This window comes from Magnolia sinica, chromosome 3 (assembly GCF_029962835.1).
Source record: "Magnolia sinica isolate HGM2019 chromosome 3, MsV1, whole genome shotgun sequence".
NCBI classification, from domain to species: Eukaryota; Viridiplantae; Streptophyta; class Magnoliopsida; order Magnoliales; family Magnoliaceae; genus Magnolia; species Magnolia sinica.
In genome coordinates this window covers 30,085,674-30,353,297 of record NC_080575.1, presented here as the reverse complement: position 1 = coordinate 30,353,297, position 267,624 = coordinate 30,085,674, and the positions used below count along the sequence as shown (strand labels likewise).

At 39.2% G+C, this 267,624-nt stretch overlaps 2 protein-coding genes and 1 non-coding gene across 3 annotated transcripts; 1 reads left to right on the top strand and 2 right to left on the bottom strand.

The window, feature by feature from the left end:
* Positions 1 to 27,711: 27,711 nt before the first annotated feature.
* LOC131239768 (uncharacterized) lies at positions 27,712 to 253,809 on the bottom strand. Its single transcript, XM_058237630.1, has 65 exons — positions 253,460 to 253,809; positions 250,687 to 250,768; positions 249,149 to 249,252; positions 234,716 to 234,811; positions 234,519 to 234,566; positions 230,825 to 230,878; positions 215,240 to 215,343; positions 214,972 to 215,089; positions 204,481 to 204,582; positions 204,162 to 204,362; positions 203,835 to 203,992; positions 202,910 to 203,068; positions 201,740 to 201,832; positions 201,214 to 201,562; positions 201,009 to 201,122; positions 191,090 to 191,185; positions 190,829 to 190,896; positions 176,249 to 176,369; positions 175,956 to 176,171; positions 175,592 to 175,819; positions 175,326 to 175,435; positions 175,075 to 175,171; positions 163,698 to 163,796; positions 163,456 to 163,596; positions 163,144 to 163,212; positions 142,830 to 143,324; positions 142,375 to 142,701; positions 140,836 to 140,967; positions 118,952 to 119,065; positions 118,486 to 118,670; positions 114,621 to 114,729; positions 114,366 to 114,509; positions 97,933 to 98,208; positions 96,996 to 97,688; positions 95,633 to 95,854; positions 76,576 to 76,679; positions 74,328 to 74,623; positions 74,119 to 74,203; positions 64,706 to 65,017; positions 63,759 to 64,151; positions 63,336 to 63,654; positions 62,932 to 63,090; positions 62,686 to 62,849; positions 62,348 to 62,519; positions 61,966 to 62,235; positions 61,670 to 61,876; positions 60,456 to 60,510; positions 51,666 to 51,796; positions 51,008 to 51,526; positions 50,085 to 50,912; positions 49,903 to 49,979; positions 34,643 to 35,096; positions 34,420 to 34,506; positions 33,967 to 34,122; positions 33,693 to 33,877; positions 33,060 to 33,593; positions 32,728 to 32,905; positions 32,429 to 32,571; positions 32,212 to 32,338; positions 31,712 to 31,933; positions 31,041 to 31,397; positions 30,174 to 30,332; positions 29,787 to 30,074; positions 29,412 to 29,704; positions 27,712 to 28,028 (listed from the first exon to the last, which is right to left on the bottom strand). Exons 1-64 carry the CDS (start codon positions 253,472 to 253,474, stop codon positions 29,519 to 29,521), a joined length of 12,906 nt encoding a protein of 4,301 aa, XP_058093613.1. The 5' UTR covers positions 253,475 to 253,809; the 3' UTR covers positions 27,712 to 28,028; positions 29,412 to 29,518.
* On the top strand, positions 208,504 to 209,860 carry LOC131239769 (uncharacterized). The gene is made up of 2 exons (XM_058237631.1): positions 208,504 to 209,591; positions 209,718 to 209,860. The coding sequence occupies exons 1-2, from the start codon at positions 208,856 to 208,858 to the stop codon at positions 209,819 to 209,821; spliced, it is 840 nt and encodes a 279-aa protein (XP_058093614.1). The 5' UTR covers positions 208,504 to 208,855; the 3' UTR covers positions 209,822 to 209,860.
* A 6,528-nt stretch (positions 253,810 to 260,337) lies between the features above and the next one.
* Positions 260,338 to 260,444, bottom strand: LOC131241646 (small nucleolar RNA R71). The gene has a single exon (XR_009169205.1). It is a non-coding gene; the product is annotated as a small nucleolar RNA R71 (small nucleolar RNA).
* Between the last annotated feature and the right edge of the window lie 7,180 nt (positions 260,445 to 267,624).

Here is a 267,624-nt window from a genome sequence, read left to right as displayed (position 1 = left end):
TCATCAGCTATTAGGGAGTCTCGCATGCTAGTCTCATGAACAATAGGACACTCTTCGTGAATCAAAAGGTGGACAATTTCCTTGAGCACTTCAAGATCAAAAGGCACGAGTTGAGCCTCTGCCACTCCACTCACAAATGATTGGTGAGGTCGAGGTTACAAATAAGATGCTCCACTCACAAATGATTGGTGAGGTTGAGGTTACAAATAAGATGTTCATCTGAATACTTGAGAAGATGGTTAAGACCTACCATTACTGGTTAAAAATGACTTCATACACATTGTGGGTAGACCAAACATCTGACGCACTGTAGTAAGTGTCACTCCTAGACTCTCACGATCATCCCTGTCGAATTCTGGCAACCTGAGACCTGTAATCGGCGTTTGCGCGTGACCCTAAGTCACATCCAGTAGATGTGAGTCGATTCGACTCGAAACTTGTGCCCTAGCAACCGTGCCATCGCCACGGTTTCAACGACGCGTCTTGCGCACCGATGCGATGCCCAGGCCAGGAGTTGTGGGCTCGCGTTTATTTCGAGGAAAACGCCGCATATTGTGAATCCTGAGAGAATCTTTACTCAAACATCACATCAATCAATAAATCACTAGTCAAGTAGAATCCATCACTTACCCATACCTCTCTTTTCACCAAGTCAAATAAACCCATACCAAGTCATCCCCAAAGTCAACAACCCATCTCTTCCTTACAACAACCCATCCCCCTCTCCTTACATCTCCTCTCTCTCTCATTTTCTCCACTATTTTTTCAAGCACCAAAGAGAGGGTGGACGTCCAAGCTTTTCAAGAGAGAAAGAGCCTAGTGTGTGGCCCACTTCCTACCCATAAACTCCCATCTCCACCCTTCAATCCTCATCTTCCACCATCAAAGTTGAAGCCAAGGAGCTTAGCATTCCAAGGAGCCTAGAAGAAGTGTAATTGGTGGGTGATCTTGGGAATTCCACCCTTGATTTCTATTTGAGGGCCAACTTGTGGTGGGACCCATTTAACGTATGCATTGTAAATCCTAGGGGAGCTTATAGTGGCGGAGCTACCCCGCCTCACGTCTCTCTCTCTCTCTCTCTCTCTCTCTCTCTCTCTCTCTCTCTCTCTCCCTCCTTTTCCTGTTTTGTTGGCCCACCTAGGGGCGATCCGGATCGTCCAGCAGGTGGGACGACCTTGCTGTCCACCCTACTGGACTGACCGTCTAGATGGACTGTTTGGATGATGGGGAAAACACAAATATTGGCTTGGTCGGCTGGTGGGCCACGCATGTGTGGACCCACCTGATATATATATGCTATCCATGCCATCCGTCCGGCCAGGCCAACAGGGCCAGTGGCCCATCTAGATCGTTGTCCAGACCATGGACGGTGGGGCCCACGCAGCTAAATAGCTGCTGGATTGACGCCGGCAAGAGGGTTTGATCATGAGGCATGTGTTGTATCTAGACCGTCCATCTGTATGGACGTCAACAAGTTCTGTGGGTCTGATCATGAAGTATGTGTTATATCCAACACCGTCCGTCAGTTGTGGACCCACCCCACACGTGTTGCACGTGCGGAGGTGGGGCCCACCAGCTGTATGCGTTCTGTATTCACACCGTTCATTGGTGGACAGTGATAGGTGGGAGCCCACCATGATGTATATCCAAGCCCTTAGCCATTTGGTGGGACGTGGGACCCACCCCACACGTGCTGCACGTGTGGGGGGTGGGGCCCACCTTTATATATGTATCATGTATCCACACCGTCCAGAGTGCTGGATGGTGCTGCCATGTGGGCCGGCCGTGATGTATGGGACTTATTCACGCCGTCCGTTTGCTGGACGGGTGGGGCCCACCTTAATGTATGTGTTTCATCCTCGTTGTTCGTGTGGGACCCAGGTGATGTATGTGCCTTATATCCTGACCATCCATTCTAACTAGGACGTGGACCCCACCAGATGTATGTATTTTGTATACACACCGTCCATCCTCCACCTGATGTATGTGGTTTATATCCATGCCATCCATCTATTTTTGGACGGTGGGGCACACCTTGATGTATGTATTTTGTATTAGCATCGTCCCGCGCTCCTGGACGGTGGGGCCTGCTGTGATGTATGTGTTTTATCCATCCTGTCCGTCCATGGACCCCACATGATGTATCTGCTTTATCCAAGCCATCTGTCTAAGGGATGGACGTCCAGCTGGCCACCATGATGTGTGCATGTTTGATTCGAGCTATCCGTCCATTTGTGGGGCCCGCCGTGATGTATGTATTGTATATCTATGCCGTTCATTTGATGAGGCCCAATGTGATGTATTTGTGGCCCATTTGGAATGTGCAGGGCCTACCTTGATGTGATGTATTTATGACCCATGCGATGAGGCCCATTATGATGTATTTGAGGCCCGATGTGATGTATATGAGGCCCATATGATGAGGCCAATTGAGAAGTATATTAGGCCGCTGTGTGTGGCACATTGTGATGTATTTAAGGCTCATGTGTGAGGCCCAATGTGATGTATATGTGGCCATATGATGAGGCCCGATGTGATGTATATGTGGCCCATGTGTGAGGCCCAATGTGATGTATATGTGGCCCATATGATGAGGCCCGTTGTGATGTATATGGGGCCCATGTGTGAGGCCATTGTGGCCGTATGTGAGGCCCATTATGGCTGTATGAGAGGCCAGTTGTGGCCGCATGTGATGAGCCCATTGTATATGTGAGACCCATTGTTGCGGCCCATTGTGGTGTATATGAGGCCCATGAGATGCGGCCCAATTGTGAATATGTAAGGCCCATGGGACGAGGCCCATTGTGGTTGTATGAGGCCCATTATGTGTGTGAGACACACCATGATATATGTGTTATATACACACCGTTTATCCATTCTTAGGCCGTGGGCCCCACCGCCTTATGCAGGCTCACCATGTGTGAGTGATGGGCACGTGCTGTCCATCCATTTCCGAGATAATAGAAGGGTCGAGAGTCCGCCCATTGTGATTGTATGAGGCCCTTGTGTGAGACCTATTATGTGCGTGAGGCCCATTGTATGTGTGAGGCCCAATTGTGGTGCGTGAGGCCCACCATGTGTGTGTGATTATGTGCATATCACTCATTCATTTGCACGGGCCATGGACCGCCTTATACAGGCCCGCCATGATGTATGTATAATCATGCTTAGTATACTTCATGATACATGCCCGTATGCATCATCCGCATGCTTGTTATGAGTGATTGATCATAGCATGTGATATTGGGCTAATTGTTTATAGGACTCCCTAAGAGGCGGAGTTGCCCCACATGAGCGTGTGGTACGTGCAGGTTCGATGCATGACTGGATGATATGACTCATGCATTTCGCATTTTATGATATGACCATCGTTAGAGTTGTACACGAGCAGAGTATGCTTGGTTACTCGCTCGACTCGACTCAGAATTACTCGACTTGACTCGACTCGTCATGAGTTTGAGCCGAGTACGAATGGGTTTTTAAGACTTGTTTTGATTACGAGTAGAGTACGAGTTGAGCGGTACTAGACTTGGTACTCGACTCGTGTACCCGTATATATAACCCGCCCACAAAAAAACCCTACTCTCCAGTCATTTTCAAGCAGCGCCCGTTCGAAAACCCCCTTTCATTCTTCCCTCCCAGCGCCCGTTCGTAAATCTCTCTCTCTCTCTCTCTCTCTCTCTCTCTCCTCCCTCTCCCAGCGCCCATGCCTCTTCTTCCCTCTCTCTCTCTCTCTCCCCTGTCCCCTGTCAGGCGGTGCTAGATCTTACCGCTCGTCGCTACGGCCTGCCTGGTGCCCCTGTCTGGTGCCGCAGCTCGTCCCTGCCACTCATCCGTCATCCCTGCCCTGCACGCACGCTGCCGGTAGTTCCTGCCCAGCTCGCCCGGTAATGTGTGGTGTTGATTTTTTATTTTTTATTTTTATAAATTGTTAATATATGTCAGAAATTGATTTATTATTTTTTTTGGAATATTATGTGGTGTTGATTTATTATTATTATTATTTTGTATAAATTGTTAATATATGTCAGAAATTGATATTAATATCATATATTAATATTGCTAATGTATGTTAGAAATTGTTAATATATGTTAATATATGTTAATATAGTTAATATATGTTAATATAGAAATTGTTAATTTGTTACTATATGTCAGAAATTGTTAATATAGAAATATGTTAATATGTTAATATAGCTATTAGCTAATATATGTTAAAATTGTTAATATATGTTAATATAGAAATTGTTAATATGTTTATATAGAAATTGTTAATATAGAAATATGTTAATATGTTAATATAGCTAATAATATATGTTAAAATTGTTAATATATGTTAAAATTGTTAATATATGTTAAAATTGTTAATATAGCTAATATATGTTAATATATGTTAATATAGAAATTGTTAATATAGGAATATGTTACTATAAAAATATGCTAATATAGAAATTGTTAATATGTTAATTATTGTCCTCTACTATTCAAGTCCCATGCCCTAATAGTTATGTTTTCCATGTTTCTTAATTTACTTTATAAATGACAGTTAACTTGTTACTTTGTTAGTGTTGAATGCTACCACTTTAAGATGCCTTTGGTTTTTCATTTTACATTTTGTTATTAGTTAGCTAGATGATGAATGTCAATTTCAGTATGCTCCTATGTTTGCATAGATATGAATTATTTGTATTGTTCTAATTGTAGTATAGGATAATCAGTTGCCCATTTGAGGATTTCTATATTGCCAGACATAGATTCAGTGTGTTCTTGGATGCATAGAAATTCTCAAATTGTCACTTTTTGGACAGTTCAGGGTTAGATAAATTGTAATGTCTTCATTTATTCCAATTTAAATGCATATGCTTGTTCTGGTTTCGTCTCTCTTTTTTCTCTCTAGATATATTTCATGTATTTATTTCCGTCGTTAAATGTCCACACTTTGTGTTGATGATTGATATGAGAATCAAATACAAGATTAATATATTCTGGAGAGATAAGGGGAGATGTTGCCAGAATTTCGGCGTAGCATTTAAATTGGAAAATGAAGGCATTACAATCTATCCAACCTTGAATGAGTGACTGATTTAGACAGTTAAGTATGCCCGTTTAGCGATCTAGCCGTTTAGGTATAGTCATATAACATATCGAGAACTTTATTTTATAGATGACTAGTCAAGACGAAAGCCCAAATACCCCTAGAATAGGTGCATCAGTCACATCTCCTCTAATCGTAGAGAGAGACACAGACACGTCAGCTGCATGCAAAGGGAAGAAGAAAAGATCAACAGTGTGGGATGATTTCGAAGATGTGATAGTTAACGGTGTACGGAAGATAAAGTGTAATCACTGCAAAGGGTTATTCAACAAGATTCCAGGAGGATCTACGACACATCTAAATAGGCATTTGAAGATGTGTTCTAAGGGACCAAGACTCCCTCCTCCCGGCTAACAGTTCTGTCATTTACGAAGTCAGAAGGGGACGACTCTCAAGGCATAGTGTCCACTCATAAGTTTGACAAAGAGAAGCTGAATGAGTGGTATGCTAGATTAGTGATTCTGGAAGAAAAACCTTTCAGAATGATAGAAAGTAAAGAGTTTAGGGCTTTCTGTCAATTCCTTAACCCTCGAGCCGAGAATGTCTCCCGCGTCACAGTGCAGAGAGAGTGCATGAAGATGTATGCAAAGGAGAAGATGAAACTGAAAGAAGTTTTGGCTTTAGTGTCCAGAATAGTTGTCTTCTGATTTATGGACGGTGTCCAATCAAAGAAAATGATACATTTCATTAACCGCTCACTATGTCGATAAGGATTGAAAACTATGCAAGAGAATTTTGAACTTCCGCAACCTTCCTCCTCCACATACTGATTTACTTATTTTAGATTGCATCTACAGTTGTCTAGAAGGCTAGGGTATTGAGAAGAAAATTTCAGCAATAACTTTAGACAATGCTCTAACAAATGACAGTGTCATTTCATGCTTACATAACCAGTTCAGGGCTACAAGAAATTTATTTTTTGAAGGAAAAAAATTTCAGGTTAGATGTTGTGCCCATATTATAAATTTGATTGTACAAGAAGGGCTGAAAAAAATTGACAGCACTATAGAGAACATAAGAGAAAGTGTGAAATATATAAGGGGGTCGCCATCGAGACTGAGTGTATGGAATGACATCATCTAACGTTTGAATGTGCCATCTAAAAAAATGTTGAAGTTGGATGTCTGTACACGTTGGAACTCGACCTATGAAATGTTAGATACGACAATGGAATTACAGCTTGCATTTCCTGAATACGCGGCGCGTGACAACTATTCTTGGTTGCCGAGCACATATGATTGGGACAAAGCAAAACAAGTTCACACATTTCTTAAAGTTTTCTACGATTGCATGAAGATTTTTTCTGGGAATCAATATCCAACTGCGAATTTGTTTCTTCTGTCTCTTTGGAAGATTAAGGATGCTCTACAGAAAAATGCCAGTGCGGGTCCAAATTTCATACGCCAGATGACAGTTGGTATGAAGACGAAGTTCGATAAATATTGGGACGAATGTTATCTGTTGATGTCCTTGACAGTTGTTCTTGATCCTCGTTGTAATATGGGGTTGGTTAGCTTTATTTTCATGAAACTTTATCCTATTGAAAGAGAAGTAACAGAGATGTCTAAGGTTCGTCAAGCCCTTGAAGATTTGTATAAATCGTATGTTAATACTTTACTTATAACGGGTGTTGAAGAAAGTAGAGATGCAGATATTTTTGTACCTGGTAATTTGGATGTGCTAGATGAATACATATCATACTTGGCACAAGCACGAATGGGAGTTGATACTAAGGAATCAGATCTAGAAATGTACCTCAAGGAGCCAATCGTAGTGTGATCCAAATTTGATGTGTTGGAATGGTGGAAGATGAGGGTTAGGGAATCAAAATACCCTACATTATCTGTGATGGCACGGGACATATTATCAATACCAATTTCAACAGTGGCATCAGAATACGCATTCAGCACAGGGAGCAGGGTTGTGAGCAAGTATCGAAGCTCACTTTCGCCAAATACAGTTGAAGCGTTGATTTGTACGGAAGATTGGTTACGCCCGATATGGGGAGGAGATTGAGATTCGTGACGAGTCTCTACCTATAGATCAGTAATTATTTTTGGTTTTTCAATTCTTTTTTGTTGAAAGTTGAATGATCTGTAATATTATTTCACTGCAACTACAAACATGAAAGTGTTAATCCTTTAGAATGTGGTTTGGAAGACTTTGAATCTTTGATATTTATTTACATATGCCTATTCATTTGCTTTTATTTTTGATACATTTATATTGCTTTATTTTGTTCCTATATCAAGTTCAAATTATTTATCAATATTCTGATTTTTTTAATTAAAAATTGAGTGTAGATATGTTGTCATCTGACCCATCGACAAACATTTGGGACTACGCTTCCCTAGTTGAATCACCTCCAAGGTCTGGAAAAACAAAGATTAAGTATGGTTTGTGTGGCGCAAAGTTTGTGAACAAGGCTAATCGCTTTCGCTTATACTTGTCATGTTAAGGTAGTGATGCAAAACCATGCCCCAATGCCCCTAAGGATGTCCAAATTCTTTTTCAAGCCTTGTTAGATTTGAATAGAAAACCTTCCACTCCATCCAAACCTTCTTCTTCTAGATCTAGTACACGAATGACATCCACAAAAGATGCAGAGGAGGAAGTCAGATTAAAAGCTTTAGAGGAAGAACAATTCCAACTCGCCTTAAAACGCAGTATGGAAGATGTTTCTAGATTTCGGCAATATTCGAGTCAAAGACAACACGGTGTTGAAGCAGGGTCGAGTACGACAAACAAGAAGAAGAAAAAGAGTAACAAATTCAAATTCCTGACCCGTTTCGGTGAATTTTATAAGGCATTGGGTATTACATACAATTCTTCACATAAAGAAAGTTTGAAAAATCTAGTTCAAAGTGTAAAAGAGCACGAAGGAAATATCTCTTCGCCTTCTGACTCAGAGGAAGTGAACCAATATGTATATGAAAAAATAGATAGCAGTTCCGATGGATCAGATGACAATACAGGAAGGCACTCCTCTTATGGAGGTTATTAGTTATAAATTATCATTTTGAACAATGTAATGTAAATATGTTAATGTAATTATCAAAATTTTTTAATAAAAAATTATGTGCATTTTATATATTTTATTGCTTCGTTCAACTTCGAATTCCAATTGATAATCGAATTGAAATTCAAATGAATCTCAATTTATAACTCGAACTCTGCTCAAAGCTCGAACTCGTTGCTCGAAAACCCTGCTTGAATTGGGCTCAAATTCAGACTTGGACTCGAACTCACCTCGAATACTCGGACTCGACTCGACTCGATTTCTGCTCATATTCGGCTCGTACTCAGGTGAGTAGAGCAGGAGCAGGGATTCCATGCTCGCTGACCGAGCAGAGCCGAGTACGAGTAGGACTCGGGGCATTAAGAGTCGAGTACAAGTAGGGTGATACTCGGCTCGGCTCGACTCGTGTACAACTCTAACCACCGTACACCTTAGCGACATCAGGGCCGTGGCCCCACAGGCATATCGTGGATGGCCAGATGGGACACCGAAAATCTTTTTCTACATGGGGTGCTATAGATGTCACTGGGTGAAATTTCCTAAACTCTCTTGGTATCAGAGGATGCTCCAACATTTAAACCGAGTGGATACATGAGCACCGAGTGCCGAATACCAGTAGGCTGCGTCTCCCACTGTGTCGTGGTCGGTTGTGAGAGGGGTGTGGCCTTACGCGCCTGAGGGAGTAGGCAATGTTAGGCTGAGTCTGATCAGCTCATAAATGAGTCCGCTATCGATAAGCCGGGCCGATATTGGTAGGTGGATAGTGAGGTCTCTTTCACTTACCCAGTTGTGCGCTTGATGGGACGACAAGCTGGCGTTGAGTGTAATAGACCCTGGTGATGATCCTAAAGATGTACGGTATTGATATATGGACTTACTGAGCAGGAGTTGCGTACTCATCATTTGACTCATTCATTTATTCATTCACTATCCACTCGGACTGGTGGTGCGCTACCAAATCGTTGTGTACCCTCGTGATGGCCAGAATTTCGGTTGGGGCGCGTGACCAACCTAAGATCAGGAGTTTACCACATTGAGTCTGGCTATCTAAATTTAGGTATGAGACTGGTTTGGATAGAAGTCCATTGTGATGGACCCCACAGCCTGCGATAGTATGTGCTATCATCCCGACTTCACACTCTAGCTTGGTCATTTCTTTCGCACTGCATATTACATTTTATCCCCAGCACATGGCATTTGGTTTACCACGACCTCGCATGTCATAACCGATTTGCATTACATACTCTGATATTGTATGACTCATGAACTTGTCAGTATTTCTACTTACTCTGATATTGTATTATTTATAAACTTGTCAGTATTTTCGACATTGTATGATTTATGGAATTGTATTGAATACTTGTCACCTGCGTTGCGCACACACGTTCACCACCCTCTAAGATTTCTATAAGCTTATGCACGATAGATGCGCGCAGGTGACAATAGGACGCAGTCGAGCTGAGGTAAAAGCGTGTGGCTGAGCTTTTGGAGTTTTTGATATCTCTATATTGTATTTTCCTTTTATGCATTGTAGTCAAAGTTTTCGATCTATAGTGGATATGTGGTGATGATGTTGTTCTTGTGATTTGGGTACACTTGTGGTTATGCTTCTTTACAAAAAAAAATCATACTTAATATCCTCCTTGTAGGATTCTAGGATCAGAATCTAGCGTATGGGCCCTGGGAGCCAAGAATGGGATACTACGGAGGCTGTCAGCAACGGTTTCGGCAATCAAAAATTCTGTGAGCCCAGTTTCCGAGTTTGGGGTATGATAGTAACCATGGTGGAATGGACTCCCATTGCCAAACGTCGCTCTACAAAGAAAAAAATCAAAAGAAAAATAAGAGTATTCTGGGCAGGGTGAAAACCCAAAAGAGTGCCTCGAGTAAAAATAGTGGGTACACTCGCAGACTTGGTGAAACCTTCACCCAAAGGGCACCAGGGGTAAAATGGTATGGTCGTTACGGAGCACGTAAGATTAAGTACTTGAAACATGGTGAAAACTTGTAGGGGCCACACGGGTAAAAATAACAGGCAGATTAGATATGGCGAAAACCCAAAAGGGTATTGTGGGCAAAATTGATCCAAGAAAAAATAAAAAAAGGAAAACACAAATCCACATATTAGGTGAATCCAAGCAATACAAGGATGATGGACACAATCTAGGGCTCTTTCAAACTTTGCTCAAGCTTAGGGGCATATTTTTAATATGTGTACTAAAAGAAGATTGGAACCCTAATGATCGGCTACGAAATTAGGAATGACAAATGGTTGAGTCAAGTGTCTAATTCCTACACTTATAAGAATCACAAGTCCAAAACCCATACTCACACAAGCAAAAATTTTCAATCTCAACTAACTAATTTAAGAGTTTCATTTCTTAGTGCATGAGTAAAGCCATGCATATGCACTATAAATAAAAAATAAACAAAATGGCTCCCTGTGTTTGTGGGGTTGGTTGCCCTAACACACTGAGTGTTTGATGAAATACCTGTAAAATCGCTGCTCCTGTTTTACATATAGTGAGAAATTGAAGGTGCACTCTGTGTGTTTGTGAAAATGCTGCACAGGCAAACTCGGCTCAAACTTGGCTTGAACTTGGCTCGAACTGGCCTAAGCTGCTGACTAACCGAGCTGAGCCGAGTTTGAGCTGGGGTCAGCTAGTGGCTGAGCCGAGTCGAGCTGTGCCAAACTCGACTCAGTTCGACTCGTGTACACCTCTTAACAGTATGACTAACGTCAACAACTGTACTACTGACGTTAGCAAGTGTACATATGGTACGATCAATTTTATATTGGGAAGAACATGATTTGATACATAATGATTTTAGAGGAATTATGGCGAATTTTACGGGATTTTTGGGGCTGATTTGAGATGTGTTTAGGCCGTTTTTTGAGTTCGACAAAAGAACCCTAAATCATCATTTTTCTGCAATTTCTCCCAAATCGGCAAGGATTTTTTGGGGATTTATTCCTAGGGAGAATTGGTTTTACCATATGAGGGCATCCATTATAATTTTTCTGACTAGAGGGAGTGTTTTTGGTATTTTTCGGGCCTTATAGTGGTGCGGCTCCACCATTTTTGGCCCTCTGGGGACCCTGGACCTACACCACAAGATCTAGTGTATTCCCAAGGTCCTCCCTTATCATTTTATGGCAAGGTGCCATGTCTATGTAAGCTTCTCTGTGAAGTTTCCTACTACATCTTGAGTTTTCTCTCCTTTCTGGACCCATAGCCCTCAGTTTGGATCCTTTATTGCGTGGGAATCTATCCTGTTTAGTCGGGTGAATATCCTTCTCTCTTGAGCACCTTTATAAGTGTTGTGTTGCTCCAGTTTAGTGCCTGTGGAGCATATGGATGACAAAATATCTTCTAGATCTGGTGCGGGGGCTTTTGAATTGCACCCTTTGTTGATTACAATAGTTAAGTTGGATGGTAATAATTATTGGCAATGAGCTCAGTCTATGAAATTATTTTTGGGAGGAAGAGATCGACTTACCTACATATTAGATGATGCCCCATAACCTACAGATGGGCATTAGAAAACTTGGACTAAGGAGCACCTACCAAGTCATCGCTTGGTTACGTAACAATGTGGATCCGTCTATCAGTAACTCTGTTATGTTTCTATCTTCTGCAAAAAAGATATGGGATACCTTGCATGACATGCATTTAGAAGCAAGAAATTTATCAAGAGTTTTAAAGTTGATTTCAAACATCGTCAGGTTCCAATAAGATTCTCGATCTTTAAAGGAATATTTTTGGCCCTTCGAGGTATGTGAGATGGATCTCTATCATCCACTTTCGTCTGAGTGCAAGAAAGATTATGATCTTATTTGTAACAACGGGAAGAAATTGCAGCATGCAGTTTCTTTTCGGCCTTAACTTTAAATATAAAGTTGTTCATGAGTAGATTATTGTGATGGATCCTCTTCCTCCTTTGACTACAATTTATGCTATGATCTAGCATATTGCTACCTCAACCACATAACTTTTATATCATCTGATAAATCTACATATGCCGTTGGTTACCGGTCTTCTTTCAATTCTGCATTTAGAGCATCTGGGCGTGGACTTGATGTTGGTTTTATCAATCAAGGAAGGGGCTGTGCTATCGATCGTGGTGGTTACTGTGGCTGAAGTGAAAGTGGACACAACCATGATGCATCTTGTAGTTGTACGCATTATGGGGGCACAAACCATTATGTTGATCGATGTTGGAAACTTATGGGTCGTCTATCTTGGGTGAGTGCATCTTTGGCTAAGAGTGTTCATTCTGAAGCTGATCCAGCTTTGCAGCCTTCACTTGGAGAATCTCAAAGGAAGTCGTCTCCTTTAGGTGATATTGTCCTTGTCTCCCATGAGATTTATGATGCCTTTATGCGACTCCATGTTCGTGATAGTCCTGATGTTTCTGGAGCTGTTGTAGCCCAGTCAGGTATTGCTCTTCATATGTCCTCCTCTCCTTTGTCCTATGTCATTGACTCTGGAGACACCTCTCACATAACTAGTAAGCTTCACCTGTTCAAATTTTACCTTTCTTTTAATTAATCACATTTTGTCACTATTGTGGATGGGAACTAAATCCACGTATTTAGAAATGGTACCATCAAGCTTTCTTCCTCCCTACATTTGTCATCTATTTTACATGTTTGTACTTTTTTTTTCTCAACCTTTTATCTGTTAGTTCTCTTACGAAATCCTTGAATTGCTCAGTAACATTCTTTCCCTCCCACTATGTTTCAAGACCTCTAGACGAAGTAGATGATTAGTGGGTGAACGTGATGGCATTTACTTCCTACATGATTCGCCTGTTATAGGAACCAATGCCTTATCCTTAGATAGGGAGTCAATATCTAAGTGGCATTTGTCTCTTAGGGATTCATCCTTGTCTAGAGTTAAAGCTCTTTTTTCCTTCAATTTTTGTATCTAAAACTTTATGCTGTGAAACCTGTGAATTCTCCAAACATCATTGGATTGTTTTTCCTCCTAGTTTATCTGAAAGGAAACCTATACCGTTTGAGCTAGTCCACTCTAATGTTTGAGGTCCTACCCCTGTTCTCTGTGTTTGGATATAAATATTTTATTACCTTTATTGATGATTATATTTGAATGATGTGGGTGTATCTTCTAAAGTCTAAAAATGAATTGTTTGATATGTTTTAAAATATTTTACATGAGGTGGTTACCCAATTTCAATGCCCTATCAAAGTTCTACACTCTGACAAGAGGGGCGAGTACCTGTCACATGCCTTTCTGTCTTTCTTGCAAGACCATGGTATTTTGTCTTGCGCTTCACATCCATGGATCCCTCAACAAAATGGTGTGATTGAGCGATAGAACCATCATATTCTTGAAGTTACCCATGCCCTATTACTTGGTATGAGTCTTCCTAAATGTTTCTGGGATGATGCCTTGCTTACTACTGTATTTTTAATTAATCGCATTCCATCTCGAATATTGACTCACAAATCTTCATTTGAAATTTTGCATCCTCATAATAAACCCTTTCCTTTATCCTCTAAAGTGTTTGGATGCATATGTTTTGTTCAAATTCTTGATGGTACCAATGACAAGTTGAGTCTACAGGCCACAAAATGTGTCTTCTTAAGTTACTCTATATCACAAAATGGGTACAAACGTTATGACCCTCGGACCGGTAAGAGATATATATTTGCTGATGTGACATTCTTTGAAGACATTCCGTACTTCTCCGATGAAGGGAGATCTTTACTTAGTCCTCTTCCAAGTCTCCTTCTTCTAAGTCAAGGGGAGCATGTGCAATCTACCTCTATATCCCTTCATGTCTATTGTTTTGATGATGCTCCCACTCAGTCTTCTAAATCCACCACGACTCAGCCGCTCCTCCTCTCATCTGCTTCTACTGGCAGTTCAGGTATAAACTCTTTACCTCCCGATGATCTTCTTATTGCCCTGTGTAAGCCTCCCCGCTCATACACTAAGCATCCCTTTAGCAATTTTATTTCATATCACTATTTTTCACCTTCATTTAAGTCTTTTGCAGCTTTCATATCCTCCATAGTTACCCCGCGTAACTTGAAGGAGGCTATTAGTAGTCCTGACTGGACTAAGGCTGTGATGGATGAAATGCAGGTGTTGAAAAAGAATAATATTTGGGAGATAGTTCCCTTACCTGAAGATAAACAGACAGTTAATTGTCGGTGGGTTTATACCCTCAAGTATCGTCCCGATAGTTCTATTGATCGGTATAAGGCATGACTAATTACAAATGGTTATACTCAAACATATGACATAGACTACTTTGAGACATTCTTTCCAGTGGCCAAGCTCAACTATGTTCATGTGGTTATCTCCTTGGTGGTTAATTTATTTTGGCCCCTGTTTCAACTCGATGTGAAGAATGCTTTCTTGCATGGTTATCTAACGGAGGAGGTTTATATGGATAAACCCTCAGGCTTCTCTATGGCCTCTTACAAATGCCTTGTGTGTCACCTAAAGAAGTCTATTTACCGCCTTAAGTAGTTTTCGTATGTCTGGTTTGATAAGTGCAGCAGCGCTCTTCTAGATTTTGAATTTATTCGCAATCAAGCCGATCACTCTCTATTCATTTGTCATCGACCTACTGAGATCATGATGCTGATTGTCTATGTAGATGACATTGTGTTGTCCAATGATGATATTGAGGGAATGGTGCAAATTAAATATTGTCTCAAGACTCGATTTGAGCAAGTTCAAATGGTCCCTAATCTTCTTGCATAAAGTCTGCATCGGTAGAATTAAAATGGGGACTCTTTGGTATTTCCTCGGCATTGAAGTTGCGTGATCTAAATATGAAATATTTTTTGCTCTCTTAAACGAAATATGCCCTTGATCCTTTCTCCAAGATTGGGGTGCTAAGATGTAAGCCTACTACTACACCTATGGATCTGACTTACAAAATAAGTCCTGATGATGGTGAGCTCCTCTCTGATCTTAGGATGTATTGGTGGTTGGTTGGAAGACTCATCTATCTCACTATTAGTCGGCCAGATCTTTCGTATGTTGTGGGGATTGTTAGTCAATTCATGCATTGTCCTCGGATCATACATTTGACTGCAATATATCATTACCTCCGATATCACAAGTCCTCCCCATGCAAAGGGTTACTTTTTTAACAACATGGTCATCTTCATCTGTTTGGTTACTCTAATGCCAACTATGTTGGGAGTGCTCATGATCGATGATCTACATCCGAATACTAAACATTCGTAGACGGCAACCTTGTCTCTTGGAAGAGCAAGAAACAGTCTGTGGTGGCATGGTCTTCTGTCGAGGCTAAGCATCAGGCAATGACTCTTGCGACATGTGAACTTATTTGGCTTTGAACCGTATTATAGGAATTCTGTTATCCTCATTCGACTCCCATTCATTTGCATTGAGACAATCAGGCTGCCATTCAAATTGTTAGCAATTTGGTGTTTCATGAGTGCACAAAACACATTGAGATTCACTATCATTTTATTCAGGAAAAAAATGCTACGAAGGAAATTACTACTCATTTCGTTCGCTCCAGGGACCAGTTAGCAAATGTTCTTACCAAATCTCTTAGTAGGGATGCTCTTCTTCATATCGTTGACAAGTTGGGCATGATCAACATCTATGCTCCAACTTGAGGGGGAGTATAGAAAGTCACAGGGATGTTGTGCCTTTTATTTGTTCTTTTATATGTCCTTTTGTGTGTGTGCATATTCATAGTGTTTGGTACTCCTATGGAGCACCTTATTGTAGTTGTAATATTATAATAAAAGGTCATGGGGGGTTGGTTTCCCTAACACACAAGAACATATTCTCTAAACCTCTCTCTCTCTCTCTCTTCCATCTCTTTCTTCTTCTTCCTCAAATCTTAACAACTCTACTGTAATAAGTGCAAAACTTTGGAACCTTGTGTAAACGAATAAGATTCTCATGTCCTATCACATGCATGCATGATAGAAGTGCATGCTCTGAAAGAAAAATTGAAAAAAAAATGGCACAAGGAATGGGCAATGAAAGGATTGTGGTTTTTGGGTGTTTCAACTCTTTGAAAATTCAACGCACACACCCAAGAATAATCAACGGTAGCCCACCAAAATTTCCAGTGGAACACCACCATTTTACTTTTTAATAAACATTGGCCTCAATAGACGATCTTGATCGTCAAACTTCTCTGGTACATTGGAAGATTGAGGAGCACTGGGCAATGTTTTAAAAAATCACAAAAATGTGCTTAATAAAACCATTTATGGCGTTGCTAAAATGTGACCCCAGTGAACCTTTTCTTTCAAATAAAGGACCACGAAAAGTCATTAAAAGAAACTAGCTCAGAGGAACCTCGGGAAGATTGGCGAATCACCATCCCAGTTGAGTTACCTCAAATAAAATCTCCTATGGGACCAGTTTTTCCAATAAAGTAGTTATCCGAAAAACTTTTTGTCGAAAAAATTCTGAGTGGATCTGCTCTTGCAATAAGTCAGATATTTTCAAAATTTCCTAGGGAGTGCTTTCTCCAAGTAAAGGCTTCGAGCAATAAACATTTTTTCATAATAATAAAAATCCATTTTTTCCAAAAAATATAACATGTGATGTCCAAGGCACTAGAAAGTCTCACATATTTCTTGCTGAACACAAGCGCAACAATCAACTTTGATTTGGTTTTCCTAATCTTTTTGGTTTTACTGGACTCAAATGCAGCATAAAATAAGCCAACCTAAACTCTTAGTCTTAGTCCGATCACATTATTATAAGTGAATTAATGAAAGCCATACTTGAGATGCAATTTGGTTAGGACAACCATCCCTCAATCAGTACAAACATCTTTACAACCTAAGTGTCAAAAACCAAAAGATTAGATGGGAAAAGGTAACCCCAGGTGTACTTAGTCAGGGATACCTATTGAGCTTAATGATCGTAACCTAGCAGTTGGATCCTGTAAGGTCGCAAAGCACAGGGCAACTAACCATTTCAAGAACAAGACTCAGGCAATCCTAAGGTGACTGCGTAGCAAGGGAAATCACCTTTCTTGATCTAAGTGCAGTATTGGGGTCCCTGTAAGACCATGAAATGTAGGAGTGACAACCTCATCGAAAATCTAGATTTACAAACATTCCCGAAGCAAATACCAATCATGATTGGAAGGTTGTGGTTGGATCCCTGTAAGGCCATGAAGCACAAGGGTGATCACTGCATTCCCATCACCATCGGGCACACATGAATTCCCCTTTTGTAGAACAATTTGATGATACTGACACTTTGGTTAGAATTGATGTGACTACTTCTATGCCTAACCAAAATGTTGGGGGTGTCTATCATTGTTGCATTTAGTTGCATGCAACCTCAGCCAAAGATGGGCATTTGTAAACACCCCACCTATGAGGTGACTGATTGCATAAGATGTAGATCGCAAAGCAAAACCCTAACTTAGAAGTCCTAGAAACCAATCCAAGAATTCCAAAAGCCTAAACCTTAGGAAACCTCGTAACCTAAAACCATAAACCCTAGGAAGCCCTAGAATTTGAAACCCAAAACCCTTGGAACCCTAGAGCCCAAATTTTCAAAAACCCTATAACTCGAATCTAGAAACCTTACAACCGATTGAACCCCACGCCTTAAGAAATATGTGCACCTAAAACCCTGTTTAAGTCCATACCAACCTCTAAAAACCCACAAAAAACTCTCTTAACCTGATCCAAGCTGGCCTAATGCCTCATTAGGACCATTTGAACACCAAAATATTGCCAAAATGACCACTTTTTACTAACATGAATCAGATTTTCACTGGTACTTTTTTCGACTAGAAGATGACATGTGCACAAATATAGTCTGGAGTTGCTAGGGTAGTGAAAATCCAGTTTACACCACCCCATCTAAAGAACACAACAACCTAGGAATGCATGGCTTGGGGTTCAAGCTGACATAGCCACTGACAGAAATTCGATTCATGCTGGCAGATATTGGAATTCTGCTTGCATATATTGGATTTTCGATGGTATCTCTATAAATTGCTTCACCCCTCCATTCAATGGAGATCCTTTCTTGGCCTGGGGAGAGAGAGAGAGAGAGAGAGAGAGAGAGAGAGAGAGAGAGAGAGCGGCCAACCCATCCAACCTTAACTTCCAGCCATCCAACCATAGCCTCCCAGCAATCCAAGCCACCCAAACCTAGAATCACATTGATCTAAGCCCCTTCAATGATCCAGATCTCATGGAATAGAGTTAGGATATAAAATATTTAATCATCTCTTCTACAAAGTGTGTTGGGTCTCTTTCTTCCTCTCCTATGTCTCCCCAAGTATATAGTCACCCTATGCGGTCCAATTACAACTTTTTTTTATTGCATTTACATTACTACTACAACATTCCCTTCTCATACACCCCTACTGCATTTTCTTTTTTAAGTTTTGCAATAATTATTTCATTAGTCATGATCAATGCTGAGCGCTCCATCTCTCATCAATCATGATCAAGGTCGGGCGCTCTGTCTCCATGATCATGATCACAACCAAGCTGTTTAATCTTGTCTCTATAGAACTAAATAATTCTTAAAAATATTTAAATCTTGTAAGTAGAGACTGCACGTTAATGCAAGCAGAAAAGGGTGCCTAACCCCTTCTTTCTCCATCACCAAGGCCCTTGGAATCTTGAACGTATATCAAACCTTAGGAGTCATTCAAGTTGAGAGTCTTCAATTCTCCATCACCAAGGCTTTCTTTTGCTAGCCTATTATTAATTCTCCCATTTCTCAAGAGAAAAGCTGAAATTTCTCTTCCCCAAATAAGGTTGCAATCATCTCTCTCCTACAAGCATCTCTCTCTCTCTCTCTCTGTCTCTCTCTCTCTCTCTCTCTTCCTCCCTCTCATTTCCCTCTTTTCTCTTTCTTCCTTTTTGCTAGTAGAAGGTGGGATGTCCCCACCTCTTCCTCTCCATTTTCAGCCCCTTCTTTCCCTAATCTCTCTAAAGCCATCCATTACAAGTTCATCTCATCCATTGATTTCCCTTCCTTGGAGCTAGAGGAGCAAGAAGACCTAGATTTTTGTGAGGATCAAGGTGGGTGCTTTCTTCATCAAGTAGATCCTTCCTCTTCTTCATGTAGCTTCTTCTTCCTCATGTAGTCTCTTTCATCTCTCACATTTGGATGTGTAGGACCCATCAATTAATGGTGGAGATCCTACACAACCATCTAGATGTGGCCATGAGGCCCACATTGTACATGCATGTCCATGCATGGGATTCTTCCCTTGATGGACCTCTTGCATGGGGATTTCCCCTATTTCTCTAGGTATGATGGGTCATCTTGACTCTTGCATGTGGTTGGGATGGCATCCCAACCGTTCATCTCAAGATTTAGGCCATGCATCATAAGATCTATGTTGTACAATATGTTTATATTGTTGTTTGTGATTGTGATTGTGTGGGGATGACTTAATAGTGCCGGAGCCCTCCCTTGATGGCTAGATGCTCTTCCTTCTCTTTCCTTCTTTTGTAATCTGATGATATTATGTGTGGTCCACTTAGTGGGCTTGGATTGCCCAGAAAAGGCCAGTAAGGAAGGGACATCTATACTCAACCTACACCATGGTTTGGATGCCCCCTTTTGCCACCTTAAATGTTCATGCAAGGGTGGGAATTTAGGAGTTTGTTTTGGACAATTGTGGGGCCCACTAGGGTGGGCCATGACACCCAATTTATGGGCCAATCCCTTCCTTAATAGGCTCATACATTTATTTTATTCCATGCATGTATTGCTATCCAGAAATTTCTGGACAGATTTTTGTTGGACTTTGGGCTTGAATTTGGGACTGATTGGGGGACCTTTTGTACCCATCAAATATGTTTTTCTAAAATGTGGAGATTTCATCTTGATGTTCCCCAAATTTCAGCCCTATTCGACCCTGATTGTGGTCCCAAAGGTGTGGCCCAAGTGAGGTGGTTAGCCTGAAATTTCTGGACTGTTTTCAGCAACTTATCAGAGTGGAAATCCTTAATTATAAAATAAATTTTCTACTGGTGGGCCACATTCATGGACCCCACCTTATAGTACATATATGAGGGGACCTAAAACCTATTTTTTTAATTTTTTTGAGGCCATTGATCCACCCCATTGGAGGCTGAGATCAGGGTCTATCAAAATTCTGCACGTAGTAGATTTTCTAGACAATTTGAATTCCTTAAATTAATTAAAATATTTTTGTAACATTGATCGCATGAAAAAAGAATGGTGCGATTATGTTATTCGACTTTATCAGTCTCATTTTCAATCTTTAAAAATTATAGGCGGATACGACTCACTCATATCATCATTCTTTATTATTCAAAATAAAGAGAAGTTCATACTTCAGTGTCTAAACATGACCCCAAATGTACCTCTCTTGTACATTTAAGGTTGGTCAACCCATGCGAGTGGGTGACAGGCCTGCCGACAAAGATAGAAATCCTACATGATCTTAAGGTAAATGCTGATGATCTACTTACTTAGTTTATATTAGTGTTTAATACTAAATGAAATATATTATTCATTAATGAAAGATCGAATGTAATACAAAACAAGTACATCAGTCAAACTTTCGTTAATCCCATCTGCCTAACGTGAACCTGAAATAGATCTCCAGCTATAGGTTTCGTCATGGGATCAGCTATCATCTCCTTAGTAGGAATGTAGTTGAGGGCAATCTTCTTATCTCTCACTTGATCACGGACGTAATGATACTTGATCTCAATATGCTTAGACTTCTGGTGGTGTTTAGGGTCCTTTGCTAAGTCAATGGCAGAAGTATTGTCTATCTTCAGCGATATAGGCTGACGAACACTCGGTACAACACCCAGACCCAATAGAAATCTGTAAACCTATACACACTCCTGAACTGCAGCACAACATGTAATGTACTTGGCCTCCATAGATAAAAGAGATATGGATGTCTGTTTCTTACTTGACCATGCGATAGCTCCTCCTCCGAGTAAGAATACATACCCTGAAGTAGACTTTCCCTCGTCAGCGTCATTACCCCAAGTAGCATCAGAATATCCTTTGAGCTCGAGGCTTGTGCCTTCATAACACAACATTAGGTCTTTTGTTCCTCTGAGATAATGGAATATACGTTTGACGGCTTGCCAATGAGACTGTCCCGAGTTACTCTGATAACGGCTGACTATACCAACTGCATAGCTAATATCCGGTCTGGTGCAAAGCATAGCATACATTAAGCTCCCTACTGCGCTTGCATAAGGTACTGAGGACATAGCCAATTTCTCAGCTTTAGTCTGAGGACACGATTTCCTGTCTAGCTTGGTAGCTTTATCATTGATCGCATCATTCTCTATATTTCCTGTCTAGCTTGGTAGCTAGACAGGAAATCGTGTCCCCAGACTGAAGCTGAGAAATTGGCTATGTCCTCAGTACCTTATGCAAGCGCAGTAGGGAGCTTAATGTATGCTATGCTTTACACCAGACCGGATATTAGCTATGCAGTTGGTATAGTCAGCTGTTATCAAAGTAACTCGGGACAGTCTCATTGGCAAGCTGTCAAACGTATATTCCGCTATCTCAAAGGAACAAAAGACCTAATGTTGTGTTATGAAGGCACAAGCCTCGAGCTCAAAGGATATTTTGATGCTGCTTGGAGTAATGACGCTAACAAGGGAAAGTCTACTTTAGGGTATGTATTCTTACTCGGAGGAGGAGCTATCTCATGTTGAGTAAGAAACAGACATCCATAGCTCTTTTATCTATGGAGGCCGAGTACATTACATGTTGTGCTGCAGTTCAGGAGTGTGTATGGGTTTGCAGATTTCTATTGGGTCTGGGTGTTGTACCGAGTGTTCGTCAGCCTATATTGCTGAAGATAGACAATACTTCTGCCATTGACTTGGCAAAGGACCCTAAACACCACCAGAAGTCTAAGCACATTGAGATCAAGTATCATTATGTCCGTGATCAAGTGAGAGATAAGAAGGTCGCCCTCAGCTACATTCCTACTAAGGAGATGATGGCTGATCCCATGACAAAACCTATAGCTGGAAATCTATTTTAGGTTCACGTTAGGCAGATGGGATTTAGGAAAGTTTGACTGATGTACTTGTTTTGTAATACATTCGATCTTTCATTAATGAATAATATATTCCATTTATTCAGTATTGAACACTAATATAAACTAGGTAAGTAGATCATCGGCATTTACCTTGAGATCATGTAGGATTTCTATTTTTGTTGGCAGGCCGGTCACCCACTCGCACGGGTTGACCAACCTTGAATGTACAAGAGAGGTACATTTGGGGTCATATTTATACATTAAGGTATGAACTTCTCTTTATTTTGAATAATAAAGGATGATGATATGAGTGAGTCGTATCCGCCTACAATCTTTTAAGATTGAAGATGACTGATAAAGTCGAATAACATAATCGCACCATTTTTTTTTCATGCAATTAAGGTTATGAGATGAGTCGTACCTCATGTAGAATGACCTGCGTATTGTAGACCCGACATTCACCTAGTATTGTCTACTTTACGACGTGGATTGTAGCCACGTGCTGGGACCTTTTACCTACAGATTGCTTTGATTCGATCTAATCATTACAACGTGCGAGTAGCCAGTCCTGTAGGTGACTCTTTGTGTCCTTAGCTACCCTCCTCTTATGTATATGAGGATGAGATTGAGTGTCGTTACTTTAGTGTACTATGACGAAAGACCCTTGATTGGCCAGACTCAGTTACGTTAGGAAAGCAGTTTGATTAATTCCAAATTACACATCTGCGTAGGGAAGATCTCGTGATAGCTATACTAAGTTTTTAGAACTATAAATATGCACTTGAAGACTTATCCGCCGACAGTATCGAGTTATTTTTATTAAACTTTTGCAAACAATATTTTTCTTAAAAAGCATATATATATATATATATATATATATATATATATATATATATATATATCTATATATATATATATATATATATATATATATAATATTGCAACTCACAGCCACTTATAACAGAACTCCACAAATGTGCAAAAGCTAAATAACTCGATAAGTTGGATAAGTGCGTATGTTGGCCGAGTACTCCAGACCGGGAGTTAACTCCATCCAGTTTGGTCATGCGGACTAGGACAGGCATTGCAAAGCTTGGGTTATTGAGTACTAGTTAGGTGGTCACTTAGTACTTAAGTACCTGTGAGAAGATTATGGTGATCCAGCTGGTCCCATGCCTCTAATTCTTTTGATCGCGATGTTTGGTCTTTGATTGTTATTAGGCGAGTTATATGGACAAATTTTTGTGCCTATCCCACAATGTGATTGAGTAGGAGATATTGGACCTACGCCAGTGGGGCCCACCAGTGAGCAATTACTAGTGGGTGGGTCCTATAAGTTTAGGCTTCTTACGGCCTCTTCCTTTTCTGTTATATTTCAAATTCATCTTTAAATTTGATTTTAGATGGGAGATAGGGATAAGACCGGATTATCTGGTCTCATTTAATCTCTCATTCTTTCCTATAAAAGGATGAGATTCTCTCCTGTAAGTGACATGATAAGTAATACCGAGAGTATATGAAGAGAGATATAGTGTGCACAGTAGTCTGTCCATTTTGGCTTGACCTTAGGACGATCTAATTCATAGATCGCAATTCGGGGTCACTTATACCGTAGGATCAGAGGTGTGAATAGATCCATCTGCTCCAGTAGTAGATAGGCGGACCGTTGGAGCGTCAATCTTCTACTTTGTAAGGGTTCCAAAACACATGTAGACCGTCAGACCTTGAGGGCTCATCTTCCGCGCTTCCCTACATATCAACCCTAAAAGTGAATTTCGTAATAACCTTATGTGGACAAGCATTCTGATGTGTCCCTTAATTTAACAAGATTATGTTTTTTTTTTTTTTTGGGCATCTTCTTACCATTAGCTTTGAGGGTTTTGTTTGTTATCCTTTTTAGCTTTTGCTACACTCAATTGGGTGGAGCTTTTGGGCTGAAACGACAATTGAGTGCATTATCCTTGTATCAATAGGTTTTGATTATGACTGCGGATGAATAAATTGAAACAAAAATGGTCCTGGATGTTTTTCCTCATTGATTACTATATAACCGATGACATCCAAATTTTTATCATTGTCAATCTTTTGAATGGAGAGAGTAGCTTGAGAGGAACAGGTGACCGCCATGGATCAATTAAGATTCTCCTAGATGTGTGTTGCACACATTAGAAACTGTTATAAGTGAGCTAAGAAAGAGAATGAGAGTATTCTGATAAGAAAGTTGAAAATTGCACAACATAAGTATAAGAAATAGAAGAAACATAAGAGAAGCACTAGTAAAATCCTTTTTAGTTCCATTTACAAATCTATGAGATCACAAACAAAAGTTAGGATGCCATGATTGTGTTTTTCACTAAAAATTCTGATGTTAAAATCAAAGTGATGCAAGCGGAGTTTTATGATAAAATTCCAAGGGTATGATTAGAGTTGGTAGCGATCATCTTGAGTCAAGTATAAACACTCGTTATTATTTAGAAAATACTCCTTTTGCTCTGGTAAGAATAAATTTAAGCTTCATCACATCCATAGTTAAAGAAAATTTTGATGCATGATTTCGTAAAGATGAGTCTCATAAAGGAAAAACAATATAATAGTAGCATGGAAAGAATTATTAGTAGAGCTATTCAAGTTGGATGTTGAAGTAGTTTTTCATCAAAGCCGGCTCATCTTTTCTTGGTGCATCCGATGCTAGTTGTGTCTAAATCGGTTGACTGGCTTGTGTCTAAATTAGTTAAGTGAATGCTGGAATAGGATATGTAGAAAATGATCAAATGATGAGTTTACCGTGACATAAAATGCTCACTATATTAAACTATAGTAGATTTATTATTTTGCAAATATTGTGTACTGGGAAATGCCACAAGAAATCCATCCTTAAAGCAGTTAGATTTGGAGAACTTTTAGAAATTATTCATAGTGATATATGCAAACCATTGGGTGTATAAGCTCAGAACAACTGCTAGTGTTTGATAACTTTTATTAATGATTACTCGTTGTATGGTACACCATATTTGATTTCTCAGTAGTTTGAAGAACTTGATTGTTTTCAAAAATACAAATCAACAGTGAAAAATCAGTTGGATAAATGAATGAAAGTTTCAAAGACAAATAGAGTTAAAGAGTATCATATGTTTTTAGGTTGTCTTGTAAGAATGCTTGCATAGTTTTGCAGTAAACAATGCCCTACACCCTCTAGCAATTGTATAGTAAAAAGAGAAATAAAAAGTTGCAAAGCGTAGAAATAGAACCCTACTTCATATGGTCAAATTTATAATGACTCACACAAATTAATTAACATTTGGTGATATGAATTGCTCACAACTATGTATTGAATAGAATTCCTTCTAAAAAATTCTTATGAATTGTGAATCGAAAGAAGGCTATCTATGGGCAGTTTGTATCCTTGGAATTCGTTAGATCGCATCTCAATTCCTATGTCACAAGCAACCTAGACAACAAGGCAATTGAGTGTACATTGTTAGCTATTCTATACATTATGAGGGATGTGAGAGTGTATGAAGACCATGATAGATGGATTGCACTCAAGTCCCTGGAAGTGGGAACTACAATTTAAACAATAATAGCAAGGGCATTCTAATGATTTGTAGAGACAATTGTAGAGTGTTCCTCAATTGCAACGAAGTTTCCAAGATGGAATTCCTAAAGGCATTTCACAATAGAAAATGAATTCTAATGATTTGTAGAGACAATGGTAGTGTTCCTCAATTGCAACAAAGTTTCCAAGATAGAATTCCTAACCTTTTCACGCATCGTATTAGATTAACTTAATTCATATCAAAATGCATTGGCATATCCAAATTCTGAGGATTGACTTCTTGCGGTGAACAGATAAACTCAATGAAGAGAAATGAACGAATAAACTGCCTCAATGAAGAGAAACTATGTTTGAGAGTAGGCTGATCTTCCAGTTGATTGTCAAGAAATTATTAACAATGTAAGTTTTCAAGATAAAGAGAAAAGTAGATGATTCAGTGAATAAATATAAAGTAGGGTCTTAAAAAGGTGGAAGATGTTTTGATCTACCAATTAAGGCTAGATCTGGTCGAGGATGGGCTTCTAAGCATTCCCCACACTCCAAATGCCGTAAGAAATAAAAAGCAACACTCAAAAAGTAAGCTCATATATGCGTGTAATCTAAACCAATACATGTGACTTGTATGCATGCTGATATGGCTGAAAATTTATAACGTGGGCTGATTTAGGCCTGTATTGTATGTTGTATCTGACCAAATATGGATACGGTACATCCGCATTGACCAATGCAATACCATGAAAATATTGAAAAAAGAAGAAGCAATTATTGCTCAAAAGATACGGAAATACTAATTGCCAACTATTCATAGCACGATCGTTTTCATTTTTACTTGCTGAGGTAATAAATGATGCAGGTGTAGGCACACACGGAAACCCGTGGATAGAGAGAGGTACATGATCTGTGGCAGCTGTAGTTCATGACACACTTGTCATATATATATGGTAGACGCGTCACACAAATTTAAACATCCAGCTTTTGTTGGAACCCAAAGTAGATGCTTTTATGCATGTCAGAACTCCCTTCTCCAACTTTAATACCCTGGCAGAGCATGGTGGTTGATAAACAGGCCCTAAGAAAATGTTCACGACTACAGGGGGTACGATGCTTGGTATACATGCACTAGGAACTTGTAGATGTGACATAAAACAAACTCAAACCACACCCTACAAATAGTACGCCCTGATTCATGTGATACTGAACCAAAAATTTCTTCCTGACAGACCAATTAGTGGACATTTGATACACAGTAAACAAAAAAAAAAAAAAACTGCGAAATGGTCCATCTAACGTTGGTTAGACCAATTGGACGGTTTGAGTTAATCTATGTCACCTGGACAACCCGAGTATAAATCATCACAAACTGCCCGTGTATCAAATCACTCTCCACATTTAGAAAAATTGTTGCAGCCTCTTCCCCACCCGTCTTCCGCCTTGAAAACCACTTCTGATATGCAAGTTGTAGATGAGAAAGTGGTATAAACAGTCACATTGGAGCCATGTAAAACGAGTTGTGTTGGAGCCCACTGGCGTATGTCATTCAAACTGTCTAAAAATGGTGTACCCTAAAACTTTGGCCGATCTAACCATCCAACGAGGCCCTGCATGAATTTTGAATGTTTTTGGATGTGCAGCCCATCTGATGGCTGGAGTGGCCTGTTTCTTGGGGCATCCCATTTTCCACTATAACCTCCCATATAGAGCAATGACATACAGCTGACACTGCAAATCCAAATTGTTGGAACATGGGTATGATGGTGGTGGTTGGTGATGATACTGCCAATAAATCAGTCATATTGCAATTACAAATTAACAACTGAAGTGTACATGTACTTTCCAATTTATGGATGTGGAGGGCATTGAAAAACGTTTAATAGAATGGTCTCCCTTCTCTCATTTAAAGCTTTTCCCACGATCAAAACAACTACGTACTATGATCAGCGCACACACACACACACACACACACACACACACACAAAGAAGAAGAAGAAAAAAAGAAAAAAAAGAAAAAGAAAACAACCATGAACTAATTCTGACCATAATATGAATCACACCATAGAATGTTTCTGAAAACAGATCCGGCATGAGACCATTTACAATGAATGGCAAAAAAGCAATGTGGGGAGCTGATGGTGCAGCTGGGTGGATGGAGGTGCTATTTACAGGGTTAGTTTTGGTATATACACAAATATGTAAGCCATGATTTCAATAAAGGCTCAGGAAACTCCTTTAAGAGATTTACAATGCTGTGGCCTTATCGATACAGGTCTTTCAAGTCTTCCGACCATTCCCTGACATTACTCATTCTGGGTAGTTACCTTGGTAGATGATCCCAATTCCTGCAAATTATTAGAACAAAAGTCCGATTTGGTCATTATTAACAGCTACCATTACGAAGTCAGGCACAAACTATAACAGATACTGATGTGACAAAATAGACATTGCGGCTTGACATGATGTGTGCTACTGTATAGATCAACGTTACCAGGATCACAGATCACTCCAGCATGTGCATGGGAACAGTAACATGATACAGTATTTTCTCCAGTTTGCTAGGTTTAGGATCATGTGGATTGCTCTAACACATAGTATTAAGTGTACATATTTGTACTTATATATCCAAAACTGATATTTAATTCATATATCTATACTATATATAATGCCGCTAGCTTTTGGGCATTTTGACCTGCAAATAGTTTTCCTAGGGCAGAGAACATTGAATATTGAAGGGTTATGGTGTACACTTTTAAATGAAGTCAGAGGTACTTTGGAAACTGAAAAATGTGGCTGTTGTCCATTCAGGTGGGGCCATAGTAGCCCACTCTCCCCTTAAATGACCAATAATTTGGATCGTGCATGTCGGAACAGGAAAAATAGGGGGCTAGGTGATTTAGACAACATTGGTGTACAGTTTCTGCAATGCTCTAGAACCAGATTTGTTAGTGATCCAGATTTCACTCTCGACAAATTCAGTCGCACAGATCCGGCATTGAAAATGATTCTGACAGCACAAAGTGTTAGAAACCATGGTGCAAAGATGTTTTTGATCAGATGGATGTTACACTATACTTAAAAAGTGAATAAAAAGAACAGCGAACCAGTTCCCACGGTTTTCTTTTGGTTGCCATTTCATGTTTATATAGGAAAGATAATCAAGGGAAATATTAAAAAAAATTCAAAATAAAGAGTGATTGATCACAATCCGAGTGCCACTGGTAGAAATATATTAACTCCACTGGGCAGCAACATGCCAGCCAATCCCAAGCCCGGGTTGATCTTAGGTGTGCAGCCAGTCGTAGAACCTTTGCTAAGCAATTCATGAGAATAGCAGACCCCATATAGGTGGGACAAAGCTATGATGATGACCTTGCTTGTAATACTTGATCTAAAAGGTTATAATCATATTTACCATTGGGCTAGAGAGGTAATATGTACCATGGTTTAGAACAAAGAAAACTCTGCCAACAGGAGTTCTTGCTCTCATTGCTGATCATGAGCCTGGATAAAGCAGGAGGGTTGTGTCAGGTTGGCAGCTGGCATCAAACTTCTGCCACAACTTTTTTCTCACGAGTCTTTGCAATGTCCTTGATAGAGTGGGATGACAGAACAGGATTCGTGATGCCGACCCCAATTAGTTGGGAGAAGGATTAGATGATGATGATGATTTAAAACAAAGAAGTGGATAAAGTAATAAGCATCATTAGAAATATAAAATGGCGTACCTTTCATGTGTGGCCAGAAAGATCACCTCTGCTGCACATCTCTAATGCAACAAGACTTTATGAGCAGCACTTAATAGTTAGGAGTTGCAATGAACGTTTGGTAATATTCATTGTTGGTGGCTCTCTAGCTCAATTTGAGGTTGCGTGAGTTCTGTACCAAAAGTTGAGCTTAAAGGAACCGCTTCTGGTGCTACTGGGGCATCCCAAATGCCAGAGTCTTTTGGATCTACTTCAGAAAAGATGCCACTGCTATGAGGAGAATATGGTTTTGGCACTTTATTTTTCTGCATTTCCTGTAAATCATCCTACGTGAATAAATATCCTTGCTTTACCACATTGAAATGCTCATTAATGACAGAACATACGATACTGAACCTTTGAATGGTTTGGTCCGAAAGCATTCCTTGCTTGTTCAATTGAAGAATAGATTTCAGTGGCCTGTTGAGATTCCCGGTTGCATTTGATAACAAACATAGAATCCTTTGATTCTATTGACCTCGTTTGCAAGTACAAAACAAGCTGTGAAGGTGATGATTTTGGGTGGTCTTTCTTTCCATGTATCAGTTCCATTGTGACAAGGTCATTCCATAGCACATCCCACAGTACTGAACATGGATCTCTTGCTGGATTGAACTTTCTTTGGGCCATAATGTTTAGGGGTTGCTGAAACCAATGGGAAGTTGCAAAATGATTTCATGGGGTTAGACAACAGGCCAGAGCTACATTTGAAAAAAAAATCAAGCTAACTAAAGCTGAACATACTTGTAGCAATAGAACTCTTCGATGGGTCACCACTACAATTTTTCCTTTTGGCAGTAGAAAGTGATCTTCATAGGCATCAGACAAAGCAAACTTCCCTCGGACTTTAAATAGATCAACTTGGCCAAAAAATGTACCAGATTCAGCCAGCTGTAAGATAGCCTTCAAGACAGAACAAGAGCAAGTAGATTCAGAACTGCTGTTTTCAATTCAGGGAAAAATAAGCAGTAATCAACAAAGTAGCAACCTATGGGGAATCTATTGTTGGGACCCTAATGGAAAAGACAATAAAAGAAAAAAATAAGTGAGATGGGGAATATGGAAGAGGAGTGAAGAGTCTCTCTCTCTCTCTCTCTCTCTCTCTCAGAGTCTCTCTCCATAGGTTCTTATTTATAAAAAACATTAACCTTAACACTTTATGGTACCCGCAGGAGTACTCAATTTTACATGCCCACACCCACACAATCTCCTACACATTGACATACATATTAGCTTGGAAACATGGGGTAATTTGATTAATCAAGACGTAGAAAGGTCATCAGTAGAAAAAATGACAATACTGTGTAAGGAATAAATGTTAAACAAACATCCATAGCTGAATTGACTAATTTCAGAAATTCCATTAAAGAGATACACCACAAGTGTATTAGACAAATAGCCAATTATTAAAGAGATCACCAATGACGCATATTCAATGTATACTTGTGGTCCACCTGATGACCAGATGGACTAGATCCAAAGCAAGTTCATGGAGGTTCATTTCTAATGAGTACAGAGATAAGGAAGAAAAATCTTGATGAATACAATAGAAGCCTTAGAGCATGTAAATATGGATCCTACTTCCTACTGATAGTAGCTGATCAAACGTACCTGTCCCTGGGCTCTGTAGTCATCATAAGGCCGAAGCAGATTATCTGCACTGATTACTCGAGGCAGACGTCTGCGGAGTAATTGTTCTTCTGATGTTATAGCAGATGTTATTTTCATTCGCACAGCATTAGCACCTTCAGTAGTTTTTGACAAGAGATCAAGGACGCCACTAACAGGCTGTGCTGCTGCACCTATAATTCCTTTACCAACACCCTGAACAAAACCCTCAACACCAGAAGATTTTGCACCTTCAAGCGGCTTTGTTAAAATGCCAGTAACCCCTCTAAACAGCCCTTTTGCAAGAGCACCACCTCCCTCTCTAATAAAGTCACCAATGTCCTCTACGCCTTTGTTTTCCTGAAAGAAGAAATTAATAGCAACAGAAACCATGCCAGGACTGGTTACAAGTGCATATGATTGGAAACCTGGGAACTTCGCATCTGCTCCAAGGTATTCAATAACGGTAATGTTATGATATAGGCTGTAATGGCCATTGAAGCCTCTTTCTTTCTTTCTTTCTTCTTCTTCTTCTTCTTGTCCATGTAACATGTAACGGGGCCACCATTACTGTTACGTAACAGCTGTAACGGCCATTACACTACCCTTTTTGGATACCTGGATCTGCTCTGTCAAGAGGCAATAAAAACGAAACATATCTTAGCGTTTATTACCTGTCTCTGCCGGCTTTGAATAAATTTCTTATCCATTGATAACGCTGCAACACCTTTGCTTATGTGTCCAAGTGCACTGCTTGCATTACCAAGTATGTCAAGACCAGACAGCAGGTGAAGAGGCCGACTAAGAAGATCCTTCTGAATATTTGCTATAGCAGTACTAATAAGAGCACTTTGACGCATGCATACGTCTGCATTAAACCTTTGATTAATCCTCACCTAATGAAAACACATCAAAATCATTGCATTAAATTCTATCCTGTCTATGATGTGAAAAAAGGTCACTAAAATTAATAGTATTTCATGAGGAAATAATCTGAACTGAATAGTTGAACTTAAAACAACAGATAGGCATGGCGAAATGGTTTCATCAGTGAGCCAAAAGAAAAAAAAACAGAGATGAGCATCGCAAACAAGAAAGGTTGAAGATCACTTCTCAATGGAAATCACACACACCAAAAGCTGTGGACATGCACAAATGGTCTCAAGAGACTTACTGGCATATTCTCAGTGTTCCCCAATGCAGTCATCAAGGATGACCAGAACCCAAGAACGCCTCTTGGTCGTTGAGTTGGCGACATAGCCAGTGTCACTTTGAATCGGATTTCTGAGATGTTAAGAAGCCTGTTTTCCAGGAATATCTTTCAGCACAAGTGGAAACAGAAATAAACTGATAAATGATTTTTTGGAGAAATTTCAATGTCTTATGCATACCCGATTTGTATAATTGGATCAACAGAAACAGCTGTTGTTGGAGCCTCAAATACCCTACTGAGACTGACTTGTTGGATCATCTCATGAAGGCGCCAAATAATTGGTTCATGAATATTGACCAAAAATGCAATGTTCTCAGGACCCTGTGTTAGGGAATGGGCACAATCCCAACCAATATGTTCATATGAGAAAAGAATTACAGGAATCATAAGAATATAAGAAAAGTTCATGTAGGAATTGAAACATTCTATACGAAAAACTAGAAAATTTCAACGAAAATGAACTATGTGTTTGCATACCTGGAAACCAATATATGGGTAGACACAGAAATCCAGTGCTCCATTTGATTGCATAGTCATAGACAACTTTATGATGTAGTCAAGCTGACCTGTGAATCTCTGTGGCCTAAACAGAACAGGCATTGGTGTTAATGGTAGTTGATTATCCAATTGTATCCCAAGCATCCGTAACTTGAATCTGCCATATGACAAGAATATGAGAGTTAGAAGGTACAGTCCTTAGTGTTGTATTTAGGTGATCCAACCCTAAACATCAGCAGAAGCTCTGGAGAAGGCTTCCACATCTATAAAGTATTTGTTTGAATACTAAACATCTTTGACAAGAAGCCTACCTACTGATTCCAGAACCCAAGCCAGTTGAATATGATAGTAGAAGATTCTGAAGAGACAGATACAGAATCTCCTCTGGTGTATGATCAATAAGGGATACACCCAGTTCTGCAAGCTCAACAATAACATGGAATTCACACTCAGCAGCTGATGTCGACTGTTTATAATCAGTATCAGAGAGATGAGACACAGCCAATTGAACTCTTCTAGGCATAATTGCTACAGTTTCATTGGATGGCATCCAGTCGGTAATCTTAACAACATTCATCTTTCCTTCTTTTATAATTGTTAGACGTAGAGCCCTAACAGGTCTACCAGATACAGGCATGGGTTCATGGTCAGATAGCTGATCAATATTATACTTCTGAGATTTTAAGGGGTCAGTCCCATCCACAAAGACTTCCAAAAGACGTTGTCTACCCAGATCTTCCCAGAAATATGCAGCAGCAGCATTAGGGGGAAGGGATCGCCACGAATCATCAGTACCACCCGCTTGCCGAAAACATAAGGGTAAAAACATGGAACGGTTTTCAATCCTGTTGATGGCCAGATGAAAATTACTCTTGGTGGCGAAGAAAATAAAACTGAAATCAGGAAATATGCAACAAGAAAGAGAAATTAATATCTATTTTAACCTGTAGGGGCTTGAAAATGAAGCAGGGCGGAAAACAACTTCATAGCGTGAACTTTTTGTTCCACTTCGTATTTCTACTCTAATAAACATCTGATCACTTCCCACATCATTCTTCAAAGAAGCACACATAACTCCTTCATTTTCAATGCTAAAAGGTAGACTCCATTTGAAACCATCCACCCGCAGCTGAAGATCAAACATAAAAGATAATGTGAAATGCATTTAAAGAAAATAAGAATATACTTGCTCCAATAAATGAGACAATTTGTGCAGACCTTCAACAATTCACTTTTGGAAGTAGACTGCCAAAGAAACATTTTTGGAGAATCAGTGGGATGCAACCATTCTACTGACTGGGTGCCACATTGCTGCAAAGATAGATTGCGCCCCATCCTATTGATAAAAACAGTCTGAGGTTGAAAATGAACAACCTGCACAAAAACCAATTTTATTAGTTGTTACGAGAATTCCAGTAAGACAATACAATGGGAATATTAGCAGAAAGACATGGATAGATAACTAGGAACAAACAGTTCTCAGTTGGGATACACCACTCTCTGAGTTTTAGTTCATAGCCATGTAAGTATACCTGTAATAATGTAGCTTGTCTTTCATATAAAACTAAAATTGGGATAGGACATGATTATTATCTCCAAGTCAATCTATTATCCCTGCTAGTACCTACAATACTGTTACAGCTAATGAGAGAACTAATTAACAAGTTTAACCTTGGTTCTATTTGATGTCATGGTAAGTAATGCTGAAAGCTTGTAATAAGATCCATTTGAATTGAACGCCTTAACATCAACTCGCTCCTGAAAAGAAAAAATAAAGGTAAAAATAAAAATCCATCTTTTGGGCTTGTTTATCTGAGCAATATTTTAACAAGTAATAAAATCCACAAGTCCAATATAGAAGGGAACCAGCCATATGTTTTTCTGGTGTTCTTACCTTATTTTCCAGCTCTAAGAGAGAAATTCCTGGGCTGTAATGTTCAGAATGACGAACAGCAACTGCAATACCCACACGTGGGGAGAGAAATGCATCGTTTTGAGATGAATATGCAAAATTCGCACTCCGGCTTATATAGTCTTGGGGAGATAGCATGACAGGGATTGGACTTATGTCCTCCATTGTTTCTAGAATTTGAATGTTTCTTCTTGAGCCAGGATTTCTCCCATCAGTTGAATTTGTGGGCCGTTTCAAGGCTAGCTTTGCAGACTTGACTGCTCTAGAGATTAAGAGGGAATCATTCTCTGCATTATCTACTGGTTCGACCTCAACTACTCGATATGCCAATGATAATGGTGAATCATTAACAATCCAATATGGAACAAATAACCTAATTCTTTTAGGCGCAGCACTGCTTCCTCCCAAGTCACGTTCAATACTCACGCGCAACCTCCTGCATAAAAAAAAGATGAAGAATGATTTTTTACTTCCTATAAAATAAATGACAGAAAAGTAAACACTTGATATTAGAGAAATGGAAGTGACAGAATGGAGAATGGGAGGATACATTATCCCTCTCACAATATTTATAATAGATGATTAGAAGAGATAAGTACTCCATAAATGGGAATAGAAGATCACTATAAACCAGAACAAAATCCTCCTAATATGGTGCTCCGTAGGAACATACAAAACTGTCTCTCTAGAATTTCTAACATACTACATCCTCAACACTCCCTCTCAAGATGGAGCATAGATTCCCCACATGCCCAGCTTGCCCAAGTATCAAGAAGATGAGTACACATCACATCACTATTAGATTATTGATTTTCTAATCATCAGCTATGGTAGGCACCATTACATCATTGTCAGATTATTGATTTCCAAGGGGATGGATTATCTACAGCAAACTCCACGGCATCACCATTAGATTATTGCTTTCCCACATAGGATGGATCATCTACATTAGGTGCTACTATATCCCTGTTAGATTATCGCTGCCAATCATCATTGGATGGATCATCAACAACAAGCACCATGACATCACCGTTAGATTATCTCCATCCCTGTCAACATGGAATGGTTAATCTATAACATACATTGTGACATCACTGTTAGATTATCGCTTTCCCAGTCATCATGAGATGGATCATCTACAACAAGTGACATGATATAATTGTTAGATTATTACTTTCCCACCATCAAGGATGAATCATCTACAATGCTACGAAAATGTCTGGATGAAGAAGGATGGCATTAGATGATGTCTAGATTGGAGCGTTGGCATGGAGATCATGCACATTTTTATGATGGTGATGTTAAGATAATGGTGTGCCAACGTTGCATAGATGAAGATGGTGGTGGCATCATGATGATGAAGATTATGGTATGATGAATTTAACCCCAAACTAATGTGGGGGCATTTTCACACTGGGCTCGAGTGGGGTGGCCTGTGGGATGCAGGGGCACACTTGGGGTGGGTGGCCCATAGAACCCATGGATTTGGGGCCCACGATGAGGGTTCGGCCGAGGACCTAACCCATGGATTTGGAGCCTGGGCTATGAGATAAAGGGATTAATTCACCATGCTCTATCAGTTCCAAGCTTTTAGAGCAAGTGGTTAATTGTCCTGCATCAAATTGGTATAAAAGTGGGATGTTTCATGTTCGAGACTTCTCACCGGGGGTGATTAATGCGGGGGCATTTTCACACTAGGCTCGAGTGGGGTGGCCTGTGGGATGCAAGGGCACACTTGGGGTGGGTGGCCCGTGGAACCCATGGATTTGGGGCCCGTGTGAGGCAGAACACATGAATTTGGGGCCCAAGAGGAGGATTCAGCCGATGACCTAACCCATGGATTTGGGGCATGGGCTATGAGATAAAGGAATTAATTCGCTATGCTCTATCGGTTTGAGCTTTTAGAGCAAGTGGTTAATTGTTCTGCATCACAAACCCACTCTAATACCATGTTAACTCATGATATTAGAGAAATCAAAGAGATAAAATGATGGAGAATGAGAGGATACATTATCCCTCTCACAAAGGTTTATTTATAATAGATGATTAGAAGAGATAAGAACATCCTAAATGAGATAAATAAATAAACACAATAAATAAGAAGAAAATCCTCCTAGTACAATGTTGTACAAGAAAATATAAAACTATGATTCTTTAGAGCTAAAATATTGCATTCTCAATAAAAGACAAGGACTAGTACGAAAGAACCAATGTTCGTAGTATTAGTATCGCTATATGCATCACTGATTAGGGATATGGAAACATGTATTGGTATCGCCAACATTATCACAAATACTAGGAAATGTATTGTTGATTGAGGGTAACATTGGGGAAACATGGGGAAAACGGTGAAATCTTTTAGTGAAACTTCAAGAGATGCTAAATAACATGTATTTACATATTTACATACATTAATACTTCCATTGATCATCCATGCATATAAACACACACACACACGCGCACACACACACACACACACACACACACACACACACACACTCACGCGCGCGCGCGCACACACACACAAATACATGATCCATCCATCCAGTCATACACCCACCCATCCATCCATCCATCCATCCATGGATACACACATACATACATGATCCATCCATCAATGCATTGATACATACATACATGATCCATCCATCAATGCATTGATACATACATACATGTCTATCCATCTATCCGTCCTTCCATCCATACATCCATAAATTAAAACATTCATCCATCCATGCACACACACACATTAATACATCCATCCATCTATCCATGCATACATCCATATATTCACACATCATGATCCATCTCCGTCCATCAATACATGCATACCTACATACATACATATACACATATATGACCCATACATCCATCCCTCCATCTATTTACGCACGCATACATACATGCATTGCATGATACAACCATGTAGCCATGAAAAACAATTTTTAAAATTGAATATAAAAATATATATTTTAAATAAATGGATTTTTATTTATCTTTAAAGCTGTAAAATATTTATCAAAAAATGGACCCCATTGATCGTCAACATACAACCATAAAAAACATATATCTAAAAAATAATTTGAAATTATTTTTTCCAAATTAAAGAAAGCTTTTAATTATTTTAAAAAAATTTAAGTATATTTTTTTTTCCAAAAAACCGAAAAATCTACATGAACCGATAGATCGGCCAACTCTCATCATCATATTAGAAGTTGGGTCCTCAATTAGTTAATTTAGGTGAGAAAATGGGGGAAAATTGGATTTACCCTATTTCCCCCAATTTCCACCAATTTTGACTCTCAAATCTTTTGATTTTCAATTCAAATACACATCAATGCATAAGAATCATGCATAGATATGGATTTGTAGTGAAATCTATGGCAAAAGAAAGTTTTTTTTTTTTTTCTTACCTTTGGTGTTTTGGCCAACGGGGTTTTGAGTGTTGATTTCTCCTCCAAATGATAGATTTAAATCATAAAACTTGAAGAGTGGGAAAAATCCACCCCACACAAGATTAAAAAAAAAAAAAAAAATAGTGGAAAAAACCACTCTCCGCAAGATTTAAAAAAATTCCTCCCCCCCCCATATTTTCTAGGCATTTATGCACTAAGTTTTTCCCCTTTCCCCATATCAAGTTGTATTAAGCGATAATATCGTTGATACACTCGATAGAAGGGACGGCTTAAATAGAAGTTCAGGCGATACTGTAGCAGAAGTATCGTGTATCTATATCTCACTGATATATCACTGAAATATTGGCGATACCTAGAAAGAAAAAGGCTTTTATGAGCGTTTCGGTATCGCCAAGTCGGCGATATTGATAGTATTGTCAATATCTGGAGCACTAGAAAGAAGTAATTTCTATTTATATGAAATTACTTTTCTATTATGTACGGAGTCTACATGCCAAAACCTATAAATAAAGTACATAGACAATCATCATTATATAAACCTTATCTCAATGTTGGGGTTGGCTACAAGAATCCTATTTCGCCATTCCACTCTATCAAGGGCCATAACTTTAGTTAGACCATTGGTCATCGAGTCTTTTCTCACTACCTCCACTCACATCCTTTTAGGCCTTCTCCTGACCCTTTTAGAGCCTTTGACTTGTATCAACTCACTCCTAACCGAGCCCAATACTTGGTCTCCATTGCGCATAATCAAACCATCTAAGTCTAATTTCCCTCATCTTGTTACCTATCGGTGCTACTCCTAAGTTCTCTCGAATGCATTCATTTATAATTATATCCTTGTCTTGCCACTCCCCCATCTCAACATCATAATTTCAGCTGCACTCATCCTATTAACATGTTGTTCCTCAACTACCCAAACATTTTGTCCCACAGAGCATGGCTGGTCCCTAAAATTTCCCTTTCAGTTTGCATGGTACACAATGATCACGTATAACTCTAGAGGCACATCTCCATTTCTTCCGTCCAATTTGAATTTTATGGGCAACATCCTTCTCAATCTCTCCACTCTCATGGATTATTGACCCAACATATAAAAAGTGGTCATTTTGGGAAACTTCTTCGTCAATGATCTTAACTAATTTCTCATTTTCACTCATATTGTTTGTTATTAAAATTGCACTTCATATACTCTATTTTAGTTTGGCTAATTTAAAACCTTTAGATTCTAAAGCACCCTCCATTAATCTAGCTTTGCATTTATGCCCTCCCTGTCTTATCAATCAAAACCATGTCATCCATAAACAACATACACCAAGGGATCTCTTCTTGCAAATGCCTTGTTAACTGGTCCATAAACAATAAGAATAGGTACAATGTCGACCCTTGGTGCAAGCCTAAAGTAACTAGGAACTCACTTCTCTCCATTAGTGGTCCGCATATTTGTTACTGCTTTCTATATCCTTAATCATGTCAATGTATCCACTTGAAACTCCTTTCTTTCCCAACACCCACTAGATTCCTTGGAGACCTTATTGTAAACTCTCTAAGTCAATAAAGACCATAGGGAGATTCTTTCTCCTCTCCCTATACTTCTCCATCAATTGTCTAAGTAGTAAAGTAGCTTTATTGGTAGACCTCTTTAGCATGAAACCAAACTGATTTTTTGATATATTCATTTCATGCCTTAGTCTTTGCTCAATCACTCTCCCAAAAATTTTCATAGTATAACTCATGATTCTAATCCTATGATAGTTAGACATTAGTGCAACTCTATATGTCTCCTTAAGTGCAGAGGACAATCCTAAACAAAATATATAAAGAAAATAGCTTTTGGCATTGTGGATCCATAAAGGAAGTTATATTTTTTTTAAAAAATGTGAATATCCTACCATATGCTATTTGGATGTAGACGTGCAATACAAAGTGCACTCTATTATTCCAAGAACCCGTAACTATCACCATCCAAATGAAAGTTACACAACCAATGTTTCTAGGAAACAATCAGTATGGTCATCCATCATGTATCTTTTCCTTGCATCTATGCTTGACCCAATCAATATGGTCCAATTGATGCATGGGTTGGATGTCATACACATGCTAGGGTGGGCCCACATGAATTTGGGGGTTTACTACATCAAATTGCGCTCCCATTGTTCCTAGTGGTGTGGCCCACCTGATGGTTGGACAGTCTGATTTTTGGGATGTCTCATTTTCATTTTGGTGTGATCTTGTTGGATGGGTTGGATGTCATACAAACACCGTGTAGACCCCATTTTTTATTGTTACCATCTTAACTATGATGGCTGTTGCGAAAACTTAGTGATTTCCCAAAGATCCAATTAAAACATTCCCCCAAGAACTCCGTTTATGATGATGTCAGATTTCTACAAAGATAACAACTCAAAAGAAGGGTTGAGATCTTTATTTTACGCGATTTAATTGTGTAACACATTTCCATGAAGATTTTTCCGATGCATATCCTCTAACCGATGAGGTCTCTCCCCTATCTATTGTAGATGGAAGGCTAAGGGAGACGTACACCATCCATTGAGGGGACCACACACATTGCACGTGTGAAGGAGAGATGAAGAAGGGATGAAGATTGATGATGGGAGACGGCTTTTTCTCTCTTTTCTCTTCACAAGGTGATGCCCGAGGGGGAGTTCGTCCAAGGGTTCTCTCTCTCTCTCTCTCTCTAACTACCTTTTGCAATATATCTCAAGTAAAGAGGGATTACGGTTTTAGGGGTTCACCCAAATATGGTGCTCTATTGCCCTATGAACTTCGGTGTTCCCTATTATAAAGGAAACTACCTTATACATGCATATACTCATGATCTAATCCTTCCATTGTCTAGCATCCACTATAAATCTAGATCCTATGTGGATCAAGTAATGAACCAACAGATCTGTGCCATCAAGTCATCATTAAGTATGATAAAACAAATTTTAATAGTTAAAACAAAAGTCTAATGATTGAAAACCTTCATAAAGCCAATTAAAAGCTTTTTAAGTGTAGTGCCATGTGGTAAAGCCACTTGATAAACCCCTGATCTAATAAGATCCAGCCCACAACAAGTCTCTAGGTAAACCCAATGAATTACATGTTGGTTCAAGTAGGAATCAATGAATCTTAATGGACGTACCCAGCATCACCCATTTTCGGTGGCCTTTATGAAACTTCATAAAGTATGCTAAAGTCACCCAGTCAAGATCCATGACCATTACTCCTTAGATCTAAGGATTGATCACCTTTCTTGCACCATCAAGCCCTTGATCCCATGATCATAGTCCATGCTAATGGGCCCCCATACTATTGGTAACTTCAATCCTCCAATGCAAGGGTTCAAAGGTATGATACTAGGATCCTATATCCATGGCACACTTGCACTCTCGTGTAGGGTAAAGGCAAAGACACAACTAATACCAATTAGGCCCTTGATGGTGGAGACCTTCCATCTCGACCCGAGTTAGTCCCCTCACACAGGATGACCATACATCTTAATGAATGATCCATAAATGTATCCTAAGCATCTGTGCCGATCATGGATTAACAGGGTACTGAGATCTATGGACTACAACTCACCTCGGTGAATGACTAGTGTCATATCTCATGTTCTTAAGGACTAGAGGATTCACTCTTCACATAACCTTATTCATCCAAGGCAACACCAAATATTGTCTAAAAGACTCGTGGTCATTAATATCAACGGCTAAGATCAACCTTGTCAATCGTCACCAATTCAGTTCCCAATAGTGGAGACCTTCCATCCTCACCCAATTCAGTCCCTTCACATAGGATGACCATATGCCTTAATGAATGATGTCCACAGACGTGTCCTAAGCATTAGTGCCGGACATAGGAGAGTAGGTTTTGGTATAGTCGATGTCGAGAGTTTTGAGTGTATCCTTTAGCAACTAAGTGGGCTTTCAATCGTTCAGCAATGCCATCAGGCTGCAATTTAATAGTATACACTCATCGACAACCAACAACACATTTACTGGCTTGAAGACTAGTTAGTTCCCAAGTGTCATTTTGATAAAGTGCAACCATCTCTTCTTTTATAGCCTACTTGCACCCCTCATGTGATAAGGTTTCTTGATATGACTTACGAATATAATGAGATGACAAAGACAAGGAAAAGTTATAAAAGATGAAAGACAGACAATGAAAAGAAACAAATTTAGAGATATGGTGGTTGGTACACGCATGCTTACCTTTGCTAAGAAGCAATAAGGAGATTGGATGAATTAGGAGATGAGTGAAGTGACTAGATTAATAGGATTGGAAGAAGATATGGTGGATAGCATATCATGGTTGGCCGCATTATCTCCTCTTTTTCGTCATGACTAGACTTTAAGTCTAGGCTCAACAATAAGAATGGGCAAACTAATGTAATGAGGTGATTGGATAGTCTTCTTCAATAAGAATAGGCACAAGCACTATGGGATGTGATAGGGAAGCTTCCAAGTCAAGAGATTTGATGTCATTTGCGAAGAATGGAGTGGACTCAAAGAAGGTAACATTGACACATATAATTTGTCTTCAAAGATGAGGACTATAATACCTATAACCCTCTGTGCTCTAAAATACTCAAGAAAAATACATTTAATTGCTCTACGGTCTAATTTATCATGGCTCAACTCCAACTGATGAACAAAACATACACACCCAAAACCTTTAAGGGCAAAGAAAATAATGGAATACCTAGTAATAAAACTGCACAAGGCAATTGACCTATCAAGATAGTAGAGGGCATTTTATTGATTAGATAACATACTATAGGAATAGAGGAAGAGGAAAGAAACCGAAGATTTCACATAGAACTTTTGATCGAAAAATCAATCTCACTCCAAAACCTTTTTGGGACATTCATATGAATCAACAAGACGTGTCACCTCAAGTAACTGACGATTTTTCTGTTTTGCAATTCCGTTTTGTTCTGGAGTGTGGGCATATGATGTTTGATGCAAAATACCATTTTTGTATAAATACAAGATACAAATTGGATATATACTCCTTATCATTATTCGAACAAAAAACACACATTCTAGAGTTAAATTGATTTTGTACTTCTATATGAAAGATCTTAAAAATAGAGAACAATTTAGATCTATCTTTCATAAAATAAAGCCAAGTCATTCTTAAAAAATCACTAGCAAAGGTAACGAAAAATATTTATTCCTTAACACACTAGAGACTCGAACAAGTCCTGAAACATTTGAATGATCCAAGGCAAATGGAGCTAGACTAAGTTTTTTGGCACATGGTGGAGAAAGTAACTCAATGATGCTTATTTATACACTTCGCATCTAAAGCTGACACCAACGATAATGAAGGAATGACACTTTAGGGAATCATCAAGGACGGGTGACTGAGACGACAATACCACTAGTAAGGAGAGATGTTGTTCTGCATTACTGCTTCAATTACTTCACAGTTAAGATAGTAAAGCCTACTATGTTCATGTCCTTTACCAATCTTCTACTTTGTGTTTAGGTCCTGGAAAACAATAGTGTGAAGGATAAAAAAATCATAGAATAGTTAAGTGATTTTGTGAGTTTACTAATAAACATAAGGCTGAAAGGAAATTAGGTACAAAGAGATGGATGACAATGAAAAAAATGAACTTGAATGAATAATACCCATTCACACACTTTTGACCAAGTATCATCTGCAAAAGTGACCAAACTCGACTACAATGCATTAATAGAAGAAAAGGCACTTGACTCATTTGTCATATGGTTAGAAACACTAGAGTTGACGAACCATGGAGTAGAGGATTTTGGACTCTCAATAAGTCATACTTGAGTTCACGGATGTGGTAGTAATGTTAAGTTGATTTTTCAGTAACTTAGAGAGTACTCATCTTTGGTAAGTGTGGCTATGTCACCAAATTTACTTGGTTGCGGAGTTGTAGGAGTAGACCCGGTAGAACGAGACTCACTACTCCCTTTAGAATAAGATACTTGACTTGCCCAAGTTAGCTTCCCATGGATGTCCCAATATTTCTCAATAGTATGGTTTGTAAGCCACAATGAGTACACTTCCTAAGTCCACGACCTCTACCACTACCTCCTCTTACATCATTATGAGTACCTTAATAATCTTTGTCACCTCCATGTTACCTTTTGGTCACCGCAACCACCACCTCTGCCTTGTCTAGCAAATAATGGAAAAACAAAAATATTACTGGCTGCGCCCATAGAGTCAACCGATACACGTTGAAGGCAAGCATAAATTTTATTTAGAGATAGAACATCATTGACCCCCAAAATTTGCGCACACTAGCTCCTATTCCAGTTTCAAGCTAGATAGGAATTTAGCTACACAAAACTCCTCACACTGCTTACATTATTTCTCCAGATCATTAGTAAGTGACTGATATACATTCAACTCCTCTTAAATTCCATTGAATTTAGAACAATATTCATCAATGGACTGATCCCCTTGTTGGAATGTAAAATTCTCTCAAACAACTGATATGTATGTGAGATGTTTTTATTAGATGAATACATCTCTCGTAACGCATCCCACAACTCCTTGCCGTATCTAGAAACATCACATTCCCACTAACAGATATTTCCATAATGTTCCACAATGACGTGATGATTTGGTTTGTCTGCGGTCTTATATTTAAATTTGCCAATGGTTGTCAAGAACATCTGGATAGATTTAGACCACTGGAGATAATTTGCTCAATTTAGTTTTATATACGTTATTTGAACCCCTAGAGAATCAAATAGATTTAGGAACCCAAATATTTGATCACCAAGGTGTTCTGTATCCGTTATGATACGCCCGTAAAGGCCGATACGTATAGGTAACGGCCATGACCGTTACACGATACGGGGGTGAAAAGGGGCAGTTAGTGTTTTGAGACCGTATCAGCCGTTACGGTGGCCGTAAAGCCCATTATAGGGCATAATGACCGTTACTCCCGTAACAGTTGAAAAATGATCACTATTTTTTTTTTCTATTTAAATTCAATTTTCTCCTCTTTTTCACTTTTCTCATTCCAAAAATTCTCATAAATCATTTTATAATAGATTTCGACCACTCTTACTATAGCTTTTAAGATTAAAATTGTGGATTGAAGTGATTTGAGTGAATAGACTCTCCAAGGGTCTTTTTTTTTTTCAAAAAATTGAAAAAGCAATATTTATGCCTTTTTCTGATTTCTAGTTCTAATGCTTGATTTTGATGTGTAAAAATTAGAGACATAATCATATTAAGCAATTCGCTGGACAGCCCGATACAACACTCTCAATAAAGAGTGGACCGTTACAGTACCATAAACATGTTCAAAACAAAAAATGAATACATATTTGAAATATTTATATTATTCTTGATTTTTTAGGTATTTTTTCAAAATTTTTCGGGCAAAAGAAAATTTTCAACCATTATGGGGGTCGTAACGGTCGTTACACCCCCGTATCAGCCGTTATGGCCGATTCCCGTATCGGTAATGGTGGTGACCATTACGGCCACCGTTAACGATATAGAATACCTTGTTGATCACCCTTGATTTCCATTAGAAGAAATTAAAGAGAATAATATAGTGCTGACAGAAATGAGAACTAACTCATCCAGATATAAGAACTCTCCAATTGCATGCTCAACATGATTTACGCAACACACATGACGAAAAAAATCAACCCACATGTTCTAATCGAACATGAGGAGTGATGATCACGAACACACCATTCACACTCACATGCAAATCATTACAAAAGCCTAACCAAAAAAGGAAAAAAAGTAAAAAAGAAGAAGAAACCCTAAGTTTTTTTAGAGAACATTCAACACAAGGGAGATATGAAGAGCAAAAAGGAGAAGAAAAAGAAGAATTCATGAGATAGAAGAGAAGAAGTTGGAGTAAATCAGAACGAAGCCTGCTTTGGTACCATGTAGAGTTACACAAAAGTGAAAGGAAATAGAAAAGAGGAAGAAAGGTGATGGAAAAAGAGAATGGACAGAGAAAACTGGGATTATACGTCCTACCCTCTCCCTTTTTATATCAAGTCAAAAAAGCAAAAATGGCAAAAATACCCTACCTACCTACAATATGACATGTGCATATTAAGTGTACCCAATATACTAAAAAAAAATTGTAACTAATAAACTAAATAAAGGGGCACATGGACAAAACTTAGGACTAGGTGGGCCATATAACAATATGACCCCCTATTACAGTCATCTAGGTGGGCTTGAACCACCACATCCACAATCATCAACAGAGGGAAAAAAAAAATCAAGGAATAAATGAGGGGAGAAATAAACATCTACTCTTTCAACGCGATGCCCTTGAATTTTGCAGTAAAGTGAGGGAAGTTTGTGTTGAAATTAAGTGCCCAAGCAAGGGATATAGGTGCATTAAAATGTACCCTACCCAAATGGAATTTGATAATTGCCACAAATATTATGGTTGTTGTTGTTCTTTTCCTGCCTATGAAAGATCAAGCCTTTGGTCCGTCTCCATATTTACATATCCAAAAGTGTTGATGAATGGGTTTTTGAACTGTAACCTCTTAGAGGGATGAGAAAATGTTGCACAATTTCCAAAAAAATGTATTCATCTAATAAAAACATCACATAAAAGGTTGCATCAACCATATAAGCATAGTTGTAAAAATCTTACTACATACGATTAAAGATTTAAGCCAAATCTTAGGCAAAACGATTTGAATCCCTTTTGGATGAATCCCACAATTCTACGATTTACATTTCGATTCCCAATTTATGATTCAAATTATATTATTCTATTCTTTTAAATTTATTTTTTATTTTTTTATTTGGCTTCTAGTTTTTAAATTGGCGGGGGCTTTAAGAATCTTAGGTCAGCTATTTTATCTATTCTTTAAAGGATGAATCTTCATTATTAAATTGTGGAGCTTTTCTTAATGATTCCTTACCTCTTAGTCAAGACGCAATATTGATATATGACTTGTTATTATTATTATTATTTTTTATGGATGGTCATCATTTTGTGGACCTACATGTATTGTGCTAATGGTGGTTAGGATTTGACATCAACTTAAAGACTTAATTTCTTTTTCTTTTTCCCATATCTTGAATTCAAGTTGTGTTTTTTTTTTTTTCTTCTAGGTTTTGTTATGTGATTTTGAATTCAAGGGTTTAATTAGTTCTTTTAATAAAAAATAAAACTTATTAAAAGATTTGTCTTTGAAGGCCTCATTAGGAACTTGCACTTATGGCTTTTGAATTTAAACCATGATGGCATTTACGATTTGAAGGGAACATTGTTTTCAAGTCCACCGAGTTAGTGGCAATACTTTTTTGGAATGATTTAAGCTTTATTATGAGTGACTAAGACACATAATGCACCTATTATACAGCTTCTAAATTGATAATGTCATGATATATTACTTGGTGCATACTGATGGATAAAAGGATCATTGATATTTTTCTTATGTTTTTGATTTATTTATAGTTTCTTCAAATTTCTTTTCTAATATTTTAAACTTAGGTTGTGTTTGCCATCTCTACAAATAAGAGCTTATTGGCTTATTTCTAAAAAAATAAGTGTTTAGATAGTTTGGTAAAAGTCTAATTAGGTGGCTTATTTGTTTAGAAAGTAGCAAATAAGCTCCGATTTTATAAATTGGAGAGGGATTACTTTTTGACAAAGAGCTTATTTGGCTTAAGCGGGTAGACATTTTTGGACAAGTTTGTCCTTAAACTTTTCAAGTAATTCCCATCTTGCCCTCTTATCTTCTTTTTACAATCTCTTCAAGGTAGGCCCACATGATGAACAATCCATATTGAAGGTGGGGCCCCCACATGATGGATGGCCTGCATCAAAGTGTGGTCCCACATGATGGACGTTCCATATCAAGCAGGCCCTACCTGATGAATGGTACACATCAAAGGTGGGACCCACATGAAGGATGGTGGACATTGAATGTGGGACCACATGATGGAAGGTTGACATTAAAGGTGGGACCACATGATGAATGACCCATATTGAAGGTTGATCCCCACATGATGGACAGTCCACAACAAAGGTGGGACCTACATGATGGACGGTGGACATCGAAGGTGGGTCCCACATGATAGATGGTTCGGATAAAAATGTGGCCCTGCATGATAGACTATCTACATCAAGTGGGCCCCATATGATGGATGGTGGATATGAAAGGTGGGCCCCTCATGATGAACAGCCCATATTGAATGTGGGGCCCATATGATGTATGGTCCACATCAAGGTGGGCCTACATAATGAACAGTTCACATCAAAGGTGGGCGTCACATGATGGATGATGGTCATTGAGGGTGGGCTCACATGATGGCCAGTTGATATCAAAGGTGGGTCCACATAATGGAAGGAGAGGGCTTCACATGATGGATGACCCACATCAAAGTGTGGTTCCTCATAATGGACGGTTCACATCAAGTGGGCCCCACCTAATGGGCGGCCCACATCCAAGTCTCGCATGATGGATGGCCCATATCTAAAGTGGGCCATATGATGGTGTGCCCCACACAATGAATGGTGGATATCAAAAGTGGGCCTCACATGATGGACAACTCACTTCGAAGGTAGGGTCCACACTATGGACACATCAAATGTGGACTCCACGTGATGGGTGATGGGTAGTGGACATTGAGGGGCCCCACATAAAGGACAATTAGCCTTGATGGTGGGCTCCACATGATGGATGACCTTCATCAAGGTGGGCCCCTAATGATAAATGGTCCACATCCAAGACAGGCCTTGCATGATAAACGACCCACACTGAAGGTTTGGCTCATATGATGGACGGTCCACATCAAAGGTAGGCTCCATACGATGGTCGATCCACATCTAATGTACGCTATAATGGATGGCCCAAATGTCTTAAAATATGAAGATTGTAGCCATCCATTCCTTTGTCATTTTGGGCAGGATTCATCTATGGTGAGATCCATCAAAACAGCCATTTGGATTGCTTTTATAATAGAGTTGTTGTAATCTTTAAAAATGACATCATCTACCCTTAAAAAAAGCTCTTATTTGAAGGTTTTACCAAACGTGCTTATTTCCAATAAGAGCGGTTTTTGGACTTGAAAAAGTGATTTTACCAAACGAGCTCATTTAAAACAACAGCTAGAACAAAAAGAGCTTATTAGAGCAACTCTTATTGAAAAAGCTCTTATTGAATTAGAGTAGAGATGCCAAACAAACCCTTGGAAAAATCTTACAATTTACGATATGATTTGTGATAGGATAAAGATTATGAAAATATTGTGATATAGGGAACAACAATTTTAATTCTCCAAAACTGTGTGCAAACTCAACTGGAGATGAGCCTGCTTTATCTGTTTCCTGTTCGTGGAAGCGATGATGTTTTTGTAGGACTGTATGACAACAATGATGACATGGTGTCACAAGTCCAACCATTCAAAATAGTTAAGAATGTCAATTAAGTGACCATACTGTAACAATTTTCACACAGTTACGTGGTATCACAGACAACACGAGGTCGACGGATTTCTAGTTATAAATCGTTTATGTGTGAATTTATCACAGTCACAGACATGTTATTCGTAAGAACAGAATTGAATATCAATCACCCTTCTAGAGAATACAATCAATGAATGACAGTCAATGGGATGTAACTACTGTTTTTTCTTCCATGTTCAAGTACAACAAAGAGTAATCTTGTAATTGTAAGCAGAATAAATGCGTCATAACAAAATAAAAATGAACTAAATGTTATTTACTTCCCTGATTCCCATTTAACAAGCAAATTCTATAAGAAAACTAGGTATTCAGGCTATAAAGTAGAATGCTTTATGATGTGGATTACAGGAACTGCATACCTATGACTTTGTTGGTGGACCATCCAGAAGGATGAGACATGGTCAGGAGCTGAAAGATCCAAAATGGGAATAGCGTCCTGCCAAAAACCAAGACACAAGTACTTTAAATAAAAAAGTTTGTAACATCTAACATGAACCTCAAGTAGAAACTTGTTGCATCCTAAGAACAACTTGTCAGTTACCTTTTCCAGAACCCAACCGCCTTGAAGAAACAATGTAAGGTAAATAGATTTTTGAATGTCCGCTGAATAAACGAAAGCACTGCTTCCAGATGTGACAATACCATGTTGGCGCTCAACTCTGTTCCCTTCCTTTGTTCTCTCCCAGATGGCATAGTCTGCTTGACAAGGAAGCCTATTCTCCAATTTGATGGGTGAATTTATTGATATTTTCCAATCATAAACAGGAGAGTTCAGTTCAGTGTGATGAACTGAAGCATCAGTCCCAACACTGAGCCAGACATATTGTTTACTGCCAATAGTGGGATTGCAGTACATGAGCATATCCTTCTTCTCAAGCTGATTCAACTTAAAACTAGGCATTGAACTAGTTCCGGATTTCATGGTATTTTGCCTAGAAAAAGAACCCTGTTCAATGGGTGATTGGTCACTCCCACTGCCGTGCACATAACCAACAGTGACAGCACGTCCCCATGTAAATGAGATCTGAGGATATTCAACATAGGGACGAACTTGCAGGCACAAATCTGAATCCCTACCCGTGCTCCTCCAAGGTAAAACTGCTGATGACTTTGGTGCAATGACAGCAAAAACATTCCTCGTGATATTGGTGCTAGTCTCAGGTACCTGCTGTCTTGCGCGTACCCAACGCCTTCGCCGAACAAAATCCAAAGTTGACTTTGTGCGGGATTTTGTAGAAGTTGGAGGCCATTGTATACTTTGATAGTCAGCTCCATATGCCCAACCATCAGCATCCACAAACTTGGACTTTTCTATTGTCCATGGAGATGTCCATTGCCATCCCGCAGGGAGAGGGGGCTCGAAGAAATCCTTAAAAACAGAAAAGAATGGAAAAGTAAGTACCAGCTATCTAGTGAAAAACATTAAATTAATGAGCTATGAACTGTAACAAATTAGTGCTGTACCTTGGATGAGTAGGAGAAATCCCTCGTACTCCATCGTCCTGGATCATTACCACGAAAACCGGGCCATTTGTTTCCCCAACCAGAAATTGGTTGATACCTCTGGTTCTCAAAGATTTCCTCTGTAACTACTGCGCAGTTGTTTGTCTCTGAGATTGGAAAAGCATGACTATCGAGCATAGACGCGGGACAGGCAGAAACTTCCAAAGGAACATCTGCATCGTTTACGACTACTGCAAGACCCCTGAGTATAGCATGCTTCCTTCCATTCTTCATGATAACCTCCAAGGCAAAGAAATTTTCATTTAATGTTTTAGGGACTACTGATAGTGGTAGCAACGACCGAAAGCTCTCCCAAGGACCCTCAGGGTCAAGCCCTACCCAGAAGCCCACACCACTATCAGTGGCTTTTGTACTTTCCATCTCCCTTTGGAAGTTGACAATTGTTTTCTTTTCAAAGTAAGAGGTAGAAACTAATAAACACCCACAATCTTTCCTGCCATCATCGGCAGTCAACCGGCCCTGGAAGAATATAATAATCACATGAGAAAGAAATATATAATGTCAAAGATTTGTGACATGCACGCATGTGCACAGTGCTCATGCATGTTTGTTCACCAGTGTTATGTGCTCAAGTATGACATGGCTGCATAAAATTCACCCTTCTCTGTAGTGGATATGACGAGAGATTCTTCACATCATTTGGTTGATGCAGCATACTCGCTGAAGCTAATCGTTTGAGTTTACCAACAGAGTTTCCAATATCAATAGAAAATGCACCAATGACTTCACCTACATCATCCAAATAATCTTATAAGATTCAAACAAAAATATTCGAATAGAACTTCACATAGTCAATCATATTCGAACCGAAAGATTTTTCCATATCAAATACCGAGATTTAATTGAGGCAGTAAACAGGATGGGTACTGGTGTACTTGTATCCGGTGTTTGAAATATCGGTATCGCGCAATGTATTACAACCTTGGGATACAGATACGTATCGGTTATCGCACGGGATATATCGTTTGTATCGCGTAATTTATCACACTTTTTGGGAAACATGGGGAAACATCGGCCAAATGGTTGAATTTTTTATGAAACTTCAGGGATTATTTAAAAAGACCTTAATACACACTTTTAAATCATAAAATCTCAAAAAAAAAAGAAAAAAAGAAAAAAAAGTGCACATAATAATTTTCCTTTGTATAGGGTCCTAAGTTATGCGTTATCTAATTGAACTAAGGTAACTATATTCAATATGATGCATAACATTTATAAATGTATAAAGATGTGTATGAAAACATAACCAATGCATTCAAAAGCAAAAGATATAGTAGAAATTAGAAAACATACCTATCAATGATGTTGGTATTCAATATCTACCCCGTCCATCCGTTTTTCCATATCATTTTAGGACATTATCCAAAAAATGAAGCAAATCCAATAATCAGGGGGACCATACCATAAGAAACAATGGTGATTAACCATTAATGGGCCACAAAAGTTTTGGATCAAGCTGATAATTGTTTTTCCCCTTTATTCAAACTTATGTGGACTACACAAGTGAAAACAGTTGGAATTGATGCTACCATCGAAAGCTTCTTGGAGCCGCAAAAGGCTCTGATCAATTAATGCTACTGTCGAGAAAAAATAGGGCCCACCTTGATGCACGTACGACAAATCCACATTGTCCATTTGTTTTGCAACTTGATTTTAGGGGTTGGCCTAAAAAATGAGACAAATACAAATTTTAGGTAGATGTGGACCACTCCACACAAAATAGTGGTTATTGACCATTAAAAATTTTGTGGGCCATAATTTTCTTTTTTTGGGATCAAGTCGATATTTGTTTTTTCCTTTCATCCAAGTCTGTGTGAACTTATCAACAGGTTGGATGGTCATAGTGGACCTTAGAAAGTTTTCAATGGTGGGGGATCAATGACCACTATTTCTTATAGTGTGGTTCACTTGAAACTTGTAACCGTTTCTTTTTGGGACCATGCCATAAAATAAGCAGTCCAAACAGATGGACGGTGTTGATATGCAGTACATGCATCGAGGTGGGCCTTAAAAGTATACTCATGTACGCAATTTGTTTGGTCAAATCCAAGTAACCAACAACTTGAATGGGACCCTGACCATGGGGCTACCTCGACATAAGATGGTGTATCAACACCGTCAATTCATTTTAACATATCATTTTAGGGCGTGGGCCAAAAAACAAGGTAGATCCAAATCTGAGGTGGACCACACCACACAAAATAGTGGTCATTGAAAGACCGCCATTAAACTTTTTTGGAGCTACAAAATTTTTGGATCAAGCTAATATTTATGTTTTCCCATCCAGGTTTGTCAAACCTTATGAACAGATTAGATGGCAAATAAACACCACAGTGGGCCCTAAGAAGCTTCAATGATGGACATCATTGCCACCACGGTTTTTGTGGTGTGGTACACTTGAGCCTTACATCTGTCTCCTTTTTGGGCTCATACCCTAAAATGACATATGAAAATGAATGGACGGTATGGATTGGCTGATGTACCACACACTAGTGACTTGGCTGGTGTGGGTACATGTCGTGCGAAGATGAGCGTTGACGCTCGTCGAGCTCCAGTTGTACAAATAGTTCAAAGGAGAACAAAGTTACATAGGCTCCACAATAATGCATTCATTATATCCACACCGTTCATCCATTTGGAGAGATCATTTTAGATCATGAGCTCAAAATGAGTCATATCCAAAGCTCAAGTGGACCACACCACAAATATCAGTGGGATAATGATTCTCACCGTAAAAATATTCGTATGGCCTACCATAATGTTTATTTTCCATCCAATCTGTTCATGAGGTCACACAAATCTGGATGAAGAGGAAAAACAAATATCATATTGATCCAAAACTTTTGCGACACTCAAAAAGGTTTCAATGGTAGACGCTCAATCTCCCACTGCCTATTTCAGTGTGGTCCACTTGATCTTTGGATCTGTCTTATTTTTTGGCTCAAGCCTTACGCCGAGCTCGCCAAATGGACGAACAGTTTGGATATGACATATACCTTATGATGGGACCCACAGAACATGGTGATGTCAACACACCATCCAGGTAGGTGGTGTGCGGTACACCAGCCCATCCGCGTCCCGTAATAAGGGCTCGGGGCCCCCCATTTTTTTTTCCCGAAGGAGAGAGGGTTCTGGCGTTCCGGAACTCTAAAATCTCTACCAAATCTATCAGTTGGCCGAGGATTTCTTTGGATTTCGCCGAGGATTTCTCCGGATTTCGCGATTTCTTTGAATTTCGACGGATTTCGCCCAAATCTCTCCCAAATAAGAGATTTTGTTATTGCGATTCGAATGGCCCTTCAAATACAGCTTTCGATTAGGGCGATCTCCTCTACAGGTACCGAAATTTACCCGTTGAAAGTTTGTTTGTTTGTTTGTTTTGGTTTTTTTTTTTTTTTTTAATAATTATGTTGTACCAACGTCAGTATCGTTGATATCACACGATATCGAACAATATTTGGTGATATTATGCGATATTTATCAATATATTGATCCATATAAAGTATTCTGCAAAAATTTTAAAATTTTTAGTATCTTTCGAAGGGTTTCGTATTGCTGGACTGCGAAACTGATAATATCGATACTTCGAACACTGCTTGTATCTAGGGTCACCTACGGAGTCAGGTTTGGGTGTGGGTACGATATTCGAGGTACTGGACTGGACTTTGAAAGGGTTCGATTACCGGTCAAGTATCGATTGTGTCTTTTCTATGTTCATTTGTAGGTCACTAATAATGGGACCCACATATACCAACTGGCATGGATGCTATCAATGTGACAAATATAGCCAAGATTTTGAAAATATCGGCATTCATTTCACCATCAATTCACAAAATGTTCTCATCATGACATTATCGCGAGATTTTTGAAATGTCAGCAGATTTTAAAATACATGTTTTTATTGCAATATTATCCCGAAAAATAGTAAAACATTGCGAAATTTGTTATCTAAATATATCTTTAAAATTTAAATTTAGTTAATAATCTAAAATAAATATTTTAAAATATTTATATTTTGGCTAGATTTTCTTGATAATATCCCAAGAAAAACATCGAAATTTGAAAATCTTTGAAAATTTCCAGGCTAACAAATTGCCAAAAACGAGTTTTGTCACTATGGATGCTATTCCTGTCTTGATGTATGAGGATCCTTAAAGACATCGTCCAAGTAATAGGACAATCACATTCCGTAACGGGTGCCATATATGGCGTATTGAATCCAAATCCCTTTTGATTTGGGATCCCATCAGGATCAGTAGGTTGAATTTTGAGCATGAACTAGGATTTGGGATGGGCTTGGGATCCGGAATCAGGTTTGGATTTGGCTTTATATGTTGTGTGGTTTTTCAATAACAAAAATATTATGAAATGAAGGATAAAAGTACATAAATCATATACACATGCAGTTGAGTTGACCTGAATTTAACCTAATCAGTAATGGGGTGTGAGATCTGGGTCCATACCCAATTGAATTGTGTTGGGCACTTTGGAGAGAGAGTACAACCCATTGTTCATTGATTGAAATTGTCGATGTCATGGGCAGAGAGAGAGAGAGAGAGAGAGAGAGAGAGAGAGAGAGAGAGAGAGAGGACCCAATTGGAACGTGTTGGGTACTTTGCAAAGACAGATAAAGGACCCGTTGTTCATTGAAGGGCAAATCCTCAATTGCCTTTTGTTTGTACAAGTAGGGCCTGCTATTCACTAATCCAAACCTTTGTTATTATGGGCCCTATCGTGTAAGGTCTAATCACCCAAAACCTATTAGTGGAAAAATCCTAAGCATCCAATATGTAGCCAAAAGAAAAGGTTAAGAAGCAAAATACAACAATGGTTCTCACTAAACCAATAAAAGGTCACATGCTCTATGGGCTTTTGGTTTGTAAAAGTAGGGCCCATTGTTCATTGGTCAAAGCCGTTCATATTATAGGCCACACGATGTAAGGTCCATGCACCCAAAATCTCTCAGATGGAAAGATCCTAAGCTTTTCAATATGTGGCTAACAAAGGGTTAAAACATAAAAAGCAACAAGGGTTCCTATTCAACCAATAAATAGCCAAATCTTCTATATAGGCAGAATCTTCAAATCTAGATGGAAATTAGGTGTATAAGTCATCTATAAAAAGCTTCAAATCATTATCGCCATCATCATTGAGGTTGGCTACATAAATCCTATTCTTCCATTCCACTCTATCAAGGGTCATAACTTTAGTTCGACCATAGGTCATCAAGTCCTTTATTACCATCTCCACCCACACCCATGTTCTTTAGTTAGGCCTTTCCCTTGCCCTTTTTGAGCCTTCAACATGTACCAACTCACTCTTAGTTGGCGCGGTTCTTGGTCTCTGTTGCACATGACCAAACCATCTAATTCTATTTTCCCCCAAATAAAAACCATCATAAAGTTTCAAATATTCAATACAAAAAGAGAGAAAAATCACTACAATTCATGCACACCTCGATTGACACCTCCAATTACATTTCCATGCAGACACCTAGTAAGGACTCCATTCGATAAATGATCTAATCTAAAAAGCCACAAAAAAGGAATAAAAAATCAAGTCACCAACCAAATTTCCATGCACACCCCCATTCACACCTCCATTCAACACATGGTTTAATTGAAAAGTAAACTAAAAAACTACATAGCTTTATTGTGGGGACTGTGGCTCACACATCCATTTACACTTGCATTGGTACCTCCATGTATTCCAGTGTCCACGTATCGATTCACTCAGTTATTCAACGTTTATAGTCAAACAAGTGTAGTTCTAAATATCGGTATCATATTGGCTTGATATGATATGTGACATGAGGTCGTATCCAATGTTTTAAATATCGATGATATCGGCTGATATACCCCATGATACATCTTGTATCCCACCCGTGCGATGCGTAATGCATAGGTAGTTCCGATATATCCCACACATTCGGTTCGGTGAGCATTTTCAATTTTCGATCCATTTTTTATTGAAATTATGTTAAATCAGTGTCAAATGGTTACAAATTCATTGATTTTTCATGTTTTGCATGAGAAGTCATGGAGTTGGAGCTTTGATTTCGATATCCATTGCTTCTTCATATTCTCCATGTTTTTTTTTTTTAATAGAAATTTTACTTCAACCAACTATCAATTGAGACTAGTTTGGAAGTATTTAGAACATGAGTACTTGATGAAATGATCATCACATACACTCTAATTTAGAAATTCAAGTGTAAGTGGTCCGATTTGGGGAAAATTGGAGAAAATTTGAAAATTCCCCAATTTCTCCCAAATTGCTTGCAATGTTGCCCTCCAAACATGAAATCAAGCATGTATGAGGGCTGATCTACTGATTTGTTGAGTCCTTGTCAATTTTCGAAAAATAAAAAATCATTATTAATTAAAAATTAATAAAAATATTAATTTTATTTTGAAATTTTCCTTCAACTAGTTGTCAATTGAGAATAATTTTGAAGTATGTAGGAGGTGTTTGATGAAATGATCATCTCATACATTTTAAATGTTATACATTCAATTTGAATATAATTGCATTAGTTTAGTTAGACAGCGCATGGCTTAGGACCCATACAAAGGAAACCTATTATGTGCACTTCTTTTTTGACATGTTATGATTTAAAAGTGTGGATTAAGGTCTTTTTAAAATCCTTGAAATTTCATTGAAAAATTCAACCATTTTCCCAATGTTTCCTCATGTTTCCCAAAAAGTGCAATAAATTACACGATACAAACAATATATCCCGTGCGATAACCGATACGTATCTGTATCCCAAGGGTGCGATACGTAACGCGATACTGATATTTCGAACACTAGTCGTATTAACCCGTTATGATTTTTTTTTTTGGTCATGTATTAGGCCGTATTGTCTCCAATATTTTTGTACAGATATACAAGACCCAAAACCGACTTTAGAACTCTTCAACATACGACTTTAGAGTCATTTTCGACAAGATTTGCATGAATTTGGAGGATTAAAGCAACCGATTTTGAGTGGATTCAAAGAATCGAAGCCTTGGGACCCGATTTTGAAAAAATTGTAAAAAAAGGTTAAAAAACTTTTTTCTTTTGTTCTTTTTCTTGTTTATTCTTCTTGGAATCTATTCGAATAATCATCATGAGCCTAGATCTATTAAACTATACTAGATTTGATGAGACCCATGTCATCTCCAAGAACGGCCATAATCATGTATTTTTTCGCTGTCTAGTATTACCCATCAAAATTTTTAGCTTCCAAAAACCTAACAGACATTGTCAATAATAGTGAACTATCGCATCACTTCCACTTGTGAGCTACCAGATCAGGCGTCAATGGCTATCTTCGGATGAGATCTACCAATAAGAGTTGTCAGGGATTTGATGTGTTTGTTCGTTGTTAATTTCATCTCCGTGTTTGTTTTGGCCATCCCATGTAAACATACCACCTAGATTTACAAAAGAAATCACAACAAGAGCGGTTTTTGCATTTTCAAATCTTTTATCATTCACATATGAATTATGATTTCTTTTATCGTTCACACATGAGTTATGGTCCAATACCAGAGAACCTACCAAGGTTGATTCTAGAGCATGAGTAAAGGAAGGTTCATGTTCCGCAGAAACCTGACCATAAAACTTTTCCAAACTAGCATTTAAAAAGCTGATGATGATGTATAATGTACGGTCCAAGTTGTCTTTTTTAGTAGCGGTACATCCAATCTAACAAATTTGAAAGGTGAAGTCATCTGCATAAAGATTCCTATAGTGATTGGAAAAGAATCTAAAACTACAAAATAAGAATGAAACCCAATGTAATTAACAAATAAATTTTTAGCAATTAGTAAGAAAACAAACAACTTAACAAATTATTTTGCCTAGTATAATATTTCCTTTGGCAATAGGATAGCCTCCTCATTGTATTGGAGAAGAGGCACTGTAAATGACAAGAAATTGACACACATACAATCATCATCATCATCATCACCATCTAAGCCTTATCCCAACAAATTGGGGTTGGCTACACGTTTTCTGCCATTCTACTCTATCAAGGGCCATTACTTCAGTTAGACAGAGGTCATCAAGACTTTTCTTACTACTTCCACCCGTCCCTTTGGGCCTTCCTCTTGCCCTTTTAGAGCCTTCGACTTGTACGAACTCACTCCTAATCAATGTTTTAAATATCGATGACATCGGCCGATATGTCTCACGATATATCTTGTATCTCACTTGTGCGATACAAAATGCATAGGTAGTGCCGATATATCCCACATGTTCGATCTAGTGAGCATTTTCAATTTCCAATCCTTTTTTTTTTTTTTTTTTTTGTTGAAATTATGTTAAATCAGTGTCAAATGGTTACAAATCCATTAGTTCTTCATGTTTTGCATGAACAATCATGGAGTTGGAGCTTTGATATCGATAGCCATTGGTTCTCCATGTTTTTTGTTTTCAAAATTTTCTTTCAACCAGTTGTCATTGTCAATTGAGACTGAGTATTTGATGACATAATCATCACATATACTCTAGTTTCGAAATTTGAGTGTAGGCGGTCTGATTTGGGAAAAATTAGGGAAAATTCGAAACTTCCCCAATTTCTCCCAAATTGCTTGCAGTGTTGCACTCAAAACATGAAATCAAGCATGTATGAGGGCTGATCTACTGATTTGTTAAGTCCTTGTCAATTTTTGAAAAATAAAAACCATTTGTCAATTAAAATTAATAAAAAAATTATTAAAACATTAATTTTTTTTAAAATTTCCCTTTAACCATCTGTCAATTGAGACCAATTTCAAAGTATTTAGGAGTCTTTGATGAAATGATCATCACATACACACTAAATGTTATGCATTCAATTTGAATATAGTCACATTGGTTCAGTCAGACAGTGCATAACTTAGGACCCTATACAAAGGAAACCTATTATGTGCACTTAAGGTCTTTTAAAAAATCTTTGAAATTTCATTGAAAATTTCAACCATTTTCCCTTTGTTTCCTCATGTTTCCCAAAAAGTGAGATAAATTACCCAATACAAATGATATATACCTTGCGATAACCGATACATATCTACATCCCAAGGTTGCGATATGTAATACGATACTGATATTTTGAACATTGCTCCTAATCAATGCACTTAGATGAATAAAGACATTGGACCAGGCAACAAATGGAAATGTCAGCATGTCTTCTTTCCTTACCAAAGACAAATCAATGTTTTCCTCTAATTTCTGTTATACTGTGTAAAGTTTTGTCCATTGAATAGAAGTACCAAAAAATTGAATGTTTTGACAAGCATTGAAAGACATTCACACATATTGAGGACAGATTTAGTATTGGGAATTTCATTGTTTTGTGGCAAACAGTTATCCCCCAAAGAATAAAGCATTACTATATAATGTGCCACATTATATGTACCTTTCCCAGCTTTTGATGCAAGATTTGTTACTTCCAGTTCCAAATTTGCAAGCCCCTGTAGTCGTGTACAAATGAATGCCTTTAGTGATGAAGTTTCAGATCAATACGTTATTTGTAAAAGACAGAAGCTTGAAAGTAGTGACCACATATTTTGTGTTCTTCGATACATTATAGATTCTTTTCTCCACCTATGATATCATATTGTGTTCGACACAAGATGATGACGATTCTAGTTTTGGGAACTGTAGGATATGTTGCACGAAACGTTTCCAGTGAATCTTATTGTGTTAGGTATGTTCCTTCTGAAATTCTGATAACCAAGTGCTGTACAAAATATATGTGAATGTGTACAGTAAAAGTTGTAAACATCAATGGTTTCTTAAATTTAACATGCTAGAGAAATTAGCAAACAATACCTTGTTTGATAAAATCAATAAAGAATTGGTTGATTATTTTGGGCAAAAATCTTTAAAAAAATAATATATTTTTTGATATGTGAAACAATATATGAAAAGCATGTCACAGGTTTCCGCATATTTGGGTACTATGAATAATGTTGATTTTTTTTTTTTTTATTATTTTTTTATTTTTCCACGTTACTGTCAATTCAGGAGTTATCATGATGTAGCTACTTGGATTCAGTAGGTCATCTCTCCATGATTATTATATTGAGATGATTGATGTAACTTTAGTCAGATTAATCATCAGCGCTATCTTGCTTTGGAGATTTCTTAGATAACTGATCCAGGACACACTAATACTATGGAACAGTTAACAAATGTTGTAGACGGCTACAAATGCACTGATAAATAGCCCCATGCTGATAGAGGGACATTTCAAAGCAGGTTTTAAATGCCAGAAGCTACATAGGTCAACCCCATTACATGATAGGAAGGGCCGATATGGGCCTGCATCAGCCAATAGGACTGATGAAGGCCATAATGTAGCTGTACCATATTGTCAAGCATGAAACTTTAGCTCTAGAATAATTGTCTACCAGACAAAACTAGTCAAGTGACTGGATGCATGGCACTACTATCTACTCATTTAAAATTAGTCCATGAATGGGTTTGAAGTACAATGTGCTACACAATAAACTACTGCAAACATAATAGGTGGGCTTAGACTGCTAAAAATATCATAGTTTGCAAGCTTATATGACAAAAAAGGCATCCCTGTGAGATCATCATAGAACATTAATAATCTGTGAATACCTGTCGGGGAATTTCAAATACAAAGAGTTCATTCCACTTCACAATGCCCTCATCTAGGTCCTTGTTCTTAGAAATCAAAGGTTTAACACATCGAGTCCTTGCACTCTGTGGGAAAAGCTTTTGCTGATCTGATGGCTGGCTATCAACAACCAGTCGTAGAGCACAAAAGAATTCATGGCTATTGCCATCATCCAGGATAGGCAGTCCCTGTAAAAAGTAAAATGCAGTCATGTTTATTCTGAGATGTTAGACTATTATGAAGAGCTCAGAATATAAATTTTAGTTGTATATACAACCCTGGACTCAAATATCTGTATGGCAACATAGCATCGTGCTTCCCTCGAATCAGCCACAACATTTAACCTTTCTGAAAACCGGGGAGGTGGTAACCATGCAGAAACGCATTCTCCATGCTGTAACAGCTCAATTGTTTCAGAGTTTTGCTCAATTTTCATCAGATAGATGTCACAACCAAGTTTATTCTCTACAATCACTTTCTGGAAGTCTTCTTCTTCTAATGCAGAAAAAGTAGTATCATCTGTACTTCTTAAATGACTATCAGCTTCCTGTCATGGTGGAACACTTGTTACATTTCTCAATTATGTGCAAGAAACATAATGATCATGCTCAAAACCAATAATCTTTGAAGAATCTGAAAACTTAAATGATGTCATTTACTTTTGTTGATTTCTGCTCAAGTTCTTCCTGTCTTCTCCACGAAATTATAGACTGTGAGAATGTTTCAAGATTTGCTGCGCTGATGTTGAGATTTAGAGTGCTTGTGGCAGCAATTCGCACTCGCTTCCCCACTCTTGACTGAAGATTTATGTCGGTCTCATATGTTTCAAACCTCCAGAAAATAAAATAACCCCCGCATCAGGAAATGTACTGTGAGGTCATTAGGTTACTATCTAAGAAAGAAAAGCTCTTGCATAGATTGCAGATCTAAAGTAAAGGTTGCTGACATAAAAAACAAGAAGAAGAATTGTAACAAGAAGATGCTATAGATATGTTACTTGAATATTCCATCAAATGGCTCCACAAGAGGCTCCCATGCCTCTAGCTGTGTGTTGAATGTGGATGCAGCAATCGAAGAGATCAATACTGCATTCATTGACTTCAGCTGACCATGAGTGGCAAGATTAATATTTGTAATAGTCGTGTCAAGTAATGGTGTCATCTGCAAAGTCCAAATGGATAATAAAATAAAAAAGCTAGCCTATAATCAGTGAAATAGAAGATCTTCTTATCAAGATACATACCGTTCCACCTAAGCTGTCCAGAACAGTGAGAGAGAAGCATTGTAACTTCATCTCAGCACTTATGTTTTCACGTGTCTTAGGCTTCACATAATCACCTATACTATATGCCAAACGGTTTGATGGTTTCTTCAGATCCGATCGTGCAAGAAAAGTGCAGGCCTGCAGATAACCACCAAAAATTATAATATTCATCTGTTAAGTGCACCGGGAAGGAAGCCAGAGTAGAACTAAACAGAATATAGGAACAATCAAATAGAAATGTAGAGGCGGAAACCTAGTACTTATGAACCAGTAAAAATTGAATCATGAAGAATCCTAAGAAAAAATAAAATACTTTCAAGATTTCACTACTAGAACTGCAATAACAGAACACCTAATTCAATATCGAAAAACTTTAGCAAGACCTGATTTTCAACTTTCCAGATGCTCCAGCAGTGTGAACCTTTTGAACTAGAAGACCTGGAAATTGGACCCTCAGAAATGTTTGCTTGAGTGACAAGATCCATCCTTGGACAGCAAAACAAATCCATGCGCGGTGCTTCATCTGTTCTGGATACTATGCACCCAAGAGAAGCATAACCAGGGGGAGCAATAGGATACCAGAAGAAAACTTCATCAAGACCTTTCCCAGCTATATGGGTTACTTTTGTGAACTGCACAGGTTTGGCAGAAATCCCAGAACTATCACATTTGAACACCAGGCCCAGAGCAGGTGGTTCTAAGCTGAAGTTGAAAAAAGAATATAGTAGTAATATCATAAGAAGATGAGTGACTTAGGAAAATAAGAAAGTGAAGAATAAAAAAGGAAAGAAATTAAATTGTCTAACCCTTCAATGATACAATCACCAAGTATGGAGAAACCGGGACGCGGTACTGGTCGCCATATTGAAACTGGTCTTCGGAGATCACAACCCTTGTCCCACCAAATTCTTTCAAAATGTGGTGTTGACATATAATAACTACTTGCTCTCGAGATTGATCTAATAACATCCCATCGAGAAGAACTACTATGGCTGCTTCCTTGCTGACTCATAAGGCCATTGTTGACAGATGGATCTGAGGTTTCATTGTCGGTGGAGGAAAGATGCAGGCTTGGATTTTTAAAAAGAATCTGGTGCAAGTCACAACCACTGATCTTTGGGGGGCACTCAACTGCAGTGTGCGCATAAAATGACCCAATTGCATTGTCGAAACGCCAGATACTAAATCCACTAGAAAACCTTCAACCACATAGGGGGAAAAAGAAGAAGAGAGCATCAGTTCAGGTGTTCAATGAACTGAAAGCACAACACTTTCTGCAAATGACCACTGAAAATAATTGAATTGTGCCCACATTCTACCTATCACTGTTGACACCCAGGCTCGTGGGTACAATGATTTAGGTGCTCCAAATTATGGGCCATGCAAAGCAACCATTTTTTTTCTTGATACCATGGTCCGACTGTATAATTAAAACAAAGCATTGTGAAGGTTCCGTGCTATTTTGAGCAGCCAACTACCTGAGCATGGCCTTGATGTTTGTGGGTGCTTCGCACCTAGCAATTTGCTTGGAACTTCCCCTCTATGACCCTACTTTGCATGGTTGCTCACTGAGGCATGCAGGAAATAGTAGGGTTGGGGGTTGTTATTGGGTAGGAGTAGGACCATGTTTGCTCGTGAGTGGGGACAATGTGAGCCTCCATTGCCTCAAAGATCCAAGAAAAGTATCGTATCCGTCACACATATGATGGGAGGATGAAGATAATGGATCTCTATCATATAGACAGTGAAATACCTGGGATTTGGTTGAATAGTAAAAATGCAGTCTGAAATTCCTGCAGATGTTACAAGATCAGAACGGATGCAATGAACAATGTGATTTGGAGGGGGGTCGCTTCCTATGTTCACCACACATCCTACTGTTGAGTAGCCTGCGGGTGCAATCGGAAGCCAAATTGAGCAATCATTATCACCGTCAGGTTGGTCTCCATTCCCTTTGAATCCTTGAAAGCTAGAGAACAAACCGATGAGCTGGAAACCAACAGGCCTCCGAATACGCCCATAGCTATTGCTGACTGCCATTACAGTCTGTGAAGGAGGGACAGGCCTGCAAAAGCATTTAAATGATGGCTGAATTTTATGAACACTAACAGAAACTTCTATGTTTAGCATGACTTGGTTAGAAGAAAATGTGCTGGATAAAGTTAGGTGTGAATCAGAAACTGAGATATAAACTTCAATAGAACAAATCGGCCAAAATATACATGGATCATCTTACCATATTTAAATTCACATCTTTTGGAAATTATAAGCAAACCATTTCATAGGTACCAGAAATTTGTCATATAAACTATTGGTTTCCTTCCTACTCTTCAAATATTACGGTTGCTACAAGTTAATTAACAAACCGAAGTAAAATAATTCACTGCATGAAAAACCAAGCATAACGTATTTTTGTTGAAAGGTGAAGATTACTTTTATTAAGAGCAAAACAAAGCACGATGCAAGGGAGGGTGGTAAGTAACAATCATGAAGCCCAGTAAGTTACAAACACAATTTAGGAACCTTGATTACTTATAAGGTCCTCAATCTTACAATTTAACCCCAACATACAGCCCTACCTTTGACTTTTAAGAAACCATATCTGAGCAAGAAGCCTATTATTGAAGGTTCTGTTGTTCCTTTCCTCCTATATCGACCACAACATGGCTAACAAAAGTCAGCGTGCCAAAGGGTTGTTCTTTTCCTTTCGTGAACACCCCCAATAAGAAGCTCAAATGTATGCCAAAGGGTTGTTCTTTTCAGGTTAAACGTTGCTAAATCTTTTTGTAAATCCTGGTCACAGAATCACAGCGGACCAAAAAAGATAATCGACAGACTTTGCATCCTAAGACATATGACGCATCCATTTGTTAATATCATCTTGACCAGCCAACCAAAAATCACCACCCTAGGAGGGCTAGGCAAATGCCACATGGAAGAATATCCCCCCTCCAACTTACCAAAACCACACCTCATGGTATGCATAAGGATTTGACAAAGAATATCCCAGAAGTACTGCATTTCCAACGTTGCTTGTCCTCTATCTCGTGAACAAGCCAATCTTGAGCTTCATGAAGTCCTCCGTCTCCTCACCTAAAGAATTCCTTTGAAACGAAGTAGACCATATCACGACATCACCTATTTTACTGAAACACTGATCCATAGTCACTTCCTTGGCAATTGTAATGGATAACAACCTTGGGAAATAGAGGAGAAGAGGACTCTTGTCACACCATGGATCAACCCAAATCCAGTGCTATTCCCCACACCATACAACAAACCACTCAAAAAAGCATTTAAGTGCCTAACACCATCTTCCAGATTCCAGAAATTCTATATAACAACGATCTAGAAGTTAACCAACCTCTCTCTTGTGTGCCATACTACTTGGATGTCACTTCCTTCCACAACCCATTTTCTCTGATCCAAACCTCCACAACCATTTGCCTAAAAAGAGCAAGGTTCATTATCAGAAGGTCAAGAATGCCCATGCAACTTGATCCCTTTGGAGAACAAACAACTTTATGTACAACTAAATAGTAATTTTTCTTTTCTTCCATATCCATGCATTAACCGCTTCGCAATTTCTTGATGCGGTGACGCATCTCTCGGGCACTTGAAAAGGGACATGAAGTAGACGGACATATCACACAACAGGGTTTTAATTAACGTAATATAACATCCAAGAAACAAGTACTTGCTTTTCCAAGCTAAAAATTTCCTCTCAGTTCTCTCAATCAAGGTGTGCCGTAACGGTCGTTACATAACAGTAACAGTAGCAAGGGTTACGCATTACAAGGTTGTAATGGCTGTAACAGCTGTTATGGAAAAAAATGACCCGTAATGACCCCCATAATGGTCGTTTAGTGTTTTTTATTTTTGCTTTTCTAAAGACCTCAATGGCAATTATGGTGGCCGTTATGACCACCGTTACCGTTACTAGTGTTGTCATATGCGATCACAGAAGTACTTATGTGATCGCATATGCCATTTTGGGAGCATATAACGCATATACCATAGTGGCATATGTGGTTTGATACCGTGGCATATGAAATGGTTTATGCGATTATGCGATCACACATGCGATTATGCCATCACTTATGTAATGAAAAAATGTAAATTTTTTGGGGGGTTGTGTGATGGCATATGTGATTATGCGATCACATATGTGCAGAAGCCCCTTAGGTTGTATACAATTGCTTATGCTATTTGACAACAATGACTGTTCCAGAATACCACTCTCAATTGCTTTGTCCCATGAATACGCAGTGTTTTAAATAGCAGTAGCGTGTGGTGTAGTGGTCATCCCTCTATAGCGTGTAGCGTATGCAACACGTTACTTTTATTTTTTAATTTAAAATAGAAAAAATATAAAAAGACCTAAAAATTTTTCAAGTATAAGCATGTTCAAACAAGTTATTAATTATCATTTATCAAAAGCCAATCCACGTATATAAATTAAATCAAATAATTATCACATCAATAACTTTCTAAGCAAATCACTTGGGCCACACCATAGAAAACAATGCACATCATCCACCCATACGTACACCTCAATGGGCCCCCATGTGTGCCACACCATAGAAAACAATGCATATCCATACCCACAAATAACCTACAGTGGGCCCCACGTGGGCTACACCATAGAAAACAATGCCTACCACCACCTCAAAAAAGAAAAGAAAATGAAAAAATTGCATACCAAGTACCAACCTTATCCTACAAATATCGCATGATAACTAACATTTTGAAAAGAAAAATATGAAAAAAAAAACCAAAATAACTAATAAATATTCATTCTAAATGAAAAGGAACTCGTTAAAGGAAAAGAACATATCTCTTGCAGGTTGAAGAAGAGATTTAATCAATCAAATATCTGAAATTTGCAACTTCGTAGCCGTGTATGGATGCGGAAATGGGGAAATTTGATTTCTCCTTCGTTTCAGCTCCAATGTTCTTCAAAATACAACAAATAGATTATCTTGTAAGCTATCATGATTGGCAAAAAAATCCCCTTCAATGGCCTTTTGGATCGATAGATTTGAAGAAGCGAATGAGTAGTTGCGTTGAAGGCTAGGGTTTGCAAGAGGGGTTTTCGAAAACCCTCTTTCGTACTCTTTTCTTTTAAGTTTTTAAGTTATCTTTATATTGTGAATTCGACACATGTTTTAATAAAGAAATCACCAGTGTCTTAAGTTAAAAACAATAAAGCAATTTTGGTTTCAATGTTACATTATCAGATTTTCTTATAATATGAGTTTTACACTATTTCACATACATAAAACTTCAAAGAAAAACTGTGCAATGTACTGTACGCACTACGCTACACGCTACGTAGCTGTAGCATACACTACGACCCCTGTAGCATACGCAGCGCTACACCATGCCATGGGCACTATTTAATACACTGCAAATACTTCACCCGTTCTCCAATGCACAAAGGGAGCCCAAGGCATGTGGATGGAAGATTACAGTTTGTAATCGAGAATGACAACCAATTTTGACACCCCATCATCATCCAACTAAATGCCCAATAGCTCGCTTTTCCGCATGTTGATATTCTGGCCAAAATAAGCGTTGAAACATCTAAGAATGCTTCTCACGTTACCAATTTGTTTGGCTTTAGTGTCACAATGTTTTGTAAATCTACAACATCATTCTACTAAGGGTTTGAACGATGATGACGAAAAGGGAAGGAGAAAATGGGTCTCCTTGGTGGATAGTGGATAGCTTTACATGGAGGAAGAAGCCCTTTGCTGTCCCATTAATAAGAATATAGATGCAAGCTGAGAATAGACATCCAACCATTTTTTGCCCCCATTTGGCCACAAAGCCCATCGTCCAAAGCATGTACTGGAGAAAGTTACAATTTACATAGTCGTACTCCAAATCATGTAATTTTCAACGGGACATTTTTAGCATTACCTTCATTGTAAATCAGGGTTGCCGATTCTTACATGCTCCCATGCAAGGCATTCAAAATCGGTTACGTATTGGCCAACACATAACGGTAATGGTTGATACCGTTACATGATACGGCCCCAAAATGGGGCACCTCTGTTTTTTTGGGTATGTAACGGCTGTTACAGGCCATAATTACAGTCCCGTAACAACTATTATGCACAAGAAAAGAAAAAGAAGAAGAAGAAGAAGAAGAAGAAAAGAAAAAGGGAAAAAAAGAAAAAGAAAAACGAAAACCTGCTGCTGCAGTTTGCGGCGCTGCAGCAGCAACTACTGCCCTTCTTTTTCTTCTTTCTTCCCGTGGTGCGACCCTCTCTCTCTCTCTCTCTCTCTCTCTCTCTCTCTCTCTCTCTTTTCAATTCCCTCTTTTCTTTTCAGTTTCCCTCTCTTAGAAAAAACGAATGGACTACGTGGCTGTTTCATAGCCACGCACTTATTATTATTTTTAAATGCTCTGCAACTTACACAACGCAGTGCACTTGCACTGTTTCATTGCGTGGGGCCCACCTAGATTTCTGTGTAGTATATCCATGCCGGCCATCAGTTTTTCTGGTTCATTTTAGGGCACGGTCCCTGAAATGAAGGGATCCAAATCTCAATTGGATCACACAGTTGGGATTGAATGTCCACCGTTAAAAACTTCCTAGGGCCCACGATAATGTTTATTTTCTATCGAACCTGTTGATAAGGTCACATAGACCTGGATGAAAGGAGAACACAAATAACAACTTGATAAAAAAAGGTCCTAAGAAGTTTTTAATGGTGGGAATTCACTCCCTACTATGTTGTCCACCTGAGATTTGGATTTGACTCATTTTTTGGACCATGCCCTAAAATGAGTTGGCAAAAAGGATGGACCACATGGATATACAACAAATGCATCAAGGTGGGCCCCACATTCAAGGTGATACTCACTAGTGGTCAACCTAAGATTTAGATCTACCTGAACTTTTAGACCATGCCTTAAAATGAGTTGGCAAAACAGATTGATGGCATGGATATAGAGCGACTAGTGGTCCAACTGAGATCGTGATCTACCTCATTTTTTTTACCATGCCCTTAAATGAGTTGGTAAAACAGATGGACGACATGGATATATAATACATAATCGAGTGGGCCACGTACATGGACCTAAAAATTTATACATGGTGTATATATCAAGTCAAAATTAGCCGATTAAATATTGGGACCATTATTGCTAAGTCACAATCCCAAAATTAAATTGTTTGAACAATTTTCACCATTAATTTGCGAACACTTGTTTGTTTTGAAATAGGACCATTTGATATTTTTCATTCTTCATTGTCCAATAAATGTCCACTAATCCATCAGTGGGAAAAGTGCCAATATATTGTATTAATTTAAGGCTAATTTGGAGCATTGAATGGTCCCAAAATCAGCCCCGAATTGGCAACATTATTTACCTGAATTTAATTTTAATTTGTTAGATCTAAAGGGGGAAAATGATATCAAATTGTTAGGTATAAGAATTACATAATAGGATACAAAAGTCCCTAAACTCTATATATTAAAATGAAATATATGTGAGTGGCGAGGTATGTAACACACCAATACTATATATAATAGTAAAACCTGAAAATATTAGATGTTTTGTTATTACATTAATTATAGTAAATTTATATCGATATTATATAGTTACAAAATTCAATATAAAAGGTTTACAATCAATTTCTGGTCGTTAGGTTCGTCTGATATAGCATTCTCACCAAAGATTGGACCGTTACACTACCATAAACATGTTCAAAATTATATATGAATGCATATTTGGAATATGTATAATTTTTTGAATATATTTCTAGATATTTTGGAGCAAAAAATAAACAATAAAAAAATTGACCGATACAGGGGCACATCACCCGTTACTCCGATTCAGCATATCCTTAATGGTGGACACTGTTACGCCCACCATTACCACTACGGAAAACCTTGATCCCATGACTTTCCGCCATTAGTAGCTGAGTGAATTCTTCACCAACTCAGGTGACCAAGGTATCCTCTATTGTTCAATTAACACCTCTCCAATTCCTTATTGTGTCTGCTCAAGTGTCAATTGGGTTGTGGATTATAGTTCTTAACATTTGCCTATATCACACACTTGGACTATGGAAATATATCGGTGTTGCATGGGAAATATCTCATGTATCAGGGAGTGTATCGCTGTTTGAGGGAAATAGTAAGGCAACGTTGATATAATGATGATATTTATCAATGAAACTTTAGGAGATGCTAAAAGAGACATGGTGATATACTTAAAACTCAAAATATTACAAAAAAACAAGCATGCATAACAAGTTTCCACTGTATAGGGGCCTAAACTACGCTCTGGCTAAGTGTAGTTATATCCAACACGAGTTTGTATCAATCAAATGTCCTAAAATAGGAGTAATAAAATAGAAAAATACAACCATAAACGAAAGAGAACAATTTAAAAAAAATTATTTTAAAAACCGATTAATAAATATTTAAATAACTAATATTTATATAGAAGTATAACTATTATGCTTTTTATCAGGAATTGAGCAAGCATAGAAAGCTTGTTATGCCTTTCAATAATAGAAAATTAGGATGGAATCTAATTAGAAATAGGAAGAGGGTTTCAGGTATCCCTTCTGGTGCAGTTCTACATATGCCTGAAGAGAATCTAGCTTAAAGGAAAGGACCTTGAATTTTGGAGTTGCAATCGTTTTTTTATTTATCAAGAACATAAAACTACGTAGCCATCATAGCTGATTTATGACCTAAATGTATAGAAAATAGGACGGATGGTTGTTTTATGTAAAAGAAAGAGGTTATTAACTTTGTAACCAGAATGAGAAAATTTATGCAAGATTTAAGATTTATATTATGGGATGCTTAGTGAGCAGTGTTCAAAGTATCAATATTGCTACAAGTTTCGCTGGTCGGGGACACGAAAACAATATCGATATGGTCGATAATATCATCGATAACTGGAAATGTGGGGAAACATGGGGAAAATGGTAGATTGTTTCAGTGAAACTTCAAGAGATGCTAAAATACACATATTTGCATATTTATTAAGAAAAATTGCTAAAAAGAATGTATACATAATAAGTTTCCATTTAATGGGGGCCTAAAAGCATGTGCTGTTGTAAGAAACCAATCCAACCATCCTTACCATCCTATCTATCCATCCAACCATCCATCCAAATATCTATTGATATTTCACAATATCGACAACACGATAGTTCGCTGAGAAATCATTGATAATTGGAAAGGAAACGAAAGATCGTGGTCTCAATATCGCTCATGTTGCTATAGTGATAATATTGCGATATGATAGATATTATCATCGACAATTTGAACACTGCATATAGTCATGCACCCATAAAAAAAATTTGAAATGCAAAGTTTTTTAATAAACAGATTTTTAGAGATATCAATACATTGGCGATGTTATCAAAACATCGCTCATACAAGGGCGATACAAGCGATACCTGGAGTTTACACAGTAAAAAATATTGGTGATACATTAGCGATACTTAGCGATACATCATCGATACCAAGAATTTCTGAGACTACTGGTGTCATCGGTATCGCTACTAGTGTTATCAGCAGTGCCGAGCTGGAGATAGGGGCAAAATTGGGGATATTTTGATAATATTAGAGCTACTCCGAACAATGTTTGTAAGTGAATGAAAATTTTATTTTATTTATGTTCATTTTGAATTCTACTTTTTTGAAGAGATTGGTTTTCTCCATCTCTTCACGTGGCTTTTTTGAGTTTAAACCCACCCTTGGTTGCCTCACAGTGATATAGGAAACAACCTAATTCTGGAACATTTAGAGAGGGTCACATATGAAACAAATCCAGGAAAACCTACTTAGTCAGCTACTCAAAGATTTACCAAAGCCAACACACGAGAGAATGGGGATCATACTGCCTTCAATATTGATCTTTACTTCTTTTACATTGAACAATTGTATGATTTATTAAATCAAGTTAGCTTTGCAAGTTGAAGTTTACACTATTGGTCATTACTCGTAGAGAAGCTCAAAGGCTCTAGAGCCATGTGAGACATATTTATGAATTCAAATTTCAAAATTATTGTGCACCTTTCTGAAACATAAATGAAAAAAAAAAAAATCACTTGCATTTCCAAAATGCAACTGAAGCTTGGACTAATAATATTTTATAATTTCTCTTTACTTTTTAGTAAATTTGCTTTAACTAAAAAAAAGAAACATTTATTCTTATCTGAAACCACGTTTCCAAATTGAAACCAAGGTGTTTGACACCAACTTTATGTTTCGTTTCCAATGTGCTTCTCATGTACAATTCCTCAGTCATTTCATGAATTGTTCCAATTGTCAATTTATTTTCCCTTTAATTTGGAAATGAGTCTCCCTTGTCTATTTCAAGCTTTGTTTCTAGAAATTCACTTCCCTTTTGAGTAAATACATTCACATTTCAGACCTGAACTTGGACTTTATGTATTTGACAGTTCTAAAACATCATGCTGCTAACAAGAGAAAAGTCTGCTTAATTAGTCTTCTCAAGACATGGAGGCAGTTATTGGAGGGTACTATTAAGGAGCTTCCAGCCTTGAGATCAATTCATTTTGTTCACATGTCATTTCTTTGTGCTTGAATACCAAGGATTTACAACATAAGGTGCTAGTAGAATTCAGGCAAACTTTTTTTCTTTTTGAGCGGCATCATGGAGTATATTTCAATCACTAGATTGGAAGATATCACTCACAGAAATCATATCACAGTATCAAGCATGTAGAAACATCCATATGAGAACTACGGAATTTTCTAAGGATGAAAAATTAAACTAAGAGAACGCCAACCAATGGATAACTATAATAGAAAATATATATGAAAAAGGAGAGAATAGATAGAATATTTAAGACTTATTACTAATCTTATTTCTTCTATTGAGGGGTACTATTGATGAGTAAATTGCGCAGATGAACTATATAACATTTTCTTAGACTAGTCGAAATGCCCTTTTACGCATTTTATTCTCTAACTGGAATTGTACAATCAACATTACACATTTAATAAGTTTGGCAGTAGAAAATGCCTATATCTTATGAATTATAATCCATGATTCAAGAAATAGCATGCACATACCAGATTTCAAGGAAGAAAAAGGTTAAGAAAAATACTAAAGCACCAGAAAAATTTGCTTCTGCAGTTAGTAATTTAAGTTTCTACCTGGGCGTCACACAGTCACCTAATATAGCATAGTTTGATGGAGCTCGAGGTCTCCAAAAGGTGAGGTTGTAACCAGACCCATTTTCTGCAGCCACAGGTTAGCAACCGAAGTGCAGCTCAGATATAGGCAAAAGTAACTAAAGCTATCACAATTCAAAGAAAGTAATCTGTTTGCAAAATCTCATTTGGTACAACAAGTTTGGGAAGACCTTTTTGTGATACCCAAAGTCGATCAAAGTTGGTGCAAGAAGCCAGTGGATTTGCATTTCCAAATTGTAATGCTTCAGCTGCTTGATTTTGCAAGTGTAGTACTAAAGAAATAACACTCAAGGAAAGGTGGATACATATATCAGAGGACATCACAGATATGTTCGTCTTATCATTGACAGAAGTGTATCCACCTGATATATCCACTGGATCAAGAATAACCAGACCTGAACCAGCCTCAACAGTGAGATCCTTCACAAGGGCCCTTACCCATGTATCGTTTTCTTTTGCAGCATACCTGATGAAAACAAGCGCAAATATAATTTGGTGTGAAAACTTATTCCTTCTAAGTAGAAAGCAGAGTGACAGATCTTTTGAGAGGATGAATAAAAGAATCTTGCATTAGGGCTCTAACTATTGGGCATCACATCACCATTTTTTTAATGAACTCCGTTGTACTTGTACCATACGTGTAAAATTCTTGTTCTTATCCTGTAACAGCTGCAGACTTATCTAATATTAGGTTGTATGATCTATATTTAAGAACTCTCAACTTTGGGAGAGTCAATCAATAATACAGATTCAATCGTTTGAAATCTTCTTATTTCTCTTTTCTATGAGATTTCAATCTTCTAGCAACAATTGTAGCCAAATGATCTAGATTCATGACAAGCTGATCCAGATTCATGATGGGAAGATTTTATAATTGATGGATCTAAACCCCCCCCCCCCCCTTTTTTTTTTGTCAATATTGATGTCTGTATGGTGAAACTGAGTATCAACAGTGAGCTAGTCAATAGAGAACATTGTCGCATTATTGTCTGTTTGTGAACTGCTATGGATTTAGACATCAGCTTGTGAATCTGGAAGATGGATGCATCCCATCACTCTAACCCGCCTGTATGGAATGTTCAAATAACCACCACTAAGTTACCTGGTAGCAAATTATTTGCAGTGGGCCCAAAATTTTGAAGTTATTTCTAGGGAACAGAGGTAAACTTGATTATATCTATAGGAATGCGCTGGCAGAATATGGTGCGAAGTCGAAGTTCTGGAGGAAAGAAAATGATCAGATTATGGGCTGGCGATAGGCAACAGGTGAAAGGCTTGGGAAAGAAGCATACCCAGACCATCATTTTGTATAGGCAACCTTTACCAGTCACCTACTTGCATGTTTATTTTATTATCATGCAATAAAGCAATCAATTAATAAAAAATGAAAACAAAGATGAGCATTAGTATTACTATCTAAAGATCCCTGTTACCACTACATAATAGTATAAATGAGAACGCAGAGACAATTCCTAAACATTCCTCCAGGAGCAAATTTCCAAATTTCCCAAAGCTATGCCCATCAATTGAAAATAAACTTTTTAAATGCTGATATTACAGGAGCAATTATCCAAATTCCCACACTTGAACACATGCATTAACAAGTTCATCAACCTAATCACACGTTCCTTAGAAAATTTGCATCAATAGACTAATTAACTGGACGATCAGGTTAGAAAGATAAATTGCTAGAAGGGTGCCCTATAATGACCAGATTTTTTTCGACAACTAAAGACCAAGATCTTACATTAGTAGTTGCCACACGAGTGGGTCAGGGATCTCAAGCATCCTCTAACAAACCTATAGTTTTCTGATTCAGGATGCCATACATGTGAGGCCCTTTCTATGGTGATACACACCATTGATCTGATGGGCCCCACAATAAATGGGGGACGCCTAAATTTCTAGTTAGGAAGATACAATGCCTTCAATATTTGGTCTTTATTTTAGTCGAATGTAGATGTTTTCTTTTTCTTCTTCTACTTGGTCCAATGAATGAAAGGTTGGGATCCTTAAATCCAGGAATCCCTACTCATGTTGGGTCTCATCACAACTTGGGTCCCCATTCACCAAATCATGAGACCTAAAGGAATAAATTATGACACTAAAATTATTTGTAGAAACTCCCACCTTGAACCATGAGAGAGAGAAGAAAGAGAAAATCCATTGGGCTCCTATCACCACATATATGAAACAAATACAAATGGACAAAAAGGAGGGAAGAACGAATAAAGCTTATGTCACAGACCAGGGAAAGCACAAGAAACAACACTCATCCTCCTCGAGTAACTCAGCAGATAGGAATGAACCATCAAAACAGAATAAAGTAGAAACAAATCGACTCCGTAAGGGGTGGAAAAATCAACTGAATAACTAAATAGTTACACGTGGTTTCATACAAACAAGGTGAATACTCACATAAAGCTCAGATCTAGTTTAGCACGGAGGAGCTTTTCACCATGTAAGAAATCATCCGAGGACAGCTTTGTACTATCATAGAAGGTAAACTCCGGAGACACAACCTGCAAAATGCTCAGTGATGTATTCATGTGCAGGTAACAATGGATATAATCTTGAATAAGTTTCCATCATGTGCAGGTAACAATGGTATAATCTTGAATAAGTTTCCAATAATATGAAAAGTTTGTAAAGCAATTTTTGCATCTTGAAACATTTCACCAAATTAAAGAGGTGAAAATGACATTAGCAACTTCAGTACAGAACAATGATTGCCTAACGTGGATAGCACCCAAGCTTTTCATATCGCAGATGCAACCTCTTTATGGACTCGCGCTCCCACTCCTCTTTCCTAACTGTCCATACTTTTGAACAGTTTGAAAAAAGACGTTTCCTAGCTCTCTTACCTGAATTTATTGCAGCTTCCCTTCACAATTAGTGCAACCATAGGTCAAGGTTGAGGGTTTCAATGTGTCTATACATGCACAATCTACACACCATCCAACAACACATGCTTCTCTTTCTTTAATTGCATAAATCTCAAGATCATATATTGAATACCCCAACCCTCGTCAACTGCCTATATTGACGCAGAATGGACCATTAAAGGAAAACTTGGTAAAAGGGGTAAACCTTCACTTTTTTTATGCTTTATCTTCTTTTTTGTTGTATTTCAACGTAATGTGCCCCCATTCACCAAATCATGCTTGAATCATGTCTGATTACAGCTTATTTGGTTGACTTTCAATAGGTCCAACCAATAGACAACATTCTTATAGAAAATGCTATATACATGTCCAAATATATATATATATATATATATATAAAGAAAGTTTCTTAAATATCTCATTTTCCCCCCTTTTGATATTTTTCCTTGATTCTTTGGCTTTACAAATATTTAGACCAATATAGGCTGATACCAATATGCCAAACCTGTATGATATCATTTTTCAACCAGGATCATATGCCCCCAATATGACATTTAGAACTATGAGATAGAAGTTTCTTGCACTTTGTTTTTTTTAATAACATGGGTTGATGAGAATAAACAAAAACAAAAAAAAAAAAAAAAAAAAAAGGGAAGAAGAAGAAGAAGAAGAAGAAGAAGGAGAAGGAAAGAAAAAAGAAAGAAAGAGAATGAAGAAATATAAAGAAGAGGAGCTTTCCATAAGAATAAAAAATTTAAATAGTTGAAATTCCCTGATATTTATTAGTTTGAGGTTGAGAATAATTGTAAAAGTAGAAACAATTGAGAGAATGACAGGAAACAACAATTTAAAAAGAATAAACAAACAGTAGCATACTCTATTGAAGAAAAGAAGGGACTTAAGGATTCTTCAAGGTTCTTGTCGTTTCCTTTCAAAGATTCTTTTTTTTTTTTTTTTTTCCTGCTTTAGTTTTCAAGCCTTCTCTTCCATTTTCTTTGAAAATTTTCCACTTCTTTGCAAGCAGGGTTTAACTCATCCAAGGTTTAACTAATGATTTTATCTAAATTCCTTCAACGTTTGGCGATACAATGGGAAAATAGAGAATAACATCCTAGTGTGATTTTACCCTATCAATGAGTAAAACAAACGCAATGACTATACAACTGAAAGGACCTTTGATAAGAATTTATGGGGAGAGAATTCGACAGGAAAATGCTATGATGATGACAATGATGGTAGTTGATTAAGAATAAGTAACATATATGAGCACATAATTGTCCCATTACTTCTAAAACGATTTTGAATGAGCCTGTTTCTCATAAATAAACATTACATTATTCAATCGTATCTCCTGGGTCAATCAAGTCATTATCTTGTTCACTTAAATCTGAGTCTTTGATGTCATTCAACTTGATGGGTCCCTAAATTACATTTATTTGGGGGCATAGCAATCAAAATTGAATAGCAATGGTAAGAATAGAAGGTCGAGGTAGAGAAAGTAAGAAATTTAAATAAAAATTTCAGTAAGAAGAGATGGGATACTTATAACCACCTCCACTCTAGCTTCTAAAAATTGTAAACACTTCCCAATTGGTTTGTAGATTCCCCCACCAAAGAAAGATATTTTTATTTATTTATTTATTTTTAAAAAATAATTTTAACCTTCAAGTGAGTGATTGTTTTGCCCTTGTCTTTAGATTGAAAAAAGGTAATGATTGCCTTCCAAGCATGCATCTTAGGTGGGCCAACACTTGGTTGGGCGTCCGATGTGGCCCTACACGTGGTTGGGCATCCAAGGTGAGTCCCACATGTGGCTGTGTCCAAGGCTAAAGGGGAGGATGTGCATCCAAGGTGGGGCCCACTAGCAGCCATACATCCAAGGTTAAAGGGGAGGATGTGTGTCCAAGGTGGAGCACCATTTATAATGTTGTACGCTCACCGTCTGAACCATGAAAATGGTATTGTCGTGGCAGGGCCCATCATCCAAAATTGGACACATCCTGGGATAGTGGGGTCCATATTTGGCTTTGCGTCCAAGGTGGGCCACCATTTGTATTGCTATTGGAGGTGGGGGTCACCATTTGAACCATGAAATTGGGTATTTCTGTCTAAGGTGGGGCCCTGGGAATGTGTGGTGTACTTAGGATATTCAATTTATATAAGTGAGGCCCATGGGTCAATGATCCATACCATTGGTTTGCTTGGCCTCACCATGTATGTGCCATGCCCACGAAATCTCACTCATTTGCGGTTCTCGTGCCATATAAGAACAAACCCATAGTCACATATGAAATAGCTGATGGGATAAAATTAGGAACGCTTTTCCCCCAAGATCTGTTGCAGGAAAGGGATAATGTGCAACTACGAGTTGTTAATTATATCCTTTATGGAAATGGCAAACCAATTCAAGGATTTTATCACACAAGTATTCAATTAGTTCGGACTTGTTTAGTATTGAATTGGGACCAAGACCGAAATGGTTCTATAAAAGAGGTTCATGCTTCCTTTGTTGAAGTAGGGGCAAATGATTTGATTTGAGATTTTATCAAAATTGATTTGGTGAAGTCCCCTATTTCGTATATCGGAAAAGGGAATGATACAGCAGGTCCAAGATTGACAAACCCATCACCTAACAAAATATAAGTGCACAACCCTGTGTGTGGGTATTGATAAATAAAGGATGACATGACATTACAATGATAAGCATCATGATGCGATTGTCATACCTACTGTACCATTATTTTGGGCCTACCTTATTTCACCATAGCCATCCATTTCTTATTGATCAACAAACAATGCATTACACCGAAGGTAAGTAATTAACAATAACCATCCACTATCAACTGTGGAAAGAAAAAGGCTAAGGATGCCCAACTTGTTGCCCATTCTACACCACCCATGGTGATCAAACCGTTGATCGAGAAGATTCCACCGAAGATGGGCCACGTGGAAGAAAATGATCAGAGATCTTGTCTCAATAAAAAGGATGGTGAGGAGTGATGCTCAAGTCTACACACATGCCTCTATAACTTAACATTGAATAGATGGTGTGGATCTCTAAAATAGTGAACTTTTTTTTCTTAGTGGTGAATATATGGTGGGACTATCTATGTGAATTGTTTGATCAGAACATGGTAGGGCAGAAGCGACGAGCCTTGACGGGCAGGCCTTCGCAAGCATTCTTTCTCCAAAACAAGATGGGGATTACCAAAATGGGCATTTTTGTCTTTTAGAAAAGGGAATTTTACAAAGAATTACCTAATTAATAACGCATTTACATTCTAGTACCTTTTTCAAAAAGGTTTTGAAATAGCTACCTCATTGATCTATATTACTATCGTTCCACTACCTTCTGTTATTGCTGGATTGGTGAGCGTGCGAGCAAATGGGTTGGCTACTTGGATGAGGCCCACCACAATGTTTATGTAAAATCCATCACGACCACCAGGTGCTTCACCTCAAGTTAAGATATGGGCCAAAAAATCACCACCATCCGTTATTCATGTGGACCACATGATTGGAAATAGTGTACTAGGCATTAGTCACCCTCCAAACTGTATCCATTGGTATGGACCACTTGAATCATGAATGGGCATGAATTTAAGGCCCTAGACCAAAATTTTGTGTGGCATCTAATGATTAGAGTGGATTTCATATAATCCATCCGTAATTCATGTGGACCACATGATTGGAAATAGTGTACTAGGCATTAGTCACCCTCCAAACTGTATCCGTTGGTATGGACCACTTGAATCATGAATGGGCATGAATTTAAGGCCCTAGACCAAATTTTTGTGTGGCATCTAATGATTAGAGTGGATTTCATATAATCATCATGGTGGGCTCTGTGAAAATCAAGGATGGACGTCTCTCTCGCAACTGTTTTCTTTGTGGTCTACCTAAACCACATGTTAGCCTGATTTTTTTGGCTCTAGTCATAACTAGGATTATGCATCTGCTGGTCAGAGTAGATTTTACATAAATAGCATAGTGGGCCCCACAAAAAATCGTGCTTGTGTCCCTCTCCAACTATACACAAAGAGGTCTTCAAAGAAAGGGAAAGAATTGCACAAGACGCTGCTCTTGATTTCGATACGCCCACCATGATATTTATTTAAGATCCACTCTGACCATTAGATATTTAGTACGATATTAGTATTATAAACAAATAATAAGGCCAACTTGTGGCTTAGGTGGGCCACAACAAAGAAAATAGTTGGCAGAGAGATGTCCAGACCTGATTTTTACCAAGTCAACCATGATAATTATATGAAATCCACTCCAATCATTAGATTCCACACAAACATTTAGGCCCGTGCCTCACAAATCATCCCCTTCCATGATTTACGTGGGCCACACTTACGGAAACAATTGGAGAGTGAGCGTTGCCCCGTACACTGTTTCCAATCATGTCATCTACTTGAATCACGAATGGAGCTGATTTTTGGGTTCTTGACCTACAATGGCATAACTCACTTGGTGGTTGGGGTGGATTTTACATAAATATCATGGTGAGGCCCACCTGAGCCATCCACCCATTCTCTCTCACAAGTCACAACGACAATCATGAAAGGTAGTGGAATGATAATCATATCGATTAATGCCGTAGCTTTTTGAGAAAGGTATCAAAATGTAAATTCCATATTAATTGGGTAGTTATTGTAAAATTCCCTTTAGAAAAACATGCATAACGGATCTGGATGCAAATAGATGGGAGGTGTTTAGAATATTTGAAAGTAGAGGCGAGGTGTTTACAATTATCCCCAAGAAAATTTAAATGATTGACATTCCCTTCATTACATAGCATCTAGATATTCAAGGTAGAGAAAACTAGAAAAAGAAGAGATAACGTTAGAGAGAATGAGAGGAAGCAACAATTTTAAAAATATAAAAAAGACAATAGTCAACTATATTGAAGAAAAGAAGGGGCTTCAGGATTCTTCAAGCTTCTAGCAGTTTCCTTAGAAGTTTCTTTGATATATTTTTTTCTTGCTTAGAATTTTCAAGATTTCTCTTCTATTTTCTTTGAAAATTTCTTACCTGCTCACAAATTGGGTTTCAAGCATTCCAGGGTTTAGCTAATGGCTCTCTTTAAAACTTTTAACCTAACGACTTTCTTTAAAACTTTTAACGTTCAACGATGCAATGGATAATAGAAAACAATGTCTTGTAGGGTCATTTACTCTATCAATGAGTAAAACAAATGTAAGGACCACTGACATGAATTTTGGCCAAATCTAATTCAATGGGAGAAGGTTATGATGATGGTGGTGGATAAAGACAGTAAAATATAAGAGCATATAATTGCTGCTTCACTTTGAAAACAATTTTGAATGAGCATTTGTTCACGTACATAAACGTTACATCTTTCAACCGAGTCTCTTGAGTTTTTCTTTTTCATTTTCCTTTTTTTTTTTTTTCCCCACCCACTGAAAGAGTCAATCAAGTCATTATCATGTTTGCTAAACTCTTAAGTTTTTTATGTGATTCAACTTGATAGGTTCCTTGATTACATTTGTTTAGGTGCATAACAACACAACTAAACAACAATAGTTAACAATTCATGAAGAGAAATATCTTTCCTTGAAGGACATCCCGGTTCTTAGACATAGAAGATAAAGCCTACATTCTCCTTGCCATTTTCAATAAAAAATATTCATATTCATGATCTATGGAACAATTATGAGAAAATGTACTATTAATGCACATCTTTCAAAGATGAAACTACTATGTTAGCATATTGTACATCAAATGGTGTCCATATACTCATATACAATCATTGTTCCAAGTATCCCTGATATTATTGAAATATCCTTGATATTATCCGTATCTCCAGCTTGGCAATACCGGTAACACTCGTAGCGATACTGATAACACTAGTAGTATCAAGAATTCTAGGTATTGGCAATGTATTGCTAAGTATCGCCAATATTTTTTACTATGTAAATTCTAGGTGTTGCTTGTATCGCAAATATTTTTTACTGCATAAATTCTACTTGTCACTTGTATTGCCAGTCTATGGGTCATATTTTGATTATATCACAAATGTATCGATATCACTAAAAATCTGTTTATTAAAAAAAAAATCCATTTCAATTTTTTTTACAACGCATGGTTGTATACAGTGTTCAATTTGTCGCAATAATATTGATAATATCGCGATATTATCGTTATTGCAACATGGGCGATATCAAGACCACAATATTTCGTTTCCTTTCTAGTTGTCGATGATTTCTTGGCGAAATATTGTGTTGTTGATTTTCTGAAATATCGATGAATGTTTGGATGGAAGGTTGGATGGTTGGATGGATGGGCTGATTCCTTACGATAACACATGCTTTAAGGCCCCCATTAAATGGAAACTTATTATGTATGCATTCTTCTTGCAATTCTTTTATTCCTAAATATGTAAATGTGTATTTTAGCATCTCATGAAGTTTCGCATAAAAATTCCACCGTTTTCCCCGTGTTCCCCCAATGTTTCATCACATTTCCGATTATTAGCTATATTATTGGCAATATTGATATTATTTCTGTATCCTTGGCCAGCGAAACTTGTAGCATACCAATACTTTGAACACTTTATACAATTAATTCTTCTTCTTCTTCAAAAAAAAAAAAACCTAGACTAAGCAACAAAGGGCACCTACAAATAGAGGATAATCAATTTCGTAACAAATAAGTACGATAATCATTGCTATCAAGAAGGAAACTTCAAAAGAAAGGATATAAAGGCACATAACAAACTAACATACTCATAGTATCTAATGCTTATAAATCCATGTACAGAGGAAGATTCAAGGGGAGAGATCTTATCGTCGGGAAACTCGGCTCAGTTTTCAAAGGAAGATTCTAGGCCGAACTATGGTGGAGGAAGATCCATGAGGATGGACGGTTGTCTGTAGAAAGAAGACAGAGATGAGGAGGCAGAGCTCGACAATCCCTACGGTGTTAACAGAACTTCCTACCTTGCATGTGGTTAGCTTTCCACCAGGTTGGTTGCCAATCAATTTTGAGAGAGCTTTTGGCCGAGCAGGCAAGGTAATGGAAGTATGCATTCCTTGTGCCAGAAATTGTGGCTTTGCTTTCATTTGAATGAGCTGGGAAAAGGTGGAGAAAGCGGTAAAGCTTTTGAATGGGGGAAGGTTCGGCGGGAAAATATTGGGGGTTCAGAGAGCTCATTTCAATCTTGAGTTTAAAAAAAAAAATTTTAAAAAAAAGAAAAGAAAAAAGAAAAAAAAGAAAAAAGAAAAGAGAAGGTGGAGGGTGAAAGGAGCATGGTGGTTGCTAGAGGAAACATGCAGATGGGGAGAGATGGGAATGGGAGTAAATGTTAAGAGTCATTCTTACAGGGATGTACTGGCATCGGGCTGGGTGTAGGGACTAGGGAGCCAAATCAGTGGGTGGAAAAGATGGTCCGTGTTTGGTTGGGAAGAGGTATGGATCCAAATGTGGGACTTTCCTTTGGAATTGTGAGGCAATGATATCTTCATGGAAATTGGGGAGGTTTTCATCAAGGTTGTGGAAATTGATCTGACAATTGATAGATGGGAGTAACTCCGTTTAGCTAGATTTGAGTGAGAAAGCAGAAATCGCAGATGATACTAGAAAAAATTCGTATTAGAGTCGGGAATGAGGTTATTCACGTGGAGTTGCGAAAGGAAGGCCAAGAAACGGAGGTAGAGGCAAGTGATGATGGCGCTTGCTCGTCAGTAATGGCGGAAATTCAAGGAAAAGAAGAGGTTCGAATCCCATACTCCAATAGAGCAGCGGAAGAGGTTAATTTGTGTTATAGCCCTCCCATTGGAGGAAAAAAAAGGTGAAGTCAAGAGAAGTGAAGAGGTTGCGATGTGTGACGAGAAGGATTGTAACATATTAATGCCGTTAGGAAGCGTGCATCTCAAGGAAAGGTTGGGTGAGAAAGGTTTTGTAGAGGGTAAGACACGTAACAATGGGGCCCTTTCGTTTTTCAAAGAGGATTTGCAAAAAAGGGACATGTGTAGGGATGGTATCAGGGGTAAAACGGGCTTTTACTTCACCACAATTTCGAAACCTTTTTTAAATTTCCACTTCTCAGCGCATGTGGAGGGCTCTCCATTTGTGGTGTTGCTCACACAACGGGGAGCCACACGTGTTTAACTTCGCACAGGTGGGAGATGCCTTCAGTGATGGCAAATGCCTCGACTTGTTATACAACAACCTATTGATTTCCTTATCTCTCTCTCTCTCTCTCTCTCTCTCTCTCTCTCTCTCTCTCTCTCTCTCTCTCTCTCTCTCTCTCTGCGTCTCCTTTTATTTTATTTCGGTCGGCTTCATGAGGCGGGAGTCGGCCAAAATCAGTTGATTGTCCTAATCAAAGACATGATAGAAGACCATTTGGAGGCCGAGGATGGCATAGGAGATTACGATGAGGTACGAGCTGAGGCAACCCTTGCTCCACAATCATTAGGGTTGCTTTTCACGAAACAGTCAACATTGGTCCTACAAAGGAAAGAAAATACAGTTGCATTGATGGAACAAGTGCCGAATACTCCAACTGAGTAGGTAATGAATTCACATGTGGTTGTCACTTAGGCAAAGACAACGGGAAAAGAACAAGGAGACACAACAATGGTCTACAACGTAGAACAAGAGAATTTAAAGCCCAGCATAGTGCGGTTTGAAAAACTTCCATGGCACAAGATATGAGGAAAGTAAAAAAGAGTAGTGGGGCAGATTGCACACATGGTTGGGACCACTTTTGGAGATAGGCCAGAGGACTATGAAGAGTTGTTTAATTATGTTCAATGTAGAGGTAGAATAGCCTCTGAAGATCAGAGCTCTAAGGACAATAGGAAGGTGGCTGAAGTTTCTTAGATAGTTCGAATAAGCACAAAAAAAGAAGAAGATATCCATGAAAGGGAAAAGGGTAAATAAGGTTTATTTACGAAGATAATAAGCTGGAATGTGAGAGGGTTAGGATGTGCACAAAAGAGCGTACATGATGAGGACATCCAACCATTTAGAGTGTACTAGAGGAGGAGGATATTGGCCTAGCCTTCACTTTAGCTCGATGACTTGTATATGGGCCCAGGTGGGCTACATTGAGGACTTGAAGACCCCACATGCATGATCGTGCATCTTCAAAAACCCTACACTAGGACGATGCATGAGGGATGCTTAATTGAGAAGTCTTGACCGTTGAATCGCGAGGACACAACATTAGGACCGTTGGATTGTGGGGATCCTTCGATCGGACGGTTAAGTCATTGTGATCCTTGATCATTTTGATCATGAGTGTTTGAATTAGCATATTTTATGTTTTTGTTGATTATTCATAACTTAGGATTAATAGATTTATGTCTTATGGCGTCATAGGACATATGAGACATTTTTATTTGAGGTGGATTATTGTAAAAACACATTATTGAGACTATAAAGGGGGGACGTCCAGCTCTAGCCCATAGATTTTGGAATGAAAAACTCTCTTTTGCTTAGAAAAAAACATCCTCTCTCTTGTGAAGTCAGAATCTCTTGTGAAAAGAGGCTATTTTGGTGTGAATCCAAGGGTGTGAAGCCCATTATCTTATTCTTTTCTGTCAATCTCTACAATTGAGGTATTTTCTTCTACTTTCTCCTTCTCCATCTCTCTCAATCTCTCTTTATTTCTCTATAGCTCTTCCTTTTCCTTTTGTTCTCAACAAAACCCATCCCCATCACATCCAAAACCACTTAAACCTAGCCCATTCAAACCGTACGGCCGTACAGACCAAACCCTCGAGACCGTACATCCGTACTGCTGTGACCGTACGACAATCTGTATGGCCAGCCCTCCCTCTCTCTCTTTCCCTCTTAATCCTAGCTACTTATCCCCTTTAAGATCCCTAGCCCTAAGCCTAAACCCTAACCCAATACCCTAGCTCTCAAAACCCTATTTCTCCACAAAACCCTATTTCTCCCTAGCCCTAATTCCGAATTTCCTAACCCTAGTATTGCACCAAATCTGCCCATTAAATTAGAACCATGCCTATGCTAATGTGAGAGTTCCAATCTCTCATTGCGCCTTAGGTTTTCATGCTTACATGATTCATGCTTTTTTGGGATTGTGAATTTAACATAAATTTGAATTTTATTGCCTCTTTGGTACTCTTTTAATCATGGTAGGATAGCATGTTATCATATTTGATTTACTTTGATTAATTTGTTAATAATATCCCGCATCCAAATAATTAGATCACACGTCCTGCATCATTACAAATAAGGGATATTTGTAAGCGATACAAGGCTCAAATAATTGCACTTCAAGAATCAAAATTACAAGTAGTGGAACAGAGATTGATGGACTCATTATGGTGGGAAAAATTCAAAGATTGGTAAACGCTAAATGCAACAGGATTAGCTGGTGGGATCTTGGTTATTTGGAACTCTAAATCGTGGCAAAAAGAGGACAGGTGGGAGGGGCAGTTTTCAATTTCAGTTCAACTAAAAGAGATAACAACAGGTTTTAGATGGGCTTTTACTGCAGTGTATGGACCAAACAGACCAAGGTCAAGGCAGCTATTATGGGCTGAATTAGACATGCCATAGCAAATGGGATGTGCCGTGGATAGTGGGAGGTGATTTCAACATGGTTAGATTCTTGTTTGAAAAAACAGGTAGCAGCTACATAACCAGAAGTATGAGGAACTTTTCAGAATGGAATGAAAAAAACAGCTTGCTGGATTTACCGATGGGAGACGTTAATATACATGGCCAAACGGGCTAGCGAAGGGAATTAAATCGAAGTTGAACCAGTTTTTCGTTCAGCGGAGTGGGCGGATAAGTATCCTCTAGTCTTCCAAAGAGGATTACCTACACCAATATCTGATCATTGCCCAATTATCTTGGAAACAGAGGAAGAGGATTGCGGGCCACGTACTTTGAAATTCGAGCTTGCGTGGTTCAAAGTCGAGGATTACTCGGAAAGAGTAAAAGAATGGTGGTCCTCCTTTGCAATTTGGAAGGGGGAGGTTGTAGTTTTCCAGAAACTGAAACTGCTTAAGGGAAAGATAATTGCGTGGAAAAAATGTTTTGGGGAAATGGGAGGAAGAGGTTCAGGAGATATTGTTAGAGATTCAAAGGATTGACATTAAAGAAGAAAGTGGTGAACTTTCGAGTGAAGAAAGGACATGGAGGGAAACACATAGTGCAATATTAAGTGTGAGGCTTAGGGAGGACGAAATTAAATGGAGACAATGTTATAGAGTCACCTGCTTAAAGGCGGGAGACAAGAACACAATTTTCTCATGCGATGGCAAGTGATCGTGCTCGAACTAACAAGATTTCAAGTGTGGTGGTTAAGGGTGAGAGACTGGAAGGGAAAGCAAAGGTTTGTTCAACAATTGTAAAATTCTATCTATCTCAGCCTCTAAGGAGAAATGGAAGAGACCAATACTCAAAAATTTACACTTTGATTATATATCAAGGGAGGAGGTTGACTCTTTGGAGGCTCCTTCCGAAGATGAAATTGTGGCGGCTATTTCTGATTTGGGAAGTGAAAAGGCTCTGGGTCCAAACGGTTATCCGATTGCATTCTTTGAGAAGTTTTGGGAGATCTTAAAGGGGAGGATCTTATCGCTTTCATCAATGAATTTTATGAAAAAGGTTTTCTAGGGACGAAGCTAGGAGCCACCTTTATTGCTGTGATTCTAAAAAAAGAAGGGGCGGAAAGCTTAAGGGGTCATTTGGCACCATAGATTGGAGGGGATTTGAGGGGGTTTTAAATCCCCTAGTTGTTTGGTAGCATAAAGTAACTGGGTTTCAAATCCAGGGGGTTTCTAATCCCCTCTTTGAGGGGGTTTGCAATCCACGGTGAGAGCTTGGATTACACCTAAAATCATTTCAATAGTTGCAGGTGTAACATGTGTGTCACTATACACTATCATTCTATTGGGCACATGGCCCACTAATGATGATTAGCACCGTCCAAACATTGTCCATGTAAATCAACACCGTCCAAACATTGTCCATGTAAATCAGCACCGTCCAAACATTGTCCATGTAAATCAACAATTAAAAATCATTGGTTAGTCACTCAGACATGATCTTGTGTTTATGGCCCATCCGAGACTTGGAATTTCATCATTTTCAGGCAAAGCATATATTTCAGCGGGCTTATCACAACCATTGTGTCAAAAATTACATATCTCACTAATTAGAGATATTAAAGTTGATTTAGTAATTAAATTCAAACCCCTGTAAATATAGCATGGATAGGTACTTTTGGATTAAAGTTAATTCACACTCCAGGGTGCCAAACACACTGGGAGGATTGCAAATCCAAGGGGTTTCTAATCCTGGGGGTTCCGAATCCAGGGGGTTCCAAATCCACGCTCCTAAACAGGCCCTAAGAGATTTTAGACAAACTAGTCTTTTGGGAAGTCCATATAAGATACCAGCAAAAATCCTAGCTTCAAGATTTTGGGTGGTGCTAGGCCAAGTGATATCTAAGTAGAAGGGGCCTTTGTAGAAGGGCGTGATATGCAAATTGGACATTGAAAAGGTGTATGATCATGTAGATTGGGGTTTTCTAGATTAAATGTTGGGTCAGTTGGGGTGCGGAGAAAAATAGTGGTCATGGATTCAGGTGTGTGTTAGATCAGCAAAATTCATGATACTAGTAACCGTTCCTCAAATGGCATCTTTCAAATGGCTAAAGGTCTCCATCAAGGAGAGCCATTGTCACCATACTTGATTGTGGTGGTAATGGAGGCTTTGAGTCGGAAGATTGATATAGGAATTGCAGTAGGGCTACTTGGTTTTAAAGTTTATAATTCTCTATTTCAAATCTCGCATCTTTAATATGCGGATGGCAATTTGCTCATGTGTGAGGCAGATGAACGGGAGGTAGAGAATCCTAAGTTGATCCTTATATGCTTTGAGGTAGTATCGGGTCTAAAAGTGAATTCTAGCATGTGCGAACTATTGGGTGTAGGTTTATCAAGGGAATAGGTAAATCTATTTGTGAGGATTTTTGGATAAGGATGGTTCTTTCCTGACAACATATCTTTGGTTACCATTATGCATTGGGAAGCTGGTAAAACATTTGTGGAATAAAGTCATCGAAAGATTAAAAAGCAAGTTGTCAGCTTGGAGAAGTACGCACTTGTCATTGGGAGGTAGGCTAACGGTAATAAAAGTTGCAATGCCTAATCTACCAGTTACTATATGTATGATGCAGGACATGAAATTTTAAACATGATATGCGAGATTCCAGGCATTAGATCATACTAGTTCAAAACAATCATACAAAATTCCACATCCCACAGAAAGTCAAGCACTCAATCAAGGGGAATCTATGTGGGTCCAGGCCTACACATGTTAGGGCTGGATCAATTAAAATTATAAACTAAACAATACTCAAAGGAGAGTAGATTCAGCCACACATGCACATGAATAATTTCCTCGATCCAAGGGATTCACATGTTTCAATTCGGGAAACCCTAAGGTTGGAAAAAGAGCAAAAAAATTGAGAGTTTAAGACAATCTAAGTTAGGGTTAGGGAAATCAGGTAAGAGAGGAGTGAAAGAGAGAAGAGAGTGAACCTGAAGACCGCCCACGCGTGTGGACAGCAGGCCACGCCTGACGCACATGCGCTGAGGGCAGTACGCACGTGCGTGGGGGCCCATGAACCCAAAAACCCCCTCATTGGGGCTGGTTGGCTAGGGTTGGACTATAAACCCCCGAAGTTTCGGTCCGATCCGACTTACGGTCCATGCGTAGTGTTCTACCGAAGTTTCAACCCTCATGCAAGGCCAAATTATAGAAATCTGCTATAGAGAAGGAACGGCTGCAAAATAACAATGTATTTGCAAGTGGAATAACTGTAGGAGAAGAGGAATATGGATGGTAGAAGGTGGGGGTGAATCGGGATAGGTGTGGCTTCGCACCACGATAGTTAGCCCTTCGAGGGTTTCACACCCAATTGGATTTTCACAACTCGGAGAGGAGCAGGAAAACGTAAAAATTTTATTCAATCATCAATGAGGAAAAAAAAAAAAAAAATACTACAAGGGGTGCCTAATTATAATAAAATCTTATACCCCAAAGCTTGCGCCCTATTACTTGGAGACGAAGTAATAAAAAATAACAACTAATCAAAGCAATCTAAACTGTCCAAGATATTTCTAATAACAATAATAAGCAAAACCCAAAGTACTAGATCATCTCGAATAGTGGGCCACGATCATGAGATCCCATGGTGGGATTCACATGACGATCGGGTCCACTCCAAGGAACCAAAACATAGTCCCCTAGCTAGGGGGTCTCCCTTGGGTGTGGTGGGGGCCCTCCTCCTTGCATACATGCGTAGGGGGCGTGCGTGTGCACGTGATTTCCCCATCAACTTTCCCTGGCTGCAAAGATTTCGCTAGTGGCGAAACAAAACTCCTGAATCGCTCCAAGATGTCAAGATCAAGTCTCTGAAGCTCCTCCCCAGTGAGTTACGTATTGTCTGAAGCTGGGCGTGACTTCCAATTAACCAGGTATTTCTGAAACCCGCCGTCCGACATTGATGTTATCTAATGGTCCAGGATATCCTCTATCTCCTCTCTGGGTGTGAGAAGGGTAGGTATGGGAGGTAGAGGCTGGGAAGAAGGGTCGGAAAGAGGCCATGAATCAAGGGACAGGTCTGGGGAATCAGGATGGTTGGGCGAAAAGCCGGACAATGTATTAATGGTCCCCTAAAAAGCAACTAGATCCTCCACATTGAATATGGAACTGATTCCCATGGAAGGTGGAAGATCTACCACATACGCATTGAGGTCGTTTTGTTTTATAATTTTGAATGGTTCGGTGCTACCTGCGTATAATTTACGAATGACTCTCTAAGGGTACTGCTTGGGCTTGATGCGGACCATCACAGAGTCCCCTACATTAAATTTCTTGAAAAGTTTATGCTGGTCTGCAGAAAATTTGTAATGTTCATTACTAGTAGTGATCTTTCACCTGATTTCTTGGTGCAATGAATGAATGTGATGTGCAAAGAACTCTGCAGACTCTGGTGGCCTATGGGACAGTGACATAAGGACAATATCAATAGGCTTCCTAGGTTTATGTCCCAAACTGAATAGGAACAACATTACACCAAAATGTGTCTTTATATGATCCAAACTGAATAGGAACAAGACAACGGGGCGAGACAGGAATGAAAGTTTCATCAACCCAAGACACTCTATAGGGTTGGGGATGGGCTTCAAGCTTTAAACCCAGACGGCTCATAGTGTCAGTTGATGTGACGTTGGCACAATTATCGCTATCCACGATCATCTTGCAGCTCTTATCACCACATTTCGTGTAAGTATTGGAGATCCTATTGCGGCGCCAATCGTCGGTATTCTTTTCTTGTGCAAAGGTGCAACACACAACTGCAAGGGTTGCGAACTCTTGCACTCCCTCTTCCTTATCACTAGGGGTTTCTACTAGCTCATATTCTTCCTCCTCACCGTCACTTTTTAGGGGCACTACTTCCACTTGCCCCTCAATAAGGAACACCTTGTTGCCCTCTTTCGTGCCACACTGGTGGGCAAAGTGACCAAACCTCTAACATCTAAAACACCTAGTCGTATCGCTTCTGCACGAGCTAAATCCGACAACTTCTTTACCCTTATCATCCTTAGGCCTAGACTGAGAACTATTGGAAGACTTGTACTGATATCCAGTGCCAGGTTTATCCCCACAAAGGTTGGCCTTAGTGCCAGAATCACGAGACTCAAACCGCCTTCCCACATATGCTTTGAGGTATTGCTCGATTTCTAACACTACTTGATACATCTGTTCAAGAGTGTCCATGTCCTTGGCGAGCAATTCTCTCCTAATGTCAGAACGGAGGCCTGTCTTAAATCAAGCAAGAGTACGGGATCCTCGTCAACTTCACATCAGGACAAGTAATCGTCAAACTTCTCAATGTATTCAGCAACACTCATGGAACCTTGTTGAAAAGACTCATTCCTCAACCAACCTCAAGCGGTAAGAAAAAGGGAAGTATTTTTCCTTAAGAGTTTCTTTCATTTCTCCCAAATGGACTATTAGGAGCTCCCTCACCCTTTCTTTCTTTCGCTCTACAGTAGCCCAAAACCTCTTTGCTTGGACCACAAGCTTCATCTTGGCGAATCGGACTCGACGAGCATCCGACATGTCATACCACTTACAATAGTGGTCCATATCCGCCAACCAATCTAGAAATGCTTTAGGGTCCAAGTGGCCATCAAATGTGGGGGCATCTACTCTAACTCCTTTGAGGAGTTGCACATCGAGGTTATAGTGGTCTTGATATCCCTCACGGGGTGGGTGCACACCTTGGCCATCTCCATTCCTTGGTCTATCCTCCTAACCACCTGCCTGAGATTGGGCATCTTCCCCGATGGTGGGGTTTGCCCGGGTGGAGGTCTTTAATTGGGTAACACGCACATTAATTTGTTCAAGGCGATGGTCAATACGTTGTTCTAAACTCTTATCCAAAGACTCAAACTGTTGGGTTAGGTTGTCCATTGATTCTTGCAATTGCTCGATGTTTAGCGTAGAGTGCAAACTAAAACCGCGACTAGTATGTGTGGGCATACAACTACTCCTCAACTCAAAGACCCTCTAATACAACTATATGCGTCTAAATGAGACTAAATGATCCTACAAGACTATGACGAGAGTTAATGCAAACTAAACGTGAATAGACCAAACCTTAAATATGCAATGCATTCCCCTATAAGAACCCTAAGCTCTGATACCAAATTTGATGCAGGACATGAAATTTTAAACATGATATGTGAGATTCCAGGCTTTAGATCATACTAGTTCAAAACAATCACACAAAATTCCACATCCCATAGAAAGTCAAGTACTCAATCAAGGGGAATCTATATGGGTCCAGGCCTACACATGCTAAGGCTGGATCAATTAAAAATATAAACCAAACAATACTCAAAGGAGAGTACATTCAGCCACACATGCACAGGAATAATTTCCCCAATGCAAGAGATTCACATGTTTTAATACGGGAAACCCTAAGGTTGGAAAAATGGCAAAGAAATTGGGAGCTAGGGTTAGGGTTAGGGAAATCAGATAAGAGAGGAGTGAAAGAGAGGAGAGAGTGAACTTGAAGACTGCCCACGCATGTGGATAGCAGGCCACGCCTGACGCACGTGCAATGAGGGCAGTTTGCACGTGCGTGGGGCCACAAACCCAAAAACCCCCTCCTTGGGGCTGGTCGGCTAGGGTTGGACTACAAACCCCCCAAGTTTCGGTCTAATCCGACATATGGTCCGTGTTTCAGCTCTCCTGTGGGGCCAGATTCCAGAAATTTGCTGTAAAGAAGGAACAACTGCAGAATAACGATGGATTTGTAGGTGGAATGACTGTAGGAGAAAAGGAATATGGATGGTAGAAGATAGGGGTGAATCGAGATGGGTGTGGCTTCGCACCACGGTAGTTAGCCCTTCGAAGAAGGGAGAGTTTCACACCCAATTGGATTTTCACAACTCGGAGAGGAGCAGAAAAATGCAGAAATTTTATTCAATCATCAATGAGACAAAAAAAAGGACTACAAATGGTGCCTATTTATAATAAAATCCTTTACCCCAAAACTCACGCCATGTGCGCACCCTATTACTTGGAGACGAAGTAATAAACAATAACAACTAATCAAAGCAATCTAAACCGTCCATGATATTCCTAATAACAATAATAAGCAAAACCCAAAGTACTAGATCATCTTGAATAATGGGCCACGATCATGAGATCCCATGGCAGGATTCACAAGACGATCAGATCTACTCCAAGGAACCAAAACACATTCCCCTAGCCAAGGGGTCCCCCTTGGGTGTTGTCATCAATCCAAATCGATGGTAGGTCTCTCCTCCTTGCGTACGTGCGTAGGGGGGCGTGCGTGTGCGCGTGATGTCCCCATCAATGTCCCTCTTCGAATGTCCAAAATTAGTGCTAGATGGGCTTGAAAAAGTGAGGGATTTCTTTTGGGGGGGGGGGGGGGGGGGTAATAAAAGCATGAATTCCATCTCATGAAATTGGATTAGGTATGTAAACCATGGGATAAGAGGGGAGCCAGGCTTAAGGGTTTGAGAGAGATGAACTTGGCACTGTTGGGGAAGTGGGTGTGGAGGCTCGGGTTTGAAGAGGATAACTTATGGAGGGAAGTAGTGGGTAGGAGATATGGGTTTCATGAACGTTCATGGTGGATTAAGGGGTCATCATTGTATAGGGCATCATCGCTTTGGAAAGGTGTTGTAGCACTAAAAAATAAGATCTGGGAAGGGTTTGGTTTTTCTCTTGGTAAGGGGGATAGGAAATTGAGGGACAGTTTCCCACTTTCTTTTTGTTTTGCTGTATTCTTTAGGCCTTTTGGTCTTTTCGTAATAAAATTATCATCGTTTCAAAATAAATAAATAAAATCCATGTACAGAAACCAAAGGATAGAAATAGGTACGAAAGCATTCTAACGATTGAAAATTCAATATTATAAATGATAAATAATAAAAGAAAAGACAGAAGTGCAATCACAAATCAAGAAGAAATTTCTATTACAAATGATGACCGAGCGAAAATATTGAACAAAATTAGATTACCTGAGCTTCAAAAGTAACACTTGGCATCTGAGTCAAAGCACTGCTGTTATATGTAGGAGAATCGGTTAAGAAGTCTGAGGATCCTTGAACAGGGTTCAGATTCATTGGATCGATCTTAGAGGCAAAATTCTCCAACAATGAAATGTCTACGCCATCCTCCTCTGATACTGAATAGCTGCTATCATTACTCAAGTAGGTACACTTCCTTAGAAGGGCACCATTCTGAAGAATGAAAAGTTGAAGTATATGATGTTAGAAATCTCTTATGGATGAGGGAAAAGCCACCAGCTCATGGAGAAAATGAAGTTAGGAAACATTTTTAAAAAAAAATGCAACCTAGTTTCTAGTAATAGTTTACTCTAACTTATAGATATTAATGTGCAAGACTGGTACATAAAACCTTTTTCAGCCAGTATAATTAAAACGAAAATACTCCATGAAATCTAGTTTCTGGTATAGTTCACTCTATTCTGAACCACTCTATTCTGAATATACAAGTGCAATGCTGGTGATCCTGCATAGGTCAGTATAATTACAACAATAATTTGAGCAACCTAGATTAGATTTACATGTGTTACCACAAATAGTTCACTCTATATATGCCAGTTTTGACATGCTGGAGAGATGAGTACAATGGCTTTATGATCTATATAACTAGCAAGTAACATGTACTACTGCTGTCTTCTTCTTTTTCTTCTTCTTTGTGGAATGATTTGGACCATGACTGATTATAGAGTTAAACTGGAGTCTACTCAATTTCCTTGCAGTGAAACAAACAAAGTTCAATTATAGTTCTTATTCTCTGCTCCAATAACAAAAGAAGCCCCATATGCTCTGACTTCAACTGATGAGATTTTCATTTTATCTGGAAAAACATGTACTATTTTAAAGTAATGATCAGATATTAAACTTGTCAGGGAATTTAAACTGAAATTAAAAGGAAATTCCACATTCTCAATTGAAGTCAATGAGCAATGTAGTTTTCCATCTCATGAATATGGGAAGCCACACTAGCTTGTATGTATAAATGATATTGCAAGACCATCCTCCTAACCACCAGAATGCGGACGGAGCACTGGCACATTGTCCCGTGGGCAGAACAAGTAGCAATAACTAAAACGGTGAAACAAAATGCACCTTACTCTTACAGCAGGTATAGATTAATAACTGCATGGCATAAACTATTGCACCAACAGAGATAATGTATAGCTACTGCCTTGTCTGCTGCTAAATGTGTGCACAGCTCTCAGCCATAGTAGTACCAAAGTGTACACAGACACATAAAAAATAATACAGTAATAAAAATAAGGATAAGTACCTCAATTTTACAGGTATTCTATAACCAGGTGGAAAGGATAAGTACCTCAATTTTTACATTCTTGAATCGCAACATCTTTCCACGCCCAATTATAATAACAGGTTGAATCTCAGAAGATGAAATTTCTTTCAAATCAACATCCTGGGTTAAACAGATTGTCCCTCCACAGCCATCATATGTAAACTCATCAATACCAAAACCATCGACAATTAGTTGCCTATTAGGGGACAGGTGAACCAAATCATCTCTCTGTTTATAGATGGGTGTGCAAAGCACGATGTTGTTATTCCTAGTGATTGGATCATTCTTAGGATCCAATATCTCTTCCCTGCCTGTTATGGTGCCTAATGCAGGCACAAAAAACTCACCAACAGCAAGAAGAAAGTCCAGGACAACAAGAACACGAGGTTGCTGGATGCGAACCACAAACGACTGTGAAGATGACCGTACTCTATAATCCATCAATAGCATGGTCAAATTTGGAATATCCGCATCAGTTGCAGCTTCTAAGCTCTCTCTCAAAGAGTCACCATCAGTAAAGGATATCAGAGAATTTCCACTAGAACCAGAAATGCCATATATAACTTGTTTGGAAACATCAGAGGAAGAGCCAAGCATCAATCGCATTTCGGGCTTTGTATCAGGACGGATATCCACTACAGAAAATTTGGGAATAGTTACGTACAGATCTGTTTCGTACAATGAGGTTGACCGATATGATACCCAAAGGCCTTCTAGCTGCAGAAGCATGATAAACAAGTAAGCTGAAAACATATGGCAGCTTCAAGTTTGGTAGGCTGAGGAAATAAGCATACATATCTGAAATATTGAGCCAGAAAGTTTTTGATTGCAAAAAATACAAAACTTGAGAAGAGTTAAAGACGATGAAAAATTACAAATCAACAAAATTTGCAGATGAGTGAAGACAATCTCGTGAAGAAACTGATGGAATGAATGGTGAAGCAAAAGGAATAGAACTTACAGCAATGTGAGCTAGAGGAGATTCCTCATCAACACCATTACGCAACTCAAGCAATGCATGGTTGACTTCTACTGCCACAATAGAAACGGTACGGGACAAGATTGTTTGACTGTGTAAATTGACCTTATCAGCGGCAATCTGTATACAATCCTTTGAAGGAGATGTGCTGCCACGAAAACTTGGAGGAAGCCTAGGTTCTTCGGATAAGTTCATGGATAAACAATTCAGGATGACATTGTATTCTTTGTCAGACATCACACCGTGCAATAAACCAATCTGCCCAAAAACAAAGAAATCAAATCAATTGAAAAGAATAATTGTCCAAAAGGTGTGTAAAAAATGTAACATATTGAGGTTTGCCAAACTTCCCACTATATGACCATAATAATCCATTAAAATTTTACAAAGGTGCAAGTGGAGTGTTGCCAATCAGATTGCAGGGTGAGACACGAAAGATGAAGCATGTTATGGACGTCATGCAACACTAAACAAAAAGACGACATCTATCAATTTCAACCCTGCTATATATATACCCACGTAATTATTCCCCAGAGATTCGTATAACTTTTGGAGTCTAGAAGGACATTGGAGGGGATCCTCATTCTTTCTTGGAGGCCCTGGGTCATGATGGATGGAAACAGGCTATGGACAAAAAAATAACTACCCATTGCCAAAATCAAACCGAACTTTAGCTGAGTTACTTGCTGAAAAACTTACGACCAGATGAGTGTATACTGTTAAGTACAATCCTAGTGGCTTAATGGCACGTCTTAAGGCTCGGTTGGTTGCAAAAGGTTATGCTCAAACCCTTAAAGGAAAATATTCTAGGACTTTCTCCTTAAGTGAAGCTTCTTGTGTGGGTTATAATCTTTGTTGTCACAAATATGATTGGCCCTTACCTGAACATGAAGAAGCATTCCTTCACGAGGATCTCATGAAGAAGCATATATAGAACAACTCTTGGTTTTGTTGCTCAGGGCAAGTAAAATAAAGTATGCTGCCTTCAGAAGTCAATTTATGGCATGAACCAATCTTTGAGAGCATGGTCTAATAAATTTAGGACGTGTTTGCATTTGGTGGTAAACTAAGGTAAGGTAAAGGAATGTAAAATTGTGACATAAGCATATGTTAACTGACATTAGCGCTACGTGAAGGAAACCCTATGCACTTAATTGTTTTGCTATAGACGTCTTGGAAATAGCTTTTCCTTTGCATTTGAAAGCGTTTGGGTTGCAATTTTCAAAGTGAAACCTCTTTTCCCTTCAATTTGACTACTTAAAATCTCACCTCAAAGGGAAATCTGTTCTCCCATCAATCGACTTTTTGGAGGAAAAAAAGGTTTTGCTCCTTCCTTGAGGAAGGGAAATCAATTTGCTTCTCTTTTTATAGTTATCAAATGGAGGAAATGTCATATCAAAGGAAAACTGTTTTCTTTCATTGGTTTATCCTCAACCTAAACACGCACTTAGCAATGTGTTGTATGCGTATGGGATGAAACAAAGTAGGGCTGACCACTTTGTTTTTTGTGAGGCAAAGTGAGACAAGCACCATCCCATTAGCTGTCCACGAGTGGACAATATTGTTGTCCTAGGCTGTGATAGTGTACAACAAAACCTATACAAAAAAGTTCACTTTCGATGCTTCATGGATCTTCTGCCATCCATCAAGTATTAGTCTACACTCCCATTGGTTAAGGTACTAAGATTAGTTGAATCGGATGAGAGGCCGGCCATGGGATACAATTATGAAGTGAGGGATCATGGAAAGGAACAATTGTGAAGAATTTGGGAGGAGTTAGAAAGAGGAATATTTAGTCCTTTGGAACATAATTGATGAGAATTGGAATTTGTAGCTCTATAGGCCCTTCTAGGTGGCAATGTACTAAATATGGCATTTTAGTATGACCAGTACATTCATTAAGATTTAGAAATAAAAGCAGGCCTATATGATTACACCAAAAGAATGGTCCCAAATTGAAGGCAACATGCCACTGTGGATGATCAAGTGGATAAGTCTAAGAAGGCATTTGACTTGTTGGGAAGAGACGACAAACAACCAACCAATTTAGAGTGTTATTTGTTGGTTAAAATGCATGTTTGTTGTTTATTCAATATTACTTCATGTATTTATTCTTCAAGTTGTGTATATCTTTATAAGATAGGGTTTATGGTGGAAGAGTTGTGGAGATCAATGTTCAGAATTGCAAAGGCTAGCAATTTGTATATTAGGTCTCACATGTAGTATTATAGATTGTGAGCATATTTGCAGAATGTTTCAGTACGTGCTATTGATGTGAAGCTATTAATTTTGGAAATAACTCAGATCTACCACAATAATTGGTTGCAGATATTCCAAGTGGCTGATTCAGAAGAGAAAAGGTCTCAAGGTTAGTCAAATATCTTCAAGAGAAAAACAAGGCTTTTAAACTTCACAATAAATACTATTTGTCTAGCAACTAGAAACAATAGTCTTCTGTGCTTGCTTGTGGATAAGTTGGAATTCTATACATTGTATGAGGTGTCTACTCTAGATTTCAGCTAAAGTAAATATGGTTGCAGACATTGGAAATTGTGCTTACAATTGTGGTATACTTTAGCTGCATTTGTTAGTTTGTTGGTAAAATGTCATGTTTCCATTGGTTTCTCTCACACACATCAAATACCAATATGCTAAATTCAAAACAACTCTTCGTAAAACATTTTATGAATAAAATATTAAATTAAACTTACAACATTAGAACTAACAATCCAACTAGAATCTATTTTGAAGTCTTAGGAAAGGGAAACACAGATTCTTACAAAGATAGTTACTGAGACCAGTGTTCGAATTATCTCCGATATTATCTTTATCTCCAGCTCAGCGATACCGATAATGCTGGTAGCAGTGTTCGAAATATCGGTATCGCGCAATGTATCGCACCCTTGGGATACAGATACGTATCGGTTATCGCACGGGATATATCGTTTGTACCGCATAATTTATCGCACTTTTGGGAAACATGGGGAAACGTGGGGAAAATTGTTGAATTTTTCAATGAAACTTCAGGGATTATTTAAAAAGACTCTAATACACACTTTTAAATCATAAAATCTCAAAAAAGAAATGGACATAATAGGTTTCCTTTGTACATTATACTAAGATATGCGTTGTGCGATTGAACTAAGACAACTATATTCAGTATCCACCCCATCCATCCGTTTTTTCATATCATTTTAAGACATTATCCAAAAAAATGAAGTAGATCCAATAATCGGGTGGACCATACCATAGGAAACAATGATGATTGACCATTAGTGGGCCACAAAAGGTTAGATCAAGCTGATAATTGTTTTTTCTCTTCATTCAAACTTATGTGAAGTTATCAATAAATTAAGTGCCTAATAAAATATAGGGAAAATCAAGCTGCACCCTAAAAAGTTTTTAATGGTACCGTGTACAACCACCATTGTTTCCTTGAGTATAGTCCACTCGAGACGAAAAATAAGATAGATCTAACGATCAAGTGGACCACACTGAAAAAAGTAGTGGCGGGATTGAACGTCTGCCATTGAAACCCTTTAGGGGTTCACGGAAGTTTTGGATCAATATAAAATTTGTTTTTCCTCTTCATCCAGGTCTTTGTGACCTTATGAACAGATTGGATGGAAAATAAACGTTATGGTGGGCCCCACAAAATTTTTAAAGGTGAAAATCATAATCTCAACTACTATTAGTGGTGTGGTCCAGTTGATCTTTGGATATGATTCATTTTTTGGTTAGTACTCTAAAATGATCTCTAAAAATGGATAAACGGGGTGGATATAATACATAATTGTGGGGCCATGTGCCTTTGATCTCCTTTGAATGGTTCGTACAACTTGGAGCTAGAGGAGTGTCAGTGCTCGTCTTCGCACAAAACGTACCTACTCTAGCTACGAACGCGGATTGCGTACTACCCCTGCCCATCCCTAGCTCCGAACGAGCAATTCTGTGGCGGGCCCACCGTGATGTATCTCTACATCCAAACCGTCTATTCCTTTTCTCAGATTATTTTAAGGCATCAAAACAAAAATGAGGCAGATCCAACAATCAAATGGACCACACCACAGATGACTCTTGCATTTAATCCAACTGACATTTAATGCTTAGTGCATTTTAATGCAACCAAGCTTATTATTTGGTGTGGTCCACTTGAGCGTTGGATATGCCTCATTTTCGTGTTCATGCCATAAAATAATATGAGAAAAGGGATTGACGGTTTGGATGTACAGATACATCATGGTGGGCTCCGCCACAGACCTGCCCATTCGGAGCTAGGGACGGGCGAGGGTAGTACGCAATCCGCGTCCGCCAACTGCATAGCTGATGTGTGGTATACCAGCCAATCCGCTTCCTCTTGGACAAGATTCAAAGTTATATGGGCCCACAATAATATATTTATTATATCCACACCGTTCAACCATTTGGAGAGATCATTTTAGATCATGAGCCAAAAATAAGTAATATCCAAAGCTCAAGAGGACCACACCACAAATAGCAATGGGACAGTGATTCTCACTGTTAAAACATTCGTATGGTCCACCATAACTTTCATTTTCCATCCAATCTGTTCATGAGGTCACACAGACCTAGATGAAGAGGAAAAATAAATATCATACTTATCCAAAACTTCTGACTTCAAAAGGGTTTCAATGGTAGACGTTCAATCTCCCACTGTAGTCTGTTGTTTGCAGTGTGGTCCACTTGATCTCTGGATCTGTCTTATTTTTCGGCTCAAGCCTTACGATGAGGTCGCCAAATGGACGAACGGTTTGGATATTACGCATACCTTATGATGGGACCCACAGAACTTGATGATGTCAACACATAAATTCGGTGGTGTGCGGTACACCACCCAACCCATAATCACTTAAAGAGGGCTCGGACGACCTTTTTTTTTTTACGCAGAAGGCCGGAACCCTAAAATCTCGCCCAAATCCAGAAAAATTCAGATCTCACGATGATTTCTCGGGAATTCGGAGAGGATTTCGCTTGGATTTCTTCGGACGTCGACAGATTTCTCTCATGTGACCTGGAAATGTCGACTGCGGCCCACTAAATTAAGTAGAAAGCTCCGCTCTTAGGCAAATTGAACAGGTAATAGATTTTTTTCTATATATTTTTGGAATTTCTGGATGGGATGAGGATAAAATGTCGTGATATGTCGCGCGGATACAGTCCTACGCAAAAATCTGCCATATCAGGCATTATCGTGTAATATATCGGCGATATCTCACAATATTTTGTGTACATCATGCGATATCGACGATACATCGTGCGATATCGACGATATATCGTGCGATATCTGGATTTTTGGTTTTTTTGTATCTTCCGGGGGTTATCGGATGGGTTTCGTCTCGCTGGGGGCCGATAACGATAATATCGGCCAATATATCGGCCGATAGTATCGATACTTAAAACACTGGCTGGTAGTATAATAAATTCTAGGTATTAGCAATCTATCGCTAATGTAATTGCCAATATTTTCAACTACGTAAATTCTAGGTGTCGATTGTATTGTCAATGCATTGATATCGCCAATGTATCACCAATATTTTCGACTATGTAAATTCTAGGTAATGCTTGTATCATAAGTGTATCAACGATATTTCAATAGCAAATTTTTATTATTATTATTTTTTTCATGGGCACATAGTTGTATGTAATGTTCAATTCGTCATTGATAATATCTCGATATTATTAATATCGCAACATGTGCGATATTGAGACCAATCTTTTGTTTCCTTTCTAATTATTGATGATTTCTTGGTGAAATATCATATGTTGTTGATATTTTGCAATATCGATGGATGTTGGGATGGAAGGTTGGATCGTTAAGTAGGCTGGATGGGATGGTTGGACTGATTTCTTACAAGAACACATGCTTTTAAGGCCCCATTAAATGGAAACTTGTTATGTATGCATTCTTTTTACAATTTTTTTCTTCTAACTATGTATATTTTAACATCTCCTAAAGTTTTGCTGAAAATTCCACCGTTTTCCTCATGTTTCTCCGCATTTCCGGGTATCAACGATATTATCGGCGATATCGATATTGTATCTGTATCCCTGGCTAGCGAAACTTGTAGCGATACCGATACTTCGAACACTGACTGAGACAAGAGTAAGAGCCATTTGCACCCAAAGTCATGCACCAAGCATATAAGGCAACATATAACCAATGTTTTAAATATCGACGATTTTGGCCAATATATCCAACGATATATCTCGTATCTCGCCTGTGCGATACGAAACGAACAAGTAGTGCCGATATATCCCACATGTTCGATATGGTGAGCATTTTCAATTTTTGATCCTTTTTTTTTGTTGGAATTATGTTAAATCAGTGTCAAATGGTTATAAATCCATTGGTTTTTCATGTTTTGCATAAAAAATCATGGAGTTGAGCTTTGATTTCAATATCCATTGGTTCTTCATGTTTTTTTTTTTTTTTCGAAATTTTCCTTCAACTAGCTGTCAATTGAGACTAATTTCGAAGTATTTAAGAGTATTTGATGAAATGATCATCACATACACTCTAATTTCGAAATTTGAATGCAAGTGGTCCAATTTCTGGAAATTTGGAAATTTTTAAAATTTTCTCCCAAATTGCTTGCAATGTTGCACTCCAAACATGAAATCAAGCATGCATGAGGCTTGATCTGCGGATTTGTTAAGTCCTTGTCAATTTTCGAAAAATAAAAATCACTTTTTAACTACAAATTATTAAAATATTTTTACTTTTTTGAAATTTCCCTTCAACCAATTGTTAATTGAGACTAATTTCAATGTACTTAGGAGTGTTTGATGACAAGATCATCACATACACTCTAAATGCTATGCATTCAATTTTGAATATAGTTGCATTAGTTCAGTCAAACAACACATAGCTTAGGACCCTGTACAAAGGAAACCTATTATGTGCACTTCTTTTTTGAGATGTTATGATTTAAAAGTGTGTATTAAGGTCTTTCTTAACAATTCCAAAAGTTTCATTGAAAAATTTAACCATTTTCCCAATGTATCCCCATGTTTCCCAAAAAGTGCGATAAATTACCTGATACAAACAATATATCCCGTGCGATAACCGATATGTATATGTATCCCAAGGATGCGACACGTAACGCGATATCAATATTTCAAACACTGCATATAACAATATCCCCGCTAGCTGTACAATGTAAAATCCAAAGAATTGGAGAATGGAAGGGTAGTCTAAATTATTTGAATCAGTTGATTCTATGTAGAGGATCTTGCTTGGGTTTGAATTGGGTGATATAAGCTAAGGACCCATGATGCAGGACATGAAATTTAAATATGATATGCAAGATTTCAGGCTTAAGATCAGACAAATTTAGAAACAATTACAGAAATTCGACATCCCACATAAGATCAAGCATTCAACAAGGGGAATCTATGATGGTCCAAGCCTACACATGTTAAAGGCCGGATCAATTAAAAATTATAGACCAAACAATGCTCAAATGAGAGTAGATTTATCCATTCTTACAAAGGATTATTCCCCAATCAAAAGGGATTCACCATGTTTCAATTTGGGAAAGCGTAGGGTTTGCAAAAGTGGAATAACACTTGGAATTTAGGATTATTTAGGTTAGGGTTAGGGATTTAAGGTGAGAGAGGAGAAGATTAGATAATGGGAAGGAACCTGCAAATAGTCCACTCGTGTGGATAGCGATCTGACTAGGCGCACGTGTGTAGGTGCCTGCTCGCATGTATGTGGGGCCCACAAATCTAGGATTGGCCACCTAGGGTGTGGTCGGCAAAGGATGGGCCACCCACACAACAAGTTTTAGGCTGATCGGATGTCCTGTTTGTGCACGGTGCTCCGCCGAAGTTTTAACCCTCCTGGAGGGCCTGATTCTGCAAATCTGCTGTAGAGGAAGGATTGGCTGTAAAAGGGGGTGGATTTGAAGCGTGAATGGCTGTGGGAGATGATGAATATTGATGGTAGGATATGGGGAGGATTTGGGATGGGTGTGGCTTCACACCACGACAGTTAGCCCTTCGAAGAAGAGAGGGTTTCGCACCTAATTAGATTTCCTCAACTCAGAGAATTAGATAAGCAGGAAAACGCAAAATTTTATTCATAATCTTCAATGAGAAAAAACCTATATGGGATTGACTATTTATAAGAAAACCCTAAACTCCAAAAGTCACACCATGTGCACACACGATTACTTAGAGACGAAGTAACAAAAATAATAACTAATTAATGCAATCAAAACCATTCATGATGTTCCTAATAACAATAATAACCAAAATACAAAGTCCTATACTATCTAGGGTAGTGGGCCACGATCATGAGATCCAATGGTGGGATCCATACCATGATCGGGTCCACTTCAAGGAACTATAGCACGATCCCCTAACTAAGAGGCCCTCCCTGGATGTCGTCATCAATCCGGATCGATGGTGGGGCCTTCCTTCTCCTTGCGTACGTGCGTAAGCGCGTGATGTCCCCATCAACTCTCCCTGGTTGCGAAGATTTCGCCACTGGCAAATAAAACTCCTGAACCGCTCCAAGATGTCAGGATCAATTTGTTGAAGCTCTTCCTCAGTGAGCCGCGTACTATCTGAGGCTGAGCGTGACTTCCACTTAACCAGGTACTTTTGAAACCAGTCGTCCGAAGTGGATACTATCTGATGGTCCAGAATATCCTCTATCTCCTCTCTGGGTGTAGGAAGAGTAGGTATGAGAGGCAGAGGCTGGGAAGAAGGGTCGGGAAGAGGACATGGATCGAAGGAATGGTCTGAGGAATCAGGATGGTTAGGCGAAAGGCTAGACAATGTATTAGTAGCTCCCTGAAATGCAACTAGATCCTCCACATTGAATGTGGAACTAATTCCCATGAAAGGTGGAAGGTCTACCACATACGCATTGAGACCGTTTCGTTTTATAATTTTGAATGGTCCAACGCTATGCGTGTATAATTTATGAACAGCTCCCTGAGGGTACCGCTTTAGCATGATGCGGACTATCACGGAGTCCCCTACATTGAATTCCTTGAAACGTTTATGCTGGTCTGCAGAAAGTGTGTAATGTTCATTACTAATAGTGATCTTTTGCCTGATTTCTTAATGCAATGAATGAATGTGATATGCAAAGGACTCTGCAGATTATGATGGCCTATAGGACAGTGACATAGGGACAAGATCAATAGGCTTCCTATGATTATAACCAGTAATGACTTTAAAAGGACTTAAACTTGTGGACCTATTGACAGAACTATTAAATATAAACTTTGCTATAGGTAGTGCGGTGTCCCACGTCCTGGTGTGCTCCCCCACTAAACATCTGAGCAAACTCCCTAGGCTCCTATTGACCGCCTCAATCTAACCATCGGTCTAAGGGTGGTAGGTAGAAGAAAATTGGAGCCTAGTATTCATCATATCACAGTGTCTTCCACAATAACACATGAATCGCATGTCACGGTCAGGCACTATGGTTTTTGGTAACCCATGAAGTTTGACGACCTCACTAAAGAACAGCTTGGCAATATGAGATGCATCAAAGGTCTTAGAACAAGGAATGAAGTGGGCCATTTAAAAAAAAACAGTTCATGACAACAAATATAGAATCATATTTCCGAATAGTCTTGGGAAGCCCAAGCACGAAGTCCATACTGATGTCCTGCCAAGGGATGAATGGAACTGGCAAAGGTATGTATAGTCCCGTATTTTATTTTCTCTGCTTTGCTAGTTGACAAGTACAACATTACCCTATAATTTTAGTCACTTCTCGCTTGAGGCTTGGCCAATAGAACCTATCCTCCATTAGGGCAATGGTCTTGTCTCGACCAAAATGACCCGTGACCCCTCCTGAATGTACCTCCCAGACAAGAAAATCGTGGAGGGAGGTGCACGGTATGCATAAGCGATCACTCCTAAACAAATATCCGTCTAAAATCAAGTACTCACTGCTAGCTCTTGACGGACTTTCTAACAACGACGTGTACACAACTCAAAAATCTGGGCACTCAAAATAATCCTCCTTGACCCGCTTGAGGCCCGTATGGAATTGAGTAACGCGACTTGGCGACTCAACGCCTTGGCAAGCTTATTCTCTACACTGGCCTTGTGCTTAGGCATAAAAGTGCACTCTTGAAGGAATTGGACCCACTTGGCGTGCCTAGGGTTTAATTTCTTTTGAAAGTTCAGATATCTTAAGGCCTCGTGATCTGAGAACAAGACGAATTCTTGCGGCAATAGACAATAACGCCAGTTGAGCAGTGATTGCACTACCGCATAGAATTCTTTGTCATAGGTGGAATATTTTTGCTTCGCCTCATTCAGTTTCTTACTAAAAAAGGCAACAGGGTGCCCTTCCTGACTAAGTACTCCTATACTGACTCCTGACGCGTCGCATGTGACCTCAAAAACTTTTAAAAAATCCTGAAGTCGTGTGACTGGAGCTTCGGTCATCCTGACCTTTATCTCCTTTAAGGCTTTCGAGGCTGCCTTCGTCCATTGAAACTCTCCTTTTTTATGCAATTCGTGATGGGAGCCATAATAGAACTAGAGCCTCAAATGAACCGCCAATAGAAGGTGGCCAAGCCGTGAAAGCTGCGCACCTCGTGAATATTGCGGGGTTCAGGCCAATTGACAATGACTTTGACCTTCTCGAGATCCGCTGATACACCTTCAGCTGACATAACAAAACCTAAGAAGATAACACTACTAGACATAAACACACTTTTTTAGGTTGGCGTACAATTTCTCGACTTTAAGGATCCCACAAACCTGCCTCAAATGGCTGAGGTGTTGTTCCTTAGTCATGCTATAAATCAAGATATCATCAAAGTAGACGACCAAGAACTTCCCCATGAAGGGCCTTAACACTTGGGTCATCACACGCATGAAAGTACTTGGGGCATTAGTCAGCCCAAAAGGCATGACTAGCTACTCATATAGCCCATCCTTCATCTTGAAGGTCGTCTTCCACTCATCACCAGGGCGTACACAGATTTGGTGATAACCACTTTTACGGTTAATTTTGAGAAGATGGTAGCATTGGCCATCATATCCAACATGTCATCAAGATGCGGTATGGGAAACCGATGCTTGACGATAATTTTGTTGATGGCCTTACTATCAACACATATCCTCCATATGCCATCCTTCTTAGGTGTAAGAAGGGCAGACATGGCACACGGGCTCATTCTCTCTCGAATGAAACCCTTTTATAGGAGCTCATCAATCTATCTCTTCAACTCTGCATGCTCCTTTGGGTTCATTCTATAATGAGGGAGGTTTGGTAGAGTCGCCCCGGGGACTAAATCAATGGCATGTTGTATATCCCTCATAGGGGGAAGCTCATCCGGTAGATCATTAGGAAAAATATCACGGAACTCATCCACTACTGAAATGGCCATAGTGGGTAACTCTACACTAGCCTCTGGTGTACTCTCCCTAGCCACATGGGCGTACACTGCCGAGTCCGACTCAGTCTCTCGCTCAAAGTCCTTGGCATTTAGAATATGGAGAGGTTTAGATTTGGACTTCGATTCCTTCAATCTCTGTGTGGTGAACTCCTTTTCAGTCGTGTTCTTGGGTGGAAGTGGGTTTAGCTTGACTTTCTTACCCTCAAACCAAAATGTACACACATTCGAACGACCAAATATGGTGACATCCCTGTCATAGAGCCAAGGCCTACCCAGAATGATATGGCCAACATCCATGGGAATAACATCACACCAAAGTGTCTTTATATGATCCAAACTAAATAGGAACAAGACAACGGTACGAGACTGGAATGGAAGTTTCATCTACCCAAGACACTCTATAGGGTTGAGGATGGGCTTCAAGCTTCAAGCCCAAACGGCTCACAGTGCTAGTTGATGCCACGTTGGCACAAATACCAATATCCACGATCATCTTACAACTCTTTTCACCACATTTTGTGTAAGTATAGAAGATCGTGTTGCGGCGCCAAACGTCAGTATTCTTGGCTTGTGCAAAGGCACAACGCACAACTGCGAGGGTCGCAGACGCTTGCGTTCCCTCTTCCTCATCACTAAGGGTTTCTGCTGGCTCATATTCTTCCTCTTCGCCGTCATTCTCTAGGGGTACTACTACTTGCCCATCAATAAGGAACACCTTGGTGCCCTCTTTCGTGCCACACTGGTGGGCAAAGTGACCAAACCCCTGACATCTAAAACACTTAGTCACTTCAATTTTGCGCAAACTAGACCCGACAACCTCTTTACCCTTATCATCCTTGGGCCTAGATTGAAAACCACTGGAAGGCTTGTATTGATATCCAGTGCAGGGCTTAGCCTCAGAAGGGTTGACCTTAGCGCCAGAATCACGAAACTCAAACCACCTACCTACAGATGCTTTGAGGTATTGCTCAACCTCCAACACTACTTGATACATCTGTTCAAGAGTGTCTATGTCATTGGTGAGCAACTTTCTCCTAATGTCAGAACGGAGGCCCGTCTTAAATCGAGCAAGAGTGATTATGTGATCCTCATCAACTTCACATCGGGTCAAGTACTTTTCGAACTTCTCAATGTATTCAGCTACGCTCATGGAACCTTGTCGAAGAGACTGTCATTCCTCAACTAACCTCAAGTGACAAGAGAAAGGGAAGTACTTTTCCTTAAGAGTTTCTTTCATTTCTCCCCAATGGACTACTGGGGGCTCCCTCGACCTTTTTTTCTATCTCTCCAGTAGCCCAAAACCTCTTTGCTTAGCCCACAAGCTTCATCTTGGCGAATCGGACTCGACGAGCATCCGACATGTCATACTAATCAAAATAGTAGTCCATATCCGCCAACCAATCTAGAAAAGTCTTAGGGTCCAAGTAGCCATCAAACATAGGGGTATCTATTCTAACTCCCTTGAGGAGTTGCGCATCTGGGTCGTAATGATCATGATGCCCTTCGCAGTGTGGGTGCACGGGTACGCGCCCATGACCAATTCCTTGGCCACCTCCAATTCCTGCCTGAGATTGGGCATCTTCCCCAATGGTGGGGTTTGCGCGGGCGGAAGTCTCTAGTGGAGTAATGCGCACATTAAGCTGTTCAAATCATTGGTCAATACGTTGTTCCAAATGCCTACCCAAATACTCAAATTGCCGGGTTATATTGTTCATTGATTCTTGCATTTGCTCCATGTTTAGTGTAGAGTGCAGCTAAAACCACGACCAGTACGTGTGAGCATACAACTACTCACTCAACTCAAAAACCCTCTAACACAATTATATGCACCTAAATGGGACTAAATGATCCTATAAGACTCTATACGAGGGAAACTACACAATGCTACTAAAATTCCAGCAACATAACCGCCTAAATGGTCTGTTAACAGAAAATTTAGCAAAGAAATTTGGGGATTTTCTGACAACAGAAAATTCAGCAGCCCATACTGTGAATTATGGGTCCTAAACAACCCTATATGATGAGACTTGCTGCAAAATAGACATAAACAAACTAAACCCTAAACATGCAATGCATTCCCCTAAGAAAATCTAAGCTCTGATCCCAAATTTGATGCAAGACATGAAATTTAAATATAATATGCAAGATTTTAGGCTTAAGATCAGACTAATTTAGAAACAATCACAGAAATTCCACATCCCAGATAAGATCAAGCATTCAATAAATGGAATCTATAATGGTCCAAGCCTACACATGTTAGGGCTAGATCAATTAAAAATTATAGACCAAACAATGCTCAAAGGAGAGTAGATTCATCCACACTTGCAAAGGATTATTCCCCAATCCAAGGGATTCATCATGTTTCAATTCGAAAAAGCCTAGGGTTTGCAAAAGTGGAATAGCAATTGGAATTTAGGGTTATTTAGGTTAGGGGTAGGGATTCAAGGTGAGAGAGGAGAGGATTAGAGGATGGGAAGGAACCTACAAATAGTCCACACATGTGGACGGTGATCTGACCAGGCGTGCCCGCGTGGGTGCCTACATGCACTTGTGTGGGGCCACGAACCTGGGATTCGCCACCTAGGGTGTGGTTGGCCAGGGATGGGCCACCCACACACCAAGTTCAAGGCCGATTGGATGTCCTGTCTATGCACAGTGCTCCGCTGAAGTTTCAACCCTCCTGGAGGGCCTGATTTTGCAAATCTGCTATAGAGGAAGGATTGGCGGCAAAAGAGGGTGGATTTGAAGCGTGGATGGCTGTGGGAGATGATGAATATTAATGGTAGGAGATGGGGGCGATTTGGGATGGGTGTGCCTTCGCACCACGGTAGTTATCCCTTCGAAGAAGGGAGGGTTTCACACCCAATTAGATTTCCTCAACTCAGAGAATTAGATAAGTAGGAAAACGCAGAATTTTATTCATAATCTTCAATGAGCAAAAACCTAAATGGGGTTGCCTATTTATAAGAAAACCGTAAACCCCAAAAGTCGCACCATGTGCACACACTATTACTTAGAGATGAAGTAACAACAAATAACAACTAATTAATGCAATCAAAATCGTTCATGATGTTCCTAATAACGATAATAACCAAAATTCAAAGTCTTAGACTATCTAAGGTTGTGGGCCACGATCATGAGATCCAATGGTGGGATCCACACGATGATCAGGTCCACCCCAAGGAAGCATAGCATGGCCCTCTAACTAAGAGGCCATCCCTGGATGTCGTCATCGATCCAGATTGATGGTGGGGCCTTCCTCATTACGTACATGCGTATGGGAGGCGTACGCGTGTGCGTGATGTCCCCATCAACCCATGTCCTAGACCTTGCCCCCAGAAAAACCTTGTAGAAACCCCTCTCAGTGTCAAAAACTTAGGAATAGTGTGGGACCCAGCATTGCCTCAGCATGGTTGCAACACCCCTTCTTTTTGGACCTTTCTAGGGTGTGAAAATCTAATTTACGTGCCCTAGATGCACAAGTTTTTTTTTTTTTTGGTTTTAGAGGTGTGGAAATCAAATTCTGCATCCTACATGCTTAGATTTTTGTGTTTTAGAGTCATGGAAATTCAATTTCCTCAACTTTGGAGATATGGAAAATTCAATTTCCTCAACTCGCAGAAATTCAATTTTCTCGACTCCATTAAGTCAATAACCCTGTATTGTTGGTTTTTTGCCTTTTAAAGGCAACATACCTCCTAACCCACATTTGTTCATATTTAAACACTACAATGAATCTTCTTTATTGGGCCATGTGTCTCCCCCATCCAAAATACCCTTAAACTCCTAAAACATCCACTCCCAATATCTACAAACAGATACCTTCTGCTCCAAAGAGAAGGGTCTTAGTCTAGATTTTTGTCGTCTCAAAGCCTCCCCAAATCTCTCCACTATTATTATTATCATCTTGCAGAAATTCTGCTTTCAAGAATTTCATTCGCTACGAAGCAGATTGTGCGTTGGTATGATGGGGAAGGATGCCTAAAACCTTCCTTCTCCATCACCAATGCCCATGAATGAAGTTCTCCTGGACAGAATTTTGGATTCAAGACTACACCATTTGAGTCACTGTATAAATTATAAAATTCAAATCCCTTCATTTCAGAAGGTTAATTCATTGGGTTTCTAGCTACCAACCTTCTGGTCACGTTGGCCAGTACGTTCCCAGGAGTAAGTGCCTTTTCTTCTCCAAAAGAATATATTGAAGAATATCTCACAAATCATACAAGATATAATGCAAATAAATGAATGACGGATGACATAGCAAAACCTTCAGCAAGGATAGAAACTGAAACAAATCCTAAGAACCAGTCAAACACTATTGAACTTGAAGCCTTGTCTCAAACACCTTGACTTTGTCCAATGGAGAAGTATTTGAAACATTAACATACAAATGTGTGTGGGGGTGTAAGAGTGTGTCTTCTCACCTTTCAAAAAACATACAAAAATTATACATCCCAAAGTAAATGGTTAGATAAACTGCATATAGTATGTAGCACATACAGTGCTAGAGTTGTGATGATAAGGGAGCATTAGAGAATTACTATTCTCTCTCCAATAATATACTGCATTCATAGATATTATAATTAAAGGATGATACTTCTAATATAAATCAAGTTCTAGTTGACAAAGAAAATCCAGAAGTAAAGATCCAATTTGCATTGGACATGCATATATAAATTAGCTCCAGTGACACCACGTCTTTGAATCTTTCCTCTTGTCCATTTTTTTTTTGTCCGACTATATTTGGAACAAAACTTCACTAATCAACCTCATGTCTAGACAAAAAGATTATTTTCACATCTCATTGAAAAGAGAAAGCCAAAGTTGGCCATCCTTTTAGTGTCCTCTCGGCGTATTATCTAGTAGGGACATGTTTAAGTTTGGAATAAGCAGGACCAACCAAAAAAACATTCATACACGATGGTTAGCTATCTAATGCTTGAACAGAAATGGAAAAGACATGTTCATATTGCATACTAGCAAAGATCGATACGAGAATAGGATGACTACCTGAACTTGCAGAGAAAATGTGGGTACTTTCCGAAAAACATCCCTCAAACTGCGACGCACTTGGATATGAAGTCCTTGGCCTTCTCGTATCATTGGCTTCCCTATAAGACCATTAACTCCTACAGCCATATTTATTCCATGTATCTGCAATGGATGAGAGTGATTGGACCCTATTTAAAAAAACCTGTACCTTGAGAGGCTTTTGAGGCCTTTCAAGAGCAAGAGAGTGTGTGAGAGCAAGCAAAGGGAATTTACCTCGGCATCAAGAACATCAAGATGAACAGAAGAAGGATCTTCTTCTCCATAGCCATGCCAACTAAAATTGTTCCTTACTCTCAGCTGCTGCAGATCAAGTTGCATGAAACTGCGAAGAGAATTTGTATGTCAGTGAAACAATTCATATTATAACAAAGCCACCATTTGAGCAGAACGCATAAAAAACAACAAGAAAATGGCCAAAGATAGCGTTGTACAACCATTTTTCACACAAAACACATCACAACTTCTGCAAATCTCACCCAACCAACATGACTCTTTCTAATAGATGGGAAACCTAAATAGCATTAAAACATTTGGAAAAAAAATACAAGAAACCCCGAGAAAAACTGTAGAGAGAAATAATGAAGTGCTGGTTTTTCTCGACATGTTTTTATTTTATTAACTGAAACTTCTCAAGAACTTGTAAAAAAGTCTCATAAAAATCACCATCTTTTAAAATCACACTCTTCCAAATCATGAAAGTGTTCTTATCACCATGTGGCCGTTCGACCGTACACCGTTAGGTCACATGAAGACAATGATGTGAACAGTGGGCCCCACCAACAAGGCCTTCAATCAGCGAAGGAATCCCACTCTTGATACTAGGTAGAAAGAAGAGAGAGATAAGAGGAGATGGAGAGTGAAATTAAAGAAGAGGATGAAGAAAAATAAGGAAAAGAAAGAGAAGGTCTTAGAGAAACGCAAAACTTGTGTGAGTCACCCCACCCCCCCCTCCCCCCCCAAACACACACAGAGTTTTCGGTAACGCTAATAGTGTAGTGTAGCGAAAGCGTCAGGTAGCGTATGCCGGTAGAGTAGCTAAAACGCTACATAGCGTATGCCAATAGCGTAGCTCCCTGGTAGTGTAAGCTATGGGGCATGTAGTGTAAGCTACAGAGCACTTAGAGTATGGTACCCGAAATCTCTCTTCTTCTTTTTTTCTTTGGTAGAGTTTTTCTTCTTATGCACCTATTTTAAAATGGTGGTGACTCATCCCTATCACACGTGGTGCTACATTAGATCAATCTGGACCATCCAAATTGTGGTCCATATCATGGATAGAGCACTTGGATCAATTTGGACCATCCGAATTGTGCTCCATATTGTGAATTTGTGATGTTTCAATAATAATAATAATTTTATTTTATTTTTAAAGAGGTCACATTTAGGGATGTCAGAAGGCAAAGAGATAGATTTTGCATGGAATTATGAGGTTGGCGATCCAGATTCACAGTTATGAACTCATAGGAATTATGCATTTTATAAAATTTATCACAATTTTCTATTATTTTAATTAGAAAATATTAAGTATAGTGTAGCTTATGCTACACGCTATGTAGCTTATGTCGGATGCTATTGAGAGCCAAACGCTACACTATACGCTGCATGCTATTTAAAACACTGCGCGCGCGCACACACACACACACACACACACACACACACACACACACACACACACACAGAGATAAAGTGCTTTGTAGTAGTATAATGATAGGATACACATGCACACACACACACCCCCCCTACATACACATCCACATTCCCTACATAGAATACAATAACCTAAACACCTGCACACCTACATTCACATCCACATTCCCTCCATATACTCTGTTTTAGTCTGGATAATTTTTAAACCCTTTTGGATTCTAAAGCATTCCTCCATGAATCTAACTGTGTATTTACACCCTCTCTCGTATTGTGAAACAAAACTATGTCATCTACAAACAACTTACACCACGGGATCCCATATTGCAAACTCGTCATTAACTTGTCCATAACCAATACTATCTCAATGCCGACTCCTGGTGTAAGCCTAAAGTAATTGGGATCTCACTTGTCTCTCCACTAATGGTCCTCACATTTGTTACCGCTACCTCAAACATATCCTTAACAATGTCAATATATCCTCTTGAGACTACTTTCTTTTTCCGTATATTTCTCTGTCAATTGTCTAAGCAGGAAAATAGCTTCGATGATAGACCTCCTAGGCATGAAACTAAACAGATTTTCTGATATATTCCTTGCATTTCCTTGGTCTTGGCTTGATCACTCTCTCCCAAGGTTTCATAGTATGGCCCATAAGTTTAGTCACACGATAGTTAGAGAAGCTCTATATGTCTCCTTTATTCTTATAATAGATACCACAGTACTACTCTATTCATCTAGCATTTTCTTTGATATTACAATCTTGCTGAATAACTTTGTCAACCAAAATAATCAAGCATCTACCATACACTTCCAAATCTCTATTGGTATACCACCTCGTCTGAGAACCTTTCCTGTTTTCATCTTTCTCAAAGCTTCTTTCACTTCAGATATCCTAATCTTACAAAAGTATCTATGGCATCTGACGTCATTTGAGTTTATGGTTCCTTCTATCATTTAACGAGTTCTAAACTAGCTTCACATTTCATTGATCTCATTGTCATTTACTAGTACCCTTTGGTTATTATTCTTAATGCATCTTACATGATCCAGATCCCTACCCATCCCGTCTCTCATTTTTGCAAGTTTGAAGACATCTTTCAGACATTCACTTGTCCCCAGTCAATTGTAAAGATCATCATAAGCATTATGTTTAGCCTCACTACTTCCTCACCAAACTGCAAAGTATTACACCTTACAATATTAGTGCGAATTAATTAAAGAGTAGCATCGGAAAAATCAATCTCATGACAAAAACAGGTGAAACAGGCTTTTTGACCACCATTAGTATGAGAAACTATATAAGCTAACATAATTTTTATTACTTCAAAGAAAATCATAGAAAAATCTTTAGAATGATCGTAGATTCACCACATAGAATATTAAAAGTGTGTAGAGAGTTGAAAAAGGGAACACAACCTTTGATATGTAATAATATCCCCAAAGCCAATAAAAATACTAAATTATTAAATCACATGTATAAATCTGCAACTACCTAATGTTGGAGATTAATAAAGGAATTCTCAAAACATGGAGTTCTGGAGTTTCTGAAAGTAATAAACCCCCTCTCCATCCCAAATAGGATTAGAAACTGGTTGAAAAAAGAAATGGTTTTGTTCCAAAGGTTTTAAGTTTTCAAGCTGCTGCTGATGTGTTTGATGAAAACTTGACCAAATCAAATTTTTACTCAATGAGATTCCATGATTTTCATAAATTTCATGGGAAATTTTTCTTAATTTTGAAAATTCAAATTTTTACTCAATGAGATTCCATGATTTTCATAAATTTCATGGGAAATTTTTCTTAATTTTGAAAATGACAGGATTGATTTAGAGCAATAACACTTGCTCCAGGGAGTTTTTGAATGTTAGTTGGTAATTACATAACCCGATCACCACGACATAACAAATAAATAGCAACAGCACACGTACTGTCAAAATCTAATGGAAGGAAACTTTTCAGACATCTACAATAAATTCACAAAATCAAAAAGTTAAAAGAATAACCAAATGGCAGAAGCCACCTCGAGTTGATATATATTTAATTTGACTAAAATTAAAGGTAAAACAATGACTTGTTCAACAGAAAAATATTGGAGAATTATTTATATAACACCCAGGAAAAATGGTTAGTTGGGCAACAATAAGGATCATAAATTCCAAAAGGTAATCAGGACAGTAATGTATTTCAACACCTCCATAGTTCAGGGATAATGTGCTAAAACAATAAATTCATTCCTCCAATAAACATAATTTTATCATATTCAGACATCTCCAAAAACTTAAAAAGAAAAGTTGTGCACTTGAATATTTTCTCGGTTAATTTGCCATGAAAAGAAAATTTCTAGATTTCAGACAATTGAGGACATTAAAATTATTTAACCAAAAAAATAAAGGGGAAAAAAAAGGAAGATGAAGTAGACAAGAATACAAACTCATTGCTCGTAGAGCTCCGTGGAACGATAATAATGGGAGTGTCCAGAGACAGGTCCAGCTTTATTGCAGAGGCTCCCTCTATCTCACAGTTCTGAATAAGCCATTCGAAATCCCCGACTTTATCAACAAACCTAATTGCTTCTTCAGTGTGTGGGGTGGCAAGTTCCATAAAGTATGCAGTTATCTGCACAGGCATTTCTTTAGAATCTCAACTGGATGCTAAATTTCAGCATCAAGGGTAAAAAGATTAGGATTTGAACTCAACATCTTAACCACCAATCATATTTGGCAGTTACTACAGAATTGAAAACACGAAAAATAAAAATAAAATAATAATAATTAAATAAATAAAAAAATAACAATTTACATCATAAATTGATAGAATTAATGCATTTTATCCAACTAACCATGGATATACTTCGTTAAAGAGTATTCTTGAAGTCCAATGTTGAGCTGAAGGCCTACCTCTTGAACAAACTTGTAGAGGAAAACTATGCGGACTGCCGAAAGTCGACCACACAAACTATAATCATGCCCTTCGTAATCATCATCATCAATACTGTAAGACCGAAATGTAAACTAAATACACAAAACACCAAGTTAGTATAATTAATATTAGATGCAAAAAGAATAACATCTCAATAGACATCAAAGAGATAAAAAAACACAAGAACACCATAATGGAGGAGAAGTAAAAGCACATCTAGCAAGAAAGTGGCCAAGTGTCGAGTAAACAAATTTACAAGTACATGTAAAGAAGAAGATAGTCAAATTATTGCCAACCCTAAAAAAACATGACATCGAATTACTTATGAGAGCAAGAAATAGAGTGAAGAGGAAGGCTCGAGAGGCATTACCCGTTTTCGAGGGAGATCTTTAGCTCGTGACTAGGAAAGAGCATGCAGGAGATCTTCTAGCCTCCGTAGTGGATGCGGAGATCAATCTTTCTTCTATGATAGCAAGAGCGGTTCGAGTCATGGTAGGAGAGGTGGTGGGCTTTGGAAAGGATAAGGGAGCCGTGCGGGTTGGTGAAAGAGGAACTATTTTAAAAGGAAAGGTACCCCCAATCTCCAGCTAGATCTGCTTTCTAATACAAATCGTGAAGGGCATGATCTTGGTGGGTAAAGGGGGAAAAAGAGGTCAAAGGAAGAGAATAATGAAGGGGATTTGCTGAAAGAACTCCCTACAATCTACGTTGACAGCTTCCCAGAAGAGTGGATGGATATAAACTTCTCTCAGGTTTTTGGGCAATTTCGATCAATGAGGGAGGTCAATATACCTAGGATCAAGGTTCGACAACCATCTGGGGGTTGCTTTCTTTCAGGTCATATGGAAACATGCATCAATGGCTGGGGATATAGAAATGGTGGGGATATAGAAATGACTTGGGGATTTGGACACATGTATTGATATCTCCAATATTATTTTTGATACCCAGAAATGTATTGCAAATTGCGGGAAACATTGGGGAAAGAGTGGAATTTCTTAATGAAACTTTAGGAGATGCTAAAATACACATATTTGTAAATTTAGGAACCAAATAATTGCAAAAAAAAAAAAGACGCATACATAATAAGTTTCTCTGTAATGGGGATCTAAAAGCATGTAACGTTGACTCACAAAAACATTAGAGGAAACTTGGGGAAAATGGTGGAATTTTTCAATGATGATTCAGGGAAACATTGGGGAAAATTGTGGATCCACCCATCCACACACACAAAACAAATACACATGCATGGTCCATCCATCCATCCATGTACGTGTGTCTTTGGGGGTTGAAGGCTGAGCCATTGATGGAGAGGAGTTGCAAAGTGGGGTGCCAACATCTTTCAATGAGGCATTGGCGGGAGGACCTCTTATGGTTGTTTGAGGACGAGGTCCACAGCCTGGTTCAATGGGCTCTTCGGCTTTGGAGAAGGAGAGTCTCATCCATGTTACAAAGTTTGTCTCCTCGAAGGGGCTAGAGGTGAGGATCCATCCTCAGGTGATTAATAAAGTTAGGCAAGCTCTGCAACGAAGTCTAGTAGTGTCGTTAACATTAGGGGACTCTATCAGTGATCAAGTGGGGTGGTTCGATTAGTGTTGTAGCTTGGATGAGGACGATTTTCTTCTTCGTGTGGATATTTCTCTTGAGTGAGAGATTGGGTGATTTCCCTTGTGTGGGGAGATCCCTTTAGTTTTCCCATGTGCATCACTTCCTATATCACGTTTCTCTTTAGAGATTTACAATAGCCCCCCACTCTTCTTCTCCATCATTGCTCCTTTTGGGCGTTTCAATCGTGGGTCTATGATGTTGATCCCTTGGCCTTCGATTGGTCATGCATCCTCGTCCCCCTTGCACTTGGGGGGGGGGGGGGTGTAGTAGTCTTTGAGTCTAGAAGATGGTTCGCCTCCCTATTCGCAACCTTTGTTCTTCTAACTTCCCATTAGGAGTTGAGGGTTGGGTCTCTGTTGTCATGGGGAAGAGATGGATTAAGGAGGTTGTTAGCCCTGTGTGTAGACTTATTGGAGTGGTGTTTGGCCATCACAATGAGGATTATGTTGCCCTCTTCCAGTTGGTTGAAGAGATAGGCCTCTGGACATCTTCGGCTAAGCTTCAAAGATGCTGTCCTCCAAAACAACCGAAGGGGTGCAACGAGCTGGATAACTCAGAGGTTGCTCCGAATGGGCATGCTGAAGCTATTCCTAAAATCTAGAGGGTGGGAGGGGGTCACATCGGTTATCCAATGAAGATTCTCAGTCAGAATGTTTGTAGTCTCAGGTGCCCCCAAAAGAGCATACTGGTGAAGGATATTTGCAAGCGATCCAAAGCCTATCTTATTTTTATTCAAAAAATTAAGCTCGAGAAGATTGGTCGAAGCGGGTCAAATCTATTTGGAGTCATAGGGGTATGGAGTGGGAGGCTATTGATGTAGTTGGCTCATTTGGTGGAATCCTGGTTCTTTGGGATGCTATTACATGAGCTAGGAAGGACAATTGGAGTGGTCGGGTCTACGTTATTGTCGTCCTCTGGGAGCCTTTTTCTACCTTCAGGTGGGTCTTCTCGAGGGCGTATGGTCTGAACCAAAAATCTCTCTATTTGCTCCTATGGGAGGAGTTGTCTACAACCTTCAACATATGGCAGCTCCTATAGTGTGTGGGTAGCGATTCCAATGTAGTTTGCTTTGCCCACGAAAAGCTTCATGAAGATCGGGTCACCAGTAACATGTTAGGCTTCTCTGATTGGGTTCTCAGGCACAAGTTGGTAGACCTCCCTTAGGTAGGTATTAAGTTCTTGGTCAAATGGTCAGTGAATCTAGCCATGTCAAAGCTAGATAGATTTTTCGTCTCTTTCAAGCGGGTGCAAATACTTTTGTTGGTGCACCAAAGGGGCCTTTCTAAGCCCATTTCCGATCACTACCCTATCATTATGGAGGTGGATGAAATTAACTTTCAGCCCTAAGCCTTTCGATTTGAGCTGGCGTGACTCAAAGTGGAGGGTTTGCAAGGAATGGAAGAAAGATGCGTTTAAGCAGAGGGAGATCGAGATGGATTCTATCTTCCATGAGATATAAGTGGTGGGCATCAAAGAAGGAGGAGGCCCACTATCCGAAGCCAAGAAAACCATTAAGATAAGCTCTTTGTTGCCTATAGTTCTAGACATAAAGAGGAGATCAAATGGTGCAACGCTCTTGGGCAGCCTTGCTTAAGGAAGGCAATAAAAACACCAAGTTCTTCCATTGGATAGCCAATGCCAAGGCTTGAGCCAATAGCATCTCCACGCTCATAGTGATGGGAGGAGGGTTGTGGACAATGGTTCCATCTATGACGATATCATCAACTTTTATTTGAAACTGCTTTCGGGTGAGGATGAGGTGCAGCTGAGTCTTGATAACTTGTCCTTTGATTGTATCTTCCCGAAGGAGGCTAACAACCTTGAGAAGCCGGTCCAAGTGGAAGAAGTCAAGATTGTTGTGATGGATCTTGGTAAAGGGATAAAGCTCTAAGGTTGGTCAAATTCCCGCTGGCCTTCTTCCAAATTTTTTGGGAGATGATCAAGCAAGACCGACTAGGCTTCATTGAGGATTTAAAAAAAAAAAAAAATTATTTTGGCTTCATTCCATCCGTGATGGGTTGCTCCGTTTTTGCCCGTATCCTAAGGCTCGAAGGTGTTGAATGTTTGATAGATTTTAGGCCCATCAACCTTATTGGTAGCCCCTGTAAAATCATTGCATAGATTTTAAGCTAAAGGTTGACGTCTGCGCACCCAAAGGTTATATCTTTGTTCCAGAGTTCCTTCATTTCTAGTAGGTAGATCCATAATAGTGCTCTCATTATCTATGAGTGCCTTGGCTTGTGTTGCAAAGCTAGTAGGTAAGGAGTGCTCTGTAGGTTGGATCTAGAAAAGGCATATGATCATGTCTACTAGTCCTTGATTATATGTTGGTCTAGCTCAAGTGTGGGGCCAAGTGGAGACATTGGATTCAAGCCTGTGTCTCATATGTGAGGTTCACGGTTCTCATTAATGGTTTTGTGTTTGGCTTCTTCCAAGCCTCAAGGGGGATCTTCGTCATGATGAAGTTCTCTCTCTCCCCCTTCGCTCATTGTGGTTTCTTAAGCCTTGAGTAGGATGTTGAACAAGGGTCAATCTATGGGTCTCGTTCGAGGCTTTGAAGTTGAAAATATTCTTGACCATATCAGCTGTCTTCAATTCATAGATGATACCCTTCTTTTCTACAAGGCTAGTGAGTCCATGTTGGAGGTCTCGGCTTGTTGTTCTTTGGTCTATCTGGGGTGAGAGAAACAACTACTACTTTCGTAATATAAGTGTTTCTATTGTAGGGGTTATCAGCCAACCTAACATGCATATCAAGGATCCAGTGCCCTGAGTGGTATTTTGTATTTTCCTCTTTTTCTTTTTCCTTTTCATCTCTGCCTTGTTTTCTTGTGGGATGAGAGAAACAACTGCTACTTTCGTAACAGAAGTGCTTCTATTGTAGGGGTTATCAGCCAACCTAACTTGCATATCAAGGATCCAGTGCCCTGAGTGGTATTTTGTATTTTCCTCTTTTTCTTTTTCCATTTCATCTCTGCCTTGTTTTCTTGTGGGGCTTTCAGCTTTTAATAAAATGCATCATCTATATAAAAAAAATATAGAAAAGGAAAAGAAAGGAAAAAAGAGAAAAGCAGCAAAGGACTTAAGCCTGGTGCAACTTTTTGACACACAATTTAATAAACAAAGAATGCCAAATCAAGTAATTTTGTTCAAGGTTAAGGATCCCCCTCATTAAGAACGCTTAAGCATACTGAGCAATAACATTAAGCTGCATAACAGAGTATTGTGAAAGTAAACATATATTCCTTGAAGTTGACAATATGATTCACAAAATTCCACTAACTAATGGATAAGGAGCAAACATGCAATAGCAAATGCAAAAGTTACCTCCCCTTCTCCTTCTCAACCTTCTAGCTAGGACATTATTTTATCAGCAACAAAAATTTATTCAAAAGGGGGAGAAAAGGAAACATAATCCATCAAGGCAATGATATGTTGTCTCCAATTACATAGATAGCTTACTAACACCCCATTTAGCCAGAGAGTCGGCTATAACATAAGCTTGGATAACCCTTTTTGTTTGTGACCAATTGTACTAAAATGGCAATGGAGATCAACGTGGAAGTTGACAACACAACTATTTAGCAAAAGCTTCTCACATTAACCATTTCTTTTGGTTATTCAATAGAGTGGCCTATGCCAATGCTTAAATTCTACGAAAAGCTTGGCATGTTGAAGGATAGTTGATAGACCACATCTGATTGCACTAAAACCAAGATGGGCCCTTGGAATTGAAAATTCTTGAGCTTCCTTTAAAAACAATGCCCCATCACGGGTATGACATGGCAAGGACGTCATATAGAGAATTAGGTCCTATCTTGAGCTCCAGAACATCGTGTTTTCTCATTGTTTGCATCAATTGAAACAATAGTTTATCTACCTTACCAAATTATTCCCAATTGTAGGATAATGCTTAGCTACAAAGAACCTTGAAAAAACTATTATGTGGTTTGCTGTAGTATAGTTATTTCCAAGTGACAGAGGTCCACCAAGTTCACCAGTTGTGCACTCTATTATTTTTAATGTTAGTGCCCTCATTTATCTTTATTTCCCATTAAAACCCAAATTCAAACCAAAGAGAATAATGCAAAAGGAAACACCATGACAAGAGGGAGATTTTACTTCATTGCGTCCATTAAATAGTCCTAAAACATTCACAATTTTAAATACAGGGGCATTTTCACACCAAGCTCAAGTGGGGTGGCTTGTACGATGCAAGGGCACACTCGAGGTGGGTGGCCCATGTGAGGCGGGCCCCACCCGTGTGAGGTGGGTGGCTTGCGTGAAGCAGAACCCATGTGAAGTGGGGCCCAGGAGGGTGGTTCGGTCAAGGTCCTAACCCATGGGATGTAGGGCCTGGGGTATGAGATAAAGGGATTGATTCGCCATGCTCTATCAGTTCAAGCTTTTAGAGCAAGTGGTTAATTATCCTGCATCAAAGTGGTATTAAAGCGGGAGGTCTCGTGTTCGAGACTCCTCACCAGGGAAGAGGGCATTTTTACACCGGGCTCGAGTGGGGTGGCCTGTGGCATGCAAGGGCACACTTTTTTTTTTCCTCTACAAGTCCTATTTTTTTAAAAGGATATCTGTAATGTCTCGAAAAAATCCGTACAAAAACCCGAGTATCACCTCACGCAGAAATCAGGAAGGATCAAATTATGTAGAAATTAGACGAAAATTAATTAAGTACTAAACTCAACCACCAATGGAATAACCTTGAACCACTTTCTATACAAACTGCAAGACCCAAAACCATTAGGATCGATAACCCAACATTACCTAGAAACCTAGGATCAGTCTCAAAACCCAGTTGCTCTCGGGAGCACCTTGAAATTCTGTATCAGACCTGGACTGCGCGTCGAAAGTCCGATTAACGCGAAACTAAAAGGTTATGACCGCCATATTGGGCTTGACAACCATCACAGAAATCGAGTCCAAATAGTATCCAGAAACGCACAACTTGAGCCTGGAGAGAAGTGTGTGAGAAACGCGAATATCTTTACAAAATGAACTCAAACCTAAGTGAATTGGGTCGTTCGCTTGCAGGCCAAATTTAAAGTTTCAGACCGTCAGATCCTGACCCAACTATACCCTTGGATCAGGGAAATTTCCCTACACCCATTGGCATTCTTGTGGCCCTGATTGAATAATGATGACCGTTGAACAGAAACGGGTCTTCCACGATCAATTCATTAATCCGATCGGGCCAAAACCCAAACCTGGCACAAATCCATTGTCAGGGAACTTTCTCCGAACCGTATGTAGGTAATGGACCTTCAGATGGGCTCCACTGGCCCGAAACAGGCGACTTTTGGCTATAACCTAAGTATACCATGGCCCTGGGGTTATTAACATCACTTCTGGGCCTATATAAGACCCTTAACCCACCCCACTCTCATTCCATACGAATTTCCTCCCAACCCAAGGAGAGAGAAGAGAGAAGAAGAGGAAAGTGTGAGGAGAAGAGTGAAGGTTAGGGAGATCAAGGCGGTGGTTCTCTCGTACAACTACACGCCCTAGATCGCCTCTTTGCTACACTGCCCAACTCGTTTTGACTGTGATTTGGGTAAGAAATCCAAACTCTAATCTCGTTTTAGGAATCCAAATAAAAGAATCTATGAAATAGCTAACCTATCTCAATGTATAGGTACCCATTATTCAGTATTCGGGAACATAGGGTTCAAACTGAGTTCGATACGAGTATATCGACGAAAGGTGCAGACTATAAACGTTTAGGTTATGGTTTTCAAGATTTTCAATGTCAGTTAATGATTTATGACTGACTTGATTGTTGTCACATGTACTTAGGTGCGATGTTTTCTGTGTATTACACGTATATAGGAACTATGTTGAATATATGCATTCCATGTGTTTGTTAAAATGTTTGAATGAATATAAAATTATGATTTGTGCTTGCCATGATTATTGATTGAGAATACATGATCGTTGTATGCATGACAACTCCTTTGTGAAAGGATTTGTATAATATATGTTATAACTAATTTATTACATGTATGTTGATATGTGTAGTCTAAGTGTTTGATAAAATGTCTGAATGAGGAAATGCTTGTTGGAACGTATTCAATGAGGGTGTTGAGATAGGATTTTCAATTACCTTATCTATAGTTATAGTTTCCCTCATATAACTTATCTTGCTACGACGTGTTTTATGGATGAAATGCCTATGTATGATAACATGTGCACTATGTGTTGGTTAAAATACTCAAATGAGATTTATATCTGAATTAGTTGTCACATGTTGTATTGACTATCACATATGAATGTCTATTGTGTTTGAATATGATTGGGACTAGTATGTAGTCCAGGCAATCGGTAACGGTTTACGATCAGTGGCTGAACTAGTTCGCCACAACGGATACGTTCGATGAATCCGAGTCGTACGGTAATTATTGATAGTGCTTAGGCCACAAGGAGTGCGTATGCGCTCAATGTCGATTAATTTGACGTGCGCTCGTACCAGTCGAGCTTGTCAAGTAACCAGATTGGCTTAATGTATGTTCACCATATATGGACGCTACTGCTTGAATCTAAGGTACCACTTACCAGTGAAAAGCCCGTTTAACCTTGGTACCACGATCCGCTAAGACTAATGAGCCGGGCATGGTGGTATGGGACACCATGGTCGAGTTGTCGGCCTACGCTTGGGTGACGAGCCTCCTCATAGTGTCCAGTGAGCAAACCAAACTCGTGATCCGAATACGGTGGTATGAGACTCTGTATTTGAGCTGTCGGCCCATGCTAAGGTGACGAGCCTTTCCGTAGTGACCTCGAGTATAAACTAGGCCTAAGCCGACGTGACGAGCCTCCCATAGCGACCTGAACTTGCCTGTCCACTGCTCTTAAATCAGGGGTGACGTTGCCCTATAACTTGCCTAACGTATGTGATTAACTAGGATTGACGACCCTATATGGATCATCGTTTGGGTAAATGATATAAAGGGAGGTACATTAGCTTCCCGAACCTGCTGTATGAATAAACCTAATTAAGTATTGGCTAACACGATCATGCACCGCATTGCATGTGCTTTGGCGAGGAAGCGCACGTGTCCGGAGTGGTGCATGCCGCGATCGTGAGATGATGTCGCTGAGGGAGTGTAGGCGAGGGCATGCATCATTACAGCATATCATTCCTGCATTAACAAGAGTACTTAGGACATGATTGTTGTACTGCTTTATCATTACTGCTTGATTGAATTGATAACATGTTAACCTGTCTTATAGCTCCACTGAGTTGATCACTCACTCCCACACTGGGACGGTATTTTAAAACACCAACCAGACTCTGTTGTAGCTTCAGGTGATAGCGAGGCTTACGAGATGGAGCCCGACTTCTATGACGACAAGGAGTTCTCCTACATGCAACTCTCTAACGAGTCTATGTAGACCTGGAGTTGCGTCGACAGGATTACAGGGATATAAACTAGTTGGACATTACATTTGGTCATTTTGTATATTTTGGAACAAACATGTATACATTCAGCCTGGTGACATAGTCATACTCTGGGGGTTTACAACTACTTATGTACTTTATATATTTATCACAATCTTCCGCTTGCATAATCTAATTGTCTCTGGAGTATGATATGTTGTTTTAGTATAATCTCACTCATGTTTAATGCACTAATATGGACAACATTTAAACATCATTATCGATTTTCGAGGCGTTGCAAGTTGGTATCAGAGCATGATTTGGATTAAACTGGACCTGAGTTATGATATCACGACACACGCTGATGTACTTTGACTTAGGTGGGGGCGAGAAAAAAGTAGAAACGAACGTAGGATTCCCAGTTTCACCGACGGGCGAAACTGACCCTTAAATTTCACCCCGTATGTGTATAAGATCATGTAAAGATGATCCCAATCCCTTTCTAATCCGTCAATCGACGAGTTTGGGCGATAATTCAGCAAATCCCACGCTCAAAACACGCCAAAAGCGTGAATATGTGCGAGTTGAAGTCCGAAAGTACCTCAAATGGATGTGAGGGCCACACTATAATTTGCAGAAGGACCCAGGGGGGTCCCACGTATTTTCCGCATCCCGGGGAGGGGTGGACACCGCCCCCAGGAGGAGCCACCGCCCGGCCAGGTGGGCCCGTGCACACATGTGGGGCCTCTATTTGACCCCCCTCACCTCCCCTTTTGTTATTTCCTTCAACTCCTAGCCCTCTAAACCCTCCAAAAAAACACCCTTTCCCTCTCAAACCCCCCTTCCATACATTCAAGACACCACCTTCCTCTACTTTTCACACCAATCTTCCATCTTCTTCCATACTTTACACCATCTCTACCATTTCCCTCAAAAACTCATCTCATACCACCTTCCATCTCCCTTATTTCTTCCCATTTGAGTACACAAACCCATCTTTGTGTCTCAAACCCTCCAAAAACCCACCAACCCATCTCATCCTTTAAGCATTTCCACTTCCAAGGGCCCCTTTTAAGTTTGTCACCGCCATCTCCTCACTCTCTACGCATTTTTCTCTCATGGCAAGGAAGAGAGCGGCCCCGGATGAGGCCGGGCCGAGCCGACCACGCCACACTACGAAGAGGGCGGACACTGAAGTCAGTATGAGTGTCGCGCGTGAACGAAGGTCCAAGCGGGACCTCGATCCTCGAGTTTTGTTGGAGCTATCGCTACCGCTAGACGTCACTCTTGGTAAGTTCCGCAACCGCAAGGTCGTGTTTGAGGCTCATGTCGATGAAAAGTTGTTTGGGACGTACCCAGTCATCGACTTTCTCCTGGAAAATGGGTGGGGTCCCATATTTGAGGGGAACACTCATGCGAGCGAAGGCACTGTGCGCGACTTCTACGCCCACATTCGGAATCCACTGTTAAAGCCTCTCCAATTTTCTATCCCTTTGGGAAGGCAGGAGGCTATAGTTGGTGTGGACAAGATTGCCCGCATTATGGGAGTTGAAAGAAGTGTGGTGCACGCCAGTGACAAGAACCTCGCCAGTGAATGAGAGAAAAGATTCCGCACACGATTCCTATGTGGCCAACTCGAGCGTTGGAGGGAGGGAAATAGCCTCGCTTCATCCAAGATAACGAATGACTTCCGCCTGCTCCACCACATATGCACGTATAACGTGTATCCTAGGTGGAGTAACCGCACCGTATGCACAAGATTCATGGTGGATTTCTTGTATAGGGTTGGACAAGGAGAGAAAGTGTGTCTGCCTACACTTGTCCTATCCTAGATCAACCGCACTGCACGGTATACTAGGGAAAGCTCCTCGCTACCTTTTGGACGACTTGTATGCAAAATTGTCCGCCACTACTATTTCCAACTCCGTATGAATGACGTCGCCCCAATCCACATTATTAGCGAAAACACGCTCGACAACAAGGGTATTAGCCTTAGGCGACGTCGAGCCCGACTTGAGGAGCAGAGCGATGATACAAAAGAAGAGAGCGAAGATGTCAAGGGAAGTGAAGGTGAGGATGAAAGTGAGGAAGGAGTGGTGAGGAAGGCAGCGAAGATGGAGGCAGTGATGAAGAGGGGCATCAAGAAGGTGAAGAGGAGGCCCAAGAGGCTGAAGAGGGGTCTCCTCCTGCTACACATGAGCAGTGCCATGATCCGCCCGCCATAGAAGCCCGCTTGGCTCAGATTGAGGAGAGCCAAGTCGCCCTGAGACAGGAGGTCAGAGAGACCTGGGCCAAGCTTGAAGAGAGTCAGGCTTACATGAAGCAGAAATTTAAAAAGGTGTCTCCCACCCTGAAGGCTCTCCTGTGCTGTATGCAGGACAAGGGTGCTCCACCATCACCAGATTCGGACGACTAGTCATACGTGTAGTCGTCTATTAGTCTGCTTTGTTGTTAGTTTTCTTTTGTACTAGCCTTGGTAGGCTTGGTTGGTTGTTAGTACGTTTTAGTGTTTAAAGCTTGTTTAGATTAGCTCACATGCATCTTCTGTCATGATCCATATAAGACTACATCTCATGTATTGTGACAATTTTGGTTAAATGAAATGCATGCAGCTCCTTTTGCTATGAAATATGTAGAATGCTTGAGAAATTGATTGTTGTTATGCAAAATCTTACACGTGTTGCACCCTATGTTGTGTATAGGGAATGCCTCCGAAAGTCACTCGGACTACAGCACGTCTTGCACTTGGCGGATCGTTTGACAGGGCACCTCCCCTGAGCGATAGCCACACAGACCCCAGTTTGAGCCCTGACAGTGACACTATGCCGGATCCTCAGCCGGCCACTGACCCCACAAATGGGCCAACACCTATTGCACCACCGGTTCCAGAACAGAACCGTGCGTCTTCATCGACGCCCCACATGCATCAGGCTCCTCCTGATAGGTTGGAGCAGATGATGCTCCTTATGGAGCAGCAGCAGCAGATTTGGACCACCAACGCTGGGGCCCTTGCCTAGAACATGAATGTGGTTCCGCCTGCACCACCTATGCACCTTACTGGAAGCCTGAATGCCAGCGGCCTATTCGAGCGATTCCAACGCTTCCGACCTCCCACTTTTGCGGGTACTCAGAGACCCGAGGAGGCCGAGTACTGGCTTGACCGCATCTCTAAGATGCTAAAGTCGCTGCACTGCACTGAGGCAGAGCAGGTTGAGCTGGTCACCTACATGTTCGAGGAGGCCAGTCTGTGGTGGGATAGCATCCTGCGGACAGTTCCCGTAGGACATATATGGACGTGGGATGCTTTTGAGACCCGCTTCCATGGGAAGTATTTCTCCCTCACCTACCGTAATGAGAAGGAGAGTGACTTCCTTCGCCTCCGCCAGGGGGGATGACTATAGCAGAGTGAGAACCGCTTTACGGAGCTGGCCAGATATGCTCCTTTGATATTGGCAAACGAGCTGATGCGAATGCGGCAATTTTCTGAGGGTCTGCGGCTTAAGATACGTACGAAGATGTGCAACGCTAGCATTACCAACTATGCTGAGCTAGTGAGCATGTCCCTGTGAGCTGAGCAAGATGGGGACAGGCTATCCCGTACACGTACACCCGTAAGTCCGAGGCCTCGACCAGATTTGCCGAGCAGACCGTTCCTTGGCAAGAGGCCACGTCCCGATTCGCCTCCTAGGCTTATGGCTCCATCGACACAGCTGAGACGATCTGATTTTTGGTGCGCCTACTGCAAGAGGTCGGGCCATACTGACACTTACTACTTCACTAGGATAAGGGACAACGGCTTTGCGCCGCCTCAGAAGATTAACCGTCAGTTACCTCAGGCCATCTCAGCTCCACCTCTGCGATCAGTACCACCGGCACAACCATCTTACCAAGCACCCGCACCTCGATTTAGGCTGCCTCAACAGCCTATGGCATCGCAACCAAACCGTTCTCAACAGGCTCGTGTGCACTCAGTTACAACTGAGGCATCCGAGACAGCAACCACAGCACCTTTGGCTTTCGAAGTCACAACACACATCTAAGGTATACCAGTCTTTTTATTGGTGGACACCGGGTCCACTATTTCGATCATATCGTGCGCGGCAGTTAAGCGACTAGTGTTGGAAACTACTCCTATGGTTGGGGTGAGACTCCTTACAGCCACAGGGGCCTTCTCAAACTCCACCAAGACTTGTAAAGGTTGCTCGATAGACTTAGGGAGCAGAACAGTGCTCGTTGACCTGATGGTCACCCCATTGTGTTATTACGATGTCATTCTCGGTATGGATTAGCTCACTGAGATGAAGGCAAAGATCAATTGCGATACTAGAGTGGTGACAGCCCATGGACCTGAGGGCACGACCTTTATTTTCCCAGTTCAGGTCAGTTGATATTACCATGTTAGTTGTTATGCTACCTTGCTAGAGAATGTTGATGATCCGACACTTGGGAACACGCCAGTAGTTCAGGATTTCGCGGACGTGTTCAAAAAGATACTTGGATTACCTCCTCAGCGCGAGATCGATTTTACCATTGATCTAGTGCCTGGTGCGACACCCATTTCGCTCCCTACGTATGGCATGCTCCCATGTGAGATGAAAGAATTGAAGAGACAGATTGATGATCTGTTGGATGCAGGCTTCATACGACTGAGTGTATCCCCTTGGGGAGCACCTAAAGAAAGATGGATCACTGCGATTGTGTATTAATTATCGCAGGTTGAACCAAGTGACAGTGAAGAACAAGTATCCTTTGCCCAGGATAGATGATCTGTTCGATCAGTTAAAAGGGGCACAGTATTTTTCAAAGATCAACTTATAGTCAGGGTATCACCAATTGCGCGTCAGGGATGAAGATGTGCAGAAGACAGCGTTCAGAACCAGCTTTAGGCACTACGAGTTCCTTGTGATGTCATTTGGACTCACAAACGCACCGGCCGTGTTCATGGACCTGATGAACCGGGTGTTTCGGCCATATCTGTACCGATTCGTCATCGTATTTATAGATGACATCCTGATATACTCCAAGAGTCAGGAGGATCATGAGGAACACCTGCGAGCAGTCTTTGATACGCTCAGGAAGAACCAGTTGTTTGCCCAGTACAAGAAGTGCGACTTCTGGAAAGAAGTCAAGTTCCTGGGACACGTGGTGTCCAAGGAAGGAATAACTGTGGACCTTGCTAAGGTGACGGCAGTTCAGGACTGGGAGCAGCCTGGTTTGGTTACTGAAGTAAGGAGTTTCCTTGGCCTAGCAGGCTACTGTCGTCAATTCATTAGGGACTTTTCCAAGATAGCCAGACCGTTGTCTCAGCTCACTCGGAAGGATCTAAAGTTTACCTGGAATAAGAAGGTGGAAGCAGCCTTCCAAGAACTGAAGGACAAGTTGACGTCCGCACCCGTGCTAGTATTGCCAGAGCAGGGGGTCCGATATACCATTTACACCGACGCGTCTCGTGTTGGTTTGGGTTGTGTTCTGATGCAGAAGGACAGAGTGATTGCTTATGCCTCGCGACAGTTGAGGAAGCACGAGGAAAACTACCCTACGCACGACCTAGAGTTAGCGGCCGTCATCTTTGCATTAAAGCTCAGGAGACATTACCTCTACGGAGAGGAGTTCGAGCTCTTTTGCGACCACAAGAGCCTCAAGTACATATTCACGCAGAGAGACTTGAATATGAGGCAGCGACGATGGATGGAAACCTTGAAGGACTTCAAGTTTGAGGTTTCCTACCATCCCGGCAAGGCCAACCTTGTAGCAAACGCGTTGAGCCGCAAGAACACGATAGCATTTGCAGCTCTGCTGATGATAGAAGAGTGGAATATGGTGGAATTTGTGCGAGACTTTGAACAGAAGCTTACGGTAGAGGAGCCGTTCAAGAGCGTCGCACATATTTGTGTACAGCCACTTATTCATTACAGAATCATTGTGGCTCAGAAGGAAGATGGAGGGTTGGCAGAGTTGAGAAAGCGAGCTAGTGAAGATGAAGACTTGGAATGGAAATTTGGTTCGGATGGAGGTCTACGTTATCGTGGCCGCCTATGCATCCCAAATCTTCATGACTTGAGAAGGGAAGTTCTCGAAGCTGCTCACAATTCGAAAATGACGATGCATCCTGGTAGTACGAAGATGTATCGAGATATGAAGTATTCGTACTGGTAGGACACATGAAGGCCCACATAGCAGACTTTGTGTCCCGCTGTCTCACGTGCCAGCAGGTCAAGGCCAAACATTGCCGACCTCCTGATTTACTTCAGCCCATGCCTATAACTGAATGGAAATGGGATTTCATCTCTGAGGATTTCATTTCGGGGTTGCCGAAGACGAGGAAGGGACATGACTCCATTTGGGTGATTGTGGACCGATTGACGAAATCGGCTCATTTCCTCCTGTTTAGAGTCTAAAACTCAGCAGACGATTTGGCCAGGTTGTACATCAAGGAGATAGTACGTCTGTATAGAGTGCCTATGGAGATCGTGTCGGATCGAGACACGTGATTCACATCTATCTTCTAGACCAGCATCCAGGAAGCAATGGGTGTGAAATTGAAGTTCAGCACCGCGTTCCACCCACAGACTGACGGGCAAACGGAACGGGTAAATTAGGTGTTGGAAGACATGTTGCAGGCATGTGTGCTCGATTTCAACGATAGTTGGGATGACTGTCTTCCCTATGCAGAGTTCGCTTATAACACAGCTTTCAAGCAAGCATTGGCATGGCTCCCTACGAAGCACTGTATGGGCATCCATATCGGGCACCGCATTGTTGGGCAGAAGTTGGTGAGAAGAGTCTGATTGGCCCAGATTTAGTACAGGCGACCACGGAGAAGATCGACATTATCAAGCATCGACTTCTTTCAGCACAGAGCATACAGAAGAGTTACGCCTATACGAGACGACCACCGCTAGAGTTTGAGGTTAGGGACCATGTATTCCTGAAGGTTTCCCCAATGAAGGGAGTCCTCCGGTTTGGAAAGAAAGGGAAACTAACGCCGAGATTCATCGGCCCATTTTAGATACTAGATCGAGTGGGTGTGGTTGCATACTGTCTTGCTTTTCCCACATCACTCGCCAGCGTGCACAACGTATTTCACGTGTCGATGCTGAAGAAATACGTTCCTGACCATTCCCAAATTATCAAATGGGAGCAGGTACAGTTGAGTAAAGATGCTACTTATATACTGCAACTCACGCGTGTCCTAGACAGCAAGAAACAGGTGCAGCACAGTAAGGTTATCCCGATTGTGAAAGTACTGTGGACACACCACACTGAGGAAGAGGCTACTTGGGAAACAGAAGCCGAAGTTTGTAAGAATTACCCTCAGATTCTCGAGGACTACGAAAAGGTACTAATTTCAAGGACGAAATTTTTCTCTAAGGGGGGTAGATTGTAACGTCTCGGAAAAATTTGTACAAAGACCCGAGTATCACCTCAGGCAGAAATCGCTAAGGATCAAATTATGTAGAAATTAGACTAAAATTAATTGAGTACTAAACTCAATCACCAGTGGAATTAGCTTGAACCACTTTCTATACAAACTGCAAGACCCAAAAACATTAGGATCGATAACCCAACATTACCTAGAAACCTAGGATCAGTCTCAAAACCCAGTTGCTCTTGGGAGCACCTTGAAACTCTGTATTGAACCTAGACCGCGTGTCGAAAGTCCGATTAACGCGAAACTATAAGGTTATGATCGCCATATTGGGCTTGACAACCATCACAGAAATCGAGTCCAAATAATATCCAGAAACACACAACTTGAGCCTGGAGAGAAGTGTGTGAGAAACGCAAATATCTTTAGAAAATGAACCCAAACCTAAGTGAATTGGGCCGTTCGCTTACAGGCCAAATTTAAGGTTTCAAACCGTCAGATCCTGACCCAACTATACCCTTGGATCAGGAAAATTTTCCTGCACCCATTGGCATACTTGTGGCCCTGATTGAATAACGATGACCGTTAAACTGAAACGGGTCTTCCACGATCAATTCACTAATCCGATCGGGCCGAAACCCTAACCTGGCGCAAACCCATTGTCAGGGAACTTTCTCCAGACCGTATGCAGGTAATGGACCTCCAGATTGGCTCCGTTGGCCCGAAACAGGCAACTTTTGGCTATAACCTAAGTATACCATGGCCCTAGGGCCATTGACATCACTTCTGGGCCTATATAAGACCCTTAACCCATCCCACTCTCATTTCATACGAATTTCCTCCAAACCCTAGGAGAGAGAAGAGAGAAAAGAAAATGAAAGTGTGAGGAGAAGAGTGAAGGTTAGGGAGATCGAGGCGGTGGTTCTCTCATACAACAACACGCCCTAAATTGCCTCTTTGCTAAGCTTCTCAACTCGTTTCGACTATGATTTGGGTAAGAAATCCTAACCCTAATTTCGTTTTAGGAATCCAAATAGAAGAATCTATGAAATAGCTAGCCTATCTCAATGTATAGGTACACATTATTCCGTATTCGGGAACATAGGGTTCAAACTGAGTTCGATACGAGTATACCGATGAAAGGTGTGGACTATAAACGTTTAGGTTATGGTTTTCAAGACTTTCAATGTCAGTTAATGATTTATGACTAACTTGATTGCTGTCACATGTACTTAGGTGCGATGTTTTCTGTATTACACGTATATAGGAACTATGTTGAATATAATGCATTCCATGTGTTTGTTAAAATGTTTGAATGAATATGGAATTATGATTTGTGCTTGCCATGATTATTGATTGAGAATACATGATCGTTGTATGCATGACAACTCCTTTGTGAATGGATTTGTATAATATATGTTATAACTAATTTATTACATGTATGTTGATATGTGTAGTCAAAGTGTTTGACAAAATGTCTGAATGAGGAAATGCTTGTTGGAACATATTCAATGAGGGTGTTGAGATAGGATCCTTAATTACCTTATCTATAGTTACAGTTTCCCTCATATAACCTATCTTGCTACTACATGCTTTATGGATGAAATGCCTATGCATGATAACATGTGCACTATGTGTTTGTTAAAATGCCCAAATGAGATTTATATCTGAATTAGTTGTCACATGCTGTATTGACTATCACATATGAATGCCTATTGTGTTTGAATATGATTGGGACTAGTACGTAGTCCAAGCAATCGGTAACGGTTTACAATCAGTGGTCGAACTAGTTCGCCACAACAGATACGTTCGATGAATCCGAGTCGTACGGTCATTATCGACAGTGGTTATGCCACAAGGAGTATGTATGCGCTTCATGTCAATTAATTTAACGTGTGCTCGTACCAGTCGAGCTTGTCAAGTAACCCGATTGGCCTAATGTATGTTCACCATGTATGGACGTTATTGCTTGAATCTAAGGTACCACTTACCAGTGAAATACCCGTTTAACCTTGGTACCACGATCCGCTAAGACTCATGAGCCGGGCATGATGGTATGGGACACCGTGGTTAAGCTGTCAGCCTACGCTGGGGTGATGAGCCTCCCCGTAGTGTCCAGTGAGCAAACCAAACTCGTGAGCGAAATACGGTGGTATGAGACACTGTATTCGAGCTGTCGGCCTACGCTAAGGTGACGAGCCCTTCCGTAGTGACCTCAAGTATAAACTAAGCCTATGCCGAGGTGACAAGCCTCCCGTAGCGACCTGAACTTGCCTGTCCACTGCTCTTAAATTAGGGATAACGTTACCCTATAACTTGCCTATCGTATGTGATTAACTAGGATTGATGACCCTATATGGATCATCGTTTGGGTAAATGATATAAAGGGAGGTACCTTAGCTTCTCGAACCTGCTATATGAATAAACCTAATTAAGTATTGGCTAACACGATCATGCACTGCATTGCATGTGCTTTGGCGAGGAAGCGCACATGTCCGGAGTGGTGCATGCCGCGATCATGAGATGATGTCGCTGAGGGAGTGTAGGCGAGGGCATGCATCATTACAGCATATCATTCCTGCATTAACAAGAGTACTTAGGACATGATTGTTGTACTGCTTTATCATTACTACTTGATTGAATTGATAACATGTTAACCTTTGTCTTATAGCTCCACTGAGTTGATCACTCACTCCCACTCTGGGACGGTGTTTTAAAACACCAACCAGACTCTGTTGTAGCTTCAGGTGATAGCGAGGCTTACGAGATGGAGCCCAACTTCTATGACGACGAGGAGTTCTCCTACATGCAACTCTCTGGCGGGTCTATGTAGACCTGGAGTTGCGTCGACAAGATTACAGGAATATAAACTAGTTGGACATTACATTTGGTCATTTTGTATATTTTGGAACAAACATGTATACATTCAGCCTGGTGACATAGTCATACTCTGGGGGTTTACAACTACTTATGTACTTTATATATTTATCACAGTCTTCCTCTTGCGTAATCTAATTGTCTCTGGAGTATGATATGCTGTTTTAGTATAATCTCACTCATGTTTAATGCACTAATATGGACAACATTTAAACATCATTATCTATGTTGCATAAGTGATGCGTTGAAACTCGGGAGTTGAGCTTCTGCTCGACCCTCGATTTTCGAGGCATTACAATATCTTCACTAACGAAAGAAGACTATACAAAGTTTTGGGCGACGCTATCAACAAAAAACAAAAGAACAGCGACGCCTATCGTGAGCAGAACGAAGGAGGGTTATCCCTCTCTCAAACTTGGGAGCAAGTGGTTAATTGTCCTACATCAGTGTTACTCTAATTCAATAAAGAAAAGAATACCTTAAAATGCCTTTGTACCATACCAAGAGTCCCCAAAAGTTGTACCTCCCAAAAATGGGAGTCATGAATATCCCATTACAAGTAATCCTAATATTTAAAGAAAATTAAATAGAAATCCTTAAATATGCACTTTTGTAAAAAAATAATAATAATAATAAAATAAAAATGCACTTCTGTATAAACAGATCTATGAGTGACAAGGATAATATCATGACAATATCAATCAAAATGATAACTAGCTACGAAAACTATTAGAGAATAATTTCTTACTTTCTTAGGTTTGATTATGTTAGACCTTGTTCCAAGTTGGGCCTCATTAGAATGCTCCAACTAGAGGGGGAATGTTGAAAGGTTGACAGTTGAATGAGGCCCACAGGGCCCAAGTCATGTATTAAGGCCCATAGAGCCCATTCATGTTTTTACTATTATAAATAAGAGTAGAGGGCTAGGGCTTCAATACACCCGAAGCATATGATGTTTTTGTTATATCTCCCCGCTCATTGTTTCTCTCTTCCTTCTTCGTCCCATTGTAGCTTCTCATAGGCCCCCAAGTTTAGCAACATGTAGCCGTTTAATGTGGTATTAGAGCCTAAGTGCTCCCAGGGTTCCTTCTTCTAGCGTTTCCTTTTCTTCTTCTTCTAGTTCTTCTTTTCTCCTTTCTTTTTACCCATCACCTTTTTCCTCATTCCTCTTCAGTTCTTCTTTTTTTTTCTTTTTCTTTTTTGGATTTGTGGATTTTTGTGTTGCCTTGGGGTTTGACGAATTTTTCTGTTGAAGCGGATTTTTGTGTTGCCTTGGCTAGGGTTTGCTGAATTTTTCTGTTGAAGCAGATTTTTGTGTTGCCTTGGCCAAGGTTTACTGGATTTTTCTTGTTGAAGAAGATTTTTGTATTGCCTTGGCTAAGGTTTGCTGAATTTTCCCAATTGAAGCAGATTTTTATGTTGGTTTGTATGGGGTTTCCAGATTTTTTTTCTGTTAGGGCAGATTTTTTGGTATTTTTTGTGTTTCCCATCCAAATCCTCGATGGTTCTCTTCTTTTCCTTCGTTTTTGTTTTTCTTCTTCTTCTAACTTTCCTTCTTCCTCTCAGCTCCATAAGTTCTATTCCTCTAATATTTCTCAATAGGTGTTGTTTCCCTTCATAATTTTCGGCAATTCCTTCCTTTGCTTTCTACTCTTCTTTTCTTTCTTTCCTCTTTCCTTTCCTATGGATGTGAATGTGATAATAATGATGATAATAATAATCAATATGGATATGAACTAGCAATCTGATGATTTAGATGCCATGCACAATGTCGATAGTCCCATTTTCATGGAAGAATAGAACATGTGGCTTCTTGCTAATTCATAATGGAACAAGTTAACAAAGGAGCAGCTTTTGAGGCGAAACTACCCCGTGCAGATACACTCAATCACCCACAACCATGTGTATCGGGTAATGCCGAGGAGGGGAGTCAAACCCACACCTGTAGGAGCAAACCCACGGTGATGGCCACTCACCCAAACCTCGTTGTGTTACAAGCCCCTTCACTGCATAAGCAAAGCAAAATATGCCAATAACATATTCCCAGTGTGAAGAAATTCCGTGCATCACTAGCAAACTGAAATGACAGATTCAAATTCTCCATCTTGAGATTAACTACTGTCTATGACACTCTGCATTCCATAGCATTCAACATTTTTATGAGAGGATCTAAACTATAAGTCATCCTTAGTTGAAACATATTCTAGCCAACCAACTTCATGCACGTTGTAACATCGTTTTTCAACGTAGTGCAAAAAAGGAATTCCATTCTACTAAAAATCTAGTTCAAAGAACTTCACGTAACTAATAAAGAAGAAATCTAGCACATGATGTGCAAAATGAAAATTTTAAGACTACAGCATATTGATTAGCAGGTAAATGGTCAGATGAAGGCCAAAAACATATTAAGGGAATGACGATGTTTTTCTGCACAATCAAAGTGATTGCCTAAAAGAATCACACAATCAAACAACTTCCATAAATGTACATAAAATTGTTCTCTAGGAATCTGCATAAATTCTTCATGTTTGCACATTCAGGCATTTATGGAATTGGGTTCAGTCATCACAATCCAACTGTAAACTCATTAGGAAAGGCATGGAAGAAAGGCATGGTACCTTAATTAGAGACTCAATTCCTTGGTTGCGAATATCACAAAGCCAACCCCAACAATGATCTGGTCCAAGAGACATATCGCACAACCTCAAATTTCCTAGTTTCCCCTCAATAGAAAGGGAACCGGGATGGACCTGACAATGAAATAACAGTTCAGAGAAAACTAAGGTTGCAAATACAAAAATGGGAGATTCTATTTTCAGGAGAATAATCCATGAAAACAGTGGGGTCCACCATCAGGATTCTCTATGTTCAAGAAAGATGAATTATAAGTTCAAAGGATTCACTCACAAGATGACTACAGTGCATGTATATAGACCAAAAAGTATTATCCTTTCTCATTTGTGAAAAGCAGGACGAGGAAAAAAGACAGCTTCTGCCCTCCACAGAAAGCAAAAATAATAGATCAAACAGAAAGTGATATAGATTTTACTAAAATGAAATCATTTACTACAGTATGGAGTTACAGACTGAAAGATTCACATGCAAAATTATACTGTAATAAACATGTACATTATCCCAAATACCCTCTAGAACACATAACAGAGTGATCAACTAAAGTCAGTAAAATGTTCCATCCACTTTGGAGAGTGCTCCATTTAAATAAGTGAAGAGCAAGAATCTACCCAAAGACACCTACAGTTGGAAAACTAAGAAGATTCCCTTTAACTGTTAATTGTCTGCATAGATATGCTTAAAGACTAAGAAAATTAAAATCCATCTATAGCTACCTATGGGTGGGAATCACCTATATCTACGGTTTCTTACAAGAACAAACACAACAATAAAAATAAAATACAGAGGGGCATTCTCCTATGTAATCTGAACTCGCCAACCAAAAGGTGTTGACTTAGACATATAGAACATCTTGTCTCACAATTGGAATTTATTGAACTCCTTATGGGACTGGGACTGTCAGATGGTGGGAATTCTTAGTGTCAAGGAAGTTAAGAATCCCGGAAGTAGTCAATCATAGAATTGTTACTCTCGAAATTGAGAATTACAGGTGAGAATAGCAACTTTAGCAGAAAATTCCTGCAACTAAGGTCAAGTGCATACATCTACAATGCATAAACTAAGGGTTCCTCAGGCATCAGTTAATCTGGTTGGAAGATCTTAAGTTTAGATGTGAAACATCTAGTTAGTAATTGTCAGCATGCTAGGAATGTGGATCCTCGGTCATTCTGAAAGATTATAACTGCACCAACAAATAAACAGTGACCCATTTCCCATCACTAACCTGGTGGGATTTATATCTGGAAAAAAAAAGTATCTGTACTAAAAATTTACATGATAGTTCTACCACATCATCACAGACATTAACTCTCATTTTCAGCTACTTGACTACTTCAATCTAAAAGTAATTCATTTCAGCATTTCCCATCCAACTTGACACAACAAACAAGGAGATTATAACATGGCCACGACAAACAAGGAGCCATCATTTAGGGTTAAACACAATCTAGAAAGGAGTATGACATATGAAAAAAAAAAAAAACTGAAAACAAACTGAAGTGACATCTGCAGAATATTTTTCTTACTTTCAGATCCAACAGAAAACTTTCTTGAACAAGCATTGCGAGCTGAGAGCCATCCTCTTTATTGAGAAAAATGCATACGCTGTCAACATCCATGTTCAGATAAAAAACTACACGGCCTTTGCCATAACCTAGTAAACCTTTAACGTAGGCACGGCGATTGTCTTCTGTCTTTTCTACATTTTGGGAAGATTCAGCATCAGGAACATTAGTTTGATTGGAACTGCTTGATTCTGAATTCACCAGACTCAGATCGAAACCAAATTCAATTAAAGCAACTAGAGTGGGTCGGTTGCAAAAGAATTCCAGTTTGGACATGCGGATGCTCATCTGGAAATTTGAATTAAAATAAACAACCATTAATTGGTAAAAGGAATACAATAAACTCGATATGAAATAAAAGGTGCAAATACTAGAAATTATTCGAATGCTTGCACCACAGTAAATATGATGATTACCTGCGTGTCAATACCGTTATAGAAAGGGGAACCAGGATGCCTCGTCAGAAAGGTAACAGCCACAAAATTAGATATATCATTGTTCGGTGCCTCGTAAAATATCTCACTGTTTAGGCCCTTCCCTTGTAGCAGATCTTTCTCATAAAATAAAGCATCGGTGGAATCAATACTAGCACAGTGGTCAGCTACATCCAAAAGACCAGGGTTTGTATTATAAAGCATATCAAGGTTCTGTGAATAAAAGCTCGGATCAGCATTGGACATGAAATCTGGTAATGCATCCTTGAAAGTATCATCCTCATCAGAAAACATTTTAGGCAACTCTTTCGCATTGGCATCTAACGTAGAAGGACTACCAACTGCATCATCCTTCAGCACTGAACAGGCTAGATATTGGGGAGACAGAGACAGACGACCTTGAAGCTCATCTTTAATTTTCAGGGAGTGTAGCTTCATCTTGACGGTCAGATCACCTCCGAAACGAACGAGGTTAACCTGTTAAATAATACAAGTACATATACCATAATGATCAAGTTTCAAGAATCAAGATTGAAGTTTCAACTATCAAGTCGCAACTTGCAAGAACTAGATTTTTCATTTCAAAGATAGAATTAGTACAATATTTTTTTTCTCTCACCCATTGTGTCATTCATTCATTCTCATTTCTCTTACTCTCCCTCTCACCCTCACTCATTCTCCAAGCTCTCATTTTCTCTTAGTCCTAGACTCTTAATCTCTCACCCATTCATTATCTATTTCTCCAATCTCTCACTCTCTCTTTCTCCCTTACTTTCTCTAATTCTTTCGTAGTTAACTCATAAACTCATAATTCATAAATCATAATCTCATTTTCTATTTGTTTAGTAATTGTATGTCTCATTTCATAACTTCATAATCTCTAGCAAGATTTTGTGTGTGTGTGTTTCAAGAGAGACAAGAGTCAAGTGACAAGTGAGAAGAGTTACAACCTACAAGTAACAAGTGCACAACAATACGACTACAACTCCGCAAGTTAAAGTTTCAACTTTCGAGTTACAAGTTGCAGGTGGGCAAAGCTACAAGCCTACAAGTTCAAGATTCAAGAAAAGCCTCTCCTATAACTAAAGTGTGTAACTCTCTCTCTCATCATGTATTCTTCTTCCCAATCTTCTTCTTTGCAACCAAAACCTAATGACCCAGGTTGGAAGTACGGGCACTATCATAATGCTACCGAAAAGACTCACATAGTGTGTGAGCTTTGTAGGTTTGTAAGTGTTGGTGTGATTGTACAGCACAAGCAACACTTTCCATACATGCTAGGATCAAATGGAAGAACATATACCAACATTACACTCAAAATCTGAAAGGAAGTCATGGAGTACATGGACAAACATGCTAGGAAAAAGTTTGATAGTGTCATACTTCGATATTGGCAATATAGATAATGATGTTGCTCATGTGGATCAACACACGTTGGGATCAAATCGAAGAGCATATACCAACATTACACTTAAAATCCGAACGGAAGTCATGGAGTACATGGACAAACATGTCAGGAAAAAGCTTGATAGTGTCGTACTTTGATATTGACAATATAGATAATGATGTTGCTAATGTGGATCAAGCCCCCCTCCCCTTGACTAGGCGTTCTAGACCATCGGTCGCCAAAAGAGCTCGTGAGAATGAGGCAATAAATAGGTTGTGTAGATCACATCCCGAGGATGTGAGGGTAAAGAAAAAGGAGCTTCAAGGTAATGGTGGAAGTAATTGGTCAATTTGGATTGGACTTAAGCCTCCTTCATATCATGGAGGGAAATATGCCTTAAAACCAAGGTTGATTAGACTAGAAGCTTCATTACTAAATATAAAGGGGCACGGAAAACATATGGTTGTGCTCTAATGGCTGAAGAATGACCTAATAGATCCAAACGGACACCGATAAACTTTCTAGTGAATTTTCCAACTGAGACAATGTTTTTGAAGTCTGTGAATGCATCTCCACTTAAAGTCACTTTTAGCGACGTTTCAAAATCACGTACACAAAATATCCAAGTTGACTCAGTACAAGACGTTTCACTCGTGCTTCGGAAAGGAAGCAATCGCTACACTCTTGAAAACTCACTTCGGCCCAGTCTCACATGACCAACTATTTGTTTAAATTGTTAGATAGTATAGTTGAGAAAGTACAAAAGGAATATGTTGTCCAAGTTATCATGGATAACGCAGCCAACTATATAGTCGTCGGTCGCCTTCTTAAGGAGGAGGCATTGTTTATTTTGGACCCCACAAGCGGCACATCGAGTAGATTTAATGATAAAAGATAGTCATAGGTTGTACATTAAAGTGATTGCTAGGACTAGAAAAATCAGTCTTTATGTATAGCCATGCCTAGAGCTGTACACGAGCAGAGTAAGCTCGGTTACTCGCTCGACTCGACTCGGAATTACTCGACTCGACTCGGCATGAGTTTGAGCCGAGCACGAGCATGAGTTTGATACTCATTTTGATTACGAGTATGAGCTGGGCAATACTCGACTCGTGTGGTCGACTTGTACTCAACTCGGTACTCGACTCGTACTCGAGGGAATTATTATTTTTTTGTATAAATTGTTAATATATGTCAAAATTTGATATCATATATTGCTAATATATGTTAGAAATTGTTAATATATGTTAATATAGCTAATGTATGTTAATATAGCTAATATATGTTAATAAAGAAATTGTTAATATGTTAATATAGCTAATATATGTCAGAAATTGTTAATATGTTAATATGTTAATATATGTTAATATAGCTAATATATGTTAAAATTGTTAATATATGTTAACATATGTTAATATAGAAATTGTTAATATGTTAATATAGAAATTGGGCTCAAACTCGGACTCGGACTCGAACTCAACTCAAAAACTCGGACTCGGCTCGGCTCGATATCTGCTCGTACTCGGCTCATACTCAAACGAGTAGAGCACGAGCAGGGAATCCATGCTCGATGCCCGAGCAGAGCCGAGTACAAGTAGGACTCAGGCAGTGCGAGCCGAGCATGAGCTGGGCAATACTTGGCTCGACTCGACTCGTGTACAACTCTAGCCATGCCCTTCTTCTCCATCACATGAGAAAATATATTAGGTGTAACCAATGTTTTAAATATCGCTATCGCATAATGTATCGCACCCTTGAGATACGGATACATGTCAGTTATCGCATGGGATATATCGGTTGTATCGTGTAATGTTTGTTGTTGGGAAACATGGGAACATTGGGAAATTGGTCAAATTTTTCATGGAAACTTCAAGGATTGTTGAAAAAGACATCAACTCACACTTAGAAATCAAAACATTTTAAAACAAAAAAAAAAAAAAGTGCACAAAATAGGGGTTTCCTTTGTATGGGTTCCTGAACTCCTAATACATGCACTGTCCAACTGAACTAATGCAAGTATATTTAAAGTCTATTCATATAATTTATAAACGTAAGAAGACACGTATGGAAACACAAGCAATACATTCAAAAGCAAAAGAAGAATCACTAGATCAGGTTACATATATGTTTGATTTTTTGTTTGGATACAAAGATTGCAAGCAACTGATTTGCGAGAAATTGAGAAATTTTGATTTTTCTCAATTTTCCGCAACTTGCTCCATCTCGCCCAAATCTCGAAATCGAAGCTCCAAATCCATGATTTTTCATGAAAAACAATAGGAGTCATAGATTTGTAACCATTTGACACCGATTTAACATGATTTATAGCAAAAAAAAAAAAAAAAAAAAAGGATCAAAAATCGAAAATGCTCATTGGATCGAATAGGTGGGATATATCAGCACTACTTGTGTGTTTCGTATCGCATAAGTGGGATACAAGATATATCATGGGATATATCGGCCAATATTGTCGATATTTAAAACACTGGGTGTAACTTGCTTCATCTAATTGTCACCTGATTTGCAATAGCCTTCTTAACACAATTAAAGGTTATATTCAAAGAAAGTTGAGCTCAAAAGCTTGGTAGTATCGGCCGATTGAATAGTGGGCCTTAGTCAAAGATGACCGAAGGGAAGCTAGTCCAACAAACAAAACATCTTCTCGCAATCGTTTTAGACACAAGTGCTAAAGACACTAAAATCCTCAAACAAGGTGTCTCGTATCGGTATCGGTTGGCGTAACGGTGACCTCCAAAACCGATACGGATACGGGGGCGTAATGACGGCGCAAAATTTTTTTTTTGCCAAAAAAATATGAAAAAATATGAATTAAATCCGGAATATTCTAAGCATTCCAAATATGCATTCATTTATAAATTGGAACATGTTTATGGTGGTGTAACGGTCCACTCTTTAGTGAGAAGTTGTATCGGACTGTCTGATGAATTTATGAACCAGATAACCTGAATTTGACTACAAAATTCATATATTTAATTTTCTAACTATCTACTATCAATGATAGATATATTAGAATGAATGTAACATGAAAATATCTTACATTTAGGTGTTTGCAATTATTTTTGAGGGCCAAAATTCATGCGTAAATAGAAAAAAAATATAAAATGGCACCCCAAATATGTAAAATGCACATTAACATGTTCTACTATGATTAACACATCATATGACATCATTAAAACAGCAAAAGAATCATTAAAAAATGATTTTTCGAATTTTCAAAAAAAGGGCCGAAATAAATGCGTAAATAGAAAAAAATAAAAAAATATATATAAAATGGCACCCCAAATATGTAAAATGCACATTAACATGTTCTACTATGATTAACACATCATATGGCATCATTAAAACAGCAAAAGAATCATTAAAAAATGATTTTTCGAATTTTCAAAAAAAGGGCCGAAATAAATGCGTAAATAGAAAAAAATACAAAAAAAATATAAAATGGCACCCCAAATCTGTAAAATGCATATTAACATGTTCTACTATGATTAACACATCATATGGCATCATTAAAACAGCAAAAGAATCATTAAAAAATGATTTTTTGAATTTTCAAAAAAAGGGCCAAAATAAATGCGTAAATAGAAAAAAATATATAAAATATATAAAATGGAACCCCAAATCTGTAAAATGCACATTAACATGTTCTACTATGATTAACACATCATATGACATCATTAAAACAGCAAAAGAATAATTTAAAAATGGTTTTTCGAATTTTCAAAAAAAGGGCCAAAATAAATGCGTAAATAGAAAAAAATATTAAAAAAATATAAAATGGCACCCCAAATCTGTAAAATGCACATTAACATGTTCTACTATGATTAATACATCAAATGGCATGATTAAAACAGCAAAACAACCATTAAAAACTGATTTTTCGAATTTTAAAAAAAGGGGCCAAAATTCATGCGTAAATAGAAAAAAATATTAAAAAATTATTAAATGGCACCCCAAATCTGTAAAATGCACATTAACATGTTCTACTATGATTAACACATCATATGACATGATTAAAACAGCAAAATATATTAAAAAAAGTATAAATAGCTATTTTTGACAAATTTCTGAAAAATGGCCCACCAAGCTTTGATTCAAAAAAATCTATAATATAATGTGTTTTTCTATCAAATACCTAGCTAAGGTTGGTCGAAATTAGTAGTAGAAGGAGTTAGAAACAGTTTGGAAGTAAGAGGTTTCAAAAAAACAGCAAAAACAGAGCTAAAAAAAAAAAAAAGTTACCGTTTTGGGCCCGTTACGGGCCCGTAACAGCCCGTTACGCCCGTATCGGTCCCGTATCGGCCGATACGGGTACAAAAAATCGAATCGGCCGTTTCGGCCCCGAAACGGGTAACGGTTCGCACCGTTACCGTTACGTATCGGCCGATACGGCCGATACGTAACCGATTTGGCATACCATGTCCTCAAAACCTTTAGTGGGTGTGTTACAATTTGTAGACGGATATGCAAAGCCACCAATGGACTACATCTCTTATGCAATGAAGAGGGCTAAAAACAAAATTATGGATCACTTCAACTATAAAGACCATAATTATAGGCCTATCTTAAACATTATAAATATGAGATGGGGCTGTCAAATATCATCTCCATTGTATTCGGTTGATTACATCCTTAATTCGGTCGTATTCTTTTCTCCAACTGATCGCACTAAGGCAGAAGCGACACATATAGCAAGCTTTCTTCACGTCTTGGAGAGAATGTTCCAGATAAAAAAAAAGAACAAAATAGATTTCTACTCTACTGGACTTCTGCACGAAGAGTCTTCATGCAAGGATTTTCTCAAGAGAAGTAGTCATCAAGCATATAAGACTACAAAACTGCCAATTAAGTTTTAACATCTACGCATGTTGGTCTAACTTAGAAATAGTTTCTTACAATGTACAAAGTCTAATCCTCTTAAACTATTATTTGCACAACCACACTAGTTAGTTGCCTATAGAGTGGACCCAAATAGGAAGGATCCAACACTAAAGAAGCTAGCAATGAAGATTCTTGGCCTCACATATTCTGCTAGCGGTTGCAAGTGCAACTGGAGTATGTTCGAGTCGGTAAGTTTGGAAAATTCACTCTTTAAATATGAATTTTAATCTTAGTCCTAGAGAGTTAAAAGTAAGAGGCCATCACTAATTCACTTTCTTATGAAATGTTCATGCAGATTCACAGAAAAATAAAAATAAAAAATCGTCTTAAACAAAAGAAGCTCAATGACTTGATCTTCATCCAACACAACCAAAAGATGAGAGAACGAAATAAGGCTGGGCGAGAAAAGCCAGGTTTCTATGATCATCTTTGCCTAGATGGGTCCCAAGTTGAAGATACTACATTTGGATCGTCACCTGAAGAAAGTTCTTCCACTCTTAAGGTAGAGAAGAGGGGCGAACAGTAGCAGGCCTAGTAGCAGTCAAGGCTAATTAGTAGACAAGATTGAGGAGATAGAAGAAGAAGGTGATCAAAATCAACCATTGGGTGTGGATGAAGTACTAGTGCAAGTCGATGTTAAAGAAACAAAAGAAAACCAAGCATACGCTAAAGAAGGAGATGATCTGACAACGATGATGATGAAGATGATGGTGGTGGTCAAATACCACAATGGCAGTTGGATCAATGTGTATGAGTGTATCGTAACCTATTTTTAGTTTTTAGTTTTAAAATTTATAAGTCCATAAATTGTAACTCGTAACTGTGCAAGTTGTAGTTGTATTTTGTAAATTCTAAATTGTATTAGTAAATTAAGTTGTAATTGTACAAGTTGCTCAAGTTATCAATAAAATTTCTAAATTTGAAGTTTTTAAAACTTAATTCTCTTTTAGTGTAACGTGTTGATTGTTTTGTCATATATAATATAAGTAATTAAGTATGTAACTTAACTTAAAGATGGTCTAATAGTCTTGAACATTGAAACAACAATGAAATAGGTAAAAGAACCCAATCCAAACGCTTGTAGAAATTAGCATAGTTTTTATTAATCTTTTCTAATTTTCCCCTATTTTTTCACATTTATTATAAAATTTTCAAAAAAAAAAAAAAAAAAAAAAGCCAAAGGCCTGGGCGATCGCATATGCAAACACGCCAGGATAATTGCATGCGATCGGATATGTGATTTGACAACATTGAGATGAGCTAATCGGTAGAATGTATTTCCAACTCTATAAGGATTCTAGTGTACAATTGATTGATCGATAAAATTCAACCCTAATTAACTAGAAACAGATCAATATAACTAGGTTGTAAAACATGATTCGATGAAAATATTTGCACAATATTGAATTTTAAAACAAAGACGAATGGAAAGTAAACCCTTGTACATATGATGTTTGACCGGTATCCAATATAAACATAAGTTCCAAATGTAAGGTAAACACTTAGTACATATAATGTGTGACCAACCCATTAATTGATCAAAACAATATACAAAAGTACTAAATGAAAGAGGGGGGGGGAGGAGAGAGAGAGAGAGAGAGAGAGAGAGAGCATAAGAATAAGAGTACTGTGCAATTGATCAAAACAACATACATAACCGCTAACCGAAATAGCAAACAAGAGAGAGAAAGAGAGAGAGAGAGTATGAATATTTGTTATAAAGTAAGAATTCTAGGTTACTAGAAAAAATAAACTTCTTGAGGAAAACCACAAAAAAAAATAATCGGTTATACGAAGTACATGTTTAACAGAATTTATGATGTTTGGAAGGAAAAAGTTTGACAGAATGACCAACTGAATTCTAAATAAAACAGAATAAATACAACAAAGCATACAAATTATGACCAGTCATGGACCTTCAACACTATCCAAAGGGGGCCAAATTGAGAAATCCAACAGACCTCGGCCACAAAAATGCAGGAATAAAGCTGGTTCATGTCCATCACAAGATCTCACAAGAGTCCTCAAGAGCAAGTAGACAAAAGAAAAACAAAAATCGACTTGCAGTTGACGCAGGGAATATTTGAAAATGGAAACACAAATCAGCCTATTTTACAAGCATAAAATGTTACTAGGTTGTCTTCCACTAGTCTCCCAGCCCTTTCCAACGCCAATGGCCCAATACAGAAACGAAAGGTAGAAGAATACAAAAAAATAATAATAAGAATAAATAAAACCTAGGGCTAGACACCAATGTACTTTTTAGCAGGGATTTTGTCAAATGCACAGCAATTTTTTTTCCATATACCTTAGATTTGGAACATGGTTAGGGACATTTTTCAGGACCTTGCCCATCAATCTCATGGAAACATTTCACAGGTTTCATCTAAATGTTCAACTCAAAATCTAATAGTGAATAAAGCCAACATTTTTTTAATCTCATTTATTAAAAAATTAATATTTGCTTACACACTGTTAACAAATTACAGTAAATGATATCCTATGGCAGCTCACTGTATGGCAGTTTAGAACATGAAAAAATAAAAAGAGTAAAAAATAAAAATAAAAACAATGAAAACTTTTATCTCAGGACAACTGCTGATTTGTCTAATGACATGTATTCTCTACTTCGCTAGGAAGTAGTGAATGTGATGCACAAGGATGACGAGGAAGGTGGTGGATGTGTCCTCTAACGTAACAAGGATAACACACTGTTTAGGAATAGTGCTATGTCGACACAGCCATGTGTCCAACCCCACAGGACACGGTTCATATAAAAGACCAACACTAATGCTTAATTATTAATATTTTTATTTTCGGGTATTCTTTAATGCGCAAAAAATTGATATTTAGGCTTACTACCACTATGTATCGGCTGATATAGCACACCATTTTTGGCTTGCATAATTACCAAAAAAAAAAAAAGCTTTAAATTCAACAATCTTGATTTCCTTACCCTTTTTTCTTCGAACTGAAGTAAGATTCAAATTGCGCACGAGATTTTGCTGAGAAATATGCCAAAAAACACTATAGATTTGGATTTGATCAAGGGAATTTGGGGGTTTTGGAGAGATTTTAGGATTCCAGTCCTTCTGGAACCCTTTTCTATTTCGAAAATGGGAGCGGATTAGCTGCTGATAGGTTGAGTGGCGAGATTCGAAACTAAAGTGACATCAACAAGTTGTGTGGGCCCCACCATGATGTATGTGTTGTATGCACACTGTCCATCATTTTGGAGAGATCATTTTAGCGAATGAGACAGAATGAGGTAGATCCAAAGCTCGAGTGGACCTCACCAAAGAAAATAGAGGATACAGTGATGCCTACAGTTGAAACCTTCCTAGGGCCCATCATGAGATTTTTTTTGTGATCAAACCTGTTAATAAGTTAACATGGACGTGAACGAAGGGATAACATAAATATCAGCTTGATCGGAAACTTCTATGGCCCCAAGAAGTTTTTAATGGTGGGCATTCAATCCTCATTGTTTTCTGTGTTGGGATCCACTCGAGCTTTGGATTTGACTCATTCTTTGGCTCATGCCCTAAAATGATCTCGCCAAAATGATGGACGGCGTGGATACAACACATACATTATGGTGGGGCCCACAGAACTTGGTGACATCACTATAGCAGCCAATCTGGCTACTCAACTGGTGTGGGTACGTGTCGCGCAAAGACAAGCGTTGATGCTCCTCAGCTCCGAGTTCTACGAATAGTCCAAAGGAGATCAAAGTAACATGGCCCCCAAAATGATGTATTTATTATATCCACACGGTTCATCCATTTTCTAAGATCATTTTAGAGCATTATCCCAAAAATGAGTCATACTAAAAGCTCAAGTGGACCACACCACAAATAGAAGTCGGGACAATGATTCTCACTGTTAAAACATTTGTAGGGCCCACCATAATGTTTATTTTCCATCCAATCTGTTAATAAGGTCACACAAACCTGGATGTAGAGGAAAAACAAAAATCATATTGATCCAAACCTTCTGTGACCCCTAAAAGGGTATTAATGGTAGACATTCAATCCCCCACCGCTTTTTACAATATGGTCCACTTGATCTCTCGATCTATCTTATGTTTCGGCTCAAGCCTTATGACAAGCTCGCCAAATGGACGGACGGTTTGGATATAACACGTACCTCATGATGGGACCCACAGAACATGGTGACGTTAACACACCAACTAGATCAATGGTGTGTGGTACACCCGCCAGTCCGCTTCCCCTGTTGCATCTCATTAACTCGAGATGAACGTCCCATGCGGTTTGTGGGGTCCACTTGATGTATATGTTTTGTCCAATCCATACGTTCATTCTGGAATATCATTTTAGGGCATCAATTCAAAAAATGAGACCTTTTTAAGGCTTAAGTGGACCACACCATAGGAAGCAGTGGAGATTGAACGCTTACCATTGATAACTTTTTGGTAGGGACAAATTTTGGATCCAACTGATATTGATTTTTTACCTTCATTTAGGTCTATGTGACCTTATGAACAGGTTGGATAGCCAAATAAATATCGCGATGGGCCCTACAACGTTTTAAACAGATTAGATGGAAAATAACTCAATCACCATTATTTAATGCATAGTGGTCCACTTGAGCGTTTAATGTGCCTCGTTTTTAGGATCATGCCTTAAAATGACTTGTCAAAATGTATGGATGGCGTGGATAAAACATATATAATATAGTGGGCCCCATATAGCCCCTGATAAGTTCGTCCATCTCTTGCTAGGTACCAGCAAAGCCCAACTTGGGCAAGACCTTGGAACCAACGACGTGGGTGGGACCCCTGACTGTAGGGGCCACCTCGATGTATGAATTGTATATCTACGCCATTCATATGCTTTTTCAACTTATTTTAGGCCATGGTCCTAGAAATGAATAAGATAATTATGTCGGGTGGACCACACTATAGGAAACAGTGGTTAATGACCATTGAAAACCTTTTGTGGGCCACAAAAGTTTTACATCAAGGCAATATTTGTTTGTCTTTCATCCAAATCTGTATGACCTTATCAATTGGTTGCGTTTTCATACATGTCCTGATACATTTATAAATGTAATGTATCATATTTGAATACAATGGTCTTAATTCAATCGGACAACACATAGCTTAGTACCCTATGCAAAGGAAACCTATTATGTGCACTTCTTTTTTGAGATTCTATGATTTAAAGTGTGTATCAAGGTCTTTTTTAATAATCCCTGAAGTTTCATGGAAAAATTCAACCATTTTTCCAATGTTTCCTCTTGTTTCTCAAAAAGCGCGATCAATTACGCGATACAAACAATATATTCAATGTGATAACCAATATGTATTTGTATCCCAAGGGTGCGATACATTGCGCGACACCGATATTTCGAACATTGGTTACAGGCACCGTCACTTTTATTGAATATCTTGCTTCCCCTTGCCCTTTTAGAGCATTCAACTTGTACCAACTCGCTCCTAACTGGTGCAATTCTAGGTCTCCTTTGCACATGATCAAACAATCTAAGACTACTCTCTCATCTGATTACCTATTGGTGCTACTCCTAAATTCCCTCGAATGCATTTTTTTTTTTTTTTATCCAAGGTATTACATAACAGTTACGGTGGCCGTAACGATCACCACCGTTACCGATACGAGTATCGGTAGTAATGGCCGATATGGGTAATAGTTGTTATGATCCCCATAATAGCTGAATTTTTTCCCTAAAAAATTCTAGAAAAAATATTTAGAAAATCCATAATAATGTCAATGTTACATATATGTATTCAATTTTATTTCTTCTTTAACATGTTTATGATAGCGCAACGATCCACACTTTAGTGAGAGTGTTGTATCTGGTTGTCTAGTGAATTTGTCAACATGGTTGTGTCTTTAATATTTATACATCACAATCAAGCATTAGAACTAGAAATTGCGGGGGAAAAAAGCATAAATACCATTTTTTTCATATTTTGAAAAAATAGCATTCGGATCTTCTATTCACCCAAATTGCTTCTATCTATGGTTTTAACCCTGAAAACTATAGTAAGACTAAGAGTGGTCGAAATTGACTATAAAATCATCTAGGAAAGTTCATGGAATGAGAAAACTGGGAAAATGCGGGAAAAAATGGATTTAAATAGGAAAAAGTTGTCTTTTTTCGACCATTACAGGGGTAATGGTCGTTATGCCCCGTAACAGCCGTTATGGCCCCCGTAATGGCTGACACGGTCCCAAAAAATCCAACTGCCCCATATCACCCCCGTATGGCATAACAGTCACGATCATTACCTATATGCATCGGCATTTATGGTCGTATCGTAACATATATGGAACACCTTAGAGAACCTTCCTCGTCTTGCCACTCATCCATCTCAACATCCTCATTTCAGCTACCCTCATCTTATGAACATGTTGTTCCTTGACAACCCAACATTATGTCCAATAAAGCATGAACTTCGAGGAATAAATTGAGGAAAAAGATGACCATATTGTGGATAATGATAACAATTGAGATAGTGATGGTGATAATAAAGGTGATGTTATTGTTCTAGCAAAGTTGATATGACGCATAGGTACCTGATGTGGCCATCAAACTTGGAAAAGGAAACAGCAACAAAAATTAAAATATCCACAATTGCTATTGAGCTAACCACAACCCTTATTATATGATAAGATGACCACATTGTGAATAATGATGACAATTGAGATGGTGATGGTGATAATAAAGGTGATGTTATTGGTCAGGCAAAGTTGATATGACGCAAAAGCACCTCATGCGGCCATCAAACTTGGAAAAGGAAATGACAACAAAAATAAAAATATCCACAATTGTTACTGAGCTAACCACCACCCTTAGATATATGATAAGATGACCACATTGTGGATAATGATGACAATTGAGATGGTGATGGTGATAATAAAGGTGATGTTATTGGTCTAGCAAAGTTGATATGATGCAAAAGTACCTGATGTAGCCATCAAACTTGGAAAAGGAAACGACAACAAAAATAAATATATGTACTATTGCTATAGAGCTAACCACCACCCTTAGATATATGACTACAAAACAATGGTCATTAAATCAATAGAATGATAGTGTTACAAGTTTCAATGCAAACCAAGATTAATCATTCTGGACAAACAAATCGGTGAGGCTAGACTTTCCACAAGACCAATTATAATCACATTTGATGTCGATGACCTTTCAAAGCTTGGTTAACTAATCATGACCAAATTTTGACTCTTAACTTGCACAAAAACTATTTTCGTTTCTCAATTAACTCCATTTTAACAAATAAAGAAAGGAATAATTGTAAACAACTTCCCTCTGTTTTATGATAATTATAAATACCTCCTCTCTATCTTGGATTATTGTAGATCTCCCCTCTATTAGAAGCAGTGTTTTCATTAGCGCCCGTAGCGTAGTGGTAGCGTACGCTACGTAGCGTAGCGTAGCGATTTCACTACGTAGTGTTACAAATAGTGTTTTTCCCCTGTAGCGCACGTAGCGTACGCTACGGATATATAGCGTGTAACGCAGGTAGCGTGCGCTACCTGTTTGGTATTTTTTTATTTTTTCAGTGTAGGAAACAGTGGTAAACTCACACCACAAGCCAAACTTAAGTTAAAAAAGAAAAAACCTAATTCGAAAGGGCTTCCACCCCCAAACCGAAGCAGCTGACGCAGCTGCTCTCCCACCCTTCCATTTGGAGACCAAAAATCCTCTCACAGGACCAATCCGACGCTGCCGACGCTACTCCTCTCCCCACCCTTCAACGTTGAGGTTGAAAATCTGCTATCAGGCGCAAACCGACGCTGTTGACATTGCTCCTCTCCCCACTTTTCAATCTAGACGCAAACCGATCGCTGTGGAGCTTCAACATTTGCAGTTTTCACTGATTCAATCTCATCTTGAGACAAAAATAGGTACGCTCCTTCCTTTTTCTTTTTTTCTTTTTTCTTCTTCTCCTCTTCTTCTTCTTCCTTCTTCTTCTTCTTCTTCTCGAACTGCTGCGGTTGCGGCCACAGCAGCGGATTCTTCTTCTTCTTATTCCTCTCTCTCTCTCTCTCTCTCTCTCTCTCTCTCTCTCTCTCTCTCTTCTTTCCCTCTTTTCTTTTGGTTCCCCCTTCTCTTCTTTTTCATTTCCTGAAACAGCCATGCACTTATTATTATTATTATTATTATTTTGTGTTCTGCGGTGCACGTTGAACAGTGCACTTGCAGTATTTTGTTACAAGGTCCGCTATAATGTTTATTTTCCATCTAACCTGTTAATTGGGTCACACTGACATGGATGAAGGGAAAACACACATGTCAGCTTGATCTAAAACTTTTGTAGCCCCCAATAAATTTTTAATGGTGGACGTTTAATTATTGTTGTTTCTTATGGTGCGGTCCACCCGAGCTTTGGATTTGCCTCATTTTTGAGCTCATGCCCTAAAATTATTTGGCAAAATGGATGGACGGTGTGGATATAACACATTTATCACAATGGGGCCCAAAAAACTTTGACACTTGTGTGCTACACTTCACAATCCGAGTCCCGCTAATTCGGGCCCTTAAAAAATTGTACACGAGACATGTATTGACTTAAAAATAATAAGACCCTATCCATCAACTTCTTACTATTTAATATTTATCATATATATATATATATATATATATATATATATATATATATATATATATATATATATATATATATATATATATATATATATATATATATTTAAAAATTAAAAAATAGAAGTATTGTGTAGCTTACGCTACACGCTACGGAGGGTTGAACGCTACGCAACACGCTACCACTATTTAAAACATTGATTAGAAGATAGAAGAATCTGTACCAAATGACAAAAATACACACATTTGAGTAGTTCATTACGCATACATTTGAGGCCCACTGTTATGAAAAACGACATCCAACTCATCCAAGAAGGTCACTCCACAAAAGTTGGGGCCCAAAAAATCGAGCTAATCATATCATCAGGTGGGCCAGACCACAGAAAACAAACAACACCCACCCACAAAACCTCTAAATTCACATGGTGGGCCACCAGATTGCTGGATTAGCTTGATTTTTGGGTGTCCCATTCTCATGGTGGAGAGATAACGTTGAACAGGTTGATGACATGCACGCACTATGGTAGTCCAACACATCTACAGAAAGTTTCTCATGAGATAGGGGCAAAACATTCAAATGCTTAAAGGCAATGTTCGAAATATCAGTATTGTGTTACGTATCTCACCCTTCGGATACAGATACATATCGGTTATCGCATGGGATATATCAGTTGTATCGTGTAATGTATCGTTGTTGTTGGAAACATGGGGAAACATTGGAAATTGGTTGAATTTTTCAACAAAATTTTAGTGATTGTTAAAAAAGACATCAATACACACAAATCAAAACATTACAAAAATAATAATAATAAGTACACAATAGTTTTCTTTGTATGGGATCCTAATCTATGCATTGTCTAACTAAATTGATACAAGTATATTCAAAGTCTATTCATATAATTTATAAAAATAAGAAGACGTGTGGAAACACGAGCAATACATTCAAAATCAAAAGAAGAATCACTAGATTAGGTTACATACATGTTTGATTTTGATTTTTTTTATTAATTTTCTGCAACTCAATCCTTCTCCAAATCTCGAAATTGAAGTTCCCAATTCATGATTTTTCATGCCATGCAAAACATGAAAAATCAGGGATTTGTAACAATTTGACACTGATTTAACATGATTTACAGAAGAAGAAAAAAAAAAAAAAGGATCGAACAAAAAAAGCTCACTGGATCGATCATGTGGGATATATCCCACTACTTGTGTGTTTCATATCGCACAGGTGGAATACAAGATATAGTGGGATATATCGGCCAATATCATGGATATTTAAAACACTGCTTAAAGGTAATGGTCATATTCCCTTCTCTAGGGGAATTTACAATGAATATTTGAAACATTGGGGAGATACGTGCAATAATATGAATAGAGGGAGGTGTTTAAAATAAACCAATAAAAACACATATAATAGCCAAAAATAATGAATCATGTCTCCTTAGTTGCATAAGAAAGTAGTGCAAAGAGAGTAGGAACAAATAAATAGATTTTTATTTTATTTTATTTTTTTTAGGAAACAAATAAATAGATGTTCTTAAACATAAAATAAAAATAAAAATAAAAGGGGAAAAAAATGAAGAAAGGGAAGCAGGCAATATAAATTAATTCAAAAATAAAATAAATAAATAGATGTTCTTAAACATAAAATAAAAATAAAAATAAAAGGGGAAAAAAGGAAGAAAGGGAAGCAGGCATTATAAATTAATTCAAAATTTTAAAAATATAAATAGATATAGAAGTTTAAAAAATTAATGTACATCGCAATGACAGATGTATTTGTGGTGGGAACTAGGAAATTTATGAAGCAAATAGGTCTTAGTGACAACCAATGTTTTCAGTATTCGTATTGGCAGATGTATTACACTCTTGGGATACAGAAACATTTCGATTATTGCATGAGAAATATCGGATGTATTGCGTAATGTTTAAATGTTTTTGGAGAACAATGGGAAATCAATCGAATTTTTCAACGAAACTTCAAGGCATGTTTTAAAAAAATAAAGATATCATCACGCATTTAGAAATAAATTAAAAAATCACAAAAAATAAGTGCGCAAAATAAGTTTCCTTTGTATTGTCTAATAGAAGTGATGCAGCTATATTCAAAATTAATTCATACAATTTGCAAATCATAGAAGACATGTATGAAAACATAAACAACTAATTATTTTTAGAAACTCCACACGTGGCATAAAAGTGATAGAATTTAAATTGTTCAAATTATGCCTCATAATCCAAAAATTAGGCTTACTTTTTCATCCAGATGAGATTGGTGGACATTTATGGGATAGTTAAGAATGAAAAATATCAAATGGTCCTATCAACAAAAAAGTGTCCATGAATCATAGGCCAAAGAACATTCAAACAATATGATTTTGGGACCGTTACTTAGCAACAATGGGTTCCACAATTTAATTGGTTTAATTTGGGTTAATATATGGCACATGTATAATTTCTTAGTGCATGTGCATCTAAGTGTTATAAATGTTCCCAGAGCATGGTACAAATCCATTTTTAAACAGGAAAGTTTCTTAGAAAGGGACCCAGCTCAGGTGGGCCTCATCGTGATGTTTATATGAAATCCATCCCGACACCAAGTGCATCCCCCATATTAGGCCCAATGCCCAAACATTGGCCTCATCCATGATTAAGGAGGACCACATGATTGGAAACAATGAACAAGGCAACACCCACCATCCAAACTCTTTCCCTTCATTTGGCCAACCTAAATCACGTTTGGGCCTGATTTTTGGGCCCAATGCCTTAATTTTGTGGTGGCATCTAATGATTGGAGTGGATTTCATACAATCATCATGATGGGCCCTGTAAAAATCAAGGCTAGATTTCTCTCTTCAAATTTTTCCACCTAAATCATAGGTTAGCTTCTTCTTCTGCTTCCTTCTTCTTCTTCTTCTTCTTCTTCTTCCTTTTTTTTTTTTGCCCTGGGCCTAATGTGGGATTACACATCTAATGGTCAGAGTGGATTTTGCATACCTCATCACGAAGGGCCTCGTAAAAAAAATATCACGGGTGGGCATTCCTCTACCAACTGTCCAAAGGCTATTATATTTAAAAGCCAAAAAAAAAAAAAAAAAAAAGGAACACTTGTAGGAAAATTTTTAATGCTAACACCTGAATCATAGGTCATAATTTTTTGGCCCTGGCCTAACGTGGGATTACACATCTAATGGTTAAAGAGAATCTCACATGCACATTAGATGGGACCCATAAAAATCATGACCCATAATTTTTTATTTTTAATATAGTAACCAATGAGCAGTTGACAAAGGGACACCCACCCCTGATTTTTTATTTTTATTTTTTTGCGGCCCACCGTGATGATTATATGAAATCCACTCCAACCATTAAGATGCTACCAATGTTGTCAATCGTTATCGTATCGCAAATCATAATTGGGAGGAGGGGGGGTGTGAATCGTATAAAATCACAAATTAATCATAAATTGGTAAGATTTTTTTTTATGATTTTCATTATAAAAAATGAAAGGAAGATGAAAACTATAAATAAATTAGGAAAAAAAAAACTCATCAATCATCCTCTTTCCGTCAATATGCACCAAGTAATACCGCGCCATGATAGTTCGAAAGGATTCTTATCTTTCCTTTATTTTTTCGTCTTTCTAGAAATTTCCCTTAAACAACAGAGAAAGATCCTTTAATAATTCATGTTCTTGGTAGCTTTCTTAAATGTAGAATCACGTTGGAAAAGTGGATTTGATTATAGAGACTAGCGGAAAAATATTTTTTGATTTCTAATCATCATTCCACAATACATGTTAAGTCAACATAACCATAACCATCCATAAAAACATTCCAGATTAGTCATTCATCAATTTGGTTTTTCAACCAATTAAGTAATAGACAATAAATTTTTTATAAAAAAAAAAAAAAGGCTCTGTGATTTAATTTGAAGAGACAATATATCATTTAATCTCTTATAAGGAACAAAATAAAATAATTTACCATTTATAAACAATTCTTAAAGCCGCCATCAAATCAAAAACATAAAATGAAAGTCAAGTGAAGCTTAAAATAGCAAAGAACAAGTATAATTTGAATCATGAATCGGAATTTGATTAGTATATCGTAAAACCCAAATCATAGAATCGTCAAATTCATATAAAAAGGGATTCAATGTGGGAATCAAATCATTTTGCTTGAAGATTCAACTCAAATCGTAAATCGTAGTATTTTGCTAAATCGATGCCACAAAAAAAAAAAAAAAAAGGGCGTGGGAAAAAAAAACCAAGCCCAAACATGATTTAGGTGGGCCAAACCAAGGGAAAGAGTTTGGAGGGAGAGCATTGCCCTATTTCCAATCGTGTGGTTCACTTAAATCACAGATGGGGGCTGACTTTTTGGCCCTGAGCCTAACATGGGGCGACATGCCTGGTGGTCAGGGTGGATTTCGCATAAACGTTGTGGTGGAGCCCAACTTTTAAATATGATGATGAAAGATGCCACATCAACACCTGGAGACTTTTCATTTTGAAAAGACTTGGTGCAGGCTACAGCCACAGGAGAACAAGAAAAGAGAGAGAGAGAGAGAGAGAGAGAGAGAGAGAGAGAGCAGAAGAGGCAGAACGAAATCCCTCTATCACATCGACATAGTATGTTTTTTTTGTCTCATTCACTTCTTATTTACTTATATTTTTTCATTTACTTTTTATATGTATATTTTTAAAATCAGAAACAATCTTACAGCCTACAATACAATTTTCAATTCGATACAATTCAACCCCTCATACAATTTGCGATACGATAACGATAACGATTTTGACAACATTGGTGACAACTGGCAATTGCACCTAGTGGTGGAAGAAAGAGCAGGTTGAGAGATGCAAGTGGGAGGAAGTGTGATTCTAGAATCGTAGAAGATTCCAATGGTCAAAGCAGCTTCTTCATGTCTTCATTGTCCAAGCCTTATACCAACAATTTGGGGTCAGCTACATGAACCTTGTTCATTTGTTCCACTCTATCAGAGCAGCATCTTGATGTACATTCCTATTAGTAAGGGCTTTATGTAGGCACCGTTCTGTGCATTTCAATAAAACCCTTGCAGGAAAGCAATTTCTTAGAAAAACTGTGAAAACACAAGAGTATCATCATTGAAATGAAAAAAAAAAACCACCAGGCCAGCAAACGATAAGAAAAGAAAGTTCTAGTATTGGTGACTTGTAACTCTAACCTGATACTTCCCATCAACAATCTACTTAAGAGCAGGCACTTCTTCTTTAGCATATATTCCAAAATAGAAAGTAGATGTATGGCAAAACTATCATAATACCATAACCAATCAAAGAGAAAAGTAAAAGTAACATTCAAAAGAGAGAAGTAGAAAATTTTCTAACATATATCTATCAATCAGGCTAACCTTTCCCCCTCCAACAAGAAGCTCCAAAATCAGTGTCTCTTCAAGAGTTTCAGGCTTTCCTTCTCCTGTCTGCAAAGCAAATAATAAAAAATAAAAATAAAAAACACGAAAATGAATAATTTCCATCTCGTTTTCATTACTGAATTATTAACCTCAATGAATATAAAGAATCACTTCCACCCATAATAAATATTCGCATCTTATCCATAAGAAAAATATAATGCATCTTATCAATAAGAAAAATATAATAGTATTATGCAGCCAGCCATATGTTCTCTTACAAATGCTAAACGCAACAAGTAACCATCTTACTTTTCCATATATCAGAAGCTTCGTTTCTATCAAGGCACCATTAATGACAAGGTCTACTGTTCCAAATTTAAGGACCTGAGATCCCTTCAATTCAGATACATTATCACTTGATTCTTCAAGTATATCTATAGAAGCAGGAGCCTACATGGAACATGTAAAAACAGAGAGAAACTTCAGTAGAAGACAACAGAAAACAATAAATAGAAGTAATGAATAATAAAGAATAAAGGTAAAAACAACACAGAAGCTCTATATGTTGCTTGTATCAATTCTTTTAGCCACTTAGCCTTCTCCTCGTCGTCTTGAAACTCTATAATCAAAGTGTTAGAGGACTCCAAAGCCTGAAAATTTGAAAGACAAATGAAAGATTAAAAACATTCACATAAGAATCCAGAGAAAGCAATTCAAGAACACCAAAACCAATCATAAAAATCATTTTTTATTTTACTGGTTTAAACTTCGGAGGCAATTTCTCAGGAATGTATCCTTATGGAGTTGGAGCAAGACCATTGGATATATTGAAGTTCTAAACAAAAAGCCATGAGCAAACACCAGATGAAAAGAACTCACTTTAATCAACCAGAATAATTAGTGATCCAACAAAAGTTTGCTCCGAGATGGTGGATACATGCGGACTCCAATGCAAATGTTTAGAAAATGAATCAATTTGGGCCTAGGTCACCAGATCCAATCAATTAAAACTTAGTTAAGTCTGATTAGGGAGTCTTGGAAGATGTCATCTTCACCAGAATAGCCCTTGCACCAGCTATTTGGGGTCGGCATCTCATACCCTATTTTGCCAATTGTATAGGCAGTGTTCAATGTACCAATATTATCAGCCGATGTTTCCTCAGATGAAAAACATGTGATGTTCCCCACTATTTCCATATCTGAAGGATGTGATATATAGTGTGATAATGATACTTCGAACACTGCTTAAAGGCCCCTTTCAGACTTTGAACAAGCCTCCATATCCATTGATCACCCTCTTGATCCAAATCCCTTCACATCTTCTCCCATTTTCATTTCTGGCCCTTCAAACTAGAACATCGTTCATGACCTTACTGGGGCTGTCTCCAATTTTTTAGAACATGACCAAACCATCCCAAGTGCTTCTACATCATTCCCTTATTCCGTCACTCTTGGAAGATGACAAGTGATGGATTACTGGAGAGAGAGAGAGAGAGAGAGAGAGAACAATTGGATTAAAAGCTACAAAAGACAAGTGGATGGAGTTAACGAACAATTAGGTATCCAAAATTCAATGACCCAAGTTTTTCTAAATGAATTGACAACCATTCAGTTTTTTACCAAACTACGTGCTAGATCACATAATCTACATAAGAGCTCAAAAATTCAAAAGTCCATACACCTCCTTGCATGGAGTGATCACAATAACAAATTCCCATTCAACCTTGCAGTGTACTACCTTTCTTCAAGATGTCAATGGGGTGGCATGGAAAATTGAACAACTGTAGAGAGATTTTATATGGGAGGTAAATACAGGTGGCCTGAGTTCCATCTTGTGCAAGGAGTGGACATGCAAAACTCAAACATGGATAAGATATCGGGATGGAAAAGGTAAAGGAAGAATTTGGATCCTTCCAAGGAAATGGTGGAGGTACAAATATGAACCAGATGCATTGTGAAGGAAACTTATTTGCAGGAAATATACAAGGCTGAGGATACTGTTGATCAAGTGCATTTAATTAGGTGCAGCTTTCTTTCTCGGTTCAACCGAGGTATGTTTCAGTCGACTATTGCACACTATGATGTGTTCGGTCAACCGAGGGTCCAGTTGGGTTGACCAAAGCTTGCCGTGAAGTTTTCGGTCAACCGAATGTCCAGTTGGGTTGACCAAATGGGTGCTTAAGTTTTTGCTAAGTGTGGGTTTTGTTTCCTAAGTACGTCCGTAGATGCGATTAGGGTAATGCTAGAGACGTTCTAGAGGCTAGCACGAATTCTTTATGGTTTAAAGGGGATAGCTAGGGTTTCCATTTATAAGTTGTTCCATCTCTTGTATTCTTCTAATTATAGTGGATTAATCGTCGCTTTGTGCCATGGTTTTTCCCGCAAGGCTTTTCCACGTAAAATATGTGTTCTTTGTGTTTGCTTGTTCATTTTTCTTTCTCTATTACATGTATGATTCTGTCTGAGGTTGCTTCCACGCCTAATAAGGTTATCTGCGCACAACCAGTGGTATCAGAGCGCACGTTGGGTTATCAGATTGAATTTGGAAACATGACATTGAGGGGATCGAATGCGAAGTTCGAGACAGATAAGTTGAAAGCACAATCAAATTGTGTATGGCCAATGAAGTCCTCTATAATGCCATTGATGAAACGACTATTGCGGGCTTATGGGCGAAGTTGGAGAGTGTCTACATGGCGAAATTGATCACCAATCATCTATATCTGAAGAGACAGTTTTACACTATGAGGATGGCGGAAGGGTTGGATCTCTCTGAGCACATTAATGTCTTTAACAAACTAGTTTGTAAGTTGCCAAGCGTGAAGGTGAAGATCGATGAAGAAGACAAATACCAAATTTTGTTGACATCTCTTCCGAAGTCATAAAATATCTGGTTGATACTCTTTACTATGATAGGGATGCCTTGGACGTCAAGACCATTATCTCAGCCCTTCAGCATCAGCAATTGAGAAGGAAGAGCGGAGGCGAAGGTACTTCTACAGACGCATTTTCCCTCGGGGCAAACAGTCTAAGCGAGAAAAGGGGAAGTTGCAATCTAGATCCAAATCGAAAGGCAAAGGGAAGTTGAAGTATTGGAATTGTCAGAGGATGGGCCATATGAAGAAGGATTGTACATATCCCAAAACTCCAACGGAGAAGAAATCAGATGATTCGCCGAAGGAAGCCAATTCAACGAAATCTAATGAAGGATCAGGCGGTGGTGACGTGTTGTAAGTGTCCAAGACCGGTTGCTTCTATTAGTAGTAGATTTTGGAAACGGCGCTTCGTACCATATATGTCCTCATCGGAATTGGTTCACCACATATATCGAGTATAATAGTGGCAAGGTTCTTATGGGCAATGATTATGCCTGAAAATTTGTCCAAATTGGTTCGGTTCACGTTAGGATGTTTGATAAGGTGGAGCGTACTCTAACCAATGTGAAGCACGTTCCAAATTTGAAAAAGAATCCGATTTCTCTGGGAGCTCTAAATGCACTCGGGTGCAAGTTCGCCGGTTATGAAGGTATCATAAAAGTTTCAAAAGAGGCATTCACAATTATGAGAGCATATAGGATAGGAGTAGAAATCTTTACAAGTTTATCGAGAATACTATATCGAGTGGAGTTGCAACATTTGTAGCGGAGTCCACGTCAGCACGTTTGTGGCATGCGTGCCTAGGGCACATGAGCGAGCGCGATATGAAGGTACTTCTTAATCGTCAGCTAATTTATAGTTTGAAAAGTTTTTATTCAGATATTTGTGAGCATTCCAAATATGAGAAACAATCAAGATTAAGCTTTAAAATTAAAAAGTATGTTAGTAAAGATCAGCTTGACTATGTGCATTTGGATGCGTGGGGGCCGCCACCCGTTGTTTCTGGAGGAGGATTATAATTCTTTATTACATTCATTGACGATTTCTCTAAAAATGTGTGGGCTTATTTTATGAAGCCATAAATCTGATGTTTTCACCACTTTTAAGATGTGGAAGGCAATGGTTGAAAAACAGACAAGGCGGAAGGTGAAAATTCGGATGACAGACAACGGCAAAGAATTTACTTCTAGGGAGTTTAATTAATATTTTAAGAATGAGAGGATAGCGAGGCACGCACTAGAATAGAATGGTGTGGCTGAACGTATCAATCAGACTCTTTTAAAAAGAGCATGGAGTATGTTGAATAATTATGGGTTGGGCAAGGAGATATGGGTTGAGGCCGTCTCTATGGTTTGCTATTTAGTGAATCGATCTCCCTCTATAGCTATCGATTGTAAAATTCCAGACGAAGTATGGAGTGGTCAAGTAGTTGATTACTCGGGGCTACGGATATTTGATTATAATGCTTGCTCTCATGTACCATTAGTTGACAGAGATAAACTAAACCAAAGGGCTAAGAAGTATACTTTTGTCATCTATGGTGATGGGGTGAAAGGTTACAGATAGTGTGACCGGGTTTCACGGAAAAACATATTTTGCCAGGACGTCAAGTTTGATGAAGGTTTCTTATTCTGGAAGGATGAGCACAAGGAAACGGAAAAATCGATTATTGATGTTGAAACAGACAAAGGTGAAGCATTTGAAGAAGCCGAGCTATAGATAAAGGTATAGGAAGAGGTGGAGCACCACCTATCAGAGAAATCCAACAAGGGATCGTAGGTTACCGGTGAAATACAAGGATGACTCAAACGTTGTGTTTGCTCTCATTACATATGAGGAGGATTCGTCTACTTTTCAAGTAGCTTTATAAGATAGAGATGCAAAGAAGTGGATGGTAGCGACACATGATGAGATGGACTCTCTATACAAGAATGAAACGTGTGAGCTGATGGAGTTGCCCATTGGGCGTAAAGTGATTGAGTGCAAGTGGTTTTAGCAGAAGAAACTGGATAGGTGCAAGGCCAGATTGGTAGCGAAGGATTATGCTCAGGAGGAGGGTGTCGACTTTAACGAGATTTTCATTCCAGTGGTAAAGCAGGTATTTATCATATTTGTATTGGTGTTAGTTACCCATTACAATCTGGAATTGGAATATTTAGATATGAAGACTGCATTTCTACATAAGGAACTAGTAGAACAGATCTACACGAAGCAACCTGAAGGGTTCGACGTGCAGGGAAAGGAGAATATGGTTTGGAGGTTAAAGAGGCTGTTGTACAGCCTGAAACAGTCACCTAGGCAGTGGTACAAGAAATTTAATTCTTTCATATTGAGTCAATGGTTTATCAGAAGTGCATTCGAACATTATGTTTATTTTATATCACTGAGTGACAGAGAATTCATTATTCTGACGTTGTATGTTGATGATATGTGTATCACTAGCTATAGCATGTCTGAAATCAACGTATTGAAGGCTCAGTTGTCCAAGACATTTGAGATGAAAGATCTAGAGGCTGCAACGAGGATTCTCGGCATTGATATACACAGAGATAGGGAAAGGAGTAGGCTATGGTTGTCTCATGAGGAGTATCTTGAGAAGATCTTTATAAAGTTTCGACTGGAAAAGGCTAAACCGGTTAGCACGCCCTACGCTGCTCACTTTCAACTTTCTTCGAAGCAATGTCCTACGTCAGATGAAGAAAAGCAGTATATGCCTCGTGGGCCCTACTCAAGTGTGGCTCGCAGACTGGATATTTCACATACAGTTGATGTTGTGAGAAGGTGTATGTCAAACCTTGGCAAGCAACATTAGGAAGCAGTGAAATAGTTACTTCATTACATACGAGGTACGACGGACAACATCTTGACATTCAAAAATTCTGATGGAAAATTTGTAGGTTGTGGATGCGGATTATGCAGGGAATGTGGATAATAGAAGATCAACTTCCGGTTACTAGTTTGTGTTAGCAAGTGGAGCTATTAGTTGGATGTTGAAGCTTCAGTCTGTGGTGGCACTTTCCACAACTGATGCTTAAATACATGGCAATGATGGAAGCATTCAAGGAAGTTGTCATGCCTATGCATTGTGACAACGAGAGCGCTATCAATTTAGAGAACTCGGTGTATCATTCCTAAACACATTTATGTTCGTCATCATTTTATCCGATAGATGCTAGAGGAAGGCAATGTCACTCTTAAGAAGATTCACACCAACGAGAATCTGTCGGACTTGTGAAGGTTGTTCTTGCAGAGAAGTTGAAGTTTTACTCGACTTTTTTCGTCTTCGCAAAGAAGAAATGAAGATGGATTGTGCACGAGAAGCGATCACGAGGTTACTATGAAGATTATTAGAGATGGTGATAGCAACTTGGAGCAGTGGAGCTAGAGGATTAAAGCCACGATGGAGATTGTTGATCGAGTGCCTTTAATATGGTGTGACTTTCTTTTTCGATTCAATCAAGGTATGTTTTGGTCAACCGTTGCACGTCTTGATGTGTTCAGTCAACCGAAGGTCCGGTCGGGTCAACTGAAGCTCTCTATGAATTTATCAGTCAACCGAAGGTCTATGAAGTTATCAGTCAACCGAAGGTCCAATTGGGTCGACCGAATAGGCGCGTAAGTTTTTGGGTAAGTGCGGGTTTTGTTTCCTAATTTTGCACGGTAGTATATAAGTACGTCCGTAGATGCAATTAGGGTAATGCTAGAGACGTTCTAGAGGCTAGCACGAATTCACCAGGGATTGAAGAGGATAGCTAGGGCTTCCATCTCTTATATTCATTTGATTATAGTGGATTGATCGTCGCTTTGTGCAGTGGTTTTTTTCACGCAAGAGTTTTCCGTGTAAAATCTTTGTGTTCTTTTTTCTTTCTCTATTGCGATTTGATTTTGCCAAAGGTTGCTTCCACGCCCATTAAGGGGTATATGCGCCCAACCAATGGTAGTTCTTGGAAGTTGAAATATGGTATGTGGGATGATACCTTTGAAAGCATATGGTACTTTGGTTAGAAGGTCCAATCAACATAGTAACAAATCTCACTTATAAGGTGGGTAGCATTCTTCAAAACAAAATTTGATTCATTGTTGGTCAAGACAAAAGGGTTAAGACTATGGCACGATGTTTAGCTCAACGAGTCAACCATTAGCAGACTCATTTCACTCCCTATTTTCTCTCTCTACCAATCAAGATGGGAATTGTAATGAATGTAATGGGGGTTCTGTGGTTCAGAATGTGTAGCTCCACAAGAATAATAATGAGAATGAGATAAGAACTTAGAAATCTATGGAAGAAGAAATTTGCCCCATCATCAGAAGATTGGAAAGAGTTAACATAGCCAAAGAATGGCAAGTTTTCAACTAAGACTTTCTTACAAGCAATGCCGACAAGTGATAGGCCTCCTTCCACTCACCAAGGCATGAAGGTCTCTAATCTTGCATGTGGTCCAAGCCCTTATGTGGTTTTCATGTCTAATAAAAGTTCTCACAATTGAGAACCTCAAGAAAAGAAATATCGTGATCCCAAACATTTGCGCATACAACAGGAGAATGGAGAGTCAATTAACCACCTTTTCCTTCACTATAAGGTTGCAAGGGCTCCCACAATGGATCATATGGGATTCCATTGCAGGATGAAGGTCTATTTCACCCTTGAGTTAATATCATTTGAAAGATGATGCCAAATGCTATCATTTGGGGAATTTGAAAGTAGAGAAATAGCAGAATTTTTTAAGACAGAGGAGCATTTGTTTGATAAAGAGAAAGATTCAATAACTGGTTTAGAGCTAATGCTAGAAATGGGACAACAACAAGTGGGTGGGTCTAACACGAGTTTCCCTTTGATTCCACCTTTCTGTATTCTCTCGGAGATTTGAAATTGAGTTTTCACTTCAAAATTATAATTAAAATTCAAAATACGATTGGGAAGAGAGAAACAGTGAGAACTCAGATGAGACGGGATAATGCCCTACCTCATTCAAGCTCTCTAAACTCCTCTCTTATAAAAAGGAGAGGGATCCCTTACACTCACTCATTCTCAAAATGATAAAACTCCAGAGAGAAAATAAGGAGAGATTATTTACCCATTGTCCATCAAGCCCATCCTATAGATGATTCAAGTCATTGATCGTAATCCAGGGGCCCTCTCTCTCAACCATAGAATCAAAAGGGTGCTAAGATTCACTTTGCCCCCTTAGTGGTTAGGCGGACCTCTAGCTGTTCACCATCAATCTTCAATTTTCGAAAAGGGGGTGCTAAGATTCACTTTGCTCCCACAGTAGTTAGGCGGACCTCTAGCCATTCATCATCTTTCTTCGACTTTTGCAAAGGTCTTAAGATCACATACACCATCAAATCCTACGGGCCCACCCATCCTGGCCGACATATGGTGGTATTAGAGCATCATCAAATAGATCTCCAAGTTACATGGAAAAAATCGCATCAAGGCACGTTCAGATCCAAGTCCAAAATTTTCTTACTTTAATATGCTCCTTTTATTTTCATTAAATATATTGATTATCTTCGTATTCTCTCTCTCTCTCTCTCTCTCTCTCTCTCTCTCTCTCTCTCTCTCTCTCTCTCTCTCTCTCTCTCTTTGTATGTGAGATTAGAAAGACGAAAAGAGGAATGGGTTTGGGAGATGGGCCTAACTTCATTTTGGGCTTAAAAGAGGCTTTTTCTCCCATTTCTAACTAAATCTATTGCGGATTCGACCCTTCCTCTTAAATCCCTTCGAAGAAAAACACAAATTTATCGTCAGAGTCGAGATCCAAGCCCATTGCGGACCATTTTTTATCTGGTGAGCATTTTTGAATTTTGGTCCTCTTTTTAATAATAATAATAATAATAATTATTATTATTATTATTATTATTATTATCATTATTATTATTATTATTGTAAAATTGTATGAAATCAGTGTCAAATGGTTCGAAATCCATGGTCCTTCATGTTAAGTATGAATAATCATGGATTTGGAGCTACGGTTTTGAGATTTGGGGAAGATTGGCCGATTTGCGATAAATTGAAGTAAAACTGAAAATTTCTTCAATTTCTCTCAAAACAATTGCAATCTTACTGTCCAAACACGAAATCAAACATGTATGTAACATTATCTAGTGATTCTCAGTAATTTGGAGAATTTCAATACACACACACACACACACACACACACACACACACACACACTAAAAACTAATTAAAAAATTTTTTAAAAAAAAAAAACAAATCAAAATTCCACTTCGATCAGCTGTCAATTGGGCCCCATTTCAAAGTATTTAGGAGTGTTTGATGAAATCACCATCACTTACACTCTAATTTTGGGATTTCAGGAAAGAATGGCCAATTTGTGAAAAATTGAGATAAATTCAAAATTTCCCTAAATTTTGCAAAATTGGATGCAATCTTAGTGTCTAAACATGAAATGAAACATGTATGTAACATGATCTAGTGATTCCTGGTAATTTGGGGATTTCTCAAAAAAAAAAAAAAAATTCTTAATTAAAATAAAAATAAAATTTTAAAAAAATAAATAAATAACATTTTTTTCAAAATTCCACTTTGATCAACGGTCAATTGGCCCTCATTTCAAAGTTTTTTATTTTCAAAATTCCACTCCTAATGTATGTGAGCTCTATGCGGGTCTAAACCACAGCCACACCCATCATTCACAAGTATATCTCTAGTTTTCAACTTCTTTTGCTTTCATATATATTGCTTGGGTTTCCATACATGTCTTCTTACATTTGTAAACTAAATGAATTAACTTTGAATATACTTGCATCAATTCAGTTGGACAGCACATAGATTAGGACACTATCCAAAGGAAGCCTATTATGTGCACTTATATTTTGTGATGTTTTGATTTCTAAGTGTGTATTGATGTCTTCTTTAAAAATCCCTAAATTTTCATAGAAAATTTCAACCAATTTCCACACAACAAAGAGAAGAAGAATAACTAAGAGCAAAAGCCTACGACAACTCCTACTAATCCCAACAAGGTGAAAGGAATGAAAAAGCATAAAGCATCTATAGTGATCTGCTTTGCCTATAGAAACCCCATCCACCATGCCCGTTAATGCACCAACAAAAAAACGATGATTCCCAAGTCACTTGAGACTTTGTTTGTAGGAATTTGTTTTGAAACCCTTTTTACTCTACCTAATGAATATGATGTTTTTTACTCGATGTTTGATGTCCACCGAATTAGAGAGATGTGTCCAGTTCTCGAGAGAACTTGGACTTACCTTAACTAGCTAGCTTCAACCAATTCTTCATGGCACCTGTCACATTAATCCAGTTATTAAACATAACTAATAGTTGAATAACTAGTTCAATTCACACTGTTTCATCCGACTAAACTTGGGTCCTAATATTGCCTGTTTCAAAAGAGTTGGGGATGGCCTTCCATAAATCGTCTATCAAGAATGCCAACTACGCAAAAGACCTAGATTGTGTTTGGGGCCCACCATGGTTCATGTTTGCTACCCAAACCATGCATCAAATTTGCCCAACAATGATGATGGGTTATTAGATGAACCCATTACTTGAATTTGTATTAAGGAGTCGTTCCATTGCTTCCAATTGTTTAGGGTCCACTGTAGTGTGTAAATGTCATCTAACACAAGCAACACATGTGCCCAACCATGATGATGGGACACTCCAAAGCCCAATCCAACAATTAGGCGGGCCCCACCACATCAATTTGAAGGTTTCAAGTGTTTTCCATTATTTTTTATAGTGTGGCCCACATGATGGTTAACTTGACCAGATTTTTGAGCTCTCCCAACCATTGTTCAGAGTATCCCCAATATTATCTCTATCTCTAGCTCAGCGATACCAATAACACTGGTAGAAATACCAATACCATATCAAAAACTCCAGGTATCAGCAATGTATCACCAATGTATCGATACCGCCAATGTATCACAAATATTTTTTATTGTGTAAATTCTAGGTGTCGCCTGTATCACCAATGTATCAATATCTCCAATGTATCGCCATATTTTCGACTGTCTAAATTCCAAGTCACTTGTATCGCCAGTTTAGTGGCAATATTTCAATAATATTGCCAATATATCAATATCACAAAAAAAATCTATTTATTAAAAAAATTCCATTTCAATTTTTTTATGGGCACATGGTTGTATGCAGTTATGAAATTATCAACAATATTATCTTCAACGCAACATGGGAAACATTGAGACCACATTCTTTCTTCTCCTTTTCAGTTATCGACAAAATATCATGTGTTATTGATTTCACGTAGTACTGATGGATGTTTGGATGGATAGACAGGATTGATGGGGTGCTTGGACTGATTTCTTATAACAACACATGCTTTTAAGCCCCCCATTAAATAGAAACTTATTATGCATGCATCTTTTTGCAAATTTTTTTATTCATAAAAATGCGGATGTGTATTTTAGCATCTCCTGAAAATATGCATATTCCTAAATATGAAACTGATGGATGGGTTGGATGCCGTATCTAACACCTGGGCCTAGAACAACGCCTTACCACCACAATTGTCGTGGTCACGTTACCAATACATAAATACATCTACAGCTGATGGATGGGTACTTTTGGGGGAGCAACTGGCAGACCTAGAACAGCCTTTACGACCAAAATGAATGTTGCTTGCTTGATACATAGAGAGAGAGACACACACGTGTGTATGAGAAATAGTCACGTACATACGTATGTGCATATGTACATACATACATAGAGAGAGAGGCACACGTGTGTGTGAGAAATTGTCACATAGAGGCACTGTATGTGAACTACTGCACACAACCCTGCCTTTCCAGTTCAAAAGGTTGACCATGCAATGAAGATCACCTGGGGGCGAAAATAAGGCTGATCCACTTGAGTAGTGGGCCACACCTTCGAAATCAAGCAACAGCTGATGATATGAATGATAGTGCAGGGGTGCCCCATACAATTGACTGAAACAGCCCCGAAGATAGGGTTGTATGTGCCACTCCAGATGCAACACCAGTATGTGATATGCCCTCCCTCCCTCTCTACTTTAAGGTAGCCAAGATTACCAACATTGTTTACCTTCTGAATATCCACACCCCTGAAACACATGGCGATAGAAAACAGTGACCCACCAACACTTGCTGGAGAAACTTCGATTACTTGACGACCAGCCATGCTGCCATAATAATGTCAATCTAAATTAAGATCCCTAAAGCATGTCTAAAGATAATTCTACACTATCAAGAAGTTACAATGAAAATAACAAAATGGACAACTAACAATAATGACAAATATTCTATAGAGATAAAAAATAGACAAGAAAAACATACCCCAAACATCGGTGATAGCTTTGAGATACTTCAGATTCCAAAACATAAAGATACAACCCAGATAGCACAAGAAAACAAGGCTGCCATTCTGCAATAGAATTGCCAAGTCCCTACACCCGAAAAAAAAAAAAACAAACAAACAAACAAACAAACAAAAAACAAACAAACAAAAAATAAATAAATAAATAAATAAAAATACTAAAAATTATGTCTGAAATGAAGTTAGACCAATTCTTTGTTTTAAGCAATATAACATAAATACATACCCTCCATACAAGAATTCTAGCACTGGTTGCAAGATCTGCAGGATGCCAAGACATGATTCCAGTTTGAAGATCTGTGTTAGCGGTCTGATTGCCACTTTCCACTGTGCTATATAGTATAGCCAGCAAATCCATAATTCTTCTATATCTTTCGGGTGAAAAGTGAATGCCAAGATTAGGAATTTGAACAGAAACACGTGTTGATGGGTAGCTCGGATGAGGCACTTTGATCTTCAAACAACACAGTTCAACAGATAAAATGAGCACAAGACAGTTTTGGAATATCAGACCACAATTAGTACATGATAAGTCGGTACTATTCAGTACCATTTGACAGAACTAGTGTAACTGGTGATGACAAACATACCTGGTCAACAATGACCGACATGCCACACCTATCAATTAGTGAATAGAAATTATCACCATCTGAGATCGGCATAGTGGGTTGACCATTGAAAATTGAAGGGAGTGCAGTGTTCTTCCCATTGTCAGGACCAGCATCAGTAAAAAAAGCAGCCAAGTCTCTCCCAGATATATAAAAACGAGAATATAAACACTGTCTTTGTTCATCATGTTGACCATCCTGCAATTATCTCTTCGCATTTAAGCCAATAATTGAAAACACATATATTAGATACAAGGCAAAGTGAAGCAACTTACCTTGGTACGCAATGTGAAATGACCAAAGTCTAGAAGAAAATAGCCATGGCAAGTGGTGGATGCAGATGTCTTCATGGGAACCATCAGTTTTGGAGCATCAAAATCAATATCCAGTGAAAAGCTGAAAGACCAAGATCAACTGATAAATAACAGTGTGCAGTGTACTGTAGTTTCTAGCACCTACAAATTTGAGAAGAATTATTTAAGGAAAGATTAAGACGTTACATTTGAGTAACTGCCAAAAGACATTGCGCTAACTTAACCAATCAATATGGACAAAAAAAAGTTCAACCCAGAAACGAATGTAAAGCCCCTTTCCGAGAGCAAAACACAAACCCCAATGAACAATATGCTACATGGATGCAACCGCCTTCCAGATTGCGGAGGCCCAGTATAGAGAGGAAAATTTCACGAACCAACCACACTCTTGCGTGACATACTTGGCAGCCACCACTTCTCTCCACAGATTCCCTTCCTGAATTCCAAACATCCAAACCCATTTTCCCAACAACGTGGCATTCATGTCCCCCACCAGTTTGATTCCTGCCCCTCCTTCCTAAATCAGCCTGCAAACCTCGTCCCATTTGAGAAGATGAAACATTTTCCCCTCATTAGCTCCTTTCCAAAGAAATTCACATCTCAACCTTTCAAGTCTCGAAAGAATTGTCTTCGGGCATTGGAATAAAGACAAGAAATAAATGGGCATATATTAGAGAAAGCCAAGTTGATGAGGCCTAAACGACCTCCTAGAGACATGTAGCAGCACTTCCAACAAGCAAGCTTCCTTTGGATTCTTTCAATCACCTTATCCCAAAGGTGAATCGGTGGTTTCCAAATTCATAGCAGCAGCCCAAGATAAGTTGTTTGAAAGGACCAGTTTTGCACCCAAATATGGCAGCAAGTGCCGGAAGATCAACATTAACCTTCAAACCTGAAACTGCCTCGAAACATACTGTCAACTTGTGGAGATTATCAACTGCATGTGCCTCTGCCTCACATAAAAGAAGCCTATCATTCGCATATTGAAGATGGGTGATCTGGGGCCCATTTCTTGCCACCTTGAAGCCTTGAAATAACCTGAACTAAGCACCTCTACGAAGCATTGCACTAAGAACTTCGCCTACAACTACGAACAAGTATGGAGATAACAGGTCCCCCAGCCTCGGGCCTCTCAAGGACTTGAAGTATCCTCTTGGAGACCCGTTAATAAGAATCGAATACAAAGGAGATTGGACACAACACCTTATCCAGCCCCTCCATTTTTTGCTGCAACCCAGTCTAAGGAGAATGCAGTTCAAAAAATCCTAGTCAACATGATCGTAAGCCTATTCCATATCAAGTTTACACAATATCCCCCTCTTCTTCTCCCTCTATCTGGAGTCGATACATTCATGGGCTATCAAGCACGGTCCAAGATTCGTCTTCCTGTTACAAAGGCCACCTAACTGTCCAAGATAACTTTAAGAATAAACTCTTTAAACGTAGAGGAGAGAATCTTTGCCAGAATCTTATAAGGCGCTCCTAAGAGACTGATTGGCCTGAAATATTTTAGTTGCTCAGCCCCTTCAACCTTCGGAAATAACACTATGAAAGAAGCCCTCATCTCGGATGACAAACGGCCTCGTTCGAAAAACTCCGATTTATAATCCATGACATCCTTACCAACGATATGCCAAATTTTCTGAAAAACTAATATAGGGAAACCATGAAGGTTGGGGGCATTATATCCACACATCGAATGTAAAGCTGCACAAACTTCCTCCTCAAGAACGGGCATTTCAAGGGACGAAGCTACTTCGACGAAAATCCCATTGAATTGAATATTGTCCAACCTCGTTCTTCCCCATTTCTCAGCAGATAAGAGCTTCTTGTAATAGGATATAATAGATCCTGAAATCCTATCCTTGTCCGAAATATGAGAACTATTGATTAACAAACTCCTGATTCTATTAGCACAGGCTGGAGAACTAGCAATACCGTGAAAGAAATGGGTTTTCCTATCGTAGCCAAAGGGCCGTAGACCTCTACCTCCATTTGATTTCCTCTTCTTTAGCCTTTTGTGCATATCTGAAGGATGGATCATTCCTCCTTTCCCTATCATCCTCCGACAAGGAGCCATTTTCTTCTAACAAATCCAATGCGGACGCTTCGAATATAAAGGACCTCGGTCCCTAGTTTTCATCCAGAATTTCAAGAACAATTGGTAGATGATTCGAAGCCACGCTGAATGACAAAAGGAAATTCCTCTACCCAATCAGTCGAGAGAAGAAATTTGTCGAGACGCAACATAGAAACTTGTTCATGCTCGTTTAACTAGGTGAATCTAGCTCCCTCCAAGGGCCGGTCCCCTAGTTGGTGTCGATTAACCCAATCAGAAAAGCAAGCCAAGTTGTTAGTGATCCTCCCCCTAGAGACTTTTCATAGGAAAACCAGACGACATTGAAATCGCAACCAACACACCAAGGGAACCCCCATTTATGCCTGACCTTATCTAACTCCTCCCATAACTGACTGACCGTACATCGAAATCCTAACCCGAAACCCTGACTTCAGGTCACATAGTCAAACAGGCACATAAAAAGAACCAGAGAAAGACTCTGCCTTTTTCCATTTGTCAGCATTCCAAGCAAAAATAATTATAGATGATGGATCATCCTTTCCCCAATCTCGCCCTCTTGCCTCCACTAACCTTAGCCACAACATCATAGTTGATGGAGCGTTCCAGGCGTATCAACTCGCTCATGTGCTTAGGAGAGTTCTTCAACTGGAAGATCACATGTTTGGCCCATCAAAATTGGTCATGAGTGATAGGCCTCTTGCAACAAGCAACAACCTCATCACTAACCACCGAGATGCTATCCTTCTCGCGACATTCTTCAACTCACACTTTCTCAATGAAAAGGGGAGTGACCACCGGTGGCGCCTTCAGGAGCACGTCTTTGAAACAAACAATAGCCATCTGCATGACCCTGCCCATATTTCCTATATGAACTGGCTCTCCAACAATCACAATAGATCTATCCCCCTGCTAAAATCGATGAGCCAGAAACCTTCCCCATCAAGAGACGTTGACCCTATCATGGGGTTTGTCTTTAGGAGATTCTCTGCTGCAGAGATGCATGCCCTCCTCCATCAGGGATTGGGGCTTGGAAGCGAGAGTGAAAGATCTCTCCCTCAAGCTATCTAAAACCCTCGCGCTACCTAGCAAAAGTACTTGTGAAACGTCGCACGTGGCTTGGAAAGGAACTAATGTCGGAGATAAATGACCCGCACATGTGATGTTAAAACCATTCACACATGTTGGGGATCACAATAACATCAGCGCCTCTTCACCCATGTCCGCTTGAGTGATCGATATGAGCTGTTAATTCAACGCCTTGATTCTCTCTATCGACCATGGGTCATCCCCAAAAACAATTCTAAGTTAGAAATTCAAATTCAATTCACGAGGGACAATGGCGTTCATCACCTCAAGACATTTGTCCCGATCCACCTCACGGAGCATAGCCTCAAAGAAACCCGAACGATTCAAATCAAGCTCGCGCCCTAAACCTACTCTAGAGTTAAGGCTTAGGACGAAGGATGAATAGCCCGATGCTCCCACGGAGCATGAAACGCCATGCGTCACCTCCTGTCTGTTTCCCTACCCACCTACCACCTTTGAACCAACCAAAATACCAACAATTCCTCGCCCAAATTCGGTACTCCAACGAAGCATCATTTACAAGCTACAACCTCGCCCTCACGACGGGAATCTAGTGTCAACGAAGACTCCTCCCAAGATCAACATAGGCCACCCCCACAGCAACAGAGGAGAGCTATTTGACTCCTTTTGCACCCACAGTGAGAACCATTTATCACCGACCATCACCGCCATGGAAAAGGGAGTCTCCAAGCCCTTCTTCCTTCGAACTCGAGCCCTGACCACCCAGAGCTCTTCCCCACTTTCTGTCAAGGTCTTGATCTCAAGGACATCACCCAAATAAGAGGCGATAGCCATAAAGAAGTCGGAAAACCGGAATTCCAACGTAACCCCCTAGATCAAATACCACAATTCCCCAGCATAAAAAGATGAGTACCCTTCCCATCTCCAAACTCAGGTGACGGGTCCATCCTTGTGCAGGGTTTCCGTCATGAATATGAGGTTTCCATTCACCTCAAGCACTGGATAGAACCACAACTCATTCAGACCTATAGGCTTAATCAAATGTTGTTCTAGGGCAAGTCTATAGCACTCATCCAACCATTGCACCAGTTGATTGATGGAGGCTCCTTTCCTAGTGGATATCACCACCGATCAGTGCAACCATTGCCAAGATGTAGAAATGGCTTCATGACTCAGTCTCACAACCTTCTCACCATCCAATACTTTGGTGGAGATTAGGCTCACACCGGCCTCTGCTGCCTTTGTGCCCTGTTCTCTAGTCCCGACTAACATTGCGTCCTACTCATTGGCCTCAATACCCAGCCCCAACCTAAGCTCCTTGAGCACCACAACCTCCCGATAGGAAGCCGGTCTTCTTATTGTTGCTCTAAAGTTTTCGTTGGGGGTGTGAGGTTGTCTCTCTTCCGTAGGCTTCACAAGGCCCCTGGATTGCTTATCTACCAGAGCCCTCCCCAACTTTGGTTCTTTCCTCCTCATCTCAAGTCCATATCGAGCCTATTGCACTTTCAACTTCTTTCCTCCGAAACGTTCGCCATTTAGCAGCTTCACTGCCCGGGTTGGTTCATCCTCAGAGTTCATTCGCACAAACACAAACACTCGATAGGACGTCGTATACCTGTCTCTCAATATGATTGCTCCTGCTCTTCCGAATACTCTTGAAAATTTGATGGCAGCCACCCATCCAGGAATCCTTCGATGCACATAGTCGGATATCCGGCCAAAATCCGATCTCTAATTGACGCGTTGGACGGTGCCTACATTTCCCCAAAAGATGAGGAACTGCCAACCACACTTTTGGGTTCCATTGACATTCCACAATTAACTTAATTCAATGCTAGAGAAGAACGATGATCTTAGAGGAAGATCCACACATAACTACAAGTCCAAAATCATATAATACGGAGATTTCTGGTCTAGACTAACTTTAATCCACAAAAAAAAAAAAAAAAAGCATTCCCACATTGCACACGACTTTAAGGATAACAATCTTCAATAATAAAAAATAAATTAAAAAAAAAAAAAAAAAAAAAAAAAAACTGCATCTACAAAATGCAACCAACATAAACGAACAACTATAAAGATTACCTTGTAAAAAAAATAATCAGCAAGCCTTCATTATCCAACAAGGCATCTACACTTCTTGTTGTGAGCATTTCCTTCTACTCAAAGGACGTAGAAAACAACATGTTTTCTACACAAGAATAGCAACGTGTTTTCCCTCAAGACCTGATCAATCCCCTAGGTTTCTAAAAGATCCCCAAAGCTAGATCCAGCAACTTGGAGGCTCAAACCACTTCTAATCGGGCTTTGATACCATGTGGATTGTGTAGAGATGAAATAAAGAAGAAGAAAAGAGAAAAGAAGAGAGTGAGAGAGAGAGAGAGAGAGAGAGAGAGAGAGAGAAAGAGAGAGAGGAAAAAGTAAGGTTGGGATCACCCGTCCCTACCCTTCTATCTTTTATATTTTAATGTTAAAAAAGCAAAAATGACAAAATTGCCCCTACTACAATAAGTAGAATGACCAGCATATCCAAAGACTAAAAAGACCGAGAAATAAGTGGGTCGTAGGCCCATAACCAAATCCAAATGGGTCGTAGGCCCATTGCCATAATAGAGAGAGAGAGAGAGAGAGAGAGAGAGAGACATACGAGTTTGCTAACATCCCCACCTCCATGGGATTGTTAGCAATGTCCCCAGAGCTGTTGAATGACACATGGGATGCCCAACGAAATGGGACAGTTCACTTAATAGTACCATTGGGAGCAAGCCATAGTGAAAGAATCATGCCTAGTGGAAGATCATAACCCTATAAATTAGGCCAATTTGTTCCAACCATATACTTTTAACAAGCCATAGATCTCATTGTTGGAATCATTAAACCAAAGTGCTACTATGGAATCAAAAGCAACACATAGTGGGATATATCGGATAGATGGTTCATGATGATCATTGGACTTATTTTGTTTCTCCATGCAATCTTGATTGTCCATTTTCCATGTTATTGATCGGATGCTTATGATCATCTAATTGGTGTGATTTTTGCACCATTTGTCCCTTGTTGTATGAAAGAATGGTGACGGCTAGAATTGATGATTGCGCATCCCACACGTCAAATAAAAGATTTGGGGGTGTTACAAACATCCCCATGGTGGGGGCGTTAGCAGAACCCATATATATATACATACAAGTAGAGAATGATTTGATGATAATAATGTGAAGAAAGGAGAAGATTGAGAGAGGAGGAAGAGAGTTAGGGAAAGATGTTGTGTTAGGCTTGCTTGCCCTAATGCACAATATTTTATTATAATAGAACATATAGTACACCGCAGGAGAAAGGAAAGTGTGCACATGCACTCTTACACTAAAAGGGCCGCTACTAACCACATACGCAATACACTAGCATTCTCTATACTCCCCTCAATTTGGAGCATAGATGTTGATCATGCCCAACTTGTCACGAACACGATGAAGAGCATCTCGACTCAAGGACTTTGTAAGAACATCAGCAAGTTGATCCCCAGATCGAACAAAAGGAGTGACGATTTCCTTAGAAGCTACTTTCTCCCGAATAAAGTGACAGTCGACCTCAATATGCTTGGTTCGCTCGTGGAAAACCGGGTTACGAGCAATATAGATGACCGCTTGGTTGTCACAGTGAAGAGGAATAGGATCCGAAGGAGGATAGCCAAGTTATTCAAGAAGGTTACAAAGTCACACAAGCACACACATCGCATGAGCCAAAACATGATATTCTGCTTCAGTCGAGGACTAGGCAACAACCGGTTGCTTTTTTCTCTTCCATGTTACAAGATTGCCACCTAAGAAGGTACACAAGCCGGATATAGAGCGACGATCATAAGTACTACCTGCACAATCAGCATCAGAATAGTCAGAAAGATGAAGATGACCATGCAACTGAAAGCGAAGGCCAAGACCCGGGACTGATTTTAGATACCAAAGTATACGGTAGACAACCGTGAGATGGAAAATATAGGGAGCTTACATGAATTGGCTAACAACGCCCACCGCAAATGAGAGATCTGGGCTAGTATAGTAAGGTAAATAAGCCGGCCTACAAGTTGTCAATACATCCCGAGATAAGTAAGGAAAGCACCATCATCTAGTCGAAGCTTCTGCTAAGTATCCATGGGAGTGGTAGCAGGCTTGCACCCTAACATGCCGGTCTCCATGAGAAGATCGAGCGCATATTTTCGTTATAACAAGACCAATCTGGATGATGAGCGACCAACTTCAATTCCGAAGAAGTAGCGAAGAGGACTAAGATCCTTGATCTCAAACTTAGTCTTCAAAAATTCTTTGACCTCCCTCATTCCAACAGAATCACTACCAGACAGAATAATATCATCCACATAAACAATGAGGACCATGATGCCCGTCGATCGACAACATATAAAGAGAGAATGATCGGCATGACTACGAACAAAGCCAAACTCTAAGAGAACCCAACTGAATTTTTCGAACCATGCACGTGGGGATTGTTTAAGTCCATAAAGAGCCTTCTTCAACCGACATACAAGCGCGAGGTTGTGAGAAGCAACAAAGCCAGGAGGTTGATGCATGTAAACTTCGTCTGCAAGGTTCCCATGGAGAAATGCATTCTTAACATGAAGTTGAAACAAGAGCCACGATAAATTAACGGCCAAGGAGACCACAACGCGAATCGAATTAAGCTTAGCCACCGAAGAGAATGTCTCGAAGTAATCCACACCATGAATCTGTGTGTAACCCTTAGCAACAAGACGGGCTTTATAGCGATCAATGGAGCCATCTGGAAGAAACTTGATCGTATAAACCCATCGACATCCAACAGGTTTATTATCTAAAGGAAGTGGCACAAGTTCTCAAGTATGATTCTTCTCAAGAACAGACATTTCTTCCATCGCCTTCGTCCAGTCAGGACTTTGAAGAGCATGAGAGAGACCGAGGAATAGTCTGTGATGAAAGGGAAGCTACAAACGACTGAAAAGACAGTGAAAGATGATCATATGAAACAAAATTACTAATGAGGTGTTGAGTACAAGATCGTGACTCTTTGCGCAAGGCAATGGGGAGATCTAAACTCGAGGTAGGAGAGTCACCTGAGCCAACATCCAAAGTGAGCAAGAGGGTGGATGGCTGAGCATGTGAAGATTTATCTCGACGATGATACACCCACAGAGGCTTAAGCTCACCCAAATCACCAATACGATGCTGAATGGAGGGGAGAGGAGTTTCCCCATGATCACTAGTGGAAAGAGGAAGAGGATAAGAGTCATACTCCCCCTTACTCGCAAGAGGATCACAGAGGGATCGGCCTAGAGCTGAGAAAAAAGAAATATCCTTAAAGAATGTTATATCCACAAAGACATTTTTTACGAGTCAATGGGTCAAAACATTTATACCCTTTCTGACTCCGAGTATACCCTAGAAAGACACATTTAATTGCCTTGGGCTAAGTTTATCATTACTTCCATCCAAAATTTGAACAAAGCATGTGTAACCAAAAACTTTAGGTGGTAGAGGAAATGGATTATCATGAGGATACAATATAGTAAATGAAGATTTATAAGACAGGATACGTGAGGGTATACAATTAATATAAAAAAAAATAGCAGTTAGAAGAGCATCACCCCAAAAATGTTTAGGTAGATGCGTACCAAGCAGAAGGGTGCAAGTAACTTCAAGAAGATGACAATTCTTTCGTTCTGCAAAACCATTTTGTTGAGGTGTGCGAGCACACGACGTCTTAGATAAAATACCATGTTCCTGCAAGAATGACAGAAAGGCGGTAGACATGTATTCCCCCCATTATCAGAATGGAGGGTTTTGATGGAACATTGAAATTGAGGGCACACTTCATGATAAAACACTTTAAACGCATCAAACACTTCACTTTTAGATTTCAAAAGATAAATCCAAGTCGTGTGTGAATAATTATCAATAAATGTAACAAAATATTTAAATCCAAAAGTGGAGGTAACCGAAGTTGGTCCCCAGACATCCGAGTGAACTAGAACAAAAGGTTAAGATTTCCTCCCAGAAGAGCTAGGAGGAAACGTAGCACGATGATGTTTAGACAATTCACAAATATCACAGCATAACGGTTTAGTGACGGATAAGGAGTTAAACAAAATTTTCAATCTAGCTATTGATGGGTGTCCTAAGCGACAGTGCCACCAAGTCATGAACTCTCGATCCAGAAAAAGGGTACTAAAAGCGGCAACAGGTGTATCATTGAGAAGATAAACGCCTCCTCGCTCATGCCCCCCACCAATCACTCTCTTCGTCTGTAGGTCCTGAAAAAAACAATAAGAAGAGAAGAAGGTAATGAAGCAATTTAATGATTTAGTAAGAGAGCTAACAGACAATAAGTTTAATGGAAAACGAGGCACATGCAAAACTGAGGACAAAGACAAGGAAGAAGAAAGAGGAATGGAACCAATCCCAAATATGGGAGTTTGGGTTCCATTTGCGACTGTGACATACTGAGATTGAGGAGAGCATAACACAAGAAGAGCAGTACCTGACTAGGCCGAAGCTGCGTGAGATGGCTCAGGAATATCACGAATGTGAAGCCCCATAAGAGCATCATATGCAGCCCGAGAAATGATAAGAGACTCCCCTGAAGTAGACTGCTCAGTTGTCGGGGTGGAAGACTGTCTCAAGAGGAACTGTGGATGCAACAGAAGCAGCGATATACGTAGGACAACCATGTATCTGCCAGCAATAATCAACGGTGTGATTAATTCCACCACAATGTGAACAAATGAGGGAACCATCACGTCTTCGTCCACATCCACCACGACCACCAAAACCAGAAATGCGCCCTGAACTCAAGGATGGTACCCGAAGGCCAAAGATAGGACTGATCGCCAACAAGATGTGCCGAACGTTCGGGTGGCACAAATGAATGAGAAGGAAGAGTAGATACAGTAGCACACTAACACATGGCATAGACTCTCATCAATATGGGGAAAGAGGATCCTGCATAACAACCTGATCTCGAACATGAAGATAATTGGAATTCAACCTGGTTAGGAACTGCATGATACAAGTATCATCCCACTGCTTATGGGCACATTCATAATCCTCTTTACTGGAAGGAAGAGGTTAATACATATCCAACTCATCCCACATACCCCGAAGCATCGAATAGTAATCTTTTAATGATCTGGAGTTTTGTTGAAACCGACCAATTTCTTAAATAAGCTAGAATACCAGTGAAAAATTCTGAGATTCCGAGAACATATCATGAAGTGTATCCCAAATGCCTTTAGCTAAGGATAAAAACATCACTGAGTGGCTAATCGAGGAATCCATACTATTCAACAACCATGCAATAACTTGATAATTCTCCTTTGTCCAAGACTTGTAGGTAACATTTGTAGAGTTTGGGGGATCATCCAAAATATACGACAACTTCTCACAGGCTCCTAAGAACACTTTTACAGATTGTGCCCATTAAAGATAGTTGTCACCATTCAACTTTGTGAAGGTAATCTGTAAGGGGTTAGATTCAAGAGACCCTATGCCAAGAAATGAGGGCCCTTTGCCAGCCATAAGAGAGTCACTTCTCAAAAAAAAAAAAAGGAGAAAAGAGAAAAAAAAAAAAAAGCCATAAGAGAGTCCGAGATATAAACCTATGCCAAGAGAGGCCCTACGCCAAGAAGGATTGATTCAAACAACCCTATCTCACTCAATCCTTCAAGATAATAAGAGATAAACCTCAAACAAATAGCAATCGTCCAAAATAACATGAAACTCAATCAAAAACTGCCCAATCGAGTGAAAAACGGCCCAGTCGCACGTCCGTTTGAGTTTAAAAACCTCTCAAACATTGATCTTAAGTAAAAAAACCCTCCATGGGTAGCTTGGGAGGAAGATTTCAGTCTATCTTGAGCAAAGAAACAAAATAAAAGCTTACCGATTTGAGGTAGATCGAAGAAAAATGGAAGATGGGCCCAATTTTCAAATTTCTCTATTTCGCCCAAAATACCATGAAAGGAGGTCCAAAAAAATCTATCAAACCAGTAAACTTTTAGCTCAAACGGAGTCCATATGTCCGTACAACGCTGACGTCAGCAAGGTGACATGTCGCCTCTCAATCTGTTAGATGCGGAATGCCTAGATCTATGCTCTGATACCAAGTAGAGAATGATTTGATGATAATAATGTGAAGAAAAGAGGAGAAGATTGAGAGAGAAGGAGAAGAATGAGGAGAGTTTGGGAAAAATGTTGTGTTAGGCTTGCTTGCCCTAACACAATATTTTATAAGAATAGAGCATATAGCACACCGCAGGAGAAGAGGAAAGTGTGCACATGCACTTACACTAAAAGGGCCACTACTAACCACATACACAATACACTAGCAATCTCTATAATACATACATAGATATAGTACACACAAATATCATCCTTATCATCATCTAAGCCTCATCCCAACAAATAGGGATCGAGTACACAAATCCCATTATGCCATTCCACTCAATTCAAGGGTCATAACATTAGTTATGGCCCACACGCGCGCGCAGAGACACACAACCCCAAATAATTGGGAGAAGATTATGATGATGATGATAATGATAACAACAACGACGATGATAACGGTGAACAAAGAATAACAACCCTTCAACATGCTATTGATTCTAAAGATAGACCCATTTTAATTCCTCATAACTACCCAGCGATGGGGATTTGACAGCTAGGATTACACCAACCATCTCAATTAAAGATAGAATCAATTCTAATCTAACTGGCCAGTAATGACATGTAGAACCAGTGCAACCAAAAGCATGCCTTAAAAGTCTCACATACTATACGTAGACCTTTTTTTTCTAATTCCCGTTTTAAATGAACTACTCGTTTACTGCCTATTTTGACTCCTATTTCATAGCCGCATGTGTATATAATAATATAAATACCCAACCGTACACCATTAAAAACCCTCAAACACTTCATAAAATCCTATACAATCAGAGGTGGGCATCGAGTCGAGTCGAGTCGAGGTGGGCCAAGCTCGGCAAGGCTTGTCCATGCTATACTTGAGCTCGAGCTCGAGCTCGGCCTCGAGCTCAACATTGAAGCTTGGCTTGTTTGCCAAAGCTGTCGAGTCGAGTTTGAGTCGAGCTAGTGGTTCGAGTCGAGTCGAGTTTAACTCGAGTCAAGCTCAAGCTTGTTCCCTCGAGTCGAGCTTTGTACGAATGATTTGAAAATGCATATTGTGGATTTTGTATGTTCTATATAAAAATAGAGAAAAACAGGGCATTTCGCAAATGTATGTGAAAAATGCTTAGGGTGCGATGGGTTCTTCATGAATGGTTGAAAAAGGCAGAGATTGAGATGGTTATTGAATAAATGGCTGAAAAATGCAAAGCCTGATATGGGTTTTGTATGAATGGTTGAAAAATGCTGAACAAGATGTTGATTTTCTTATGCATTGTTAGAAAATACTAAAGCATATTTGAGTTTCAGGACTCAAAAACAAGGGAATGCAAATCGCGGGATCTACATTCCAGTGGCCCGAAAGTAGGCAGAGTAGATTCACATTCTCTTTTTTTTCAAAAGAAAATGCAGCCGAATCAAAGAGCCTTTTGACTTTCAGCTCAAAAAGTACACATTTCAGACCACTCAACTGCAAAAAGCAAAGACAAGGAATCTGACCCACATGCCGGAAAATCCAAGACTCGATAAAAAAAAGGGAGGCTAAGGTTGGGTCAGGTTGCTGTTTTTTTTTTTTTTTTTTAAACTTATATATATATAATATTTATTAATATACTTATTAATCGAGCCAAGTCGAGCTCGAGTTCGAGCTTTGAGTCGAGTCGAGTTCGAGTCAAGTCAAGTTGAAATGCCCCATGTTCGAACTCGGCTCGAACTCAACTCGACCTTTCAAAAATTAGCTTGACTCGGCCCGAATCGGCCATTCAAGCCAAGTTAATCCGAGCTAACTCGAGCCGAGTCGAGCGAGTTTTTCGAGCTGAATCGACTTGTGAACAGCCCTATATACAATAGGCTTATATGACAATAAAATTCTAAAATACCTAAACACCCCAATCTTTGAAACCCTTTTATAGGACATTTCAATCGTAAGAATCCCAGTGCGTCCAATGATGATGTCATACCCTAAATTCAACAAAAGCCCATGCCTTAATCCTAAAATCTCTTAAACATCTAAAGACATGTCATTTCACATGTTGGATCCACCATGTGGACTCCCCATTTGTCAAATCAGAATTAGTCTAGTTAGAAATTTATGTATCAATAGTTTAAAAAAAATAAAAAATAAATAAAATAATCTTTCAAGTTGAACTGTTGAAAAAAAAAAAAATCATCAAGGGCGTGTTTGATTTTTCATGATACATTTAAATTCCGGTAAATAAGTAATTATTACTTTTTCACCTAATTTAAAAATGTGAGAGCAATTCCACCTCGAAAATCGATACAAAAGTGTTGACTTAAATATGTGGACCCCTCCGTAATGTATCTGATATATCCACACCGTCCATCTATTTTATTTTTTTTTGAACATTTTAGGGTATGAGCCGAAAAATGAGGCAGATCCAATGCTCAAATGGCCCACATGAAAGGAAACAGTGATCTTAATTCATCCATCGTTGAAAGTTCTTTCCTTCACTGGGCCCACATTGAGGTTTTTTTAATCATCTACCCGGTTCATAGGGTCACATAGACATGAATAAGGGGAAAACACAAATATCAGCTTGATCCACAACTTTTAAGGGCCCTAAGAAGTTTTTAATGGTAGGCGTTCAATTCCCAATGTTTCCTTTGGTGTGGTCCACTTGAGTTTTGGATCTGCCTCATTTTTTTTGCTCATGCCCTAAATTCAAATGACATAACAAATGAGTAGTGTGGATAGGTCACATACATCACGATGGACCCCACATTGATTTCATAAAATTCTTGATTTAAGTATTAAAAGAGTAAGTTGTCACATGGGAAAGATGCGCTAATTACCTAGGTAAATAATTACTACCTATTTACGTGGTAATTACAATTGAGCTGAAAAATCAAACAGGCCCTAAAGGTTTCAAGGATGAAACCATAAAACATTTCATGGGTGAACTAGTTGAACATATATCAATGCATAAAGGCTCATAGGGACTTGAGCAACACACCATTACTCTAAACATATCATATCTTGTTGAACTGATAAGCAAATTCACATGCTCCCTCAAAAAAAAAAAAAAATGCTTTAAAACCTGTGGTCAGAATTTTTAGGTACATTGTCTTAGCCCGGAAAGGTGTCCTCTTCTGTAGCCAATAGGATTGAGCTTGTATATATATAAAGAATGCAAGTTTTACTACATTTGTAATATTCATACTTTTAATGAACAAAGCAGGAAAAAAAAAATGTTTAATTGACAAAAGAAGGATAAAAATGTCCACTGGGTGAACCTTCTTTGTTCTTCCAACACCATTTGAAATTGCTCTTGAGCTCTACGTGTCACCTTTTCTATCTTCATCTGCTTGTTGAAAGCATTCATCAACAGAAAATATTAACAGTTTTTCAATGGAAACTAAAACCGCATTAAAATTTGTGTCAATTCATTAGCAGCAGTAGAGATCCAGTCCAGATGCTCTATATTGAAAACCATGACTCTTTTTTTCTGATCAGTAAATGAAAACCATAATTTAAACTGCATTCACAGCATTGACCTGTAAAGCTGTTGCAGTCTCCAAAGCAACAGTAGGGCTAACAGCATTACTCCTTTTCACAAACTCCAAAAACCGATCATAACTTTCCATCAAGACCTACAACATTGCCCAATAAGAAAATGGTTAGAAGGAGAGAAAATCTAAAGATGGCTTCATAAAAATGACAAACAGTAAATCACTAAAGGGGTAAGAGCAAATTAAATGTTCCTTTCACCATAAACATATCTTGAACAGAAAACAATAGCAACATACAGAACAGAGAAAATCAATTAAAAGAAGGCATCAACAATGAAGATACAATTATGTGCAAAGAACAAAACAGTGAGGACTGCATCTGGAATAAACTCAATTTGGAATTCACTCTTATCATCATAACCACACAACATTACCTAGTACCTACTGTAAAGAACATAGTAGTTGGAGTTTTTTTTTATTTCATAGAATTCTAGAATCCCCTTGATATTCCAGAAATCCTCCAGATAGTTATGGATTGTAATCTTGTAATAGGGAGTTACTAGAATCTCGATATTCTAGATCATGAAACGCAATCTTGTAGACTTCATAGATTTCTAAAAACCTCCAAGATGATCTAAAGATTTCCTGGATAGACTTGAGAAGTCTACAAATAACCCTGTGATCTACCCATTCTAATCAAGCAATGAATTTCATTCACTTCCTTGCTTTCTCCTCTTTTTACAAACGGTTACCATGTATTTGAACAGGCAAAAGAGTCGGAATGTTGGTAACATCATCACACCACCATGTCAATTATCTCCATGACGCCCTCATGCCATCACCCAAAAACCCCCATAAGCCCACAATCGTTATCAAAGATATCCATGCTGCTACCATCATCACGCCGCAGCCACCATCATCATCAGGCCATCATCTTCACCTCCACACCAAAGTTGCAACTCAGTCATCTCCCTGACATTAGCCAGATTTCAGCTAGACAAGGCTATCCTCCTAAAGTTTGAATCTTTCAGCCCATATTCGAGCCTTATTCATCATCAAGATCAGAAAATGAGAGTGGAGCTGTGGAAGCACCAATGGATTGAGGCTTGTTGTTCTCACGATGTCAGAGACTGTAATATGATCAAAGGGAGCTCTAGTGTTGACCACAAAATTCATCTCTATGGGAAAAGATCAAAATGATTATGACGGGCTGATGATTACCACTGACATACTTGATTGGAAAAATTACTTGTACTATTCTCAGTCTGTTAAAATGCTCACTGGAGGCTGGAAGAAACTTGGGAATATTACCGGTAACGAGAAAGAGCATATTGTAGATGACCCACCCCACGATGACTAGGAACTTGGGTATATCACCCGATTAGAAGAGCATGTTGAAGATGACCCATCCCATGATGACTAGGAAAGTGACAAGCTAAAAACGATGTCATGGTTTAGCGTGATGTGTCATCATGCAGAATATTTTACCCTTTTTCATATGTAATTCTTATATAGTCATGTGGACTACCAAACTAGCTTCCCTCTCTATACTAATAAGAAAGTGTTAATAGAAGGAATACACACTAAGGTGGTAAACTCAAAAATGAGGTCTCAAAATTAAATTAAGTGCGGAAATCTTAAAGTACTGAATTTTAGTGCTTCTTTAAGTATTGAAAATATGTTTAGTAATTTGTCTGAAGAAAGTCCTATTATTTGAAAACAAGCACTTTTTTTCACAAATACTTGTTTGACAAACACAAACCACAAATGTCAGAAAATTGGCAAATTGTCATATTTGCTCCTATTGTCTCAATTAATATCTTTTGGAGAGTATGAGACAAACCTGCTATTGCCATGCCAGCAAATTTGGCATTCATATGCCCATCCATTGATTTTTTATTATTTTCCACTTGTGCATTCCAGCCAGAGAATGTCACTCAATTTATAGGTCCCTGAGGCACAAGATTCTGAACATGTGAAGCCCATCTTGACAATTGATTTGATAGTGGGGCCCACGATGCATATGGGATGCTCCTAATATCTCCCCGGTTGAAGATATTACGTATATTGTTTACAGAACACAATGCAAGTGATAGTCAACATTCAATTTTGAGTCGCGAGCTAAACATTGGAGTGTTAAGATCTCCAATTTCAAGATTATGGGGCATCAATGTTGGGGCCCATCGGAGTAACAGCCTCAACAAACCATGGGTCCCACCGTTTCACTAGCTTATTTTAGGGCATGCTCCTAAAATTGGAGCCATCTAGATCTCAAATGCACCACACCACAAGAAACAGTGATAACTAAACACCCACCATCGAAAACTTCTTGGGGGCCACAAGTTTTGGGTCAGCCTGATATTTGTATTTTCCCTTCATCCATGTTTGTGTGACCTAATCAAAAGTTGGACAGCAAATAAACATTACAGTGGGCCCTAGGAAGTTTTTAATGGTGGGCATTCAACCACCACTTTTCCTGTTGTGTGGTCCACCTGAGATTTGGATTGGCCACCTTTTTGGGCTCATGCCCTGACATAATGATCCAAAATGGATGGATGGCGTGGATTAAACACACATTATGGGGAGGGCCACAAAGCACCATCATTATGCAAATAGTGGTCCCTTGACAACTGACAAATCCGCCTCAGTATTGCAATCCACATCAGGACTCCTATGTCATGCTAAAAAGGTGGATCACCTTGATGTATGTGTGAAATCCACGCCGTCCCACCATTTTGCCAATTATTTTAGGGCATGAGCCCCAAAAAATGAGGCAAATACAAATCTCAAGTGGGTCACACCATAGGAAAGAATGGTAATTGAACGCCCTCAATTTAAAACTAGGGCCATAATGTTTTAGATCAAGCAGGTATGTGTGTTTTCCCTTCATCCAAGTCTGTGTGACCAAATAAACAAGCCGGATGAGAAATAAACATTAAAGTTGGCACTAGGAATTTTTTAATGGTGGGCATTCAATCACCACTTTGCATGTGGTGTGGTCCACTTGAGATTTGGATCGGCCTCTTTTTTGGGCGCATACGCTAAAATAATGGTCCAAAATGGATGGACGGCATGGATAAAACACATACATCATGGTTAGGCCCATAGAGCACCATCAGTATGCAATCCTTGTCCCTTGACGATGGACATCAGCCTTACCATGCATCAAGACTACTCACAATGTCATGTGCCATGCATTTAACAAAAAAAAAAAAAAAAAAAAAACAGTGACCCACCTTGATGTATGTGTGAAATCCACCTGGACCACCGTGTGCGTCAACCCATGCTAGGCCTAGGGCCCAAATTTCATGCCCGTCCGTGATTCTAGTGGACCACATAATTGAAAAGAGTATAGGCAACACTCACCATTGAAACAATTTCCATTCATGTGGTCCTCCTAAATAATGGTTGGGCCTGATGTTTTGTCCCTAGGCATAAATTTTAATGGGACACCTCATGGTTGGATTAGATTTGGTATGATCATCGTGGTGGGCCACATAAATATCAAGGATGGGCATCTCAACCCCAACTATTTACCATTTGTGGCCCATTGAACCAAGGACCCCCACGGTTTTTGTGCCATACAGCTAATTTGGGACGACGTAGCTGCTGGTCGGGGTGGATTTCCCATGGAGATCAAGGTTTGGCCCACCCGAGGGCAGCCCACTAATTTCCAATTCCGGTTTAAAAAATGGTTCAAAGTGCTTGTTCACCACAACTTAAAGACTTTACGAAGGTTTTATATTTATATGTATGCGTGTGTGTGTGTAAAAGCCTTTACGAAGGTAAACTGAGAGAGAGAGAGAGAGAGAGAGAGAGAGAGAGAGAGAAGAGGATGAGGAAGAGGAAAAGGAAGATGTACGAGCAACAACTCTTTTGATAATAGGAGGGTATAATTGTAATTTTGAAAAACTATCAAGGATATTTTCATTTAAAGTGGTATAAAGTTTAAATCCAAAATGACTTACTACATTCAACGATAGGTAATATAAGTCACGGCTGAAAGTTGGAAGAAAAAGAAAACATATTTTTTCAATAACAATGAAAATTAAGTACTTAATTCTTTAGATTTGTCAAACAATCTGAATTGTAAAAATTACTGAAAATTTTCAATTTTTCGTTTTAAGTGCTGACAATAAGTTTTATCAAACAGGCCCTAAGCTCTAATCTCCTCCCTCAACATGAGTAGTTTGAAGACATATTAGTGCGAACCACCGTTGACATCATCAACATGTACAAATTGACATCAACGATGTAAGGACAATTGTCCAATAAAGAAAAAATACACCTTCTAGCAAAGGATGATTTTAGAGGATTTTGGTTGCTCAGCATTGTCCCATTCCGATCCAGTTTGGTTTCTATACAGGCACACTGTGGTGTGATGTTTTGCCTATAGATATAGCCCACATCATCTTGGGTAGGCATTGGTTGTATGATAGGGACGCAACACCATTCGACCGCTTGAATACGTGTTCATTTATATATGAAGGCAAAAGGATTATCTTGAAGCCTCTCTCACCCAAAAGCACCCTAGAAAAGGAGGACGTCAAGAAAAGTAATCCTAAATATGTGGGGAAATTCCGATTTGAGTCTCTCCCTATAAAAAAATGCCAAGGAGTCTGACAAGGAAACTAAAGTTGATTTGACGGTGTATGGAGCTACCACCTAATTGCCCACATGGCAATTAAGGTCACACTTAAGGTTAGTATAGAGAAGCCACCTAATGCTACACCTAAGGGTAGTGTAGAGCTACCACCTGAGGAGAGTCCGGTATTGGGGGAGTCTAATGATGTTGTCCCAATGGATATATCGGATGAGCTTACACCCATACAGGACATTCATGCATTGACTTTACCAAACCTTCCTCACGATCAAATGAGTCCCGGGGAGGAAGTAGATTTGGAAAGACAAGAAGATGAGCCTAGGACCCCTATAGATGTCAAACCCATGTCAGTGCCCCATAGGCCCTCAGAGTCGGCACATGAATTTGCACGTCACATTCATGATTTGCATAGTGAGATCAAGAAGCGAATTAATTTAAGTAATGAAAAGTACAAAGCATTTGTTGATTCTCATTGTCGATTTCAGAAATTATAAGTAGGAGACTTATGTTATGGTTCGTATAAGGCCCAAACGATTTCCATAAGGAGTCGTTATAAAAATTGCAAGTGTGCAGGACCAAAAAAAATACTGAAGAAATTGGTCCTAATGCGTATGTAGTAAACCTTCCACCTACCATGGGAATTAGTTCTACCTTCAATGTGGAAGATCTAGTATGATATAGGGGTTCTACTACACCATCCGATCCATTTTCAAACTCTCACATAAACCATGAACTAATCCCTAACCATGGCCATTACCTGACCTCTTCTCAACTTTTACCACCCGTACCATCCATACCTGCGAGAAGAGAGGAAATAGAGGATATTTTAGAGAAGCGGTTTCCACTAGACATGGAAGAAATCAGAATTACTTGGTCAAGTGGAAGGAAAGGTCGGTGTTAGATTGCACGTGGATCACAAAAACAGAGCATTTACGACTTGACCTCGACATCCTGGAATGTTATCAGAGTTTTATTTCGCCAAAGACATATCTTTCTCAGCCGGATGAAGACATCTAAGTACCATTCAAGGTCTACCAGAGGGGAAGGAGATCATCACCAGTTTCCCTATGAATGGATGACCACTACGTGGGCCAGAGTGGACTGTTTTGAAGACCCCACATGCATTTGATGCATCTTCAAAGACCCTACACTAGGAAGATGCACATGGGTTGCATTCTTGAGAAGTTTGGACCGTTGGATTGACTGCACGCATCGATCAGATCGTTGGATCACGCACGATGGGCCTTTGGACCACTCTTGATCGTGGACCACCCTATCGACCACGAATTGTTTGGGATAGTTTAGATTTATTTGTTTCGAGTAGGTTTTGTTATTTATTTTATTATTTTTGGATTATTTTACGTTTTACTTGAGATAGTTTTTTATGAGAATTCTTTCCCAAGAGAGGTTTTTTGTAAAAGTCTTATTCTGAGACTATAAACGATTTGAGGGGGGGTGGTTGAAGCCCTAATGCCATTATTTTGAAAAAAAAAAAGAACTTCGTGTTTTCTCTTCTTCATGTGATTTAGAGCTTAGGTGTGGTGTGATTTCATTCCCCATTCAACGAAGGTGTGAGGCTTCCCATCTATCATCTTTATTCTCTCTTCCTTCTTATCCAAAAGAGGTATTTTCTCATAACTTCATCTTTCTTCTTCCCTTCCCATCCAAATCAACTTTTTTTTCAACTTTTCATCATCCAACTTCAACCCCAACTGAACCCAACCATTGAGGACCCCAAAACCTTAGCCAACAACCCACACATGTGATCGTACAGCCAGTGTTTGAGTTGTCGGTATCGCTACAAGTTCGCCGGTTGGGGATAAAGAAACAATATCGCTATCGCCAATAATATCGTCAATAACAAGAAATGTGGGAGAAACATGAGAAAACATGGAGAAAATGGTGGAATTTTTCAATGAAACTTCAGGAGATGTTTAAATACACATTTGTATATTTATGAATAAAAAATTTGTAAAAAAAAAAAATGCATACATAATACGTTTCCATTTAATGGGGGCCTAAAACACGTTAGCGTAAGAAATCACTTTAATAATAAATCTCATTAAACCAATTGACAAGCAAACAAACATTTATAATCATCCAAACATTATACATCAATGTATAAATAAGCATATAAACACAACACACATGCATCATGCATGATGATCCAACCATCCATCCATCCATCCCATCCAATCATCCAAACACCCATCCCATCTATCCATCCAACCATCCATCCCATCCAATCATCCAAACACCCATCCCATCTATCCATCCAACCATCCATCCCATCCATCCATCTAACCATCCCATACAATCATCCAAATACGCATCCATCCTTTCTGTCTGTCCATCCAACCGTCCATCCAACCATCCCATCCATTCATCCCATCTATCCATCCAACCATCCATCCATGCAACCATCCAACCATCCCATCCATCCATCCCATCTATCCATCCATCCATCCAACCTTCCATCCATCCATCCATCCCATCCCATCCCATCCAATCAACCATCCATCCATCCCTCCCATCCAACCATCCCCTCCCATCATCCATCCATCCATCCAATCCATCCAACCATTCGTCCAACCATCCAGTGATCTCATCCACCTATCAATCCCATCCAATCATCCAAACATCTATCCATCCGTGTAACCATCCCGTCCAATCATCCAAACATCCATCCATCCATCCAATCATCCATTCATCCATCCCATCTATCCATCCATCCAATCATCCAACCATCCATCCCATTCAATCATACAAACAACCATCCATCCAATCAACCAACAAACCATCCCATCATCCATCCATCTAATCAACCAACCAATCATCCCATCCCATCATCCATCCATCCATCCATTCCTCCATCCATCCAACCATCCATCCCACTTTCTATCCAACCATCCATCTTACTATCCATCCAACCATCCATCCAACTATCTATCCAACCATCCCATCCAACCATCCATCCCATCTATCCATCCCATTCAATCATCCAAATATCCATCCATCCCATCTTCCCATTCAAACATCCATCCATCCCATCCATTTATCCAACCATTCAATCCCATCTACTTTGTATCTTTTTTTATAAGGTTTTCTTTGAAATGTAAAATTTTCATGTAAAATGGTGGTGACACATTCTAAGTAAATGGTGCAAAACTCAAAAGATAAGTTGATTGTTAAGCTTTTATGCTAAGTGGCGGTGAACTGTTCTTATTAATGGTGGAAAACTTACACTTTAAAACATAACTTAAAAGTTAAGTGGAAGTTTTTTTTTTTTTTTTTTGTAAGGTGGTGGTGAACCATTATTATTAACAGTACGAAACTCACATTTTAAACTGAACTTAAAAGAAAAGCTTGAAACAAAAACCCCTCGAATGAAGGCCCTCTTTCAAAACCCCAACTCAGCAGCCGCAAGCACCCTTCCATAATAACTCTTTCCTGTAAACATGAATTTGCCGAAATCAACTCCCCAAGTAAGATCCGAAGTTGGATTGTCAACATCTAGGTTGTTAATTTTTTCATTTTCCTGATTATTTTTTTTATTTTTTTGCAAAGAGTCGTCTGTTGATAATTGCATCAATAACTAGTTAAAACTTCTGATATTTATCGATTTAATTCGCAAGAAGAGGTAGTTGGCTACAATTCTGAATAGGTAGGTAGGCGATTTTATCGCAATAAATTCAAATCATCATTTTCGACGAAATATCGTCGATATTGTCTAGAAAATCAGAAGAGACGAAAAAAGGGGGTTTCGGTGTTGCTAAGCTGGTGACACCGAAATTATCGGCGATATTATCAACAATTCGCCAATAATGGGAACACTGCGTACAGCCACACGTGTGAGCCCCTAGGCTGACCGTACAAACAACCCCTCAATCCCTTGATTTTCACTTGATTCCCCCATCAAAACCCATTGATTCCTCATCCCTAACCCTACCCTAAACCCTATATCCCTAATTTACTATTTTCCCCAAATTCCAAAATCCCCAAACTCTAGAATCCTAATTTCCAAATTAACATAAAACCCCAAACCTCCAACCAATTAAATCCCTAATTCCCCTCAAATAATACCCATGCCCCAAAATCCCTTAGCCAATTAAACCATGTAAACCCTAATTTTACATTTTCCCTCAAATTCCTCAAACCCTAGGTTAACCTACATTCTAATTGAGCAAACCCTAGGTAGTTATAGTCCTTCCCTTTTGAAATAGACTTGTTCTTATGCTAATTGGGTGTTCTTACATCCATTAGATCCTAATTTCTAGTATTTAATGATCATGCATGTCGTAGTTTCTTGATTGTGGCCTAGACTATTCATAGTTTTATGTTGGATTCTTAAGATATTTGATGATTTTGGCATGATTTGTGATTTTGATTATTTAATTTAATTTGTTGATTGATCTCACTTCACCGTTTATCCACATGCATGCGTCCTACATCAGGCAAATCGGAACAGGACTGATAAGCGACTACTAAATCCTAAGGACTGATTAGGAATGGGAGTGATTGGGTCTAATGGGTATTAGCGGACAAAGGATTAGGGTTTAAAGTTAAAAATAATAATAATAATTGGGATTTGGAAGTGATGTGATAAGGGTTTAGGGTTGTTTGACAGGACCTCAAGTGTTGCAAGTGGGTTTTGGAATGAATGACTGCATTTAGTGGTTTGGAGTGATTTAGGATTTTGAATAGCATATGAATGAGGGATTACAGGTGGTGAGGTTTAGGTTTGTGTGGTTTGGTTTGGTGTGGTTAAGTTTATGACCAATCCAATGAGGTTCATAGTTATGCAATAAGAAGGATATGAAGAGAAAAAAAAAATGGACACAAAGACAGGTTAAACTTTTAGATGTACACCTTTTAGGACCCACGCCCAAGTTGGCCTCTAATATCATGAAGATCAGAACTCTCTCAAGTCTCACCTAACAACTAGAGAGAGTGGGTGCATTCTCCATACATAATAGTTAGCAATATATTAACATCGGAAACAAGTTAAGGTTATTGGAATAGGCAAGACATCAATAACAGAATACAAACAAAAGCAAGCAGAGGTTTACACATGCAATTCATCATTAGAATGAATGCAAGATCACTCGATCAACAGACTGAAAATTTCTGGTGATAAAAACAAGACAAATGAGTACATCATTCATGGATGCAAGGAGTTTCCACAATTTAAACTCCTAAAAGGTTCATAGTTGTGCAATAAGAAGGATATGAAGAGAATGAGTACATCATTCATGGATGCAAAGAGTTTCCACAATTATCATCCAGATTATTTTGTGATTGATTCATATTCTACAAATCATATTCTACAAATTAAAAGGTGAGAGAGTGCACAAACAGCACCGTGACATGGCATGGAGCAATTGTTGCTGAAAGCCGCCAATCCACATCATCTCCAATTGGTGAGTGTACAAAATTAGCAGCTAACGCATTCACCTTTGTCTCACTGCTGACACTCTGCAATACAAATCATGTAACATGTATATAATGGAAATGAGCATCCAGAAAACAACACAAGCGGAAACATCCAAATAACGAAAAAGCAAACCTCTGCCAGCGATCCTTCAGGAGCAGATAAGCCATAGAACCTCAATGACACATCACAATGGGTGCTCCTATGATAGAACTTAGTGCTGACTTGAAGCTGTTCAAATCTACCACAGAGAATCTCTGTCTGATTGATACTGATGATCCTAGTAGCAGCCTGCTGGATAGAGACATTTACCAAGAACTGTATCATATTTTGCATATCCTTTCCTGAGAGAAAAGTCGTTTCCTCATCAGGCTGGTAACTCAATATTTTATTGATAGCATGCCATTCTTCTTTAGTTAATCTTTCTTCTCCCAACTGTGATTCCTCAGAATCATTCACGGTTAATGGATCTTGAGAAGTACGCCTGAAAAAAGTGCAAGAAATATAGGTATGTCGAAAGAAATGGACAGTGATTGCCGAAGAAATCATCAATGAAGCATGCAGCAAATAAGCAGACAAGAAATACACAATTGACCACAACACAGCACTTCAATCATAACCAAAGTTGGAGAAACAAAAGGGCACTGTGCTTCCTACAAACCATCCAAAAGACCACCAGCTCCTTTTCATATGACTCTTTTGTTGAGCTGCCTCCTTTGATTTTACAGTTTCAACCTTTGCATGTGCAAGCAACCTGAAAAGACAATCTCCGAAAGCTCAGTGCACAGGTAAGGACATGAACCTAACATGATCCAGCTTGATTCAGAAGCAGTGTTCAGAGTATCAGTATCATTGCATGTATCAAAGACTGGGAATACAGAAATATGCATCTATATCGCTGATATTATCGTCGATACCCAGAAAAATGACGCTAAGGGAAACATTGGAGAAACATTGAGAAAAAAGTAGAACTTTTTAGTGAAACTTCAGAAGATGTCAAAAGACACATATTCACACATTTAAGAATCAAAATATTGCAAAAAACGACTATGCATAATAAATTTCCATTTCATAGGAGCCCAAGCCATGTGCATTGGGAAAAAAAAAAAACAGTGCAATTATAACCAAAATAAGTTTATGTCATCCAAATACCGTACAAATATATTGTAAGTAATAAAACATAAACAAAAATGTGTGATCGAAATAAACCTAAAGAACAAATTTCCCAAAAGCAATCCTAAAAAAGATGAAAATTCATTTTTTTTTTTAAATTTTTTAGGAATTTCTCACAAATTTTCGGGTCTCCCTGGTATCACAAATAATATCATTAGTATCAGCAATAATATCACCGATATCACCAATACTAGGGAAAATATATACTAGGCTTGAGCAAAAATATTGATTTGGCATTTTTTTGTATTTACGGACTATTTTCATCCTATTTTTAAAAATTAGGAAAATCAATTTTTTCAATCTTTTTCTGTTTGAATGGTTGAATATGATATATTAATGATAGTAGAACATATAAATGTGGACCGTTGCACCACAAGAAACACGTTCAAAATTATAAATGAATGCATATTTGAAATATTGAAAATTTTCTGGATTTAATAGATATTTTTTCAATTTTTTTTGGAACAATAAAATTTATGACCATTACAGGGGCTATCGGCCCACCTGTAACGGTATTGATAATGGCGGGCACCATTACGCCCACCATTACCGCAACGGAACACCTTGTCGGCAATATTATTGATGACATCGCCGATAATTGGAACATTGATCAGAAGTACTCTAAAAAAAATGAGTTAAGAAGTAAATGCAAACACACCTCCATAAAAGAATTACTTTAGAATCGAGATCTTTCTCAATATGTCTAATTTCAGAATTTTCTGCTTTAGACAACTGTTGGAGAGAAGTTGCATATAGTTGAATATAGCGTCTGCGGAGCTGACAAAGATTCCGAATTTTGACCCAGGAGAACAAGTAGCTGAAACAAGGAGGAAGCAAATGAACATTTGTGAATTGTAAAATAGCATGAACACAACGACAAGCAATAGAAATATTAACATCCATCCTAACACACAGATGAAAATTCAAAATGAAACAAGTAAAGCCATCTCTAGAAGTTAATCAAATCAAATCAGAGACAGGTTCTCGTGACCAATGTTGTCATATGCGATCGCAGAAGCGCCTTACACCATCACATACGCCATTTTGGACATAGTTATGCAACTGTGCTATTGCGTACAAAGTATGCGATGGCATAACTTCCCAATGGTTAGATCTCTCTCTCTATCTATCTACAATATTCTCATATCTTAATCTCTCACTGTATTGCTCTCATTCTCTCTTAAAATGATATTCATAAAATTTATATGTTTTTCGCATTTTTTTGTATATGCATTCATTTGAGTAGTTAGTTGACTTGTTATAGACTTGGTCTAATTAAACTATAAAAAACAATTCCCGACACTAGTAGTCTCTTTACTTAATTTTTCATATGTTTTTTTATCATTTTTCTTGAATTTTTAGATTATTTTAGGGTTGTGTCAATGCATATGCAATTATGGCATCGCAAAAGCGCACAGCTCCCTTGGACCGCACAAGATCGCTTATGCCATTTGACAACATTGCTCGTGACTAAATAAAATTTCAAAGCAAGGATATCAGAAGTATTGCACTAAAGACAAGTTGATCATATAGTGCCATATGATCTTTTGTTTATTAAAATGATAGAAGAAGTAAATAAATACCACATCTTTTTCTGTTGGAGACCAGCCTGAGCAGCATAATGCCACCATGCATATGGATCCTCCAAAACTGTCACCACGGGTCTTAAGTGAGAGACATCAACACGTGTTCTGTATCTTGAAAAGACTTCGAGAAGTTTTATGCCATCATGATACTGAGCCTGAGAGATTTTTAAAAATAAAAAAACAAAACAAAAAAAAAAAAAAAAAGATAGGGAAAAATGTTGAGCGCAAATTTTTTTCTTTTTCATCGACGTAATAAAAGCGAACAAGTGAAAAATTAAAACCATCCATAGGTGTGAGGAATGGGTTGAGGACTAAAGATAGCACCTCTGAAATAGTTAAAGAAACATCACTCAGAACAAGAGATGCCTTTTCAAAAGGTATCTCGGCGTCCTTCCTTTCTTGCTTTCCAAGACGATGATACTTTAGTACTCCATTGATTGGCGAAACCAAGTATTTACGATTCAGAGCCCAAACTGAACCCAATCCAGGATCAGATGCTGATTCATTGATTCCATCTTCAAATATCTATAAAAAGAAAATTTTGTCAAATGCCAAAATAACTGTCATCACACAATAAACTTAGTTGACATAAAGATTCTTAACAACAAGAATGTCACAGACTCAAGACTTGCAAGGGACTAACCTCTATCCATTTCTTGGGACTCAGGTCATCCCAATTATTATCCAGCTTCCAAGGATTACTGTCAGAATCATGATAGACAGCCAGCCTCTGGAGTTGTAATGACTAAAACAAGGACAACAATTGATTTGTCAGTCTAGGTAGGGATAGAATAATGTCAAGATCTCTAGTATATGGAACAAAATACAGAATCCAGAGAAATTTATCAAAATAACAAGTATAAAAATATTGATGATATAAGTAAAAGGAGATGTACAATGTCACAAAAATAATAATAATAATAATATTCTTAAATTCATCAGCAACTTGAAATTTCTTCCAGTATCTTCATCCTTTGAAATTTAATAAGTTAATTTACCAATATTTTACAGGAAGCTGCTAATGAATCAAGAATATATAGAACTAATGAGTGAATAATAACAAAACGAAGACTCCTTGGACTGCTGAACTGTATCAAGAGTAAACAAAAGTTTTTTTTTTTTTTTTTTTTTTGCTCTTTTCGGTATAAGAATAAAACTAAAGGGGCCCAGGCCAGCGCCCTAATTAAGTTGGTGCCACATAAAGAAACCAGACATCATCAGATATACACTAGCATTTAGCTCATCACTCTGGCAATGTCTCCAAGTGCTCGAAAGATTAACTCTGCAGACGTATAAAACATGTAATACAAAGAGAATTCACGCTGGACCTAAGACATAACAGGTGCTTCAAGAGAATTTCACAGACCAAAATGCATAAGATAAAGAAGTAACCTAAAAGAAACAGGACCAGCTGGGCAAACATAAACACGAGTATAACAATTGCCCTTGAGTGCTATACTTTGAATGCGTGGATACCTAATAGCAATGTTTCAAAACCTGGACCGGACAGGACAGTCAAAGGCTGCTAGAAGGGCCTTAAAAGCAAAGCATGTGTTGTTGTAAGAAATCAGTCCAACCATCCCATAGGTCAGGCCTTAAAAGCATGTGTTATTGTAAGAAATCAGTCCAACCATCCCATCCGACCTATTTAATAATCCAACCTTCCAGTCAAACATCCATTGATATTACAAAATATCAACAACACATGATATTGCACAAAGAAATCATCAACAATTAGAAAGGAAGTGAAAGATTGCGGTCTCGATATCGAGGATGTTGCGATATCGATAATATCGAGCTATTATCAATATTATCAATGACAAATTGAACACTACATACAACCATGTGCCCATGAAAAATAAAATAAAATAAATTTTTTCTAATAAAAAAAAATTTGATTATATCAATACGTTGGCAATATTATTGAAATATCGTCGATACAAGCATTACCTAGAATTTACATAGTTGAAAATATTGGCGATATCGATGCATTGGCAATACAAGTGACACTTAGAATTTACATAGTTGAAAATATTGGCAATTGCGTTATCGGTATCGCTACCAGTGTTATCGATATCGTTGAGCTGGAGACAAAGATAATATCGGAGATGATTCAAATATTGCGTGAGTGTGACATCCAAACCATTGAATAGCTCGACCTCACCATGAGGATCACCTGGTGAACAATCAGCTCATTTCACTCATCAAAAAGGCCACGACATACAAAAACATGGAAACCGCTGATATATATATATATATATATATATATATATATATATATATATATATATATATATATATAAAATACGAGAATGCCTCACCTGACGTGTGGATAGAATTCATTTTCTACACAAGGTGATCCTCATAGCAGGGACACATACTTAGACAGGTTCGCATATAGGATGCACACACACAATTGGGATCACGCACATGAACTCCTCTCAAAAGGTAGTGATGCACTTATTTATAAAATTAAACAACAGATTACCTTCATGAAGCAGTGATACAGCAGTGTAACTTCTTCTAAACCTCTTTGCGTATGTTGTGGGAAGAACTTGCATTCTATCAAAGAGAAATATTCAATATTCATATGAGGTCATGCAGAGATGTTCTTTTGACTCAAGATAAGTATTCAGCGTTTCGGTGGTCATGTGCGATCGCATATGAGCATATTTGTGGGGCGATCGCATATGCGGCAGTGGCATATGCGATCCCTGCACATATGCGATCGCATATGCCACATGTGCCAGCATATGCGATGTATGCGATCGCATACTGCATATGCGATCGCATAATGGCCAACGGTCAGATGTCTGAACGTTTTTTGACCTTATTTTTTTAAAATCCGGATTTTTTTCTCTATAAATATGCATTCTAAGCATTCCTACATGCAAAAAAAGCTCAAACTCTCTCTCTATTCTCTATTTCTCTTACTACATCCTCTCTTATATATTTCTAATTCCAACTTCTAAGCACTCTACAATCTACATTCTACATCCACTCCTCTCCATCCATATTCCATTTCCATATTTCTTTTCTTTTCTTTCAATTTTCAAGAATCAAGAATCAAGAAAGGGTACAAGAATCAAGAATCAAGAATCCAAGATACATGATACATCATACCATCCATATTCAAGAATCAAGATTCAAGAGTCAAGAGACTCCTCACTCCTCTCCAATCTCCATCTACTAAGTTTTCTAAGTTCTAACTTCTAAGTTTCTAATTCTACCAACTTCTTTCTATCATTTTTTTAAATTATTATTTTGTTTGTTAATTGATTTGTTACTTTGTTAGTTGTTAGTTGCTAGTTATTACAACTTACAAGTTTGAAGGCACAACTTACAAGTGACAAGTTACAACTTACAAGTTACATCTTACAAGTTACAAGTTACAAGTACAAGCTACAACAAGAATTCAAGAATCAAGATCAATACTCAAGTGACGGGGCAAAGGTGAAGAGAAGACAAGTAGACAACTTAGACAAGAATTTGGAAGTTGAAAGTTGAAAGTTGGGAACCTCTTTTAGATTTGTAATTTTAATTTTATTTGTGTGGAAATCTCTCTCTCTCTCTCTCTCTCTCTCTCTCTCTCTACAAGTGTAACTCAACTCTCTCTTTTTCTCAATTTCTTTTCCCTCTTCTTCTCCCTTTCTACAAGTGTAAGTGTGTAACTCAACTCTCTCTCTCCCTCTTCTTCTCCCTTTCTAGTTTCTACAAGTGTAAGTGTGTGCGTCTAAGTGTAACTCTCTCTCTCTCTCTCTCTCTCTCTCTCTCTCTCTCCCCCAAGTCCCATCTCTTTAGGCTCTTTAGTCTTTACTCTTACTTACTCTCTTAGATCTACTTCTTTCTTACTTCTTAGTTCTTCTTCTTAGTCTCTTACTTTACTTTAGTTTTCTTTTTATTTGTAGTTTACTTTCTAGTTTCTAGTTAGTAGCTAGCTAGTTACTTTTTAGTGCTAATACACACACCACCATCCACCATCATAATGTCTTCTTCCCAATCTTCCTCTTTGAAGCCCAAGTCGAATGACCCGGGTTGGAAGTATGGGCACTACCGTAGTGCTACTGAAAAGACTCACATAGTATGTGAGTTATGTGAGTATGTGAGTTCCGGTGGCATTGCAAGGCACAAGCAATACCTTGCACATTTACCGGGGTCAAATGCAAAAGCATGCAACAAAATTACTCTAGAAATCCGAAGGGAGATTGTGGAGTATATGGAAAAACAATCAAGAAAGAAATGCGATAGTGCCCTACGTCAGGAGGAATATCTGGAACAAGATGCATATGAAGATATAAATGTAGTTAATGTAGATGAAGCTAATCTCACTCCCCCTACTTCAACAAGCCGATCTAGACCACAAGTACAACCATCGAAAAGAGCCCGAGGGCATGGGCCCATAGATAGATGGTGTAGACCACACCCCGAGGATGTGGTCGACCAAAGGGGAAGGGCCGGCTCAAACAACTTTAGAGAACTGGTATAAACAAAAAGATAGGAAAACCACAATTCAATATATTGCTAAGTGGTTTTACCAAATTAGCATTGCTTTCAACACCGTTAAATCGAAAAGCTTCAAAGTAATGATTGAGGCTATAGGTCAATTTGGACCTGGGCTTAAACCTCCTTCACATCATGAAATGATATGGACATGCCTAAAAACTGAAGTTGAATATACACAATCATTCATAGCTGAATATAGGGAATCATGGAAAATATATGGTTGTTCTCTAATGGCCGATGGATGGACCGATAGATCCGGTCGGTCTCTCATTAACTTTTTGGTAAATTGTTCAACTGGGACAATGTTCTTGAAGTCAGTAGATGCGTCGGGCCATTCACACACAGGAGAATATTTATTTAACTTACTAGATAGTGTAGTTGAAGTAATAGGTGAGGACTACGTTGTACAAGTAATTACAGATAACGCAGCCTCGTATGTAATGGTCAGTCGTCTTCTTATAAAGAAGAGGCAACATTTATTTTAAACCCCCTGTGCGGCCCATTGTATTGATCTTATGTTAGAAGATATATGTAGATTATTTATAAATGTGATTGCAAGGGCTAGAAGAATCCCGGTCTTTATGTACAAACACGCCCTTCTTCTTAGTAGAATGAGAAAACACATTAGGGGTAACTTGCTACGTCCAGCAGTCAGCCATTTCGTTACAGCCTTTTTAACACTACAAAAGCTACATGTAAAGAAATCAGAACTTAAAAGCTTTGTAGTGTCGGCCGATTTTACAAGTGGGCCTTGGTCAAAGAAGGCTGAAGGAAAACGGGTTCAACAAACAATTCTTTCTCAAAGTTTTTGGACTCAAGTGGTAAAGGTGCTAAAATCATCCGAGCCCTTACTCACTGTGTTGCGATTGGTGGACGGGGATGAGAAGCCCGCAATGGGCTACATATATGATGCGATGGAGAGGGCAAACAATAAGATCATGAACCATTTTAACTATAGAGACTGTGATTACAGGCCAATTTTAGATATTATAGATAGAAGATGGGGCAGCCAAATGTCATCCCCATTGTATTCGGCTGCTTACATCCTTAACCCAGCCTGTTTATTCACTTCTGCTGATCCAGCAAAAGCACTAACTATGCATATGGTTGGATTTATTGATGTCTTGGAAAGAATGATTCCAGATAGAGGAGAACAAGACAAGATCTCAACTTTGCTGGACTTCTACACAAAAAGTGAAGGGATATTCTCAAGGGATATCGTAATAAGACATCGGACAATGAAATTACCCAGTAAGTACTTCTATGAATGAATGTTAGTGTACTGTCAACTGTGTACTAAACTCTTAAAAAAAGTTTTTCTACAAAGTATCTCTAAAAGACTAAGACTCTAACCTATTCTTAAACTACTTTTCTCAGCTGATTGGTGGGCTGCCTATAGAGTGGACCCGAACAAGAAGGATCCAGCTCTAAAAAAGCTGGCTATGAAGATTCTTGGACTCACGTGTTCTGCCAATGGTTGAGAGCGCAATTGGAGCACGTTCGAGGCGATAAGTTTAGACTGTTTACTAACTGTTTTGTTTTTTTGTAAACTTTAATTTTTTAGAGGCCTAAGCTAAATTAATTAGCTAAATATCTAATACCAAATGCGCTTTCTTTCTTGCAGATTCATACCAAGAAAAGGAATCGCCCTGAGCTAAAAAAGCTCAACGACTTGGTTTTCGTTCAATACAATCAAAAATTGCGAGAACGATTCCAAAGTATGAAAGAAAAGCCCGGTTTCTTTGACCCTATCTGCTTAGACGAGTTGGATGCAGATAACGAGTGGCTCGTAGAGACGGAGGACCCGGTATTTGCTGGAGAGGAGCTGACATGGGCACAAGTTGAAGATGCTACATATCACCCGAAGGCGAAGGACGGGGGGGAGCCGGGGGGCGAGTAGTAGCCGTCAACCCATTGATGAGATTGAGGAGATTGAAGAAGGAGAAGGTGATAATGATGATCAAGCTAAAGATCATCCACCATTAGATGTTGATGAAGTATTAGTACGTACAGATGATGAAGAAACGGAAGAAGAAGAAGTGTATGTGGAAGAAGGAGATGACTCGAATGATGATGAGGATGATGGTGGTGGTGGTGGTGGACCTGGTGGTGATGTGCCACAATGGATGCTAGATCAATGTTTATGATTAATGATTATTGATTTAGATAAATAAAATAATAAATACATAACTTCTTAATTTTGTTTAATGCTTGTCTCATAAGTCTAAGTGTGTTGATGTTGATGTTGTTGATTGTTGATACTTGATAACTTGATATTTATAACTTGATATATTATGTATTGTATCATGTACATGTAGTGTCGAATGTTGAATATGGATATTTCATATTTCATATTTGTTATTGTTAAATGTAAAATGTTAATTGTTAAGATTTAAGAAGTTAACTAACTATATTGTAATTTGTAAATGTATCACTATCATATGTATGTAATTGGTTGGTTTTGTTTTTTTACTTAAATTAAATGTATTCATGTCCCAATGACATATAATAATTTATTTTGATTTTTCTGATTTTTTTTGAATTTTTTCTGATTTTTTTAAAAAATTTTTGAAAAAATGCGAAAAAAAAATGCGACCGCATATGCGATTGTGCGATCGCATATGCGCACACACATATGCAATCGCACAGGATTGCATATGCTTTTTGACAACATCGGTGTTTCCTTTACTTGCTAGTCTTCAACTTGATAATGTTGGATGATAATGTTATTGTCAAATGTGGGCCTAAATGTCCCTGTCATGTGCACACGACATCCAACCAATCTAACAAGCTGGCCCCACCATGAAGAACACATGATGCAAAAATTAACCAATTTATGTGGGCCACAACATACAAAACAATGAACAACCGTCATTATGGTCAAAGCAGAAGTGTACAACCTAATGAGTGGATGAGCAAGATACTTTCATCATTTGTTTTTCATGGTGGGGCCAACCACATGGGTGGTGGGGGATGGCCAATATATTTGACTGCATGGTAAGTGACCATGCAGCCATTGTTCCTAATATTGCTGATATAATATTGGCAATATTATCGGTATTGCTGCGTCGGCAACACCGAAACACCAATGTATCTATTGATTTCTACTTGTCACTGAAATATCTGCAATATATCACCTGATATCAATATTATCTCGTATCGGCGATATCTCAACATTCAAGCCTTCATATAAATTCCAAGTACCTCTTGTATCAGAAAAACTATCGCCAATACTAGTTGATATTTGGAAATCAACAGCCCCCCTGCGTAAATACTAAAAGAAGAAGAAAATCACAAAAATTGAATTAAATTGTTCCTAGCCCATTTCCGCTCTTCGATCACGATTTCTCCTCCAAACCTTGATTTCTGTACAAACAACTCAAGAGAAGAAGTCCAAATCCTACCACGATGAAATTCCACCAAAAAAGGGGGAGAACGGAATTTTGGGAGATTTCTGCCTTTATTTCTTTTGCTTTTTCTTTTCTTTTTTTTTTTCTTTTTTTTTTTTTGGGGGGGGGAGGGTTGTGTTTGTCAGAAGAAAGAGGGGTGCACCGTTTTTGCAATATAATATCAAAATATCCGTGATATATCACATGATGTATGCAATATTCCTCCTATGTTTCATACCAAGCTTGTGCAATACCGATATTATTGGCCAATACTATCAGTATTGCAACTACTGCATGCAATATGATAGTATCAGCCAATACTATCAATATTACAAACACTGCTTGGGATATTTTCCAAAATGGTCCATTCCATTACGATTTGTCAAATCCCACTCAACCTTATGATTTGATCCTCAAAATAGGCCTAGATCTAGTCTAAAATTAGTTTATAAGCTTCCTCTATGGGTACAATGTGACCAATACCGCTGTAGAATAACCGATAGTTAAAACCACAATATGTGATGGGAATCACCATACTAGGGAGGCAACCAAAAAGATCTTAGACTGGAATTTTCAAACATTTAATTATTCAACAATTAAAAAGACCATCCATATTCAAAGGATAAGAGGAAAATGATCAATGGGATGAAATATTCCCATATAGGAGTTTATTTATTGGTATCCTCCATCCACGCAAAGGCAGATGATAGAAACAGTTTGGATCATTTAAAAATGACCCCAGATCCAAAGTTTAACATCCCAACATATCCTATAACAATGTGGGGGGACATATTCTAGCAAACCTCCTTGGGATATGGAGGAAAGAAGATTTGACATGTGAGAATACGAAAGAGGAGTTATTTAGCATGAAAGATGGCACATGACTAGCCATGCGCATGCACATAGTGATTGTACACGTGGCACATATGTACCTCATCTTCAAAATGGTGAACCCATTGTAGGTGAGGCACAATCCAAACATTTACACTCAACAAATAATTCAAACTGTCCAACAAATGGTGGTCAAATGGATGGTTAAAAAGGAAATATAGTTAGCAATCCAAAATCAACAAACAGATGTTTACTAGAGGTTAAGATCTTCAAATTCATCTGATTCTAGGGCCACATGCCATTTAAATTGGGACCTCCAATGCAGACATCTTGGGTTCAGGTACATATATGACCTGGTTGTGTGCATTGGTATATTGTCCCCATTACAAACCATTCCTTTACATTATGATTTAAGCCATTAACGACTACGATATGTGAACTAATAATGCCGCAAAAGAGACATCATGTTGGGTGTATGCCCCTTTAGTACATGTTGGGTGCATGCACCCTTAGTTCGTGTTGGGTGCATTAAATATTTTTATCATTTTTCTTTTTAACAAATTTACTTATGACATCATGGGTCAACCTGGTAGGACCCATGGCTAGACCAGTTTGGACTAGACTGCCTGCTAAAATGGATCTACATTTGGTCTGAGTTTTGAGACATTGCCTGATAACACCAAACACATGTTTACTGATAAAATGTGAAACATTCCAGGAGTGGAAGAGCATGTACTCATAGCGAGGGAGACACAGGACACAATCACACAATTGGGCAAGAAGATTCACTCGGTGTAGTGTGACAATCAAAGGAAGCGACAACATTCAAAAGAAAAGATGGAGATGTGAATTCCTTGACATTATTAAAGCCTGATGCCCAATGCTGAAGTAACCACAACTGACAGGATATATATCGGTTCCTCAAGTGCAAAAGCACCATTCATCTAAACATGAAATGATTAAAAGTAACCACCTGCTGATGACACGGTTGAATAATACAATAGCCCATGGAAGAAATTGGCATGTTTTGAGCTCATTCATAAAACAAATGATCTTCCAGAGGACCCAAAAAGGATCAAATGCTGTCAAAAATGTATTTATCCACCTAACATATTCTGCATGCTCATCCTTTTAATCAGCAAAAACAGTTCTTTCTATAAAAATGAAAATAAAAAATAAAAGGTTTATTTCCAATTTATTTTAAGGGACTTGACTATGTCAGACAAGTACTTCATTTTGCATAAAAACAGTTCTATAAGAAAAAATAATAAATATATATAAATTAAAAAAAAAAAGAAGAAGAAGAAGAAGAAGAAATAAAAAAGCTATTTCTATTTATTTAAGGGACTTGACTGTGTCAGACAAGTACTTCATTTTGCAAAGCACAGAATTTCTTACTACTACAAAAGGTTAACTTGTGGCTGTGAAATGCAATTGTACATGGAATTATGTAAAGAAACCTTGATCTTTGCATTTGATCCAACGCTATATAACTTCATCACCATCATCATCATCATCTAAGCCTTGTCCCAACTTAATTGGGATAAGCCTACATAATTTCTTGCAGAAAATATGTTAGCAAATAGTGCCAATATGCCAGGAGTAGTCAGACACACCTATAAAGGCATTTTAGCAATATAGATTTTCTTGTGAAACTCAACTGATAGTATCAATATGACACCTGTGTTTCAATCCAGGATGAATTCATTTTTCACAACTGATGAACAGGAGTTACTGAAGAAAATACACCTAGATTGAAGAAAATTCTTCAGTTTTAATGTCCAAAAGTAACTGGAAATCAGTGTTTGTGACGGCTCGAATCCTTACTTTCCAGTGATGCCTACCACATCAAAACAAAAGGCAGAAAACAAAAAATAAAAGAGGATAGTTTAGCTATCAAAAGCTAACAGCACAAGTTTCCTTGTCATATCCCTCCAACCAATCAAGGTCACTGACAACATACTTTACAAGTTTCCTTGTCATATCCTAACTTTCCAGTGATGCCTTTGACATTTAACACTATCGAAGAAGAAACAGTTGAGAGGGAAGCCAACATACGCAACACCTGGCAACAAAGCCTAAGAACTTGCCAAAATGGATGCAGGAACACAGAAACAAGTATGTGCAGTGAATAGAATAAAGTTACTAGGCATATTTGATTTAACACCCTAACTATCTGAGGGACTGAAACTTGAATTGGTCACCCACGTGACCATGTCTACAAAAGTGGATGTTTACCCCCATTCTTTCTCAGGATATAAAGTGATCAGTGCCACTTCAAAAGACACATTACTAATGCCAATAGAACAAGATGCTGAAATATGTGAAATAGTACTTGTAACAAGAATCATTAAACAGCTCCACTTTTATAGGCACGCTGTGTCACTGGATAGATCAGAGTTGGAGCTAACCTTACGCAAGTTATCCAATGCACCACTGGTATCAAAGGTCTCATTGCCCAGCTCATCCATTGTAACAGCAGCAAGCTTTGCTAAAGTAACTCCAGAACAAAAGGGATGTCCTGGATTACTGCAAAAACAAACAATATGCAATCAAAACATTTTTGGAAGTAAACCACAGTAAAAGGAAAGGGATGCAGTGAAAAAGAATTACACAACCACAGAAGCATAAAGAAAATGACAGAAGAATCTTAGTACTCAGGGCCACATGTTGACAGACCTAACAGCATCCTCGTATCTGATATGGACATTGCTGATGGTGATTTTAAGATTGCCAATGATAGTTCCAATTAGAGAACTCAACCATGAATTTCCACCAGGTGGCTGCAAAACAATCAGCCCAACTAATTAATACAACACTGTGCAACTTCTGCCGCTTCCTATAAAAACCAGCAAAGTGAGTAGATCACAAAAGCCAGTTCAAAAAATGCAAATCAAATTACTGTTAAAGAAAGACTGAACTCCTCACCAAACACCATAAACAAAGATACTGAACTAAAAGAAAGAAAAGAGGAGAAGAAAAAGGAAATGTCACAACAGACCAAAAGAAGAATTTCAGAAGACAAAAAAAAAATCTCTATTATGGTTCCTGAACTCTTGAAAATAAGCCCTGCATTGGCATTGTCATGAACATGTCAAGCATCGGAGCAGGTATGAAAAATGTACTCCTCACTGTATTCAGTTAATCTAGAACACCAACCACGAACCAGCCATAACTGATGCAAAACAAACACATTTTACCCATCAGGTACCCCGCAGTAGGATTCTTTTAGTTTCGTGATGCTGTTAATGCAAAGGCAGCTATCGATGAGGACATTGTGCACACGCACGCCCGCACACCACCACCCATACGCACGTACGTATGCAGAAGGAGGACCCCACCATCGATCCGGCTCGATGACGACGTCCAGGGAGGGGCCTCCTAGCTAGAAGACAAGTTTTGGTTCAGAAAAGTGGGCCCGATAGTCAAGAAAAGCCCATCATCGGATCTCATGATCGTGGCCCACTAGTCGGATTGATTTCATATTTTATGTTTTGTTTATTGTTATTATTTAGAACATTGTGAACGCTTTAGAATTCTCTGTTTGGTTTTTATTTTAGTTTACTTCATCGCCAAGTAATAGGTTGCGCACATGGTGCGAGTTTTGGGGTATAGGATTTTCCCTATAAATAGGCACCCCTTGTAGTTCTTTTGATTCATTGAAGTTAATAAAAAAAATCCTGCTTTATTTTTCTGCTCTCTTCGTGAGTTGTGGAAGAATTCAAAAGTGAGTGTGAAGCCCTCCCTTTTCGAAGGGCTAACTACCGTAGTGTGAAGCCACATCGATCCCAATTCACCCCCATCCTCCATCATCTTTTTTTCCATCTTCCCCCACCATCCGTACTTCGAATTCGTCCTTTTGTTGCATCAGATTTCTTCATTACAGCAAGTTTCCAGATTTCGGCCCGCAGGCGAGCTGAAACTTCAGTGGAGCACCACGCACAAACCGTACATCGGATCGAGCTGAGATTTGGGGTTTTGGAGACCATCCCTGGCCAACCAGGGCCAAGGTGGCCTTTTTTCTAAATAGTGAGCCCCACACACGTGTGGCCGGGATCATACGCAAGTCCGTCTGACCATTGTTGTTGTCCACACGCGGGATCGTCTTTTGGCTCAGGTTTTTATCCTCTTTTATCCTCTCATAGCTGTTTTTCATGAATCATAGCCCTAGATTACGTTTTCCCTATGTTATTTGCCAATTTTCTTACCCTAGGGTTCCCCGAATTGGAATTCCTGAATCCCTTGGATTAAGGACTGATTATTATGCATGCGTGGATGATTATTTCTTATCTTTGAGTATTGTTTGGTTCATAATTTTTATTGATCCACCCTATCATGTGTAGGCCTGGACCCGCATAGATTCCCCTTAATTGAATGTTTGGACTTTCATGTGGGATATGGAATTTGTGTAATGGTTTCTGAACTAACGTGATCTTAAGCCTGAAATCTCGCATATCATATTTAATTTTCATGTCCTGCATCAACTATCCTCCATGAAATCCATGTGTAGGACTCTAAAAACGGTGGCTGCCTGGCTATCTAAAGAAGACGAAGGAAAAAGGGCCTCACTTAAATTCAATTTTGAAGGGAAAGTTGAACAGGAAAAGATCATGTGGAGACAGAGGTCGGGGCACTATGGCTTGAGGAAGGTGACAAAAATACAAAGTTCTTCAACAGGATAGCAAATTTAAGGAGACATGACAGAAAACCCCGTCTTGTGGTAGAGGGGAGAAGAGTGGAGGAGAAACGAAGCATTTTGAGGTGGTGATTAACCATTACTCCAATCTCTTCTCGGGTGTGTTGGGCCTTTATAATGGTCTGTGTGAGAGGATGAATGTTGTGTTCGTGGTCATCGCTCCTCTTGTGTTCAGTTGGAATGAGTGGGCTAATTGTTTCATCAATTGTAGTGTGTACATCGGTAGTGCGTACATTGTGTGAAGTGTGCAATTGGAGCATTCTTATATCTAAAAGAGTCGACTATCATTTGTGTAAGCATTGTAGTAGTCTCTTTAATTTCTTCTTCTAATGGAGATGTAGTGTGATCAAAGATCTGGGTTCCTAAATCCATCTGATTTTCTAAGTGTTCAAATAACCTTTAAGAGTAAATTATCTCTAGTGGTCAAAATCAATCCAAGTGTTATTTAAAGTAAGAAGGAAAATTAAAACATTTGACTACGAATAAACCAGATGAAAGTGATAGCATGTATAAACAGTCAATGGATCCAAGAAAATGCTCAAATCATGACATGGTTGTGGAACATTATGGAAACATTTGTTTGTGAGAATGTGTTGTTTCTAGATGTTGCAAAGGAGGTGTGGTATGCATTATGAGAGATGTATTCTAATCGGGACATCACGCGCGCACCTGCGCGCACGCCACCCCCGACGCACGTACGGAATGAGAGGGAGGGCCCCACCGTCGATCTGGCTCGATGACAACATTCAGGGAGGGCTTCTTAGTTAGAAGACAGAGTTTTGGTTCATTAGAGTGGGTCCGATAATCAAGTAAAGTCCATCATGGGATCTCATTATCGGGGCCCACTAGTCGGATTGATTTCATATTTTAGGTTTTGATTATTTATGCTATTTTCTTTGATTAGTTTTTATTTTGGTTTACTTCATCGCCAAGTAATAGGTTGCGCACAAGACACGAGTTTTGGGATATAGGGTTTCCTTATAAATAGGCACCCCTTGTAGTTCTTTTGATTCATTGAAGTTTAATAAAAATTCCTGCAAGTTTTTTTCTACTCTTTGAGTTTCTAAGTTGTGGAAAAATTCAAATGGGTGCAAAGCCCTCCCTTTTCGAAGGGCTAACTACCGTAGTGCGAAGCCACATCTATCCCCATCTGCCCCTACCCTCTATCATCCATATTTTCCCCTTTTTACAATCATCCTCGCTTCGAATCCATCAGTTTTGTAGCGGATCTTCTCCCTGCAGCCAATTTCCAGAATCTGGCCCTATAGGAGGGCTGAAACTTCGGCGGAGCATCGCGCACAGCCTGTAGCTCGGATCGCCCTAAAACTTTGGGGGTATGGAGCCCGCCCCTGGCCGACCAGGGCCAAGGAAATGGTTTCCGGGTGTGGGACCCGCTCGCACGTGCGTCAAGCCCTGGGCCGGTCCGCTTGTGGAATTTGTCTCCCGGTTAAGGTTTTCTCTTATTTTCCCTTTTTTCACACCTATTTTCATAAACCCTAACCCTAGATTGCATTACCCTTAATTTATTTGCCCTTTTTTTTACCCTAGGGTTCCTTGAGTTGAAATTAGTGAATCCCTTGGATTAGGGACTGATTACTATGCATGTATGGATGATTCTTATCTTTGAGAATTGTTTGGTTCATTATTTTTATTGATTCAGCCCTAACATGTGTAGGCCTGGACCCACATAGATTCCCCTTAATTAAATGTTTGGACTTTCATGTGCAATATGGATTTTGTGTAATTGTTTCTGAACTAACGTGATCTTAAGCCTGAAATCTCGCACATCATATTTGAATTTCACGTCCTGCATCATATTCATCCAAGAAAAACATCTCTCATACAAATCAATTGTTTGAAGATTCCAACAAGGAGATATATCCCTTGGTGAATACTATTCGAAACTCAAAAGGAATGTGAGAGGAGTTGAATGTGTATTAACCACTTATTGGTGATATGGGGAAACAACATCAGCAATGTGAAGAGGTCCTCGTAACTAAATTTCTATCTAGCTTAAAACCAGAATATGAACCAATGCATACACAAATCTTGGGTAGTAAGGATTTTCCATTACTAAAAGAAGTTTATGCTCGCCTTTAACGTGTATCTCTTGGCTCTACGAGTGGAGTCAGTAATAATTCTGCTCTAACATCATTTGTTAGACAAGGTAGAAGTGGTGGTCGTGGTGGTCATGGTGAAGGTAATCAATGAGGTGGCAAAGGTGATGAAGGTTGTTCGATCCCTTTCATATGTGACAAGGTTGTTATGCTGCTTGTCGGTCTCAGGATCAACTTGTTAATGTTTATCAGATGAAAATAAAAACCAGGGCTAGCTGATAGGTCCCTAGTAGAACCATTCGAGGATGAACTTTTTTTTTTAATTTTTATTTTTATTTTATTTTTTTACACACGCACCCCACACACACGCACGCGCTTACACATGCGCACACACCCCACACACGCACGCTATGGGATTTCACCACTGGTGGGTACTCGAACCCTTGACCTGGTGTTGAAACTCCTGGGAGTCTACCACCCGGGTAAGAGTAAGGACCCAATAATTTGCTTGCAATGGATCGGTTGTTGAATTCTTCCATGATTAAAAAATCGGCAAGGGTCTTGTACTTGTTTTCCTCAAGTAAGGAAATCTAGAATACTTTTTATGAGTTAGAATTTTATCAAAATAATTTGGCCTAGATCTATCAGTTGCATGAAGATACTACATCTCTTTGTCAAGGAGAACTATTAAATATTAAACAAAACTACAATCTCAAGCATGAATTTTAATACTCCAAAAATATTCAATAATTTTGTTCAAAGGATGTTTTAAGCCCAAAAGGGTTGATGGAACCAAGAAGGATATTTGAATTAATGGCAAGGTCAAGTGCCGAATCTGAACCTCTCCGAGCTCAAATAACTAGACAACAAGCTCTGCATAGCATCAACAAAGTATATACTCTTTTACTAAGGCATAAGAGGTGGAGGCATCAATTCCTACTACAATAGATCAACTCTTATCTCTAAAGGAACAATGGGTCGTGGTAAAGGTCCTGATAGGGACACAGGGAGATGTAATGATGATCGTGACTTGGGACAACATGGTAGAGGCAGGGGGGAAATTTTGTACCCATTACAAACAAAGGAATCACTTTTTTATCACTTGTTGGAAAACAGCATGGTAAACCCACTCAATGATCAAGCAGAGTTCTAATGATACCTTTGTCAAATCAAGAGAAATTCCAGGTGATGTTCACAATAATGTTACAGCATCTATTGTAGATGATTCATCCCATGATGACTAAGAAAGCAATAGCCTAGCTGTGATATTGTAGCGACAAATAGCCTAACTATAGATGATCTATTGTTGGGCCCTTACCAATGTGATCAAGTATAGTTTGCCCAAAGTAGAATTTGATCACTAGCCTATCTCATTGTAGTTAGTGAGGAATCATGGGGACTAAAACCCCTTCGGTTTGAGCTTTCTGGTTGAAAGACAGATCTCAAGCAAGGTAGGAGAATGGTGGAGATCGTTGAATGTATCAGGGTTGGCAAGGCACAAGCTTATGCCTTGCTATAGGAGAAAAGGTTTTGTGACGCAGGACAACTAACCACTTGCTTTAAAAGCTCAAAGTAATAGAGTGTGGCGAATCAATCTTTTTATCTCATAGTCCAAGTCAGGCCCTCGGCCGAAACCCCCTCATGGGCCCCGCATTACATGGGTCTCACCTCACACGAGACATTCACCTCACGCAGACCACCTACCCTAAGTGTGCCCCCGCCTCACACAGGCCACCCCACTCAAGCCCGGTGTGAAAATGCCCTACATTAATAACCCCAATGAGGAGTTTCGAAAACAAGTCATGCCACTTTGATACCACTTTTAACGCCGGACAACAAACCAATTGCTTTAAAAGCTCGAACTAATAGAGAGTGGCAAATCAATCCCTTTTATCTCATAGCCCAGGTCGGGCCCTTGGCCAAACCCCCCTCGTAGGCCCCACTTCACATGGACCCACATCACATGGATCTCGCCTCACATGGGCTGACCACCCCTAGTGTGCCCCCGCCTCACACAGGCCACCCCACTTAAGCCCAATATGAAAATGCCCCTGCATTATTTTGTAAAAAGAGAAATACTGCACTAGGTAGGAAGAAAAAGACTGTCAGATGCAATTCAATTGCTAGATGGAAAAAAGGAAGATGGCACTCTATCCAAGGGCAAAGTGCACATAGACATGTTACTTCAAGAACTGGAAATGATATTGAAAGACACAGAGATCAAATGGAGGCAATGTTCACGAGTAGTGCAGCTGAAAGAAGGGGATAGAAAAACAAGCTTTTCTTTCATGGAATAGCTAATGCGAGAAGACTCAACAACCGGATTCACTCCCTAGTAGTGGAAGACGAGATGTTGGAAAGGAAAGAAGATATTTGGGAGCAATTGTTGGGTTCTACAAGAAGGTACTCAAGGGGGGATCATTGGAACTGGCCAACTCTCAACAACATTGAGTTTGACCAAATAGGAAAAGATGAAGCAGCCTGGGGGAAAAAACTAATTGAAGAAGAAGAGGTCCTCCAAGTGAATAAGGATCTAGGGAGAGATACGGCTCCGGGTCCAGATGGCAGATGGCTATCCCATGGCTTTCTTCCAATCTTTTCATGACCAAGTCAAACTTAATCTCCTAGCATTCATTAATAAGTTCTCCAATCGAGATAGTTTGTCCAAATTATTTGAGGTTCTTTTATAGTATCAGCTAACAGTCTATTGCTGCAATTCTAAGTATGGATTCATACATACACACATTCCAAAGCAGCCTACATATGCATTCAATAGTGCATGTATTATTTCAAGGCACATGTGCATGTATGCACGTTAAGTGCATTAATTCAACACACACCCTTAATGCACTTTCCAGATTACTTCCAACATCTCTCAAAGGTAACAACACCTTACTTTTGAGAGTTCCTTAGTGAAAATGGCAGCCATTTGATCTTCCGTCTTGAAATACTTAAACTTGATCTCACCGCTCTCAACAACTTCACAGATGAAGTGATACTTGATCGCGTTGTGCTTCATCTTATGATAGATTCAAAAAATAAGATAAAAGCATTGCACAAATTCCAACACATCCTACATGTGCATCCAACAATACATGTATTATTTCAAGGCACGCATGTATATATGATATGTGCACATAAAGTGCATTGATTCAATAGTTTCAATGTAGATTTTACTCTTATAGTTCAATCTCCGATGCACGGCCCCTCGGATCACAAGAAATTAAAATAATTTTTAGAGGGGTAGGGCACAACACAGTAGACTGCCACTGGCACAACTGAGTGTTGCCCATGCTTTGCACTTTCACATGGCCTAGCATCCCTAATGAGGACATCATGTCACGTACGACCTTGCGTACGTATCAGAGGAGGAGGCGGGCCACACCGATTTCTTTGTGGCTAGGCAAGTACCCGTGATCGTGCCGAAGACCCCATGTGCATGTGTGAGCATCTGGAAGATCCCACACTAGGAAGATACACATGAGTTGCTTTATGGAGTAATTCAGACCATTGGATTGGAGGGACGTGACAATCGGGCCATTGGATCACATGGATCACATAATCGGGCCATTGATCGTTGATCGCCCACATCAGTTTTAGACTTCATCGTATTTTAGGAATTAATCTTTATTATTTTATATTTGGACACATTATGAGTATTTTAGTTGATTTTATTTAGACTAAGGCTATTTTCGTTAAAATTCACAAGACAGGAATTATTGTAATTTCTAAAACTTCTTGGATCTATAAAAAAGGGGGGCGTGTGACCTCTCTCCCATTAGATTTTGTGATTTAAAAATAAAAAACAAAATAATAAAAAAATATATATATAAAAAAAACGAGAGAGAGAGAGAGAGAAGCTCTTGCTTTCTTCTTCCATCTTCATGCGATTTGAAGATACTTCCATTGGATTTGGAAGGAAGATTGGTGCGAGGCTAATCTTCATCAACGGAGGTGTGAGGTCTCCATCTATCCCCACACCATCTTCTATTTTCTCCCCCATCCAGGTATTTTCTTCAGGTTCTTCATTCTCTCATCCCATATCTTCGTCTTCTCCCAAACCCAACTTTCTCATACCCATCCACAATCCAAACCCTAATCGACCTAAACCCATCCACCCCCACGCCACACGTGTGAATCCCACCTTGCCCCTTTTTAGTTCCATATAATCATTATATCAAACCCCTTTCTTCAATCCCCGAAACCCTAAACCTAAAATTCCTAATTTTCCTACTTTCCCAAATTACCTAAACCCTAATTTTCACCATAGGTTGTATTAGGTTTTTCTATTTTGAAATAGATTATACCCTATGTTAATTGGGTGTCCATACATCCATTAGATCCTACTTTCTTTTTATTTAATGATCATTTGTCACGATGTTGGTAGCTTAGGCTAGGATTATGTATGATGCTCTTTTGATTTTCATGATAATTGTGATGATTATAGCGATTTTTGTTTTGTTTTTTTGTTAAATATCTTAATTCGGCTACTTGCTCTCACAAATTAATTGGTTCATGCATCAGTCCTGCATCGAATTTGGTATCAGATAACAATTTTAGCGTGGGTCAATCGATCATCAACCTCTTTTTTTTTGTGGTGAAAATTTCCTACAGAACCTCTTCACCCAAATTGTAAAAATCGTAGAGGTTTCAAGCGCTCCGCCCCAAACCCCGGGCAGGGGCATGCCGCCCCCTGCACCCCCAGCGAGCTAACCGCGAGACCGGCTCTGTGAAGGGGACATATTTTGTTAAGTTAGGTTTTGTTGAGTCCCCATATAAATCTAGGCCATATAGGATTTTTATGTCACATCTAAGTTAAGAGTCACATATAGGGTTTCCTTTAAGAGTTTACTTGTGTATGCCCACTCTTTCAGGGCGTGGTTTTGGTCTACACCCCACTATGAATCTAGAGCAAATTGCTGAGGCCTTTAATGCTATCAATAATTGTCTGACGACCATTGAAGCGCACAGTAGAACCACTGTTACTCAATTAACCGCAACCAATGCGCGCGTCAATCAACTTGAGGCCTCCTTATAGGCAAACTTTGACACTGGGAAGACGTTCAATCTCACGCTGCAAATCAAGTTGATAGGTGGGAGCACAATCGTGGCCAAGGTGTTGGCCATGGTCGAGCACACGTGTCGTAACCACGTGAGGAGCGTTATGACCGTTATGATCCAAATGCACATGTCATGAAAGGTGTGAAAGTTGACGCCCCAAGTTTTGATGGTCACTTGGACCCCAAAGCATTCCTTGATTAGTTGGCAGACATGGACCACTATTTTGAGTGGTATGATATGTCTGACACCTGTCCAGTGAGATTTGCCAAGATGAAGTTGGTGGGTCAGGCCAAACTTTTTTGGACCAACATGGAGTGTAAAATTGAAAGGAAAGGAGAGGCCACAGTTGCGCACTGGGCCAAGATGAAAGAGGTCCTTCAAGAAAAGTATTTCCCTCTTTCTTATCGTCAAAGGCTCCTAGACCAATGGCAGGCTTTGTGCCAGGGATCCATGATCGTTCCAGATTACATCGCTAGGTTTGAGTACATGATGCGATGTGACATTGAGGTAGACCCGATGGTTACATTGTCTAGATTCAGGATGGGCCTCCATTTTGAGATCCAACGAGAACTTTATTCTCGTGATGCTGGTACATTGGAGCACATGTACCAAGTGGTGCAAGACATTGAACATTACCTCAAGGCACCGGTTGGTAAGCTTTATGACTCTCGAGATCCAAGTGTCAAGACTTACTCTCAATGGGCTAAGCCTAACATGGGGACTCAGTCTAGACCCCAAGTTGGGTCCCAACCCAAACCTAGAGATGTTAAAGAAAAAGGGATAGCAAGTGCTAGCTCAGGGGAAGGTAAGAAAACGCGATGCTTCAATTACCATGGAATTGGTCACTTTGCGCTTGCACATCAATGTCCCTCGAAAGAGAGGAACAAAGCCCTGGTAATTGACGAAGGTGAGTAAGAAGGAGATGAATAGGGCGATTTTAAAGAAGAATCTGATCAGCCCAGCATCAATGGTGCTAGTGATGAAGAAGTAGAAGAAGAAGAGACCACACCACTTGCAATAGTCAGGTGCGCCTTGACCAATGCTAAGGAGAATGATGATTGGCGTCGGACTACGATATTTTACACCTATGTAAAATGTGGATAGAAGAATTGCAAGGTGATGTCGATAGTGGCAGTTACACCTATAGAGTGTCATGGGTGGATGCATCTTCCATACCTGTTGCCCAGCGATGTCTCATGCCCGTTAATTTTGGATCGTATTCAGATTCGTTGTGGTGCAACGTCTTACCTATGGACATTGGACACATCATTTTGGGATGGCCTTGGCTATTTGACCACGATGTGACGATATATGGCCGCTTAAATGTATGTTCATTCATGCATCAGGGAAAAAAAATTATCTCTAGTTCCTCTCCCACCAAAAGCAATGCGAAGAAGAAAACTGAGGGGAAGTTGGGTAACCCAAGGGATACGAGGAATTCCCAACCTCTCTCCATGTAATCAATGCTAAGGAGTTTAAGAGAGAGACTAAGGTGGATTCGATGGTGTATGCCTTAGTGGAGAGACAAGTTATACCCGAGGATAGTTTGGAGGGACCCCGTGAGGTGAAGCCAATTGCGAATGAGTTTCACGATGTATTTCCAAAAGACTTACCAGATGAGCTTCCACCCATGTGGGACATCCAGCATGCCATTGATCTTATCCCTGGGTCGACTCTACCAAACTTTCCTCATTATCAAATGAATCCTACGGAGCATGAGGAGTTGAAGAGGCAAGTAGATGAGCTCCTCAGAAAGGGTTTCATTCGGGAGAGTACGAGTCCGTGTGTCATGCCAGCGCTTCTCACGGCCAAGAAAGATGGCATGTGGCGCATGTGTATGGAAAGTCGAACCATCAATAAAATCACGGTCAAATACCAGTTTCCCATACCGTGTCTTAATGATATGTTAGACATTATGGCGGGTGCCACAATATTTTCAAAGATTGACCTCAAGAGCGGGTATCACCAAATACGTATGCACCCAGCAGATGAGTGGAAGACAGCCTTCAAGACAAAGGATGGGCTATACGAGTGGCTAGTCATGCCCTTTGGCTTAACGAACACCCCGAGCACATTTATGAGAGTGATGACCCAGGTGCTGAGACCCTTTATGGGTAAGTTCCTTGTGGTGTATTTTGATGACATTCTTATTTATAGCACATCAAATGAACAACACCACCATCTGAGGCAAATTTGCGGGGTCCTCAGAACTGAAAAGTTGTACAATAACCTTAAGAGGTGTACATTTACGTCAAAAAGCGTTATCTTCTTAGGGTTCATCGTATCATCTAAGGGCATGAGAGCGGACCCCGAGAAAGTCTGTGCCATAGTTGAATAGCTTAAACCACGCAATATTCATGAGGTGCGAAGCTTTCATGGCTTGGCAACTTTTTTATGGGTGATTCATTAGAGGATTTAGCTCCATTATGGCTCCCATCACGGATTGCATCAAGAAAGGGGAGTTTGTATGGACTAAAGCTGCCTCTAAAGCCTTTAAGGAGATTAAGGGCAAGATGAGCGAAGCCCCCGTCATGCGCCTTCCAAACTTTTCTAAAGTCTTTGAGGTCGCATGTGACACATCTGGGATAAGTATAGGTGGCATGCTCGGTCAGGAAGGGCACCCCGTTGCTTATTTTAGTGAGAAGTTGAATGAGGCAAAGCAACGATATTCCACCTATGACAAAGAGTTCTATACGGTCGTCCAATCCATGCGCCATTAGCAGCATTATTTATTACCACAAGAATTTGTCTTGTTCTTTGACCATGCCTTACGTTACCTCAGATCCCAGAAGAAAATAAACCGTAGGCATGCCAAATGGGTCCAATTTCTTCAAGAATACTCCTTCGTTCTTAAACATAAGGCTGGGGTCGAGAACAAACCTGTTGATGCCCTTAGTCGTTAGGTGGTGCTTTTCCAAAGTATGAGAGTGGAAGTGACTGGGTTTGATCGGCTGAGAGAGGAGTATCCTACATGCTCAAACTTTGGAGATTTGTATGCGTCACTACAAGATGGTCAAACGAGCGACAATCGTGGGTTTGTCATCATCGATGAGTTCCTATTTAAATGTGATAGACTCTGCATCCCTCATACATCCCTCCATGATTTCCTAATTTGGGAACTTCATGCAGGAGGGATAGCCAGTCATTTGGGGAGGGACAAGACCATTGCCTTTGTGAAGGATAGATTTTATTGGCCAAGTCTCAAGCGAGATGTAGCAAAGATTGTTAGGCAGTGCAGGACTTATCAACTGGCAAAGCGGATGAAGCAAAATATAGGATTGTATACGCCTTTACCAGTACCCCATGCTCTGTGGCAAGACATTAGTATGGATTTCATGTTGGGCTTAACAAAAACTATTAAGAATCACGATTCCGTATTTGTGGTCGTGGACCGTTTTTACAAAATGACCTATTTCATTCCATGCTCGAAAACATCGGATGCCTCCAATGTGACTAAGTTTTTCTTTGGGGAGGTTGTGCGTTTACAGTCTACCTAAGACCATAGTGTATGATCATAATGTACGCTTTATGAGCTATTTTTGGAAGACACTATGGCACATGATGGGGACAAGGCTTCAATTTTCATCTGCCTATCACCCTTAAACAGACGGTTAGATTGAAGTTGTCAATAGAAGTTTTGAAAATCTGCTTAGATGTCTTGTGGGTGATCATGTCCAAACTTAGGATACCATTTTGCCTATAGCCGAGTTAGCATATAATAGTTCCATCAATAGGTCCGTAGGCATGAGTCCACTTGAGGTTGTGCATGGCTACAAACCTAGGAAACATGTAAATCTCATACTTGTGTCTGTGTCCCATAGGCCATCTGAGTCCGCACATGAGTTTGCACATCACATACATGAGTTGCATAGTAAGATCAGGAAGCGAATTAATGTAAGTAATGAAAAATACAAAGTGTTTGTTGATTCTCACCGCAGGTTTCATGAATTCCAATTGGGAGATTATGTCATGGTTCGTATGAGGCCCAAACGGTTCCCACATGGGGTCGTTAAAAAGTTACAAACGCGTAACGCATGACCATACAAAATAATGCAAAAACCGGGTCCTAATGCGTATGTAGTAGACCTTCCACCTACCATGGGAATTAATTCTACTTTTAATGTAGAAGATCTAGTACAATACAAGGGTCCTGCAACTTTACCTTTTGATCCACCCACGACCCTCCCACAAACCATGACCTAGCCCCAAATCCATGGCCCCTACCTGCCCAATCATCTAAGCCATCATCAACTTTACCTTCCTTGCCTGCTCGAAGCGAACAGATAGAAGACATACTAGATGCATGAGCAGTTTCCACTCGACATGGAGGATTTCAGAAATTCCTTGTCAAGTGGAAGCACAAGCCGATTTCAGACAGTATGTGGATTACTAAGGACGAACTACAGCATTTAGATCCAGACATTTTGGAGCGCTACAAAAGTTTGTCCGCCAGAGGCGAACTCTTCTCAGCTGAGGAGAGTTGATGAGAACATCACGTCACGTACGCCCTTGCGTATGTATCAGAGGAGGCGGGCCGCACTGATTTCCCTGTAGCTAGGCGAGTACCCGTGATCGTGCTGAAAACCCCATGTGCATGTGAGAGCATCTGGAAGACCCCACACATGAGCTTCTTTATGGAGTAATCCAGACCGTTGGATTGGAAGGACGCAATGATCGGGCCATTGGATCGCATGAATCACATGATCGGGCCATTGATCGTTAATCACCCACATCAGTTTTAGACTTTATCATATTTTAGGAATTAATCTTTGATTATTTTATATTTGGACACATTGTGAGTGTTTTAGTTGATTTTATTTAGACTAAGGCTATTTTCGTTAAAATTCACAAGACGAGGATTATTGTAAGTTTTAAAACTTCTTGGATCTATAAAAAGAGGGGGGCGTGTGACCTCTCCCATTAGGTATTGTGATTTTTTTTTAGTTTTTTTTTTTTTTTTTTAAGAGAGAGAGAGAAGCTCTTGCTTTCTTCTTCCATTTTCATGCGATTTGAAGATACTTCCATTGGATTTGGAAGGAAGATTGGTGTGAAGCTAATCTTCATCAACGGATGTACGAGGTCTCCATTTATCCCCTCACCATCTTCTCTTTTATCCCCTATCTAAGTATTTTCTTCAGGTTCTTCATTCTCCCATCCCATATATCCGTCTTCTCTCAAACCCTACTTTCTCATACCCATCCACAATTCAAACCCTAACCGACCTAAACCCATCCACCCCCACACCACACGTGTGACCGTACGGCCACATGTGTGAATCCCACCTTGCCCCTTTTTTGGTTCCCCGTCATCATTATATCAAACCCCTTTCTTCCATCCCCGAAACCCTAACCCTAAACATAAAATTGCTAATTTTCCTACTTTCTCAAATTACCCAAACCCTAATTTTCACCCTAGGTTGTATTAGGTTTTTTTATTTTGAAATAAACTATACTCTATGCTAATTGGGTGTCCCTACATCCATTAGATCCTAGTTTCTTTTTATTTAATGATCTTATGTTACGATGTTGGTAGCTTAGGCTAGGATTATGCATGATGCTCTTTTGATTTTCATGATATTTGTGATGATTATAGCGATGTTTTTTTCTTGTTTATTTTTTGTTAAATATCTTAATTCGGCTACTTGATCTCACAAGTTAATTGGTTCATGCATCAGTCCTGCATCAATCCCCCCACCAATTGGGGGGGGAAAAGTCATAAAAAATTCAGCGACAGACTGCACTTCAAGTATCGTATTTGTAACTTATAAAATTCACCCTGCTTATCCAGAACTTTCTGTCCATGCTTTAGTAGTTTTATGAATTTCGCTTGCAGAAACTCTGTGATCGTCGGAATTCTCCAATCTCCACATGAGAAGCAAAGACCTAAACCAAGGTCTCGTCTTGGATCTTGGTGTGCTATGCAGCCACTAGGATCACATCCTCCTCACGTGCATCCAAGAAAGTAACATTGGGAAAGTTGAAAAATAGAACTTACAGAAAATTGAAGATGATAAAGAAAGAATCAACTCGAAATCAGGTATTTGCTACTCAAAGTCATGCTTAACCAGTCAAAGAAAAAACCAAGAGAAATGGTTTAGAACATCCATCCACTTTAAAGGAAGCAGATTATTTCTTTTTCGAAGATTGATAAAGGAAGCAGATATTTTCATATATATTTTGTAGCTTCAATATCAACATGTCTGCCAAATCAGCATAGGTTTTCACCATTACAGCAGAAATGAATTCCTAGAAGGTTCAATAGCAGAATCTAGCCTCCAAGATACAGTATACTGATAACAAATGAGGATCAAATTGAAATCTTATAGGTATTAAATTTCTCTGAAAGAATATCTAACAGCATTATTCCATTCAAAAAATAATAATACTATTTAACAGAAACACCAATTTTAGTGCAATAAAGAAGGAGAGTTCATATAAATAGAATCCATACATTTCCTAATTTTGATCTCTTCGATTTTGCTTCAAGAGTTGCAGCTTCTGCCTCCTGCATGGCACAGGGATTCACTTAGCATTAGAAACAATGGAAAAAAGACTAATGTCCCACATAAATACTAACTATAGCCAATTCCAGCAGCTGATGACCAAGAAAAATGTTAAATTCACTAAATAACACAACAGATGTAATAGAAGTCATCCATATCTAATAAGTGATGGAGGCAGTTAAGCATCCATCATGAACTTTCAAAGAAACAAATGCCTCCAAATCTTAACCATCGCAATCAAAAAGTTCACAAACATGGTGAAACAAAGTATGTAACAAAACATGCTAAGAGTTGGAAAGATTCAGGTCCCTTAAGGGCAACCTCCAACTTGAAACAGTTAGAGGCTGGAATGAGGAAGAGCAGCAACACAGTTAAGGAACTTCCAACTTTGCTGCACAAGTGAGTGTTCTAGTGACAACAGTACGCATGGGAACTACAGTAAAAAGGTGAACATTAAGGTGAACATGCTTATCAAAATAATGGGACAAGAACCATCAAGACAATGGGAATGAGCACCCTAAACATGAACAAACATGAGCTCTTTTTCTTTCGGCATCAACTAAAAAAAAATTATTAGACCACAAAGGTACAAAAGGGACAAGAACCATCAAGACAATGGAAAGGGGTACCCGATAAAAAAGGAGGTTCTACTAACTTCTTAGCCAGAGAGTGGGCCATTTAATTCTCTATTAACTTGTGAAATTACAAAACCCATAGAACAAGAAAGCATTCTTATTTTGTTACAAATGCAAGCTAGTTTCCAAGGAGGATCAAACTTCCTAGAGGCCAGCACTGCACAAATCAACTTCCGTCAACAATCCACCCATCCACTTTGCAACTAACTCGACACTTATTTTCATAGCCATCAGTTCTGCTCGATTAAAGGACCCCCACACCTGCCAGACCACAAAACATAAGCTTTATGGAATAATAAGCATACCTAAGAATGCCACCTACCCGAGATTACCAGCGGAGCTACCATCAGTATTCAATTTCGACAAACCAGAGAGAGGTGGAGTGAAGCACTCTTAGGAAGCAAACGAAAAAATATATATATCATCAGTCATTATCTCATTTGCAAAGCAGAATATGAGTGAATGCACCATTAAAGCTCTTGAGCCACCGCCCCGTCTCCACCAGGCTCTTTGATTCTTCCAAAAATCTTATCGTGGTTGTGGCTACTAAATGCAGGAGCATTTTCACAACGGGCTCAAGTGGGGTGGCCTGTAGGACGCAAGGGCACACTCGAGGCGGGTGGCCCATGTGAGGCTGGTGGCTCATGTGAAGCAGAACCCATGTTAAGTGGGGCCCACAAGGGGGGTTCGGTCGAGGTCCTAACACATGAGATGTGGGGCCTAGGCTATGAGATAAAGGGATTGATTCACCACGGCCTATCGGTTTCGAGCTTTTAGAGCAAGCGGTTAATAGTCCTGCATCAAAGTGGTATCAGAGCGGGAGGTCTCATGTTCGAAACTTCTCACCGAAGGTGATTAATGCAAGGGCATTTTCACACCAGGCTCGAGTGGGGTGGCCTATAGGACGCAAGGGCACACTCGGGGCAGGTGGCTCATGTGAACCGGAACCCATGTGAAGTGGGGCCCATGAGGAGGGTTCAGCCGAGATGTGGGGGCTGGGCTATGAGATAAAGGGATTGATTCACCATACTCTATCAGTTTGAGTCTTTAGAGCAAGTGGTTAATTGTCCTGCATTGCTACTACTCTTCAAAGATTCTTGTACTCCTTTCTTTCCATACTTGCCACATTATCCCTAGTGGAAGCAGTTTCCATTGGAGCTTGCCTCTAGGCTTGAATGGTCCTCCACTCCTACCTCATCAACTTCCCTGCTGAAGTTGGAAAGACACAATATACTTCAAAAAGGGTAAAGAAATTGATCAAAATCCTCCATGTTGCCTCACAATGTATGCAAAGATGGTTTGATGACACTAAATTCTTTTGACCCATGATACACATGTTAGCAAGAGACTAGTTCGTTTTCCTAAGGTTGTCTAGCATGAAAGTTTTCTTCACCGTAGCAGCCCAACAAAAAGCCTCAACATGGGGAGGGATGAGAGAACCACATGCTTTTACCCAAGGAGGCTTGGTAGGAGTAGAGGAAGGCATGGTTTTGAAGATAAGTTGGATGAGAATAAATCCCTAAAACAAGTGCCCAAAGCTTCTCGCAATCCACAAAAGGAGAATGCCCTTCTTTTAAACATCGAGAAGATCAGCCAAAATCTCAATCTCAAAGTCCCTAAATCCATATGGGATTACAGAGCCTGTAATCCAACCATTCACCGCCTGAGTGTATTTTGGTAGCAATGAAATAAAGTTGCAAAACCGCCCAGCCATGGAAAATACATAAAGCTTCCCATAGAAGCACCCATTCACCATTACCAATCTTATATCTTGAATTGTCTGATGCTACCAGCAATTATAGAGGCATCACTGAATTTTGAAATTGATTTCCAGACTAACCTTTACCCCTGTTACCACTCCCAGCACCCAACTTCTCTGATTCTCACCGCATTTCGACTAGGCGTCCACTTTCCTCCACAAAGCCTCTACCTCATTGAATTCCAGCACCATTTTGACAGAAGGGCAATTTCTCACTCAACCTTCCTTTACCAATTCCCCTTTGGCTATCAGCTTGTGTACATCTTCCGATTTCAGTTGATGGAACTTACACTTATCCCCAAACTATTCCATAAGAAATCTCTTCCTCTTCTTCTTCCTTCTTCCTTCCTTCTTCTTCTTCTTCCTGTTCTTTTTCTTTTTCTTTTTTTCTTTTTTTTTTTTGCTACTTACAACCAGATTTTTGAACGAGAAGAGATAAATGTCAAGAGGTTGGAGAGACTTACCCCTATAAATGCTTTCCCAAATTCAAATACTCTCGTATGGCCTCAATGGTACACTTTTAATAGTTTGAATATCAAGGGACATCTATGTCTTGCACAAAAAAAAAAAAAAAAAAATAAATCATTATGCAAAATGCTCATACTTAAAATGTTCAACAAACCTACAACCAGGATGAGATCCATATGAAGCCCTAACCTTTTTCAAACTCATTATATAACAAATTAACTACTCATGACCAGGATTAGGTCCCCTGGTGTATTTGTTTGACGATGACATGGTGCTAGTCAAAAACTGCAGAAGCTGCAGCGTTATTGCAAGGAGCAAGGATATCTGACAGCCATCACTGCTGGCCCCTAATCCTTGAAGGGGATTCTGCAAAGACTATCAAACGGGCTAAATCAGGTCTACACGCTTAGAAGGTATCAAATGTAATGGACGAATTCTACGAAATTTTCCCTAACAGATCAGTTCCGTTTCCTCGTGTTCATATAGAGGTGAATTTTGTTGTGATGGGCTAGCAAAATCGCAGTAATCAAGAGATAGCCTACATATAGTTGTAAGGAACGCTGGGATCATGTAGTATGGAGGATCTGCTATCAGGGGTCCTTCAATAGTTTTCAGGATCTTGAGTACATGAACAAAACATTTAATAATGCAAATAAAATCAACAATGTTACTGCAGAGTTAAAGCATGAAGCATGGCACCATACTGACAAAGTTCAAACTGAAGCAAATAGGGTGAAGCTTAAAATTGAAACAAAGTGCTGATTGGAGAATTAGTCATACCTCAATTTGTTGAAGCTTGGCTTCGAAAAGCTTTTTTCTGTCTTCCTCCTAATGAAAATTATGACACCAGGGGCAAGTTGAACTCAAACAGCAACCAATATATAGATAACATATAACAAGTGGAAAAAAAAAAAAAGGAAAGAAAGAAAGAAAAAGAAATTATGCCTAAAACATCTACTGGATTTAAAACTTCTTACCTTGAGAGAGTGTCCATCGGGAGCAGGATGAGCAAGGACAAAGACACGGTCAATAAGAACAATCACGGGTTCTTTACCTAGACTTTTCCAAGGAACCTACAATCAAAAACTTCAGAGTCAAAGATATTGGCAACAAAGCTACACTCAAATCATGAAGTTGCAATCAAAATGAAAGAGATCAATAAATTTTTGGGAATCTAATATGACAATAATTATATAAGTTATGACTAGATGGACTCCTAGCAGCAAACGTCGGCGGAAGGGGCCCCCATGGAGACGCAGGAGATGCAAGAGCCGCCAGCCGGGTCGACTAATGAATGATAGGCTGGAGGGAGGGCTCATTCGACTAATCAGTGATCCCTGGGGCTACCTAACACAGATGTCCCTGAAATAGGGAATTGGTTGATCGGAAAGCTCAGGCAGGAGTAGGACATTCCACACAAATCTTTCTCCGCTAGCAGGTGGTCCTCTCAAATCAAATTTATTCATCGACGCGAATCAGTAACTTGACATTAGCACAGATCAACTTGATCAATCAACTCCATTTGGCTGGGCTGGCCCTCTGATTCAAATTAGTGTGGATCGGCTCTGTGATTCGCGCAAAGGCGATTCGCCTCTTACGCGTTAACACGAAGAGTCTTTCAATCGGGCGGCAGAATATTGACGATGATTCAAAGACTCGAAGACCTAAACTTAAGACAGGCTGGGCTACCCACAATTCGATGACTCAAATCCCACATGCTCCTACTTGGTGACTCTAGCGACTTGGCGATTGCACAAATGGGAATGGGTGGGCAAGTGGCCGATAGTTCAACTCGACGATTGGATGATCCAAACAACTTTATAAAGTCAATTTTATATACCAGATCTCAATCCAAATGGGAAAGTAAAAGATACTCAATAACTAGGCAAACATCTCAATCACCTCCAATGGCATATTAAGGGTCCAACTCATCTCGAACACTTTGAGGAAGTGATCCCAAATAATACTTGCCATGGTGCAATTTCAACACATAATAGTAAGGGGGGGGTTGCGGCCACAATAAAGCTTTGTATTAGCCATTGTTCGAATCATCCCCAATATTATCCGTATCTCTAGCTCAGCGATATCGATAACATGGGTGGCGATGCCGATAACACGGGTAGCGATGCCAATAACACTGTTAGTATCAGAAATTCCAGGTATCAGCATTGTATCACCAATATTTTCGACTCTGTAAATTCTAAGTGTTGCTTGTATTGTCAATGTTTCAATATCGCCAATATTTTCAACTGTATAAATTCTAGGTGTCGCTTATATCGTCAATGTATTGGCAATATTTCAATAATATCACCAATGTATCATTATCACCAAAATTTTGTTTATTAAAAAAAATTCCATTTCAATTTTATTATGGACGCATAGTTGTATGCAGTATTCAATTTGTCAACAATAATATCAATAATATCGCGCTATTATTGTTAGCGAAATATGGGAGATATCGAGACCACAATCTTTCGTTTCCTTTCCAATTGTCGACGATTTCTCAACGTAATATTGTGTTGTCGATATTCTAAAATATCAATGGAAGTTTGGATGGATGGTTGGATGGATAGATAGGATAGGTGGGATGGTTAGATGGATGATTGGATGGATAGATGGGATGGATGGGATGGGATGGACTATTTTTTTAAGACAACACATGCTTTTGGCCCCCCATTAAATGGAAATTAATTATGTATGTATTCTTTTTACAATTTTTTATTCCTGAATATGCAAATGTGTATTTTAGTACCTCCTAAAGTTTCACTGAAAAATTTCATCGTTTTCCCCGTGTTTCCCAATGTTTCTCTACATTTCTGGTTACTGGTGATATTATCGATGATATCGATATTGTTTCCACATCCCCGGCCAACGAAACTTGTAATGATACCGATGCTTCGAACTCTAGTATTAGCACTCAATGACAAATAAATTATTGCAAAATAAATGTGAAATGAAGGAAAGGTACTCCACAAGATTATAACGATACCATACACATGCACACGCATATCACCCTACACTCCCACTCAAGATGAAGCATCGATGTCAATCATGCCAAGCTTGGAACGAATACAAAGTCGATGATTACAACCAGTTCCTTTGGTTAAAAAATCAGCAAATTGATCATCTAACTTCTAATACAACATACAAACATCCTTTGATGCCACATTTTCATGGAGAAAATAACAATCAACCTCAATGTGCTTAGCGTGCTCATGATAAACCAAGTTGGAGGAGACGTGAATAGCAACAAGATTATCACAATGAAGTGTCATAGGAGAAGAGAAGTAAACCTAACTCAGTCAACGAGGTCCTCAACCCAAAAAGTTCACACACACCATGAGCCATAGCCGATATTCAGCTTCATCACCAGATCAGGCCACAACTAATTGCTTTTTTTTTAATCTTTCCAAGTCACTAAATTCCCACAAACCAAAGGTTGAATGGCGACTAGAAGGAGAGCCAGCACAGTCCACATCCGTAAGGGCTTCAACATGAAGATGATTATGCTTGGAATAGAGAATTCCCCAACTATGTGAGCCTTCAAGAAGTTTCACAATACAATAAACTGCATCTAAGTGACTGGTGTGTGGCGCATGCATTAACTGACTCACCACAATAATTGCATAGGCAATATCAAGATGGGTAATGATCAAATAGATGAGTTTGCAAACTAATTGTCTATACAGGCTAGCATCAGGTAACAGTTGACCGTTGTCAAGCCGTAACTGGTGATTTTGCTCAATAAGAGTGTCAGCGGGCTAGGCATCAAGAAACCCACTATCTTGGACGAGAACAAGAGTGTACTTTTGTTGGGAGATCACAAAGTCGAGCTAGGATCTCACAAGTTCAATGCCAAAATAATAGCGGAGAGATCTAGGATTCTTTTTTTTTAAGGGTAAGAATTCTTTAATGGAAACTGATCTAGGACCGATGCATGAAGTCAGATATTGTGAAAGACCAATCAGCAAAATTAAATTAATTAATAAAAATCACAAAACTTGCTACCATCATCACAAATACCAAGATTCTAAAAGGAGATCATGCATAATTCAGGCCTAGGTTGCCAAGCATCATCCTACAAGACCATTAAAATAAGGAAAACTAGGATCTAATGGATGTAGAAACATCCAAATAGCATAGGGTTAAGCCTATTTCAAAGAGGAAGGCCAAATACTACCTAAGGTGAGATTAGGGTTTAGGGAAATGGGGGAAAACTTGGAATTAGCACTAATAGGGTAAATTGTGTAAAGGGATTAAAGGGTTTAGGTACCAGGATAAGGGAATTAGGGTTTTGGATAGGAGGAATGTAGGGATTTGGGTTTAATTGAAGATTGTGAAGATCCAGGGTTTGGTAATTCGGGGAAATAAGGAGATTTGGGATTTTTAGGTTTAGGGTTAGGGTTTGGATAAGAGAATGTGAGCTTTTGTGTTGCGGACATCAAACCACCACTTCGTACATATCAAAGATGTAGGCGTCAATAGGCTACATCGGCACTTTTACTTTGGCTAGGCAACTAATAGTAATCACCAGTGGTCATCAGCAAGCATTAGAATAGCATGGATGGCATGGATCATATTTGGAGATCATCTCACCGTTGATCGTGGTCTACATGATTGCCCATCCATTGGATCGTCTTGTGTCCCATCATGGGGCCATCCGATGGTTGGATTATGTTGGACCATTTTGTCAGTTAGTTCTTTTATGTTAGTTGATGATATGGATATTTTAGTTTATGATTGGACTTTTGGTAGGGTAGATTAGACTTTTTATTTTTTAAGACATAATGGTTATTTTTGCTTTTGTTACTAAAATGGTAGAATTGTCATTTCAACCAATTTTTACTATGAAATAAAGCAAGAAGGGACGTCCAACCCTAATTGTGAATTTGGAGAAATTCATAAGGCCTCGTAGAGATCCTTTCTTCCTTTCATCTTCCTCCATCGTTGTGAAAGCTAGATCTTTGGATAGAAGCCTAGAGGGTGTGAAATCACTCTATCCTTCATCCTTAAGATCCTTCCTCTTTTACTTCATGCTTGATGGTTTGTAGGTGGTAGATTCCTTTGAATCCTCAAATCAAAAAAAGTAAGATTTTATCTTTCATTGTCCTCTCTTGAATTTTTATTTTTTTTTACTCGATCTTAAGGGCCACCTCATTCCTTTCCCATTATTATCGGACCCAACTCATGCGTGGATTCCAAAATTTCACCTATTGAGCCTAGATTATTCCTATGCTAATTGGAAGATCTTTATCTTCTTAGGCCCTATTTTCCAAGCATTTTTTCTTTGTCAAAGGGCTGATGATTGTGATTTGGCCTCAGATCATACCCATCATCTCTTAGGCTTCACATTGTTTGCATGTGTATCACATTTAACTTGGTGATTTTCTTTTATATAACTTTGATTTTATATTAGATCTCAGTCACATAGCTGGATTTGCATCATTCTACATCATTTTGTTGTATGGGTGGTGGAAGGCGAAAAGGACAAAGGGTGGGGCCGTACAGCCAACCCTATGGGTTCACATGTGTGGTTGTACGGTCACACGTGTGCGCTAGGTAGGTCGGGTTATGGGTTTTTAGGGTTCGGTTTGTGCGAAAGGCAAAAAGGAGAAGAATAGGAAGGTTATTGATAGATTTGGAGAAAGGGAGAAGAAAGAAACTTGAAGGAATACCTCGATTGTTGATAAACGGATGTGGGTGTGGGGATAAAAGGAAGCATCGCACTTCCGTTGATGAAGATAAGCTTCACACCGATCTTCCTTCCAAGTCATATGGAAGAATCCTAACATCACATGAAGATTATGGAGAAAATAAAGTTCTCTTTTTAAAAAAATAAATAAATAAATAAATAAATAACAAAACTAGCAATGAGGTGTCCAAAATTATAAATTAAACCGTGTAGTGAAATTTGACCAAATAAACCCTAATCTAATGAAAAATCCCTCATAAGGTGTCCAAAGTATAAATCAACTTATAAACTAAATCCTAAAACATATTTGTCCTATGATGATGAAAGTGGTCCATGATCAACAGCCCGATCATGTAACCATGCAATCCAATGGCCCGATAGTCACATCCCTCAAATCCAATGGTCCAAATCACTCCCTAAAGCAGCCCATGTGCATTTTCCCAGTGTGGAGTCTTTCAAATGCTCACACATGCACATGGGGTCTTCAACATGAGAAATCGGTGTGGCCCACCTCCTTTAATATGTACGCAAAGGTGTACGTAACATGATGTCCTCATCAAAAACAAAAGCAAAACAATAAGAAAACAACAAACATAACAAACGAAAAGATTAGAAAATTATATAACAACATGGAGACTAATCTTTGGTCCATAGTGGACAAAGAACCAATACAGTCTCCCACTTTGGCTAGAGAATCAGCCTTCCCATTTGCTTCCCTGTTGAGCCTTGGAAAAAATCACTTGGTTGTCGATCAGATCCACCATTTCCACCAAAACATTTGCCAACCTCCAAGGGTACACTATTGAAATTGCCCAGGAGATTACATTATAGCTAAGTAACGAAGTTTAATCCAACTGCCACTTTGATCGCGCATGACAAAGTTGTTGCCTCCACATGATTTAACTCTGCGATGCCAACAGGAGCTGAAATTCTACTAACAATTTCCCTTGGCAATTGAAAATTGTTCCTCCCACTCCCACCAGCTCGAGATTACCAAAAGAGCATCCATCGAAATTAATTTTAAACCCCCCTTATGGTGGCACAACCCTCTTGCCTATAGGTTCTTTTCTTACCAACTGCACACCAGTGTTTCTTCCCTTTTTTTTAAGGATATTTCTTCTCATTTATACTACAGCATCTATCTCGACATGCCTCTAACCCTATTATCAACTCTATGACTGGGTGGCACAACATAATCACCAGCCACAATGATATCATCACACACACACTAACAGTAAAAAGACCCACGGCCCACTTAAAGAAGAGGGCACGATCAACACAGCTTCAAAAGTAGTCAAACTTCAACAGGACATGACGAAACCGCTTGAAACACACCCATGAAGATTGTTTGAGACCATAAATGACTATGCAGATCTTAGACACAATCCCCTTCCCAGTAGCCGAGATAAAGCCAAAAGAAGCCATATACACTTCTCCATATAGATCCTCATGAAGGAAGATAGCTTTGACATCCGAGCTGATCAAGCGGCCAGGAGAAAGTGGCAACCAAAGAGAGCAACAAACATACAAAGTTCAGTTTTGCAATGGGAACAAAAGTATCCTAAATCAAATTTCTAACTAAAACCTTAGGCCATAAGTTGGGCTTTTTACAGTTTTACCTCTCCATTGGGTAAAAGGTCTTTTCTAATACTATAAAAGAGAAAGATGGATATGTGAAGCTCTAATGCCATTATTTTGAATAAAAAGTTGTGTTTTCTCTTCTTCATGTGATTTGAAGAATAATCTGTATGATTTGGAGCTTGGATGTGGTGTGATTCCATTCCCCATTCAACGGAGGTGCGAGGCTTCCATCAATCTTCCTTCTCTCTTCATTTCTATCCAAAAGACGTATTTTCCCAAAAACTTCATCTCTCTTCTTCCCTTCATATCCAAGACCATCCAAATCATCTTTTTCTTCAACTTTTCATTATCCAACTTCAACCCCAACCGACATCAACCATTGAGGACCCAAAAACCCTAGCCAACGACCCACACATGCGAGCCCCTAAGCTGACCATATGGACAACCACTCAATCATTTGATTTCCGCTTGCTTCCCCCATCAAAACCCTTTGATTCCCCATCCATAACCCTAACCTAAACCCTAGATTACCAATTTCCTATTTTCCCCAATTTTTAAAAACCCTAATTCCAAAATCCCCAATTTCCATGAGCCCTAATTTTCCAAATTTCATATTTTCCCCTTCCTAACCCTAATCATAAAACCTACAAATTTGTCCCTTGAGTGTGAAACGTGCCTAAGCATAAAGATTCTTGGGGACAAGCAATTCAAGAAGATGGGCATGAGGCATTTAAAGGAAGTGCATATTCTTGCTCTGAGCTCAGCAACCCCATTTTATTCTAGAGTAAAAGGACATAGTCTGAGATTCAATACCATTTTCCTGCGAATAGTCCTAAAAGGGTGATGAAATGAAATCACCACCATTGTTAAAGCTAAAATATTTATATTGCCTTCAAACTAGTTGGCAACCATCCTATGAAAAATCCAAATGATGGAGAAAATCTTAATCTTTCAGTTTTGGAGAAATTTTCATGTAATCAATTCCTATTTCAAACAAAGGAGCTTAATAGGTGCTTCCACACAAGGTGATTTGTGGTTTGAGTATAAAATGCCTCCTTAATGTAAGGGTGTGGTATCATGATGTAGAGCAGGTCGCAAGCACTTTCATGGCCAAGATGGATCGAAAAAGGCCCAGTCGACGACAGAAGAACGGACGTATCTCGCAAACCAGAATGAGCTATCGGACGTACCATGACGAGCTACTTTAGCCACCCAACCCGCTATGCAGGGTTACCCACACCGAATTTGTGAAATACCATCAGATCACCGGTCAAATTCCTGTTTTAATTTCGTTTTTACTATTTATAATAAGTTTTAGTTTGGGTATAACTCTTCATTGGTTGGGCTTTAGGAGTTGTGCCCAACATGAAAAGTGCTTAGAATAATTAGGAGAACATCATGGTTCAGCCAAATAGGACACTTCTATTTTTTGCCGAAAACAATGCGCACTAGTAGACGCCACGACCATCTATAAATAATAAGTTTACTATTTATAATAACTCACAATTTATACGAGTTTTAGTTGTAGTTTGATTCCGAAACTTCTTCCTACGGTTCATGTTATTATTTAAGTTGTAAGCTCATTTTTCATCATCAATCAATTTATTATGAATTTTCTAGAATTATTTTATTTTCATATTTTTCCTTGTGGATTCGAGGTTTTCTCTAGGAGGAGTCTGGAGAAGTTCCATGGACTTGCTCATACAAATTTTTTTAGTGGATAGCTTTAAATGACTCGATATAAACTAACCCAAAACCTAAAATAAAATAAAGAAAAAGGTTATAGATGATTTATTTATTTATTTGTGCATCCATTAACTAGGCAAGGTTTCCGATATAGTTGCATATAGTCATTGATCAAAGGGCCATAGTATCTGTAAAAAAAAAAGGGTACTGGAGAAGGACCCCAAACATCATAATGAATAAGGGTCAAACGTATGCCACATTGTGCATAAAAACTACTAGGAACGACGATGTTTTGCAAGATGAAATGCTTCACAGAGAAGTTCCCTCAAACTATCAGACCTAAACGAAAAGGGAAGCAATAGTTTTATATTACTAAGTGAAATATGGCCAAGATGATGATGCTAGTACAAAATCCAATATATTGACAACTTTTCTATGAGACTAAAGTTCAATCAAGCATCATCCGCAGGTTGAAAAGGATAGAGCCCTTCACGTTCACAACTTCCAATCCTCTATCCAGTCTTTAAGTCCTAAAAGCATAGTCATAGTTGAAAGACAAAGTAAAACAACTAATAGACAATAAATTAGAAGGCAACTTAGGAACATAAAGAGCAAAAGGCAACAATAAAGATGGAGAGCCATTAAGGGTTCCAATACACTTTTGACATGACAGTCAAATGCAGGTAATGACGAATAAGAGTGAAATTGTGAAGTCATATCAGTCATGTTGAGGCACTAAAATCAATCATACAGGAATGACTAACCGCAGTGAGTACAAATATCTTATGCATACAGGGGACAACCGCAGTGAGTACAGACTAGTTAGTTCCTTTCATCCCTTGTCAAATTGTTGCAACCTCTACTCGGGTCACCCCGACGACTATGGCTAACAACAACCCACATCACAACCATAGCCAAAGACACTACGCCCCACAACAAAACCGAAGTCACCACAACCATACTATAATTAGATCTCCATTTTCCACTATCGCATCTATACTATGTCCACTACGACCACCAATAGCCAAACTAAGCATGGCCGATTCATCATGAGAACTAAAGGCTATGTTTATCACAACTTCTCGGCAATTTCCTTCTCGTTGAAGAAAAGGAGAAGATTGTCCTGAGAGCAAGGTATTTCATAACAGTAACGGCGGCCATAACGGCCACCACCATTACCTTTACGATACAGGTCGTAACGGCTGTTACAACCCCCACAACGGCTGTTACAGTCTCTTTTTTTATTGAAAGAAAAAACCCAAAAAACATGTATCTGCCCAATAACATTGAAACAAAAAAGTTCCAAAAAACCTATATTTGCCCCATAACAGACTATTATAGGGCTGTTAGGGCCTATATAGGGGGCGTAACGGGTTTATGGCAATCACGGGTCATTTTTCACATAATAGTTGTTACGGCCGTTACAACCCCGTAACGTGTAACAATTGCCGTCATTACCTTTACGTAACGACCTTTTACAGCACACCATGCCTAGGAGAAGACAAAGGCTCCCAACTAAGAATTTGCGTTAGAACAGTTTCATACTCAAGATTAAGCCCAGCAAGAAGATCAAAGATTTGTTGCTCCTCAACCTTAACCAGTCGCTCCACTTTGGCCTCTTAGCATCTCGATAAGCAAAACAAATCCAATAAAGAAACGCTTGGGGTGCACATGTAAACCTAAATGTTTTTCGAAAAATTAACCTTGCCACCCTTACCCATAAGGAAAACGGATTCATTTATGGAATTTTTTTTTATTTCTTTGTGGTTTTTCCGCCAACTTTACTCGGGGTGTCCATGCATACTTGTCTCTCGTATTCACGTGTTGTTAGTTTCTCTCCACCCCTTTGACCCACATTTCGTGGCAAGAATAGACAAAACCAACCCTAGTACAAGTTCTCTGTACTTCTTTTGGATAAACTCCCTCCATAATGATTTCTTCCTTGAACCTCCAATGCCATTTGCTTCTTTTGTAATGAATTCCATAGCCATTTTCTTAACAGAGCCCAATTTCCTCCAACAATTCTACCTATAAGTAAGTGTCATTTCATCTTCAACTTTCACTCCCCCTCTAATTCATGAGGTGAAATTCATCTATCATCACATAAACATACAAAAAATTATTAAAGTATATATATCCTATGGTCAAGTATCATAAAAAATACCGCTCTCCCTCTATCTTATTTATCAAAAAAGAAACAAGAACAAAACGAGAAGGTTGCCTAAGGAATACTGAAGAGCAGAATACAATGAAACTCCCAATTGACACACTCAAAATAATGCTTGAGCGGTGTCTCAAACCAAAGATAATGCACATACCCCTTGATAACCAATAGTTAAAGATATATCCAAGAAGATAGAGTGTACTTAGTTTCTAAAGTGGTGCCCATGGTTCCATGATCCAGACAATTGTTTTGTTAGAACATGCAACAAATAAACCATGCCCCAAAAACACCCATATTGGAAGGTTGTACTGATCAATCTTAGGCCTTCAAAGAATGAGGAAGTTGAGGAGCTTATTGGTCTTCTAGCGATCTTATCAAAGGTGGTTCCCTCTCCAAAAGGTCCTAACTCACTCTGATGGATGAAGGATGACTAAGGCAAGTTTTCAATCAAGTCCCTCTACCAAGCTTTTAGTGGAGGTGATAGTTATAATGAGATTTTCTCTGATGTCATACGTTTGGTGGTATGGAGCTCCGTTGAAGGTGGCAGCATTCGCTTGGCTTATGGGGAGGAAGAAGATGCTAACTTTGGACGACCTATGAAAAAGGAAGGTGATCTTACCGAATGCTTGTCTACTTTGATTTCAGGATGCATGTGGACCAAATCTTTATTCACCGTTCTTTTGCAAAACAAGTGTGGGACAACTTTCAGCTTTTTGGAGTTTCATGGGTCCTACCAAGCTCTATCGAGTCTTTCTTCTTGTCATGGCATGGCGGGAGAGTCAGAAAGAGGCAGAAAACAAATTTGGCACTTGGGTATGTTAACAGGTATTTGGACCTTATGGCTAGAAAGAAATGATCGTTGTTTTAGGGGCTGTTTGATTTTCCAAATCCTCCGTAAATACCATGTAAATAAGCAATTATTACTTTTTCATCCTGTTTGAAAAGAAGCATGTATTTATGCTTCGAAAACCGGTCCACAAGGACTTGTTTAAATTTGTGGGCCCCACCGTGATATATATGATATTTCCGCTGTCTATCTGTTTTAGCAGAACATTTTAAGGCATGAACCAAAAAATGAGGAATATCCAACACTCAAGCGGCCCACACCAAAGGAAATAGTGGCCCCAGGAAGTTTTTAACGGTAGGTGTTTGATTCCCTTTTCCCTGTGGTGTGGTCCACTTGAGATTTGTATCTTCCTAATTTTTTTGCTAATGCCCTAAATTCAGTTGGCATAACAAATAAACGGTGTGGATAAGTAATGCAGGGCCATTTTCACACCCGGCTCGAGTGGGGTTGCCTATGGGATGCAGAGGCATACTTGGGGTGGGCAGCCCGTGTGAGGTGGGTGGCTCCTGTGAGACAGGCCCCACCCATGTGAAGCGGTGCCCATGTGATTTGGGGCCAACGAGGGGGGTTCGGCCGAGGTCTTAACCCATGCGATGTGGGGCCTATTCTATGAGATAAAGGGATTAATTCGTCATGCTCTAACAGTTCGAGCTTTTAGAGAAAGTGGCTAATTGTCATGCGTCAAATTGGTATCAGGGCGGGAGGTCTCATGTTCGAGACTCCTCACTGAGGGTGATTAATGCAGGGACATTTTCACACCAGGCTCGAGTGGGGTCCCCTGTGGGATGCAGAGGCACACTCAGGGTGGGCAGCCCGTGTGAGGCGGGTGGCTCGTGTGAGGCGGTACCCATGTGATTTGGGGCCCACGAGAGGAGTTTGGCCGAGGTCCTAACCCATGCGATGTGGGGCCTGGGGTATGAGATAAAGGGATTAATTCGTCATGCCATAACAGTTCGAGCTTTTAGAGCAAGTGGCTAATTGTCCTGCGTCAATAAGCCACATACATTATGGTGGGCCCCACATATTTCGTAGTGTCCTCAATTTTAGCGTTCAAAAAGTAAGTGTCAAATCAAGCATTGGGAGAGTTGCGGTAATTACATAAGAAAATAATTATTACCCATTTACAACCCATTTACAGGGAATTTGAAAATTCAAATAGGCCCTTAATAAACGGAGGGCCAAAGCTTCATATGTGTTTAGTAGGGCTAAATGTCATGTAATAAAATGGGCGGTAGCTTCTTATGTATTTATTTCCCTTCCAGATTGTTGGCGGGAGGTGTAATATTCTGTGTATAGTTGTATATTGTGGCTATAGCCTTTTTTAATGATGCTATCAATGCTTTAAAACGAAAATCTTTGGCCCTTTTTTTAGTTGAATGTAGATATTTTCCTCAATGTTGTCAAATCGCATATGCAATCATGTGCGATCGCATATGCACACAATCACATATGCGACCGCATATATATTTATTTTAATTTTTTTCCAAAAAAATTTTTTAAAAAATGTAAAAAAAATTTTAAGAAAATAAGGAAAACTTTCCCAAGTTAATAGTTAACTAATTTTACATATTTAAAATACATTTGAGATAAATAAAAGCAATTAAACAATGAATTAAACATCAGGTCATCAACATTCAACAATATAGTTAACAAGTAAGAAGTAATATCAAAATCAACAAGCTATATATTTATTATTGTAGAAAATCAATAAGCTAACTTTCTTGAAACTTGAGAGTTCTTGAATCTTGATCTTCCAACTTCCAAGAGAGAGGGAATGTAGGGGAGAGAGAGAGAGAGAGAGAGAGAGAGAGAGAGAGAGAGAGAGATTAGGACCACTTGGAATTAAGAAATGTAAGAGGAGAATAAGAGAGTTAGGGGTGAGAATATTGCAAATGGAGGAGGTTTGGAAGCCTTTTTATAGGCAAAAAGTTGTTTTTTTTACAAAAAATAAAAAATTTAATATGCCATGGCCAATATGCGATCGTATATGTTGCATTCGATCACATAAATCACATATGTGATCGCATATTTTCGCATATGTGCCATGATCGCATATGTCATGATTGTATATGCGATATGCATATCGATATGCGATCGCATATGTGCATATGTGGTCGCACATGACAACACTAATTTCCCTTCTTGGCTATCTATTTACATACCACAATTCAAAGGTTGAGATTGTCCTATCAAGAAGATTTCTAGGCCAAGGTCCATTGTCTAATCATGGAACCATGGGCCAATCAAAAAACAAGTATATTGTTCATATCCTTGGCTTGAGGATCATATGATTCCTTAGAGGCGAAACCAATTTAGGCCACCATAACCATATCCTAATTGCAACCCCAGATCACTTCATGAGATAAGCTCGCATCATATGTTGTGGCTTCAACATAACCAGTCTCCAGAGGAACTCTGCCATGCAGAACACAACTATTGGATAGAACACTCACTTCATATAAGGATTCGAAGTATATAGGTTCCCGACACATGTCTCTGCTCGTGGACCTCAATGTGTGTGTGAGAGAGACTAGAAATGAATGCATGCTATTAGAAAAAAAAAAAAAACTGATTCATCTTTTGCCGAATCCACTTTGTAGGCAGTTAGTATTAACCTCCTGTAGTACCTCGAAGCCATGACCATACATGCCATGGAAGACACCTGCCAAAAGAGGACCAAATGAACTCCTTCCATGCAATATATCCCATCTAGAACAAGGATGTTGTTCTTCGCACAGCCACTTGGTAATCAAAATCAGAGGTTTAATTGCAGGCAAGTAGATGTCAGATTAGATAGGTGAGCCTAGGTATCATTTGGCTTGCATGAAAATTAGAGCAGGATCTACATTTATAGCTAGACCTCTCATATAACACTAAGTGTGAACTCTACAACATTTTATTTAAACGCATGTATAATGCAGGGCTTCTAAGTACAGACTGAAACTCTTTGGTTCTGAAGTACCCTGATTTTGCTAGTAATACAATTACCTATTTACCTTAGAAGCCTAGTTTCTCAAATAAAAGAAAACAATATATACCCACCAGTATACAGTCACACCCATACATGTTTTCATTCCCTTAGGCCTTAACTGAAGGGATAGTTCAAAGCATATTTAACATTTGGTTTCCGCATGAAGTGGCAATTAAAGCATGCTTCAATCTGTTTTGGATCAAAATTTCAACCTGCCTCTATAGAATCTTCAAATAAGTCAAACAAACAAATAAAGAAATATTCATGTCACTTAAAGACCTTGAATAGATTAACTTCTCAAAATAAGGATTTGATATAGATAAGATCAGTGGATGTAACCAATCAATCTAGAAATACAAGGAAGTTTACAAGAGACACAACTGTGCCTTCAAGTATCCAATAACAAAATAGGAGTTTTGAGTACACATTATGCAGAAATATTGAATATGCCAGTTGATAAGAAAAGTACCTTCAGGGTTATTGTACCAACAAAACCAGCTTTGACAGTAACGGGAAGATTTAGAGAATTTAACGCTTCTGCCTTCAACTGCAAGTCTTTGAGGACAACATCTCCTACAAGAGAAATGGAACCAATGAGGGGGGAAACAAACTTTTTGCAAGACTTTCTATAGATAAACTGAAGGTGGTGTGGTTAAAGAGGCCAAAAGTGAGAAGAAGGAAAAAAGAAAAAAAAGAACTTTTCACATTTGATGTAGTCAGTTGGCAAGAAACAGACCTCAGCAACCTCCCCAATGACAATAAAATGATGAACATTGGCAAAAACTGCAATTTCCTAAGCTCTTAGTTTATTACAAGTAAATGACAAATCGACAATCACAAACCAGTAAAAGTTGTCACAAATCCACCACCATAAATGAGTTAACCATATCATCAAAAACCAACCTTTCAAATCGCTAAACAACCACTAGAGGTAACAAATCACAAATGATTTTGGATTGTTCAGAAATCGTCCAAGGAAAAATTAATGTTCAGCTTCAAAAGTACATCGCCAGGCCTTCAAACATATATCATAAACTAAACCAAATACTGTTCCGTCACAATAAATTGTGGTTTAACTAGAGCACTATAGATTGACGACAGAAGCACATGCTATAACAACCTTAAGGCCACCTGAACAGGATGACTTCCAATGCAGGTTTTGAGGGGGAAATGGCCATCACCGTCTTAGACCCTTCTGCAACCGAGTAGTTAGATTGTCCAATGGATCAGACTTTTAGGCAACCTCATCCATGCTGGGAGGCATCAAATAAGAGGCCTAGACCTTGTATACATCTACAACATATCCCAGTGGAAACTTGGGTAATGGGTGTAATGAAATGAGCTCCATTATTATCATTTCTCGAGAAGAGAACTTAATGCTCATGTAAATTACTAAAGGGAACAAATCAACACAATCATATATCATACATACTCGTTCAAAAATATACTTGAATAAAGGCACCAAAAAAAATGACAAAGAAGCAAAAATAACTTACCAAATTCAAAGAAAATAAAATAAAAATAAAAAAATTGGAACAAATAAGTACATAATATATTACATGGTAATATTTGGTATTAAAATAACTTTCCCAATTGGCCATGCTACACCATTGCTTCTCTTTATAACACAGAAGAGATTAATTTACATAGACGCTTTTGCTTCTTAATATCTTGAGAACTACCATGTTCTCACTCTAGCACCCAAGCCCATTCTGCTTCGTGCAACCATGAAAAGAAACATTGAAGTACAACTAAAAGATTTGAGTGGAAAAATGAAATGGATACAGGTCTATAGAACCAAAACAGTATACAAAGCTGATGGATTAACACAGCAAAGAGAAACAATATACAGCACACAAATTACCAAACACAACCTGATAGAATTATGCCAATTATATGTCACCTACAAAGTATTTTCAATCTTACAGTTAACATAATAAAAAAGAGGTGCCAGAAGATTAGCAAATTGTTTTATAAGATTAGAACATGGTGAACACTTATGCAAACCTTTCCAGACACTGACTCTTAGAGCTTCTATTGAAAGCCCCTGGACATATTCTCCCAAATACTTTCGAAGCAGATGCAATACCTACAACAAACAACAGGATTATAGGGGTCAGCAATTGTTTTCCACTCTCTTTTTTTTAAGATTGCAATTGTTTTCTACTTCGATAAATGAATCAAACAAATGCATAACCAGGCCACTGTAATTAACTCTACAGAAAGAATTATTCGTGCAATCGGACAAGAAATTTTTCACCAGTATCCAAATCAAAATGCCATGAAAAATAATGCTTGAGCTGTATAAGTGTAAGGTTGAGCCAGCCCTTCATAAATAAGTGGAACAATGCTATGTTGATGATGATGAAGATATTTGAAGATGGATAGATGGGCATGAACTGAAAATAAAAACCTATCCATCAGCACGCAATCTTATCGAGACCAATGCAAAATGAAAACAATATGTAAGCTTTATTTTATCATGAATCTGAAATTTCTGAATTTCAGCATGTCATGAATCTGAATATATCATAGGCTTGAATTTGAACATGTCATGAATCTGAAATTTCTGAATTTATGGTGAATTAGCTTTATTTTATCGTTCCATTGCTCTAGTTAATTTGTCTTTAATTTCATGGCATCATATTAGGTTAGATCATTATGTCCTACATCAAAGCAGGTTCGGATATGAGGCATGGACCCAAAGCTAAGTCCAAGCCTGAGTGGGTCAACTTGGCTCCCAAAGCAATGGAGACACTCCATGTGCCCCCGAGCCCGGTACACCTGTCGCACGCTGGATGACTGACTTTTCGGAGCTGTACAGCGTCATCATTCCATCTACAGGAAATGCCACCCCCTGATGCCACATGTCCCTCATGCGTTGCTCACACGCTCCTAGTTGACGCGTGCCATCTTCTACTTCCCTTGGTCCATTGGAGCATCAAAACGGTGCTCCTACTTCCCTAATTTCGACTGGAGAATCACCCACTACTGGAGCTCTCTCCCAAGAATGACCTGAATCTTCATCATCTTCCTTACAAATGCAGACAGATACCATCTTGTCTCCAACTACAAGCGTTACTCTCTCTAGGGGGAGCTTCTTCCAACTTCTTCTAACACAAACCCTTCCTCACCTCATTTCCGCCCTAGAAATGGTATCCAAATCAATGGAGATCAGCTCCCCGAGCCATTCACAAATAAGGGCAAAGGTTTCTCCCAACCACAACTCCAAAGGAACCCCTCGACCCAAAACCAGCAAATTTCCTTCACAAATGGAGAAACATTTGACCAACTCTCCAACTCGATTGTAAACAATAATATAGGATTCTTTACCATCCATGGTATCCATCCCGACATGGAAAAAAAGAAGGTGGCTGTGATCATATTAATTGAAAACTTTGCTCCAACCATATTAGAACAAATCAGAGAGGAGCCAATCAAGGAAGAACAGTTAAAAAGGAGTTTGACACTTGTAAGCAATTAAAAAGAGAGGTTAGTTCTCTATCAGTGACTAATAGGGTACTCCCAATTGCGCAAGGAGTTCGTACATGTGGAGACCATCATTAGGTCACTGAAGTCATTGATCTAACTCTATTAGTAACTATAGGGTACTTTCCTACTATGCACAAAGTTTATGCATGTGGGACCCATGGTTGGGTCATCCAAACCATGGGTCTGATGGCCCCTATCATGGATGGACCCTAACCCCAAAATTTCCCAATTTGCAAGATCCTAGCCAACCAATCTTCGGCCTTTTCTCCATTGAACATAGGTTGTTGGTGTATCTATTTTTAACCATGTATTTGCACACAAACAGTCAAAGATGTCATGCACAAAGGCAGCCACAAGCTCGATGGTCTACATAATCTAACATGGGCCCCACATATACAGACTGCATGAGCAATACAGAACTTTCTTGTTAGTCACACAAAAAAAACTCAGCTTCTGAAAGTAATGAAAACTTGGAACCACACATCTAAAACTTTCATAGTGGGTGTGACAGCAAAAGGAGGTGTCCAGCAAAAGGGAAGACACCTATGGGGACAGTGATGGTGGTGAACTTTAAACACAACAACAATGACTACTGAGGCCATTGCTATGGAGACGATAGCTAGAATTGCATGCAGTGGCTACAAAGGTGGACCAAACAATGCTGGGATTGACAAATTTATTTGCATGGGTATAATATTGAGGTAGTTATTAACTAAATAGTAGTCATGGCATGGGTAGTAATTTGGATATGTGGAATTTTGACAATTCAAGTATTGTTCATTTTTATCATAGTCATAAGTCATAAGTAACCACAACATTGCTTTATTCATAGGTTTCTACATTCTGATTACCTAATGTACGCTTTTGAAAGTTTTAACTTTCAACTACTATGCAATTATCTCTTGAAGCTTTAATCTTAATGAATTGATTTCGGGGGCCTTTCCTAAGGCACACATTACAATGACTCAAACAAGACCAACCAATAGCAGTTTAGCGCACAAGAGTCCATCACGGTCCACCCAATGTGAACCAAAACTAGTGATACATTCCTACGTAGCATGATGACAAGAAATAGAAAGGAGAATGCGGGAAAAGCAATCCAAGCTCCAAAACAATATTTTCATTTGATTCTTCTACGCCAGATCATTTCCTAGATTTCAGCTCTCAGAGTTATCAGGGAAAGCGAAAAATGCAATCTCATTATATTTGGCGCAACCAAACAGGCCGTGAATTATTTCGGAAATCTATTCGAGGAAATGGAATCAAGAAAGGGTGAGAATGTACTCACGTGCACCTCGAACATGGTTGCCGCCGGGAATCAGATGATCCAGTCCTCAGAATCTGGGCACTGAACGCAGTTGCCGTGCGACGATCCTCTCCGTTGATCTGCATATGATCTGATTGAGAATCGGGTATCGTGCCATCATCATCTGGAAGATGGATATTTCCAAGGGATCGGACAGAAGCCTGTAGCTTCTACAGAAAAGGAAAAGAAAAGGTGAGACGGAGAATAGAGACGGGTCGATAAAAATGAGGGGAGAGAGGGTGGGTAAGAAGGAGAAGCGGGAAACCGGACGGAGTCTTCAGTTTTCCGCGAGTGTCGCATCTGCGCAGTGCAGGATTTGGACCAGAACCCTGCCTGAGTTCGTTATATAGGGGAACCAGGACAGAAATGATCGTCTACCGGCCCTCCTGGGTGCGGTTTTGAGTGGATCCCCGGATCCACCAAGGTCGGTGGATCCCTAACTGTGGACCTACTCTAATGTGTGTGCCTTACATCCACACCGACTTTCTCTCTCTTCGTTGTGCATGCATTACTCATATTAGGTGGACCATATCACAAGAAACAGTTGTAACTGAATCACCACCGTTATAAACTTCATGGGGCCACCGGAATGTTTATTTGTCATCCAATCTGTTGATAAGGTCACAAAGACCTGGATGAAGAGACCACACAAATATCATCTTATATAAAACTTTTGAGGCCCATGAGGACTTTTAATGGTTGATTACCGCTGTTTCTATGGTCCCCTAACATTTGGATCTGCTTCATTTTTAGGATCCGCCGTAAATTGAGTTTTCAAAATTGATGGACGGTGTGAATATAAGGAAAATACACTCACAGTGTGCCCTACGGTCAGGGATCCCACCCACATTGCCCCTCTTCCTTTCTGCTCGAGTCACGTTTTTAGGAATCCGATTCGTCGAAAAAGTGGGCCACCACATGATGATCACCAAGCCGGGCACAGACTCAAGATTGATCGACATCCGATGATACGAAGTCTATTGGCGTGGCCTACCTTTTTCACGGATTTGATATTTTATGCACGTCACACGCGGCGGAATACAAACAACGGATGTGAAGGTTTAGAGTAATCTATGGGAAATTTTATTGCATTGGAGGGGATTATACCATACGCTATGCTGCTGATGCTCTTTGTTGTTCATTTTGTACACGTGGTACCGCCCTCACTCAGGTCCCCTTGTAGTTGGATTTATGGTTTCCGTCGCCTGACAAGTGCAGTCACGCCAAAATTGAATGCGTGGCTAAATTCAAGCCGAACAACTGTACCTAATCATAGGCAGATAGGATGTTACCGAGACCAACGGAACTCGATCTGACTCGTACCAAGTTCAGCAGGCCCAACTAGAACTGAGTCCGAGTCTTGGTTGGGCTGACCCTAACCCAGTCCGACTCGATCAGGTATACCAAGTTTGATCGAGTTGGCACTGATTCGGATTGGGTTATCGGGCTTGAGCATTGGATATACTTCAATTTTGGGGATAAAATGGATGGACAAAGGGATAAAATCTCTGAAAATTTCCCTTATGACATGAGACGTGTGCGTATCCTAGATTATGAGATATACAGCATCGGTGGGGCTTTTAAGCAACTTGTTGTGTGCGCTACAATTTACACTTGCCATTCGTGCAATTATCATATGTCCTTCATGCGGTCTCTCTTTTCTTGACCACATGCATGCATACGGCTCTGAGTTGAAGGGGTTCATGACAATACTCAACATCTCTTAAGTGATGGAGGATTAGTTGAAGGGTTGTCTATCCATCATCAGATTAAACACCACTTGAGATTCTCTAAGTTAATTGAAGTAATGGTTGCAAATCAACCTCAACATCTAGTTGAGGAAGTTTAAGATGAGAATGAGGTGCATCATGCTCCCTCGCCTTGTACTCTACGCGATTACTTACAACCAGCGGGAGTGAGTACACCTTCCTACATGATATTTCCACCTAATACAGGAAACGTGGATTTCAAACTGAGAGTGATACAACTCCTTCCTGAAATTTATGGACTGGACTATGAAAGTTCATACTTGCACATTAAAGACTTTGACGAGATTGTTGCCTCTAAAGACACAGTAAGACTAAAGTTGTTTCCCTTCTCATTGAAAGAGAAGACTAAGTCATGGCTGCACTCCTTAAAGTTGCGATCTATCGACACATGGGCTGAGATGATCCGGGAATTTCTTAAAAAGTTCTTCCCGTTTCATAAAACGAACATTTTAAGGAAAGTAATCATGAACTTTGCCCAAAAAGAGAAAGAAACCTTCTTCTAATGCTGAGAAAGGTTCAAGGACCTCACGAATTCGTATCCACGTCATTGCTATGAAATTTGGTGGGTAATAAGCTTTTTCTATAATGGACTGACTTCCTCCATGCGCCAATTTGTGGAAATGATGTGTAATAGTAAATTCACGAACAAGGAGGCCAATGATGTGTGAGTATATTTTAATCAACTTGCAAAAAACGCATAATCATGGGACACCTCCCCAAGACCCACCACGTCTAAGCATACTCAGTCAAGAGAGAAAGGAGGAATGTAGGTCTGAAAGGAAGAAGATGACATGAATGCAAGGGTGGCCAATCTCACAAGAAAAGTCGAGGCCATGGAACTTAAGAAGGTAGAAATTTTCAAACCCAAGGAGGTTGGGGAAGTTATTTGTGGTATTTGTGCTAGCAACATACATGTAATGCATGATTGTCCCACAATTCCTACTTTTCAAGAGCTATTGAACGAACAATCAAACACCGTAAACAATTACCAACGACCATTCAGCGGACCCATCTCAAATATATATAATCACAACCGGAGGAACCATCCAAACTTCAGTTGGAGGAACGGACAAATGGTTAATCCTCAAGAGGCCCTTACTGACTCTTAAATCAAAGGAAACCTCGAAAGAATCTTCTAAAGCACATCCAAAACCAAGAGCTCTTCAATCAAGGCACATTACAAGCATTCCATGACCTTACTAAGGCTATACAAAGGATTGAGTCACACTTAGCGATTGGGGAGAAAGGGACTCTTCCAGCCTAACCTCTACCTAATCCAAAACCACAATGTGAAATAAGTGATCCAGGCTCTTCACATAACATAGATCAAGATAATTGTTAAGGGTCAAATATTGCATATCAGACCCAGTTATTGCCTGGATTTACGAATAGGATACTGTTTAACAGCCCGATTTACTTGTGTTTGTTTTGCAAGGTGACTTTAAGAGCCTGGACTGAAAAAGGGTGCTAAATGTATGGATTGACGCTCTGAATTCACCAAAGCATGAGACAGACCCCAGGGGACTAAGATTGAAGGATTTAGATACCAGGGATCCGAGGAAATAAAGCCGTTCATGTTAAAGAGGCCCGAAACTGGCGCAGAATACAAGATCACAGGGTTCTCGCCATCCGATTGGCTCGAAACTTCATACATAGGATTGGGACCATAAATTAACCGTACACGTAAAATTTCATCTGTTATATTCCTGTGGAAGTAGCCCAACGAACAGATCAGCCCCTAAAACTCTAATTTTGGGCCCACCTACTATCTGGATATGCTTCAAAATTGGTATCAACGCATTAAATGAGATGAGAATACAGATGGACAGAGCGGATTTCTCACAAACATCTTCAAGGGACCTCATGTACATCATGTGTGCACGGTAGACAAGTGCACTAGCCGTGCACTAAAATTCTCAAAATCGGTCAGCACACGCTGACCGACTCCATCTTCTCTGAATCAAAAAAGGAAACAGCGTCCTGCCGCTGTCCGTCTGTTTTACAATAGTGGGGCCCACCTATCATACATATGTACGATCTTGATCGTTCATTGTGTCCGTAAGATGGGTACTACCACAATCATGGTGAATTTTTTGTCCCATGCACCCGATCACAAGACATCTATGTTCAAACTTGAGATGGATGGCCGAATGAAGATCTCAGGGTCCACCATGGTTGGGATCCAAAACCAAGCAAGTCTGGACTATTTTTCATCCTGAAGCTAATGGACGGAGTGGATTCTACACCTGGCATCAAGCAATGGTCCACCAACCATCACAGAGCCGTGGCGTAGCCTCTATTTCGCAACAGGGGTTGCAGTTTTCCTTTGTGGGCCACCACCGTACACCAAAGGTCTAATCCGGACCGTCCATGTGACTCACGTGGCCCATAGCACTCAGGTCTAGGTGGAAGTATTTCGAAAGATAGCATATAACTTATCTCAGCCGTCCAAACGTAAGATGAACGGTAGAGAAAAAGATCCTGTGGACCTCACCAAAAGAAGGAAAAATATACACAATTCCGATCGAAATTCTGAGAGGAATCTGGTGGACGGAGTAGATTTTCCAAAAGTCATCCTAAGTGGGCCCCACCGAGAGTTCAGCGTCGGCTCGCGTACAGAGCCTGCGTCCGTGAAAAATGGCCGCTATGGGCCGGTTCCGTGATCCCGATCACGGTCGGATTAATAATCCAAACCGTCCAATGTAAAACTCCCCCCTACCCCCCAACGTTGTGTTTTTGGAAGGATATCAAGGAAAATGGTGTTGTTTTGGCATGGTTTTTGGGCTGCGTAAATAGAATTACGCAAGGAATTTTTGTGGTGCGCAGGAAGTTTCAAAGTCGGTTGTTGTGCATTCCACCGACTCCTTTACGCACAGACTCTGCACCGACTCCAACCACCGGATTGCAACACTTATAAAAAGGAGAAGAAAAGAGAGAATAGGGGATCGGTTGGGATTCAAGGAGCTTGGCTAGGACGTGAAGCAAGAAGAGAGACAGGGCAAAGACGGGTTCTAATTTCCCTTCTTCTTCTTTAGTCTTTTCTTTTATGAATTTTTTCAGAGATTATATCCTCGTTATGTCTGGCTAAACCTCTTAGCTAGGGCTAAGAGGTAAAGCTTGTAGCATGATGGGAGACTTGTTGCTTGTGCCTTTTGTTTAGACTGAAGTGATGTTGATTTTGGTTTAATTAAGGGAATGTTTTTAGTTTTTTTTATGGTCTGTTGTGACTAAAATTACAATGAGTCTGCAATAGCTTTGAGCATGTTCCTTTCCTTTTTATGTTTATGATGTTAGGAAGCCCTGTTGTTCACCATCGTCTCCTGGGCATGGTCGGATGACGGTACCCTTCCTAACCTTCATACATCAATGATTGGTTGCCAATTAGTTGAATTCTATTGTTTGTTTTGTCTCCTGGGCATGGTTTGGTGATGGAATCCATTCTAATTCATATACCTTTCACCTCTTGAAAACTATATCAAAGGAAGTTCAGTTTAAATTCCATAATTCTTGATGCAGGCATAAGATCTTCCTGATCTCTACAAGTGGATCCTCTGAATCCCTAGTTTCCTTCTTCTGAATTCCTTAAGTTTTAGAGTAGTATTTCACTATTATTCCTCAAAAACCATTCGATTTAGATTTCATCGTAGTCTAATTTTAATTCTACCTAGTTTTAGATAACGTACAAGTTTCAGTCCCTTGGGATTCGACCTCGGTCTCACCGAGTTTATTACTACATCACAACCCTATACTTGGGGAGTGGACAAGTTTTTGGCGCCGTTGCCGGGGATTTACGGTTACGATTCTCTGAAATTAATTAGGTTTAGAATTAGTTTAAGATTAGAATTTGACTAACTTTAGTTTTAGATTTTTATTTGATTTCTAGAACTAACTTGTTCTCCTGTTTTGTAGGATCCTGACATAAGTTTCTAAATTGGTACTTCTTTTCTAATTTCTCTACTGCTTCCACTTTTAAAATTAGGGTTTGAATTTTAGAAATTTTCTAATTCTAGTATTTCCCTATTTGTAGGAAATAGTTTATTTTTAGAAACTTTCCTCTTTTGTTTTTAGAAACTAGGTTAGTTATTTCCCTTTTTAGAAATTAACTTTCTATTTTTATTTTTTTAGTAACTTTCTAATTCTAACTCTTTTAGAATCTAATTTTGTTTCCTAATTTTCTACTTATAGAATTTTTGTTTAGAAACTAACTTTCTTATTCGATAGGCCTTTAAGATAGAAATTTCTAATTCGGTGAGTTCTTTCTCTCTACTTTCTATTTTTCAATTCTCTTTTAGTAATTTACTTTCTAGTTTAGGACTTTCTTCTTTTAGAAACTAGTTTACTTCTATCTTTATTTTTAAGGATTTTCTAATTCTAGACATTCTCTTTAGAAATTGACTTGTTTGTTTTCTTTTGCAGGTCTTAAACTTAGGGACTTCAATTTGGTAATTTCTTTCCATCTCTCTCTTTTTTTCTAGATTTTCTTTTCCTTTCTTAGGATTGGGTTTTGAATTTGATTGAGGGCTGCGAGTGTTTCATGCCCAAGTGGGCCCGTGACAACACTCGACGTCTCTTGACTGAAGGAGGATTGGTTGAGAGGTTGACTATCCATCGCAAGACTAGACACCACTCGAAATCCCCTGAGTTAATTGAAGTGATGGCTGAAAACCAACCTCTTCTACCCCAACCTAGGGTGGAGGACATTCAAGATGAGAATGAGGTGTATCAAGCACCCCCGCCACGTACTTTACGAGATTATTTACAACCAGCGGGGGTGAGTACGCCCTCATGCATGGTTTTTCCTGAAAATACAGGACATATGGACATCAAGCCAGGGGTTATCCAACTCCTTCCTAAGTTCCATGGGCTTGAATCTGAAGAACCATACCTACATTTGAAAGAGTTTGATGAGATCAGAGCCACTTTATATTTTCAAAATGTGTCTGAGGACACAGTCAGGCTGAGACTCTTTCCTTTTTCCTTAAAAGAGAAGGCTAAGACGTAGTTACATTCACTGCGTCCCAGATCCTTGGCACATGAAATGATATGCAAAGGGAATTTATAAAGAAATTCTTTCCACATCATAAAACGATTACCCTTAGAAAAGCAATCATAAACTTCACCCAAAAGGAGGATGAAACATTTTACTAATGTTGGGAAAGGTTCAAGGATTTGGTCAGTTCATGCCCACAACACGGCTTTGAAACGTGGCGCATTACAAATTTTTTCTACGATGGACTGACTCTTCTATGCGCCAAATGGTCAAGATAATGTGTAATGGAGAATTCATTAATAAAAATGTTGACAAGGTATGGGACTACTTCGATAGTCTTGCTGAAAAAACACAATCATGGGATTATTACTCAAAGTCGAACACCATATCTAGGCCGACTCAATTAAAGGAGAAAGGTGGAATGTATCTCTTGAAAGAAAAGGATGATCTCAAGTGTAAAGTGACTACGCTCATAAGAAAAGTTGAGGCCATAAAAGAAAAGAAGGATAAGGTTAATGAAAGTGTTTGTGGCATCTGTGATTGCAACATTCATACAACTGAAAATTGTCCTACAATACCCGCCTTTTGAGAAGTGTTGAATGAACAATCCAATGCCGTAAATAATTATCAAAGACCTTTCAATGGACCAACCTCTAATACGTACAATCCTGGTTGGAAAAATCATCCAAACTTTAGTTGGAGAAATGGACAAACTGCTACCCCTCAAAGTTTCTTCAATCAAAATCTAAATCAGGGGAAACCTCAAGAAGAACCGGTTCAAAATTTCATGCAAGAGCTGACCCATGCAATGCGAGACTTTATGCAAAAGATGGATTCACGTATGACGGTTATAGAAAAGGGGATGCTTCCTGCACAACCGCTCCCCAATCCTAAACTGTAATACCAGACAAGTGATCCCAGCTCTTCAAATCAAATGGGGCACGCTAAATCCATCACCACTCTTAGGAGTGGGAAGATCATTAATAAAACCCTTCCGGTTATACCCGAAAAGCCTCAAGAACCAGAAGAAAACAACAATAATGGATCTAGTGAGGCCCCACAAAAATTAGAACCGGAACTTCTAGAAAAGCTAGTTGCTCCATTTCCCCAACGGTTGGTCGCACCAAAACCTCTCTCTAACTCTCAGGATATCCTAGAGGTGTTGAAACAAGTGAAAGTCAACATTCCTCTACTTGATGTCGTAAAACAGATACCTTCATATGCCAAATTTCTAAAAGACTTATGCACGACCAAACGATGACAGAGTATTCAAAAAAAGATCTTCTTGACCGAGAAAGTGAGTACCAACCTAAAGCAAGACGTGCCACAGAAATTCAAAGATCCCAGTAGCCCAACCATATCATGTGTAATCGGGGACCATTGAATTGATCATGCACTTCTTGACTTAGGAGCGAGCGTCAATCTGATTCCCTACTTGGTATACAAACAGTTAGGTTTGGGTGAATTAAAACCCACCCTAACCATAGTACAACTTGCTGATCGCTCTGTTCATGTACCAAGAGGGATAATTGAGGATGTGTTGGTTCAAGTTGATAGATTTTACTACCCTGTGGATTTTATCATTCTGGACACCGAACCCATCAATAACATGAACACTTAGATCCCCGTCATTCTTGGTCGCCCATTCCTTGCCACTTCAAACGCAATTATCAATTGCAGGAATGGTGTCATGACTATGTCTTTTGGGAATATGACATTGGAGTTAAACATCTTTTTCAATAACGACAGAAACTTAGAGGATGATGACGATTTTTACGACATTAACATGATTGACTCTTTAGTGGAAGATACGACACCTCTGACCTTATCCTCTGACTCTCTAGAGACGTGCCTGACCCACACCCATGATTTTGATGATGACATGATTAGGGAGACGTGTGTCTTGCTTGATACTACACCGGTACTTGAAGTTAACTGGTGGAGGCCACAATTTGAAGAGTTGCCCCAAACTGATGTAGTGCCTCTACCGTCTAACCTCAAGCCACCGAAGCTTGACCTAAAACCTTTGCCCTCTGATTTGAAATATGTCTATTTAGGTCAAGATGAAACATACCCGATGGTGATCTCTGTCCATCTGGAGAAAGAACAGGAGAGTATGCTCATATTTACTCTTATTGAGCATAAGGGAGCCCTTGGATGGACGATAGCGGACCTCAAGGGAATCGACCCCTCAATTTGTACTCACCGTATTTATCTTGAGGATAATGCTAAGACCGCTCGGCAATCACAACGTAGACTAAATCCAAACATGAGGGAAGTGGTTAAGGCCGAGGTTCTTAAACTATTGGATGTGGGTATCATATACCCCATATCCGATAATCACTGGGTGAGTCCAACTCAGGTAGTTCTTAAGAAGTCCGGGATCACCATCATAGCCAATGCCAATAATGAACTCGTGCCAACTAGAGTTACTACTGGTTGGAGAATGTACATTGACTATAGGAAGCTGAATACCGTCACGAGGAAGGACCACTTTCCTTTGCCCTTCATTGATCAAATCTTGGAAAGGCTAGCTGGTCATTCCTATTACCGTTTCCTTAACGGGTATTCGGGCTACAATCAGATTGAAATCGCCCCTGAGGACCAGGAAAAGACCACATTTACATGTCCCTATGGCACCTTTGCCTACAGAAGGATGCCATTTGGATTATGTAATGCCCCTGCCACCTTTCAGCGATGTATGATGAGTATCTTTTCTGATATGGTGGGGAAATATCTAGAGATCTTCATGGACGATTTCTCTGTTTTTGGTTCATCTTTCAGGGAGTGCTTAGAGAGTCTTAAATGTGTGCTGAAAAGATGTGAAGAAAAGAACTTAGTACTTAATTGGGAGAAGTGTCATTTCATGGTTCATAAGGGAATTGTCCTTGGACATATTATTTCGTCCAAAGGAATCGAGGTGGATAAGGAAAAAATTGATCTTATCTCTAACCTACCTCCACCCAAGAGCATTAGAGACGTGCGGTCCTTCTTAGGACACGCAGGGTTTTACAGACGATTCATAAAAGATTTTAGTCTCCTCTCTCATCCCTTATGTAATCTTCTACAAAAGGATGCATCATACGAGTGGACTGAGCAATGCCAGGAAGCTTTCACCAAGCTTAAGGGCATGTTAACCACTGCACCCATCATACAACCACCCGACTGGAGCCTTCTTTTTGAGCTTATATGCGACGCTTCTGATTATGCTCTTGGAGCGGTTCTAGGTCAGAGAAAAGATAAGAGGCCTTATGTCATTCATTATGCGAGTAGGATTCTAAATCCTGCCCAAGTGAACTACTCGACTACGGAAAAGGAACTCCTAACCGTAGTGTTTGCTTTGGATAAATTTAGGTCCTACCTAATCGGATCCAAGATCATTATCTACACAGATCATGTGGCACTTAAGTATCTTCTTTCTAAAAATGATTCTAAGCCCCGTTTGATACGATGGATCCTTCTACTCTAAGAATTTGATTTGGAAATTAAAGATAAAAAGGGAGTAGAGAACGTAGTGGCCGATCACCTTTCTCGCCTTAATACCTCCGATTCCCTTGAGGCGACCCATATTAATGATATGTTCCCTGATGAATAATTGTTCAGAGTCTCCCATTCACCTTGGTTCGCTGATATTGCTAATTATCTTGCCACAGGTTCCATACCGACACATTGGACTGCGCAAGATAAGAAGAAAATTTTCACCAAGGTGCGCAACTTTTTCTGGGACAATCCATATTTGTTTAAATATTGCCCAGACCAGATCCTAAGGAGATGTGTGCCAGACGATGAGCATCAGAGTGTCATCTCCTTTTGTCACTCACAGGCCTGTGGTGGTCACTTTTCTGCTAAAAAGACCACGGCTAAGATTTTACAGTGTGGCTTTTATTGGCCCACTATGTTCAGGGACACTCATGAGTTTTGCAAGGCTTGTGAGCGTTGTAAAAAATTGGGAGCATTGTCCCGTCCCGTCAAAATATGATGTCTTTGAATCCCATCCTTATCATAGAAGCATTTGACTGCTGGGGCATTGATTTTATGGGACCATTCCCCCAATCTTTTGAAAATTTGTATATTTTGCTCGCCGTCGATTATGTCACTAAATGGGTTGAAGCAATTCCGTGACGAAATAATGACCATCGCATGGTCATTAAATTCTTAAAAGAGAACATCCTTTCACGGTTCGGTACGCATCGAGCTATCATTAGTGATGGGGGCTCACACTTTTGTAATATACCATTTGAGAGCTTAATAAAGAAATATGGTATCTCTCATAAGGTGAGCACCCCATACCATCCACAGACAAGTGAACAAGCTGAGATTTTCAATAGGGAGATCAAACATATCCTAGAGAAAACGGTTAACCCTGATCATAAGGATTGGTCAATCCGATTGACCGATGCCTTATGGGTATATCGTACTGCTTTTAAAACCCCCATCGGAACATCTCCCTTTAGACTTGTCTATGGAAAAGCTTGTCACTTGCCTGTGGAGTTGGAACATAAAGCATACTGGGCGATCAAAAATCTGAATTTCAATCTGGACAACGCCGGCTCGCTACGTAAACTTCAATTAAATGAACTTGAAGAAATCCGAAACGATGCGTACGAGAACTCGATAATTTATAAAGACAGAATGAAGGCGTTTCATGACCAACATATTCTATGAAAATCATTTACACCTGGTCAGAAAGTCCTTTGTATAATTCTCGATTACATCTCTTTGCAGGAAAGCTTCAATCTCGTTGGACTGGCCCTTATATTATGGTCACTGCGTATCCTCATGGGGCCGTTGAGATAAGAGATCCTGACAATGGCAAGGAGTTTAAAGTAAATGGACATCGCTTAAAGCCATTTGTCGAGAAATTTGATTCAGAGGACATGTCCATACCTCTGACTGATCCTGTTTACCAGGATTGATCTCCTAGTCTGATGGAGGTATAGGTAGGTTTCCTATTTTCATAGGACTAAGGTAGTTTCCTTTATGCTGTTTTAAGATAGATAGTAAACTTAGCGCTCCTGGGAGCTAACCCAGCTTTTCATTCCGGTTCATTTTCTCAGTTAGTTAGTTCAATGTTTGTGGGTAACATTGCTGCAAACCCTCACGAGACTACAACTCATCCACTAGGGGCAACCTAGGGGTTTAAAGGCTTGTTGCATACGCTAAATGCAATCGAAAGCACCTGCGAAAGTGGTGTAGGTAGGATTTTATTTTTGTTATTTTACTTCTGTTGGTTTCTCTCTTGTGCTGACCCGCTCTTACGTAGATATTTTTGGAAAGCTTCTTGATTCTTTCGTTCAGGTATTATCTTTCCATCACTCCTCTTATATTTTCGTTGTCCCATGTGCATTGCATGCTTATTTCTTTTACATTGAGGACAATGTAGATTTTAGGTTGGGGGTGGGAGATTAGGTTTCATAATAAGTGTTTTCTTAGTCTTGAGCAGAAATTGTGAAAATTTTAAAAATTTTTCTAGAATTTCATATGAATTCGAAGCGTTTTTAACGACCATCTTAGATTTAGAATTACAAGATAAGTGATGTTGGAATTTATGACTCTTGGATTCAACTATTTGTTAGATTTCACAGTTAAGTTAGAACTATTAATCCATGATTAGAAGTTTTAAACATTGATTGAATCATAATTTTACATATCACATCTCGCTTTCACATTAAGGGTTCAGTTCGATATTGAAGGATTAACTTGGTAATCACTAAACATGAAAGGAACCAACTTGGGAAAATTAAATGGATTGGGCGAACAGTCTTTACCATAGGTTTGCTCCCTATAGGTGAGGATTCGATTCCCCATGGAAGATATTTGAAAAAGAGTTGGGTGTACAGTCTTTACCATAGGTTTGCTCCCTATAGGTGAGGATTCGATTCCCCTTCTTAGCATTACTTTTAATGAAAAAAATCAAAAATTAAAAGAATAAAAAGATAATGTGTAAGGCAAGTTTGGGTTATCGTGAATTCTCTTATTGGTTACCAATAATATCCTTAAATAGAGAGGTGAATCTTAATGTTGATAAGTCGAGATTAGACTATACATCCATGGATTTCAATGTTTAGAATTGTTCTAATTGACGGACTAATATTTTGAACTTAATTATGAAGTTACCATGTGCTTGAGTCTAGGAGAAGACTTGTGCCCAACATTCATGAATCTTAGATTTTTCGTATCTGAATCGTTTTTCAAAATATCACTCGGTTTCATAGGAATTGTTTCATAATTCTCAACTTATTTTTCGCATACCTTGCTCGGGACTAGTAAGATGCTAGTTGGGGGTTGTGTTAAGGGTCAAATATTGCATATTAGACCTAGTTATTGCCTGGATTTACGAACAGGATACTGTTTAACAGCCCGATTTACTTGTGTTTGTGTTGCAAGGTGACTTTAAAAGCCTGGACTGAAAAAGGGTGCTAAATGTATGGATTGACGCTCTGAATTCACTAAAGCATGAGACAGACCTCTAGGGGATTAAGATTGAAGGATTTACATACCAGGGATCCGAGAAAATAAAGCCGTTTACGTTAAAGAGGCCCGAAACTGGCACAGAATGTAAGATCATAGGGTTCTCGCCATCCGATTGGCTCGAAACTTCCTACATGGGATTGAGACCATAAATTAACCATACACGTAGAATTTCATCTGTTATATCCCTGTGGAAGTGGCCCAACGGACAGATCAGCCTCTAAAACTCTAATTTTGGGCCCACCTGCTATCTGGATATACTTCAAAATTGGTATCAACGCGTTAAATGAGATGAGAATACAGATGGACAGAGCGAATTTTTCACAAACATCTTCAAAGGACCTCATGTACATCATGTGTGCACGGTAGACAAGTGCACTAGCCGTGCACTAAAATTCTCAAAGTCGGTCAGCACACGCTGACCGACTCCATATGTACGATTTGGACCGTTCATTGTGTCCGTAAGATGGGTACTACCACAATCATGGTGAATTTTTGGTCCCATGCACCCGATCACAAGACATCTATGTTCAAACTTGAGATGGATGGCCGAATGAAGATCTCAGGGTCCACCATGGTTGGGATCCAAAACCAAGCAAGTCTGGACTATTTTTCGTCCTGAAGCTAATGGATAGAGTGGATTCTACACCTGGCATCAAGCAGTGGTCCACCAACCATCACAGAGCCGTGGCGTAGCCTCTGTTTCACAACAGGGGTTGCAGTTTTCCTTTGTGGGCCACCACCGTACACCAAAGGTCTAATCCGGACCGTCCATGTGACTCACGTGGCCCATAGCACTCAGGTCTAGGTGGAAGTATTTCGAAAGATAGCATATAACTTATCTCAGCCGTCCAAACGTAAGATGAACGGCAGAGAAAAAGATCCTATGGACCTCATCAAAAGAAGGAAAAATATAC

Bases quoted from the DNA above. Each gene is read 5' to 3' on its own strand.
- LOC131239768 (XM_058237630.1), bottom strand. The intron at 201,563-201,739 runs GTTTGTAGGAAG...CACTTTTTTCAG, and splicing joins AGCTGGTGGTCTTTTGGATG to GCGTACTTCTCAAGATCCAT. The intron at 32,339-32,428 runs GTATGCATAAGA...CCTGGAAAACAG, and splicing joins GATCCAATTATACAAATCGG to GCTTCTTAACATCTCAGAAA.
- LOC131239769 (XM_058237631.1), top strand. From the start codon at position 208,856: ATGTTAGAAGATATATGTAGATTATTTATAAATGTGATTGCAAGGGCT. The intron at 209,592-209,717 runs GTAAGTACTTCT...TACTTTTCTCAG, and splicing joins TCGGACAATGAAATTACCCA to CTGATTGGTGGGCTGCCTAT.